Source organism: Pseudopodoces humilis, chromosome 7 (genome assembly GCF_049639895.1).
Source record: "Pseudopodoces humilis isolate 2021_Gansu_Grassland_sample_001 chromosome 7, ASM4963989v1, whole genome shotgun sequence".
NCBI classification, from domain to species: Eukaryota; Metazoa; Chordata; class Aves; order Passeriformes; family Paridae; genus Pseudopodoces; species Pseudopodoces humilis.
Window position 1 is genome coordinate 15,957,649 of NC_142206.1, and position 281,093 is coordinate 16,238,741.

Consider the following 281,093-nt stretch of genomic DNA (forward strand, 5'->3'; position numbering starts at 1 on the left):
GCAGATGTTATTCCTCCCCCTGCCCAAGCTGTGGACGCGTGTCTCTGGCTGTGCACCGCGTGGCCAGTGAGCCTGAGCTCAATAATGTGTTTTCCTTCTCCTAACACCTGACAGTAGCATGATTTCACCAACCACTTGGTCCCATTGCTGCATACTTTCCAAGGTGATATAAATCAAACAGATTAACATGTTTGCTTTTAATTTTACATTTTAGAAACAGCTGTTGAACCACCTCAATGCCAACAGTGTCTATTGCCAGCATTAGTGTCATTAGTAGTCATCGCAGCTGTAACAGCACCATTATCTCCTGCTAAAAGGGTCACTGATGGCTCAGGACAGAGCTTGGGGAAGCGAAAAGAGCAGACTAAATGAGATGGAAACTGCAAACAGTTGCTTCTATATTAACTTGCATAAAGGCCTGTGGATGCTACGCAGAGGGAAATTAATTTGCACAAGTAGCAAAAATTTTGGCTAGAGAGTCATCAAGGAGGAGGGGCTCTTGGTAGCTTTTGTGTTACTTGGGCTAATGTAAAGCATATAAATATGGGAAAGAGAGAATGGGGACATTACTACCAACCATCTTCATCCCTCAGAGTGAACTTCTCTCCACCTCTTGCTGCCAATTCTTGGGTAAGTTGGATTGCCTCCCTTTCATTTCCTACTTGTTGTGCAGTCCTATCTTCTTAAGCTGATGAAGCAGGCAGTGACAAGACCCAAGAAAATGAGGCCTCCTCAGGTCTTTGAGGACATTGTGAAGGTTTTGGGCCATCATCACACATTACAGCCCCTTCTGAATGGGCAGAGAGGGTTTTCCCTCTGAAGGGGTCTGCTGATGTTGGCTCTCAAGGGCATGTACGCTACAGGGCTTGGTGGGATGGCTCTGCCAGCCTTTTGAGGCAGGAGGGCAGGGAGCCTGAGACTGATGGAGCATGGAGATGGAATTATAGTTATAGTCAGTAGTCTTTTACTGTCACTTGTAAATCCTGGTGCAGAAAGCTCTCCTTCCTTCTCAAACTAGAAAGTCCATCTCCTTCTCTGGTCTCATTTCCATGCCAGAGGAGCTGAAAGACATAAGATGCTTGATTACAACCTTTTTTTACCTCCTAGACTTTCCTGTGTCTCCTCTGCCTCTTAATCCTAGGCCTCAGCCTGCCTGCCATGGCTCTCTGGATCCAATCGTTGCCTCTCCTGGCCCTCCTCGCCTTTTCTGGCCCCGGGAGCAGCCACGCGGCTGTCAACCAGCACCTCTGTGGCTCCCACTTGGTGGAAGCTCTGTACCTGGTGTGTGGGGAGCGGGGCTTCTTCTACCAGCCCAAAGCCCGGCGGGATGTTGAGCAGCCTCTAGGTAAGCCGGGCTGACCGTGAAAGCAGTGTGTGCGTGCTACGTGATGCGAGACGCAGCAACCGCCTATCTTTGACAGTGACACCAGGAACGTCCTCCATGGGGAATGCCAGGAATACCTTCGGCATACCAACAGCATTAGGTTGCCAGTGAAAAGCTCTTCAGGTTAAAAAGGCAGATGAGAGGGTAGGCAGGGAGAGAGGATTTATGAGGCAAAAGGAGTTGTGCCTGAAAACTCAAACTCGTCTATTTCTTTGTGTGGCTGTTATACCAGCCTGGGAGTATTCATAGCAAATAAAGGTGGGAGGAACTCAAGAAGCCTTTTTCTGTCCCAAGACAGGATCAGTTGTCCCCATTCCATTTCTTACCCATGTTTGTCTGGTACATTCATAAAAACTTCCAGAGAGAAAGCTTCTTCTGCCTTCTGGAGCTGCCCATTCCCAAGCTCAACTGACCTTCTTCTTGAGGGTTTCTTCCCAATATCTAACCTGAACATCCCTTGCTGTAAATTATTTCTTGTCTTCTCAATAGTGGACATGGGGAAGAGCTTAGTCATTTCGCCTTTATGACTGGTATTCAAAATATTTGAATACTGTTCCCATGTCTAGTTTTGACCTTTCCTCAGCTATACTGCCTCCTTAGCTCGTATTTTCTAGATATCTAAACATGCAGTTCTGCATTTGTCCACATCCTTGCTGACTGGTGAGGCCTGGAGAAGCACACTGAACATTCTGTCTTCCAAGCTTCTAATCAAGACTGTCAATAGATGAAGAAGAGACCCCTGTCCAAATTTAATCCATTTCAATCCTCTCATTTCAAGATCGACCTTTACTTAACATGCCCTGACTACAATACATCTCTCCCACCATTTCTCTTCCCATCACATACTGTTTTCCTTCATATCCAATTCCCTCTCCTGTGTATGTAACCTTCCTGTGAAATTGTCTTAGGGGGTCTTTGTAAGGTAAAACAAGATAATGCCCTATCAGAGTGTTTGCCATGGTTTCTTTGGGATGTCATTTGCTCCATTCTCTGATTATTCATTTCTGGAGACCAACACAAATGGGTTGGGGGTTTCATTAGCCAAATTACCTAAATACTGTACAGAGAATTTTAATCATGCCAACCAGAATGCAAGTATTTGGGGATTTTCTACCTTTTTTTTTCAGGACTTTTGCCTGAGCCACCACCTCTTTGTCACACAATCTGGTTATGTTTACAGTCTGCTCACAGCTGGCTTGAAGGATGAAGACAAGTAAATCACAAAACATTGACTAGCTATTTCCTCTTCTACTTAACATTGGACCAAATTTTTCCCAAATTTCCCTTCTAGCACACTAGCATAATGATTTTGTGTTACTCTTGTGCCTTGTTCATTGCCTCACGCTTTGGGGGCTTGGGGATTTTGCATCTTGTACAGTACTTGTATTGCCCTAGAAACCACATCTCATTCTCACTTTCCAGGCATTTTCTCTTTGTTGTTAAGGGCTCTTTTCTTCCTGCAGGAAAAACTCACTGCCATTTATTTGCCATTTTCCATACTTTCCTGGGGCAACCAAAACCTGAACTGATCTGTGCACAAGTTTTCAAGTTCTCACCAGCAAATAAGATATTCTGTTGAGTTTTATCTGTGTCCAAATACCCTAATTTATCATTGCTTCTAAAAACTTGCCCCCAGCTGTGAACACAGACACACACAGATGCTTTTGCTGTCAGTTTGGGGCTATATCCAGGCAGCCAACTGAATCAGGCTGCTCAGGAGCAGCTGGGAAATGCACCCAGCCTCAGAACTGGACTGTCCCCGCAATCCCATGAACATCCCAGTTGTCTGCCCAGAATCCCAGAAGAGTGGATAACTGACTAAAGGGCTCTGCAGCCCCAAACTCTTCTCTGTAGAGCAGACAATCCCATTTTATCATCTCACTTACTAGTTGCTCACCCCAGGGAGGGTGCAGGATTTGTCTTCTTCTCCACACAGCTTCCCCAGTAAAGCCCCTGTGTCCCTTTATCCCTCACACTGCTGAGAGATAGCCACTCAGCTTGGCACCTTCTGAACACCACAGGATTATTTTGGGAGAGGAAGCAGGGAGCCTGAAGGCACTACAAGCAGCATCAACCTGGGGACACTGGTGCAACTTCCTTCCCGTTTTCCAAGTGACTCTGGATTAAAAATCTGGTGCCTGTTAAAGGGGTGTCTGCAGGGCTCCAGAGCCAGGGCTGATGCTGTGTGATGTCCCACAACTTCTCTTCTTCTTCCCTGGCAGTGAGCGGTCCCTTGCACGGTGAGCTGGGAGAGCTGCCCTTCCAGCAGGAGGAGTTTGAGAAAGTGAAGCGAGGGATTGTTGAGCAATGCTGCCACAACACCTGCTCCCTCTACCAGCTGGAAAACTACTGCAATTAGCAGCAGGGCTGTCGCTGGGGAGCTCATGGGCTGTGGGCAGAAACATGCACTTATGCTACTGCACCTTCAAAGCAATTGAATAAATCTTGTGGATCTATTGGAAGGACTGCACTGGTTCATGTGTCCACATCTCTTTGTCTACTTTAGAGTGTCAGTGTCCATGCTCCTCGGGTAAAAGGAAGTTTTCAGCCATCACTTTGGATTATCCTTATGCCATACAAATGAACTCCCTGGGAAGGAGGGAGGGGAGGGGTATTACACATCTTTGGAGCAGGTATATGGAGCATCTGGCACCCCCAGTGCTTGGAGAACAAGAAGGAAAAGGCAGAGAGGTTTGAACAAGACTTCTCTTGCTAGGGAAACATTACATCTGTAACAATGTCATGCTGATCAACTTCCTGCAGTTCACAGCCCAAATATAGCCAGGCAGCTGGAGACCGAACTTCCTCAGCTACATAATGGAAACAGTAAAGATTAAGCAAAGAATTATGTCACCTATTCATTGTACTCAGAAAAATCATGGATGGCCATCATGGCCAATTCAGAAAGTGTGTCTAGTTCCTACTTCTGCCCATGGGAGGCCCAGGGAGAGTCCCTGCTGTGGGATGTGCTTCTTGTTCACAAGGATAAGCCATGTACTGAAAGTGGATTTAACCCAGAAGGGGTTTTGAATCTACTGGCTATGTGCTGGGCAGTATCCTTGCTTCTGGTGCTGCAAACCTCTTTCTGGTCCCAAATTGCCCCTTTCTGTGAGGAAAATCTGCCCAGCAGTGCAAGCTGGCCAGAGTACCCCAGAGTGCAGGGAAGGGCTGTGTTCCCTCTGCCGAGGGCTCCCATGGCAGCCTACTGAAAGCCATGCAGAGGGGCTCTGTGGAATGGGCTCAGCCTGGCAGAGGTGACAGCAGCAGGACTGCATTCTGCTGGTGACAGATTTTGAAAGTTGGTCTGAGAGGAGCCTGTGGTTTTAACAGCCTCATTTCCCAAACCAGTTCCGACTGCCTCCAGTGGAGCTGCCCAGATGGAAGCTGCCATCTCATCCCTGCCAGGATGCATTACTCCTGATCCTATCACAAGCACAAAACTGGCCAAACCACCACAAACTGAAAGGCTTGAAGAGCAGCTGGAGGAGCTGCTGAAAAGAAGATACAGCCATAAAAAATGAAATCAGAAAACACTCATGATTCCCTGTGGTGACCTTCCATACAAATTCCCTTGATTCAGCCAAAAGCCCAAGACAGGACTTGCAGGTGCCACACCAGCGCTTTGGGGCTACTCAGCCAGTCCTGCTCTCCCTGAACAACTTTTCATCCCTCTCCATCACCCTTTCTGCTGGGCCCCACAAAATATTCCCAGCAGCAAAGCTTTCAACAGTGACAAGCAGCTTCGGGCCAAAATCATGTGGTTATGAAAGCACAGCAAGATATATTATGTCCCTGAGATGCTTGGCTCTCACCAAATCTCACAGTGTATAGCTCCACTGGTTTCTAGGGGGGGACTCCTGGAACTTCCTACCTGTCCTGGTGAACCATGAGATCAGGACAAACCAAAAAACCCCCAAAACAAACAAACAAACAAAAAAAAAAAAAAAAAAAAAAGAAAAGCAGTGCTATTGCTCATTGTAAGGCCACCAACATATTCAGGCATGCAGCCAAACACCAGCAATCCCATCCATCCAGGAGATACCACCCTGATCCAAAAGGCAGGTGTTCAGGTCTGCTTGGATGTTCTGGAGGGAAAGGACATCCAGCCATGGTGGTTCCTCCATCTGGCACAGCCCTGTTTATCTGCTGGCACTCCTGCCCTGGCAGCGATGCTCTGCGCGGGTGAGGACAGCTCTTCAGAGATGCCCAGCTCATTTCCTGCCCTCTGCCATTGTTTGGTCTGATCCTTTGTTTGTTTGCTTTTTCTGAATGCTCTCAATTAGGACTTGTTGGGAAATTGCAAATTCCACTTTTTCTGCTGGAAAATGTTGATTCATCAAGATCAGCACACCCCGCAGGACCAGACTGGTTTTAGCAAGGCAGGATTTGAAAAAATGAAGGGACATAGAAGGTTCAGGTGCCTGCTCTTCATCTTCTGCATCCAATTTCCCCAGACCACAGGCCAACCACCAGGCTCTGGGCTACCCAAGGGTGGATGTTTTTTGCTTCTGCTGAAAGATTCCAGGAGGTGACCACCCAGATCAGGGAGGGATGGATGGCCCCCATGTCAGCTTTAGGGGCCCAAGCTGTCTGAGCTCTCTGCAGAGCACATGCAGGTGCTGTTGCTTCTTTCCTCCCCAAAGCAAGAGCTGTCCTGGAGATGAGTGGCCTAGGGTGAGCTGCGCTGCTCTCCAGGAGGTGCAGGAGAACAATTTTAAAACTGTAGAAAGTAAAAAAAAAAAGTTTTGCACTTTTGCTTTCCAGAACTGAAAATATAAAGGGCCAGCTCTTCACTTCTTAAAAGCTGCGGTAAGGTGAAGGCCAGAGGAGAACAAAGCTACTTTTTCCCCTTTTTCTGGAATTCCAGGGAAGAAAGCCTGAAGGAAACCCTGTGCATTTTCCACAATGGAGCACATGGCTCCCTGGCTTACAAACATGATGCAGCTGGCTTGTTGACCCTGTGTTGTGGCAGGACAGGCAGCTTTAGTCCCCTACCCCACCCAAACCCAAGAGTGGGTGTCCTTAAGGTCCTTTCCAACACCTTTAATGGTGGTCCAGGATAGAATTTCTTTATAAAGCCTCCCTCAAATCCTTGTGCCCTTGCCCAGGCCATTCCCTGTCCTCAGATGTGCTTGGGAGATGCCAGATCTTATGAATTCCTGCAGGAGAAATGATTCAAGGACAGGGAATGCCGCATCCACTGACCTCCCTCTCTGTTCCTCCTCTTGCCAGGGCTTTGCATTGTGATCTTTGGGAAGCAAATGCATCCAGTCCCCTTTATTCTGACTCAGCAGTTGCTCTGAAGTGATTTTTGCGGTAGCGGTGGGGCATCATGCCTGAGTGAAATATCTTGGCTCTGCTACTCTTGCAACAAACTTCCAAAGGTCTCATGCTCGTGGTAGAGGGCAATTTGAAGAGAATGCAAATAAAGGCTTCGGTTCATTCATGCTGCTTGAATAAAGAATAGAAAGCTGAGCCGCAGAGGGGATTGCAAGGCAAATTCTTTGGGCTGCTGAGTTGTTAACACTGCCTAGAAAAAGAAAGGACCAAAGTTGCCCCTGTCTGCCACGTGCAAGGGCCCTCATTCAAAAGGGCAGCCCTACAGTTTTGAGGAAAGGGGAATGATGTGCACAGAAATGGGAATGGAGAGGAACTTCTGCAGGGCACTGGCCATTTGGGTCCCTGGTGAATGGGTGGTAGATCATGTTCTCCAGGTTGCTGGATGGGCTCTGCTGCTCCAGCTTATCTGGAGAGGAAGGGAAGGCTGCCACTTTCCCGGAGCTAATCCGACTATATTATTTCCTTTCCGGGAAACCACAGATAGAGAGCTCTCTGTTGCACTGGGAACATAAGAGATTCACTTTAAGAAGTAGTCAGACTATACTCTGGCATTTATTTCTTTTTAACCATCTTATCAGCATTTTAGGAAATTTTAAAACCTGCTTACAGCCTCTCCCCTTATCTGCAGAGTGATCCCTAATAACAGACTTGCAGCAATGACTTGAATTGGAAAGCATGCACTGAGCAGATTCAGTGTTAAGACCTCAATTTCACTCTGGTTTAGATCAACCTCACCAAAGACACCTATCTTGAACAAAAAATAGTCCTTCTTCCTTCTCCTTTCACTCTGGGCAGGAAGAAAACTTTAGGTCAGGCTATAAATTGATCTGGAAAGTCACTGCCAGCACATTGTCTCTGGCAGAATTATTCCTGCATGCTGTGGGGAGGAAGGAGTCTGGTTTTTTCCAAGCCCAATGCCAGGCTGGCTCTCACATGCCCCCCAGTTCTGATGGGCAGAGCAGGCAGGAGCAGATCCAGGACAATAACGGGAAGCGAAGCAAGCAAGCGGAGCACACAAGGAAATGATCTGAACCTCAATCATTTCCCTCCGTACCTCAATCCTTTCCCTCCATGCCCAGTCATCTTCAGGACTGTCAAGAAAAGGTGGACAAACCTCCTGAACTCCTCCAACCTCCTTTCTGTTGCTGGAAAAAGACAGCCGAAATACCACTTTATTTATTTATTAATTTATTCATTTATTTATTTATTCATTTATTTTCATGCCTGGTACAGGATTGCCAGGATCTCCAGAATGCATGTGGTTGCTCACACTAAAATTTCCCACAAATGTTTTCAGATTTTGGAAGAAAATGGATAACAGAAATAAATTTGGCTTTCGATTTCCAGGTTGTTGTCCTTTGGGCTTTGTAATGCTGGATTTTGGCAGTGGGGATATTTTACACAACTGCCAACTTCTAAAATGTAACTTTTTGTCAGAAAATAATGCAGCTTCCTCTTTTCTAATCAGAAAACGGAAAATCAAATATAAATGACACCACCCACCCTACACTGACGAGAAACCATTCTGTGGAAATTTCAATGGAAAAAAATCTACCCTTTTTTCCCCTTATCAGAAACCTCCTCAACTTTGGAGACTGAGACTCAGCAGGGTCTGGGCTCTGCAGACTTGCCTGCCAGCAGGTCTTGCACACCCAAGTTTCAAGCTTTTCCTACGTGTTTTGGGAGATTTAAAAATCTTATCCCAAATAAATGCTGTCTTGACCCCTGGGCTTCTACTGATCTCAGTGACAAGAACAAGAAATCACCAAGTGAAAAAGACCAAGACCTAGTCAAAGCACACCCAGGTTGCACACCACAGCCTTCTCCTCTCCTTCTTCTGAAATTGTTTTTTCAGTATTTCTGCAGCCTAAACCTGGCCACATTTTTCCAAAAGCTGGCACCTTGTCCAAAAATAATGGATTTCAACTCCAAATAAGGAAAAAACCCGTGCCCATAAAATTCTGATGACATGTGGACAAGTTATTTTTCAGTCCTAGTCCTGGTGCAGATGTTCTGAGGCAGGTGCAATGTGCAAACCTGCCCTCCCACGGCGTTTTGGCTCACCAAACCACGGGTGCTTCTCTCAGGTGTGGAAGCAGTGACAGGGAGGAGACGAGGTCACCCTTCAGCCCCTGCATCCAGGGTGCACAGGGGTCATCTGGCTCAGCCTGGCTTATGCCTTAAGCCTGTGGGAGGACCACCAAAGGCTGAAATCCCTCTTGTTAAGCACTCCTTCAGCAGCAGCTCCTTTGCCCTGCAAGATCCCTGACCTCACCCCAGGAACAGTGAGCAGCACTGAGCACTGACATCATTCCCATTTTTCCTTTACGGTTTTGACTACAGAGCCCAGATATAACTCTCAAGATGCTTGCCCTTCCTCACCCTGTGGAGCTGTTGCTTTGACTGCCCCGTTTCTCTGTGCATCCCATTTAAGAACACAGGACTGGGAGCAACTTTCAAGCCAGTTGCCTTGTACCTTGCTAACCTCACATCACTGCCTTCTTCATCTCCAAAAAGACTTTAACACCTCAATTTCCCCCTTTAGCCTGCATGCAGTTTTAGTTTCTGGAACCTTTCCTGAGTAATTCATCCTCTCCTGTTGGGCTTCACAGTCCTCACAACCCGGAAAAGATCCCGAGGTTTCACATATCTGTTCAGAGCAAAGCAATTATCCGTAGCTCTGTCACTGAAATAGGGCAACACAAAAATGTTGGGAATCTTAAAGCCATATTCCTGCGACGGCTTTCCCTTCTCCTGCAGTCCCAGCTGCCGCCAGGGGATGGAGTGCAGGGTGCTGGATCCCGCAGCCCTGCCCGCAGCTCAGCCCACAGCTGGATCCCGCAGCCCTGCCCGCAGCTCAGCCCACAGCTGGATCCCGCAGCCCTGCCTGCAGCTCAGCCCACAGCTGGATCCCGCAGTCCTGCCTGCAGCTCAGCCCACAGCTGGATCCCGCAGCCCTGCCCGCAGCTCAGCCCACAGCTGGATCCCGCAGCCCTGCCTGCAGCTGCCTGGCAGCACCGTCTGGGCCAGGGCACAGTGGCACAGCCACCAGGGACCCGCAGAAATAGGGCAGAAAAACAGGTAAATACAGATGGTGTTGGAGAAAAACCCCCTGGAGATGTGAGGCTGGAGTAAGACTTCATACTGAGGCCACGGGACCAGCAGAGCTGGGCCAGCAAGGAGATGTCTGGAGCAAGGAAATCAAACTGTCAACCCACAGGCTGCTCCTGGCATGGCCAGAGACCTGCAGTGATGATGGGCTGGGCTGCCAATGCTGCTCCAGCTCTTCTCTTTGTTTAAAGGTGGTATTCAGTCAAGGAAGATTTTGGTTGCCTTTCTGAACCTCCTGGCTCTCAAAGCTGGGACCACCAGCCTGGCCCTCACAGCCCAGGGCACCCTCAGCACCAGCTCACTGTCACCCTGCAGTCCACCTCCCTTCTGTGCACACTGCTCAATGTTTCCTCTGATGGGACCTACAACCTGTTTTGGGCCTGTGTTTTCAATCACAAATCACCTTTTTGAGCAGACCAAGGTTTAGGCCTGCAATAACCTCCAACGCAAAGAACTTGTGCTCTTATGGCATGCCCTGGCACTGAAGGGCTGCCAGAGCACAGATATATGTCCTGAATGGAAACATTCAAGTGTCAAACTGGGACATCTCCCCACCCAGCCTTGCCACAGGGCTGGTGCTCAAATCCTCACTCCTACACATCACGTTTTATGGCATAATGGTCCTCATCCTTGGCCATGTCACAACTTTGAGCAGCTATTCTGATGCTGGGGACAGCCATTACCCCTGCCAGCCCCTCCCCACAGGGGATGAGGCCCTATTGAGGGTTATGAAATGATGCTACAGCCAGCAGAGGGAGTGGTCAGAGCTTCAGGATGTTCAGGGACAGCTTGGGAAGTGCCGAGAAAATGTATTAAACCCAAGGCAAGAGTGATGGGGTGCTGAAATAAAGGTTCACCCTGGCTCAGCTGCTACCCTGGTGATGCTCAGCTGGGAGAGGATGGGGAAACAGATTTGTCATGAGCACTCCTGAAAGCTTGGGTACTGGATGAGCCAGAGATGAGGATCCACAGTGAGAGACATGAGCCTTTTAGACTTGAGGAATTTTGCAGAGCCTGTTCTAAACTGCCAAGTGAAATTCCCCCATTCATTCACTTCTGGCTTAGGGCTGTTAAATTTGGGCTTTGGGCTTTCCAAATGAAGCTATTGCTGCATCTCAATTAGTAAGGGATCACTCCTATAGCATTCCATTTCCAAAGCAATTGTCCTTGTGCCTCACATAAGTGCTGGAATCAGGAGGCAGTCTGTGGGCTGGGAGTTATGGGGAATTTAGGCTTGGCTCTGCCCACCAAACATATATTTTAAGCATATCTTTGTTTGATTTTAGGCTAAGCAGAGCAATGTGTATCAATTTAGTGAATTAAAGATTTAACATCTGTCAATATCTGTAGCAGTCTCTTATGTTAGGGAAAGGGCCTAAGTTATTCTCCATGAAATGCCTCAGAGGTGGTGGGGGCTCCCCACTCACACACAATATTAGAAATATAATTCGTTTCCAAAATGCACACCATCAAAGACTCATGCCTGGTCCTTTCCTAACTGTATGGTTTCCCCAGATTTTTAAATGAAGGCGTTTCAAGCACCAATGAGCAATTTTGCAACTCGTCTCTAAGCAGATCAATGACTAAAAGCGATGTAAGGAAGTCAGGTGTCTCTGGATTATGTTAGGACAAGCCCATGAGAGGATTCTGATGTGGATGAGATAAATGCCATTAAATCACTTGCAGGGTGAGGTTTAAGTGGGGAAAGCCTAGCACTGAGTGCTAGGAAGGTGTTGTGCATGGTGAGCACCATGGTGGGCTGATTAACACCGCATGTGAAGCCCATGGCAAACCTGATAAAAGACAATGGGACACATTTTCACCACTAAATACATCAGGGATGAAAGAGAGCTGGGAGCCGGGGAGAAAAGCAGAAAAGAGCAGCAGAAATGACCTGACCTGCCTGAAACCCACTTTTTCTAATGGAGAGCAAGGAAGCTTGCTCTACATATCTGAAAAAAACACCCAAAAATGCTGAGAGAGACTTGGTGGCAACCAAGACGGTGGTTCTGAGAAGAGTCCTGGTGGTGCAGAGTGACCAAATGACTTCTGAGACTTAATGTCCATCTGGACTGGAGTGGTGTTTGGTGGGCAAGAGGCAACCACTCAGAGGCACAGTCCAGCTGTCAACAGAAAAGATTTGTAGTGTTTGAATCAATGGAAGATGACACATGTTCAGTGGAACAGAGCCAAGGCCGGAGAAGGTCTCTGCTTGAAACTCTTCCCTTTTTCAGCCATACCCCTTTACAGCTGAGATGTGGCACCAGCCAGATGTGGAACCCTGCCACCAGACTGTGGATCTTACTATTCCCTTCTCAACACCGGGATCAAATGAGGAGACTAAATCCATAGGGAGGAAATGTTCCCTCCGACCTGCAGTTGCTTTCCAATTCAATCTTCCTCCCTGGTCAGGAGAAATCCCATGCAGCTCTGCAGCAGAGGACACTGTCTATCCCACCAACTCTGTCATGTGTGGTGAGCTGGTCCCAGATTGTAGGTGGAGATGCCTTAACCCAAGACAGCCTGGTATTTCCAGCTAATAGTTACTCAAAATAAATCTGAGCGGAAAGATGGCACATGCTTGTGATGGGGATGACTCCTTCAAAAACTGAGCCTGTCTCATTCACAGCAATCTGGGACTGGGAAGCCTTCGTGAAGATGGAAGGGCCAATCCTGTGATAGGTTCAGTGAAGGAACAGGGGAAGAAAGGCAATGCAAAATGGCTCAAGCAGTGATTCATTTGGACTTTAATTATGATTAACTCAAAATCAGCATGAACAACCAAGCTGTCAGCAAATCTCTTTTAGATATGAGCAGCCCTCTAAAATCAGTCTTAGTCGGTAATATCCTCCACAAGTGCTACTGCAAATCCCCTTTTTGACAACACCTGATGGCTGGTGCAGAAGCAAAAGAGAAAATTCCATCCTGCACAGTGGTGGGAGCTCTTGTGTGGTGCCTTTCCCCTTGAATGCCACACCCTGCCCCTGCAACCTATGCTGCAAACCATTTTATTCAACTCCATGCAAAGAGCATCCTCTGGGCAGCCCAGCAGAGATGTGGGCTCCAGCTTGGGCACTCACTGGGGCACAGTGAGGTTCAGCACACCAGGGCTTTCCTGACAGAAACCTCTTGTCAGGGCTGCAGGTCTCCCAGCTTCATAGCAGAGCTGTTCTTCCCCACCGGCTTGCACACTTTGCTTTACCTTCCCAACAAAGTCAGAAACGGCAGCAGGGTGGCAGAGCTCAGGAACAGCCCTTGGGGGAGAGGGCTGTCTGTCAGAGAGCCCTGGAGCAGCTTGTATTATGAAAAAAAAAGGCTGTGTCTGGGAGGCTGGTTCCCCACAGCCTCTGCTGTGGCCACGCCAGAGAAAAGGAAGGTGGGAAAGCAGATGTTGTTTGGGTGAATGTGTCAGCAGTGCCTTCTCAGGCAGGTGCTGAACACTGGAGCCAGGTGGAGCGCAGCCAGGTTGAACCAAGCAAAGTGCCCACACTCTGTGGCCCACTGTGTTTGGTCTGAGCAGCTCTTGCAGCCTCCTGTACCTCCACCTCCCACCCCACAGCTAACTCTGTGCCTGGAGCAGCTGGATTTGGGATGCAGAGATGCTACTGCCTGCATGGGACTTCCATCCACCATCTGGGCTTAAGACCTCAGGAGATTCTTGCCCCCATCAGATGGTCTTGCAAAAGCACCACAGGATCAATCCTGGTGCTGGACCACAGTGGGCAGAGAGAGAGGTAGGACATAGAGGCTGTCAACTTGGTAACCAGAGGCCACATGGTTGTGGCAGGGATAAGAGCAGCCCAGAGGATGGGAACCACCACCAAAACCCTCCAAGCACAGTGGAAGTGGCTTCTTCAGCCCCAGCTTTCTCAGTGGCCTTGTGCAGGTCACGTAGCCCACTTGCAAGCTATCACTATTCCCTGGATCTCACCCCCCATGAGTTATCCATCAGCCAGGGCAGACCCTTCAAAGCAGTTACTGAAGCTCAAGGGCTGTTTTCCATTTTATTGCAGGAATCTGGGGCTGTTTCCACTCTGATGACCAGAACCTGGCTCCAGCCATTGCTATCCCTGCAGAATCATGCCCACAAAAGCATACTTAATTTAAAAGCCAAGTGCCAACATCCCAAGCTGGTTGTTTAGACTAAATGAAAGGTTTTCAGGAAAAAAAATCAGACTGACTTAAATTCCACCCCCCCTTCCCCAGGAGATTACTCCCTATCTGGTTGCCTCCCGAAGGTGGGAGCAAAGGCTTAGCAGTGAGTCATCTTTTACTTTGTATACCCCGACAGTGCTATTACTGCTCTCATGTGGGTCTCTGGAAATGGCGAGGGCGGCCGTGGGTGGGGGAAAGCGGCCACAAAGCATCAGCCATGGAGAGGGTTTGCACCCCAACTGCACTGCTGCATGTGGGGGGGTCAGTGAGGCCTCCCCACGTGTACTGCCCTCCCCAAGACAGTTCTGGCTTAGGGCAGGCAGGACCTGCTGCCCTGTGTGAGTGGGGTCTCGATGGATTGGCATGGGAGCTGTTGAAGCACCCCATGAGTCAGACAAATATGAGATGATGCTCATGTAAGTTAATTAGTGAGCGAGGGTAGTACTCAGCCTGCCCAAATGAGCCCAAAGCCCCTGGGCTGACTCACTGGGAGCAGTGAGGTTCCTCCAAAAGGGAAACAGAAGCGGCTCATAGGAATCAGCAGTTGCATGCACTCATCCTCTCCAATGACAGGAGCCCCGAGTGGGACCCAGCAGGTCTGCCCTGAAATAATTCCCCACCTCGGACACTGAGGTTTCTTGGAGGAGAGCAACTTTTCTCTAAAAGGAAAGGGGATGCCTGCTATCCATTGCAGGATTTTTCTCTCTCCGTGTATCACATGTAGAGACAAAGGAATTCATTCTATCTCTGGAAAACATATTTTTATTTTTTTTTCCGCTTTGGATTAGGTTCGTGGAGAAGAGATTGTTCCAGTCTGGCACCTCTTGTGGTTACTATGCTTGTTTTGACTAAAAAACAGCCGTGTGATCTCTACATATTTGAAATGGTTGCCTTTAATGCATTAAAAAAAAAAAAAAAATCTAACCAAAAATCTCTGCAACTTACTTTCAGGCAAAACAAAAATTTCTTTGGCATGAATATTACATAGTGGACTGAGGTGGCTCAGTGAGAGACCCACCTGGAGAAATGAAGGGAGGAGAGGTGTGCAGATCTGGAATAGGGAAGTGATTTCCACCATTGTCATTACACTTGCTGATCATCAGATATGTCCAGGTATTTGCACAGCTACAAGGGCTCACTACAGCCACCTCTCATAATTAGGGATGCCCTAAACTGGGACCAGCTGAAGTCAAAAGCATTATTTCCAATAAGTTTTGTGCTGTCTCACTGAACATTTGCTTATGCAGGTGCTTCAATTAGTCTTTGCTACCACTGCCTCTGCAGCACGTCCTTGCAATTGGCTCAGATGAAGGCAGAGGGGCTGTCACAGCATTAGGGAGGGCCTTGCACACAGGCAGTGTCACAGGCAGTCAGGGAGTCACCTCCAGCTCCTACAGGTCAAGGCACTGAGGGTGTGCATCCCGTGACACCAAGGTTAGAATCCCAGTGCCACAGGAGGTGGCTGATGGAGCCTGTATGCACACATGGATTATGCAGGGAAACGCTCGTGGGGGGTCTCCCTTGGCTGTGGTGATATCTTTCACTGCAGTTTTCTTTAAACTGTGGGGAAGTTGGATTAGGTGAGGAATTCCACAATTTCTTAGCTTTTCAAATAACATGTCTGCGATATCACCCAGTCTGACTTGTGCTCCCACCTGCCTTGGGAATTCAGTTAACCCTTTCCATGTTGGCTTCACAGAGGGCCTGTCTGGAGCCCATTATCTCTGGCTGATGGAGAGGCAGGGACTCAAGTGACACCACCGCAGTGGTGCAGGAAATAGGGGGGTAGCATCTGAATCACCTGACATTTGGCTCTACCTACTCAGACAAGCACTTGCTTCCCCCTCAGCCCAAAAATACATTTGGACACAAACACACACTCACAAACACACACACACACACACACACACACACACACATGCCTGCACGTGCTACACAAGCATACCACCTGTTGTTTTGAAAAACTTACGTGCACGGGTTTTTGGGGAGGGTTACCTTCCAAGCAATTAGTAATTAGCTTAGCAGTCTCAAGGGTCCTACCCTGTGTGAGGTCTCCTGCTTCAGAAGGGCTGGGATCTCGGGGAAAATCCTTGCTTCTGTCACCAGAACCTTTCTGAAACACAGCTGGTGCCATAAAAAGCCCTCCTCCCCATCACACAGGATTGTGTTATACCTACTTGCCCTGTGATACTACTCAGAGATGCCAACCCCAGCTATACACCCGTCCTTGAAGGTGAAATACCTATGAGCTGGTGACATGGTGACATCCCCAGGCCCACCCTCGCTGGGACCTGGCTCAGGGCACAAAACCCAGCTTGGCTCTGCCAGCACCATGCCACACTACTGCCACACTCAGTGAATTTTTCAGCAGCAGATATAAACATTCCTAGTGAAATGCACTTAGTGTGAGTTGCTTTGCCAAGAGCTGTTGCCTCCCCTCCTTCACTATGATTATGAGAGAGAGTTCTGTTTAAACAAGAAAACAAATTGTCCTCCTCCCTCCCCATTGGGCATCCATCACCCAGGGCAAGGGTGGTGTGGTCCGGAGGGGACGCTGGAAGCATGGGTGGGCACAGGGTGTCCCTGTGTCACCTGCATCAGGAATGGGAATGTGGTGAGGGTGTAAGTTATTGCAAACTCCCATACAGCCCCTGCCAGCTGTAGGTGCTGGAAGTCCCAGCCTCAAAGGCAACGAGGCAACACGGGACAGATTTATCCCTTTCATGAACTGGTGCATGGGGTTGAAAACCAGAGAGAAATTAAGTGGCTTGCCCAAGGTGATGTGTGGATGCAGTGGCAGAGGAAGGCTAGAGGTATGACCCCCATACTGCCCCTTGTCCCCATGCCCGCAGCCACCTGCCCATGGGACCCCAGCTCCACATCCTACTTTGGGGTCTTCATCTCAGACATGAGGGTATCAGTTGCTAGGCCTGGCAGAGCATTTATCCTACCCAAAAAATTCCAGCATGAAAAGGTGATCCCTGATAAGGTGTGAAGCCCTGGCCTGGAGGAGATGGAGATGCTGCCACTCAACTCTCCACCAAAGACAATGAGAGCTGCAAACAAAGACCAGCACTGAAGCACAGCAGCAATGCAAAAAAAGAAAAGGGAAAAAAAAAAAAAAAAAAAAAAAAAAAAAAGGAAGAAATGCCTGAAAGATACATAGTTGGGATTCCAGAACCCCTCAGAGGTATTTGGGCTTAGCCAACAGGCTCGGGGATTTTTTTCAAAGCCATTAATTACACAACAGAGACATATCTGCACCACTCCACCTCTCTGCAGCAAATAAGGGCCCCACATATATCGTCTAAAATGAGTCACCCTCTGTGCTCCATGCCATCAGCTCCCTTGGGCACTTGGAAAAACAACCCATCCCATGGTGGTGTTTGCAGCTGGCTCCCATGCCTGATTTTCTGCAGAAAAGGGTGCTCAAGCCATGCACCTCCCAAGGGTGATTCTGAAGTTCATGAGCTGCATCCATAGGGGCAGGGGATTGGGAATGCCACCCTGATCACCTGGGCAGCATTTTCTGAGCTGATTGCACAACGAGGTCAAAGGAAAGGTCTTCAAGAAGCTGCACCAAAGGAATACTGGCACATATAAGGACTGTAATCACCTCTGGCATAGCCCATCACTGGCACTGCCACCAGCCACCCAGTGATGGCTGTTCTGTTGGAGCTGCTGGAGAGGATCTCAGAAACAGCTGCTGTGTCTCATTTTTTGCAAAAGATCTTACTAAAAGCTCACTTGTTTTCTCTCGTGAATTCAGCAATATGCAGTCAGACTGACCAGCTCATACTGATACTCCTGGGAGCATGATAAAACATTTTTAAGGGTGATCTCTGAGTTTTCCAACTGCAAACAGAGCACTTGTGGTGTGGTTTTTTTGATCTGTGTCATATTTAAAATTCAAATATTGTAATAAAAAGTACACAAAGTAGTGTGTATGAGGGTGCCTTGCTGAAAGATGAGATGTCCCTGAGAGGACATGGTGTGCTCCTGCTCAGAGGCAAATGGCATCCCTGCACACCACCTTCCCACTGCTCAGCTCCTCCCTGGGAAACACAGGGATGTGTCCCACTACTGCTGCCTTCCCAGAACATTCTCATCGGGCCATCCCTACAGGAACACAGCGATGGGTCACAATCTTCACCCCAAAGAACTCCCAGTCCAAAGGGTTTCCTGCAGTCTCCTGTAACATGTTTCATTTGCAGGATGTTTTGACTCTGAGCTTGCTCTGTAGACAGACCCATATTTGTACAATACTGCAAAGAGCCAACTTCGTCCTCTGATGCTTGGAAGAACTAATTGTACCTGCCGGAGCTTTTATTGGTCATTAAACAATCTTGGACCACTTCTTCTCCATGACATTCCAATGGGTATTTTGATGGCAATGCTTAAAAAGAGAAGGAAAACAGGAAATGGTGATGTGCCTAGCTGTTAATATAGGCACAGACACATCTTACTTCTCTGCTACTCTGTTTGTTGCACATTTTTGACATAAATAATCAGACAAAACTTGGAACCTTCTGGGCTCCCTCTGCAATGAAAAGAAGCTGGGGAGAGGGCAGGCACTTCTCCACTTTTACCTTATTCTACCCTTCCTGGAAATTCCTTTCGGGATGCTGTTAGCTGAGTATGGAGTCCTCCTTGGCAACCAAGGTGACAAGAGATGTTTGCTGTCCCACAGATGATGGGGAGAAAGGAGACTTTTCTCCCTTTCTGGGATCATCGGACCCTGGGACTCCTTGTCCTCCTTCTTTTGGGCCATGCTGCAGACAGCATCCCGACAAACAGACCCACTGAGCTTCACTTGCTGAACATCATTTGTGCCTCTTCAATTCTTCTCTCACACTTGGCCACAGGGACACCTCTCTACCCCACATGCTCTTTTTCTCTAGTTACTGGAGACATTGAATTTTAAAAGACATTACAGGAATATCAAGTCTGTCCAGCCCATAAAAAAATGCATACTTTGTCCTCCATATAAACAGGGGTGAAAACACTACCCTGTTTTCACTGACAGTGCCTTTTACCACTGCCACAAATTCCTCTGGCACCATGCAATAACTTACAGTGGAATAACTTCATTTTTACTTTGCTCAGCAACCTCCAGGTCCTTAGGAAGCAAATGCCAACACCTCTCCTGAACACCTTAATTCAGTAAGTGCTCCAAGGCATCCGTAGATCTGGGCAGGAGTTGATATAAGAGTCCCTCTTTCTCTCTGAGCATGCCAAAAAGGTGCCCTGCTGATGCCTAAGGGCAACTGGCTTTTTCACTGCCCATAAAACAATCCTGCAGCAGAAACACTCTGGGCTGGGAGCATGGCCTCAAAAGGTTCTCACCACCCAGGGGTGCCAGGAGTCCTAAAACAGACCTGCCCAGCTTCTGCTTTTGTTTTTGTCTTGTTGACCAGGGGCCCCAGGTGAATTACTTCTCTCACTCTTAGTTCTTTGACTTCAATTTTTTTGCAGAGACCTTCCATATATCACATCCCTCTTTGCCAGTGAATCTTTCCCGTTCCAACAGTTTAGTGTGCCCCAGGATCAATATATCTCAGCATGCAAGGACACTGTGTTATTGTCAGGTTCCTGGGTTGTACAAAGCAAAAGGTATCACTTTCTTAAAGCCACTAAAAGGTGCTCTGGGCCAAGTACAGATACTTCTCAGCCATTAAACAGCTTCATAGAGGACTCTGGCTACTCCCTGCTCCAGTCTCACTACAGATCACTTCTTCTAGTCCTCAGTGACCCACAGCCCACCCTCACCTTCCTTTCAGCTCATCTTGGACATCTCAACCCAAATCTGTGGGGCATGTCAGTAAAGCAGTCTGGTTTCTCCTGGCTGTCCTCACTCTTGACATAGGAGAATTTAGGGCGACATATGAGAATAGAGACTGGGGTACCTTTGTAGTGCCGCAGGCACAGCACCTGAACCACCACACCACAAATCCCTGCTCTGTCCACCTGGTCATTTGGGCTGTAATTGTGAAATAAACCAAATGATCATCACAGGGTTTCTAGGTTAGGCTGGGATTAGGTGACCTCTTCTCTCTTTGGATTCTAGGGGGAGAGGAAGGGAAAAGTCATAAATGTAAATGCTCCCTTCCCTGAAGGTATCTGCTTGGCTTACCTCCCTAGCAGCATCTCTAACATCCACCCTGGCCCAGGACCACTGCATTTCTGCAGTTATTTACATTCCTCTGCCTTTGCTGAAGCTCACATCCCTGTCTGCAAGGTCCAGGCTGGCCCAAGCTTTCCGGTTCTTCCCCCTTTCCCTGGAGAGCTTTCCAGCCCAGTGCCACGTGTTGGTGGCCACCCACGAGACGCTTTGATCAGCTCAGATGGGCAGTGCCGCCAGGAGGCTTTGCAGTCTGCCCCAATGCTTCTGAGCCGATGCAGCAGCAGAGGTTTTCCCTCTGAGTCCCTGACATCCCCTGGTCTTTTCAGGGCACCATTCAGATGTTGCTTTTATTTCAGCTCCCACTTTAGTTTCGCTTACTTTCAGCTTACTTTGGTTGACTTTGCTCTGTGAACACTGTCCTCGCTCCTTGCAAATTTAATGGGAACCCACAACTGCAATTTCTCTCCTGAACTGCGCAGGCGACCAGGGGGGTCAGACAAATGCAAGAGGCAGTGTTTTATTTTTACTGTATTTTCAACGTTTTCAAGTGATGCTTTGCTGCAGCCCCATCCACTTTCAAACCAAAATGCTTCCTGGGATTTCGCAAGACCCTTGGTGATCAGTGCTGTACTCTAGAGGTCTTCCTATCCCTCACTTTCCACCTCCCTGTCTTCAGGTTTGCTCCGTCCTTGGCTTTATTGGTCCTTCTCCTGGTCCCCCTTGCCGGCCCTCCTTGCAGGCAATGCCAAGGGCTGGAGTATGGGGTGGAGGCAGCTATTGTTCCAGCTATCTGCAGTGTAATGTTCCTTACGACAGTATTAAATGAAGGGCGGAGGTCACACATCCCTAGTTTAAATTAGGTTTCAGCTGACCTTTAACAATATTACACTCGTGGATCCTCTCATAACTCACCGAATAAACTCCCCAAGGGTTTTACCACCTCACTCTTTTCTTCCTACTGTAAGGATGCCCGAGGCTTAATGTGCTTCTCTCCAATTTCGCTTTGATTTCTAATCCTATCCCCTTCCTCCCCACCATACAGATATATTCACTCCTTTAAAGGTGGGGGGAAAGAACCTGTTCCTTTTCTCTTCTGGGCGACAGCTCTTTCTTTTGTGTCTCTTTCTTCCCTTCCCCGCCCCCCTCCTCTTTCTTGACACAATGCACTATTTATTTGCACTGAAGGATAACTAAGAAGCAATTAAAAGATCAAAAGGCACAAACACAAGTAGATCCAGTGGCAACTTGTGGGGTTTATTTTGCTGTAGCTGCTGCTGCTGCTGCTGAATCTTCATCAAACTGCTGCCATGCTTTTCCCCAGCCAAAGGACACCTCTCTTACTGGGTCGCCTCTTCCTCCAAACCGACTTTTTTATGATCGCTATTTTTCACCCCCATTGTTTGCTATTGCAGTTGTTTACTGGAAAATCACTTGTTTTTCTCAGGGAGATTAACCCTCCAAGCTTTCTTTTGTCTACTCTCAGGAGGTCCTTGTGGTGAGCTGGGGGAAGGGAGCTGGGCTCCTTCAGCTATTAACAGTAGCTTACAGCCCTGCTGACCCCCCTGCCAAGGTTGGGTCCTTTCCTTTGATGGGGCTCTGCTTTTGCAGGGAGGAAAAGTGGCTTGCTCTTTGTTAAGACCACCTCTGCTGAGGACCCACAACTCGGATTTACTAAGTCCTGGGCATCTAGCAGAAACTCCAAAAGCCCAGGGTAAGGAGAAGTCTGGAGTCCTGGCACATGCCGGCAGATGCTCAGTCTCGTTGAGGTCCAGGTCACTTCTTTACATGTTTGAATATCAGTGTAGGAGCTGAGAATTGATGCCTGTGGTTGAGTCTGATGTGCACGGGGCTGCTTCCTCAGCATCCCCCAGATGTGCCGATGTTTCGGCTGTAGCCTACAGCCCTGACACCAGGACTGCTGGGCGTGATGTGCAGCGACACATCCCAGAGGACAGCACAGCAAACATCCTAGAAGGATGCTAGGGAGGAAAGGAAAGGATGCCCAAAGCCTAGCGAGAAATAATTCTGCCCACGTTTTCTCGGGCACGTTTAGGGCAATTCTGACTGCTGAGAGATGCACCAAGCCTCACATCCTTGGGGGAAAAAATAAAGTAAAAATTTGAAAAAAAGTAAAAAAATAAGGATTTTTTTTTTTTTTAATTGCATGCTGGGGTGAGGGCTGCTGCATCCTTGCCCTTTCGCACCATTAGCTGTGGCAAGCGCTACCTGAGGTGGGCCAAGCTGCCGCTCAGGTCTCGGGTAGCCCCGCTCCTCTCTGCTCCAAGAACGGTGCGCGCCTGCGGCGCAGGCTGACACGCGTGTCCCCGCAGAGAGGCACCCTCCGGGGCAGCGGTGAGGGTCCGGGCACCGGAGGCTGCCCGGGGGCCGCCTTCGGGAGCCAGCGGAGCTCCTTCCCCGGCCCGTACTTGGAAGGCAGATCTTCAGGAGCGGGCGAGCGCCGGCCGGTGCAGCCCGGCGTGCCTGGCATGCAGCAGCGCAGAGCAGCGGGAGCGCCTTCTGCCCGCGCTGCTGCACACGCACGGCAAAGCCTGGGAAAAGTGCCTTTGCCTCAGAGGCAGCGGTGCTCGGCTGCAGGAGCCGGCGGGAAGCAGAGGCGACCCAGGCAGCGGGGACCGCAGCGGGAAGGTGCTGTGCGAGGTGCCAGATCCGGGTGCGGAGGGGCAGCGTCCATGTTGTCCACACGGACACGCAGGGGTGGCGGCGGGGGCTCGCTGCCCGCAGCGAGCGGGGCAGGCACGGGGGCCGGGCCGGAATGCCCGTGCCTTTGCCGGGAGCTCCTCCGAGCTGTGGGGCGGCCGGCGCGGACACCTGTGCCCGTGTGCACCTACAGGGGCACCCGGGAGAGGACGGACTGGGCGATCTCCCCTCTCCCACCCCGCCGGGACTCGGGGCTCGCCACCTCGCAGCGAGAGGCGCGCAAGGGGTGTCCCCCGGTATTTTGGGCAGGGGCTCGGGGTGCGGATCCACAGCTCTACCCCTCACCTGCGGAGCGGCCGCGGATGCGCGTAGCCCCCCTCCCACCCGGGGCCGGCAGAGGGGGTAAAGCCCCCACCCCGGGTAGCAGCACGCAAAGAAAGCGTGCGGCAGAAACTTTCTATCCCTTCTTCCCTCCCGAGCTGGACTCCGGAGGGTTACGAGGGAGAAGGAGGGAAGAAAGGAAGGGAGGGAGGGAAGAGAGGGGGTTAGACCGCTCTGCAACATTATTGGCTGCGTGGCCGGGCTGGTGCTCGCCGGGAGAGCATGCCCATTGGGGGGGGTATAAAAGGTATAAAAGCCGGAGCGCCTGCTTGTCTCCTCGCTCGTGGGGCAGCAGCCGGGAGCAGCGGGCAGTGAGGCAGCGGCCCCTTCGCCCCGACCAAGCACTCAGTAAACACAAAAGTGAGAGCCACCCAAGGGGCAGCCAAAGCAGGAGAGAAGGAGAAGGGAAGAAAAAAAAAAAAAAAAAGGGCGAAAAACAACCCAGAGGGAAAAAAAAAAAAGGGAAAAGGCGAGGAAAGGAAAGCGCTCGCTCGCTTTTTCTCTAGAATAACAAAATACCTGATCGTAACAAAATAACATCCTTCAGACAAAATCCAGCAGGGACTTGACATACCAAAAGGCAAGGCGAGGAGAACGTGCCAGGGCGCGGGAAAGGCAAGCCAAAGCCGCGATCGCTGCCAGGGCAGGAGAGCAGCATGTCAAGCGCCGGGGCACACACGGATGAGCGCTGCCGGCAGCCCGCCTTCCTCCCCGGCCCGCCGCCGCCGCAAGAAGTTGAGAGTAGCAGCGGCAGTGCCAAGGTAAGCGCCGCTCCGCTCTGCTCCTCCGCGGGCAGGGCACGGTGGGATTCCCCGCGCCGGGCAGCGCCGAGCCGAGCCGTGCCGTGCCGCCCCGGGCACCGCTGAGCCATCCCGAGCCCCGCCGGGCAGAGCCGCGCCGGCCCCGCTGCCCGCCGTCCTCACGCGTGTCACTAGAGGGACCCCGGGCGCCGGCCCAGCCGCGGCCGGCGGGGCGGCCCCGCTGCGGTGGGGTGCGCGGGGTATCCCCGGGGTCCCTCCGCCCGCCGGCAGGGATGCTGCCCGAGGGGATGCTGCCCGCGGGGATGCTGCCCGCGGGGATGCTGCCTGCGGGGCCGGGCGGGGGCGCGGAGCCGGCGCGATCCCGCGTGGGGAGCGGCGGAGGGGCGGCAGCGCGCGTGTGCGGGCTGCCGCGGCCGTGCGGGGGCCGGGCCGGGGCTATGCGAGGTCACGCAGGGCTGCGCGGCCCCCGGCTGCCCGCCGAGCTCCCTCCGCGCCGGGCGGCCGCGGGGACCGGCCGTTCTCCGGCTCCGGAGAGAGCGGAGGTTATTAAACTCTCTTCTGCAAAACACTGCGGTGTGTTTGGTCTCGGGAGGGATAAAAATACAGAGAGGAAAAACAAGAAAGCGAAGCCAAAATGGAGTGAGAGTTAATGCTTGGCGTGCAGCCTTCGACTTTCTGTGATTTTTTTTTATTTTATTTTTTTTTTCCCTTCTTCTTCCTTCCCAATTGCTTTTCCCTACAGTAATCGTTTTAAGAGCGCAACTTGGAAAGGTTTTAGCACTCTGTTGAGCAGTAGGGAATTGGGGCACATGAGGGAACTCGGATTTAGCGTAACTGTACCAGCAGATGTGGCTGCCTCTCCTCCAGCCAGGGGTACTTCACCCGGGTTGCTGATACGCCAGGTCTCGCTAGGGTGGTGTGGAGCAATCAAGTGTAAAAACAAGGTTTGTGTGGGTGGTTTTAAACAGGCGGTTTTAAACAGACACCACGGGAGAGCCTCGGCTTTCAACCCAAGCTTCCTATACAAAATCTGTAGTTTTCTTTCAAATGCTGGGATGTGCTTGGGAGATCGAGGCCTGTTTTTCTTTGAGTTTGTTTATTGTCAGATTGTGTGTGTATGTGGGTGGCTTTTTTTCCCCCCCCTTTTACTTTGCAGGGTTCAACGTGTTGGGATCTTTATTCCTCCTCTTGCCTTGATTTAGAGTGGAGTTGAGAAGCCTGGGTCGTGGGGTTTTGTTAAGGCTGACTTTGTGCTAAGGACATCTGGAGGTATAAAACTGACTGACACTTCTGATTTGAGTTCCACTGTGCTGTTTTGGACCCAACTTGACAATTTTGGTGGGGGTGAATGGGTCAGAGCTGTAAATCTTGCTCCGTGTTGTTGACACCCACACAAGTTCACTCAGCCTTTCAAAGGGGCTATCCCAGCTCCTGTGCAAATTCATTAAGGGATAAAAGATTTGACACCGCAGGTCCCCTCCCACCGCTGCATGAAATTTGAGAGCCAAAATGTGTCTGCGTGTGTGTCCCAGCGCTCTTTCTGACAGGTGATCTTTTTTTCAGCCTGGCTGGAGGGCTGCTGCTTTGACCAGTCAACCCGGAGTTGCCAGTGCGTGTCTTCCCCTTGATTCCTGTAGGCTTCAGCACAAGCCCAGCTTGTATCATGGAGCACCAGAGAAAAGCATTTCTGTACTTTTCTTTTTTTAAATAAAGCAAACACAGCAGGTGAGGTCTTATTTTTAGAGGGACCGAGGAGTTGGTGTGTTTCCAGCAGTGCATACGAGCACTGTAAGTGGCCCACCCTCTCCCAGCTCGTGTCCTGGGGCTGACCTCTCCAATCCTTCTTTGGATTGTCTTTGCTTTTAAAAGCTGATGGGTGTTTTAGTGGGGAAAGCGATATCAGCCTCCCTCGGCATGGTTGTGTGAGGTGTCAGGAGAGGCGGGGGGCACCAGGAGAGGAAGTCTGCCTTAGCGTTACAGCCTGGCTCTGAAAGGGTTAAAGTTGCTCTGCCAAGACATAAAGCAAGTTCAATGTGTTGTGGGAATATCACTTGCCAGTAGACTCCAGTCACCACAGTTCCTGATTTAACAGCTTAACTTGCTGTTAACTTTCCCTGATACACTCCAGGTTTTGGAAGGGAACGCAGAAAGGAGAGAGGAACAATAAAGAAAGGAGTTAAGTGAGGCTACTAAAACAGACTTAAATCCCTTCACTGGGTCCTGCCAGCTGTCTTTAGAAGAGTTAAGCAAGATTGCATTTCCTTTTTTTTTTAATACAATAAATCAAATATTTCTGGGCTGCATACCAAAATTTATGCAATACACTCTTACTCCCCAGTGGGGTGAGTAAATGGTACTGAATACCCCATTCACCTCTTTCAGCTTGATTTTTCCACAGGCCCAGTGGTTCTCCTGCAGCACTTACAGACATGGTGTGCAGGCATGCACCATGCAGCCCTGCCTGCCCCAGCCCCTGTCCCACAGGCAGAGGTGGCAGGTGCTGCCAGGGCTCACGGGATGGAAGGCAGAAAGGTGATCCCCAGCGTGGGCCAGAGTGGGCTGCTGATGGGGACAAGCAGAGAAGACAAAAAAAGTGAGGGCTAAAAATAGCAGCAGTATTGCCAGCCTCAGCCATATGAATGTCATGCAAACCAGGTGCCAAGAATCTGAAGGTATTTTATTTTTTTCTAACCTGTGCTAAACAGCAAAACCCCTGGTCCTCCTGAGCAGTTTTTATTCACCTGACAGCTCAGTGGTCAAAAGTTTTGTGTTTTGAAGCTTGCTTCTTCCAAGCTGTGGGTGGTTGGAAATCTCCTTTCTCTTTCAGATGAAACGAGAGGCTCTTCTGTGGCATTGCATGAGGTGATTCCTCTGCCTTTGGGTACTGGTGGGCACGTCATCCCTGTGCCTCTGCCCAAGATGCAGCTCCTGGGTGCTTTTCAGCTGCCAAGGCACCTGCCTCTCATGCTGGCTTCCATTATCCCTTTGTTCCTTGGCACCTCAGGGCATCACGGCCCAGCGCCTCCTGTGAGGTTGGGTTGCCTTGTGGGCAGGGGCAGCATTCACTTGGCACTTGTGAGGTTGGCACATGCCCACATCCTGCTCCTTCAGGATTGCCACGCTCAGAACCGGGTCAGCTCCCCACTCTCCTGGGGCTGTCCACGGAGAGGAGTAATGCAGAGAGGCAGATGTTCAGCGTCTCTCACAGGCAATTGTCAGAGTAGCGAAACATCAGTCTGCCCTTTTCTTCTTTCTTCTTTCTTTTTTATTTTTTTATTTTATTTTTTTTTCCTGTTGAAAGTGTGGAATGTGAGGGATGCTGGGATGTGTAAACTGGGATTTTCCCCTCTGGCATGTGCCACTGGATCTGGGCTGATGACTTTTCTTTTGCCATGCTTCCTTTTAAATGCTGCACTGCTCCACAAAGAAGCAAGACTTTTTTTTTCTTTTTTTTTTTTTTTTTTTTTTGCTGTCCAAATCCAAATTTTACAGACTGGGCCATCTGTCAATTCCCTCCTACGTTGTTCTGTTCATATTAAATTGCAATGAAGGCCAGACTGAAGAAGGAATTAGGTCAGACAGGAGGTTTTGTCTCTGTTTTTGGGGAGATATTTGTTGCCCAAGAGGCATCATGGTTTGGTTTGCTCAGCACAAGCCTGGATGCAAGGGATGCCTGAGCTGTACTCTGAGACTTGGCAACTGGGCCTTTTAGCACATTGTGGCCTCTTGGCCCCCAACTCCCCAGCAGCTGGACAGAAACTGTGGATCCAGCTGATTCAGCAGCAGATCCTGAAAAAATCCTTTAATGGTCTCGAGTGGGAGGGTGACTCCACTGCAGACTCTGCCCTTGGGCTCGCTCCCAGCACACCACAGCCACTCAGAGAGAACCCTTTCTGTTGGACCTCTCTGCTGGCTGGGGGCTGCCAAGAGGTGTTTGGGGGTCCCTGGCCATGGGTGCAGTGGCATATGCTGCAAGGCAGGAATACGCGGGAGTTCCAAGGCAGGAACATCCTGCACGTGGCAGCTTGTGGCTGAGCTGGCTCCAGTGCCAGCCTGGCTTTGTGTGGGGTGCTGGGGATGCTGGGAAAGACATGAGAGGGGCATGAAGGATGGAAGGCAAAGCCAGGGAGGCTCTCCAGGGAGGGAGAGGCCAGCAGTGTGTGCTGATATCTTGTCTGAGCTGTTCTGCACTGATAATACTGTTTCAGATGTGGGTTATTCAGAGGAGCTCTGGGTGTGATTCCCATAATGGTACAGGTCACCTGTGCAACCAAGAAATTCCTCTTGCATCACTGTTTTGCACACTGTGTGGGGTCCAAGCCCTCCTTAGGAGGAATTTGGTGCTCAGGTTGTTTGGCATCTGGCATGTCTCGCACTGCATCCTAAAGCCTTTGGGCTCTACCTGGGCACATGAGGAACAGCAGCAGTCAGTGTGGTTGGTTGAACCTGCTTTGGCAAGAATGGGATACTGGTAGCTGTAGCCTCTTGAAGCAGAGACAGGACCTTGTCCTTTGAGGAAGTGGCTTCTGTTGTGCTGCCTTGTTCCTGTTCCATTTCATGTCAGAGAGGCTTTCTAATAAAATATGAAGGTTCTTCCAGCCATTGGTGTGAATTTGCTCCTGTTCAACAGCTGAAGAGACCATGCCTGTCCTAATGCTCGGGACTAGAAACCAAAAGCTGTGCTGTCCCATGTTTCCAGTGGAGAATGAGGTCTTGGAGGTATTCAAAGGGCTTAGGCTCATCATGCTGAGCAGCCATTCAGTTCCTGCAACCTGTGCAGCTGCCATGGTGCTTGCACTAACCAGTGGGCTACACGTACCCAGCTGTGCCATGACACCCTGTTTTGGGGAGCAGCACCTGCTCTAGTGAGGTGTGTGAGAGCTCTCCTGCATGGGTCTGCTTGTCCCTGCTTGTGAGGGAGGCAGGGATCGATTGGAAGGTTATTGGGACGTGTTGAGCCAGTGATGGCACCCTGGGAACCTCTGTAGCCTTTGTGTGAAGTCTGGGGGCTTTTCATTAGCTGAGTCAGTAGGGCCAAAGGGAGAGGGAAGGGCTTATGGCATTGGGTTGCAGCCCCATCAGGCTGGAGAGAAACTGCAGCACTGGGTAGTAAATAAAGATGCTCTTTGCTTTGCTGGTATCTCATTACACAGCTACTGGAAGGAGCAGGGAGATGCCAAGGTGACAGCAGAGGGAAGGGCTGGTGGCTGGTAACCTGGGCAAAGGTGGACTTAGTTGCGTTTCTCACCTCTGTGTTAGCCATGCTCTGGCTGACAGCAGTGGGGCTCTCCCTGTTCCTGCTGCTGTGTCACTCCTGGCCAGAGTTACAAGATGTGTGGGCACCTGGAAAGAGCTTTCAGTGGAGGCAGGAAGGCTGCCAGGGGCTTGCAGTGTGGCTTGTGCAGGAGCAGGTATTTTCTGAGGAGCACAAGTGTTTTTCCACAGAAGGTATCAGGTCTCCCCAGCGTCAAATATCACCCACTGACAAAATCTCGCTCTCCCCTTGCTTCAGAGCATCTCACCCTTTTCTTTAGAATGAATGTGGAGGAAAAATGGTGTTTGTCACCCGTGCCACCAATCAGCCCCTTCGTGTCAGGGCTGGTTCTGGCTTGAGGAGGCTAGCAGGCAGTCTGCTCATTAGCCACAGTGCCCACAGCCAGCATGAGCCTAACTGGGGACACGGGATCATGTGGGTGTCCTGAAGTCCCATCTGAGAGCCTTCGATGGCAGCGCTTGCTGGTGACAAATCCATCACCCCAGCAGTGAGTGCTGGCCCTACCTGAGACCTGGGGACACCAGCAGTTGGGATCTGCACGTAAAAAAAAGGCTGAAAAAGGGACAGGAGCAAGGTGGTTGGTCTGTTGTCAGCTGGAGATCTGGCTCCTGATGCTGCAGCACCAGAGGCATGACTCCAGCAGTGAAAGTGATGCTGTGTTTATTTTGGGGAGGCCCAGTAAACACCTGTGAGCCACTTGATTAAAAAATGGAGATGAAAAGAGGCTGGTGGTAAAACACTGCAGCTTGGCAGCATGGTGTCAGAGCCTGGTGCCATCCCTCTGCTCCTACTGTAATACAGAACTAAGCCCCTGCAGTGTGCTGAAGGGACCATTGCTACTGGAAAAGCTGGTCCTGGTCCCGTTACTTGCTGATTTGAGACTTGTTTGTTCCCAGGGCTGCTACCTCTTTTTCAGAGCTTTGGAGGGCTTTGGCCAGTCTGCCTGATCTCTGCCAGCACAGGCTGAGCAATACTATGGCCATCAAAACTCAAGCATGGGGAACGTCCCTCACAGCCCACCCAGACCTTGAAAGCTCTGCTTTGGCTTTTCCTGCTGCTGATCCCTGTCCTCCTGCTGCTCAGCAGAGCTCATGACTTGTAAGCATGATGCATTTCTAGCAGTGACAATTTGAGCTACGTGCTACTAAAAATTCGGGAGCAAGGGTGTCTTTATTGCTGGCAGGACCGTAGCGGGGCCTCGGGGGAGCTGGGCTAATTTCCTGGCTGCGCTGCAGACTTCCCCTGTGACCTTGGGCGAGTCATTTAATCTATCCTGGGCTTCAGCTCCATCTCCAAGCATCCCGGGGGGGTGAGGTAATATTCATTAACTGATATTATTCTCGAGTTGCTCAGATGCTATGGTGATGAAAGCTGGATGTGAAACCTAGTGTCTTGGTTGAATATTATGAGATTAGGGTTGCCACACACCGTCTGCTATTTTGATATGCTTCTCTTCATTTTGAGCTTACCTGTCTGGTCAAAATCAGCGTTATTTGGCTGTATGTGTACTGTGATGCTCATCACCGAGGCACTATAATGCCTTGAACCACTCATGGGTTTTGCCCTATCCAGTGGGGCAGTAGCACCCTTGCTTACACCTGCAGAAGCTGACACAGAAGTAAAGCTGTTTGCTGGAGCCCAATCTTTGGGCTAGTTAGCAAATATCCAGGGATTTTCTGTTCTGAGGATCTTCTGACACTGCCTTGCCCCTCCCTGGTGATGCCTCAGGTGTGCTTCCCACGGGACCGCATTATTCCTGAGGGATGTCATCTCAGTCCCAACTCTTGTCAGCAGACACAGCTTGTGCAATCAGCCTCCTGATTGCTTGAGCCTCGTCTCTCCCACATGCCCGGGACAAAAGCTGTTCTTCCCAGCTTTCCTCAAAAGCAGCTCTAGGACAGGTTGAAGCTTCACTTGATTTCACTTTGCACAGCCATATTTGCAGACAGGGCATGAAAACCTGTCATCAGAAGAGGAAAAACAAATGCCTACTGATAATAATTTTTAATTAATTCCCTTTTAAATGGGGGGAAAAATAAATAAAAAAATCACACCGTTGAAAGAGCAGGGAAAATAAAAGCCTTTTAGAGGTAGGCTGAAGTGGGATTTTCCAATGGAAAAACCGCTTCAATGCAAACCTTGTCCGCCCAGAGCTGCTGCCCGGCGGGCCGAGCGCAGGGAGCTGGCCTCACCCCAGCGGCTGTCGCAGCGCTGCCGGTCCTTCCCTGCAGCAGCGGCATCCCGACATGTCTGGGCATCCACTCCCCGGCGTGCTGTGGGCGGGGGGCACGGGCCGGGGGAGGTGGCAGAGGGGGTCCGTCCGGCGGTGCTAACGCTGTCCCTCTGTCCCCAGGTGCAGAGGATGTGCGCGGCGAGGCGGATGCTGCTGCTGCTCCTGGCTTTCCTGGCCTATGCGCTGGACTCGGCCGCCGCCTACGGCACGGCGGAGACCCTCTGCGGCGGGGAGCTGGTGGACACGCTGCAGTTCGTCTGCGGGGACAGGGGCTTCTACTTCAGTAAGTGCTGGGCAGCTGCCAGCAGCGGGCAGGATGCTGCCCCACACCTCGCCTCAGCAGAGCCGGCCAGGGGGGAAAGGAGGGGCTTCCCAGCCTGGTGCTTTTCTTGATTTCCTTGTATATGGCAGTAGGCCAGAAGAGGAGCAAGAAAATGGACATGCTCAGGGTGACATGCATCCACTTGGCACTGTTTTTGGGGACTGTCTGGTACCATGGGTCCCACACGTGATGCTCGGGAAAGTCGAATGTGTCTGGGGAACCGATTGTGGCTGGTTCACTAGTGATAAGGGCAAGTCATTGCAGTAACGAGGGTGTCTGCAGCCAGTGCTCTGCTGAGCTTGGGTCCTGGTTTATTTTGAAATTTTGCTGCCTGAGCGTTGCATCCTGACAGCAGGCAGGAAGCTGAGCACTCTCCCCTCCTGGCTAGGCTTTGCTTGGTTATAGCAGCACCCAAAACTTTGTGATGTAGCTCCCAGCTACCACTGGTGAACTTGTTTCTGAAGAGTGATGTCTTACCCCTTTGCAGTGCAGCTAATGCAGAACAATGCAGCACTGCTGTTGTGTGCAGCGTGCAGGTGGCTTCAGACCAGCTGACTGCAGCGGGCTTTCCACCAGGATGCTTTGGGTCTTTGGACCATTTGCAGTACAGTGGATTAGCTGGTAAACAGGGAGGATGAGGAGTAAACCAGTGATAATAGATGCTAAGTAATCTATGGGCAAAGGTGCCTTAAGTGTGATACCTTGTTTTGGTCCCCTGCTCTTCTTGGGAGTGGGAAGACACTGTGTCTTGTTCCCCACTGAGGACTGAGCCACAGGGTGACTGACTACAGGAAAGATGCATAGCCAAATGGGGGGAAGAGGATGGAGATACCAGCTGCACATGGTGCATTTGGCAGTCTTGCCTCTTCCTTGGAAAAAGGAATTAAAAAGTCACTTTCAAGTAAACAGGGTGTTTTTTTTGAGGAGTGCAGTTGAGAGGCAGCCTCCTTCTTGTTCCAGTCTGCCTGTGCAGGGAACAGCAGGGTGCTGCAAAGTTGGGAAACAACTTCAGATGTCCTTTTCCAACCTGGATGTCCCTTCCCGATGTGGGTATTTTACCAGACTTGTCTCCTGCTGCCTGCTGATATTAGGTAGAGAGAGGCATAGGGATAGCACACCCAGCCACAGCAGGGCTGAGGTTGGGAAGGGCTCCAGGTTCAGTTTTGGGCAGGTGGTTGGGCTGCAGGTGACATTGCAGCTCTCTCGGGGCAATCCCCCTGCCCATCCCAGCTGAACAGCGGGATCTTCTCGTGGCGCTCTGGGCAGGCTTTTGGGGAGCTCTGGGTGCACTTCCTTGCTGTGATGGAGACAAGCAGTGAGGGTTTGTGTGTCAGCTGCCCTTCCTCTTTTCATCTCCCCCTTCCCTTACCAGCATGGCAAAGAGGCAAGTGCTTCTCCCCCTCTCACAGCTCTTCCTCTCCCTCTATATGTAGAGGAGCATCTGTCTCCCTCCTTGCTTTCTCTTCCCTCCTCCCTCTCTCTGGGGATGAAAGGGAATGGGGCTTTTGTTTTAAGGTCAAATTGACCTCCTTTCACCTCAAATAACCCAGCTGCCCAGGCCAAAATAAAAACACTTTTGAAGGCAGACAAGTCTCTTGGTGCCAAGTGGCCAGTCGGGTGTTTGCAAGGGGGTTCTTACTTTATTTCTTTCTGTCCTCTCCTGTCCCCCTTCACCTCTTGACCTTTTTGAATATTTCTGGTGAGCCCAGGTACTGGGGATATGAAGCACAGTCCAATATTTTAACCCTTTCAGGATCTGACCAGCCTGTGCCATGCAGGGATGAAGATGTTTGGGCAATGCCTTTACTTGATTAAGGTTTTGGACATCCCCATTTCACTTAATTTTTCCCTCTCTACCTCCATCAGTTGACCTCATAAATGATTATTTCTGATCATGTTCATCTTCACTCCAAAACCCACATGGCCACAGTGTTGTCACCATGTAGATGCAATAGGACACAGTTATGTTGCACCATCATGAGTTTACATCTTAAAACCGAGCCTGGGTTTGTATTCAGCACCTCACAGCATGGGAAGTGTGACGTGATGAGCAGCCTGTGCTAAAGCAGCTGTTCACGTGGGAAATAAATGACTTGGAGAGCTTGTTCTGTGTGTACCTGAGGGCCTGCTTGCTGGACAAGGGTTTTGAAGCATCTGACTGGTAATACTGGAAAAAAACTGTATGAAAATCTGTTTTGTTTGGGATATTTTTGTTTTTTGTTCTTTTTTTTTTTCTGAAGCAAGTACTTAAGAAGTTGTGATGCTTTGCATTCTTGCAAGAGAGCACTTTGCTAGCGAAGCTGTCTGTGAAATACAGCAATCTTTCCATCAGTGCAAAGGGGATGTGTATATGGATGGTGTCTTGGGAAGCATCACGGCTGGCAGGTGCTTGGGGCTGAGAATGTTAAAGCTGTCTTCAGGAGCTGGGGCTGCAGAAGAGCTGCACTGAGGTTATCTAGCCATGGGACATGGTGGACATGGTGATGCCAGCTTTGTATCTATCCCAGGCATGCATGGGCAGGTTACAGCTGAATCTGAGCACCCTTTGCTCTGCACTGCTGATGCTTCTTCTCTGTGACTTTCAAGGCTTTTGGCTTGGCTGGCAGCTTCTGTCAAGGTGGTGGCTTCCTGCCACGGCACTTTGGCAGGGTTGGTACCCCTGCTCCCCAGCGCCCACCCAGGGACAGCGGCACAGCCCGTGGGGGGATGCTGAGTCCTGCCTGGAGTGAAAAGCAGGGCAGGCCGAGAGGAAGCCTCAGCCCTAAAGTTGCTGTCATGCAGCGCTGGCAGGGAGGGAGAAGGGGCTGCAGGGGGAGAGGCTGCCGACTTCTCTGTAAACAACAGCTCCTGTTTCCTCCTTTCCAACAGCTGATAAGAATTTAGCTCTTTGCAGCCGCTTGTGCTGACGGGGCACATTCTTGCGCACCCGCCGCTCCTCCGAATAATACTAGGAAAAAGCAGGGGGGAAAGTGCGGTGCCGGGGTGGGGGAGGGCCAGGCCGGGGGCACTGGGACGGGGCCCGGTGCCGCACAAAGGCCCCCTTGTTGCTCCCAACATTCCTGCGACAGGGGCACGGGGGCTGTTTACACCCAAAGTCCCCTTCCACTCGGCTGACCGCCTGATCGACCGGAGGAGAGGGGACCCAGCCAGGGTGGCACCAGCACTGTGCACCCCTCCCTGCAGCATCTGTTGGACCTCGGTGAGGGTGGGGAGCCAGGAGCAGTGGGGTGTTTAGGCTAGGGAAGGCACCCTCCTGTTCCCCATTCCTGCACAGAGGCATAGCTGAGCTGCAGGTACGTGGCCTCTGGGTTCTCCCAGAAATGGGTTTGGCTTTGTGCCACTTCTTGGATGCCCTGTCAGGAGAGCCCGTACCTAGGCAGGAATAACCCCAGACAGCTGGAGGGCTTCGCATCACTGGGCTTTGCATCACGGGACTTTGCATCTCAGGACTCGTGCCATCGGCAGTGCTGTAGAATGTTTTGGTGAAGCACAGTTTTGGGGAAAAGGGAGCCTAGCCATTCATTGAAGGCCGAGAGGAAGCACATTTCCTCAGGAGGAAGCGGTTGTTGCTGTGATGGGAAGTGGCTCGCGTGCCCCAGCGATGCTGCAGCCTGCTGCCCACACAGATCTGCCCTGTGGGCAAGGGACAGAGCGGCAAAACCCTCCCTGGGTTTGGCAGTGGCGGTACAGTGAGATGCCACTCATGGGCAAAACCCAGGAAATTCAACCTTTAGTCCCTGTGTAAATTGTATTACAGAACAAACGCTGTTCCCAATCCAGGTCAGCAGCGATATTGCTGTTAGCCAGCAATGTCCTGTTGTCTCCAGGTACTTTCTGAGACTAAATCCCTGTTTGTTATGTTTGCTTATTTTTTTCCTAAAGTAACTCTTTCCTGGAGCATTGTGGTGGTGTTTGGCGAGGTCCGTATGGACAATTATGTAATGGGAAACGTGCCCTATTGGAGAGTCACGGTGGAGCTGGCAGTGGTGCCAGTGAGGGGAACAGCTTGCAGCAGCTTTGTGCAGGAGGTAAAGGGCAGCACACTGGGGCTGGGGGCCATGTGTGTGCCTGACAGCCAGGCAGGAGCAGCAATCAGGGAGGAAGAGGCTGTGTCACTGTGGTGGTCCCTGCTGGGAGCTCACCCTGGTGGTGCCACACCTGGGCATGTGCAAACACACACTAACATGATCTTCCTGTGCGTACCCATGCCAGAAATAGCCCTTGAAGGCAAAGTGGTGAATATAGTCCCACTTTCCTCATTGTTTTTCTCCTTATCTCTTCTTTCCATACAAACACATAACTGCAAGTGGGAAACTTCTGTTTTTGAGAGGAGATATATAACCTTTGAAAGCCTCAACTTCTCCTCAAACCATGTGTGTCATCACTTGTGCAACCTTCTGTTCAGCGGGAGTGTGAATGTAGCCCTTAGGGGATGTGCTAGCGAGAGGGGGTGACTTGAATTTTTTCTCTTTCCCTTCTAAACTCTCCTTCTGCCCATATCAGGATGCCTTTGTGGAGCAGCTTAATGCTTCAGCAGCCTGCCATGGATTGAGTTGAGCACTGGGATTGATAGGAGTTGTGCAGGGGCCATGTGCAGTGCAGGGTGTTGGTGGAGTGCACCTCTCCCACGGATCTCCCTGGGCATTGTATGCACAGGGAAGAATACATGCTGCTGGCCCTAAGCTGGCTCCTGTTCCTGTCTCCTTTGGCCATCACCACCCAGGTTGCCTACTCTGGCATCACTTGAGCTGTGGACATGCAACACATCTGCCCTGCCTTTCAGGGGAGGGCCCAATCCAGTGTGTTTATTGACCGCGAGAGAGAAAATTAAACTCCTGACAGGGGCTCCCTTTGGTGAACCTTTGCCAAGGGGGAGCCACCCTTCTCATCTCCTTGTGGGGCATGATTAAAGGTCATGCCTGAAATTCTTCTAGAGGAAAAGTGGGTGGTGGCACAAGGGGGACAAATGTGGAAAACAAAGCATTTGAAATTACTCCCGAAGGCAGGTCTCATGGTATGGGTCAGCTGCCCCATCATCCAACACACTGATGCTGTGTTTGTGTGTGTGACCTCAGAGCAGGGTGGAAATGCACCAGCATGGACCAGAGGGCTCCTGGCCTATAGGAACACGACTGATTTTAGCAGAGAGCAGGTGCCCTCCTGGCAGGGCTATTACAGAGGCAACAGCGAGGCATTTCCATGGTGTTTTGCGTGTCAGCATGTGGTGCTCTGTTGTGCATGGAGGACTGTGTTGAATATGCATGTCTGCGTTGCACATGTCACATGCATTGAATGCACAGGACTGCATCCCACTTGCACATCTGTATTGCACATCTGGGGCTGCTTCTCACACGTGGGGTTGCACTGTATGCATAGAGAATTGTGCTTTGCACTTTGTCCTGAGGCACTTTGGGTGGGCACCCAGGGTGGATGCCCTTCAGGGAAAGTGGTCAGCTCCATGTAAGCCACCCTTAAGTCTTCACCAAGGCCTAAGACTTGAGTGCCTGCTTCATCAGGAGTGCAAGGGGTGAGGAACATGGGTCATGCACAGGGCCAGTGTGGACAGCCATGTGTGTTTCTGCAGGCCAGCTGGGAGGTGAGGGCTCAGCGTTCCACAGTGAGCAGTGTCAGGCACTACACTTATACCACTCTCTCAGTTTTCCCTATGCCCTAAATCTCCTGGCTGGGATATGGTACCGGATCCTGTTTGCAAGCCCCACTGTTGCTGGCCTCTGTTTCCCTCCCTTGGAACACCTTGTGCTGGGAAGAGGTGCTCGTGGCAGCGTGCAGAAGCCTGGCTACAAATCCCATAACAGTATAATGTGCTACATGCAAAAGTGTGGAGAAAATCCTTTTGTTTTGGGCCAGTTTACATTCTGGAGGGCACAATTCCCAAGCCAATTTGCTTTGCATCAGAAATTCAACTTTACCTGTCTCTTTTATTTCAAGACTGAGAGGAAATATGGTAAAGCTGGTGTATGCTTTTCCTCTGGAGCGCTTCGGCCATCATTAGGCAGTGATATGAAATGCACTTGGTCATTGCTGCACCAGACATGGGCTTTTGCATCTTTCTGCAGGCAGAAATGGGAGAGGAACCCTTATTAAAAGAGTAAGTTTAACAGCTATTCTTGGCAGGTGTGGGAGCCTGTATTCCTTCTGCAGCTGTCTCAGAGCTGTCCCATCTGGTAAAATGTAGCCGCTTTGGTTTGCTTCACCTGCCTGAGTGTTGATTCGGCGGAGGGAGGTTGGCAGCCACAACGCTGTGCTGCTTCTTTCTAATAAAAATCCCCTGCCAGTATCAACATCGGAGACGGTCGCAGTAATCGGCACAGCGCTGGCAGTCAGGCTGGGCTTGAGCTTCCTCGCCTCAGCTGCACTCAAGAAGGCCACCTGTGCCAGAGATACAGGAGGAAGATAAACCCCTGTCATTTAAAGTGCCTCTAAACTGCTGCTGGAGGCACGTGTTGGCATCAACAGCATTTGTCTGGGAAAGTCCTAACGTGAGACTTGGCTGGTTTGTGGGTGCGTGCCAGCTGGTCTGGGAGAAGGGCTGCTGTTTTTGAAGAATCTGGAGCCCAGCAGTCTCTGGTGGTTGGTGGTGGAGGGATGCCTACGAGGAGTTGGGGAGAGGGTCCAGCCCAGGTTGGTGGCTAATGCCAGAGTCTCTGCTGTTGCAGGTAGACCGGTGGGACGAAATAACCGGCGGATCAACAGGGGGATCGTGGAGGAGTGCTGCTTCCGGAGCTGCGACCTGGCTCTGCTGGAAACGTACTGCGCCAAATCCGTCAAGTCGGAACGTGACGTCTCTGCCACCTCCCTGGTGGGCGTGCCGGCACTCAACAAGGTGAGGAGGCTGCGCAGGGATGGTGGCCCTCCTCTGAAATAAACGGGGAGAGGAAAGATGGGAAGGCCGTGGGTGGAGAAAACAAACCCCAGCTGCAAAGTCTGATGTTTCTGCACAGCTTTTGAGAGAGAGCCACCACCGGGAAGTTGTGCCAAAGGGCCTGCCAAAAGTCAGCTCTTGTAAGGTGGGGAACCAGAGGTGGCCTGGGTCACAGAGTCATAACATGGTTTGGGTTGGAAGTGACCTTTAAATGTCATCTAGTGCAACTGCCCTGCAATAGGCGTCAACTGGATCAGGTTGCTCAGAGCCCTGTCCAGCCTTTCTGTGACTGTTTCCAGGGATGAGGCAATATTTCCATGGGAGGGATGGATGTCCAAGAAGGGAATCCCTCGCTGGGGAGCGGGTAGGCTTGAGTGGAGGCTAATATTGCTATCCCTCTCCTTGCAGGAGAACTTCCAGAAGCCCTCGCATGGCAAGTACTCCAAGTACGACGTGTGGCAGAAGAAGAGCTCCCAGCGGCGGCAGCGGGACGCGCCCAACATCCTGCGGGCTCGCCAGTACCGGTGGCAGGCGGAGGGGCTGCAAGCAGCCGAGGAAGCCAAGGCGCTGCACCGTCCCCTCATCTCCCTGCCCAGCCAGAGGCCCCCAGCGGCGCGAGCCTCCCCGGAAACGGCTGGCCCCCAGAAATGAACCCTGACCAGATGTCTCGATTTTTGATCTCCTGGGGGAGGGCGGGAGGACTGGCGATTCCCGACCCCCAAGCCCCTCCGTCCCCGGGGCCGCTGAGCCGAGGAGCGGGGCGGCGGGGCACCCTCACGCCGCTCCGGCCCCAACCAAACAACTGACACAGCAAGGAGGGGATGGCGGCGGCGGTGGCGAGTAGCACCGCTCCCACGGCATCTTCCTTTTGGGGTGGGGGGGAGGGTTGTTTCGTTTCCCACACCTGTTTCGTTCCCCTGCGCCCCCAGTATTTCCAAACCTGTACTTGCAAAGGGACAGTTTGGCACTTGAACTTTTTGCTGCCGGGTGCTGCGTGACATCCCCAGTGCCAACGCCAGAAGACAAAAGAAAGAGCAAGAGGAAAAAAGGATATGAAGTTAAATTCTTTTTTTAATCTTTTTTTTCTCGAGAAGCGTCCATTCCGTGTCTTTCTTGACAATAAAGTGAAGAAAAAACAAACAATAGAACGGGGAGAAACATTGAGGGATAAAATTTTTTTGCCTCATTCCCACCCCACTTTTTTTCTTCTTCTTTTTTTTTTTTTTTCTTATGGTTTTTCTTATTTTTATAACTTTCTTTTGCACCTTTAAAAGAAAAACGTACCTGAGAAGAAGTTCGGAGGAGCCCCCATCTGCGTTTTTGTGTGTGTGCTTCATACAAGATTCCAAATCGACTTGCACCTTTTTTGAAATCACCGATGACGGGAGAAAGAGAGGAAGAGGAGAGAGAAAGCAAGAAAGAGAGAAGGAAAAGGAGAGGGGAAAGAAGAAAAAAAGAAAAAAAAGTGAGCTGATGCTCACTTTAAATGGAGGAGGCGTCTGCATTGCACATTTGCCACGGATTTAGTTGATTTATATATATAATATATTATATAACTTTTTTGGCAAAAAAGCACTATTTTTATGGGACATTTTGTGTAGTATCTGAAGAGGGATTGTAATGTTTAAAATGTGTTATGGTGCTAAAGTAAGTTGGAAGGGAAAAAACCCAGGAATAGCAAGGGAGGGTGGGGAGGGAAGGACAAGATAGCGAATACTGAACTTGAAATTTTAGCTTTTCGTTTTAGGAAAAGTGTGATAAATGTGTTTCTTTTCTCTTCTGAAATATAGCTTGGTCATGACCATATGAGCTAGTTGGCTGTTACTCATGTACACAGATGCACGCACACACAGAATACATCGACACGCATCCTTTTTTTTGTTAAAAACAAAAACAACACAACCACCGCAACTTAGACTAAAAGGGAACTGTTCTGGAGACAAACTATTTTGAATGGTGAAGGTGTTGCCAGTTAGAACTCAACGCCCTGCTTTTGCACGGACCCCCCGGTTTTGGAGACCCCCTGGACTCCCTGCAGCTTGGCTTCCCGAGCCATGGGGAATCTTGCTCTTCCCTGTCCTTGCTCGGGTGCCGATGGTCCGGCCAGCAGGCGGGCAGGCAGCCCTCACACCAAGCCCCTGCAGAGGCAGCAGTTCCATGCCCTGCCATCTCCTTTTCCTTCTCTTGCCCTTTGCGTCCTTCTCGCCGGACCTCGCGTCCCTGCCCCGCGCCCCCTGCCCCGCGCCCCTCGCTGCCCTCCCGGGGGCCCGCAGGAGGAGGGGCTGCACCTGCCCCGGGCTGGGACTGCTGCACGGGATGGGGGGAAAGGGCAGCCTCTGGCTTGGGGCTCGGGACTCGGTGAGCAGATGGGTTTGAGAGGTGGGCAGAGGGCTGTAAAATAGGTTGGGTTTAAAATAATATATATTATCTGTCTAGGAACCGTAAAAGGGGGGGAATCAATTACATCTCCCTAATATACTCTCACTTGCTAATAAAATGGGGACACTCTGTTAACCAGTTCTGTACTTGCTTTGTCTTATATATCCATACATTTAAAACATAAAAAAAAAAAAGACTACTTGAATTGTATTCTATTTCGTGGTTTGGAGGGGAGGGCTAGGGGGAGTCTTGAGAGGGGGAGGATTTAATGTATAATCCTTTTGTTTGTTATTACCTTGCAATGTTGAGCCATGAAGCCTTTGTTTTAAAAAATGGCACTGCAATACACGACAAAGAAAATCCTTTATTTATTTTATTAAATATATATGGAAAAGAATGAAAATCAGTCCAAATTAGGGAGGGGGAAGGGAAGTGGGTGGGGTGGGAAGGCAGAATAAAAACAGAAATTGCAAATAATTGACTTTTTTTTTTCCTTTTCATGTGTCTTTTTTTAAAGAAAACTTAGTTTTTATTTTTTAAAAAGAGAAGTAAAAGCTTTCCTGGATGCTTTGTACCAAAAAAGAAAAAATTAAAAAAAAAAAAAAAAAAGAAAACCTGTTAAGCAAATAAATATCCATCCAGAATATGAAGCCTGACTTTTTCTTTTATTTTTCATTTATTTTTGCTCCTGGGGTGAGAGTTGGGTGGGAAGAAGGCCACGCCAAGAGCCACTCCCTGTGGAGGAAACAGAGGAGGAACAGAGTGCACTGCAGCTTCTCTTTTGGAGCTCAAAACTGCAAGAGAGCATGTGGTACCCTCAAACGCAACTGTGAAACCTCAGTCCTGTGGCAGATGCCCCTCTGAAGCCCCCAGTCATCTGCCCAGTGATTCTTGGTGAGATCTGGGGCTGTTTCCCAGCAGCTGCTGGGATTTGCTTAGCATTTACCAGTTTGGGCTGTTCCCCAGGACCTGAAAGCTGGATGGGGACTGAAGATGGGAAAAAAGAAAAAAGAAATGTTGTGTCTAAGTAGGTTTCCTGATAGCTGAAGCTTCTCTGGTTTCTCGGGGTAGATATAACTTCTTTATCCAAAGATCTGCTATTCATCACATGCAACCATCATGCACCACTGCAAATAGGAGGTAAAACACTGCAGTTCCAGTTTGGTAGTAGAGCAACTGTGAGTAAAACTGTGAGTAAAACAGCCCAAGCATCCCATATCTGGTAAATCATTCTGACACCACACTGACTGTGCAGCCTCACTGGCATGGCCAAGGCCTCTGCTATGCAATGGGGCAAGGACCTCGCCAAGCCAACATCCTGCCCCAGGTGACTTGGGCTGGAAAAGGTTTTCCATCTCAAAATTGGAACTGCTGATTTAGACCCTTGGAAATACATGTTTTAGACCAGTTTCTTTTTTGAATTTGCAATAAACAACAACAAAAAATTTTGCGCAGTTATTCCTTTTGGGATTTTTGTGGTTGGTCAGGGAGGGTCTTGTACAGATAAAGGGCTGACTGCTTCCTCTGGATTTGTACATTATTGCAAGTGCAGAAGGGATGTGTCTGCCTTTCTGACCATGTTCCAAGACCTGGCACAGGTTTCCTTCACATTAAAATGTGTCCCTATGAAGAGTAAGGACAGATTTCATTGTGGCTTCTGGTTGTCACTGATGGAAATTTTGCTTTTGGGAGCGTTGGTCCTTTTCTGCTCCTTGTATAACCCACTGCAATGGGGGGTTTTTAGAGCTGATTGCAAAGCAAGGAAATCTTCAGCCAAATATCTTGCTGAATTCCCCAGGAAGCAAAGCAGCAAAGCTGGAAGCACCATAAGGGTGATGATGATGGTTCCAAGCACTGCTCTTCATAAACGCTCTTTTTTGCCTTATCCTGTCAGGAGTTACCATGGGGCCAGACCAGAGCAGCTCATTTCTTTGGTAATCAAGAGACTTCAAAATGTGCCATCTTGCCTTTTGGCTTGTCAAGGACTGTCTTTACTTGCAAGAAGATGCAGAAGCTGCCTCTGAGCATCATCCTGGCCAGAGGGTGGGAGTCTGGAGGAAGCTGCACCTTTGCTTTGTCTCGAGTATCCTCTGTTGCCTGCAAAGGCTCTTTGCAAGGTGGCAGGTAAGTCATGGGCTTAGTCTGGGAATCTCAGACAGCAGGCTTGAGAACAAACCCAAGCCTGCCATGTTTTATCAGATAGATGGACAGAACTGGCTCTGATTTTTGTCATGATGGCACTACATGCAGGCACAGCTCCAGGATTTGGATTGCAGGAGCATGGGAGGCTGCAGCAGTGAAGGGCAGTGATCCCTGGGGAGGCACAATTGGCATGTCTGAGCTTTAATGCACCTCCATGTCCAGCCCAGCTGGTGCAGGGACCTCCACCCACTGCTCTGCTGACATGCAAGAGGGTGGGGAGGCAAAGGATAGTTTCAGCAGAGAAGTCCTAAATACTTCTTAGAGACCCAGGAACAGCTGGGAAAGCTAACCCTGCATCCTAGCCCAGCTCCAGCTCTGGCCCCTGGGTCTCAGCATTATCATGTAGCTCTGCAGGCAGCAAAGGACAAATGTTTTTTTGCATAAAACATCTCTTCGGAGGGCATTTTCCCAGGTGATGCACAGAGGGATACTGGGAAAGAGGGAGAAATTTCTGTGTGGAACTGGCCACAGTATTTTCAAGGTATATAAGTCAGTGTCTCTGGGTTTGTCTGGATAGAGGGAGACACAGGAGAGAAAAACACAGCTAACCAAAAGATACTTTTTTCTTCCCCATTTTGAATGATTTCTTAGTATTTTTTTCTTTTTTTTTTCTTTCTTTTTTTTTTTCTTTTTCAATCCAGAATGTAGTTGAGCTGTTACCCAGCTTTCAGTGAGTTGTACTAGTATGACAATAAACTGAGCCTCCAAACTGGTTCCTCTGTATCATGGAGCAGCCTCATCCTCTCAGTCCTGCCTGTTCTCAGAAACCTTTCAGTCTTTCAGTGGTGTACCTCACTGCACTAAATGAAGGACCTAGCTGCACCAGGTAAAGGAAAAACCATGTTTGCTGTTTTTAAAAGTAACCTGATTTCTTTGTTGCATCTACAGTTGTCCACTGATTTTTTATGTGGCTCTGAGGAGACCTGAGAAAGGTACTGTTGTACCATGGATTATTTCACTCAAGCACTCAGCAGTAGGCAAGACTCAGATGCTTTCTGCACCTTTTTTGCTTTTCATTTGCAACACAGCATCAATAAAGCAAGCCACTCCTAACAGTCTCCTGGCAGATGATACCTTTCCCCCTTCCACTTTATTTATTTTCTAAAGAGGGCCCCCGAGGCTGGGGTGGCACAGCAATTCCATCGCTCCCAGTGCAGACAAAGGGGGAAATCTGGTTTTCAAAGATAAATAGATCCTGTCTCCTCAGAGGGGTCTGCCAGTGCCACCAAGGTGCCGGCATTGGCTCTCCCTCCCCCAGGCTGCTGAGGGATGCTCTGACTGTCAGCAGGCAGTGTTAAGTGGCAGACATAACTTCAACCTGCTGGAAAGGCACAAGTCCTCACAGGAATCTTGGCTTGCTTTGCTGCTGCACTCCCAGCTGTGCACGACCCAAGGAATGCACTTGCTCATTAAAATCATGTCAGAGTTTGCAGAGAGCCCTGCAAGAGCCTCTTTCCCTGCTTTCTTCTTGTACCTGCCAACAGCAGCCTGAAAGTTAAGTTTCCAACCTGCCAGGCTCTGGCTCAGGGACCAGCAATAGCCTGAAGGCAGGAAATTTCTGAACTAGGGAATTTTTTTGACTTGGGCAGCATGGGAGGTCAAAGTTGACATGCAAAATGGGTTGTTCTGGTCTTCATCTGGCTGCCTGAAGCTCTGGGTTGGGGTTTCCAGGACAGGCACAGCATGCAACAGTGATCAGAGAAGAACCCCATGGTAGAACATCTATCTTTGTGTGTGTTCTGCAAAGGGCAACATAATACACAGCTTTCACCAGAAAGTATTAAGCATATCACAGTTCTACATGGAAAAACACACTATTCAAATGCTGTAGTAACTCACAGGTAGAGCAACCAAGGTAAGTGCAGAAAATGCACCCTGTCACCAGCAGTAAAATATCTGTTCTGCTTTTCAAAATTACCAGGAATTAATTCATCTTATGCTGACCTTCCAATGCTCTCTCATCTTGTTCTTGAACATGCTTGTGCTTCTTAGTGGGCCAGCTTTAAAAAGAGCGTAGTTCACAATTTTAAGTCCCTGAGGTGAAATGATACCAATGATTACATTGTAAAACTATGTATTTGTATGCCTTTCTATGGGAAAAGTACTGGAATAGTCTCTTTGCCTCCCTGTCCCCTCACCAGCTTGTTTAAATGAAGGTCGTGCTCCTTCTGTACAAGACCACATCCTTCAGCTGTGTCAAGCTTGAAAGGATCTGATTTAGAAAGGCAGTCAAGAGCCAGGGAGCTTATTGCATTACATGATTTGCTTGTCATTGAAAGTAAATATTATTTTAAAAAATAATTTGTTAATAGATATCTTCCCCCAGAGCATCCAAGCTTCTTGTCTCATTTCCTCTACTGGCAGGCCCATGGTGACTTTTCACTTCTGGTTGGTAGAATACCAGATACTTCCTAAACACCAGATAAAGTCACTTCCTAAATACCAGATCACACCTATTCCAATGGCAATCCTGTCTTTTGTCTTCTTTCCTTGGACGGAGGAACCAACTTTCACCAAGGTGGCAGCATTTTGGGCGCACTTTTCTTCAGCTCCATGTGAGGAGTACAGATACCTGTGGTGTTTACTTCTCCAGCTACTAGGACAGATTTCTCCCCATTATCCCCCTCACTTAAGAAAATAATAAAAAAATAAAAATCACCAGAAACAGGACTTTTGGATACTTGATTGTCCTGTTTCAAGGCAGAAGGGCACACTGATAATGGTAATCTTTGTTTTCTTTGCAGCTGCGGCATAGCTGAAAGGGGAGGAAAGCAATTAAGAGAATATTAAGACTTCATCTTCCAAGAGGCTGTTGCTTCTGTTCCTCCTCCCTGTCCCCTCTGTTCCCGGTGTGTAGCAGAGAAAGCGGCAGGAGTATTATTTCTCAAGGCCTACACTGACGTCAATACGCAGGGTATTTATTTATGAAATCGAATCAAGCAGTGGGGGAGAGAGGAGTGGAGGAAGATGGACGCGCAGAGACAGCAGCTGCCAAGTTATAATAGACCAGCAGTCTCACAGTATTTTTCTATCCTCTTTCTGGGGGAGGGATGTGATGATCAGAGCTTTGGAGGCCCAGGGAAAACGAGGCAGAAGAGAGAAACAGTAGAGACAGGCTTAGCACCAAGAGCAGAGAAAAGGTGTGACAAGGAGGAATCATTACAAGGTTTATAGCCCATTTCTAGTGCTGGGGTACTCAGGTGCAGTCCTTATGCAGACACCTGCTTTTAGGCAGGCTCTGACCAGGCTCTACCAGCCCTTTCCTCTCAGCCTTTTTAGTCTTTACACAGAAAATTCAGAGTTTCCAGCCTAATAAATAATGATGCCCCATCCTTATTCCCTGATTCAAGCTCAGTCAGCAAAATGGTTGTCTGGGGAGCCTAGCACTGAAGTTAACTTGAAGATTAATTTCCTTCCTGCAGTGAGTGAGGAACAGTTTTTCAGAGTATAAATTTTGTCCACCAATACTACCATGTGAAGAAGCACAGAAAGATGAAACTCAGAAAGGGAGAGCGGTTTTTTTCTTTCCCAAGGAGAATACAGACACCAGAGCAACCACAATGAGGAGGGGAAAGGGAGCATAAGAAGCACAAGTGACCGTGACAACATAATGCCCTTCAGCTTCAACTCTGGCAATCACTGGGAGAAGATGCCTTTGGGCATCTCTCACCATCCTGGAAGTCATGCATGGAAATGCAAATGGAAGTAGGTGAGGATGGCTTTTGTCTTTCTCTCACCAGCTTATGGCCGGCCGGTTAGCATAGGATAGAGCTGGGCAGGGGGAGGAGGGAAAGTGAACAAAATCAAATTCCTCCTCTTAAGCTCTCTGGGCTCCTCCAGGTTTATTTTCGAAAGCCTTCCTGCACAGCTCCTTTCCCAGTCGGAGGAAAGCCTGCTGCATTGCATGAGGTGAAGTTGAAGGAGCCCTGCAGATCTCCAGGTTCATTTTTGATACTCCTGCCTTTCCTGGGATTTCCCGGCTGACTTCCCATTGCCTCGGATAACAGAGGTAATACTCTGGACGAATTTCTTCCTTTAAGGGAGAGACCTTGCAAGCAGCATCAAGGTGTCAGCCAGCCCCGAGTTTATTGTTTTTCCAAAATAAGGGAAGAGAGACATGTTCTGGAGATCCGTTTACAAGTCGGGCTATCTCCAGTTATATAATGGCACAAGTCTGGCTGCCAGCAAATTGTTGCTCCGAGCTGGGAAAGACAATTAGCTCGCCTCTCAGGGCAGCGAGCGTGCACAATGCCGGCTTTGTGCCACCCTGCCACCGGCCCCGGCATGTGCGGGAGAGCCTGGCTCACCCATCATCTTCAGAGGTGGCAGAGGGAAGAGGGAAAGGAAAAACCCCCGTGTTGAGAGAGGCGCGCCAGGGCGGGGATCCCTGCGAGGGCTGGGGGCGCCGGGGATGGAGCGCGTCTGCGAGCGCTTTCCTGTCCCGGCTCTGAAGGGATGCCTGTAAATCGGCCGTCGCGCCACAGGGCAGAGACAGCTCTGACCCCTCTGCTGAAAATGGGATGGCAAGCTTCGCTGTTTGGCTTCCTGCACTTCCTGGTGCGCTGATGGATTTAGGCTTTCGCTGAAACTCCTGGCGCTGCCTGCAGAGTCAGTGGAAAAAATGTGACATCTAGAGATGGGAAATACCTAACCGGCACAAAAATGTGTTCACATAAAAGGGAAAGGCAGTTTCCAGGTGAACTTGCATTCCTGTCCTCGATGGATGTGGATGGAAGCAGGGCTTTGGAAAATCCAGACTCTGGTTTGCTTCAAGTCAGCTGGCAATTAACAATAGGTCCTGCTCAGACACGCACCCGGGCCAAAAGAGGCTTCCAGAACTGCACACCTGGCCAAGGAGGGAGGACCTGCCCCTGCTGTCCCCTTGGCACAGTGGGGCAGGGGCATGCCATGGAGCTGCACATGAAGAACATCTCTCAGCTCTCCTATATGCAGCAGCAACCCTGGTTTCAGCAGGCAGTGACGCATGGAGAGGAAAGCTGGTCTGAAATAAAATACCCGATGTCGTCAACAGCCACAGATTAATTCAGTGAAATCGCTCGTTGCTGCAAGGAGTTAGTGAAAGAAAAACACTGGGAAGAGAATGCTGCCTGTGTGACAAATAAGGGTACACAGAGCTGTGTTTCGCAGGGGAAGTGTTGATAAACAACACTAAACCCTCATGCTTCGGGGGAGATAAGTGATGATAACTTGGGGGGCAGAGGAGACTTCTGCTAGCAGCTTGTTAGTCTCTGAACACGTTTACCTCATCCTCTACAGTGTTTAATTAAATACAGCACTGCTCTGAACCATTCAGGCGGCTTCTGCTTGCCTAGAAAAAGGTGCTTTGCAGAATTTTTTCTGTCAAGAGCATGACAAGAATCCTTATGTTAGTACCACTGGTTGGAAATATTATGTTTAAACCTGCACTGCAGATAAACAAGTGCATCCTCTGCTTGCAGAGCTCCCTCACGTTCATGTCCATGAAGCACACCTGCTCTGCATGCCCATCACACAGTTTCCAGGGTGCCCAACCCATCTCTGTGGATGTCAGGAAAGCCCTAATGGCAACCATGTACATGCCTAAGACACAACGCTACTCTCAGTCCAGCCCAGCAAAAACAGTTCCTTCTGGAAGTGAGTCATATTTCTTCATCTTTCGAACCACTTCAAGCAATTTGTCTTGCAGACTTTCTGACTACATTTACATAAAATGCATCCTTCCTTTCTTTCTATTCTTGGTTCCATGCATGGGGTTATTTTAGATGGTGTGCTCAAAGGTCACTGTGACACACACACACACACACACACAGAAAGGGGAGAGCACACTATGCTTTTGGTAGGTTCTCTGTAATGTTTATGCAGGTGGCAGGCTCTTGGTTTCCCTGGGCACTCACCACGGATTTACATGCCAGCACAATGACAGAAAAGGGTAAGTTGCTGGTCACTGCCAGAAAGCCACAATTTTGTCTACAAAGTGCAGCTTGCAGACGTGAATAACCTCACAAGACCCCTGGAAGAGAAGCTGGGAGTATGGGTTGCTGGCAGAACAGGGGAGGTGTAAGGGAGGATGGGATCATGGAAAGCTTCCAGGAATGGCTTGTGCATGTGTACGGCATGGTTAGGAACTGTTCCTGCCTGGAATTTGAGTGCAGGCTATTATTTATATTCTCAAAGCTCTGCCAGTGCATGGTGCTTGCAGCATTAGAGCTAGAACTCAAGCCCTGAGCAAGCTGGAGGCTTTCATTCACATCTGCAAGACACAACAAGGCCCTCTGGAGTCTGAAGGCAAATGAGGCTGGACGATAAAACAGCCCAAGTCCTTCACAAGATCCACCTTACGGTTTAGTGTCCTCAACTCAGCCAGGTACCTTCAGGTTGGAAAAGGAATGACTGGGAGGTATATGAGAGAGGTTCCTGAGCTTGTGAGTGGTCTGGGAGCAGGGATGGGTCAAGCTTTGCTGTCCCTTCCTGTACAAGAGCAGGAAGCGTTACATGAATTAGTAGGAGACAGGCTGAAAAACAAACAGAAGGAGATGGCTCCTCATGCAACAAGCAGTAGATCTGTGAATCTTCTTACTAAAGGATGTTGTGGATATGAGAAGCTTGCATGGATTCAAGGAGAGTTCACGGAAGAGAAATCCTCTGAGAGCTACTAAATACATAGAAACTCTATCTGGCTCAGGAAGTTCCTGAGCTGAAAATAGTTGGAGTCTGGGAGAACACTGAGGGGAAGTATTGTATATGCTTGCCCTTGTTCTTACTCTCCCTAGGCTTCCACTCACAGGCTCTGTTTGGGTCTGGATGTTAGGTTAGACAGACCTTTAGTCTGATCCAGCAGAGCTGTTTTTATGTCCTTACGTAACTTCATATACAAACAAAATGGGTTCTTGCATAGTTCCTTCCCAAAGCCCACCACCCTCAAGCACCCACCCTCACCCACTGTTCACCACAGCTCAAGCACCGTGCACACCTTTTTCCAAGGCTGCATTTGGCTGAGCAGCTGAAGATCCTGACTGCTGGCAGACAGATTTTTTTGAACAGCTTAAGGCTTGTATGCCTGAAATATGCTCGCTCTCGGGGTTTGATGCTATCAAGTGTTTGGCAATAGTATCAATGTCAGTCACCGCTACCTCTCTCACCTCTGTGATGCCCTGTTCCTATCTTAGAAAAGCGTGTCAAAACTATTCTGAACCCAACTGTTTGTTTGCAGTGAATTATAATTCTGCTCTGGTCAACACTTGGTACCAGGTTTGGCTATGAAAATTGAGTCCTTATTGACATCTGTGTTAAAAATTGCTGAAGCTGCCAAGACATGTAAATCTGCACATATCTCAGATTAACTGCTTTGGGACTTTATTCATCCTACTTGGGATATGTTTTAAAGGCTTTATTTGTAGCGATAACAGTCAGAGCCTTTCTCACCCCTCTCTTCCCTGAAAAACAGTATTTGAAAGATGAGTCTTTGAATAACAACCAAGTGGCCTTGTTAGCCTTCCCTTCACCTCTTCTCAGCTGCTCCTCTGTCCTGGGTCTCTCACTATGGCTTTGAGAAACTGCTGTAAACTAAAAGCAAGAAGAACGGCAGTGACCTCTGAAGGGGAGTTGGGAAAAAATCGTCTGGAAAAAAAGAAAGAACACGGGAAAATACATATACCTGTATCTTGCTGAACCTCTTCTCCCTCCCAGACAATTAGAGAGAGAAGCATGCATGGCTACAACAAGAACTATCTTCTGAGATGAATACATGAAGATTTTTGGGATTTCATAGCAAGCCATCTGTTGTGGAAACAAAAACCCTAGCTCTCTTGCAGTTCAAAACTTGCTAGGGTCAATGATGTCCAAGTATCAGCATGTTTGCAGCACTGCAGCGATTACTTGATGCAGAATTATGGTCCTGACTTTGCCATCCTCTTTGTCACACCAACTGTGGATCCCCACTGAGGAAGTTTCAAAATTAGCCAAGCACCACTTGGAGATCTCCAAAAGTGGACTACTGTTGCAATGGGTGTAGTGGGATTCTTGCCTCAGGTGACATTCACATTATTGATACTCCTATTACTTTCTGCTGCTGCTCAAATAATGGCAGAAGCTATTCTTAGCAGCTTGTACCCTAATGTTTAAGAAAAAAAATAAATAAAAAAATACAAAACCCCACCCCTTTTTAAGCCATTTCCACAACAATAACTTGTAGCAGGGAGGAAAGAGAGTAGGCCAAAATATGTAGCCCTCTTCACCAAATAAGGACCCTTGTAAGGGCAGGCGCCAAGAACTGCAAGGCTTAGGAAGGACAGGGAGGGCTTTGGAGTGGAAGAGTGAATCAGCATGGCCATCAGGTCACACCCGCATGAATAATACCTCTCACTTCCCTTGAATTGTACATTGTAATAAAGACCTAGCTGCCTGTTTTGGTATTCCAGTGTCTGCCTGAGAAGAGTCAGATCTGAAATTAGGTTTCCTGTACCTTAATAGATTAATTTAGTTTATACTAAAAATGAGGGCACACGTACTGTCGGGAGTCAAGAGGCCTCAAATGACATATGTCACCCTTTTAATACTATTCCTTTTTTGGTGCGTGTGCTTCATGAATCTAAACATTGATTAAAATGTCTTTTCTTGAAAATTTCGCCCAAGTTTTAGAAGTTTACCACTATTAGGAACCTCACCTGTCCAAGTGCTGTGTGCAAGCATCTGCAAAACCAAAGGTGACCACATTGCCAGCTCCTCAGTTTCTCGGGACCCTGTGGAGGCACTTCCATACTAATAGGGAAATATTAACTCCTTCCTTTGTAGTCTTTGAAGTTTTCTGTCTTACCAGCTGTGCTTGCCCATAACACATCAGCTCACCTGCCTTCCTTCAGAGCATCTGAAGGAGAATCCCTGGCTTGTGTTATTCTTCCAGTGTGCCTCATGGCAGGAAAGATGCAGAGTCTGTATCTTAACTACTACGGGATATTACAGCAGGGACGTGACTGTACTTCCATTAGAGAATCACAAAAACCTCATGCTGAAATGTGATGTTTTCCTTTAGAGGCCCATAACAGGTTTCCCTTCTCACAGAGGGAACATCGATGGGAATTTCCCTGGTGACTGTCAGTACACCATCTTTATCTGAAAGTAACTCAAGATAAATTTTTCCATGGAAAAGTTGTCCCTGTGACCTAGTGAAGGCTGTTAAGTGTCTCGGACAGTCCTGGCTGAACTTTCTTACACTTTTAAGTTCTGTGCTGCTAAAAGAAGCATTTGCAGTTTTGCCACAAGATTAGCTCTGTCCCCTTAGTGTTAAAGACATGCCTGGCAGGAGACTGCTGTGCCCAGTTAAAAATTAACATTTATTACTGCTCACTTCACTCAGAGAATACCAGCTTTTCAGACAAGATACAGTGAGAAAAAGATGGAGGAAAATTTGTATAGATATTAGGGCTGCTGGGTGCAGAGTAAACAGACCATGTCAAAATCTTCTTCAGGTCCAGATGCCTTACTGCCCTCCCATCCCATGAGCAAACAGTTTTAAAAAAATTTAAGTCAAAATTGGTGCCAACTCTGATTTGTGGGCAACAGCCTCTGGCATGAGGTCTTTCTGGAGTTTCCATGCTTCTAAAGATCACCCTCAAATACCAGAAGGAGTCATAAGGCATGTCACCCATTTTTCTGCCATCTTCTTTTTCACCTGTAAATCCCTGCCACATCCAGCAACTCCATGATATATTTGGGACTGGACAGAAGGCTCTTGTCTTGAAATTTTGTAGCTAAATCTTAATTCTTGTTTATTCCCCCCACTCTGTATTTTGGGAGATGGCTCTGGCTAACTCACTGGGTTTAGGGCACAGGTTTTTCTGCATTGGTTCTCTGGTTGCAGAGATAAAAACTGACATTAAGCCACTCCTTGCTTAACCAGTGCCACTTGTCACCCAGTCCCACCTGCTCGAGCAAATGGCAGAGCACCCACTGAAGGTGCATCCCAAGTCATCTCCCAGGGCCATGTCATATGGTTACACACCGACATTGTTTCCTGAGATGGAGCAAACTCAAACCTAATTTTTAATAAAGTATGATTTCACCTTGTTAAGAAATGCACCTTCCCCAATGCTGCCATGTTATATCAATGTACTGCTTCACCCAGTGGTAATGACAGATAAAAAGTGGTAGCTCTTGTGCTGCTTGTGGTTTTTCTGGCCATAGTTTTCTCCCATGGTTTCCTTGCCTCTGGCCAATGTTTCTGCGGTCACCCACAGTCTCAGTTGCTAAGCCCACAGGGGCAAAGGTCCTTCACATCTGGAAGCCCTGACCATACCAAGCTCTGGTGGCACAGTAGGAGCCATCACACTCTTTGCCACTACCTCCTCCTCCCAGCCAGCTGAAAGGACACAAGAATTTCCATCTCTCTTGTCCTTCTTCCTTCTTAAAGTGGAATTTCAAGGAACTGTGTCAAGTCAACAGTCTGGGACAAAGACAAAAAAAAAACAACAACAAAAAAATCCCAACAAAATATAAAGCACATCCAGGAACACCCTGGAATTTCCTAGTGATTGCTGATAGCAGATGAAAGCCACTGAAGAACAGCATCGATGATTACAATGATTAATGTTTCTTTCCATGTGAATACTACCTAAAGAGGACAGATTGTGTGCTTTGATAGAGCAACATTCCTTTGTCTTGCTCATCTGCCCCTTGTGAAGACCTTTATCTGTTTTTCAAATCCAAAAATGGCTCATAAGAAAATAAGTCCTCCCAGCCTCACAGGTTGTGTCATTATTCTAAGCCTGTCCTCTGAAGGCTGGTCAAAATTAAACCAACAATACTTCAGGTCTTTCTCCTCCCATTTATTCCTCTCACAGCTAAGGGGACCCCATTTTAATTATTATTTAGGAAAAGACAGCTGCTTCCTGTTTGTATCATTAATTTATTTTGTTTCCTGAAGGGAAGCTTCGGTGAAAAGAATCTTTGGATAGCTGGAACGTCTTACAAAATATCACTGGCTGCATGGGCCAAGGTTAAATACAATAGCTAGGTTTATTTTTAAATGATTATTATTTTTCTAAATCCATGCCAAAGCAGAGACTAAAATTCTAGCACACATAACTAAGCTTTTACAGTAAATTCTGCCTTTCCTACAAAACTCCCCAGAAGGGGGACAGACATTCTTAGTTACAACAAAAGCTAAAACACCAATTTCCCTCCAACTATTATGAAAACCAAAGCCGGAGGGAGATGAGGTGTGGTTCCCTTTCTCCAGTTTCTCAAAGCCTCATGCTCTGATGAATTTGATATGCTGAAATCATTCCTGGCCATCATGATAGCCTTCCACAATGAGATGAGTGGCTTGGTGTGCAGTGAATGTTATTTATGCCAATTTTAACAAGGTTTTCAACACTGTCTCCTATAACATCCTTACAGACAAACTCATGGAATATGGATGACATAAATGGATACTGAAATCTGGCTGAAGTGCTGGGATCAAAGAGCTGTGGTCAGTGGCATGTAGCCCATCTGTAGGCCAGGCTAGTGGTTCACCCCAGGAGCTGATAGTGAGGCCAGCACTGTTTAACTTCCTCATTAATGACCTGGGTGATGGGTCTGAGGACAACCTTGGGAAGTTGGCAAACAGAGCACATGGTTGTGGTGACATCCAGAGGGACTTCAGGAGGCTGGAGGTATGGGTCAACAGGAATCTCTCAATGTTTAAAGGGGAATGTGATGTCCTGAACATGGAGAAGGATAACCTCAGACAGAAGTATGGATTGGGAGATGATCAGCCAGCTGGAAAACAGCTCTGCAGAAAAAGACCTTAGTGTCCTGGTGTACAACAAGCTGACCCTCAACCAGAAACATGGCCTCATGGTAAAGATGTCAAAAACATCCTGGGCTTCATTATGAAGAGCATTGCCAGCAGATCCAGGGAGGTGATCCAACCCTGGAGGGCTGTGTCCAGTGCTGGGTGTCCCAGTATAAAACATGGATGTGCTGGAACAAGCCCAGCAAAGAGACATAAAGATGATTAAGGGATTGCAACATCATGTGGGGAGGGAACTGGGAGAGCTGTGACTGCTGAGCCCAGAGAAGAGAAAGCTCAGGAGCTTATCACTATGTATAAATAACTGATGGGGGAGGAAAGATGGAGACAGATTCTTTCCAGTGATGCCCAGTGGCAGGATGAGAAGCCATGGGCACAAGCTCTTCTAGACTGACAGTGAGTCACAAGTCAGACCACCAGTGCCATCCATGACTACATGAGGAGCTGTGAGCTCCACTTTGCACCAGGTCGAGTCTGTTACAGCATTTTTGGAGGCTGTTAACACTGTCTGTTTCTATGCTCTCCACCCAGCCCCCATTCACCATCTCACTGTTTTGGCCTCATCCCTTCCATTTGTTTTAGCTGAGAGGTGCCCACTGGCCCCGGAAGCCTCTCTGCTTCCAGTCTTCTGCCTCTCTGTCCAGCCTTCCTTCTGGGAGGAATTATTTGGCACCAGCACTATAGATCTTTTGACAAGACCAAAGATTATGGGAGGTTTTATTTAATGTGCATGAAGTAACCCCTTGCCCCCCGCCCTGTTTTTTTTCTCATTTCCTTTCTTATATTTGGTTCTCTCCTTCACTAGGAACTTTCACATGCCAAATTGCTTTGATGGAAACCACTACTTGAGAAAGAAAAATTGTACAAGCTCTTTCTTCTACTCCCTCTTTCTATACTGAGTATAGCTTAAAATTGAATAATGATCATTTGTTTTCATAGAAGAGTATTTAACACTACAAATGCAGCCATGAGAGGCAGGATATGATAAGATGTACTCCAAAGAATGGTGTTGAAAACACTTAATAACAAAGTGGAAAGGGTTTCATATATAGGGAAAGGTACACTTTGTTCCTTGCACATAAAGTGACTAAAATGACTGACGATTACTGCACCCTTCCCTGGCTAAATAACTTCATCTTGAAGTGAACACTTAGTTTGGCAAAGCTAAAAGCTACTGAGATGTAACCTTTTAGGAAAAGAACCAGATAAATTTTGGTGTAAGCTAAGATTGCTGACAGCAAGCCAGAGCAGGATTTCCAGCAGAAAGTGACTGTTGCACATGGGTTTGCGTAGAGGAAGAAAGGTGGAATGAGCAATGTGCTGGAGAAGGCACATCCTCCTACGCCACAGAAACGTGGCACCCTTGGGCTGCACATGATGAGCAGCATGAATGAATGAGTGCTGCAACCGCACACAGATTTAACTTCTGTCACATCCCAGGATTTCTTCCCCCAGGAAAGAAATAATATTACAATGCGCATTAATGAGCATTCTGTGCAGGCAAGAACCAATGTTTACAATTGTGACTGAATTTGAGGTTCGTCCCCCCAGGACTAACTGCAATGGTTCCCAGCGTTGTCTGGAAACTGGTTAACACACACAATGCTGCTACAACATTTCCCAACTGTGCCCATGGCCAAGGCTGGGCTCCCACTCCACTGCTGCAGCTGGCTGAGGCACAGCCCTGGAATTATAAAAGACTTGAGCTTTATTTTTTCTCCAGGAGATGGGCTGGAGACTTTTGATGGTACTATTTCCTGCTGGATGGACAGAATTTAGAAGAAAAATAAAACTTTAACCTCTTCACTCAACTACAGTGAGAAGACAATCTCACCATTGGGCAAGGTTTATTCTGCTGGGAAGCTCAGGCTATTCCCATGCTGGGTATAACACAAGGTCAACAGCAGCAGTCTCCAGGAATATTAATCTTTCACCCCTCAGACTGTGCCACGGGTAATTAATCACTTGATTGCATAACTTCTTGTAAGACAGGAAAAATAAGCTTCCTTTGCCAGCTTTTTGGACAAGCTATTTCACATACATTTGAACTTTCTTCCAGTACTTGTTGGGTTTTGATTGCAATGAATGAATTCCATCCAAAGCCTTTCCCAGCCGTGGAAGAGCCAGACAGCATGGAGGCGCACAATATCCCAGTGCAACACTGGGGAGTGGGTCACTGTGCTGTTTTGAGGGGAATCTGTCTGGCCTCCCAGTTGGTGGGGAAAGGTACAGCATCCAGCAGAGCAGCTCAGCCCAGGGGGAATAGCAGAGCACCACATTACCCTGCGTTTTACATCTGTATGCAATTGAAAGCAGGATCTGGCCGAATTGCTGCTGACCCCAGAGAGCTGCAACTTGCTTAAGAGCAAGGAAATTGTGGAGTTTAATCCTAGAAAGTGAAGTTGTGTTTTACTCTGATCACCTGGGACAAACCACTATGATAGGTCCAGCTGCAGGAGATCTTCAGGCCTTGAAAATCATGTAAGGCTGTGAGGGGTGTTGAGCCAAGTGCATTGCTGGAGTGATTGAATATCAGCTAATCCCATCTCCCCAGCATGCTGCAGGACTCTATCTTCCTTTCTACAGCTTTATTAAATGGCTGTGAGAAACCAAGGTTTTCTTTAAAAACTTTTTATAAGAGGTGGTAATGAAATGGGAAGGCTATCTCGTGCCTCATGCTCACAAAGACCATTTTGATAAACCAGCGTGTTTCTAATGCTGAGCCTCTCATATTGGGTGAAGGTCAAGGCATTCCTGACTGCCTCAATACTGGCGCACCCTTCAGCAGCTCTGTGCATTTCACCACCCCACTGTTGCCTCCCAAAGCTGGTGATGGCCATCCTTTGGCTCTTTGGATTGCCCCTGCTAAATATTTGGTGAAGCTTCCCACTTACTATCTGAGTGGCTCAGAACATTTTCTTCCTCTACTGCCTTGATTTAGTGGTGCTACATGGTGACATGGAAGCAGTCATGAGTTAAATGTTCTCCTGAGTCCTGAAGTGGAAGGTTCTCAGTTGCACACTGAAAATATACTTAGTGGCCACAAGAACCAGAACTAGATGAGACTGATGGATGCAAGCACTATTCCTTAGCAGGTCCTGGAAAAGCATTCAGGAAGCTTGGTTTGAAAGTGTTCCTGTAAAGATCACTTTGTCCTGTCCTAGGCAGCTCGTTGGCAAAACCTGAGAAAGTTTCCCTGTAATTAAGTGTTTTGAGATCCTTGCAGGAAAGATGCTAATAAAGTGGGTGCCTTAGATATGGCTATGCAAGGCTACTTCTTGCTCCAAGTGCTACAGGTGACACATGGAGAACTGGCACAGTGAAATGCAGTTTTCCAAAGCCACAATGACTGGGAGGAACAAGAGAGTAGAGCAGAAATCCCATGCACGTGCAGTCACACTGTAGATGCTGCCGTAGAAGGTCATGCTTGCAGCTCATCTTGCTTAACGTAAGCCTCCCCAAACATCTCTGGAAAAAAGGAGGCAGAGAGCAGCTCCTCACTTGATCAGGGTGCCAGACACCTCCAAGAAACACCCTACAGCTTTTTAGCTGGTTGCCCTGCCTTATGCTTCATCGAGCAAAACCATCTATTAAGCAAGCTGTGATGAGAGCTCTGATATATTCATGCACAGTAACTTTTGCTCCTCACTGTGCAATGTGTGGCCACCAGTGGGTCACACTCCATCTGGCCACACTTAAAGGGCTATCAAGAATAGGTCACCCACATGAATTTCCTCCAACTCTGATGTTGCACCAATGTAATGACATGATGCTGCTGAAATACAGACAAATTAAAACCAAGGCCAGGCGCAGCTATTCCCCAGGTACCTTTCACATGAATAAACAAGATAAAGTCTGGGAAGAAAAGCACAGGAAATGATTCTATTTACAGCATGATCACACATCTTCCAAAAGCAACTGAGCCAGCTGGACAACTTACTATCTTGAACCACTCTCCTGCTGCAGGATGCTGCCCCTTCAGATTGGTTGGCAAGGAACTGAAAATATCTCAGAAAGCAACCGCCCAGGCAGTTCAGACATCAAAAAAGATAATAACTCCCAACAGGCAACGGTGAGATGCAGGTGAGGACAGAATAAAGGGGCTGATACCTCCAGCCAAATGGTGAGTAACTCAGAAGGCAACTAGATGATTTTGAGACAGCAGCAAAAGGACCAGTAAGAACCAGTTCACCCAAGTATCTCATGGATCACGGACCATGAAGCGTTCCAGTTTCCATTTGTGGAAACCTTGCTGCCAGCAGAGTTTCCTGGAAGGAGGGTCTGTTTTAATCAAGGTTTATCTACTCCCATGGCAGGCAGTGCAGAACCAGCTTAGGCCAGAACTTGGAAAGTTCAAAGTAACTGCAAAACTCCTCAAGAAACAGTATTTCATATTCACTTGATAAGTGCAAGAAAGCCTTACCCATTGTCTTCCTCACTTTCTCCACTACTAATAGAAGAGGAACAGCATAGTCTGATCAGCTGGAGGGGGATCACTGTATCATGACCAGCTACAGGGATAATATACCATAGATGGGTACAAATCAGCTAATTTACATTAAAAGTAATGGGGCATCTAAGCTGAGCCAAGGTTTGTGTTTTCTTAAGCAAAATTCAAATAGACATATGAAGGTGAGGTCACTGGTCACTGCTGAGAGGCATCCTTACAACTGAGTCTTGACCAGGGGTGGTTTTCAGCAAGGTGTCAACCAAAACCAGACCCCTCTGCCTCTTCTGTAAGAGGCTGAATATCAGTTCCATGATCTGAGTTTGAAGAAATTGCTACCATCAGGAGCAAGTACTTTTTTCCTAGCTGATTGCAAATCAAATATTCCATTTTGATAAAATAAAGGTTAAATCACCCTGGATTTTGCACATGTGCTTGGATGTGTGAGTGTAGGCAGGAATTATTGAGGACAGTGAGGAAAGCTTCAGGTTGTATAATATCTGGAGTCTGTGAGTTAACATGAGACTGCTGCTGCCTCTTGCATTTCAAATTTTCCTGAGCAACTTTGTAAAGCATTAGTGGGGTAGAGGAAGATTTTGTTTTTCTCATTTACAGGACAGCTCAGCCAACAAGGCAGTGGAATCAGTGGCTTTGGTAGGACACTTGCTGCCCAAAGCAGTGTCCCAGAAACAAAAATATCTGTGGAGTCCAGTTTGGATGTGAGAGGAGAGATCTGTGAGTGTAATGCTTGTGGCTAAAGTAGATGATGCAGTGCTGACCTAACTGATTTTTTTTTCTTTGCCCACCTCTCCCCTCCAAGATGGTAGCAAAGAGGTTCCAAACTCCTTGCTGAAAATGCTAAGGCACATGGGGAATGGGGAGGTGATTCAAGACAGCCAGCATGGCTTCTCCAAGGCTTCTCCTGCCTTTCAAACACAGTGGCCTTCTATGATGGAGTGACTACAGAAATGGACAGGGGGAGGGATACAGGTGTCATTTATCTGGACTTCTGTAATGCCTTTGACACAGTCCCCCACAACATCTTTCTCTTTAAAATGGATTGGATGAGTGGACTGTTAGATGGATAAGAAGATGATTGTATGGTTGCACCAATGGCTCAGAGTCCCCATGGACATAGTGGAAAGTAGCGTCCCACAGGAATCTGTATGGGGACAAGTGTTATTTAATATCTTCATTAATGACACAGGTGAAGGGATTGTGTTCTGGGATGCAACAAGAGAATCATAGCCAGGAGGCTGAGACAGGTGATTCTTCCCCTCCACTCTGGTGAGACCCCACCTGGAGTGCTGCATCCAGCTCTGGGGTCCCCAGCACAGGAAAGATATGGACTTACTGGAACAAGTCCAAAGGAGGGCCACCAAGTTTATTAGAGGGATGGAGCACCTCTCCTATGAGGAAAGGCTGAGAAATGTTGGGTTGTTCAACCTGAAAAGGAGAATGCTTTGGGTTGAGCTAATTTCAGCCTTCCAGTATTTGAAGGAAGCCTACAGGAAAGACAGAAAGGGATTTCCTAGAGGCAAATGCAGAGACAGGACAAGGGAAAATGACTTCAGACTTAAAGAGAGCAGGTTTACATCAAATATTAAAAAAAGATTGTTTACTTGGAGGATGGTGAGACACTGGAACAGGCTGCACAGAGAAGTTGTAGAGAAGTAGTCGATGGGGCTTCACTTCCAGCCCCATCTCTAGAAATGCTTAAGGCTGGGTTGGACAGATTCTGAGCAACCTGCTCTAGTGGAAAGAGTCCCTGTCCACAGCAGGGGTGTTTGGAACTGACGATATTCAAGGTGTCTTTCAACGCAAACCATTCTATGATTCTATTATTCCCTAGGTTATTAATGTCTAAATACTTCAAAACATTTTCATTGCTACCTTTTTACTAGGGAATGGAGAAGAGACATCTCAATATTATTTCCAACTCAGACAAGATGAAGATGGGTAACCCCTTTTCAAGACAGTGTTTTAGCTGGGTCTTCAGATTGTGTTTACCTTCTATGCTAATTTGCTTGCTTTGTTTGACCTTCTAACAGGTACTTTACCCACTCCTCTTAGAATTCTGGCATTTTTGTGAAGGATTTGACATAAAAACTAAGGAAGATGTGAAGACTCATCAGCTACCTGCTATAACTAGACTGCATAGCATCGCAGAAATTTTCCTCTCCCATGGATTGCACAGAGTGGAGAAGTGTGTTAGGTGGCTGGACAGCAAACTCTTCAAGAAAGTGAATATTCCCATCAAACAGACATGCAGATAATTTAAAAGATCTAAATAAAGTGTTCCTTCAGCAAGACCTTCAGAGCACTATCATACCAGCAAAGGAATGTCCAGGTCATGATTGTCACTTCTAACTTCCTTTTTATTAGGCAAAACTTACCACTAGCGGTGGAATTCATGAAAGTAGAAGAGGATTTCCACAAACAAATACATCTTTCCAGGGATGCAATAATTATTTTACCACCTATATATTCTAGGCCAGACAGTTGAAAATAATAATAAAAAAACAAACCCCCAAGGAACTTTGCTCAAAATGAGCCAGCTGCTGTGAAGATGTCAATGTACTGGGCTGGATGGGTGAGCTGTGAATTTGGCTGCAGAAATTCAATAACCAAAAAGAACCAATATTTTGGTTGGGAAATATTGAAGTCACATGTTTGGTTGGCAACACTATCCCCCCCAGTTTTTCTGCTATGTACTGTTAACCTCGTCGCTCTTCAAACCCCGGTCCCTGCCCGTTTGAACTGGAGGCCAAGTCTGCAAGCTGAATGGAGCATAGCATGAGGGACTGGCCAGGATGCTGTGTCCTCTGCTAGCTTGGCCATGTGCTCCTAGTTTACATGTCTCAGGGTCTTTAAGTGACTGGCTTTAGCAACACAATCTTCTGAAAAATAAAATGTATTTAGCCCACCAACATGACCTTTACAGTGCAGCTGCTTCCAATCTCCACTGCTTGCTGCTCACTAAAGGGCTCCAGAATGAAAGGAAACCAACACCTGTTTCTTGTCCCAGAACTTTGGATGTTCACAAGACAGAGTTTGTCACAAAATTGTTGCACTGCAAATCAAGGGAGACCTAGAATCTAATTGTAACCCTGGCATGTGTTCCTACTGTAATATCCCTCACCACACCAGGGTGCGGTGCCTTCGCTTTCAGCCATTCCTGCGCCAGGAAAAATTGAGGCAAGAAGAGTAAAAATAAGCATTAAACATAGGACAATTGTTGTCATTGCACATTAGCAACTTCCCTGCTGCTGTGGAGATGGCACATGGAGGAGACTTGGACTGTCCCACAGCCAGTTTTGGATCACTTTGTAGATAGATGTATTTTCTGTAGATTGACACCCCTGTTTTTTCAAGTAGAGAGTTTCTGTTTGCCAAAATGCTTCTGGAGCTTGTGCAGACCATCCTGTCCTCCCTGTGCTCACATATGTGCTCACATTGCTATTCAAAACACCTTGCACACAGCACAGCTCCTGTAACACTAGGGAGAGCTTGGTGTGACAGGCTCCCAAAACATGAAACACAATCTGAGCAGCCTATCTTTGGCACAAATGACTATGGGTTGTCCAATTCAGTCAGCCATCCTACCATCCTCTGACTATCAGAGCACAACCAGTGTATCTGCAGCCACTGAAAAAAAGAAGCTCTGAATTCTTTCCAGCAGCTGCAAGGAGATGGAGTGGCCAGCAAAAGATGAAATCTTCACTAGGTCAGTCTTTTTTTTTTTTTCCTTTTTTGCAAACCACGTGTTAAAAATGCTTTCCCGCCCAAAGAGACTTCATACAAGGGAAAAGTAAAGCCAAGTTACAACTTCTTAAAAATAGGACGCAGCATTTTATATTTTCTTCACTCCCCCAATATTGTGCAGAGCCACCCCACGCACATGAAACTGTTGTCTGATTCACTCTCATGTCTCACTTGGAGAGAGGCTTTCCACCAGCAGGGGCACCTGGTCAAAAACATGACGTTCAGGGTGGTGCTGCCTCTTTACACTTCAAATCGTTTCAAACAGCTTTATATCTATGACTACAGGGACCTTTGCATACACATAAGCAATGCCAGTGGGAGAGACATGTTGTCACGTCCTTGCAGTGAGTAAAAAGATCAGATCTTCTGGAAAATTAGTCTTCTTGGGCCAAGCTGACTCAGTGGTTTAAACAATCAGACTTCTCTATCGGTTCATTTGCAGTGTGATGCTCCTCAGGCAGCAAGTTACCCTCTGTTATTCTGGGAACACACATTTGACCTCTGTTACAGGGGTTTATTGTCAACATATGTCCACTGGGAACCCCAGCAACTTCTCCCATTGTCTATTGTCTTATAAACAGGCTTATAAAAGCACTGCAGCAAAGGCAATAATGCACCAAAGTGGCAATTGCTGGTAACTCAAAAGCTTAACTTTCAACTTCTGTGTCTCGCAGTGCTAGGAGAGGAGAGCCAAGGGGGAGGAACATGCAGCTTGCTTTTCTTGATGTCCCTACACCTTCACACTTGATTGTGCCAGGATGCAGAGCTGCCATGCTGCTGCAGAGTTGCTCGATATGTGGCAAGGAGGAGTCCACTGATGCCAAAAGCATTGTGTGAACTGGGGTTCTTGGTCTTCAGTGGGTTTGAGGGGAAAACCTGGAAAAAGGAAAAAAGGAAAGCTGGTGGCAAAGAAGCTTTTCTGGCTAACCCTAAAGCGAAGTGTAATTTATTCTTTACCAAAATTCCCAGTGTGTGGCAGAGCTATGGTAGTAAGCACAGAAAAATTTGTATTTTTGCAGTTAATGACAGTGAAATCACTCAGTTTAATGCATGAATGAAACAGACCCCTGGGAGCATGTTCACCCAAGGGAAGGCAATATCCCATGGGATCGGTTTAGTCATCTGCAGTTTCATAACCCTCAACCCCCAAACTTTGATGTGAAAAGGCAAAATCCCCTCTGATTTTTGACATGGCCTCACCACTTCAAATTTGATGTTGTGGCCAAGCAAACAAAGGACATGCACAGGCATTTTGGGAAAAAGAGCTAAGTTCTTCACAATGCAGAACAGCATCTGGCATCTGAGCAAGACACAGCTTACTTTTCCTGGGCCACCAGATCTAACAGAGGGAGCAGGAAAAGACAAAATGGAACCAAAGACTTGCATTAGTGTTGCTGCCAGAGTCATCCTATCCACTCTGGTGACAGCGAAGGGGACACTACATCTCTCAAAATCCATTAGTTCCAGGGCCAACCATACACCAGCTGGTGGGACACGCTCTGCTGTTAACCACTAATGCTCAACCATGGCCAAAGGGAAGCTATCAGTACAACCAGGGCTCCACAAGCATGAGAAGAAAAGAATAATGATTAGGAAAAATTCACTTAACAAAGAGGAAAATAGAGCGGGAATATGAAAGAGACAGACAAGACATTGTGGAGTCCACTAGACAGTCCTGTTGCACCTCTTCCCAAAGATGGTGACGTAAAGGAAGAGTTTTGAGTCTGTCTTTATATTTTTAATGCACTTTCACTGTGTCCTCTCCACCACCCCAGAGCTGTTTACTGCCCATGGTCATGCCTCTTTCACCAGGAAAGCAAAGGCTCCCATCCTAACCGAGAACATTCAAAAGTTGCTCAAGTGTCTGCAAAGGTTATGTTGTCCTGTTTTCTGAAGGCAAGGCAGTTTTATCTGGAAAAGGAAGAAAAACATTTAACAGCAGCAGCAGCAGCAACAACAACAAAAACTGAATAACCCATGGTGTTTGTTTACAAGAGCACATTCATTGGTGTCTGGGGGCTTGACTCAGTCCAAAATGAAAAGGGGTGGCACCAGGCAAGCTCTCCTGATAAACAAGTCCCCCTCCCACCATGAGGTGGTCTGAGGGCTGGCTTTCCTCACCTTGCCAGGCAGCCCTAGCCTACTCCCTCAAGGGACCCTTCCCTTCCATGAAACCCTGTGGAAGGATGGCTTTGGGGTACTGATGGGTGAGCAGCTGCCACCCTTCACCGTGTAGCCCCTGCAAGGTAGAGAAGGATTTTGGCATGAAAATCTGGGGTCCATGTCAGTTTGGGCATCCCTATGGAACAAAAGAGAAGGTCTCACACCCACACGCCCTTTGCTCTGAAGGGCTGTATCCCTCCTTGGGTCCTTGCATGACTGACTACACGAAGGAGACCTTAGCTTGTCTTACTTGGCACACGGGGAAGAGCAGAAACTCCCACAAAGAATGCCAGATATCATGCAACTCAATCTGCAGCCATCTCACCAACCACAACTGTGTAGGCAAGACAGAAAGGTTGTGCTTGAGCTGCTCCTAGTGCATAACATCATCAGATCATTCAGCCTGATTCCGTGATCAAAAGGACACAGCAAAGCCATCGGGATATGTGCTAAGATGGGTGCAACATATGTATAAGGAAAGCTAAGTAAAAGTCTCAGAAATAGCATCTGTGATTCACTGGCCATCCCAACTCAAGTTGTAAAGTACAACTCATCCAGCAGATGCACACCCAAAACACCTCCTAAAGATTAACAGTCACACACATTCTGAGGTGTCATTTTTAGCTGTGATTAATATCAGAGTTTTGGAGTTACTAATACTCTATTGCTTCTCAAGAGCAGAGTCAATGTCCTTAAATTGAGCAAATTAGTGATTTGCTCTGAGCTCTGAAAAGAAATACTTTTAAAGGTGAAGAGTCCCAGTGTTGAAAAAAAAAATTCAAATGAAAGGATTAACTCTTTAGAGCCATCAGCATCTTCACATCTCGCTGTGCACACAAAGAGAGAGAAGTCCATTTCGTCCCTAAGCCCAGGCAGTGGGAGTGTACTTTGCTTATACACTGTCCTATAGAAAAATGTTTTCTCCACATGCAGCCCAAGAGGATCTGTGTCCATGTCATGACGCAGGTGAGGAGAAGGGCTTTTGGAGGGGAGATATTACTTGGTTTCAGGACTACCCCATTCTGCATGACCACAATATCACACTCCAGTAAAGGGGCGTCCAGCTTTGGTTCTACACCTGCATTGCTCAGCTGATCCCCTTTCAACTCTGATTCCACTTCTCTGTAAAAGAGCTTTGCTATTAAACATGGAAATACAGCAGCTGTTTGGACCCTAAAGCTCAGGAGTCACAAATCTTCCATTTATGTCTTTCTTATGTGGTCCAGACACATTTTTCAGGCTTGTAGCATCGTCTGAACCCTATTTTCCTTCATTTTGCGTCTGAAATTGGCACTGAAGTCTGTTTGCACTATGTAATCAAAAGGTATATTTGTCGCCGCAGCCCTACATCTCACATGGAAAATGGTCTCTCTCATTTCTTCCCCCTGTAATTCTCAGAGTGGCTTGGCACTGTCAGGGACAGGTGCTTAGGAAATGCTGATATATGGCAATTTTATGTTATTGCATGAAGCTGAAACTCGTTTGCAATACTGATATAACAGAAAACTACTGCCCTGCTTCAACTAAATTTTGAATTTATTAACAGCATGTAGGCTGTGAATGTGAATAGCTGGCAAACCTGCATCCTCTAGCATCTGTAGAAAGGCATTATGAATTGGAAACCCCTTATTCCATTAAGAAATTATTTCAGAAATCCAGAGCACAAGTGGCAAGTGCTGATTGGCTACCGGCGATGTCAGACACATGTCAATAATATTACCTAATGGGTTTTCCTTGTCTTCATTCATAAGTTCCATTTCATGCGGCCATTGCCCCAAAGGGTAATTATGACACTTTTTGGGTGGCTTTGCTCTTTTGGCCTTTGGCCTCATGCCTCAGAAAACCACCCAGGGTATCCAACCTCATAGAAAGTCTTTGTGGCCAGTTGTGCTTTCTGGAGTAAGTACCTTTTTCTTTTTTTTCCCCCCCCCTAACTTAAATAAGCCATGTAAATGTTTCAAAATATCCTTAGTTTCCATCAGTCCTATGACATCATTGCCCACCCCAAAGGAAGAGCTACGCCCCACACCTCTGGCCAGCTGAGGAAAACACCACTGGTAGGATGCTCATTTTTCTTGGAGCGGAATAACACATACGAGAGCATGTTCTCTCTGAAAGGACATTTTGGAGCAACTGTTTTACTTAACATTGTGTATTTACACAGTTCTCGTGTAAATATGCCTTCAAACATATGACGCAGCTGGGAGACTCAGAGATGATATTTACCTGTTTTAATATATCTCGGGATATATTTGGGTTTGGATATTTTTTGAAGATGAGTGACAAGACTCTTTACCCATGCACTTTCAGTTTGCTTCAAATTTGAAGCTGATTTTTATACCATATTATAACCATATTTATTTAAGTTTCCCACATTCTGTCAAAATCTGTTTACACAATGAACATTTGTTTTCACTACTGCTTGTGAGGAATGAATATAATAAGTGCCAAGGGATTTTAAGAAGTTGAGAGAATTAGTGTTTGGAAACAATACATTCAGCTATTTCTTAGGGGAAGATTCATGGAGCACAGACACATTCTCCAGTAAATCTATCAGAATGAAGTAGTTCTCAGAATGAAGTAGTTCTCATGGAGACAAAGCATATCCAGTCTCTTCTCAAATTTTAAACATATTATAAAATAGTTTCTGAAAAAAAAAGGAAAAGGACTTTTTTTTTTTTCCCAGAAAAAAATAAGCATAAAGTAGGTTAAGATCATTTTGCTTGTTGAAGTTGAAATCCTGGAGTCTGGCACTGAAAGCTGGTGTCCGCTACTACCCAACAGCATCCTTTTCCACTTACATTGTTTCACCATAATATGTACTGAAATAAGAGTTACGACCAAATTATTTTTCAGAGGTTATTTATCGTAGTTTTAATGTACCACTGTAAATTTCAGCATGTACTGGACTGGGTAATTCTTGTTTTAAGAATGTCATAAAGAATATTTTAGCCCATCAAATGCTGCTTGCATGTAGGCATTTGCTTCAGCATTTCTGTATCTCAGAGGCTGATGCTGCAAAATATCAGGGATAATTCTGAAGCTTTGATTTGCAAATAAGGAAAGGTAAAAAAGAGGGATAAATCTATACCATATTTTGTAGTATTATTTAGTAAATACGATTTTAGAATTATTTAGAAAGTTAACAGAGCAGCTGCTTATAAGGCAATCCTCCTCTCATTTGCTACTGAGATGCAGATTGAGTAATGGCTCCCCAAAAATCAGCATTAGCATTACCAGTTGCAAATGCTGACACTTTATCAAAATTCATGTAATTTGATTTTAGATATTATACTACCCTTTATATTTCAAATATTCCTAGGAGATTTCCTCTGCTAGCTGGAAAATAATGAAGTGTGTAATGGGTTATTCCCTTCTTGACTGTGTCCTAACAAGATAGAAACATGGGGGTATTTCCACTGAAGCATTTAAAAAAAAAAAAAAAACAAAACACAAATCCTTTTTACCAAGCTACCAAGCCTTTGATTACATATTTTACTTGGATGAAAATACACAGCTGAACTCATGTATTTAAGGTATGCATGAATACCACACAATACCCCATTTTCTGTACTCTCTATGGAGGTCTTTAAACACAACTGTAATATAGTTCGATTCATTTGCATGCCTTCTGTAAGGAGACATCTCAGTTATTTTGTCTTTTAAGGACCCTAAGCACCAACCACCCAAAAGCTGTTTCTGGAGGTTTGTTGTTAGAGGGTAAGCTAGAATATATTTATGATCCACTTAGTTTCGCCTTAAACCTGGCTGACCATCATAGGCTGACAATGTTTTCCTGCAGAAAAAGCTTTGTGGCAATTATAATTTTCTTTACTGCCCAATAACAAATGGTTTATTTTCTCACCAAAAGCCCTGTGGCCCCATCCTGCCCTGCAGAACACTAATTCCTATCACCCCACCCAGTTCCAGGTTTTGCCACCAAACAAGCTTTCAGCTTGGACTGCACTGACCATGAAACACATGAACTTGCAGGAGACAGGCAGTGCCTCTCCAAGAAAGCACCTACAGAAAAGTAAATTGCTGTCTTTTATCCATGACCTTTCTTGTTTAGAGAAGCAATGTGTCTTTCCTCCTCCTTTTCCCAGAGCAGCCTCCAAACACCTATTCTTGTCAGTCTTAAACCCACGGAAGAATAAAAGTCATCCCTGCTGGGGAGCCAGCAGGAACACAGGTATTGCTAGGGAACTTCACAACGTAAGATGGCAACAGGAGTCCTCAGCTGTCCAGAGAAAGTCACCAGAGGGAGGGCCAAGTCCACAGATCTTCCCATTTGAGACATGCTATGATGCTGGACATCATAATATTCAGTGATCATTGCTATTGATGGAGGACTGCTCCTCTGTGTGCTCAAGACTTGCACTCTCTCCTAATTAACTTTCCTAAGGCAATAAACAGGCAACAGTGCATGTGTCTCATATTCTTCATAGAGAAGAACACAGAAATTTGAAGGGTTCCTCCCCTGAGTTGCAGGGCAAGACACCAAGTACATCCTGCTAATGCCTTCACCAGGATGTCTTATGGAGCTTGGCAATGAGCTTGCTCCATGCTGTCCTTATCCCGGCATTAGGTCTGCAGCTCATTTGTTTTTTGTTACTGGAAACCATCTCCTGAGAGGCTTGAGCAGGTATCTTTGATACTTTTTCCACCACATATTCAGCACAAGACCCATGAGGCAGGAAGCCTTTTGAGACTACAGATGGTGCACAGAAAAATAATGCAACTTGTGTGAAGTGTCAACTCAACTGGAACTTGCTGAGTCCCAAAAGTGACCAACCCTCGGAAAGCCAGTGGAGAGCCCCATCACTTAAGCCAAGTCACACAACATATTTGTCTCATGACAAGATTGATGTGATCCAAATTCAGTGATGTTTTTTCCAGGTTGCAAGCTGGTGAAAAGCAAATATAATTGTTCTATGAACAGTCTCCTGCATTTGTTTAGGGTTTGTAATTCCCACAGGCCTCTCATTAATAAATGAGTACACAGGAATATTCGCATAACATTAATGGCCAGGGGGCATTTCACGGAAGATTTGAAGTGACTGGTCACAGAAAAATCATGTGGAGTCTTTCCATGGGTTAAGCAATGAGCCTGCTGGCTCCATGAGGTGGTTCTGGTTTGTTTTGCTACCTTGGGCTTGAAACGAACAGCTGTGCTTAACCACGACAGCCATAGGAATAAAGCTGGGTTGATGTTGCGTGCTCTGGCCCAGGGATCGTACTCCATGAAATAGCATTAAAGAAGGATCCTACCACCCTCTCCGAGCTCCATGCACACATCCCCACCCTCCCTGATAGCCACAACCCCCTCTCAGCTGCTGTTTATTTTTCCTAGATTTTATAGTGTAGAAGCTATAGAATAAATAGCTCATGTGGGGGGAAAGCAAAGTACCAAGCTAAAATAGGAAAAGTAGTCTCAACGAGGAGAGGAGAGAGGCAGACTCCTGCAGCTAATAATTCTCTGCATGGCCTAGTATAAGCTAAATCAGGACTGTTGGGAGGCGTCCCCAGGGATCTGCGCTGCCTGGCTCTCCAGATGAAGAGCTTGTCTGTCTGGGCAGATCCCATCCATCACTTCTTTAAAGGACAAGACCCTACACTGCCAGAGATCCTGCATTAAAATAGGGAAAGAGATTCGGGAAATCCTCTGATGATCTTCAAACCCTTCAACCCCTGTTTCACGGAAGACTTCAGGATCTTTGGCCACCTGAAACACAGCAAAAATGTACGTTTGTACGTCTCCCTGGACTCAGCATCCCCACCCCTACCTGCCACTTTTCACCAGCAGCAACCCCGTCCCCCAAGATGTCTGTTTCTGCAGGGCCAACCCTGGCTGTAATCCCTCGGGTTACTCAGGTAGGAAGTGAAACAACAGTGCCAGAGGCAGCAAGGTGGATGCCAATGGGAGAGCACGCAGTGATCGGGGCAGGTCACGACACTGGTGTTCCTCGAAATTGGAAGCAGCCACACCTCTTCCCGCATGCGGCTGGACCCTGGGGCAGGCAGTGCGCCGCTTCCTGTTATTAGAAAACCTCAGGATGCTCTCGCAAGAGGAGAGCTCATTAACAAGTGAGCGAGGAGAAAAGGAAAGAGCAGTGCCCCATGCAGCCCCGGCGGTGGGCAGCGAGCTGGAGCTGCCCAACCCATCCCACTTGTGGGCTCCTGTCCAAGGAGCAGAGAGAAAGAGCGAGCATGGGCAAGCAGCACTGGAACCACCACGGCTGAGCGTGGCGAGTACCTATCTCCATGAATCCATCTAAAATTCCCAAGAATAACAGGAAATACAGCCGTTAATTTTCTGTTTTGCTTGCTTTGGGGCGAGCCCACATCCCGCAAGGCCTGGAGCCAAGGAGCCCCACAGAGCCTTGGGGTGGGGGACATTCAGAAGAGATAATCATCCACTCTTGAGTCGTGAGAGAAGAAAATACGTGATAATTAAAAAAGCAAGTGGCGACCACGGCAAAAAATAAAAGCAGGGAGAACAAGCACACAGTCAGCAGCCACAGGGAGGGACAGCTGTGGCCCTGTCCTTGCTGGAAGAGAGCGGACAGGCAGGCAGCACCTCGGCTGCTGCCGTGCTCCTCACGAGGAGCCTTCAGAGGCCTTCATCACGCACTCGCTGTGCTCGCTTCTCCCCGTGGCCACGCATTATCATCATTTATTCATTCCATGACCTTGAAATCCCTCTCCCCTACCAGAAAAACAACGAATCCCCGTCAGAAAAGTGGGCTCTGCAAAAAGGAGGGGAAAAAAAAAAAAGGACTAAAAAAAAATAAAAATATAAAAATCATGCAACCTCCCATGTTGCTTGTATTAGGTCAGATGGGAGAACTTATTTAATTAGTGACTTTTATAGGGCTTTATTTTTCGATGCCCAGTGGAATAGTTAAGATTGGTAATAAGAAAGAAGTCTGGTCCCGTGCCAGCCCTCCTAAGACAATGGTGCAGGGAGGAAAGAGCTGAGCAATATATTTGAATGTTTTCAATGTCTTGGGTATTTGGTGGGGTTTTTTTTAAACTTTATTTTTCAGTGCCATATTCTAAAACCATTTGAAGGGTGTACATGGAGGGGAGGGGAAGGAAATTGTTCAGGGCGGCCCGAGGGGAGGATAACAATGAATAATGGAACAAACCCAGGGAAACTGCTTCTCGATCTGGTTTCTCCAGGGCAGGGGAATTTTCCCCGGAATGAAACCCGCTCCAGCACAGAAAGAGGATGTTTGGCAGGTGGCCAAGCATCAAATTTTTGTTGTATTTGGAGGTGGATGGGTCAGGTGCAAAATCATGATGGATAAGCAGGAGGAGGGAATAGAAGACAAATGCAATTTGCTGCTCTGTTCATGCTACTGACCCTTCTCACAACCTGTTTCTGCTGCTCATCTCCATCCCAAAATACTGCCAGCTTTTTCCTCCCATGCTTTCCACTGAAGGAATAGGGAAGGAGGGTTCAGCTTTACAAACTTCCCATCACAGGACTATGCATTTCTCAACATGTGGGGCAAGCTGACAATGCCAGGGAATGGGGCACCTTCCTCAACTGCCCTGGCCCATGCAGCACACATCCCAAGCAGCTCAAGGCCACTCTCTGAGGCTGAAATGCAGCACACAGAGTATAAACCAAAGCAGATGTTGTGTTACAGATTTTATTGTAGTAGTCTTTTGCTCTCTTTGGGCTCAGAAGCTGTGCTACCCACTCACCTCCCACTGATAGGGGAACTTCCAGAGGCTGACGGCAAAGCTCTTCAATGCCAAGTGTTTGAAGGACATTCATAGGCCACCATCTAAGACAGTAGCCTCACCAGTGGCCAAAAAGCCCCATGCAGCCTAGCTGCTCAGTAGCCAAACTTTGGGAGGGCAATCAGCCTGTTTCCTGACAGCAAGAAGAATAATGTTACAGCGTTCAATAAATTCCTAGCAAGCATAACCAAAAAAAAAAAAAAAACAAAAAAGAAAAAAAAAATTATAAAGCCCTATTGAGCTTTGTCCTTTGCAAAATGAAAAATATAGTTGTTTTGCTCCATGGGAGGAACAGCGGAATCAGCTTTAAAATCGACAGCAGATTTGGCCAGATTCCACAACCCTTTTGGCTTCAGCTTCCCTCCAATAGTCATCTCCCTGCCAATTTGGAGTGCTCAGGACACAGCTACACACCTGATGATACGCTGAGTAATGGCCTTGGCTTGCAGCTATCTGGTCCATGCAGCAGGGAAGTGGGAGGGTGGATAATTATCAGGGGCCTTCATCTGAGCAGTCATGGCTTCCACATGGCCACAGCTCCCTGGTGTGAGGGCCAGTGCTGCATCACACCAGAAGGGATGTATCTGATGGTACCTGAAAGGTGTGTGGTGGTCCCCAGGGTTCAGCAGGTGACTGGCTGCAGAGAAACAAACTCAAATCACTGATGGCTCTACCGGCATCATGCACCTTCAAAGTGAAGCAAAACAGACATTCTGGCATTTAAAAGTTAGATGAATTCACACTGTAGAGATGGTGTTTGGAGGGCACTCCTGCTGAGTGCCAGCTGCAGTGTCCAGTCTCCCAGCACCCAGCCTGCCTTTTGCTGGTATTCTGCAAGCCCTCATCTTCTCCTACCTACCTCTCACTCCATCCTCACCGACAGCAGCACCATTGTGAAGCAGCATCCTCCATGCCATCTCCTTGTCCATAGAGAAGGGATTTTCTCAGGAGAAATATGGGAATGTCAGGAGCACCACACTGCTGCAGCAGCTGAGAGGCCAGAAGGGCCCTTGCGCAATGACAGAAACTTTAGGAGCACGTCCTGGTATCTATATGGTTATTTGTATCAGTGCTGACAAGAAGGAGCTTTCAGCACCGCAGCTTGGGTGACAATATTTCTTTCCTCACTGTTCCTGCCTTGACATCAGTGTGAGAGAGTAGGGGCTCCACAAGGGCATTGTAAGATAGAAAAGACAATTAAAAGAAGTCAGAAATGTGAAAGGATATGTCATAAAAGTCGTTATTAAGCCTTCCCTTCAGTCCCTTCACATTTTTCATGGGGATAAATGTTCCCTCTGCAAAAAGAAATTTGGAAAATTTCCACCTATTCTACTGGCTGCATCCATGAGAGTATTTCTGCCTCTGGCAATAGATTTTGCTCAAGTCTCACTATGCCGATGAGACATACGGCTCCGACGTATGGCTCCAGTATATTTCTTGAGAGAGGAGGGCTGGTGTGAGCAATACAGCAGGAGGTGCTACAAATAGGCAGAAAGTTTTGCAAAAACACGGAGTGGGAAGAGTGTGCTGTTGCAGCTAAAACCTGTGCTTTCTACATCTAATGCAAACAGTCCTCTGTTTCCAAAATTGCTCAAAGCCGGCAGCTAAAATAACTGCTTTTTGACCTTTTTATCTTCTCCCATCTCTCTGAGCCTTGCCATTCTCCTTTTGCTGTCCCCAGCCACCTGCCTTTGTCATTAGCAATAATCAGCAGCAATAAATAGGAGACATTTCATTGCTGAGGAAGCAGCCTGAGATATTTTGGGCCAAGCCATCCGGGCTTGAGCTCACAGACCCCACTGGCCAGCAGGAAAAGACACAGCTAGAGTCACCTTGCTTCCTATTGTGGAGCTACAAGTTCTGCTGTGAGCAATGTGCCCACACACAGCAGCTTGGGAGGGTTGGGTCCCAGCTGGAAGTTGGCTGGGCTGGAGAGGAATTACCACCGGCAGGGGTTTCTGCAAAAGCAAAGGAAAGCAGGAGGAAAAAAACCCAGGGGCAGCATGGCTGAAAGCAAAACCCAAGTACAATGCATCTCTGGTGGGACTAGTGGAAGGAAAGAGATCTCTTTTGTGGGATGGACAGAGAGGTCTATGCAGGTCCCTGCAGGACTTGCAGAAGAGGCTACCTCCTGTTGGGTGTGAGGGTCTGAAATGATGTGACTGAGAGGGGATAGAACCCCAGACTGGGGAGGATGGATTATCAGTGCAGCGGGATGGAGGTGTTCTTTTAGGTGCCCAGCTCTAAAAATCCATCTGCAGAGGTACCTTTAAGGCTCTGGGTCTCACATGCTTCAGTCACGTTTTAAAAATAGGACAGGAGGCTTCCACGTCACTTAGGTATTTTGGAAAATTTTACTCAGCCTTTCTGCAGCTCCTGTCAATCCTTCTCAGTGTGGTGCCGAGATGCATTCATGGCAGCATACAAATAGCACGCATTCCTGGCCTCTCTCAGCCATGGCTGGAGACACCTTGAAGGACCCAATAGCTGTATTTGATGATCTTAAAGGTCTTTTCCAACCTTAATGGTTCTTTGGTTCTATGACTTCCCCAGCTCTCCTTCACACCTCACCAAGAAGTGCTGGGGGAAGGTACGATGCCCCTGGCTCTCCTGGCAGCAGTGCCCCCCATCCTTGTGGTGTCAAACAAGATGCCAAAAAGCATGAACACCACAGTAGCCACAACAAAAGCAATCTCAGCAAGGAGAGCTTTCACCTCCATGGCAGAGGCGATGTCTGGGTTCAACTTCCTCCTCGTTTCCAGGGACTTTGCCACCATGGGGGAAGCTGGCCCAAGACAGAGCCTCTGAGGTCTCTGCTGCAACCCTGTGGAAAGATGACAGCACATGACATTTGCAGACCCCTTCACCTGCTCTGCAGTCACTGCTGGACAAAACTATCAATGAAGAAGCAGATCAGGGTAAGGGCACTGCCTGATATGTTGCCAATTACAGGAGTTAGTAGTGGGGAAGGATGTTTCTTATTTGGGCTTTTTCAGATTGGAAAACGCTGCGAAGTTCAGCTCAGACAGTCCGATCAAGATTCTAGGGACTGTTTGTTCCCGGTTTTGGCAGGGTCATGAATGATGCATGAGTAACAGCATCCCTTAATTAGTGTAATATGCTGTACCAGGTTAGAAAGCGTTCTCTAGTTCTGTTTTCCCTCTGCATGTGTGTGTGTATTTCTCTTTAAAGGAGAAGGAAAGAACTGAAAACAGCAGTTGTGTTTTTGTTGGTTGGGGCACTGATGAACCCTGTTCCAATTGGGCTGGTTATGAATCACTGGAGAGCCATATCCACACCAAACAGTGCTGCAGCCAACCTGATGTCTGCTTGGCAGTTGTACTGAGCAAAAGCTCCTTAGTTATTGAGTTTTTTGCTGTCTGAATCCTAGTGGAATTAAGAGAAAAGAACAAACTACCTTTGAATTTAGGAGACTGGGTGCATAGGAGGGTGGGTGCGTGCGCACCTGCATATGTACACATGTACTAATACACACAAGGTTTGCTTTGACTTTTGGGATAAAGGAGAAACTTCCCTCACTGATTTTATTTGCCCTTGTCTTTTCTCTATTTGCCTTTCTTTCCTTCCCTGGCTGATTTTGTCTGGGGTGTTTGCAACATGCCCATCTCATCCCAGCCATCAGGAATGGTGTTTTCCTTGCTGCTGTACCCAGGCGCTGCTCTGCCAGCCCCAGGCTCCACCTCTGACCACTCTTCAGGGAGGGAGTCTTCATTCACATGGCACCAGCACCTGTCCTCTGCCCCAAGCATTTCTCCCACTCCCACAGCAAGAGGAGTGCTGACACCCTCCCTGAAATCCTGGGTTTAGGCCCTTCTCCTCTGACTCATGCTTTTTGCAGAAAGGGATGCCTTGTAATCCCTCTCCTTTTCCCCTTTTCCTCCAGGGCTTGGGGGAGCCACCAGAAAGGTGCCACTGGATGATGCTGAGCCTCGGCTCTGGCCAACACCACCACTGCTTTTTCCCACAGGACCCTCTTGGCAAGGGGCAAGTCGCTGGCGTCGAAGGCCGCGGAGCAGAGCGACACCGGGATCTCGGACCGGTGTGGTAAGAGAGAGCTCTCTCCCACTGGGTAACCCGGCAGCAACTGCTATTTCAGTAAACATATCATTTTGTGCTCAGTAAACACACATTCCAGAGGAATGCTCTCATTGTTTTTTTGCTCTGTAATGCATTAATGAAGAAATAAAGTTTAGGTTGTGTAATGGTGACAGCTTGAAGTCATTTTGCCTAGTGTTATTTCTCAGCAAAGGCTCAGCTCTCCCTGGAACGGGAGAAAGAAAAGACAACTGGATTTCACTTCAAACTCACCAACATGTGCAAAAAAACAATCAAAAAACAACAGCAATTAACTCACTTCCACATGCCCCAATAAAACTACCTCTCTCACTCACTCCGAGCTTTGTCACGTATGGGGTTGTTTATCGAGGAGACAATACAAAGTGGGTTTATACAAGGCTCTTGTTTTAATTTTTGTTTTATATCCACTGGAACCCTCAAGTAGTGAATTCATTTCCTGATATAGTAAACATTTCTGATGGCCAGGATTCTTTCTCTTTTCCCAAATGAACACAAACCCCTGGTCTAACTCACCAGCAGCGCAGTCTATACAAACAGACCCATCAGCTAAATTTTCAAAGAATGCATCTTAAGCACACAGCTAGGAAAATAAACAAACAGCAACGCCTTCATGAGAGCCCAGCAGACCCTGCTGCAAGTGGGAAGCTTTTCTTCCCCAAAATTGCTTGAGCCCTCAACTGCATGTGGAAAAACTATCAGCTTTTCCCCATTACTGCAGAAAACAACCTCATCCTCATAGCTGCACACCAATGGGTGCCGGCTCACTGCTACATGATCTCCACAGCCCCTCTGATTTGTGACCCTATTTGCACTATGCAAATGTCTTCTGACAGCTCTCTTTTCCTGTCATTAAAACAAACAATGGCCCCTGAAACCAAAAAGGAAATCAGTAACAGGCGAAACTCTTTTTCTCTCTTTCTTTCTTTTTTTTTTCTTTTTTTTAGTATTTTTTTTCTAGGCCTGGGACTAGCTGTTAGTAATTATCCTGAAATATTCACAAACCTTTTCTTCTCCCGAGCCGTTTTACTCATCCTAGTGGCCAGCCCAGCATGCTTAATATAATTGCACTTCCAAAAGACGTAAAATGAAAAAAAACAAAAAACAAAAAAACAAAACCATGATCAGCCAGGTAGAAAATACCTCCTGTCCTTCTTTACATATCTCTATATTCGTACACATAAGACAAAAAACAAATTATATTACTAATTTGAGAAGCATTAAAAATAGATCCTAGTGTATGAAGTAATGTGAAATAAGAAGGTATTTAGGACTGGGTGAGGAGGTTTTCAGGGAGGAAGACACATTTCTCTTTAGTCATCTCTATTTCCAAGAGCATCCACCCTGACTTACACTTTACATCCAGCCCCAAAAAGTGCACTGTTGGATGGCCATGCCTTGCCAATGTCAGGTAGAGGACACCTGATTCCACTCCTCCCAGTACACAGATGCTCTGCTTTTTATTTCAGTGGGAACAGTATAGATTCAGAGACTTCAACATGCTTACACACTCCTGGGATTTGTTTCTTTGTCTTTTAAATAATATGATATACATAATCCTAAACCGGGCCAGTTTCCCACCCCATCACACAAGCTTTGTGCCTGTAGGGCTCAGCTGAAGTCAATGGTGTTAATGTTGACATAAAATCATGGTGACCAAGTGGGAAATTAGTCCCGTAACACTTGATTGTCTTTTGCAAAAATTTTCTAAATGGTCGTAATGGTTTTGTTTGTGGTATGTGTTGCTCACTCCTGATTGTACTTCTGCCAAGTTGTACTTTTAACTATAAACACTGGCCTCTCAGAAAATTTGAAGTAAAGCAAACCAGAAAAGATGTTCAAAATAATGCTACAACCTAATTTAATTTATCCCTTGGTAATTGCATTTGTAGATAATGAACAACGCAAACAAAACAGAACCCAAGCCCTTCCAGCCTTGCAATTGCTTTCACATGTGGACACACCAGTTACAGACAGCATATGGTTAAGTCTCCATTTGCATCAGGAGAAGTGTTTGGAAGATGGGGGACAATTTGAGGTGACACCAGCCTTGGATCTCTGCTCGCAGGATGCCACCTATTGAACATTAGCCCATCTGCCCACCCAGTCAGCACTTCCTTTTTCTAAAAGTAACCCCCACCCTTAATTCTTCCAGCATCAATCGATCCACTACACATGTCAATCCCGGAGGATATATAGCTGGGTGACTGCTTGCCAAATTCAATTAACCATGCAATCGTAGTCCTGTCTCCTGGCCCTGTTCCAGTAAGGTATTTGCATGCTCTCTTGATTTTAATCTCATGAACTGCTCCAAGTAAATCCTGTTGAACTTAGGCCGCTGTTTTCAAATGCTACAGGAACTTTACAGATGTGTTTGACATGCTGTTATTACGTGAATGGTTTCTTTGGCCATTTCTCAGTCCTTGGGCTGCTTGTAAACTATGCAGCCTGACCGCAGTTCAACTATGTGTTGTTGCCTTTTTTTTTTTTGGTTAATTTTCATTTGCACTCTTCTTGGTGAGTCCCTGCATGTGTCCCTGTCTACCTCCGTCATGTGGCAGAGCTTCTCCACTTTGATTCGAGGAGTTTGGAACCCACAAGCAGCAATCGAAACCAGTTATGCAAACCCCCTCACTGCACAGATTTGCACAAGTGTTTGTCCCACAGTTCACATTTACACAAGTATCTGCAACATGCCCCTATCCTCTGAATATTTCAGCAAGTGTTGTTGTACCTGCCTGAGCGCTTGCCAGAGGCAATCACTAGGAGAATCACTGCCGCTGCCAAAATAAACTCACGGTTTTTATTTGAGGGAGGACTTGTAAATAGTATTTTTCTAGCATTCACCCATTTCTAAGTGGAACTCCCTGTGTGATGAATGCTGTTTACAACGCAGCTCTGTTGTGAAACAGGGAAAAAAAGGCAGATTCTTGCACTTACTGGCAGCACGCCAATGCAGTGGAGGAAGATACATCCCCTCCTGCTGTCATTCCGTTTCTTGCCCCATTTCTTGCTCTGCTTTGCACTCAAAGCCCACATGGATACACAGGATTTTCATGCTCTGGGAATGGCAAATTTTAAGAAAGATGAATGGGGAAGTCCTAATCTGGGTGGAGAAATTTTGACATTTTCTTTACAAGCCTGGCCCTGTTTTCACCACTCAGAGAGCCATTAAAGGAAATACGTGGTACACCCTGCAAGGAATGATGAGCCAAGACAAAGACAGGGAAAGCTCCTCCTAAATAAGGGAAATGCAGGTAGCAGACAAATCTCTGAAAAGCATCTCTTCCTAGGTCACCAATGGAGCTGTAGTAACAGGAGGGGCTCAGGAGTGGGTCAGGACCTGGTGCAGCACAGGAGAAAAGCAGGCCAGAGAGCCAGAAGCCCCATCTCCACCAAGTTTGCCTCTCCAGGTAATTGTGGATTCTCCTACACATGCCAAGAAACCCACACTTCGCAGTGATGAAATCACACATTTCTCCCACAAGTAAAAAATTTTTCTTTCCGCTTTTTCCCATTTTTACTGTGTTTACAGTGAAAGGGAAGTCTCTTTGCAGATGGAGCGTAGGAATGGGAGAGTTGTGTGTCTCTGCAAGAGCCACATAGTCCTTCTGAAACCCTGCACCTTTAACCATTCAAGACCTGCTGTTTTTCTCTTCATACCATCCTCAGGGAGGAGGAGAAAAACATCTGGAAGCTACTGGTGGTGGCTCCAGGGGGGTTTGGAAAGTTAAAGAATGTGAAGGACTATACAGGAATGCAAGCTCAATTAAGGCAAACACTGAAATCGAGAGCAACTCTGGCAGTGTGAATGGCATCACTCCATATTTCTAAGATTTGAAGCTGCTTTTGGTCTGAGGTTTGATCACTCCCTCCATCAGTTCTCATGTCTTAAATGAGAGCTAGGTGCAAGTGTCTTTTTCTCCATGGAGTCCATTGGTCCCCAGGCTGGAAAGTGCTTGCCAGTTTTAGAGACACTTTAACCCTCGTTTTCCATTTGAGGTTTGTCCTCCCTTCACCCACACTTCTTTGCTTTGTTTTTGATTTCTTTCATTCCCATATTTAAAGCTGATTACTTCCCTTGCTGCATTAGCTGTTCACCTGTTCCTCTGACTGAGGAATGGCTTAAACACTCTTTTGACATAGTCCCTTGAAAATGGGTTGCATGGCTGCGGTCAATGAACATAGCGTGGGAAAAATGCATTAATACTTTCACCGTAACACTGAGGATGGCTATAAATAAACACTTCATTACAGTATTTATATATTATTACATCATATAGCCACTTAAAACAGAGAGCAATTGGAAGTGTTGAATAATGTAAGGGTAATCGCCTCTACATTAGTTCCACTGTCATTGGCATTATGTATTTCCTGGTGACATTGCCGTGCTCATTGCTTCACCCACTGTTGCGTGACATTGGTGGTGACGGTAGAGCATCAACGGGCCCTCTGCAAATGACAGATAGCACTTTGCATGACACATGTAGCCTGGTATTATATAATAAGGGTGCTTCACTGGAGAATTTTGGCAGCACATGCTCTTTTTCTGGGCGTTTCATTTCAACCAAGTGTCTGTTTCTCAAAGGTTTTCTTTAAGGCAATGGGTCATGGTGCAAGGGTCCAGAACCCTCCATGCATGAGGGAGGGACATTTGCATCACAGTGACCAACCATGCATCTTAGGAATCACCCCATGTTGTGCTGATGAGACACGTTGGGTTTCAGCTGGCTCCTGCCCACTCTGATGCCTTCTGCAGCTAGATCCAGAGGCATAGCCAATAGAGATGATGAGGGCAGGAAACTGGAGATGCTTAGAGCCTGGAAAGAAGAAATTTCAGTGGTGATACTCACACTCATGTCATCTGAATCCAGTTATGGCATATACAGAGGATTTCCTCCCAGAATGAATCAGATTACTTCGGTGTGTTATTAAATGACACAGAAGTATCATCATTCTTCTGAAATTTTTGGTTGTTGTTGCTGCTCTTCCTTTTTCAGAGCAGGGGAGTGGGTGGATACATGGTTGGTGTGACTGTGCTTAGACCATGGCTGAGTAAGCTTTCTTGCTGACTATGGATTTCAGTTTCCTCAGTTTTGACATGCTTCCCTTTAAGTAAGCCCAGCAAAACAAAACCCCTTTCTCTTGGCTTGAATGTCTCACTGCTGGTTTTCGTGGCAAGGATGCTCTTCTCAATTACACTGTGGTCAGCAGCATTCAGTGCCTCACTGATCGTCACTTGTCAAACAAGCTCCTGTGTGGCACAGAAGACCAAGTCTGGAGGAGGATCTCCACCACAGTGCTTGGAAGGGGCTGCTTCCAGAAGAAGTCATTTCAGACATTGAGAAATCTCATCTCTGAACCTTGTCCTCACATGACATATGACCAATTTCTGCACAAAGATCTGCAGTTGACTTTTATTACAGCTCTGATTTAGCTGCTTCTTTGATTTATCGCAACAATGCACATTCAATATCTTCTGATGTGGGGGCCAGAAGTATAACTCTACTCATATGTTTGTGTTCTCGGGACTTCGGATTTCGCAGATTCAGAAACTCATTCATAGAATCACAGGAGTTAAGGCCAGAAGGAACCATGAGAACATCTGGTATGACTTCCTATATTTCAAAGCCATTCAGTTGCAGTCAATTAGCCCAGTACCGAGCCCAGTAGTTTTGCTGCATCTTCCAGAAAAACATCCAGCTCCGGACATACCAATATATGGGAATACGAACACATCAGAAGTTGGAGACTCATCAAATTAGTTGATTTTGAAGCTCACATTAATTTAAAAATGTGCTTCATTTCTAATCTGCTTTTGTTTGGCTTCACATGTAGCCATCAGCTTTACACTTTTCTCTGCTTCATAACTGAGAGGCATTGCCTGGCACACTACATTCTTCAGAGTTTGGAGTTGGGTTTTTTTTAATCCTGGAATCTGGACAAAAAGCTGATAGAAGTATTCATGAGTCAACTTTACTTCAGTTTTGGCTATTTAAAAACTTTTTGCACTGTTGTTTGCATTATCATTTGTCCTTAACTAATACAGGAAAAATTCACTTGGGGTATTTAAAAAAATATTTTTCAAAATACTTTCATTTAGAAAAATGAACAGAAATTGAACTTGCTGATGTAAAAAACAGACGGACATTTTTTGCTGAAACAAGGGCTCTGACCAGCCTTACCAAAGGACTTCTGAACACCTCACTCATCTCTCTGCACAGATGTGTTGTACATTATTACATTCTCCCCACCCACATTTGACATGGAAATGGAGGTAGATCTGTGTTTCACACCATCAAGGCATATTTTCCATCTTTGAAACCATTTGTGCAGCCTTATTCTACGTACGTTTTATTTTTCAGTAGCTATACCATTCACTGGAACTCCTGGTCCTGAAGAGCTTTATCATGGGAGTAGCTTTTCCTTCTGGCTCTTTGTCAAGGACATACTTTTCTCACCATTGCAAATTTACACCAGAAGCTTTTAAGTTTTGCTTCCTTCCCCTTTCTGAGTGGGCAGAAATTTTAATGATATACAAATGGCCTTCTGAAAGAGGCTCTCTTCAATTTTCATTTTCTGAACTTTATGACTTTCTGCACTCCATTCAAGTGTCTTTGGTTTTCATTAATTTTAGTGTACTCAATAAGTAGCAGTGTAAGAGCTGGGAAGCATCAGATCCTTGTCTCACATGGATTTCTCCATCTTTTGCAGTACAAAAAATTCAAGAAAGCTGCTGTTTGAGCTGAGGAATGCAATAGCTGGACACTGGCAGGGGAAAATGACAGTGGAATGTGGGTACCACCTATCCACTGTGTTGCTGATATTGTAGGTTTTACCTCTGGGTCTGAAGAGCTGCGTCATCTGTGTGGCTGCAAGTCATGCTCTGAACTTGTTTTGGAGAGGTGGTGGGTGACTCTAAGGACTTACAGTTAAGGAATGTGGCTGTGTCTCACACAGAGCTGTTTAAAAGCATCCAGGCAGGGGCTGTTGGCCCCACAGGAACCACAGAGCATAGAAGGGGGAGAAAATCATTAATATTAATAGCAGCAGCCCTGGAGGAGCACCCCAGAGCTTCATCAGTGAGCACAATCCCAGCATGCAAGTGGAGCAAACCAGTACACTGTTCCTTTGCTTGAGGACAACCATGAGACAGATGTACCTGAACACACAGGTGTGGCCAGTTACTGCACATCTCAAAAGCCTTCTGGAAATGAGCTATCACTTCCATGGGGTCATTTTGGCAACTGAGGGTACCCAAAAGGCTATGAAAAAATTAGACTTTCTCTGAAACAACATTTTTTTCTGGTAGGAGGAGAGCATTTGGATAGAGGCACCCTGGTTGCATGTAAAAAACTAGAAGATTGTAAAGTCAATCACAAAGCCTGTCATTTCTGGGAGATTCTGACTTTTTTCTGGGTTTTAACACTGATCCATCATTTATGAAATAGTTACACATCTCATGTTGCTGATATATGACCCCTCACCATGGATTCTGCCAGTTTCACTGAGAAGGAGCAGAAGTCCAAAAGAAAATTAGAGGAGCTGAAGGACTGAGCCACAAGGGAAGCCTGATAAAGGAAGGAGTTATTCAACTTCCCTTTAGCCACACTTAGGCTCTCTTCAGCCATGGCAGACAATAGCAAGCTGGCCAGAGTAGAAACCCACTCCTGTTGATCTCCAGATATCAAAAGCATTTTGGTGTGGGTGTGCAGGCTCAGCCTCTCCTTCACAAAAAAAGGAAAAAAAAAATAAAAAGGAAAAGGAAAAGAAAAAGAAAAAAAGGAGAAAGGTATAACACTGCTGTGAGGGAGCCAAAGGTGATTTTTCTTTTTTTTCTTGGCCCTCTTGCTACTTCTGTGGGAACCCAGCAGTATTGTTTCCAGAAGGCTTGGTCTCTGTCACCCAAGTGTTTGGCATGTTTGGGGACACCCTTACTACTTCCCTTTCCTCCCCTGCAGAAGAGTCCAACTCAGCTTTGACCGCAAAGCCCAGGAGGCCTCGGAGTTTGTCTGAAACAAAAGAAAAAGATTGCGAAAGGCAGTGGTGTCAAATAATGCTTCCATTTAGTAGGAATTTTGCTCCCCTTGCATTCCCAGGCAGCACCTGCTGTGTGAGGCTCTTGGCCAGCTCCTCTGAGCCTCTGTGGTAAAACAAACAAAAACAGCAGGGAAAAAAATTCCTCTTTATAACGCCTGTTATCCTCAGGCTACCTTCCAACACTGCCTTGCCTCCCCATGTTGACTGTACTCTCCAGGGAAACAGGCTACTATGGGGCCAGAAAGCCTTGTGCAAATGGGCAGTTGAGCAACGGAGGAAGAGACCCTGTCTTATTGAAAACAAGACTGTTTTCCTTCTCTTCCTTCATGTCTAAATGCAGAAGGGTCCTGATTGTTGTTCCTGCCAAATGAAAAAAAAAAAAAAAAAAAAGAAAAAAGGAAAACACCCTGACAAGTCTTTACTTCCATAGCAAAAGCAATTAGGAATTATCCTGCATTATTGGAAAATAGGGCTGGGAAGGGAAGGGATGTGTATCCTGGCTGGAGGGGCAGGAGAACATATCTTTGTAGATGTTTATAGTCCTCTGTTCAGCCTTTTTTGTCCACTGTTCCTTCTTACATGTCTTATCATTCCACGGCTCTTCAGAAGTTGCTCTCTGTTTCGAAGCACGGCAGAACTGGCTGTGCTGGAGGTTATTCATGTCTGTCTGGGGACTGGCACCTGCTCAGCCTTCAGCTCTGCCACACCACAGTGTTGCTGGTGGGGGCTTGTGCAACCTTCAGGAGCCAGGTAAACCTCTCACAAGAGTTTGACAACACCTTTCTCACCTCACACTTCCCCTGCAATCCCTGCCTGCTCTTCACGTGGTCAATTGAGGAAGGAAAAAGATGTTCAGGACCTTAGTTTTGATCCTACCTTAAGACGATATCTTGCAGATAAGTCTCCCTAAGCTAAATAGCCCTGGGGCAGAGATTCAGAGGCTTGTTGTAATTCCCTGGCCTGATCTTAGGAGTTTTGGGCATCACTTCAATTTCTGCAGCAGAAAGCTTACATCTCTCATCAACTTCCATGAGTGCCACTGCTGAAGAAAGTCCCAAGCCACCTGCCATAGTCCACTGCTCATGCTCACAGTGGCAAACACCCCTTCCTTAGAGCATGTCCCCAGCAATGGGGTCTTCACTAAACAGCCGCTGCCTGGCTGTGATTCCTTCTCCTCACCCCCTTCCTCCCTCGATACCCCTAAAGCCAAGCACAGCACGTCAGCTTTTCCCCGTGACTTTGAGACTTCAGGCCAGAGTTAGCATTTAACTGGCCAGAATGGTGCAAGGAGCCTGGATAATTACTGCTGGAATTGTGCTGCATAGGCCCCGTGTAACAAACTTGCCTCAAATAACCCAGCTTGAATGTCAGAGTCCGTGCTGTATTGTGTTTCACATTGTGGCTGTGGGAGCGCTTCCCCAGCAGGAATCAGGGTAACAAATCCCTTGCTCTCGCAGGAGGGCCCCATAAAATGAATGATTCTGGATCTCACGCTCCTGAGGAGGTCTCGGTTACTCCAGCAGTTGCCACTCATAGCAGGAGCGACCATAGGGGACAGAGTGAGGGAAGGGTGGTTTGGCAGGCTTTGCTGTATCATCAGCCCAGTGTCAGAGCAGGAAGGAGCACCAGGGCTCTGCTCTCCTCTCCAACCTATACTTTTGCATAGATGTTAAGTTAAAAAGAAATAAAACAAAACAAAACAAAAAAACCAGAGAGTAGATAAACCCTGAGGCTTAGATTGAATCAAGTGTATCTGCTTGAAATCCTACTCGGCTGCTGGTGCAGAAGGCTCCCAATTCCTCTCAGCTCAGACTTCCCTGGGAGCAGTACCAACGTCAGTACGTTTATGGGGTGGCAAAAAATGAGATATGCTTGCTCCATGTGTACCATGCCAAACCCCCCTGCTCCCTCTTGGAGTAGCTTATGGCATCTCCTCTGCCAAGTCCTGTGGCTCAACATCCAGCACAGTTGCCCCTCCATCCATATCTGAAACCTGAACTCCCCCACTTCTCCTTGGGAGAGGGAGGTTGTTCCCTGAACTATCTCCAGTCTCTTCTTATCTTGCTCTCCTTGTCAGCCAGTGAACTGTGAAGCGACAGCAGAGAAAAAAATGAACTCTGACCTTATTTTTCCCCCTTACAATTAGCCAGAACTGTGCCTTTTATTTTTTTTCACTCCCCACTTTTTAAATGATTAATAAGACAACTTGGTCCTTAGCTTCTGCAGTGAGACGAGTGTGCTGACAAAGCACTGCGATGCCTCTTCCAGGTCATCCGGCAGCAGGCCATGCCTTTATGAAAACATAAAAATTGGAGGGACTATTTGAAGAATTTGGAGACTGAGACACAGGAATTTCACCCTTCAGACCCTGGCAACTGCATGTCTGTGGTGGTCTCTGAGCTCCAGCAACTGCCATGGACAGGAGTAACTACTTAACAGCAACCTGCAAGCTGTGAAAAACAGAGTTTTTTCTTATTTTGTTATATTTCCTTTAAATATGCAGCCACCGCCCTTTACCTGTTTCATGTGGTGATGGCCTCAGGCTGTGCAGCAAGCTGGATGCAGCTGCAGAACACAGATCTGTAAACACCATCAGTGGCAATGCACAGGGAGATCCTCACTCCTGCTCACTCTGCACCTGAGCATCAATCTTCCATGTGTCCTCCTCCCTTGAGTTTCCAAAACTCCCGTTGCAGTGGGGAGTAGGAAATTAAGGCCAGGTGGAGTTTATTCTTTTAGATCATCCTTGCTACATTTGTGCCTTCTTTATGCCACCTGTTACATCTGGAGACAGAAAAAGGCTCTGTGCACTCCCAGGCATTGCCAGGGTAGGAAGAATGCATCTCAGAAGGATGCTCCTGAGGGGGGAAGGCAGGCAGGGGAAGGACCTTCACCAGCACAGGCATAAATGGGCAAAGCACTGGAAAGCAGCACTGTGGGGAACAATTCTGCATTGGCCTCTGGCTGATGGATTAATAACTGGGTTGACTTTCTCCCCTAACAGCAGGTAGTGCCTGCCCTCCAGTCCTGTCAACTGGAAAGCATCACTTAAGGATTTCCACACTTCTCCCAGCAGACCCCTCTGTATCGCCGGGGCTTGAGAAAACCAATGACAGGCCAATACATGCAATACATTGAAGACATTTTAAAAGCAGACAAGCGTTCCAGTGGAGTTTGTCAAGCTGCAGGGCTGCTGCCAAAGGGGTAGTGGGGTAAGAGGTTTTTTGAAAGCATCCTTGGCATGTTAGAGAAACAATTTGCTCTTAGCTATATCTGTGGAGTGGCATGTAGCGCAAACGATGTGATTCTTGCCTATCATGATGTCCTTGTGTACCAGTGGTGAGTCATTTAGCAGGAAGAGAAGGCTGAGGGACAGCAGTGACACTGCCAGGGGGACTCTGAGCAGAGTAGAGGCCAGTGGGTGAGCATGAAGTCTCCTCAAGAGCCACAAATGCAATGGCAAGTCCTTCATCACACCTTTTTCTATCGTCCAGAGGGTAAAATGGATTTCAAAGCTGCAGCACTTGCCTGAAAGAGGTGTATTCTGGAATCAAGGCCCTTGTGGTTTCATCTCAAGATGATCTGCCCCATAAGATTTTAGTGGCCTTGGTTTTGCCTGTTCCACCCCTGACTTCTGTGTGACAGGGCCTGCGTTAGCCCCCACAGCCTCTCTCCACCTTTCTGCCCTTGGTGCTAACCAGCTTCAAAGCAGAGTGTTTCCCTGCCCTTTCCAGGAGGCCTCCACAGCTCTTTCAACCTTTCTCACAAGAGCTGTTATCTGTCCAGATGTTTGTGAGGGGGAGGACTCCATGGGAAGCCTTCCTCATTACCTCCAACAAACATTCCCTTTTCCATGGCAGATGCTTCCCACTCCTCCCACTGTGCAGCTGGGACAGGCAGAAGATGTCAATATTTATGGGGCTGGTAGATATGGTCTTCAGTGTGGCCATGGAAAAGGAACAAATACAGTTGTTGTCCCTGGACAAGCTCTCTGAACTGTCAGAGATGTTCTGCTAGTTCACATATGCCACTTAATAAGCAAAAACTCCCATACAATTGTTTAGCAAATGCTAGTTTGTAGTCATCATCATGAACTTTTTTGCTGTAGTACCTCCCAGAAGCGAGTCCAATTGGGCTCCTGTCATGCTATGCAATCTTCAAGCTGCCACAGAGGCTGAATTCCTTTCTCTAGGAGTTGACAGTCCAAATAAACAAGGCAGACAAAGGAAAGGAGGGGAAACAGAAGCTTAGGGGAGGTGAAGTGAGTTGTCCAAGGTCATGCAGCAGGTCAGTGCCAAAGCTGGAAGCAGAACCCATGCTGCCAGCTCTTGCTCTCAAGTCCTATCTCCTGGGGGAAGATGGGGCCAAAATAATTTATGAGACAAAGAACTTCTATCACATCCCTCCTGGCACCACAAAGTTCTTCAGCTTGTGCAAACAAAGCACAGCCAGATAAAGAGGCAGCTGGGCACTAGTTATATTTTGGTTTGCTAGGTCTTTGTTTCTACATATGTTAGAAAAATTCTTTACCAGCTAAAATGATCATCTGGGTAGAAGTTTCAGAGTCAAAGAGGAGCACTGCTTCAGGGCACTGGCCTACAGATGTGGATGGTGGAGGTCAAGATTGGATGGTATCTGCTGGAAGAAAAGTACTGACTCCCACCTCCTAATCCAGCATGGTTCAGAGATGAAATCCCCTTCTGCTGCACACTGGCACCGACACTGTGGTGGAGGTGCCAACAGGCAACCTGGGCAGCTCCAGGGAGGGAGAAGGGAGAACGAGAAGTCAGTTGAGATAAAGAAGTAGCTGTGTTCCATCATGATTTTCCTATGAAGTGAGATGAAGAAGCTGATGAGGCTTCTATGAGGCATCTTCTCTGAGGGAAACCAGGCAATGGACCTGGAATCTTCATCTGTTTTCAGAGTATGATGGAGGTGATGTGGCTGCTGTTTGCAGGGAGATAATAACCTTGGGACTCTGTCTCCCCTGAGAAATAGGATAAGAAAACCAACAAGGAAGCAAAGCAGCTTCTTTAAGGACTCGCCTCTTTGCCTGAGGCAGAGCTGTGGAATCTAGTGTTCTCTCAATCCCCCACTTTCATGCCCCATAATTGATCTTTCATCTCTTTCTCGGGAAACAGAGGGTCCTGCTGTACACAGCATCCATCCAGATGCATGTACTTCACCATCAAAATGGTATCAGCCAGCTCTCCCTTTAAGCAACAACTCTGGCTGGTTTGTTCTTATGCTGCTGTGGTAGGGAATGAGGGCTGGAGGCTGGACTGGGACATCTGACATGTGTATGGGGGGACCTCTCAAGCTCAGACTCAAGCTCTAAAGTCCTTGTATCCCCTGTGCTATGAAGCAATAATCTGCTTGAAACTAAAATGCCCTTTCATCCCAGCAGCGCCATCCTACAGGAAGCACAATTATGAGAAGTACTGTGGCACCACGAGTCTGGGAAGCTGAAGCCACCCTGGCTTTTTGCAACTGGTTAAATGATCTTTCATTAACAGATGTTAAACGTAAGAATTTTCACCGCCACTTCCCTCTTGCCCCTCAATTACATTTCTTGCAGTGCAAGAAGGGCCATATCTCAATGGCAGGGCTAGGCAGGTGGAAGCTGCTCAAGCCATCCTGGCTGGCTGACATGTCACTGGTTGATTTTTTTAATTGTCTGCAAAAGGTTCATTCTCTCCTGCATAATGTTTTGTTGCTCGCATGCTTGAGTGCTGTAAGGACATGTGCCAGCCATGCACTGGGTGGTCCTGATGCCCTCGTACCTCCCTCAGCCCATCCAAGATTCAGTAAATTCTCAGGGCAAGACAAGGACCACAGCAGCACCTGCAGGGGCATATGGTAGTAGATAAGCACTGGAATAGGAAAGACAGCCCAAGAGAAAATATTGGATGTCTTTGCATGGAAGAGCACTCATATCAGCCCATCTTCCCAGCATACTGTTCTATGGACCAGGCTGTCTGTCAGATAAAAGAGCAAGAAGAAGGAAAAAAAAAAAAAAAAAAAAAAAAAAAGAAAAGAAAGAAAAAGAAAGCACAAAGCTATTTACGTAGCATGACAGTTTAGCAATGGACTCCCAGAAAGTCTCAGTGTTGTTGCTGAGGTCAGGCTGTTGAATGCCACATCTGACAGAGGGGCTGGTACAGCTGTCCAACATCACCTCACCTCTGGTAGAGCTCATCACAAAACTTCTGCATGCTGCCAAATCCAGCAGTGAAACCTGGCAGGATCTGCTCATTCCATCCTACATCAGGCTTTGCAGTGGTGACGTCGGTGTGGCCATGCAATGAAAAACACTGTACCTTTGATGTCGGTGCCACCAAGAGATTTCTGACCGATTGCTTCTGAGTGAGAGCCCTTGAAGCTGCTGGCCTGGATGTTTGTTTGAATCTTGCCCAGGTGGGTTTTTGGCCTGTAAATGAGCAGAGTTAACCAGAATCAGAAATCAGCTGGTTAATCAGCAGGGTCAGAAATTACTGTAAGGCAGCATTCCTCAGGGTATTTTGGTGCCTCTACTCCTAGTCAAATCCCAAAGAGGGCAGAGGAACGTGAAAGTTGAAAAAAATGCTGACAGAACTTTACAGACTCAACTGAAGAGTCAGGTTTGGTTCAAGTCTGAGGCAAAGGTTGGATATGGGTTTTCATCTACCAGAGGAGGTTCATCCCTGGTTCAAACAGAATGTCATGGCCACTGGGCAGGAGCAGGAAGTGAGGAAGTAAGAAATTAAGGTAGTAGATTCAGCTTAATCCTTATTGAACATCTGATTGCAAGAGGCAAAATACCTGGTTTAGCAGATCTGCTACTCTCAGCACTTTCAGCTCGGTGAAGGACTGAGACATCAGTAGTTGAGCAGGGCCATGAGTTACCTGCCACAGCCCCATGGCCAGGGAAAGTCCCCATAACTCCAGCTGTGCCATGCATGGGCAGCCAAGGGGCACCCAGACCCATGAGGGCCTGAGGCCAGCACAGCTTCAACCCCTCCTATGCAAGAAGGGTGGGGGCCCACGGCCAAAGGGCTGCTGTGACATTTGAGGTGCTCTAGAAAGACTTCATGGTCACCCACCTACCATGACAACAAATCATCAATCCTCTGTGCTGACACACAGCTTTGGGCAAGTTAGTCATATCTCACTCTTTTCATAAGTCCTCAGGACACCATAGAGATAAATAAGCAGAAAACTGAAGCTCTCTGATAGTGTGGAGATAAGGGAAAGATAAAACGTAAGTATGAAGGATGGGAGTAAGGCACAATACGCATTCACCAGTCTCAAGGCAAGGTTAAGAACTCTGTTCATTCATGCATTTCTGAATTCTAATAAAAGTCCCTTACAGGAAAACAAATGACACTTATAGGTAACCTGAGGTGCCATTTAATTGGGTGTCTTGTAAAATACAAGCAGGCCTTTGGTGTTGATTTCCCTCCATGCTTCACTCTTCCTCCCACTTGAAAGAGTTTGAATTGTCCAGAAACCGCAAACAGTGACACAGGGAGTGTTTAACCATTAACAAGGGTGGACAATGGTTAGGGAAGTAGCTAGATACACTATTTATAGCTAACCAGTGGTCTTCTTGTCTCTGCATTATTGAGCTTGGGTTGGGGTTTTTTGCAAGCTGGCCCTGGTTAAAATCTTTTCAGGAGTTAATAAGCCGGAGGAGAATCATCTTCCCCATGGGCACGTTTCAAGCCTATGGTTCCTGCAGGTTTTCTTGGCTATTGTGTGCAGGAGCACAGCTATGGTCAGGGTTGTAAATGCTGGCTCTCTGCTGAAGGGCTGCACAGCTGGGCACAACCCTGCCTCTTCTCTCAGCCTGGCCTCAAGGCCTGCCTTAGATCTTGGCCAAACCCACTGGTGCTTGGGCAAAGGCAATGTCTGGCCCAGTCCACCGTCAGCTTCAGCTGTCAGCAGAAAGAGACACTTCAGGGCTACTGTAATGCACATCCAGCTGCATAGCACAACTCAGCTGAGGGCTGCTGGGGACACAGGCACATTGCAGCCTCTCCTGCCATCCCTCACCTCCACCTGGGTCAGACCCTTCTGGGAAAAGGACTCGGAGTGCTCACAGCTGATCCTTTGGCTGCCTGGCTGTGGCTGCATGGGAAGGAGGACAGCCAGCAGAACGGCCCACAGCAGAACCATCCCTGGGAATTCCCTCATTTCTCAAAGAAATCAGTTCAGAAACATCCCAGGGTCCATACAGTAAAACTCAGCACCAAAACCTGGAGCCTGGGTTTGTTCTTCAGCCATCTGTTTAGGAATGTCAGTCTGTTAGTGAAAGAAAAAGAAATAAGGTTCTCTGAGGTCTTCCTGGATTGTATGTGTATTGATAGTTACATAACAAGAGAAGATTGTTGCATAAATTGATTTAAAAAAAAAAAAAGAGTTGCAATATTTACATTTATCAAAGAGAGGGGGTAGGGATAGGGGAAGAGGGGCTGAGCAAACCTTTTTGGTTTGGCACTAGAAATTAGCATTTTGGGGAGGGGTCAAAGTCTGTGGTCAGAGACGTGACTTTAACCAGCTGGAGTCTACTGCCTCTCTGCCCCTTGAGTAACAAGCAAGCAGCTTTGAAGACTGATAAAAACAAGTTTTCACTAAAGTCAGCACTCCCAAGCTCAGGCAAAGCTAAAAGAGGGAAGTGCAGGCCAGTTTTTGCTTCTCCCACCAGCCAGGCCACCAGCTGAGTCCTGACCTCAGCATGTTTTTAGCAGGTGACAGTTTAGAACCAGGAAGGACAAGGATAGGAATATGAATGCACCAAAGGCACCAAAAGTCATCTGAATCTTCCTCTCCAGTGTGAACTGAAGCCCATTATCAACCATTTCAGAAATTCCAGCAGACTTCAGAGCTCTGACATGGTCCATGTAGTTTAGAAAGTTAAATAAACATCCTGACTCCTGAATTGCGTAGAAGACTGGGAGCAATCTCACTTCTTGCTCAGATACCCATGTGAGACTTCCAGTATTGCCAGGTAGGGGAAAAACAGCTACCTTGATTTAACCTATGAGAAGTGTTCAACCTGGGAAAAGTAGGAATCATTCAAAGGAAATGTATCTGGGAGGCAAAGGAGTTTTGATGAGGTCCCCTTTATTGATTCTGATCTGCCATGAGGGATGCTTCAGGTACCAGTCCAAACCAGTTGCTATGAGAACTGTTTTCCAAACCTTTGAAAATTTTATTCCCAGCTTTTCTGTTAGCACCTTAGATCTGCTCCTACTCTTGCCAGTGTTGCTGGACATGGTTGAAGGGATAGGACTTGGGAAGTTGTGCATAAAGCACAAAGGGGCTGAATAATCCCAAACTGGGCTGAAAAAGAAGAGGAATGACCAAGCCATGTTACACAGATGGACTGGTAGTTTTGTTTTCTCAGAGCTTCACATAAAACACTTAAGCTACCTGTAAAACCTAGAAAATAACACTCAGATGATTTATTATTAGGGTGTCAAGGTCTTTTACCCTATGTTGTCTATATTCATAATACTGTTACTGAACCTAAAATATTTTTGGTGCAGGATTCCCCAGAGCTGAAACCACTGACAAGGGACTATTTGCATTAGCTGACACTGAAACTTTTTTTTTTTTCCCCACAGACAGTTTTATTTTGGAGAAAGAGGTATTTTCAAGTTAAAAACCTGAAACTTTTCCAAAGGAAAACTCCTTATCACATTGAAGAATGAGCTCATAAAAGGGCCCTGTAGCCTGCACACTGAAATAGCCTGACCCTCTGGCATCTGCTGGCTTCCTGGCAAGCCATGGCAGGTGGGTCCCTCTCCTACATCAGCGTGCCCCTGTGCCCTTTCACTTGCTCTCTCTCCCTCTGCTAGTACTTTGGGACACCGAGCGGGAGCTGGGGAATGCTGCTGGAATCCACCTTTTCCCAAACCACAATGTTTGCTGATGCCGTTCATTTCTATCTGATAAAACACAAACAGCAAGACCTGCTCCGCTCTCTTCCTGCCTCTGACGGAGGAATGAGCTCAGCACTCCCTGGCGTCTCAGCCAAATCCCGCGGGGGTCATATAATCGCATTCCTGCTCCGTCTGCCTCAGTTACCCCACTTGGACATGTTATGTCTCCGTGTTTCCTGTCGTGGCATCCTCGGCATTCCCCACCACACTCCCAGCCACATTGCTCCTCCGAGTACGTCACGGCCCAGGACTCACTGCTGGCGCACACGCAGGCTGGCACAGGCAGTGGGATGCATTCCTGGGATAGACAGGTAAAAGCTCCTGCAGATCTGTTCCGAACCCAGGACTTCTCAGTCATGGCATATCTGGGGATGTGAACGCGTTTGCTTCATGCCTTGGCACCATATTGACAGGAGACCATGGGGGAGTCTGGATTTAGTGCTGATGTTAGGGGATCAATGGGATCCACCAAAAGGGCATTTGTCTCCTCATGCAGTTTGCTGTTGGAAGCTTAGTGAGTCTTTTAGATGGTGCACAAAACTCATGAATGCTGAAAGCCCTTATAAAAACACCTCCTAATGAGCAAATTAACAGCAGATTCCCAGACCGCATCAGCCAGGGTTCTGCATGAGACCCTAAATGATGGAAAAAAATCTATTTTAAGGATATTTAGGCAACTTCTCAGGATGCGATAATTTTAATATTTTCTTTTAGCATGCTGAATGTAACATTTTGTGCACTGCTGCAAGTACAGCCTCTGTTCAGTACCCAGTGCCTGTGCAAACACACAAGGTGATGACATATGGTGGATATGGGTCTCTTCTTTGGGGAAGTGTAAAAGAAGAAACTTGCTGTGGAAGCATCCATTTTCAGCCAATATCACTGCCTTGCTTCGCAGGTGAAAATAATATTAAATACAAACCCCTTGATTTTCAAGGTCCAACTGATCTGTATTCTTGTCCATTTAACTATGTGGCTGAATGAATGAGAAATTCATGAGTGTTCGGGATAAGAGATGGGAAATGGTGCAAATAAGGACATGGGATAGAGTACAAAGAATACTATCAATAATGTGGTATCATTGACTGCCTTGCAGAAAAAGTCACATGGATAAAATACATTATTACTAACTTGCAAAGCATCAAATATTATTTTCCGTTAGAACTGAAGAATGTCTTCAGGTCTGTCTGCAAAACATTTATGAATTGTTGGCTTTTTACTTGCCTGGTTACATCTTGTCCTAGGGCCACATCTTCAGGCAGAGGTGGCTGTGTTTGTGGATGGGTAGGCTGTTTCCTCAGCCCATCCCCACGTAGGGCTCTGGTCCTTTTTTTGTGCATCTGGTTCTGTTTTTGTGCTGCACAGATGATGGAGGTGTAGTGATATTAGCCTGGAAACAGACAGAAGTGTGCTGTGCTGCAGCCACAGGATGCTGCTTGTGTTGTCTTCCATCACAGAAAATCTGATAAATTAATTTAAAAAGGGGAAAAACAGTCAAATAGAGGAGATCTGGCTTAAACAAGGAAGGTGCAGCTCAACCCTACCTGCCATGGACATGCCTGAGGGTAGCCAGGGACAAACACATGAAAATCACAATAAATATTGGGCAGAAAGAAGGGAGACTCCATTGTTTGACTCCTCTTCCCTCCCATCCTGCTCCTGTTTGTACAGTCCCCATAATGACACATGTATCTTGGCCTGCTGGACTTTAGACTTGGGTGTATGTGTGTTTTGGGCACTGAGTTCAGAGCCCAAAATTAGAAAGAGAATGAAAAGAAAACACTTTTCCAAAACCGCTCAGCTGAAATGAAAGCATTTATGCTACCCTGCCTGACACTCTGGCTGGCAGGAGCACCCACTGGGTCCCAGCCCCACTGCCCAGACATACAGCCAGTCTCTTCTCACCAAGGAGAGCAACAAATTATTGCTTGTATGGCAGAGCAGGGACCCAGTCCCACCACGCACACTGGAAGAAGCAGACCCCAGCCCTCCTACTGGCCATGCAGAGCTGCTGGGAAATGTGGAAATATAAAAGCAAGCTAGAGGCAGGCAGAATAACCTGTTCCCAAAACCACTGTGAGATGCTCAGCCTCAGGAATGTGCAAGCTTTAACAGTCTCAGAGCTGTAAAGTGCTGGAGGAGAAAGGCTTACTTGGGCTGTGGGTTTGCCAGCTCCACAGTGCTGCCCCAGCAAAGCTCTGCCATACAGTGAGAGCTGGCCACAGAGAACCTCACAGTGGGTGAGGAGGGTCTTTGGGATGCTGGGAGACCTGGGAGAAACTTCTAACTAGCTGACAGGCATTTAGAGTAGCAGAAGTCATTGCTCAGAACTTCATTTGCACCTTGAAAGTGTTCTGGTGTCCAAGGTGATCATCAGCCAGAGAAAAGCTGTGCCAAAAGCTGAACCAGAAAGGGGGACTTTGGAAGGAAGGAAAAATCAAAACCAAATTTGTCCCTTCTGCCCATGTCTCTTGGAGGTTGAGGTGAGAAGCTGCTAAAGGGCTCAAGTAGAAGTGTAGTTATTGCAGAGAAGTTCAACTGGACCCAGGAGTGTGGTGAGGCAGGGACCATCCTCCTGTCTCATCTCCTCAACCTGCATACTCTGAGCAGGGGGCTGAGACTGAGGACACATGCAGGTGGAGAAGGCTGTGAGAATTACTTGGATTTTGCTGACCTGGGCTCTCTGGTTTTCCTCATCTAGAAACTTGAGAAGAGAAAACACATTGCCCCACAGTTGTATTGCCTGAGTAGCAATGGAACAGTCAGTGTGGAGTTTTGCGGAAGGCGAGGGAGGCATAGGTACAACTTAATCTGATATTTGTTTGATATATTCCTTTGATATAGGCAGTGATTATAAATCCTGCGAGTTAGTGTAATGGCCTAATTAGCCTTTCCACATGAGTCATTGAAAATTACACTGCAGGGGTGATGCCAGCTTTACTTTAAATTTAAGTGTATACTGAATATCTATGGCATGAACAGAAGCATCAGGACACCAAAAAGGCCATGTCAAGCCCACACAGGTTAGGGAGTTAGAGCTTTGAGATGTGTGTTGCATATGTCTCATTTCAAGTTGCCAAGTGCAAGACATGAAAGATAGGATGTGCAAAGGTTGTCAGACTTTAGGACTGGACCTGGGGGCAGCCAGAGCCATGCTGAATATGCAAAAAGAGCTACAAAAAAGGCTAATCAGGAAAACTGAAATTCACATGGTTCTTGCTGGGTAACACAAGGAGTGGTTACAGATTGCTGATAATCTCATGGTGCCTTATTCCCCTCACTTGGAAATTAGGATGATGGCATGATCTTATCTCACAGGTAAGCCACAAAGATACATCCATTAAAGTCTGTGTAATAATTGTAAAGGATGAGACCCTCACAGAAACACCCAGAAAACTAAAGCCTAAGTTAAGACAATATTTTCTAAGTGGGAGACATCCATCTTGTGACAATGTTTAGTTACAGTGACTTTTATCTCTGCAGTGCCAGTCAAGCCACTAAATCATTGCGTTTGATGGATGCTGGGGCAGCACGGCCGCAATTGCTCATTGTCAGGCTGATACAAAGGTCACAGCTTTGCTAAGCTTTGGATCAAAATCCAAAACAGTCCCTGTCACATCCCTCAGCTTTGAAAGAACAGTAAATTTACTAATTTAGCTTTAGTGTTGGGCAGTAGCTGGTGCCACCTTCATCTGTTTCTCCTGAGAAAATAAACCCAGCATCACCATCCCCAAAGGTGATGCTGCAGCATGCTGTTAACCTTCACAGAGTAAGACAGGGGCTTTGGGGGGGAGGTGAAGGAGGGCAGGAGTTTGTGGGATGACTCAAATGCTCTGCAACACCTCCCTTGCTGAATGGCTTCATGGAAGTGCCTGTGTGCCCCTGAGCTTTGTGAGGAATGATGGTGCTTGTGAATCAGACCCTGGATGGCCACTGGAGCCTGCCACAGCTGTGGTTCCGTGGCAAGGACACTGTTATTGAAATGATTGAATAAAAAGGGATCCTTCTTTTGGGTTGATCACTGTAGAGGGGATCACCCACTATTGTGGCTCACCCTTAATCCTTTAAAAACTAGTATACAGTCTCCAGCATTATAATTAGCCCAGCTGGTTTCAAGAAAGATGCAAGAAGTAGGCAGAGATAAACCATCTCTGATTCTAGCTTTTAATACCAAAATACTTTTTTCTGTTTTATTTCATTTCCCAGCTTTGGTTAACAGATGCCACTATGAGGTTGTTGACACCACTATTGCTTAAACACCACACAGCCCCCATTTCCTTTTAAATTTGGATATATTCTTGGAGGAGCCCAAAGGGATCACTGAACCACGTAAAACACCCAGATTGGAGATGGACAGAGGGGGTGAGAGTAATGCCAGAGGAGAGGTAGATAGGATGGGAGTGATGAGAGACTGAGGCATATGAGAAGGTACAAGTGTTGCAGAAATGGAGGAAGCACTGTGGACTTTATTCTGTGTCTGCAGGGAACATCAGCATTGAAATCTCTGCTTGGATCTGGATTTGTTGACACAAAATCCACTGTCCAAATGTGGGGGGTTGGAAACAGTTTACCTGTTACATTCCCAGTGCTATCTCAGGAACACAACTCCACAGGCTGGAGCAGTTGTAGTATATCTGTCTGTCTCTTATCTAGTGTGTAACCTCCTGGACTGAAGACATAATGTACTGTCTATCCTTTCTGTGATAAAAATAAAGCATATAAAACACACACATATACACACACACACACAGTCCCAGGCCAAAAATTCCCTTAGGGGAACATGCTGTGACTAGATAAGAAGGTACTAGCTGGCACGTAGTTACCTTTTTGCTTCCTAACTGGGACACTCAGGGAAGGGTGGAGCTGGTTCTGGTGTGGGGCCACAGGAGAAGGGGGAGAGAGATGTCATGGGATGGATAGCAAGATAAAGAAAGAGACATGGAAAGAAACAGCTCAAGGAAAAAGAAATCAAAATCAGACTGGATTTACTGCAGGTTTTCATAACCCCTCCAGCCAGCTGTAAAGTCTGAGAATTTTTGGGCCATGGGCAGCAAGCCCATGTCCTGAGGGACTGAATAGGATGTCTTTGGGGCTCAGAGCATCAACTTCTATATGAGATAAAAACTGGAAAACCTCCTGGAAACTGGAAATACTCCTGGAAAACTCCTGGAGAGCTGGCATGTGTATCGTGCATGACACTGTGTGTTGCTGGTGTTTTACTCACCACACTCCCTGAAGGTCAGTTTTCCTGCTGGGAGCAGAAATCTGGTCTCTGCTGGGGGCTGATTTTGTCCATCTCTCAGCTGCTGATGGTTCCCTTCAGTGGTCCTGGTAAATCTGAGGGCAATATCTTCTTCTGAATGACAGGTGTGACTGGCATCACCCCCTGGGCACATGGGGAGGCTCTGATGCCAGGTCTTGAGAGCTATGTCCAACACATCAGAGGCTGGTGGAATTTGGGAAACACTGAAGGAAAGAGAGCTTTGAAGGAAAGGTGGAAGTGAAAGAGAAGGGAAGCCAGAGGCTCAGCATGTTTATGAAGCAAACCTTGCTGGAGATCCTGAGCCCAACTCAGCATCCACCAAAGGTCACCAAACTCAAACCCACTGCTCAGTTTTTCACTGCTCACTGTTTTTCACTCACTCTGGGTTCTCTTTGTAGATCCAAAGCAATATAATGGATGAAGGAGAATTGAAGTCATAATCAATCCTTATCACCAGTGTTTACACAGTGCTTAAAAACTGTCAGAACCACACCAGTGCTTCCCTTCCTATCAACTTCTGCTGGCCCCATGGCTTGGCAACCAGCAAGGCAGTGGCAACTCCCACATTGTACTTTTGTATCATTCTGCACCCAGGAACTCCCTCCCCCTTCCCTTTCGAATATCTCCCTTCCTCAACATCTCTTGCCCTCAAGTACCTTCAGGGAAAGCAATTTTTATAAATACAGCTGCTGGATGAGATTTTTGGTTTATCTTTTTTTTGGACAAGGTGACAGCCTAGGTTGTAACCTGCTTCTGCCTTGACGCTCCCTGCACGGGAAGGGCAGTTGTGCTGGTGCCCTGCCAAGGACGCATTTTACAGGTGTCTGCTGGCTGGAGGATGCCAGAAGCCCAAAAGATCACCAGTCGTGGGCAGGGCTCTTTGGAAACATTTTCACAACTAATTGGCTTAGATAGTGGAGTAAAACATGCATTTCCCAAAAGAGGGCATCTCATTTTCACTTTGAGGGATGGGCTCAAGTGTTGAGTCAGAATGAAAAGATAATATTTGTGGAAAGCCCACATACTTCAGAAGAACTTAAACCTTCTTTTTCCTTTGGTCTCTTTGTAGTATTTTTAAGAAAAAGTTAACTCAAATTTTAAGAACTGTGCTAGGATGGAATAGGAAAACATTTGGTTCTGAAAATGTCAATATTACATATTTGGACATTTTCTGTGTTTGTTTTTTTAAAACAAACAAAACAAAACATTGAAATTTATACTGGCTTTGCTAAAAATGTCAGTTCCATCAAAATGACATTTTGCAAAGAGAAACTGGTTTGTGCTTCCCCCCTTTTTTTGCTGACTGCTTGCACTTTCTTCAGAAATAGTGTCTGTCTGGGTTTTACTGGGAACAAGCACTTTGTGTGCATCCAGGGGTGTTTGCACGTGCAAACATGCCCTTGGTTGTTGGTGCCTGCATGGCAATGCACACACCAGGAAAACCTTCCTGCTCATGGAGCCTTTGCCTGCAACTTGCTTGGATTGAGTGAAGAATTGAGCTGCGGCCAGCTCATGAAATAAATTCAAGCATCCTCTGCCTCAGCCATGTGGACCAGCCTTCTCTGGGGGGAGACACAGCCCCTTATTCCTGTGCTGCCAGATCCAGCACTGGTGCCAGCCAGGCCCTGCTGCCACCCTGCAGGAAAGCCACCTGGCCTGCAGCCTTGGGCAGGGCCAAATCTGCACTGGCCCTGGGCACTCCAGCAGGAGGCTGTGAGAAAGGACAGCTCGGGAGCCACCATAAACACAGGTTGCACTGTGAACACCAGTCAGTCTGCAGACCGTTTGAGTCAGTGAGGCGTACTTCCCATGGGAACTCTTAGTCCTGGCTAACTTCAGGCAGGACCAATTAGAGCAGGGAGTAAATACACTTAGCATGCTCAGGAAAATACATCTAAAGCTGTTTATACACATTCCTTTGGACCAGTCAGCAACAAAAATGTCCTTACAGCTGTTTCCTCCTTCCTTTCTTCCCTCTCTCTGTGCTGCTTCAAAAATAAAGCTCGCTGGCCTCACCTAACCCTTGCTGGGTTTACTCCTATTCACTCCCAAGTCTGTCAGGTCTTGTGTGCCACCAGCCCCTCAACTGGTGAGCTTCCAGCAGACTTCTAACTGTGGCATTTCTCTGTCTCCCCTCGAGGAGCCAAGAGGAAAATGCACTGTAGTAGAAGCCAAGAGGATTGCACGTTTCCTTATAATCAAGGAGCTGATACCTAGCACCAAATCACCTCCATCATCTCGGGCCACCTTCGTCATCAGGCTAGAGCTTTGCGCACACGATGCACTCGATCGGTCCTAATGGCACAATGAGAGCTGCTGCCAAAGCCATAATCGCTATCTAACAAGGATGATCTCCCACAAGGTGATGGGGCCATGGCCGCAGGGACCGCTTGCAGGGAACAGGGAACCCGTGTCTCGTGTCTGAGGCCACTACCCTACCCACAGGGCTGTTCTTTTTCCTCATTGCTATGGTGCTTGACTCAATGTGCGTGTTTCATGATCGGTCACATAAACTACGTGGGGCTTTTCCTGCTTTCAGGTGAGGGACCTAGGCTTTTGTAAGAGAGTTCCAACTGAATGATTCAGTTGTGCAGCATAAATAGGGTTTGATCCTAAAGAAAATTCTTCCCATTAAGTTTCACTGTGAGCCAGTATTTTGTTTCACAAAGAAGTGGGGTACTGTAATTTGCACTCATTCAAGATCAGAAGAGTTCTCTTCAAAGCTAGGATAAAACCTGAACATTACTAAATTCTCCATTCTAAAAAAAAAAAACAAACCCACACCTTTCTTTTTTTTTTTTTTTTTTAAATCTGGACAAGACTAGTTGGACTTACTTTATATTTCATGTAACCTATTACACCAAGTTTTAAAAAGTTGTTTCAAGATTTTAAAAATAGCAGTTTTCATACTAAAAATATTTCAAGATATTTGGAGTTTTGACAGAGCTGCACTCTCCAAAGGAAAACCCGTTCTTCCTGTGTTTGCCCTACCAGCTGTTTGGTGATTCTTTATGCGGTACAACTGAGGTGTTGGAGTGACAGCACCTCCAGAGCTGGGCAAGCAAGAGAGGGAGACCCATCTCCCCCAGCCAACAAGGATGGGCAAGGCTCTTCAGTTTCCAAAGCTTTCTCCTACCAATCCAGCTGTGGTTAAATGGCCTGCTGGTATGTGCCAGACAAACTGGAGGCCAGCTCAGAGGAATCCACTAGGCATTGAAGTCACAAGTCCAAGTTTCTGGAAGGAGCTCTCTGCCAAGCTCAAGGAGGCTGAGCTTGAGAGCATCTGGCTGAAACACACGCGTGTGCATGCACACACACACACACACGTACACACAGCAATTCTCAGAGCTCAGCTAATAACAGCATTTGCTTGGAGTACTTTAAAGCTTAATTGTGGTGATCACAGTGGCTCTGTGAGCATATCTCACTAATGGAGCAATTCCAGGCTTTATTTGGTCAACCCTCTCCACCTTCCCTTATTCTTGTACAGCAGAGCAGAGCCTAATGAACTGGATGTGATGCAATGCCTCACTTTCTGGTCCATAAAGTAGGAAGCCTATAGCCTGGATAGGAACAAGGACATGATCTTGTGTGTTCAGGTCTGGAAGGTTAAGAACAGGTAAATATCTGATGGGAGAGGAAGGCAGGGCCAAATGTGTTCAGATGAGCAAGAGAGGATCACGTAGTCATCAAAATGCAAGATACCTGTGTGAACTGCTTGGTTTTGTCACAGATTTCTATACATCTTAAGATGAAGTGAAGTGAAACCCTCTGTGTTGGGTCTGAAGTGTCTAGGACAGTTCCCCCTCCATTCAGATGTGGTCCCCCAAACACAAAGGAATGACGAAGACTCTGGTTATAGCTTATATGACTATACCTAGTCCACACAGGAAGAAAGAAACAATGATCAAGATCTTTGACACACAAAGAAGAATTTAAGCCCCACAATTACAATTACCGTCTTCCAAACAAAACACACTCCTTCTGAAACAATGCTTGAAAGCCATCTAGATGATCAGACAGCCAGCATACTCCATCAAGAAAAAAGGCCATTTTTGTATGTGTCAAGTCAACCATCAATGCAGGACGATAACGGGGGTGGTAAGAGGTAGCCAACACTGCCTAGAAGACCAGGTGGCAACTTGGGCCAGAGCAAGCCACAGCACCATCCCACAGGAGCACCTCTGTGATAGGAAAACCATTCAATCACTAGTGAACCTAAGCAAAGAGCAGTCTTGCTGGAAAGCTGAGATTCAGTGAAATCCATGTGTTAACCAGTGATTAGTGCCTTTCCTTGAAAATTTTCAATTATTTTTCTTTTATTGGAAATCTGAAAAGTCTTAAAGTGAAAGATCTTCAGCAGCTGAAAACGTATCTTTCAATTTCCAACAGAACCTGTAAATTTCCATGGAATAAGCTAATGAAAACAAACATTTTGTCACTCACACCAGCATTTTCCAGGAAGGAGGGAGAGGATAAGGGGGAACATTATTTTTGACAAGGTCTGCTGATTGGCAGAGCTCTTTAATAAATAGATCAGGCCAGAGCACACGACTTCAGTCCACATGGCAGAACGGTTGGTCCTTGAAAGGCTGATAGAGATCTTGCTGGCTGAGTTTCCCCTGTGGTTGACAGAGCATTAGCTAAAGACAGGATACAGGCAACCAGTCCTGCTGAGAATGACTGGATGCCAAACCAGTGGCTGGCAAGATCTCTAAAGGCTTAATGATAGAACGCAAATGCTCACATAGAGACCTGACCAGCAGAGAATTTGCTAGCTGGGGAACTGCAGGCTACCACATACCATAACAGGAGTTTGCTCTCAAGGAGTGAGAAAAAAAAAAAAATAACAAAAAAGAGAGAATGTCAGCTCTGCAAGCATTTCCAAGGTGGTTATAACCTTTCTCCAAAGAGGCAAATCCAGCATTAAACACCAGGAGAATAAATCAGCTGCAGGGACTGGCAAAAGGCTGAGAATCTAAATTACAGCAAGGTCAATAGGAAGCAGGGGGCTTCTCAGAGGGAGCCAGAGTGAGAAATTCAGCACATCTGGTAGGTACAAAGCAATGCCTTTCGGGCAAACTCAGCCCCCAGCCCACCCCTATGCAAGGCCTAGAACTCAGCAGAGGGAATACCATGGGCAGAGACGGCCACAGGGAGGTCCTGTCTGAGGGAAATCCGTCTGCAAGAGGGTGGAGGGGGAAAAAGAAAAAAAAGGCAGGTGAATAAATGAGAAGCAGCAGTGTTAAGGCTGTGCAGCTCGTGTGGCCGTCTGAACAGATGTGAGCCACTGCTTCTGCTGGCTCAGGGGATGCTCTCCTGCTCTGGAGACAGAGCTGGCTGCAGTGTTTTCTTTGGTGTGGCTGCCTGCATGCCAGCAGCAGGGCTGCATGCATGCCAACTGCAGGGCTGCATGGATGCCAGCAGCAGGGCTGCTCGGCCCCTGGCACAGCCAGTCCCACCACAGATCTCACAGGAGAGATGCAGGGCAGCCCCGTGCATCCCCACTCTAAGGTGCAATGCTTTTGCAGCCCCCTGCTTCACAGAGCTCATGGGACATAAAAATCAATTTAGGAAAGCCTTAAAGCTCCCCTAAATGTCTGTGGGGAGCAGGCAGCCCCCATCACTGGCACAGCCCAGGAGGGAGTCCAAGCAGATCTCTGGAGAAGAAAATAAAAGAGTACCATGCAGCTGATTTTTCTTATGATTTGGAGAGACTTATCAATAAAGCACCCTTTGAATGTGTAATGGGTGGGTTGCAGCCCAAACCCATATTTACAAGAAAACATCAATAAAACCTGTATAAGCCTTGAATGTACTTGTAGAGGCATGGCATGGAAAGCAAGCTGAAAACCAGGGCAAGGAGCAGGAAAAATAAGAATGGAAGAGGTTTTGTTGGAGACAAAAGTAGGTCAGAGACTGATGGTGTTTTGGAGGATGTATCACAGGCACACAGAATATTCTGAGTGGGAAAGGCATCCACATGGATCATTGAGTCCAGCTCCTGTATGGAGACACAATTAGCTGGCATTGCAATCCTGAGCTAATTTGAGCTGTGGGACCAGCAGAGGTTTGGTGGCCAGGCTCCCCTGGAAGCATCACCACTGTCTGCACATCAATGGGGCAAGCTCTGCTCTGCTGGGTTCAGCCAGGCACCCCCATGGGAATGCTTCCCAGTATGGCACACTTTGATTTGCTCTCAGTTCACATGGTACCAGATCAATTCTCTGACCTCTGTCTGGCTTTATATTTGAGTTTGCCATAATATAAAATAGATAAATTCAAATTTTGATCTCTGATACCCCCAAGATTGTTAAGTGTTGTCAACACTTTTGAGTATTCCATTAACATTTGAATACTTTACAGTGTAATTCCCTTTTAACAGCTCATCATTTCTTGCTTGCATTATTTTTTGCTGCTATTTATCATCATATCTAACAAGACTGCCCTTTGTAACTAATGCAAAATAACATGGGGAGATAAATAGCCTTTGAGGGTGACATGGATGGCACCGGAAAGAAAAAAAAGGACGATAATATGTATTCAAGCTGAATTAAATCTGGAGTTCTAGAGCTTCTACTGATAGCAAGGAAAATTCAGGAAACCTTGCAGATGGTAGCTCCTATGTGACCCACAGGCGTAATTCTTTTCCAGGGTCCCAAGGAAGGAAACAGATGCTGTGTCCCTCCCACTGCTCCCAATTGCAGGTGTTGGTACAGTGACAAGCTGCTGTCTCCCACAGTGGTGTCACCCAGAACAGAACACTGTGGGAAGAACACTGGGGATGGGTCCTTTCTCCCCAGCTCTTCAGCCTGGCTTTAAACCAGTTCAAGGTATTGGAACACCAGCATGTGAATAATATGTATATTTAAATATATATAAACATATAGGGCTATCTGTGTATTATTTAAATGTGAACAGACAAGTAAATTTACCTTTTTGATCAGCTGCCAATCTCTGCTTAGATCAACCCACAGTGACCTACTGAAACAGTGGCTCAGGTGAGTGCTTTGCACAGGGGCTTGGAGGAAGGAAAGAGCTGTGGCCACGACCCCGGAGAAATTGCTCCCAGAGCAAGGAGGTGAGAGTGTCACAAAGAGGTGCTCAGTGTCACCAGGACAAAGCCAGTCAGGTCAGAGTAGAGCTTGAAAGGCTTATAAAGAAGCATTTATAAGTTCTCCAGAGTGGATTTAAAAATGACTGTCGATGTGGTGGCTAAAGCTACAATCCTCAAAGGTATTTAGGTATTTGATTCCCTGGTCAAACCAAAACTTTGAGGATCTGGGCTCCAGTGCAAGGACTTTCTACCTAGATGAGCATCAGTAATGATCTGGGCAAAAGCACTGGCCACATGGCACTCAGGCCAACTCCCCTGATGTTGATGTAGATGTGGTTCTAATAATGGCTCAGATCTTCAACAGGTGGGTCCCAATTCCTCAGAGCCTCTCTGAGCTGTGTGGATTTCACACACAGTCTTGATGTATGGTAGTGTGTGCCTCTGACAGTGCTGCCATCCCCTTGAGCTCCTGTTGCTGTGACAAGGCTGAGGTTCTGCAGCACCAGCAAGGGAGCAGGGAGCCTTTCTGGGAAGATGGAAAAACATGGGCAAAAGAGGAGAGTAAGGGAAAAACAGCACAGTTAAGGGACTCAGTCAAAAAGCTGCCGTAAGGTAGGATTGTAGGTGCATCTTGGAGATGGGAAGAGTCACTAAACTACACAGACAATGGAAACATTCTAATTAGAGATGGCTATCACCTCATCTAGCCAAATATACTATTTGGCTAAAGTTGACATATCCCTGTGGACCATTTCAGCTTCAATCAGTTTTAAAAGGAAGATTTTCTTGGTGAAAAGGAGAGAAAGAGACTGAATGATGCTGTTTAGCTAGTATTTAGGACATTGGCCATACTTCAAATCCCTATTCTGCCTGATTCAGAATGATCTCAAAAACCTCTGCAAGCAGGAAAAAAAAATGAGGCTGGGAGGTGATGGTTTAAAAACACTGCATTGGAATGTTTAAAATATGTCAAAACATTTTTTTTTCCTTTTTTTTTTTTTTTTTTCTGAATGGGAAATTCATCAAATCTGACACTTCCCATGAAGAGTTCTGGCTCCAATGAATCGGTATATTTGGACACCCCCTTATTCCCCTCCTTCCTTCACCACCATTTCGGCCAAATATTCTTGGCTGGTTCTAATTATACAGCCATATATTTTTATACGCACACACAAGCTGCGTGTACACGTGAAGGCTCAGTAATCACAGATCAGATGGGGAGGAAAGTGTTGATAAGACCTTAGCTGCTCCACAACATAAAAAATTGTCTGAGAACCCTTTTTCCCCCACCTCTTCACCTCACCCTCCCAGGAAAAGCCCAGCAGAAGAGGCGGTGGGCTCTGCAGATGGCAGCCACATGCACAGGCTGGCTGAGTCCCCGTCTTGACATTTCTGCACTTCTCTAGTGCCCTCCTCAGGTTTTGCAGAAGTTCACCTTCCTCTGGATGCGAGGTTCACCTTCCTCTAGATGTGAGACTGCATCTGGCCCTGCTGTTCCACTGCCAGGCACCCAGCACCCTTGAGGGAAGGTGAGAATTGGTGCTTTCCGCACCCAGTAGGAGGCCAGGGAAATGGAGAAGTCCAGGAAACACAATGTCCTCAATGATGAAACTCAACGTCAAAAGTTTTCACACTTCAGGATGTGCTTACAGCCCTGGAGAAAAGGGTCCCTGTCTTGAGTCCTGGCATTCCCAGTGAGAGCCAAGGGCACTGAACATCCAACAGGCATCCAGCACCTCTCAGGATCATAGCCCAGGGCTGCTCAACACAGCTGGTAGAAGGCTTTACCTGAGCCCAAAGCTGCTAACAAAGTTTCAGTGGGGGTTCCTACATCACATGAGATTGACCCTATAAAGGAAGGGGAGTAGGGGAAAGGGTTTTCTCTGAAAATGATGAAATAGTTAAAGTTGAAAGCAAACAGGCCACCCAGTTCTCCCTTTAACCCTCCTACAGTAGAAGAGACCCGAGGGCCAGCCAAATCTACCAGTTCTAGGAAATTATTAAAAAAAATACATACACACATTGGGGGGGTGGGAAGACCAATCTATTTTCACAAGAATCTGTCCTTGATTAGAGCAGAAACATGGAAGTGGGGGAAAGAACCGATTATTCAGCAGAGAGTTCAGAAGAACAAATAAAAAAGGGAAAAAAAAAAAAAGGCATATTTGTTCAGGGTGTGATAGAGAGACTTCCAAAGCTCATGGAGACAATTGGAAATTAGGTCTATTGAAGCAGAGGCATTCACCACTCAGGGTGAGGAATCAAAGGGCAAGTCCCGGGGAGGCGGGCAGGGTGGGGTGGCCACCCCTGGGTGGGCAGTGACGGGCAGGCTCAAGCGTGTGATCTCTCATAAAATCCTTCCAGGGGCTTTCACATATTGTGTGGAGCATAAGCTGATTTCCACACACAGAGATTCCTAATGAAGATGTCCTTCAGGGCGTGAGGGGAGGAGATGGGGTAATGAAACCAGCCTGTCTGCCAAGCACACGCTCACCCCCACCAAAGGTGGCACGGACGTATGATGGAATATGTAAAGGGATGGGAAAAAATGCTGCTGGCCTCAATGCCATGCAATAAAAACAAGAACTTCATGTGAATTAAATCCCAACTACCTGAACAATAGAGGCTTGAGGGAAGATCAAGAAACCCCTGGTTTCTTATTGCAGACTAGACCAGGGCAGCTTCAGAGAGTGTCTCTGGTTAAGAAGCAGTTATCATCTGCCTCAGACTGATCTGGCTAGAGTTTGAACCAGTCTGAACAGAGATTTATTAACCCTCGCAGTTGGAGATCAATAAATAGCTTCCTCCCGAGCAGGCAAACTGCCTGGAATACAAAAACATGCAACGGGCTTGCCACCAATCTGCTCTCCCCACATCCAATAAAAAGATGCTCTAATTCTGCAAAAGACAGAAATTTCTTATTTCTAATGTGTCTTGAAGCCAACTCTAATAGTCACATCTAATTGCAGGGCCCTGGATCCCTGCCATGTAGAGTATGGTTGCTAGCAACATGATTTGTAGACTTCTCTGGGGTCATTTGGAAACTATCTGTGCTTACACCCTCCTCATCTCCTCTGCTGAGTGTGTGCTGGTCTCTCAGTCTTATCATACTGCAAAGGGCAAGGTGCACCAGTGAGATTTATGTGCAGGAGAAGAAAGAGTAGATGATGTTCTTCAGGGTCAAAGCCACCCAGTGCTTCATCTCTCTAATTAACTACTCTGCTAGGGAGAGAGATAATGTTAAAAGTGGTGTGGAATAAAAGATTTAAATTGCAGTTTGACTTTTTCTTTTTTTAATTGAAACTTCATTGGAAGAAAGGGTGAAGGCTTACTATACAAAGAAACCAAAATATTTTTCAGGCAAAAGTCAAAAGCACAGGACTGGCATGATTGTTCAAGAAATCAAACCATAACACATAAATGAAATGTGGGGAAAGGAAAGACACTTTAAGAAACAAGGTGCCACAGAATCTTTTTCATCAGCTCCAGTGAGCAGTTTTACTCAACTTTGAAAAAGTCACAATTATTAGATTTTTATCTGTATTCACACTGTATTTCAAGATACACTACCCATGCCTTTAAACAAAGGAATGAAGCTCTTTGCTCAAGGAGTCCCTGAGCTACAAACTTCTGGAAGCTGGAGTCTCTACTGGAGGTAATCTTCTGCTTCAAAGCTCCCCCATGCATTTTCTGTCAGTGATGGGTGATTGTTTGCTGTGTACCTTCACACTGAGTCATCCCTAACTTATTTCCCAATCCTTTCCTACATGTCATTATTCTTATTAATTGACTCCTGTCTCATATAATTCTGTTTACAAATCCTTCTGGCTGTTTCCAAGCATCTTAACACATCTCCATCTCCAAAACATGATATACTCTATTTTAGAAAATTTAAGAGCTCACGCAGGTGGAAACTGTCAGGAATAGCTCCCTGTTACTCACTCTTCAGAGGCTACACAGGGGTGTGACAACATAAGAAAACCTTTCCTGGTAAAATCAGATCACAGCTTTTGACAGTCAGTGTTTTCAGACATATCCAAGCTGTAGCTAGAGCTTGGCAGGGAAGACTTTCCCTTTCTTATAAAAGTTTTTGAAACTTCAGTTGATGTTCCTCTCCACATCAGAAAGAAAACTGGAAGGAAATCACAGAATTGTTCAGAGACCATGAGCAAAGAAAACCAAAAAACCAAAAAACAAACCAAAAACAGACAAACAAAAAAACCCCACCAAAGTAAGCAAAGCAAAAATTGGTACAGATAAAAATAAATTTGACATATTTGATTTGGACTTTTCCTTCAATTTAATGTCTTTTTTCTACTATGAACTAAATTTAAAAATGAAATGCTATTTCAGTGTAGAAAACCTCCAAACCTCTAATCATAAAAACAAAAAAACAAAAAAAAAAGAAAAAAAGAAAAAAAAATTGGTTTAGAAGACTTGTAACAACTTCATAAGCTGGAAAATTTGTTAAAAACATCCCATTTACCACAAGCAATTGCAGTTTGAATATATTTGTCTTTTGTGACAGAAAAAAAAAAAAAAGTGAAATGTAATTTCCAACCCTTTCTAGCAGTGACTTCATTTTTTGTAACACTTTTCAAGGTGAGAGATGCACCAAAATAAAATTCTGACTTTGCCCAGCCCCTGAAACTGCTTGGAGCCAAGGATGTTGTCAAAGAAACTGGTGGATCCAAGAGTGTTGATGGGGGAAAGAGAGAGGGTCTGAACTGAACAAAAATACTTGTGCCAGCAAGAGAGGTTTTCCCCTTCTTTCCTGGCTGATCATGCTGCAGAACACACCCATCAAGGGGCTGAGGCACAGAGCCAGGAGCCAAAAGTGGCCAGGTCACCTTGAACAAGCATCAGATTCAGCAGGGTCTCAAAGGACTGCAAGGGAGCCAGAAGAGGTGCTACTTGGCCTGACGCTGGCCATGGGGGATAAATAATGCTGCTTTCCAGCAACCCCCACCCATTTTTCCAGTAGTTTTTTCATCCATGTTCACTTCTCTACTGTACATCTGACTCTTTGTAAATTCCAAAAATTAATCCATTCAGGGCATAAGAGTTGAGGAAAAGAAGAGGGTCAGCAGATAGCAGGCAAGCCAGCTGCTGTGTTTATGCAGGGGTGAGGTTGCCAAATAGCTGCTGAGGGATGGGACAGTGGTGTGGCAGTCATTTTTCCTTCAGCAGAGCTGGCACGTGGAGACAGAACATATCCAGACTTGCACTTGAGAGCTTCTAGGATTCATTGGCCCTGACATCTTCTGCCAGAAATAGAGAGACATTCTGGAAACCACATCCCTGTCAAAAGGCCATTACTGTACCACCTTGGCTCTGCAGTGTGGCTCTGCTCCTTTCTACTGCCGTCTCCCATGCCAGACACCTACCCCATCTCCTGGCAGCTGCTCAGGAGGTATCAGTGTGCCTCCTCACCCACAACCAAAAGTGACTGGGATCAAAGCAAAAATTAGGGTAAGAATTTTTCAGGCTGGTTTGAAAGTTCAGGTTCTGTGGTAGTAGCAGCTCCTTGGGCCATTAAAATAATCAGGATTCCAAAATATGACAGTTTTTTTTTTTTGCACAACTCCTATTTACACTATTGTGAAAAGCAGTTCTTTGTTGAACACACAATATATACCTGGTAAAAACTTTTTGGGGGAGTGGTAGAGAACTCAGTCAACTTCCAAACCCATTGGAGGCAGGACTGCATGGAAAAGAAAATGTCCCAGAGACACTGACACCAAATTTTCTGGGGTCGTTTTGCATGCTACCTGCTCAGTGGAGACCACAATCAAAAACAGGGAAGTGCCCAATTCTCATAAGAACATGAATGCCACATTACATAAGACCAAATGTCCAAGCAGTGCAGTATTTTGGATGTGACAGTAACTGGTAACAGGTAATCAGGGGCTAATGTAAAGAACAGGGCATGGACAGATATTTAGCCTCTAGGAAACAGCAGTGTAGAGACCAAACAGAATGGGTGTCCACGTCCCTTAGAGATACCAGGGCACATGAGAACCTCTTTCTATACTGAAAAAAAAAAAAAAAGGAGAAGTCACTGGGGGAATGTGCCCAGTGGAAGTGAAGAAAACATTATAAATGGCTTGTAGTCTGCCTTCCACTAACCACGGGGCAAGACATTTCATCTAGCCTGTGCTTCAGTTCCCACCATGACATAGAGATGTTGCATCACTGCAGGATGGAGAAAATGAAACCATGTCATGACTGACATATCCCGAGGTGTGAGGGATGAGGACCAGATGGGACCACTCCAGATGGGTAGGCTGTATGGGCGTCCCCTCTCAGCCACTTTCCCTTTGGCATCTGGATTTCAGTCCCAGTGTCGTGGAAGCATTGCAAAGACATTGTTCATTACACAAATAGCTCCTGAGTGCTATTCATTGTACATTATTTCCTTTCTCTTACTCACTATTTCTTCTTCTTAAGAAAGATAAAAACAGCTGCCCTTGTCTAGGCAAGAGAATACCAGACTTTCAGCATCCAGTCAAAAGAGTGAATCATGTTTGGACTCAAGTTGCTATTAATCTGGGGCTGAAACTTGTCTGGAGGAATGATTAAACTGAGTGTTGCACAGGGGTAAATTCAGGAAGTTCCTCAAAGCACCTGAGCACGTAGAGGGAAAAGACATCTAATAAATGGCCCCTCATAAACATTTCACAGGGCTGTAAGACTAGACGTGATTAAATGGCACAAGAGCCTGAGCTCTCCCTACCCAGCTTTTACTTACTGGGTAGCAAGAGTTAGGTGTGCTGCAGACGAGAAAAGAGGACTTTTCTTCCTCCCAGCTCAATAAAAACAGGATTTATACACAGAACACACCAGCCTTGAGCATCTTATACTTAAATGTAACACCCAGAGCATATGGGGTGAGCCCCAGGCCCTGCCCAAGTCGCTTATAAACTGAATAAGTAAGACAGGCAAAGACAGAAGTGCTGCTAAGTGAGGAGCTGAAGCACACAGAGGCTTCAGTGCTTTCAGTAAGGTCCAAGGGAGATTTGGGGGTCCCACACCCAGTCCCTCACTGCCATGATGGGAGCACTGGCCACCCTACCAGCACCAGGTCCCCTGTAGCCATATACCTACAGCACCTCTTCAGGTGCTGCTGGATCTACAGACCCCTACTAGCCCTTTCCCTCTGTGGGAAAGCATGCTGACTAAATAAATGTATTTATTTGCTCTTGAAGTTGGAAGTTGAGCTGTTAGCACCTTGCTGATAGATGGGGAGGGATTGTAAGGCCTGAAGAGCCAAACCGTTTTCTAAATTGTTACCTATTTGCGTCACTGCTAGACTCCTTTTTCCCCAAAAGGAAAAGGGGCACTAGATTAAATTCATCCAGGTATTAGAGGAATCCCAGCTCTGCTATAGATAATACCAAGCATCACTTTCCGGTTTTAGGTGGACTATTCTAAGCACTCCCAAAGCAGCGTGCCTCAATACCCCAAAATGCATCCTCTCTGCTGAGCATGCTGAGCATGCATGGTTGCAAGCCAACCTTGTGGTGACTTTGCAGGGGAGGACCCAAGCCAAGGCCCCCAGACAATAGGTTCTCTGTCTGAAATCACTCCACCACTCAAGACCTGCCTTTGTTGAAGACGTTGTAGACAATCTCAGTATATTTGGCTCAATACAGAGGAATTAAAAGGAGTCTGAAAGTTGTTATAGATCAGGTCAGACATTCTAGGGAGGTCTTCCTGGCTTTATGAACTTAAAGGAAGTGGATATGAAAAAATTTGAGATAACCCTCTGCTGCCTGTTCCATCTCTCATGATGGGATATGCTTTGACACAGACAATATTAATCTGTACTGGATGCTTTCATGTGCCTTGTTTCTTGAATTTTCCCTGAGATTTGGTCTGTACAAGCACATATAGCAGCAATTCTCAAAGAGGGAAGAGTTAAGATTATTCTGACAGTGTACCAATATTTCCTACTTTTCAGAAGTTTAAATTTGCATTAATTTTTTCACATTGTGCTGAGGATTAATCCTTTATGCATTCTGGAACAATACGAGACACCATTAGGCAATGTTAACTTTGTGCTGATGTTTTTTGGCATAAGGTGCTGTATGCTTTAATTTATTTGCAAATCCAAAGCCAGTGCTTTGCACACTTCAGTGAAAAGCCAGAGGCAGCCTGCCCCACTGGAAAGGTCACCAGATTAGGACACAAGGGAACTCTTCGAAGTTTTGCCACTGATTTACTGTTCAATCTTGGCCAAGTAATCTCTTTCCTTTGTGCCTCTAGTTTTCCTCCTGTTCTTTGTGTTTTCTATTCAGGGTGTAGTTCTTTAGAGGAGCAGCCCTCTCGTTTTGTGCTGGTCCTGTGTCTCAGAGCAGGCCCCCTCTCCTAGCTGAAGAATTCCTACTAGATTCTACCACAACACAAAGAGTTCAGAGCCTAAACAGTTCAAAAGAGTTTGGCTTTCATTGACAGGATCTTCAGCCTCTCTCATTTGCTTCCTTAACACAAAGCTTTTCAGAAGAGGTACCAGCCACCTACTGAGTGAGTAAATTCCCAGTCAAGGGGTTAAAATAACAAACCTCATTGAATAAAGAAGAGAAAGGTGTTCAAGAGGAACTCGGATCATATGGTAAACCAGGTATTAGTTAATCAATAGTACTCAAAGGTGAAGGCCATATGGTGGAGCCAGAAATCATTGCACAAGTTAAGCAAAGTTTAGCAAGCCTGATTAAGCAAAGCGTTAACTATTTTCTGTGAAAAATTCCACCTTTCCTTTAACCTAACTCTGGTAATATATACCAATTTTCTCTGGGACTGACTCATGCATTAAAGGCTTCAATGGAAGTTTTGAGACCAATCCATGGACAATACTTCTTTATTGTCCAGGCAGTTCATATACTGCATGTTACATATAATTCTCCTATTCACTGGACTCTCAATCCAAACTCTTCTGGTAAAAGGGCTTGTGGGCAGTTTACTTTCTGTCCAATGACTTCATTGCAAAGGATTTTTCTTCTCTGTTGAGCTTGCCATGTGCAAGCTTTCCTTCCTCTTGTTTCCCTCCTCTTGTTTCCCAGTTTCTGGAAATAATTTGTGGTTTGGAAATGGAAATGCCCTTGTAGGCTTCAAACTGCTTAAAGCCTGCCATACCAAATGAGTTCATTGGATCCATCTAATCTGCTCTCCTCTTACCATCCATGACCCATACCTGTTGCTTCAGAGGACAACACGAGTGCACAGTAGCACAGGGCTCTTCAGCTTTAGACAGAGTCCTTTCCCTGTGAGGAGATGACAAAGTATCCTTCCCACTTCTGCCCTGAACTGCCCCAGGTTTTCTGAGAGGCTTCCTCAAGGCATCAGCTAAAGGACAGAGACCCCCCACAAGGATAAAGAGACTTAAGGGGGACAAAGTACATTGGCACATATCAAAAAAGGGCTTCCCAAAACGTAGCATAGCAAACACAGATCAACCCCTTCCAGGACTGGCTTGGCTCGCTTCCCCTGTTCAAAGAAATTGGCAAGCAAATCTTTATTGTAAGAGACAGAACAGAAGCTGGAGGGGAGGTACTGAAATCTGGGGATAATTCACAAAATCCTGGCCTGTGGTGTAGAAGGAAGTTAGTGTTATGTATCTATCATTTGTATTTCTTTTGTTACTGCTGCTAGATTTTATCAGATATAAGCAACCTAACAATGATCACAACTCATTTTCAGCTAACATGTTTTCTGGCTTCTTTTAAACTAATGGGAATCAGGTATAAGCTAGAACAGAAATTTTTTGGCTAGCTCATTCATGTCAAAGTCGTCTTGTGCTTCACAAATATCCTACATATTGCAGTAGGATTACTTTTTCAATTAAGTACAATTTAGTAAGACAAAGATACCAGATTTGGTCTCTTAAAAGTCTGCCATTTTGCCCAAAGAGCACAACCATAGTTCTCCAAGCCTGGTGACTCCAGAGGCTCATGCCTTGTCTTTTCCCATGGCCAACAAGTAGTGCCAAAGCCACAAAGTTGGACTTGGCTCTCTGTCCCTGAAGATGTGGCAGAGAACCATCAGGAAGACCACCTGTACTCATCTCAGTCTGAGCTGGGCTCACCTTCATGTCCACAATGGGTGCACAGAACCACAGCCACCACTCTTGGGATGAGGGAAACTTCAACCAGGAGTCACGTGCCAGCGGAAATGGTGGGATGCGTGGTGTTACATTGCCACCTTGTGGAGAGCTCCCACTGGAGACCAATGGAGAAAGATGGCTGACTAACAAGTTGTGGGCTGCCAGAATGCCTCCCCATTGCCGTGTGCCCATGGCTAGCTAAGCACTTGTGCCCTTGCTGTGATCGAATGGGCCGCTACATGTTGCAGTTATTTCTCCTCCAAGGGGTGAAGCGCAGGAGCACCATGCAAGACCTGGAGGGCCTACGTATGGGCAATGTCATCCCATTGCTACAGTGCCTGGATTTGCAGGCTTGGTATTAAAGTTTTGTATAGATATTGCCAATGTGAACCAACAGTTTGGTCCTAGATCAGCCTGCAGGGGTAGGAGTCTGTTATCACAGTTGCCAGTAACTCTTGCAGAGCTGCTATCCACAAAATAAGAGTATAGCTGTGCTCTGTGAGTCCAAGCCCCCACAAGCTTAAGGAGAGAATGAAAGAAAATGTATTTCCTTTCATTAAGTGCAGAAGAAGCCTCTGGTGGCAATGCTTTTTATATTAGTGGTGTCCCCAGAGAGGTTCAAACACATAAACCCACAACATGCTCCTCCTGTTTGTGTGATGGAGTACTGTGTTGACAGACTGGAAGAGAATTACTGACAAATGCTACCATGTGGACTCTCACAGTGATGCCATATATTGATTTCCATCTGGTGATGATGTGCACTTTTGCGATTGCATTGACACTATTCTCCCTCTTAAGAATCTGCAGACTGAGTTTTTGAGTGAAAAGAATTAGCATTGTTTATTATTTACTCAGTACTAGAGGAGGTCTGCAACTTTATGGGCCCTTACAGTGAGAAAAAAAAATGATCACAGGTCCCTGTCCCAAAGCCCTTAGCAAGAAGAATTAGACATGACAGAGAGAGGCAGGCAAACCCTGGGAAGATGGGAAGATGAGTTCCAAGAGAAACAACATATGACAAATGACACATAGATAACTCCTTATTGCCTGTGCGTCAATTTGAAGAACAGTAATGGCTCTACATGAGGTAAAATACATCCAGCACTGATTAGAGGGAGCAAGATGCCCTCCCAGGTTGTCCTCTGCCAACACATCCTGTGCTGAGTATCTGTAAGTAAATAAGAAAATCCCCCAGCTTTGGGAATTGTGGTAGATCACACAAGTATCTGAAGTGTGGGCTGAACTTTTCAAGACCTTGAGAGAGGAACAGTCTTTGATTTCAGGGAAATATGATACCTCCTCAAAGAAAGGGTCACATTCTTTGAAATGCGAGATATGGACAACTGAGGAGATGTTGGCCAACAACAACAGGACATGAATGCCAACATGTCCTGAGGGGAATAAAGGCAGTAAATTTGAGTTCCAGAGGTTTGCCATGGGACTTTTTCTAAACGCCCAATTGCCAGCAAATTCAATGTCTCTTAGAAACAGACCTGCAGAGGTGTGAAAATGTGCTGGTACTGATGAGAAGCACAGACTGCCACCTTTCTTTGAACAAAGGTTTATCTTGGTAATGGCAGTGGCATTAGTAGAGAATATTTATTTTGCTCCAAGGCATGTGATTTGATATCTTACAGGACCTTAGTTAAGACACAATTACTTTGCAGCATATAGAAATAGTAAAGCATGTACTAAACCTACCAACATATGTTCCAGTGACAGCTTTCATCATAATGTTATTGACTGGGAAGCATTATCGTAAATAGGGCCATTATTAGCAAGATGCTTTAGAAAATTGATTACTAGTCCAATAAGGTTTAATATTTTCAGTAATAACCTAGGTGACACAAAATCTCTGATATAGGGATCTGCTGGTAGTATACAAATAACTGAGAGAGTAAAGAAGAAAGAGAACAGTCTGGATTGGGGAGGGGGTTACAAGCAGTATCCGCTTAAATTATCACAATGTAATATGTGCATTTTACTAGAGGCAAGTGAAACTTATCACACCTGGCAATAAAGGCTGAGATTCAACTCCACCCATCTCCTGCCCCTAAAAGGCATTTAAAGTAAGAGCACAGTTGCCCTAGGCTTCCTCTATAGTCAATGAAGAAAAGATGGCTCCTCCAGCAGGAAAATCTGACTGAAGTTTGAAGGGTTGAAGCCAAGGCCCTGTGTTTAGGGTGAAAAATCTCTCTTGCAAATCTGTGCATGAAGAACAGCAAATTAACCACCTCAGCATGAGATCTCAGTGCAGTGTTTGGTGACTAATATGATACTCAGGTGTAAAAAAAGGCTTTACCAAATAGAAACAGAGAAGTGGTTTTGTCCCTGAGCTGGCCACTATTAAACTCATCAGAAGAATTACGTCTTCAGTCTTGGCATCCCCAGTTCAGGAAGGATATGGACATTTCAGTGTTCAAACAAAGCTACAAAAATGACCTTGCAAGAGAAAGCAAGTCTTGTAATGCTATGAGCATAAGCCTTTAATCTACTGCAATTAGTCAAAATGTGACTTGATATTTTTATATGTAGGTACTTTTGTACAGAAAAGACGCCTTACAGACTTTTCAAGTCTTTCACAAATAGACACAAAAAGATTCAGAGAGAATTCAAGCTGATGTTAAACAAATGCAACTGTGAAGCAGGATATGATTTCCTCACTGTGCGGGTAGTTAATATTAGACATGTAATGAAATCACAAAACATTTGGAGTTTGTCAGACACAAACTGACATTTTAGCACTTTGGCACACATGATTATATGGGAGTGCTTAGGTTTAAAAGCATGTGCTTGGACAGTTACTGCAAAGCAGCTGATGCATGGTAACTCATCAGCTAAAGTTAACCTGTTCTTGGATCAATATATTTCATAAAACATTCACTCTGCAGCAGCTCCTATAAAAACATTTTGCAACCTAACTATACCCGAGAGGAAAAATACAGAGATTCACCACAGTGTGTTCTTACCTAGGGAATCAAAGAAATAGAAGCCTACACTAGAAATAAAGGGATATTAAAAAGAGGAGAAAAGTCAAGCTGCACATCTTTATGTCAAAGCAGTAAAAGTCACATATGTAGGATGAGGATGGACAGCTCCATTACTCCAGGCTCAGTCTCCTGAACTGCAGAAGCTCTACATTCTTCTGAAAACCTCAAACTTAATTTTGTGATTTAGATATCCTCATAAACACTTAAATAATGTCAGCCTGAAGAAGCAGCTGTGACGGATGGGATCTCTCCTTTGTTTGAGCCAGTGGTCTAGCAAAACCTAAAGGCATTTATTTCAGTGGCAGTTGGTGCATCCTTACAATTACCCCAGCAACAAATGCCAGTATTACATGCTTCCCTCTGTTCTTGGGCTGCTTCTTAAGCCTCCCCAAGCCCTACAAACCCTTCCTATTCTCTTCCTCCATGGCTGAGCCTCCAGCTTTATTTTGGATAATCTCAACAAAACAGTTCCACATTCACTACACATAAATCTGTGCAAGCTGATCATGCAGGGACAACATAAAATAAATGGAATTGAATACCAAGATGAGGAGAGGACACACAGAGGAGATTGTACTTGAGTGTATTATTCATTTCCATATTTAATTCATTACGTTTCTTCTTCTTCATTTTTTTTTTCCCTTTTCCCCCCTCCCTTCAATTTAAACGGAGCTGCAACACATTTTCCAGCCTGCTGTGCTGGAATGCTGCAGTGTCAAGGGACTTTGCAGTTAAATGTAAGACCTTGTTGTTGTATTGTGCACTGGGCCTTCGTCCTCAGGAAGCCGACAGCTCCAAGTTAGATAACAACTGGTAAATCATCATCTTTGCTGAGTGTTTGCAAAGGCAGGTAGGGGGGCAGGAAGGAGCTTTCTTTAGAGTAGGAAAAGAAAGAAACATCTCTCTTAAGGGATTAAGGACTTCTCTGACCATCCATCTTTAAAGTCGCCTCCTAAATCTTTGTTTTTTCTGATACCAGTATTTCTTGACCTTTTTTTTTGAGCTGGGAGAAGATATCTATCTGAGGGCTCTCAGCAGGGTGGGAAGGGCAGAGGTGATGTGAATCAGAAAGAGGCAAGGATACCTTTCCAGGGGAGTGAGGGGGAAGAAATCCAGAAGCCAATTTCCTTTTGTATTTCAACAATGATCATTCATTATTCTCTAAGGGTTAACCTTGCCTGGAAAGCCCATGGGAGGAAGTGTACACTGGTTGGTTGCAGGGACCGGATAGAATGACTTAATAGAACATGTTTTCTTTTCTAGCCCTGATTCCCATGATTTTGTAATAAGCCAACCTTGAATCAGCTAGTGAAATTTCCCTTCCATATTCTCTAACACTGCTCTAAATTCACCCTCATGTTTCTGGAATGACCTGAAATTTCATTCTCCCCCTACATGCAGAGAAAGCTGCTGACTTCCCTGCCTAGGAGACAATGCTGTGCTTCTCACACCTCTGCTTCAGCCCTGAGCAGTTTCTACCTCAACCCAGCTGATGTTCCATATGAGCACTGGTAACTCTTTTTTCTTACTTTTATTCATCAGTGTATGAAGTAATATAGTCCCATGGTGGCATGTTGATGCATGTAGAAGAGAAAAACAAAATACTTAATCCTAGCCAGATGAAAGGAAGGGAAAAAACAAAACAATGATCATGAGTTCCTCCAAACTCCTGCTTGGTAAATTTTCCTTCTGAAGCCAGCTGTTTGACAGATGGCTTTAAAAGTGAAGTTGTGCTCCCTACTCTTAGATAGGCTGATGGTCTCATTCTGTTTGTTCTTTTTTGGGTTGAAAAACTGCAGAGACAACTGGATGGAAGTCACTGTTCTTCAGGTTCACAACTTCATTGTACAGCAAAAACCCCACTGAGTGACATAGGGTGTACTGAGGATAGAACTGCCTAGGTCTGAAAGCAAACTAGGATGGAGAGGAGAGGCAAGTCTGGACAGGGCTTTTTCAATTGCCTTTCCTTGTCTTGCAATGCCCACAACCTTAACTTCTGTATGGTAGGAGGTTCAGTGAGAACCAAGATTTCAGTCAGCCTTCAAAATTATGTTATTCTGTGGGATCAGTAGGTTGTGGGTTTTTTTCCAGTATCTCTGATTTCTCTTTGCACCCCCTCCAGCTCCCATCCCCCCCCCATACTTCCTGCCATGTGGAAGAGAGAATTTCTAACCCTCCAAACATTTTTCAAGCTAGCAAATCTAGTTATATCAGTTATTATACTTTATTTCAATAATTCCAGGATGTTCTGCTTTGGTCTTGGAATTTAAACTCAACAGGGTCCCAGACAGTGTCAGTCTCTGTTCTCTGCCCTTTCCATTACCTCCATACAGTCGTCCAGGTTCTTTACCCTCTTCATGGCCTCCTCCCATTCCTAAAAGTCCTCCTAACAGCTCTATTTCTTATGGAAACTCTGAATAACTATCTTTCTCCACACCTTCCCTTAACATTCTCCTCCTACTCCTCAACAGATCCCCACAATTTTGGTTGAAGAGACAGTTAACCCTAACCATCCATAATTCCACCGACAGCTGCCTGCTCTTTCCTGCTCATGGAGGCTGCTTTGCTGCAAATGCCAGTGTTTGTGGTTCACCTGAGGAGATCACTAGCTATTCAAGGTAGGAATATCTGCTTCATAGGCACCATGAAGGTGCAAGGGGCTTGCCCCAGGCATGAGAATCCTTTAGATTCATATTTCTACTAGCCACGGTAAGGTGAACCATCACTTGGGTAACAGTAAAAGAAGGGGACTAAAAAAGAGAGAAGGTTACCATATCACTGGGTTTGGCTTCTCTCTTCAACCTGACAGTCAGTCCTGGACAAGCACTTTTCTGAACCTGATGCATCTTCTCCAGCTTTCTAGTCTTTTCAGGGTAAAGACAATTATTTTGTGTTTCCATGTCAACTATCCTACCCAAAAGACAGTTCTGGGTCAGTAAACATCATTGTAGGACTAGCACTCATTATGGAGACACAAGGGACAGAGAGCAGGAGAGGGGGAAAAAATGGCACACATAGTGAGTGTCTGTGGGATGAAGAACAGACAAGGGTGAGGAACAATGGAAAAGACATGGTGGAAAACAATCAGCACAGCCTGAACGGGTCTGCTTGCTCAGTGTCATACAGGGACAGATAAGAGCAGCTGTATGGCAAGCCAAGAGCATTCACTGCCCTCCAAGGAAAGACAACACCTGACATGATGGAAGACTACAGATCTGTCACCTCTCTGGCTTTCACTGCGCACAGGATTTTTTAAACTGCAATACATTTCTAATTTATTGGCCACTAGAATCAAGAAGACACTGAAGTGAGCCACTCCACACCCACACACATTTTCATTACGTTTCCATACTCTAGTTCCAAAAGTCTCTCATAATTATGGGGAAAGAAACTGCAAATCTCTTCAAGAATATTATATGACAGTGAGAGTTATGACAGAAGAAGTGTTTCTAGATGGCACTTATCACACTTTTAAACTCATCCTCAGTACTAATAGACAACATATTTTCTTGCTTGTGTGCTCTGATAGAGCAGAGTCACATTCTGATCACTGAATCCTGGTTTTCCTTCAGTTGACCCACATACAGTTTACTGGATGAAAGTCTATTGCAAAGTAATGCAAAAGTTACATGAGATCAGCTGTGCTTAAAAGCTTTGTGAGAGAAGTGTATTTTCCAGGAAATGCCTGAGTTAGCTCGGTTGGTGAGAGCATGGTGTTAATAATGCCAAGGTTGTAGGTTCGATCCCCATATGGGCCATTCACTTATGAGTTGGACTCAATGATCCTTGTGGGTCCCTTCCAACTCAGAATGTTCTGTGATTCTGAAAGGTGATACGAAGGTTCTTTAGTGTGCAAAGGATTTGCTCCAAAGCCCACTGAAGGGGCTGGAAGGACTTAGGTTGATTCCAACAGTCTTTGGATCAGAACCAAGGGGGGAAGAACTGGCGCCAGGCATAGAGGGTAACATAAAAGAAGGCACAGAAAGTAAATTTCAGATTTATATACGGCAGGAGAAGTCCTAGCCATACTGCAAATTGTTAAAAGACACTGTTATGGATCTGTTGTGTAAATGGCCTACAGTGGTGAGATGTCCCGGATCCAAACCTTGTCCTTCACACCGTGATTCATACAGTGATACTACAAGTCACAGCACACGCACCTCAACCAGGAGAAAAGAAACTATGCCTCATAAGAGGGAAAATAATCTCCTGTGTCTACGAGATGATGTCTCTGCTGAGATAGCCAGTGCACACCAGCTGTTATGTTTTTCATCTGTTGTTCCACACTGACATACTCATTTATTACAGACCACTGCCATCAGATGCCAACAGCTGCAGCTCATCGGCCTACGGTTCTTTCTGATGAAGTGCTTTTCAGATCAGAATATGCCAATCCGTCAAACCCAAGACTTTTGATGGGGCAAGAGAGTTCAACCAACTCCCTCCAGTTTTAAATTCCACTTTTGTTTTTAAAATTAAACCACTGGTAATAAAAGAATAAAACACAAAGCAGGAGTCTATATTGAAATCAAATGTTCTAGCTGATGTTAGAGGAAAAGGATTCAGAACTTGGGTTTTCATTTTGCAAAAATTTTGAAAATTCTGGCTGTTGGCCCAAGTTTTAAACCCAGGTTCGGTTAAAAAAAAAAAAAATCCTGAAAATGTTCACAGGATAGGAAAGCCATTTCCTGCCAACTCTATATTGGCTTACAGTTCTGACGCATGCAAGCTGGATTTGAATTAGCAGATTAGGCCCAGATCCAAAAAGGGACCTAGGTACTTAAAGTGGGACTGAGGTATGCGAGGCCCAGACAAAGGTCCTCCTCAGTCCCTGGAAACCACTGAGTTTTCAAAATTAGTAATTCTGCTTTGGAGAATGCCTGAAAGCACCTCAGCTTCAACATATGGCTCCATGCCCACCTCCCCTCTTCACCTTCATCCATACTTCCCCAGGATCTCCTGGGGCATGGCCACCAAAGCCAGGGACCTCCAAACATGCAAGGGCAACTCCACTTTCTTCCAAAACACAAATAGAGGAAGAGGTGGTACCACCTTATCGTACAATAGCTCAGCACTTGGAGCACACACCCAAGGCAGAGCTGGTTTTCCTCAACTCGTGAGGACTCAGCCCTGCACTGCAGAGGGTGCCCTGGCCAGAGCCCTACCTCTTCTTCTCCCTGCACTTCAGTTGCATACAAAAACAAAAGATCTTGGCCCTGGTTTCCTCTGTCAAGCTTTGTATAAATACCTGATTTTGCTATTTTCAATGTGTGAATATATAAAACACCCTGAGGAAAACATACCTAAAAGCCATATGCTTTCTCTTCAAGAGAGTCTTGTGGATTTAAGGTATCCCCTTGTCCTCAGCATTGCCTCTGCATATCTGGGGCATTTCCACAACCAGTACTGGTCTATTTCCTCTTTCCCCACATTTTGTGGGTGAGGATGAGGCTCTGTGGGTCTCACCCCTTGCACTCTATGGCACACCCAGGGTCAGTTCAGCTCTATCACTTGGTGGGAGGACCCAGCCTGCTCTCAGGCCTCAGAGGACTGCAGCCCCACTGTGCTGTTATTCCTGCCTATGCATTACAGAGCGGGGAATTAGGCTTTCTTGTTTACATTTTCTCTTTTCTCTCTCACCCCCTCCTTTCTTCCCCCCTTCTTAATAAAGAATGTTTTTAAAAATAAGTGCCTGCATTTGAGCTCCTGCGAACTCTAGTTTCCTTGGAGAAATGTTTGTCCTCTTTAACTTAAAGAATTTCTGAAACATATAGGAAAGGAATTTCATAAACTGCTCATTGAAAAACATTCCATACATTCCCCTCTCATCCAGAGACACCCGTGTGTGGTCTCCGACAAGGTCAGGTTTGGGGCTACGTAACGGGGACAAAGATTCCAGCGCTCAGAAAACAACAGATACCACAGACCATGGGATGGGGGAGAAAGGACCTCGTGACTCCCATTGCTGGAGGCCGGGAGACCACCGGAAAGCCAACAGACAGTAAACACTGTGCGTTATCCCAGGGAGGAAAATCCCAGCGCGAACCTCCCACATATCTGTTGAGAGAGTGACATCAGGCTCTGCAGTGCTAAGGGATGGAGAGGGGGAAAAAGAAGAAAAGAAAAGAAGACAAAAAGACAAAAACAGTGTTTGCCACTTATTATTTAAGCTAAGAAAGGTGATGACAATGAAGGAGGTCCTTGAGAGGCAGACTGGATGGCTATTGCAAATGGTGGACAGTCAGACTGGGAGATGATTACGGATGGATATAGTGGTGGGAAGAGCACCCTGGGTTTAGATTGCCTCCCCACTGTTTTGAAATCAGGGAGGCATGTTTGCCAGCCCTGCCATCCCTTGGGGCACTCTGAAGCTCTAGGAATGAGTGCTCTGCACATCTTCAGTTTACACTGTTTGCAGAAACCATAACGCTATTTCCAAACCAAGTACTCTGAAACATGCCAAAGGCACCATTCCTAATCCACTACGATGGACATGACTCACAGCAGGTCTTAAAACAAAATTACCCAAAGAGAGGAAAAAAAAGCATCAGGGAAATAGTCTCTTGGAGAAAGTCCTTCTCCAGTACCTGATGAAATGTCGCAAGATGTGTTTTATTACAAAATTTTCCACTGAAGTCTACATGCTAGAATTGATTTCTGAGTTTAGATCAACTGGAAACATGTCAATTCACAGGAGATCTTTTGAGATCTTTGAGAAAGTCCCCTACATAAATAAATCTGAACTGGAAACCTTTTTGTGGAAATTGGAAAGCAAGGCCACACCTGTACCATCATTCATGTTGCCCTGCTTATCTTGTATCACCATTCACAATAGCACGGATTATGCACCACCACTGGCACTGTAACATGCAGTTGTTTCAATTTCATGAGGTATTGCTGTTTCAAATTTGTGAAGTGTTTTAGAGCTCACTAGTGACAACATCCACTCAGTGCAATCAGGATCCAAAGCTTTTCCTCTGCTCCTTCTGTCACTCCTGCAGTTAAGCAAATCCTTCATCCTCAGCAGTCACCCCTTCAGTAGAAAAATTTGAACCTAGGCTGTTCTTGCTTGGGCTTGGCTCCATTCACCAGCAAGGGGAAAAAATAAGCTTTGACTGAAGATGTCAGACCTTTAGTCACCTTTACAAAAGTTTCAAATTGCATTAAACTGACCACAAACAACAGCCTGTCTAGATTTCTGTAGCAAACCACAAGGAATGAAAAAATGGCTGACAACAAATACGCTCTCTTGACATTACAGTTGCTTAACTCCTTAAATCTGGGATCCTGAGTCAGGAAAAAAAAGTGCAAGGCATAATTACAAATACCCGACTTCATCTTGTGCATCATCCTGAATGGATGAAATGGCTGGAAAAATAAAGTGCTGCTAGCAAAGCACAACAGATTATCTTCACTGCTGCTGCTGCTGAAGGTTGTCTCTGCTCTCCTGTTTGTACTCTCCTAGCTCTTTATAAATTCAATCCAGATATTAACAATATCCATTAGCTTCTCCAGAAGATTATCTCAGCTTTAGTGACTGGAATGCAGGGATTAGAAAAAAAAACCATTAGGTTTTGTTTTTAATAAAAGTATATGTTGATTTAAAGTGATGGCTTTTAACATCTGTTGTGCAAGTCTTTGTGGTAATAACCCTCAGAGATTGTTGGAGAGAGAGATCATTTTGTAGGTAATAAACATCAGTGATTTCATTAATGAAGTATTCTAGCATAGACATTACAAATGGCAAGAAGCAAGGCTTCCACCTGCTTAGTGATTTCATTGCTGTGGCTAAAACTGGCTGCTGCTGGCAGGGCAGGAGGTGCCCTGGTACCCCCAGCTGTGGGCACAGCTACGTCAAGGCACGTGCAGTGGAAGAGCTGCCTCGGGGGCCTATCAGGAAGCTTATAACTATCAACGTGTGAGGCACAAATTTCGAAATGCCTTACCAATAAGGCATGTTCTTACTTCCTGACATTGCTGTAACCCAGCTGACAACTCCTTCTTGGAGCACTGGATGTCTGTTAGCTGGAAAAGGGTGACACAGATTGAACAGGGAGTACGGGAAGTTGATGGGTCACTTCAGTGAATCCAAAGAACTACAATTCCTGGCAGAAGAGGTGAAAACCTTCTGTAGGAATCTTTTCATCTTTCTCCACAGGGAGAGCTTTTGAATGCAATTTCCAGCCAAACTCAAATTTCTTCTGGAAGTCTTTATTGATCATGTGTGTGAATGTGGAGGGGAGATCCTTCAGAGACCAGTTTTGCAAACAACGACAACAAAGCTGAAAGCTTCAAAGACAAAAAGATAATGTTGTGGAAGAGAGGAGTTCTCTCTTGTCTTGCAGAATTTCAGAGAGACAGAAATAAATTGAATGATGGGGAACTGCCCCTGCCCACATGAGGGTCCAGGGTCCCCACCCACCCAGAACATATCCTGGTGCCTGTTCACAGCAATTGTCCCTTCCCTGCACAGCAAAGAGGGACAGCAAAAAGGGAGAGAAGTGTGCCTTTGGATATTAGCTCACCATGTGTCCCTAGGCACAAAGAGGAAAAGTAAGTTTTCTCCCTCTTCTCTGCTTTATCAGCTAGTCAGCAGCTCCTGCCCTACCTGAGATACTTGCTGTACCACAAGCCACCCAAGGGAGTGTTCAATCAAATTTCTGAACCCCGTTCCCTCCTCAGAGAGAAGAAAGGTGTCCCAAAGCCCCCTTCCTCCAGCCCTGATGCTATCAGAGGCCGGTCCTGGCAAGGTAGGCACACTGTGGAGAAGCTCAGTGCTCCTCTGGAAAAAGCACATGTAGGGAGTGGGATTAGGACCACAGTGTGCTGAATCAAAAGCATCTGAATGGTTGTCCTCCCCTGTGGCTTTACAGTGAGCTTAGGAAATCCCTTTTGAGCTGTGCTGGGGGATCTCTCTGAGGCTTCTTGACTTCCTGCAGCCTTTTCCTCCTTTGTCAGACAGCTGAGAGAAAACTGCTGATGCTGGCTCTGCAAGATATAAACTGCATTCTATTATCTGGGGGCACAGGTTTCCCCACTTATTGGTTGCCAGGGCCTAACCCAGGGTTCTCTACAAACCTCCTGCAGTGTAGAGGAAAGAGCTGGGAGAAGGATCACCTCCATGCCTGCTGGCATCTGTGGTCCCTCTGTGGTCTCCAGACAGAAGGACAATAGACACTGATCTTTACTGGGAACAAAGAGCATCAGCTAAGATTAACGAAAACAGAACAGTGTGGTTGAGACCAAGTAAATGCCTTGGAAAGACAGGATGAGTTACACATTTTCAGGTGAGCTAATAGGCCAGCCCAAAGACAGCATTTTCATGATCTGCAAAATTAAGCAAAAAATACAATTCCTGTGACTTCTCTGGAATTACAGCTTTAGTTTGGTTTTACCTGTTACTTAGCACAAGATTAGCATGTGCCTCCCATTTTCTCCCAGTGAAGACAAAGACAGCTCTTGTCATCAAGGCTGCAGTAAAGGAAGAGATGAGAAAGAAAAGGCAAGAAGGATTGTTCATTTTCTTGGTTTTATTTGATCTGACAAACTGACTGTTATCCCAGCCATTAAGGAAACTGATACCCAGCGTGTTTCATGCAGTGGATCTGTTGCCTTTTGGCTGCACAGTATTCAGAAGAACAGACTGTCCCTGGACTCAGAGATGGGTGTATTGAGGCCATACCTAAACTGCATGGCAGACTCATGAGACATCCAGGAGAGAGGATACGGTTGAAGGCCAACCCATGTGCACAGGTCTCCTTTCCATGACCACTAGGACATGGAAAGAAGAAGATGGTTTGTGCCCTGAAGAAAAGCAAGGAGGTGAGGCAGTTAAGAGATACTTATCTGGGTGCATCATTTACATGCAGGAGTTTCTTGAGGACCACTGATGACCTTACCTCCGTGTCCTAGTCAAGTTCTGGACATCCCAGATGGTCCCACAGAGAGACTTTGGCCCTACTGTGATGTTTTCCACATTTTATGAAAAGGCACTTTTAGCTTACATTAACAAACAGAAATATTCTTTATCCATCAAAGCCAGACCCATTTGAGGATAGAATCGGTGTTATCCATAAAGCTGTCAAGAAATTTTCACAGGTTTTATCAGGTTTTCTGAACTGAACAAATCACTCCTGAATGTTTTCGGAAATCCTCGTTTTTTCTGTCTGACTATAGGGAATTTTCACATTTCAAGATGTGGGGGGAAACTGCCACGACTTTCAACAGCAAAACTCAATGTTTGTTAAAAGATGCAATTTTATTTGTAAAACTTTTTTTTAATTCTCTCTAGAAGACTTTACTATTATTTAGGCATCTAGATAATAAATAAAATATTGGTGAATACAAAAAATATTACTTTATTTGCAATTACTTCTGCCAGGAGCTAACAGCAAGGGCAGCCTTTTCTATGGATGCTGTTGCCACTCAAGCCCTGGTTGTTCTTGTACTTGGTGGCATGGGAAGCAGTGGTACACAATTTGAAGAGATCTGCCAATTTAATAAACCATGGAAAGGGGTTACTGGAATGCAATATTTCATCAGCCAAATCCCCAAGCTGCAACCAAGCTACTGATTTTCTTTCTTGATATCCATATCTTAGTAACTGTTGCTTTGTTCCTGTCCTCAGAGGAATGACCCTGGCCAAGGGGCAGCTGTAGACACTCCATCCAAGCAAAGGATGCTGCAAGAGACAATGCCCATTGCCTCAGCTGCCCAAAGTCTTGGCCTTCACCCTTTGCAGCAAGGAATCCACATCCATCACAAACTGCAGAGAGAAGGGGACCAGGACAATGAGGAGAAATAGTGAAAAAGCTGTTCATCCCAAAGGGAGGCACAAAAAGAAAAACCTTTCACTCTTCCTTGGGGACTGTCTAAAGCACTTTGATCCAATCATGGCTTTAATGAGAAGGATGCCTCAGCTGTCCCTAAGCACACACCACCACTGGTGCTGGTGGACTAAGATACCCAGGGACCCAGACCACAAAAGAGAGAAGTAACCTCAGCAAACAGAAATTGAGGAGGACATTCAGTTTTGCTGCTTCTTTTATCTCTTCTTAACAGCCTAATTGGAGTGTAATGAATTTAGGGCTGGTGCTCACTGCCAAACTCGCTTCTTTGATGTGTTTTTGGCCTCTGTGCTACAAAAATGCAATGGGAACCAAAACCAAGATATTACACCTCCATAAAGTGTCTCTGGGTTTACCATGAGATTCCAACGCCTGTGCCAAGGGACCAAAGCCACTAACAGGCTGCTGCTCGCCAAGATGTTTGGGTAATGAATAAGAAGCAGAGAGAGATGCCACTGTGAATCAGAGTGAGGAATGCACGCTAATGGCAGCAGAGGTGGATCCGGGGCTGTAATGTGGAACAGAAGAGTGCTGTGGTCATGCTTCTCTGTGGCTGCAGCTTAGGAGCAGCTGGTGGTGCCTGAAGGCCTGTGGCAGGCACGGAGGATTTGAGGAGGTAGGTAGAGTACAGCTGTACAGGGACAGAGCTGCTCATGCTGCCAATAACCAGGTCATTCTCAGGCCAAGGGTCTTTCCCCTCCCCATTTTAACCATTCCTGCCTCAGCTCCTGCAGACACATCTCTTTTCCACACGAGCCTACCATGCTTTGCTTGGCTCTCAGCAGGGCAAAGAGTAGCCACTACATGACATGTGAGCGTCCAACACAACAGTGCCTGCTCAAGAGGCCATCGTCCCCCACTGCCCACCACACACCAGTCAGGGTCACCATCCCACCAGTGGGGACAGCAGAGTCAGCAGGTTGTGCATGCAAGCGACAGGCAAAACTTGGAAAGGCCTCCTTGGGGGATATCCAACCCTGCAGAGAAGAGAGGGATCCCCACCACCTCACTTAGGTCTTGGTGATCTTGGATCTTAGGTCTGGGAGAATGATAACCTGCCCTTGAGCACACATGAAAAACCTGGTGATGCTTACCAATTAAAATGTCCAAGGGCCCCACATAAAATTTCCTCTTAGAGACAAATATATAAATTATGGGAGTTTGGTTCTGAAGAGGCTTCATTAAGTACGGATGTTTTCTGTTTCTATTCAAACACTAACTAAGCAAGCCCATGTTAGACGAACAAATGCAACTATTCCAAAAATCACTGCCCAAAGGAAAATCCAACTGCTTATCCGTTTTCCTGTCTGCAATGATCTTGCTCATGATAAAAAACAATGTGCCTCCTTGGAAAAATTGTGGCCAGTGATAGTTCATGTACTTGCAGAATATTCAGGCCTAAATTCCCACCCTATTTAAATCAATGCAGCTATATCCATTTTAGGGAAGCTATCCCCAATTGACAGATCCTGGGAACCTGGCCCTGAATCTCTCTCTGACTCAAACAGCCTTTACCCTGTGACTGCATGTTTGAGACATGGGCTGCTGATAAGATACGCTTCTAGTTAAATGCTGCCCTCCTTCAGCTATGATTCACATTCAAGAGCAGTTAAGTGGTCCAGCTGTTCTGGACACAAGCCTTCCCTCTGCAAGAAAAGCACTTTCTGGAAGAGGTATACTCACACAGCTTTGCTGGTAAGCAGGTTATATACCGAAATACCAGAACTGTGCTCCAAGTCCTGACACTAGAGGCAGGGACAAAACCTCTTCGTGCCTTGCTGTGGCCACTGTCACCTTAGCTCCATCAGATGTGAGTGGAGAGCTACTTTACACCTTGCTCATAACTCAGGGGAGAAACCAGGGAGTCTATAACTGAGCCTCTCTGTTCTGGAAGACTTAGGCATTCACACCAGCCACAAATGGGTAGCATTTAACGGGCCACTAGTAAATTAGTGTCCCATGTGACCAGCAAGGCAGCCCTGACACCAAGAGGTGTGCTGCTCCTGTGATCAGAAAACATCTTCATCTTCTCAGTGGAATGCTTCCGTCAAAGCAAAATGGAAATGGGACACTACCTGAGCATTAACCCTGTGGTTTCCCCAAATTCCACACAGAACTCAGTGCTCCATTTGCTGCTCCTGGGGACCACATATTTTGGCCATTGCCGTGAGCATATCAGACCATACACGTGCATGCAGACATTCTCAGCTGAAGGGCTGGAACAGCTCCTTCTACTGAACATCTGGACTTACACATATAAACTACTCAACACTCTCTTCCAGAATTACAGAGTCTTTCGTATCTTATCTCTCAAAAACCACTTATCAGCCCACGGCTTTCAGACTTCAGTCTCTCCCGTCTGCCAGAGTGGAACCCAGCCATGTAAAAACATGAATAACAGCAGCCCCCCTCTCCTCTCCCACGCTGATGGCTGCAGCTCCTCTGATGGGGGCTTGAACTTTGGGGGCAGCAGAAATAGCTCCTTCTACCCTTCTGCTGTGGACTGGCAGAGGAAGTTTAGCAGAGCTTAACCACGGGACAATAGATCACTGGAGCATGAATGCCTCCTCCCATCCCAAGCTGAGGAAGGTGACAAGCTAAATGTACATATTTATTATCGCAATTACGATGACAGACAATAAGAAAACATTTGTAAACTCACATTGTTGCTGCATGGGCTTTGGGCATGCCCTAGAACCTCCACTCCAAACATGCATAACAAAAGACAGGTTTGTATCCATAAATGAATATTAATAATTGGAAATAGTCTGGATTTTTGTCAAATAAAGACTTCTTTCTAACTAAATAACACCCCCTCTTTTTTTAACATTAATAAAATGCTCAGAGAAAGTTTCATTCATGATATTTCGAAAGTACTATTCAGAAGGGGAGAGAAACTATTTTATTGTCCTCTTCTGCTTTTCCTCTCCTTTTTCCTTTCAAAGAAAGGAAAGGTGCAGAGGAGGAAGTTCAAGAAGGGCTTTTGAGCTTGTGAGCCATAAAAAAACTTTGAGTTTCATATTCATTGGGCATCAACATTTCCACACACCCTCCTTCCAAACTTTTCAAATCTTTCCATAAAAATTCTGAAATGAAATGGAAACATATTCCTTTGAGCCATGAGAGATGACATCATTAGACTTCAGCACGGTGCTAAAAACATGTGTGTGTCCTGCAGCACTAGATACCAGTCTAGACATCACAGCAAACAGAACTGAAGCAGACCAAGGGGGCTCTCAGCAAGCTGCTGGGGCTGGTGCTGCATCAGGCAGCATGAGATGGGGCTGGGAGGAGGAAGGCAGTGATGTTACAGCAGAGGAAAGCTTAACATAAAACAAGATCATCACTAGCTCTGGACTAGCTTAGCTAACATATTTCTCACTTGTATGGACTGCACATGGGTTGTACATGCTTTTGTTCAGTCCAAGAGAGGTCTGTCGCAAGAACAATGTCTCTGCTTTTGTTAGGAAACTGAAGTTCAGGCACAAATCTTGCCTGATGGGTCTCATTCCAGCAGCCAATGATACAATCCAGAGAATAAACACGATCATCAGGTACCAACTGGAAATGGTGGGAACAAGATCTGTAACAGCAGTGGCAGGAAGAGAGGGTACAGGTGCCTTCCTTTCTCTTCCCCAAGTGTCCCCCCAGCCCACATGCACTTTGGACCCCATCAGCCAGTCCTCTCTGGCAAAAAAAACCAAGCTTTCAGATGCTGCTGCCAAACCTCAGAAATGTATATTGCTGTTCTGGCTATGTTCAGGAGGAAGGGGAAGGGAAAGCAGTGTGCAATTTTCAACAGTTTCTCCTTGGAGAGGGGCCCCCTAATTTTCTGAAAGGGGCCATCGAGGAGGGGGGAGAAAAAGCAAGAGGCTCTGTCCCACTTTAATCCCTTTTCCCAAATTAGTTATACATGGGGAATTCATGATGGAGTTCCCTCTTTGGGCTCCGAGCCTCAAAACATTTCATAACATTCAGAACCCTTCTAAAACCTTTTGATCACATCCCTTCTGAGACTGCTGTGTTTATGTGCAGAGCTGTGCACATGGGCAGATGCTGAAGGGAAAGACAGGGAGCAGAAGTATCCTGCGCTTGTGGCACTGCAGGTAGGGCTTGCAGGACAACCCCAGCAAGGGAAAAAACCCAACAAGAAACCACAAGACATAGAGCAAAACAACTGTGGGACAAAGACCATTGGTGCTGCTGTGAGAGCTCGGCAACATCAGCCACAAATCTCTTCCATGGTGCTGTCAGGACAACCTACCTGGAAATTTGAAGCTGTCTCTTTGCTGTGTTGAAACCTAGTACAGGGACTGCTGAGTGCTCTTTATTCAACGGGAAATTACCCAGTCTGCACAAAAACAACCCAAAATAATATTCACTCAACCTTGACCAAACAGGTTTGACATCAAGCAAGGACCACGAAATGCCAGGCCTGGAGATGATTTCCACAAGCCCATGAGAGGCTGGAAACCTTGGGATTACAGCAGATCTCCCTGCCCTATGTGTTTTGATTACAGTCTTTCATAGCCTAAAAACAAAGATAAATTGCTACTGGACTTAATTTAGGATCCTGCAGTCCAGTCACAGTTTTTCAGCAAACCAAGAAGAGCAGAAACTTCTCCTCAGATTAACCAGCATGAGATCTGTAAGCCAAGATCCTCAAAGACATTAGATCTCTGAGAAATCAGTGGTGCTTGGGCATTTTAGTAAATATACTCAAGGACCTGGACTGAAATACCAATGCCTACCCCCCTAAAAAATTATGTTAAGTGTCTGAAAAAGTTTACAAAGGTGTCTGCGAGATTGATGCATTCCTGGAAGGCTAAGAAGGGGTATTGGTATTTTGCTAAATTTTACTCAATACTGCTTATTAAAAAAAGAGCTCAACTGGTTTAATTAAAATTCATGGTAAATAGATTTCCTTTCTCCAGTGCCAGTGCTTTGTATGGACACATTCAAAGGCATTTACTTCCATTTGGTTAAACTTCATAACTGACTCTTCTAAATGTTTCCACATGGTGGCTTGAATTCTTTTTTTCTTTTTTCTTTTTCTTTTTAACTAAATCAATTTTAAACCAATTTTCATTACATTGGTGGTTTTGCATGTCCACAAGGCCTGTGGGCCTCATGGATTTTAAAACTTGGCGTGAAATTCAGCCCAAAATGCCAAGTGCTGAAACCCAGTGAAAATGAAACCATTAGAATCTATAGGGGAAGCTGCATGCCACTCAGCCCTGCCCACGCTGCTGGCTGGACTGAGAGCACCTTCCCTGGGGCACCAGTCCTACACCAAACTGCATGCTAGGAATGGCTACAACTCACCTCTGGACACTGCCACTGCTCCGTCCTAAGCAGGTTTGGGATTTGGCAGCAGTGAGCTCAAATCCTGGCTGGTGGAAATCACTTGAAGCACAGCCTGTGAGAAGATCAAAATCCTGATCAGGAGCCTCTTTAAAACTGTGGCTTCAAAGTTGACTGGAAACCTGGCCCTGGGCTTCCCTGCAATTCAGCTTGGGTTTGCAAACTTGGCTGGTGTTAGGTTTATTGCACCTAGTTTGGGGCTTTATTGTGAACATTTTGTGGAGATTCAGCTCTTGAAATTAAATGGGCTCTGTTGTTCAGAGTCTGGGCCAGTGTCCCTAGCATCCGTAAACTCCGTACCAATCTATTTATCTTCATGTAAACGTAATTGAGGGTCTGATGCTTTATTTTCAAGGTAGAGGTTATTGCTGTGTATTATCAAGCCAGTAAAATTGGACGGACGGACGGACGGACAGATGGATGGATGGATGGATGGACGGATGGATGGATGGATGGATGGACGGATGGAGACTATTGACTGCTGCATACTGGAGGGCCTTGACTTATAAAGCAACTTTTTAAACTGGTGAGGAGCCAGGTTTGTTATGGTCCTGCTTTCCACCACTGAGTCTAGTAAGCAAACCAAAAAACAAAAAGATGTCTTGTAGAAGCACCCAGCAACTGGGATGCTTCAAAGCAAAGACAGCAGCCTTAGAAGAAGCACCAACAGAGGTGAAGGTTTTTTGCATCCCAGAGGGATTAGAGCAAAACCCAATAATACTGCTGGTTTCCAACACTACTGTTTTTAATACATCTAGAAGTAGAAAAGAATGGGTTTATTTACTGTTCAACTCCTTTTCCCCCACAAAAACCCTCAAAAATGGTGACCATTCAAAGCAGAGCAAAGATGGTTCTTGGCAAAGTTTCAGCGTGGTTCCTGTGACTGAGGGGAATGTGGTCATGTTGCTAAGATAGTGGCCTAGGAGTCAGACCACTCTTCTTGGCTATCCCACCACCCCACCGTGTAACCTTGGAAAGTCACGTTTCCCCTCCGTGGTTCCACATTCCTTGCCATCCTGTGCCTCTTGGCTGTTCAGGCTGCCAGCTTTATGGTCCAAGTCTGTCTCCTGCTGCTCTAGCTACCACCATAATTATGAGAATTTGATACATGCTGCATTCCAGCACCCCTTCCCACAGTACTCTGTTAGACACCATGCCAGCTTCTACCATCCCTTCCTGGGACATCCATGCACTGTGAAGGACAATCTGCCCCCATCACCCACCAGAAGCATCCCAACATCCAGCCCCAAAGGGACTACAGCCCAGGGAGTCATTGTTTAGCAGTGACAATGCAAAGGTATGCTCTTGAAGCACAATATGAGGGTTTGCCCCGAGGTGCACCTCTTCCCCAGCATGCATTTGTCATGACTGCTTGAGTATGGCGAGGTTTATCCCTGACCTCAGAGGGCTGTTGAGCTTTCTGGCAATCCTTACTTTGCAGCCTGGCATGAATGCACCTTTTTGCTAGCAGTACTGCACTGCATGCAGGGTCCTTTATGACCAGCATAGCCCAAAGCACCAAGAGAATGTCTGGGTGTGACACTAGCACCTCTTTTCTTTACAGGGGCTAAACCTCTGCTGTGCCAGAGGCAGGACTTTTACAAACAAAGTATGAGACCTTTTTCTTCCCTGTTTTGCTCTAAGGATTCTCAACTCCAGGAGCCACCACACTACTAAGAGCACAGGTCCTGCTTCTGCTCCAAAATCTCATTGAAGGCTGATCCTCAAATGCTTTCAGCTTGCTCAGTAGCTACTAAATTATCTCTGGGTAAGGCCTCCCATGCTGGGCACTGGGCATACACACATGGAAGGACAGTCCCTGCATGAAGACTTCTCAGCTTCAACGGGGAAGTGACACAAAGGGGAGGAGGTTAAACAGTATTAGTGAGATCACCGTGCAGAGAACTGTTGAAGGGAGGATTAAAACTCAGCTGCTCTGCACACCAGGGCACTTGGTGCCTTCTCTCCTTGCATGGTGTTTCCACACATGTACGTGACACACACACATACATGTGTGTCTATGTTTATGTATGTGTAAAGATGGATGAGGACACACAAGCTACACTGACAATGTGCATACACATGCACATCACAGCTGCAAGTGGCACGTTGTAATTTGCCCTGTGATACCTGTCAGGGGCTCACAGCCCCTCATGGAGCACCCCTCCTGACCTGACCCAGCAGGAACCGTGCCCCATTATGACTTCTCCAGGCTGAGCCAGCACAAGAAGCTGGGATTTCCAAAGGTGCAGGCAGGACAGGCAGATGATTGCTCTGAGATACTGTCTCAGCTCCTCAGAGTTTGGTGCTGTGTGTTTTATCAACAAATAACATGTCTTTACTACTGCCAGCCCTGCTGAACCACTGAAGCTGCAGACAAGCAAGCTGTGTTTGCTTCTCTTTCATTTGTCATCAACACAATGGCCAGCCAAGTTCTCATTCCAGCATCTTACTTGTTGGTAACAACAAAAACAGGCAAAAAGGGAAAAGCTGATTTTTGGCAGGCTGTGGGCATTCAGAAGAGTAGGTTTGGATAGGTAACGTAAAAAAGGCCCAATATGAAAATCGCTGGGGAAATAGAATCTTTAGGAAGCAAGAGTTTAAAACCAAAAAGTGGGCTGGTTAGGTTTTCAGATTCCCCTGTTTCTGCTCTCTGGGATGATGTTGTGTATTAATCCTCTCCTTTCACCAAGACAGGGGGCCCTCAAGTTAAGTGACAATTGAATTTGGTCAGAAGGAGACCAAGGAACTTTCTGCATGTGTTTCACTTCCCAAGGGCTGCACTCAGGGTCTATTCCAGGTCTGGATCACAGTCCTGCTGTTTACAGGATGCAGAGCTCGGGGCAGGGAAAATGCAGAGAAGAACAGTGACAGACACTACTGAGGGAATCTCTGGAGTATGTTAGTAGGTTGCTGAAAGGGAGGAACAGTTTTGAAACATGAGCACAGAGATAAAAATCTATTCCAAGGTGAGGATGAGCTAAATACGTCAAAGGCCTTTCAGCACAATCTGGGCACATGTGAACCCATCTAAATAGTAAACAGCGCATTTACTACTAATAGCCTCCTAATTTATTTATGGAGCCCCATTACACTGCAAATCTCTGTCATCTCCTTCACACACCAATCACCTGGCACCAGAGGAGCTCTGCCCTGCCTTTGCTACCTGTTTTTAGAGATAAGCGCTAAATAACAGAGCCCTGCAAAACATGATAAGGCCCACGCTTCAAGATGGTTGACTGAAATTACTCATCTTCCAACTTGGGGACGTTTCACAAGCTGTCTCAGTGCCTTGGAGCACCTCAAGCAGCGGAAGGAAGAGGAAATACAAGCTCAGAAGCCAACACAATCAGCCCCAGGGTTGGGGAATCCCTCCTCAAATGTATACATGTGCATCTAGATATATATCCACATTTGTCACTGCTATGGCAACTAACACAACAAAGATATCCTTTTAAAGGCCCTGCAGTAAGGAGGAAAAATATTTTGCTATATATATCACTGCCTATTGACGTCAAAAAATCACTTAAAATAAACTAACCTGTAAGTTTGGATCACGCTGGTCCTTTTTCCTCCTCTGTGGATATTGGAATAACGTTCACGTCACAATGACCATCTGTTACCTTTCATGGAAAAAGTAACTGAAGAGAGCCGAGCTACAAAGTTTTCTATCAAACCCTCTCACACACCCTCACTGAAGCAACATAAAAAGCCCCCTCTCCTAAAACCTATGGAGGACTGTAATACTGAGGGTCTCATTTAGTCCTTCCACAGGCAAAACCCATACTGACATCAGAGGGAAATTGCCAATTTTGGTAATTATTAAAAACTAAGAACATGTGGTAAGCTGTGATAATTAATTCAGCTAAGCAGCAAAAAAGGGTTCACTGGGAAAAAAAGCAAGCTGGCAGAAGGAAGTCTGGGCTGAATTGTAAAAATAAAACATTCCATTTAAAAATGATTTTAGGAAGTTTGCTTCCACAGCCAAGATCTTACAGATCAGGGCATCCTACCTCTTGTGCATGTGTCTGTAGCACCATGCGCAGTGGGACTGACATGACTTGTGCTCTTTCCACTAATGCTACTAGTGCAATTATTTTACTGACAGCACTAAGTTCCTGCTATACATTCAATAAACAAGGGTAAATGGATTTATGAGGCAGAGAGGAAGGTAGGGAATGTGGGACCTTAGTTTGCACTAGGCTGTGCCAATACAACCCCACTAAAGTCCAAGGTAATCAAGCACAAGCAATGCAGCAGGAAATCCTGCAGGGGAACAGGCTGGATGCTGGTGATGGCTCACATGTGCAAGGCATGGGAGCATCTTTGGCATGGGACTGCTTGACAGCTCCTTGCCCAGTGCCCAGAATCAACAAATGCAGCTCTCCCATACCTTGGCTAGCAGGAGATGAGAAATACACCTCAGCTATGTTCCCATCCCAAATCAGCTATTTCGCTGACCTTGGGAAGATTGCAGGGAACTCTCTCTAGTCCCTTTTGGCTTAATGTGTATTTTAATCTGGCTTGAAGGAGGCTGAACTGCCTGCATGTCCTACCAGAGCCCCACAGAGTGGGTTGAAGTGTTCTCAGAGCATGAGATATGCCATGATTCTCTCGAAAGCACCAGGAACATTTCAAAGCAACAGAACTTATTAGAGGTTTTTTTGAAGGCAGATCTCTCTTACTCAGTATGGTGAGTTTGAACAGATATAGCAAATGCAATGAGTCACTGGAGCATTGTGGGCCGTTATATACTATTAAGTCATCTGCAAGCCCATGGTGAACCCATTTGCAATGTGGTATTACACAGCCACTTGATGTGTTGTGGATTTGGGTCTGTTCCTCTTCTCCTCAGGGTTTGTTTTTCTCTCTTTTTTTTTTTTTTAAAGTCAAGCTACAGACTCCAAATAGCAAGAGCTAATGCAATTCAAGCAGGTTTGAATCAGACCTATGAAGGAAAATCAGCAATCACATAGGTTTTTAGAGGTTCGGAAATATGCCTTCTCTCAAATTCTCCTAGGTCACCTGGCTTTCAAAACCACTGGAATTGCTGCAATTCTCGCCCCTTCTGCCCATCTGTCCCAAGTTTCCCTCTAAGCACAGGAAATCCAAGAGTTTGATTTGCCCCTGGGCTGCAGACAATCCCTCATCCAGCAACATTGTACTTCAGCGTCCTCTGTTACTTAACTCCCAGCTGGTGTGCACTAAGATACACATCTGACTTTTCTCGTATTCCTGTTATCTCCCAAATTCGTCTGCCATCTCTTGTGCCATCAGTCACTTCAGCTCACCCCTACAACAATTTCTGAAGTACTTTGCCTAGAGATTGCCTTCAGTGGCTCAGCCTGCAGGCTGCATAAAGGACTTGCATAAAAGACATAATGGAAGAACCCCTCCTTATTTTTAATTCCTTATAACATCCAGTCTCCCTGTATATTTCCTCTCATGGTAAACAGATAGGCATCTTATGGAGATCTCCTCCCTACCTTTCCTCACCTGCCTATATGAATTTAGGAAGACAGTACACTGATATTTCTACTGACTGTAGTCTTCTTCAGCCCTGATTTGTGGAAGCTTTCAGAGAAACACCTCTGACACAGCACCACTCCTCATTCTTTTCCCAGCAAAGACCTTCCTTTGCTTTCTTCCTTTACCCCATTTCTATCTAACACCCTCCTTCACACAGGCATCCAAAAGTCCTGCTGAGTGCTTCTTTCACCCTTTATTAATGCCAAGTGCCACCCCTCCTCACCACTCTAAACAGGACCAGATGAGATGTAGCAGGTTCTCAAAGGGGCCCTGCACCTCTCTTTTCAAAGAGGGAGCTGCCCTTGCAAGGTCTGCTGCTTTTTTTTTGGAGTAGATGTAGCTGAGACAGGTTTATCCAAAGATCATGAAAGTGCTGGGTGATTGCTGAACACCAGAATAAGGAGGGGAAAAAAAAAAAAAAAAAAAGCTATAGCTGGTGGCTGCACAAAGTAGTTGGATGTTTTACCAAGGCTGAAATACTAAAAATACGGAAAGTTTTCATAGTACTCCAAGCTGTACCTAGAAAGCTATAGGATCACTGTGGGACGAGTCAGACTGGCAACCTTATATCCGACATAAGTTATGTCTGACAGCTGCTAGTCCTGAGGTGCTTGGCAGGGAGAAATCTAGCTCTGATACCACAGGCCAGAAATCAGAGGAATGCCTTTTTCTCTACCCACAAAGAAGAAACATATAAGCAATATGCTCTAAAGCAGAGATTGCATAAACAAGAGGCTGGCCACAGAATAATTTACCACTGATCTCAAGCTGAATATGGAAACAGGTTGCTTTGAAGATGTCTGTCGAAGACCCTGGTTAAAACCCCAATAGTGGCTAAGAACCAAGAGAAAGAAAAACAGAGAGAGGATATGAGGAGGCCTAGATTGAACTGTCATTTGTCAAGAGAATTAGAATAAGCAGAAAACTAATGGCGAGTTCAAAGTCAGTGTCCAGCAAAAAGCCAAGAAAAAGCCAGTATGGCTACAAGCACAGCTGAAACAAGCCAGACTTGGTGGGAAAATGCTACAGCAAAACCCCTGGTGTGCATGGTCACTGTGAACAGTGAGCAGCTCCCTCACCCCACCCAGCTTTCCTCAGCCACAGCAGAGGTACCTTGATGGAAGCACCAGGGGAGACAGGCAGGCTTGGGTGGGAGGTTAAGGGAAGCCAACTCTGCACACACATGGTTTGACACTCTCAACTGTGGGAAAACCCAAAATGAGAGGGTTGTTCTCCTCTCTGAATATACCTCCCTAGATCTACTCATTTTGGATTTTTACCGTCTTTGAGATGAACTTAGGCTTGGCTGTGGATATTTCTAAGGATTAACATGCTATGGCTTTCTCAGCCCACCAGCAGTACTTCTTATCTTTTAATTCCCAACTTTACAGCAACTCTTCCTGCCTTGTTCTTCTAAAGGCAAATGCAGTTTGTGCTACCTGAAGTTTGCAACACTATTTCCTTAGACACCACTGTCCAGAGAAAAATAGGTCATGCTGGTAAGGGTATTCCTTTGAAAGCTGTTACAGACTACCTGTATATGTGTATTGGGATGAGCCCTGAAGGCATCACAAACTCTCCTTGTCTGAAGGCAAAAAAACAGGAACTGGATAGGTTCAGTCTGTGGACCAAAAGGGGATAAGAAGGACTAACCAGCTTCTCATAAAAGACCAAAAGATGGAGCCTTCTCTTTCTGCATGCTAAAGCACCAAATACATTAGAGGAGGATTATCCAGAAACCAGCATATGCTGGTTCTTTTTTTTTATGCTGAATGTGTCAGCAAGGTCTTGGCAGACTGTGGGGAAAAAACAGAGTATCTATAAGATTTCAAGGTTGTCACAGATCAGTAACCTCAGGCGAGGTCTGTTATAGTCATTCAGCAATGACCCCATCTCTTCTTTCATTTTAGGATTCTACTAGTTTTCATCCACTTGTTTGCTTTTCTTCTTCTTCTTTTTTTTTTTTTTTTCTGTTCGTCCTGCAAAACAAAGAGCTGCTGGAACCATGTTCCTTCATGGGATTTTCACCAAGGCTGGACCCTCCAGGTGGAGGTTTGCCAGATATGTCACAAAGTCACACAATGCATTGCCATGGAGGAAATGCCACGTATATAAATACATAATTTCATGGAGAAAACCTCAGGTCAGCTGAGGACCTGACAAAAAGGTGAGTCACTTCAGGCAAGTTGGTTTAGAAGGTAAGAGTAAAGCTCTGCAAAAGCAAGTTCTCCTGGGTGGGTGTCACTCAAGCTGGCCAGGTCCTCAGTGGACACAAATTGTCATAGAACCATGCAAACCATCTGGAAAACGACACCCTGGCTGGCAAGCTGCTAAGGTAACAAGTATACCCCAGGGCAGTGCCAACTAATGCTGGCTGTAGACCTGCCCATTAGCTGTACTGGTAGTATCAGCTTATGTGAGCATATTTGTGGCTCTGGTAAACCTGGAAAAAATGACATTTCCATGGGTTTGATGAGAAGTGAAACATTCGATGCTTCGGTCTCAAATTTTCTGCTGTCTTCCACAGGAAACAAAGGGCAAGGTTTTATGAACGGCCTTCTCCTTTTTCCCCCTTTTGGGGCAAATGTAGGAAAAAGTGTTATCTATGGAATTTCAGAACTTGTTCTTTAACGCAAAACACCGAAACCACCAGAAATAACATTCGCCTGGAAAATATAAGATTTAACTTTGCCCTAAGCCAAAATTGCATAGTGATTGCTATTCATCATTCTGCTCCCCTCCTATGTACTCTATACGTCTCCAAAAGCTTACCACGGCAATCAAAGTTCAAGGAGGAGCTGATGAAGCCACTCTTTCCAGAACAGGTATTCCGCATATCTCTGTTCAGAAATGTCCTTCTCCAGAAGAGACTAGACAGCTGTTCTTTGTTGATATCCAGTCTCCCAGGACCTTCAGCAAACACATTCAGGAACCTGGTTACAGTCTAGGATAGTATTTCCTTCCAGACTCGTCAGGATATGACAGGTTTTTTCCAAGTTACCAGTGCATGCACACAACTTGAAGTCCAAAGGACAACTCCACAGCCCTTGTGCTGTTTGTTGAGCTTGCAGCCCACCTCATCTATCCAGCTGCAGGAGTACACACCCAAGGATGATGTTCTAGTACCAGAGATGTGAAAGCCTCTCCAGATCTTGGGGAAATCCAGAAGGTTATCATCCGCTTCTTCTCATCCTGGCAGCAGGAAAACTCAAAAGATGGGTGCGCACTATAGATTTCTCCACCAACTTCCAGCTGGGATTTTTGGGTTTTTTTTGTCCACCTCTCCTTCTTCTTCAACATTTATAAAATGGGAGTAGGAATATCTGCCTCCCTTAAGAAGATCGGATTCATTAGGGCTCTCTTCCCATGTCTTAGGTTTTACTCACCTCCTGTGAAAGGATTCCTACAGGTGTCCTATAGCTTGAGCATCAAGGAAAGGCCACACACAGCTTTATAGGGGTGCAGTGTAGCATCACCCTCTACCCTGGGGAGGTCTGGAAGTGGTCCTTGCTCCAGGCTTGGCTGCAATAAACTGGGTGGGTCTGTGTGAGTTGCCCACTGAGGGCTGCCAAGGTCCAACTCACTCAGAGTACACAGTCTCAGCACAGCACCACCACACTGTACCTCGGTTCCCTGAGCCCTACAGCACTCCCAGGACATTAGAGAAATTCTGCATTGCACTGGGCTCACTTGTCCTCTCGGCGTTCAGCACCAGCTGAGGACAGATCTATGCTTTGCTTTGCTTTGCTCTTCCTGTGTTTATTCCTAAGCCAACCAAAACACTCTCTGTGCTGCAGAGCAAGTCACCTATGACATGGGACCCTTATTTTTGAGCTAGGGGTGAACTGAAGACATGAATCTGCCAGATCATCTGTGGAACATGCTGGTGGCAGATGGTATATAAACATTTGTTTTCTTATTACTCAAGAAGGGAAAACAGTTGGGAAAGCAAAAGTTTCTTAATTTTATTTTTTTTTTCAAAAAAATTTAAGTTAATGAATGGAAAAAAATCAACAAACTTCTGAAATTCTTTTTGATAAACAGGATTTTGTCTTAAAAAAAATAATAAGAAGGACTTGGCAGGGTCGAAGTCTGCTATTTTTCATTAGGACAAGATGATGGTATGGCAGGAATGCAGGACAGAGTGGTGCAGATGTGTGAAAGCATTTAGGAAAAGGCACCCAGGGATTAGAGAAGTGCCTGTTCCCAAAATGGGTTGATCTGAGGTAAAGGAAACCTTTGGGATAGGAAGATAGTAAACCCCTCCCCCGCCCCTTTTATAGTGGATATAAACAATTTTACGGTATTTCCACCAAATAGAACAAGAAGAAGAAGAAAAAAAAAAAAAAAAAAAAAAAAAGAAGGAGAGATTCTGCAACACACACATGTTCCCCATTAATTAGGACTGCTGTTAACAACACGTTGCGCCAGAGCTGCCAAGAGCTGTCAGACGCAGGAGAGGGAAGCCCGCAGCGGAGGCTGTGCCGCCTCCCGGGGTGCCCGCCCGGCCAGAGCCCGGTCCCGGCTCCGCGCTGGGGCAGCCCCCGCCGCGGCAGGCTGGGGCTAGGGCAGGCAGCCGGGCTGGGGCACGGGGAGATGCCCAGCTGCACACACTGCTCCTGCTTGAATGTGAATTCCTCCCCCCCCACACTCCAGCTACAGACATTTTCCACAGAAATTCTGGCTATGTTCGCATTTGGTTGAGACTTCGGGACTATTTTTGGCTCTTTTAAAACATGCTTAGGGGAGGCGCCTTCTACTTTTATTCACATAAAGGATCCTTATTTTTATGTGTTAAGGGACACAGAAAGAGGAGGGGAGACGGGGTGAGGGGAGAGCTGATTTATGCTTTCATTCAACTATACAACAACAACACAAATCTACATGCAAGCTGCCTTTCCTCCTCAGCAGGCTCCAGACACGCTCTTTGCTGTATCAGAGACCACCCCTAGCATCCCAGTTTTCTCAAGCCATCACTGAGACAGAGAGCTGACTGCTGGATTTCAAGCATCTCTCACCTTTGCACCTCCTTGCAGGCACATCAAGGGCTGGGAGCAGCTTTATCCTCCTCCTATGAGATCCTTTCTTCTCAGCTCCCTCCTGAACTACTCCCTTCTTTCAAGCTCCCTGAGTGCTGGTCTGGATTCACCACTGGATGTGACCGAGGTTGCACACTGGACTGACTCATGTTAGGGTTAAAGCAGGGTCCTGAACTATCTTTTCCTCTTTGAACAAATGTAGGAAATAGTGTTGCAACAGTGCAGCAAAGTTCACTGCAGGATCTTGAAGGAGGGGGAAATGATTGCATTTTAAAGTAAAAATTATTTCCCCACACTTGTATACTCACCGTGTCCAAGCAGCCAGGCCATCCGCAGGCATCAAGATGTGTGTTCCAAGTGCCCAGTCCAGGATCCCTTGCGAGGACACAGAAGAGAGACACCAGCTATCCACCAGCACGTCTCCTTGACTCCTTGGAGGTTGGTGATGATTTGCTTGTTTTGGATCTTCCTTTTTGTACTGTTTAGGAGCAGACAGGGATTAGCCTCTCCACCCTGTCCCACCTCAGTGAGTCATACAAATGTACTCACTGTCCTTATGGTCTGGACATCCTGAGAAGTTGCACTAGATATGTCGAGTGGCTAATCAAGGAGGCTTTTTGCTGCTCTTCTGCTGCTGCCCCCACACCAGACACCTGCTTCAGCCTCACTCAGACCAAAGAACACCTCAGCTACAGGTCTCCATAGCAGGAGCAGTCAGAAAGGGGTGAGCTGAAGACTGCTGTCTTTTCCAATAGCTGCCTTGCCGATGCCCATGAGGTGGAGGCATTTCTGTACAAACTCCAGCCCTCTGACTGCTGGCATGCAGGACTCCATGGCTGTGTACCTATATCTCACAAGCTAGGCCAAGCAAAACATCTAAAGCACAACACCTACCTGCGGTAAAAATTTTGGGATACTAGGACACTATGCAATTCTCATTCTTCCTTTCAAATCCCTAAAATGCTGCTGTTGGAACTTCAGCCCTGCAGTTTTGGGAGGCTTTATAGCTACAGTGATGCACATGGTCTTGTGCCAAAAAAAATTAACTACATATATTCAACTACATATATTTAACATCATCTCTACAAATATTGCAGGAGGAAGTCCTCATAACTGCAGTCCAAAGCACTGGTGACTTGTTCTTGAAAGAAAAGTCCTTTCAGACAGGGAAGAAAATGTCCTGGCCTAGATTTTCAAGAGCAGGTAGTGGTTTGAGCGGGTTCCCTATTACTTATCCAATGAACATTATTTTCAGATTATGCTGGGTGCCTTCCTGCTAACAGCTTTCCTCCCAGGCATCTTGAACCAAGAGTGGAAAAGGCCACCAGAACCACAAGGATTTCTGAACTACTGGAGCAGACTGGACATCTATCTAGGTTGTACGTTAACCGGAGCCATTTAACAGTGTGAATAAAGAACCACGGGATCTCAGTGCACTTTGGGAGAGCTCCTCGGATCACCTGTTCAGATGCATGAGAGATAAGGGGAATGTTCAGATTGAATTTCAAAAGGGCACCACTGTGCTGTTCTGTAGAACACATGTTAAGGTTTTTGGTTAAAATAGTTCTGTTTGGGATAGTATATATTTTTGAAAATAGAATTAGTTTCTGTAGAAAGTTAACAATTTTTCTCTTATATACAACAAATCAATTATTTAAAAACCTTTTTCTTCTTTTTAAGAAAAGAGAAATCAATGTGAAAATTTTCAAATAGCTCTTCAAATACCCCTTCTAACGACATTTGAAAATCTAGTTTCCCCTTTGGGACACATTGCAAGAATCAACAATAGTAACAGTTTGATGTCTGGGTTGCCTCAATCCAGCAGGGTGCGGGGGGAGGGAGGTTTGGCAGAAACTATTATTGTCATGTGGGAGTCTCAGAAATGAGTTGTCTCCTGGCTAATATTCTTCCACTGCAATGGTAAGTCAAATAGGCTAGTAGCCACGGCAACAGCACAGAATTCTTAACAATTGCTATGGTTATTTCACATCACTTTGGGGCTACCCCAGTTCATACCGTTATCACTCAAGACATTATTTCATAGTGATTTCATTAATTGAGTGCAATCTGATATATGAATAACACCCACATTCAGTTTAACAGAGGTCATGTTAACTGCACTTCTGCCTGAAAATGAAGACAAGTCGAGCTAAAACAATGCTACAGTTTTAAAATAAATACACAGAGACTGACTAGGGCTCATAGGTGCAGATGGGCTGTGTGACATCTCTCCTCTAGCTCAACTACAGTACATGTCCTCCTAAGGAAGGTTTTGGGAAAAAGGTGGGAGCTACAGCATCCCTAACCCCACACCTGTCATGGACCCTGCAAGGAGGGCTGGACTGGGGGAAGGCATGACATGTGAGCAGTCAGTGATAATAACACCTGACAAAATTAGGAGCGACAGCTCAACTACCACCTGAAAAAAAACCCCATCAACTTCCTAAGTATCACAATTTAATGTCCAAAACTTAAAGAAGTTACAAAATATTGCCAGCCCTGAACCAACAGTTTAGGAACACTTCCTGGTCAGAAAATCCAAAGAAAGGACAGAGTTAACCACGCCCATAGCTGATGGAATTACTGGACCTTGGACGGAAAAAAATCAGAAGGAAAATGACAAAAAGAGCCCAAGTTTCCAGGACACCATATTGCAAAGCCTCAGCATTGATTTGCAGGAGCATGATCTCCTATGTAGTATCACCAAAACAGCAAATCTGTGGCACTTCTAAAAGATTTTCCAATCAAAAACATTCAAAGTTTGTTTTCCTGTCCAATGGCACTGATGCTCAAGAAAGCCACAACACCCCTGAGCTGGTGTTCTGTGCCAGTGTTGCACAGCTGATCAAACAACAGGAGATTCCTGGTTTATCTCCTATGTTCATTAGGATTGCCATTCATTACTCTTCAAAAATGTACACTAGGTTTCCCAAAGCAAACCTTTGGAGGGCCATGTGTCCCCCTCCGGTGTCAAGTTATGTCATTTGACTGTAATATCTGAGCCTTCACTGACCAAGAAAGCAAGAAAACCCAGCCAGCCCACCAAAAAAAAACAAAAAAACAAACAAAAAAACCAATAACAAACAACAGCAAGTTCAAAAGACCCATTTTTCAGAAAATTGAATAATGATGTATTCTGCAAAGACAAACTCTTTAAAGTGTTTCTGGTTTCAGAAATATTTTAAAAACCCCAGTGTTCCTGTTGCTTTCCAGAGTTATCTGAATTCCTTCAAAAGCCCACTCAAGGTTAAAGAAGAAAAACAATGTTATTCTAATGGAACAAAGCATTTTTTTTTATAACAATATTTGAAATACAGTTGCAAAAGAAGAGCTAGAAAGGCAGAAAGATTCAAGTCTGGAGTTTATCTTGTGTTAATTTTTTGCTCTTTTGTCACCTGGGTTTTTTTCTGAGATGCTCCTCCTCCAGAGAGCTGCTTCCAAGAAGCTCTCAAACTCCTCCTCCCCCCATTTTTTCTCCACTACTGTTTTAGTCTGCAGCCTTGTTTTAGCAGTTTGAGAATATGCGGGGCAGTGATTTTTCTACCTAAGCCCATCATTTTGTTTAGGAAGCCACAGAAACTGGAGCTAGCAGCTCATCACTTTATAAACATCCTAACCATATGCTCTAGAGATCACTTCTGTGTACAAACAGTTTCAGTCCAGTTTCAGCTACTGCAATTTCTCTGATAACAACTTGCCATGTTTACATCTATCTGAAACATTAAAACCCCCTGGGGAACAGTGTGGGTCCTTGATTATTTATCTGTTTGATCGACCTGAACAACCTACTCACAATATTTTCAGAAGGCTGACTTCTCGGCAGCTGGAACACCAGGGGGGTTGGTGTTACTTGTCCTTCTTTCCTCGGCTGCCTAATCTCCCTGCCTGCTCCTTAGTGAAGATGTTAATTCAGAGCAGAGCTGGCAGCGGTCCCCCTGCTGCCCCAGGGGGTTCCTCCTAGCAGTATGCAGGCAGTCATTAGTCTCTGACTATCGTCTGTCAGGCAGTCCAAGCCACTGGTCCCCGTTCAAGCCAAACAGGGATGTCACATCATGCAAAGTCATGCCATAAAATAACAGTAGAAATAACTTACATTTTAAATCCCCGAGGGCAGCTACCCTGTCAGGCTGGCGGATTAGAACACAGACGCGAAAGCACAACAAATGGTGCTGGGGTCTCTGGCTTGCACAGGAGGGAAATGGTTTAACACCAAGCAACAGAGGAACAAAAGGAGTGTCTGAGCCAGATTCAGCCTAAGCCATTTTTATGCACCTAACTGATCTGCCTAATTGAAGGCCTCTTCTAAGCAGGAGGCTAACATACCTTAGCTGTCAGGAGGTGGGACAGGTACAGCCAAGGGTCATCGGGATCCTGGAGCAGGACAAACCACTTTCTAACAGCAGCTCTCTCTTTTCAGTGACTATAAGGATCTCTGGGCGTTTTGTGGCATGCAGGGTGAATGGGTGCTAATCAGAGTACCCTAGGCATTCTGATATTTTAGAAAAATATCGCATGCACCAAAAGGGCATGCCCATAACCTTCAGTGTGCTAGTGCTATGAGCAGGGTCACACAGAAAGACATACCCTTTGTGAAGAGAGTGCATGACAGTAAGAGGAAAACAGGAAAATAAATGTAACTTGGAACAAGTGTAAAAAAAAAATTCCAATTAAATAGCGTTTTCCCCTCAAAATGAATTTTTCCAAAGCCTATAGGATTTCAAAAGAAAACTGGGCACTCTTGAAAAGGGATTTTCTGGTAGCAAACCATCTCTGTAAAAATGTGGACATGGCTCTCCCAGGGATCAGGATGATTCAGTGCTGCTGGAAATATTTAGTAGTTATCTGTAGTGAGATGGCAATATTTTGGTTATTTAGACTTCTGACGAGCATGGATCATAACAAATAGTTTATTATGAAGCATATAAAATGAGGTGGTAACTGGATAACTTGACAACAAATTATTTTCACTATATATAAGTGCATGACAGTCTATATTGGAAAATGATAAATTACACCATTCATGTGCCCTGAATTCACTGTAATCTCTCAAGGGGGGGAAAAAATCTAGGTTAAATAATGGGCAGCTAAACAGAGACATATGTTCAATGTGCACCACAGATCAGAAAGGCAAACGAGACGTTGGAAATCCTGCAACAATAGCTTTCCTCAAGCTGGAGCTGCCAGTTGAAACCGAGAAATGCCGACACTTCTTTTTGCCTGATAAATCCCCTAAAATATCCATCTCTCTTTCCACTCCAATGAGGCACGAAGTTGGTAGCACCACACAGCACTGGAGAAAGTGTTGCTTTGATTTGCTGCCGTGTGTGGCACTGGCAGCTCATCCCTGTTCCGCACATCCCCTGCTATGACTCCAGCCCTTCACCTGAGGCTCCTCTGCAAACTGCCAGGCACTCACGGGTGAGAATGCAGGTGTCTGATCACCTCTGATGAAACCATCCGTATCACCTGTGTGTGCTACTTGTGTTTGGAAGGAAAGGGTGCGGAGCTGACTCCAGGAGAAAGAGTGTTTGTGCTGCCCGTGGAGCAGCACCGTAGGATGATGCTCGAGGCAGATGCCATCCAGATTGCTGGGGAAGCATCGGGAGAGGTGGCTCCTCTAAAAACAACCCAAGCTACTGGCACACCTCAGGATTTTCTCTCTCCATGCCTTCCTGCCAGGTGCACCTCTGGGATGTCCATGCAGGCAGAGGGTGGGCTCCAAACGGGAGAGGCACGGGCAGAGGTGGCTGTCCGAGGGGCCCGCTGGCCAGCGGGTGGACGGCGTGAGCCGGCCCTGAATGCATGCGTGGCTCTGGCCCGGCATTTCGTCTGTGCAGGAGGGGGGCTGGCGGCGGCAGGCGAGCCAAGTCAGAGCAAAGCCAAGCGAGAATGTTCTGGCAGCCCTTCCTGGCAGCCTAAGCAAAGTTATTTATCACTTTGTGCATTTTCCTTCTCATCTGTGTACAGCCGGCTCCAATGGCTCAGCTTGCATTTTGCCTTCCAGAGCCAAGCCAGTCCCTTGGCTCTGCTCGGTCTTGGCTGTCCATTCACACCTTCTGTCTCCTCCAGCTCTTCCTGGAGCAGCGCAGGAACGCAAATTAGGAGTAGGTGTCTATAGCCAGGGAAGAGACTGAAGCATCAGCAACATACACTGATGGCAAAGAGCACATCTCTCCCAGGGAGGCAGAACACCAAGCTGCTGTTTACTGGGGCTGAGGAGTTGTGCACAGTGTGTGCTGCTCCCAGGCAGCCTCTGCTGGGGAGCTCCAGTGCCTGCCGGCAGCTATGAGACATTTTCTTTTATTTATTTTAAGGATTGTGCCTTTGCACTGACTTTTTCCAAATTGGTGGATATAACAACAGCGAATTTACAGCAAAATTTTCCAGTTCTGTGGACTATTTTCCATACTGCTGGCGAGTTTTGCCAAAATATCTAAAAAGGGTACCTAAATTGGGCTTGAAAATAATACCAGCTGCATTCAGATATTTATGAGGCTCACATTTGCTCTTGATAAGGGCACACCACACTCTTCCAAACACTGAACATTGCAAAAGCAGATCAATGCTAACTCTATTACACCTTGTATCATCAAAAGCCAAGACAATAGTTTCAGGACTTTGCCTAAAGGAAGGACCCCTGAATTTAGCTGTCATTTCTCTCCTCCTCCTCCCTGAGCTGTTCCTGCAGTTTTGTCTGGGGCTGCTAAATTCAGTGCCAGAGTAACAGCAAGACTACATTTGACCTTGCTGAGTTTCAGGCAGTGAAAAGATTTATATTTTTCTGCTGGATGTCACACTCTAGAAGATGCTAGATAATTCCCAGCCTCTGCAAGGCCAGATCTTGATTACCTTCTAGACATCTCGGTCCCAACAGGGCAAAACCTCCTACTCTTCTAATGAGACACTTTTTTGTTTTTAAATCGTTCTGATCAGATGGTGGAAGGATATAAAACAAGACAAAGACGGGGTGAAGGGGGCACCTGGTCTGCAGCAGATTTCCAGAAGCACTCATGACAACAAAGTGTATTGAACAGCAGCTTCCCATCATGAGCCCCTGATTTTCACATCCTGAGAGCTTTCCAAAATTGGTCTGCAATTTCTCAGATTTGGTCTCTGCCTGAAGGTAGAAGAGGAAGTTGAGTAAAATCCCTTCAGACCTTCTGAAATGAGGAGAGAATGAAAAATTGCATTTTCTTATTGTAATAAAAATTCTAACCATTTTTTTCTCTGTAAAAGGCCACATCAAGCTGCTTGGAATTTGAAACTTGGTGTGGGTATAGCTCTCGTTACAAGCCAGATTCAAAGCAAGCTGAGGTCAATAACTGTCTCTCCTTTGATTTTGCCTGACTCTGAAGAAGACCCTACAGCTAGGTAAACAAATCGTAGAGAAAATCGTTTGGAACAGTTGTGCCTATTTTCTACTTGGGAGTTGCCTGGGAACAAGCTCAGTTTATTTGCAATGTGTCTGGGGTTTAGATGTATTCACCAAAGCCCAGCTTTGCTCCATCCTCCTCAATTTTTATTTTAGAACCTTGCTCCATGAATAATCTCCTCGAAGAAAATATCCAGCAGCAGATGAAAGGACATCTTTAGGTAAAGAACTTGTAACTAAATCATTTCTACACCTTTTTTTTTTATAGATGGGTCACAAGCACATGATTTGTTGGTATTATGCATCCCTCGTGCATGCCTCAGTGTATCTGAGGTCCTGGAAGAGGTTGACATTTCAGTGTGCTGCAAGGTAGAGAGCACCAAAGCCCTTGGTGGATTGAGGACTGACCTCCACATCTCCCTGGAGCTCCAGATCTGGGACCATCCTTTCTCTTGGCATCTGAGCTCAGACGTCTTTCTTTGTTAAATTCTACTTCAATTGGTTTAATTCTGTTTTCTTGCTGGAAGAGGATTTAGTAAAACAAACAAAACATCTTACCAATGCGAATATTCACAATTAATGACAAAACTCTGAAACAGGAAGGTCATTTCTTGGGGAGGGAGACTGGTATTATTTTGAATGAAGGGAAGAGTGCAAAGATCTTGCAATATTTGCTGTAAATGGGTTGTTATGGTGAACATTCCTGTCAGCAAGCTCATTAGCTCAGAGATCCACGAGTGAACAGAGACCAAAAAATATGGTTAAAAATTCAAGAACAGATTAGTGGACAGTATTTTGCAATCTTTGTCTAGCTCTGCTTCTCACTGAGAATTAGTAACTTTACTCCAGGCCAGATTCAAATAGTCTTACTCATGCAGAGCAGCACCGTGTTTTATGAGTAACCCCAGTGACATTTAGGGCTGTATTTTGGAATAAGATTGGAATCAGAGAAAGACAGTGGGAGGCATGGCTGAATCACCTTGATTAATAAGTGTAAGATGGCTAGTTTTTTTATGTGTCTATATAAATAAACATAATGGGAATAAGGAGGGATGTGTGGATTGACAGGCATGTGAGGGAATTCATAAACATCTTTTTGCAATATACAGCAGACTCCTCTTTTAACAGAAAAGGACAACACCCAAAAGTTACTTAATATCAGGAAAAGAGGAATTCACACCTTCAGAAACAATAGAAGATCAGGCCATTTTGTGGCTTTTACTCTCAACAGTTCTGGCTGTTGCCTGTGATATTACATAAGGTCTACACTGCTCTCCATAGAAGTGATGGATGAAGTTTTCAGAGCTGCCCGAATGTCTTGAAAGCATGTGGTCCATTTTCCAAAATAATAGGGTCCTTGGGATTCTAAATGCCATTGAATTTCAGCACTTCTGGGAATGGTCTCATTCACTTCTAAATCAGTATGCATTTTCCAGTATGTTATGCTCCCCATTTCATTTTATCTCGGGTCTCCAGCCATCACCATACATCAATAGCAAGACCATCAGAGGGCAGGATGAAAAAGGAAAGCACGCTTGTGCCCAACTGCTCTGTCAAAATGCCTCCAAGACCCATCACGGGCTCCTGACATTACCAGCGAGCGAGGAAGGAACCAATTCAAAGCTCGCTGATGTAAAGGAAAGTCCACTCATTTCTATGGATTTCAGTGAGGCTTGGATCAGGCCCTGGAAGAATAAGGATGACATAAAAATAACATGACGTCTGCCAGATTCACCAATATGCTCTGATGTTTTGCCCGGCTCAGTGATGCAAAGCAGATGGGAAGCACTGACAATCCTGGCCCTCTTCAATCACTTACTCTGTCTCTCGGATTAGCTTTCATCAGGCGTTTTATTCATGACATAAATACATTTATCAGTGCTTCTGCAAGAATATTTCAGAAGAAAAATCACTGCATTTTAACTTTATCAGAGAAAAAGTTTCCGCATTTTATCACTCAGTGACTGCCAATTTTCAACGAGGTTTCTAAGAAGTTTATTATGGAGCCTGTGAATTTTGCTGTACTTATGCAGGGCTTGCAATTAGTTGAGTTTAGCTGTCTTTTTCTTCCATACCACTTTGGCCCAAGCAGAGTGCACAATTGTGCCATTTGACTGATGCACCATCAAATGGGGCACTGGGACAATTATTCTGCAAAACACAAAGCTTACCTTAAGTTCAAGCACATGCTTAAATCCCATCAAAGCTATCATAAATAAACACATGTACAGTTCACTGGATCAGTGCCAGAAAATGCATTTAAAAGAACTAGCCCCCTTTGAAAATTACCCCAGTGTCTCTATCCTGTCCTAGCCTATTGCTACACAAAAAGGAGCTAAAATCCATTGGAAAATTCTTATACACGAGGAGTTTGTGCACTAGATGCCCCAAAGAAGAATGAAAAGGCATTGCCCTGTCTAACATTATATGCCAGGAACAAGCAATAAAGATGTAATACAGGCTGAACTTTTAGTATGTATGATTATAATAAATATAGGCATTAATAGATATTAAAAGTTGCTGAATGACTGAGAAGTTGAGTAGATTGGATGACGTCCCTCAAAATGAAATAATCTATATTTGGCTGGTAATTCACTTCTTCCGAGATGCTTTCTGCTTGACTCTGCATATATTCCTCATTGCAGAAATAACTCGGGCAATTGCAGTCTGGCTCCAGCCTCAAGCCAGCCAGCCCGGGAGCGAGCATTAGTGCTGAAAGACAAGATCTGAGTTCCATATTCCCACCAGACACTTCTCCACGAAAATGTCCCAGACTGTTCAGAGAGCAGCTTCTGTGCTGCTCAGAGCCTGCTCCCTGGCATAAGGACCTGACCACAATCACACCACATAAGGGTCAAACTGGCCCCAAGTGTGACGACCATCCTGCATTTCTGCACCCATGCCTCACAGGCTTTCCCAGAGCATGTCCTGTTCATCACAGCTGAGGGTGGCCCAGAGTGTCTCTGCCCTGGAGTGACAATCTGCTGCCAGCCGTAGCACATCCACCGGTTTTGCCTGCAGTGCCGTAGTGCTCGAGCACACAAAGGGAGGAGAGACAACATAGAAATGCACGAGGTCAGGCACAGCACTCAAGCCTGGGTTACCTCATTTTAGGTAACTTTAGGTAACTTTACAATGATCACTCACATTTTAGAGGTGAAGACTGCAGAAGGATGGGTAAGGCACTGAGACAAACCTGCCCCACACACTTTTGCCAAACAACTTACAGGGAAACTCTATTCCTGGCTGCAGCAAAGATCCTGCTGACCTACAAAGGAAAACAATTAACCCAGTGTGCCCAAATTCTTCCTCTGAAAAGGAAGGATTGCTCATCATATCTCACTTGTCATCTCTCTGGACTGTAAATGATTCAAGGCAGGAACTGTATCTGTATGAGCACAGTACTGTCAAGTCCTAGCCACAGGTGAAGTGTTCCACATCACAGCTCTTCTTCCTTCAGACTGAACTGCAATTTTGCCATGTCTAATTTTGTCTTTTTGCTCCTAACATTATAGTGCTTGGCCATACTTCCTCTCTCTTCCATTCTGTTTATTTGTAGAAAGGAAGAAATGTCACAGAATAACGGGATTGTGCTGCTACATAAAGGCTAAGCCAGAGTCAAGATATTACTGGAACAAATAGTGAGACAGAGATGAAATGTTTATTTTCCTGCTGGGCATAGTGATGATGAGATCGTGTCCTGTCGCAGCACATTTCAACTCTGCTACACCAGCACCACACCGAGACCAAATCAACCAGTGGCAGTTCCGCTCCCGAGTCTTTTGGGCAGATTTGAAAGTCCTAGTATTGGATATTTCATACAAGATCCAAAGCAGGTGGAAAAAATGTTTGAAATACAATGGAGCTGCCCTTAATGGGCCACCAGAGAGTCCCTGTACTACACAAACAGCAGACAATTGGCAAGGGCCCAGGATGGAGTAGCTCTGTGTAAGTTAACAGCATTGTTACTGACTCTAGGAACTCACCAGTCCTGAGGGCATCCAGTGATTTCCCATCTGATCTACACAAATCTCCCTTGTGGCTTCCACTGTGACTGGTCCCAGTCCTGGGCACTGTGGAGAAACAAGAAAAGCTTCAGAAAAACATCTCTGTGTGACCACTACATTGTGATCTCTGTTCAATTTGAAAGCAAGTCCTCAGCCCCAGAGGCCTCATTTACTCCTGCTTCATCCCCTAGCCCAGCCATATGTATCTATCTTGTTTATTTTTAGAGGCAGAATATATTTTTCATGTCTTGAGTGACCTTGGGTGAAACAGTCTTCCTCCAAGGTTTCCCCATCCAGACAGGACTATAAAACAACTGCCCCATTTTCCATGATCACTCTGCCCAACAGCAAGTAAAGCACAATCAAGAGATTATTCAAAAAGTCTCAGAAACTGCCACTGGAGTAGGTTTCACAGGCAGCAATGTCAAGACTATAAAACATGTTTGATGGAGCATTTTACGCTGCTTTAAATTTGGAATTCTTTGGAGAGTGTCTGAGGGTTTTTCAAGAAACAAACACAACCTTCGTCCTCCATGCACATAGACATACACACAAAAAGCTCCTTCATGGAATGAGAAGCTGGCATCCTGGGGCTCTGACCTCAACTCACTCCTCAGCTTTATCAATCACCTTATATAATCAGTGCAGACTGAACAGCATTTGGGAAATGAGTTGGGCTGGGGTTTTCTTTCCTTTTTTTTTTTCCTTTTTTTTTTCCTTTTTTTTTTCCTTTTTTTTTTTCCTTTTTTTTTTTCCTTTTTTTTTTTTTTTTTTTTTTCTTTTCCCTCTCCCCTCCACCTAGGCTACCCAAGGAAGAGAGTCTGTAGCTCAGATGTGGCTTGGGAAAGATCTAATGAGAGTTCTTACCTCACTAAAATGAGGTGCTGCTGTGGTATCTTAATAGGAGGTTTGGAGATTTCCTTCCCTCAGGGCAGATTCTCAGAATATTCTGATGTTGTCTCTTTGGAACTGAAAATGAAAGGTAGCTTTGCTGCTTCACAGATTCCTTGCATCCTTACCTCTCAATAATCAAGTGAGAGGTAAAATCACCAAGCAGGATAATACCCCAAAGGGACAGTCCAAGATGCAACAGCATGAACTGGCAAGAGTCAGCACATCAGGGTAGTGCCTTGGAAAGCACTGGATCCTGCAGCTGGGATGGGCCAGCCCCACCAGTTCCACTTCCACCTCTGCCTCCCTGGAGTTACCAAACCCAAAGCACCACACTCCTTGCTGGAGAATCCAGCAGCCAGAAGTCCTTTCTCTATCTCCATGACTTTTCCTCAGGAAAACCAAAATAAATTGGCTGCAGACAAGAGATGCTTGAGAGTAATTTTCACAGCTCACCCTCACTTCATCCTTCCGCTGCACATCCATCCACAGCCACTTTGAAGCCTTCCTAAACCTCATCACTCAACTTCCTTGGCTTTCTACACTCATGGCTTGGTACAACATTTCCCACACACTCTCCCCTCACTCCAAAAACACACTTTACTTGAAGTTCAGTGCTCAAGCCTTGTCAATGGCAAGGAGACTAATCACATCACAGCATTCAATGCTTCATTAGCAGCTTTCCCAAACCAGGGATCCCTTCACTGGGAGCAAAATGCTCATGGTTTTGACCTGGTGACAGCTGCCTCAAATTATGTACTGCTGTATTAAAACTGACTGCAGGTTGATTTCTGATTGCTTAACTCACCACACATTATGTTAACTTAACTCACTCACAACCCAAGTTGACAACCAGTATTTAAAATGTGCCCTGTCAGTAAAGCCACCACTGTTACTGCCAGTGTAGGCAGCTGGAGTGGTGCTTGCTGAGAGCAACACAGGCCTCTAGCAATCCTGCCTAGATCTTGTAGTTTATTATACAGTTACAGATATGTGACTACTGCAGACAAAACAAAATTATAGCCAAAACTTCACTTAAAACCTCCAAAAATCCAAATCTTCATTATGCGTCAAAGAAGTTTGTCTAATTCCATTGATTTTAAACACATTCTTTGTTACTTCCTCTCAGCTGGAAGTAGATACACAGAGGGAAAAACGCTTCTGATATACTCACAGCCTGACCCAAGTTGTTCTTACAAGATTTCCAATTTCTGTTCTGCATCAAAACATGTATCATCCATCGGCCATTGCCAGGGAGAGAACCCAAGACTTCAAGCAATAAAAACCACAGGGCTGGGGTTTTTTTGCTATTGGAGTTAAAGGGCTCTAAACTGGGGTAAATCCTTACAGCTTCTTCTAGGTGCTAGAAGTGAAAATGTTCACCACTAATGATACTTTCAACTAGAGGGGAGCCTGATGTATTTAATGAGTAGGTTCAGTCACTATATTACAGCAGTCATCCTTAGTAGCAAATGGACTTTGCACTCAGGTCACCAGGCGCAGACCAAGGTCATGTACTTGGTATCAAATTGGACCCTTAAACCACACACAGTCCCTGTGAGGTTGCACTACTGTCGTCATTCTGTAAGTAACAAAAGGCAAGTACACAACTGCAATTGCAGTTTTGGATATATTTCTCTGGACCAAGGTGAAATTTCCAGCCTTTCAATTGAGTTTATTGTCACAAATCCCCAACAAAGTGGCCTTTTTGCTCGGTGTTTTTGCATTCTTTCCATCTTTGCATACTCTGTGGCTTCCCAGAAGTACCCCCTTCACTCCCAGCACAGCACCCATTTCTGGCAGCTGCTCTGTCTGCACCACCAGGCCACCAAGTCCCCTGCTGCCAGCAGAGATCTAGTGAGCAGTCACCCAGCTGAGAACCTGCTCAGAGCCAGGGGGACCTAAGCCCATTTCTCAGGTCTGCCATTTCCCTCTCTTCCAACTGGATCTCTGTTATTCAGCTGTATGGACCAGAAAGTCCATCATTTCTCCTGACTTTTACAGTGCCCATCGAGGTGACAAACTCTTCTATTCCCTACTTTCATACAGCAGTGGATGAAATGAAATTTTAATGTCAGCTGGAGCCCCTTGGCGCTATTAATAAAAACAACGATAATAACAAGGGAGGTTTGCAAATTAGCAACCCTTGCTACAAACAGTGATACACCCAATTTAGCACAAATCATTGCAGGCTCTTGCCTGCTTAGTGGCTATTTTAATCACTGGTGACTAATGCCTGTGAGGGCTATTCCAGGGTTTGACGTGCCTTAAACACAAGAAAATAGGGAAATCTTGGAGAGAGAGAGAAAGGACAGGAGAGGAAGAGGGCAAGAGAAGGAATTGGCCAAAGCCAAAGGTTCATCACCAAAAAGTGTTCAGCTCATACCACCCATTTTGCTGCTGTTGCTACTGCATTTGCTGGGGTCACTGACCAATTCCTCCTCTGAATAACAGCATCATTTCTCTTCTTTTGGTGCAAATCTAAGAAAAACAGTCATGCTCTGGAACACAAACAAAGGCTACCTGTCCCTTCCTTGGTTATGGAAATGGGGGTCAGCCTTTTTATTTTCAAAGGGGGCAGAGCTGGAATGCTCCCTGGCACACCACCAAAAAGGAAATATCTGCTTAAATATTTGAAGGGAAGAGAAAAAAAGAGAAGAGAGCAAAGGGGGATGGGGAGAGGGAACTTTCATTTCATGCAGAGGAAAAGGGCTGCATGGCAAACGAAGCCACAGCTCACCTCTGCTGGGCTGTACTGAGCTTCACCTTCATGAAGTGAGCACTTTTTCCTTACACCATTCCACTTACTTTTCTCCATCCTAGCTTTCTAAGGATTAAAGGACTTTTCCTAGTTGAGGAAAACTGAACAAAAATCACCAAGCACCATGTCCCTCAGCTAGACATGTGTCTTTACCTAAGACACACTTATCTTTTTTCCTATGGTAGGTGAAGGCTTACAAGCACTTGAGCCCAGCTGACAACATCCAGATCACATTAAGCAGCATTCTGGAGAAAAAATAAAACAAAACAGAACAAAAAAACAACTTTCTTTCTGAAAAAATTTTGCAAAAAAAAAAAGCATTTTTAAAAAAATAAAATTTCAGGGAACAAAAAAAGACATCCTTAAGAGCTAAAGGGTAATACAATGTTTGATAACACAGGTGATCAAAGTAGGATTTCATCAACAGCATCCAACCATCATTATTTACGTGAAGGCCATCAAAATGATGGAAATGTTTGGATTAGGGAGCTTAAATATCATCTAGTTTCAAACCCTCTGCCACAAAAAAGGACACCTTCCACTAACCAGGTTTCTGCAAGCCCTATTCAGCCTGGACGTCAACACTTACAGGCATGGGGAATCCACAGCTTCTCTGGGCAACCTGTTCCTGTGCTTCACCACCCTCATTGTAAAGGATTTCTTCCTAATATCTGATTTCAATCTACCCTCTTTCTGTTAAAAACCTTTACCCCTCATAATGCTCCCTGTTAAAGAGTTCCTCCCCATCTTTCCTGTAGATTCGCCTTTTGGTATTGGAAGGTTGCTATGAAGTTTCCCCAGAGGCTTATATTTCCTTCTCCAGGCTAAATAATCCCAACTCTCTTGACCTAAAATCAAAGGAGAGGGTCTACAGCACTCTGGTCATCTTCATTGCCTCCTTTGGACTCACTCCAACAGGTCCATGTCCTTCTTACACCGAGAGTTGAACACAATACTTTGGGTGGTGACTCATGAGAGAAGAGTAGAGAGGGGAATAAGCTCCCCTGACCTGCTGGCCACAATTCTTTTAATGTAGCCCAGGATGCTGTTGGATTTCTTGTCTGGAAGTGCACATGGGCAGCTCATGTCCAGTTCTTCATCTACCAGCACCCCCAAGTCTTTCTCCAAAGGGCTGCTCACAATCCACTTATCACCTGCCCTGCATGTCTGGGATTGCCCTGATCCACATGCAGAATCTTATGCTTGGCCTTGCTGAACTTCATGAGGTTCACATAAGCCCAAGTCTCTAATCTGTCAGGGTGTCTCTGGAGAGCATCCCTTCCCTCTAAAGTATCAGTAGATGATAGTTTGGTGTCATCAAGAATGGGAGTCCAAGTCTGCTTTCTCTCGTGTACTCCATCTGACCGACTAGCACCATAAAATCCTTTTACTTAGGCCATGCCTGAAGAGAAAGCCACCCCTGAGTACCCAACACCATTTCCTTCAGTACCTGCTGATTTCATGGCAGCCAAGGAACTCCATGAACTCTCCAGGACTCGGGGGGTAGAGATACAGGAAAGTAAAAAGCCTGGAAAACAAGTATTGCAAACAGTGGGACAAGAGTTCAAAAAAAAGCAGCATTCTGTTCCTATTCTCTGAGGGCTAATGTGCAGTTTAACTTTTAAACAGAATATGTGGGGAGACTGGCTCAAATCCTCCGGTTTGGTTTCTCCTCTCTATTACACCACTGCAAACATGCATATACTTTGTGGCCTCATAAAATCTTTACATTCACTCAGGTCACTGCAGGTTTAGTTTTACAGTGTTGGAGGCTCCAAACAGGATTGATCATAAACAGCTGCTTCTGTTTTTAACTAAGAGGGGAATCTTTTTGGTTTATTGCTCTTGTGGCCACTGAGTACTAGAACTGGAAACCTAGTCATCCAAGTTGCCTTGGACCTATTTCTCAAAATATGTTGGGTTGGGTTTTTTTTTTTTTTAGTACATGTTTGTTTACCAGTGTGGCTCCAGATTGTTGGCTAAGATCTGTAGACCCCTGGTGTAGCTACAGGAAATATTTCTAAAGTGTTCCTTTTCTGAGAAGTCTGCAGCTTAAATAACCAATCTCTTTCCATGAGGCTTCTGCACGAGCTACTTGCACTAAAGTGGCTTTGCTCTTGTTTCCCTCCTCCCCACCTCTCTGTCCTCTTTAACCATAATTTGGTGATAGAGAAGGTATCACCTCTGTAGGTGTTGGTAGCAGGGAGAATGTCATGTGGTGCATAGTGCAAGTCAAACTTTCGCCCCTGCAGTTCTTGAGCTGTTTCACTTGAATCTTCTATTTGTTACTTCCTGTATATTTTTTCTTCAAGCAGTAGATGTGACAGGCTGTCTGACTATGCCTGTACTTCACAGATCAGACAGGAACCTCCTAATTGACAAGAGGAAGAACTGGAAATTCTGGGGGAGGCCACAGTTGGCAAAGTTCACACATTCACTGATAAGCTCTCCAGGAAAATGTACCCTACAGCTTGTTCTGGCCTGAAATTTGCCAGGTACTCCTGAGTACAGAGTCTTCTGCATCCCTTCATCCTTGACCAGATTTTCAGGAGAGCTCAGTGCACTGAGATGCAACGTTTGTGATTTCATAAAAGGATCCTTTGGAAACCTGGCATGTATTTTGTTGCAAAGATGGGTTCTCTTGGAAATTGGGTCTTAACAATCATAAAAAACTCTGAAAAACTTCTGCTTCTTTTGACACAAAGTGTAGCTTTTGCAGGTCCTTTTGCAAACTCCAGTGCAGCTCTTTCACTGAGACCCGTGCTCTGCAAGGTAATGACAAAAAGTCAAAATATCCTTTTTTTTTTTGTTATCCAGAGATATAGGGGTTCCATGTACAGAACTGTATCAAAACCAGGAGGTTCCAGTCCTAACTCAGCTGAACTTTCAAAGCTGCTTGGAAACCTAATTCACAATTTAATTCACATTAAACTTTATGGGAACTGGACATCCAAATTCCCTAGGTGGCTTTGCAAAACACAGCTGTAACTAATTGCTGTGCAGAAAGGTTTGGGGGGGAAGATTTTGATCTAGAAAAGGAGAGAGATATTTCAATGCCAAAAAAGCTTTTGCAATAGATTCTCACATGGAATCCGCACAGCCAGTTCTGGGCTATCTCATCAATGAAGTAAACGGAGCCATTTTGTAATACCTAATCCTCTCTCTGTAACTCTTCATGCACCTGCAGAGGTTATAAACTAAGTGGGAGAAAGAATTTCTCTTGCTGAGTTTCTAGTAATCCCTGTCGCCGCAAACTCTGGGGCTGAAAGGTTGAATAAATCAAAACGACTGATGAACAATTCACGCCCAACTCATTCCCATTGAAGAAATTGTCACATTCCATCAGTGAGGCTGGTAAAATCTGTGACCATCTCAACCTTTATCAAGCCTTAATTTCTTCTTCCTGTTTTGGCAATAATTTAACGTTAAAGGTCACAGAGTGAAATGCTCAGTCAGGAAGCTGAGGAGTTCTGATTTAATAACAACATTATTTAGCCCCACGAAGCCCCACGTGGTATTTTCACCTCCTTTGTTCCTTTTCAAGACCATGATCCATCTTCCACTGAAGACAATGGGAGCATTTCCACTGAATTTAATGAGACTTGGATCAGGCCTAAATGTCAGTATTACTCTATTAATATTTATGCCGTTGGAAGTATGTCAGAAAATATACAGGATGTGCAGAGTGGCTGAGTGAGCGATGAGAATCATAAATTTTCCTGACAGTCACTTCTTCACAAATCCTTAACATTTCTAATCTAACCATGGCAGTAATAAACTAGCAGGATTCTAACCTTCTCCTCTTACTGTACAAACCTTTCTCCCACTGTAATCGGTCTGAGTTGGCTCCAGAGTTGAAAAATCATCTGCATTGCAACTCCCTATCTAGCTCATGTCTAGTCTCTCTTTCTCTCTTACACACATATATGAGAAATTGAACCTGTTATTTTAGAAGTTGCACATTAAGTGGTCAAAATTAAAAGGTTCTCAAAACCGACAAGCTGCATGATTTACTGTGTTTAAAGATCCTTGGCTTTGCAATCTTCACAGCCTTCAAAGCGGAGGAGCTGAGGACCCAAACCTGTTACTGCAAGGCTCCCACAAACATGACAAGTGGCAACTGCTCTGAGAAGGTTTCTCCAGGCTGTTTTCCTTGGTGTCTTCCTTTCCTTCCTGTCAGCGTGAGGAAAGGGCCAAGTAGTGTGGCAACAAGCGGAGCCTGCTGGCTTGCCACGGGAATGCCTGTCACTGCAGGGTGTGTGGCAACCACAGTGGTCAGACCCTCTTCACACAGCTACTCCAACCTCCCTGTTGTTGGAGAAGTGATAGGCAAAACAGCCCCAGAGGCCTGAAATTTCTGTTTCCCTTGAATAAGTCTCCAGACGGTCGGATTCCTCCCTGCCTCACCGCCCCTTCCCAGCGAGCAGAGCTTGCCTGAGTGGGTGGAGGAATGTGGGCAAGCTCGCAGCATAATAGTCAACTGACCACCAGAGCTGTAGAGTAAGGTCACTGGGGAAAAACAGCCATTGAAGAATGTGGCTGAGCTATGCCCCAGCTATGCAGGAGGAGGCTTTGTCTCCTTTGGCATGCTGAGCCCAACCAAGGCCACAGACAGGATGGCACTGAGAAACAGGCAGGAGCTGCTCCAAAGGGATGACCTGGAAGGGGTGGCTGCCAGATATGCTTGCAGGACATCCCCTCCTAACTCTGCTTAGTTATCTGGTCTAGACCTGAAGTGTAGCATGAGAAAACATGGAAATTGCACATAAATTCAGTAGGTAAAACATAGAAAGGTTAAAAAAAGGTAGTTCTGTGGTACTGTTGAAGATACACTGCTTCCAGTAGCCAGATTAATTCACTGCAGATTAAGAAATATGCTTCAAGCTATGAGGCTGAATCACAGCATGGTTGAGGTGGAAAGGGACCTTTTGAGGGCCTCAATCCACACTACTCAAGTAGAATCACCTAGAGCAGGTTACCCAGAACAATACAGTGAACTCCAAGAGACAGCTGTTCAAAGTGAGCAGCTTCTTTTGTACCTGAGTGGTGAAATGTTCCTAGGGACAGCGTCCTCTGCTCCCGTGAAGCCAGCAGTCCAACTTCTCAGCTTGAGCCTATCAATCCAAAACCTCAAATCTGAAGGATCCGTTCCTTGAGGGACATTTTTGTCTGTGCAAACATGACAGTTCTGACCATTTCTCATGTTGCTAAACAGCAGTGTATGCAAAATCAAAATCCAAGCATTAAGGCTGGAATTTTCATCAAATCATAAAATATTTCAGACACCAAAAGTCCTGACATGCTGGGCAGCTCGGACCAGTACGGTCCCTTTGAACTTGCCACAAAACCAGCTTTTGCAACGTTACTTTTAATTTCTGAAAATATAACAGAGCAATCAGTTCCACAATGCCTTCAGCTGGGTTTTTTATCACTCTGGTGATGGGTGAAAGGGCAGGAAGCAGAGGGACAGGATGGAATTTTGAGCATGACCCAAGTCCTGCCAGGACACAGGGGAGGGACGCTTTCCGAAAAAAGAGAAGCTTTGCTATGGGGGAAGTGGACTGCCTTGCCTCCATATCCTGTGGATCCAAACTTCCCCCTGAGCGTGACATCTCTTATGAAAATATGCATGCAGACTTCTCCAAACTGCTTCCCGCTCCACTCTGGCAGAAGGGCCAGTTCTCAACAGTCTGAGATTTTAACAAAAAATAGGTTTATCCCTGCCACTCACACCATGTTAGTGCAGTGGAAACAAGGGAAGGATCATGCCTAATATTACATTTTGGCTGGAGGTTTCCTGTGGAAATCTTTGACACAAAGAAAATAAAGTGTTTGATGAGATGAGATGTGTCACAGAAAGTATCAGCTATCCTGATTGCTTGAAACTGAAGATTCAAATAATGGCAAAAAACCCCACAATGGTTCATATCATCTGGTTCTTTCCTCTACAGAGCCAGCATATCCTTTAGGAGAAGGATCTCAGACTAGTCTTCCTCATTGTATACCTCTTAAAATATACCAGTGCTTCACAAAAGCAGTTTTTGGTCTTTTTCCTCTCTTTTTTTTCCTTCACATGGAAAGTTGCTGTTTTATGGATCTCACTTTGGAGCATCTTACAAGGGCTTGACTCAGGAAGCATAAAAAGCCCTTCAGCAGTCTTGGCTAAAACTAATTCAAATTTTGACTTGTGCTTACATGACTGGGGTTAGTATTTCAGGTACCAGAAAACTTTATCATTTATGAACCCACAAAGTCCTTGGCAGGCCTGAAATTGTAGCAAAACTTCAAATTCGAGGCATTTTGGCCCACTTTCCAAACTTGCATTGAGATAAACTCAATATTTACAATCACTCTGGGCCATCAGTAGCTCTTTCAGGCACTTTTTTTTTTTTTTTTTTTTTTGTTAGGAAACATAACATGCTAGGAATTTAAACAAAGGTGATGTATCAGCAAATGTCTCTCACACAGCATGATCTCATCTCCCAGCCATGCAACATTTGGGAACAGGAGTGAAGTTTGTTGCCCTTTAGCAACAGACCAACAAAGCAGACAATAGTTAAAATACCCATACCATTTAAAACACAAATATATCCTCTCAAATCTGCCACCTCCCATCCTTTCCCACCCCACAGGAGATAAAAGTGGACTAATTTGTCATCTAATAAAAGTTATGTGAAGCAGAAGGAGGTACTTGGGCAATCATTTTTGATTTAGACATGGAGGCAAATACTCAGCACATAATTTTTCAAACATTAACTTGATGAGAGTATCACCAGGATCATCATAAGCTCAATTACAAACTGGACAAGAAATTTGGGAGTTCTTAGAACCACATCACCCCAAGGACTCTTGATCAGGAAGAGAAAGCAAGTTCAAAGCCCTCAAGCCTGGATTCACACCAGGAGTGTGAGCTGGTGATCCAGTTTCACTCATCAGCCTGCATTGATGTTTTAAACCTTTCAGACCAGGGATTGTCTCTTACTGTGTATGAGATGCAAAGCACCCAAGAACAAGATAATCCTGATCTCTGAGCATCTAAATCTATTGTAATACCAGTCAAAAAATAAAAAAAGTTTTCCTGTTTTTTCCGAGACTGCTTCCATTTGAAACTTGACCTGGGATAAGTAGAGGTTCGGGGAAATAACACAAATAAGGAAAAAAAGCAGATGATCTAATGAAACATGGTATCCTTGGTATGTTTACTGAACCCAGGAAGCTTTTCCCATGAGTTTTTCCTCACGTCTTCTCTCTATAATTTTTTGTGTCTGAGTAAATTCTGAGATTAATGCCCATTAGTGGGAAATGTCTCCTCACAAGCTCTAAATTTCATTATATCTGTAGAAATTGGATTATCTTTGAAATCTCTACTCCCTTCACAAATTAGGATGGAACCAGCTAAAGAGTCCTTCAGAAGGAGTTAGAGGAGCAAGCAGGATCACGAGGTCATACACAATACACATTTTCATCAAATTTATTTCATTAGAAAACTGGCTAGTAAAAACTTGCAAATACTGAAAAATACTTTCTCAGGTCTTGGATGCTGGAATTAGATCTGCCCTGCTTGCCTACATCCACCACCCAAAATGAGAGGGTTATGAACATGTCCACTAATGCACATTGCTGTGAGTCGTGCCTGGTTATCTCCTTCAGAAAGGGGATCAGGCCCTTGATCAAAAAGCTGAAGCAGATGTGGAAAATTAAGGTTGGCCTTACTAAGCCAGACTAAAAGTTCATCTAACTGGGTGACTTGTCTCTAGCAGTGGCCACAAAAGGAGGAATTAAGTTCAGCAGACATATTTGGTACTTTTCTCCAGTGTTCACTTCCAACAATTTTTACTCAGCAACTTCTTAAGAATGACATTGATACACATACAGCAATCTCTAGAGATTTCTCTTCAGGAAGCTTATGTTAACTTGTAATTCAGAGAAGTTTGCTGTGATATGAAGCTTTGCTGTGTTTCCTGAAACACAGGGCCAGTTTGAAACAGCTTTTCAGCTTGCTCTCTTCTGAAGCCTTGGCAAAGAAGCAGCAGCTACCATGCAACATCCCAAAATATTCCTCCTCTCCTGAAATATACCACAGGAGAAAAATCTCAGGGGCAGCACAGATCAGAGCCACTTTAACAACCCTTCAGCTGGACTGGGCTAGAATGCATTAAACTTACACAGTCTTTCAGAAACTTGACAAGTTATTAAGATGTGAATAGGTGCTGCCCTTTTGCATTTAAATTCTCTCCCTGGATTAGACAAACTAAAGCAGCTAAAGGATTCTCAACCCAAAGTAGCCTGCACCTACAAAGCGTTTTCCTGGCACAACCAAGCTGGTCGAAACTGCGACTCCCTGCTGTACGTAACCAAGCGCGTAAACCTCTGGAGTGGAGACCTGGCTGTGATTCAGCCACAAAGCAGACATGAGCTCTGAGCACCTACATTTGCTTTTTCGCTTGTTTTCCACTAGCTTCTCCCCAGACAGGGCTCTGACCCAATTCTCACTGAAGCCCACAAAGGCAGCCGAGTGGCTCTAGGAGCTGGATGGCACCCAGCGCCTGCCTGAGTGAAATGCTATCCACTGCCTCACAGCTCCAGGCCTCCTGCCCCTGCAGCTCAAAGCCACCCTGATTTCTGCATTCCCCCCCAGCTTAGCGGGATGACCAGCGCCAGCCCTGGCACAAACCAAGCTGCTCAAATCCAATGTCACCATTCACGCAGGGCATGACTGCCACCATCCCCTGGCGCCCTGACCTCTCCCTCCCAGCCAGCCGCAAGAGCATGCCACATCTTGTGCCCGCATTTTCCTTCTTAAGGAAGCCCTCAGGGGCTTCTTTGGCACAGCTCACACTGGTAGTGAACAGCTCCCTTTGGCTTCCATGTTTACATCCTTGTGGTTGTTAATTTGAGAGAAGCCTTTTATTTTAGACACACACACACCCCAACTCCCTCTGCAGGGGGGGGAAAATGTGACCTTTAAGATTGTTTATACCAATCAACAAGAAGCCCTCATGCTGCCAGATTCCAAGAAACACGAAACCGTCTTGGAGCTTGGAAGAGGGAGGGGAGAACGGGCAGGAGAGGGAGCAATCAAGGTCAGGAGTTCACAGACAGGATAAAGCAGAAGGCAGGACGACCAGGAGAAGTGGCAGGGCATGCCCTCTCCATTCAGAGAGGCAAGGCAAGCGCTGGCAGCCCTCTCCACCATATGCAGCACACCAGCATCCTGGGGCAGGGAGCCGACATCCCAAGGCAATGGGAGGAATGGGCTGGTTGGGGTGGCCTTGCAGAATGAGGGTGGCCATTTCTTCCTCAGAAATCCCTCACTGGGTCTTCTGCCAGCCTTGCAGCATTTCGCTAAGGACCAAGAGTGATCGAGGACAAGGAGAAATTATTGCAGTCCAGTTTTGTACTCTGGTGCCCGCTGTGATTAATAAAGTGTTTTTGACAAGACAAGGAGAAAGATGAAAATATTTTCCCACTGCTAAATACAAAAGTAAATAAATAAGTAAACAGACAAGTATTCAAATCCAGGAATTTCCTTTCATTGCCAGCATCAGCCTTCAAGGGAGAAGCACCACTAATTTTTTCCTACCATTGTACTGAGCCAAAAGAGCAAAGGTTGTGGTTTCAGGGATCCAAACTTCAAGTATCCTAACAGGCAGAAGAAGCTCTGGAGTGGCATGAAACCCACTGGTGCCTTGTGCACAAAATGCCTGAACTGACAGAAAGGCGGACTTGCTTCAACTTCAAAGGCAGTAACATCACCATCTTAGTAGGTTCAAGACTGAGTCATTGAGGGGAGAAGGAAAAAGGGCGAAGCATCAGTAAAAACCATGGGAGCACAAATGCAGTGGGATAGACTGAGATGCTGTGATACAGCACACCACTTTTGGGCAGCTGGCCCAGTTCAAGGCAGGGGTTTTCGGGACGGAGGTACATTTCTTCCTTTGAGTCCTCTCCCTAAACAACACATCACAGTGGTTGTCAAATTCAGCCCCAAGGTTTCTGGCATGAAGTCAGGATTTTGACAATTTCAGTGACTTTTTTGTGGCCAGAGCTCTCTACGATTCTATATAATTACAATTACAGGGCTGCATCTTGTTCTCATTTACACGTATCTTCTCCATTGGGTTACACAATATAACCAGAGGTGGTATTTGGCCTATACATTTTATTTTGTATGTTGTCTGCCCAGATTCATTATTTATGACCCATTAGATACATTTGTTTCTCAATTAATAAGCCTCAGAAAATATTTTTAATGAAAGACTGTGGTTTTTTAACAATCATGTCGCTGCTCCTCTAGTAGCACTCGAGGATTAAATAAGACTGCGAGTAGTTGTTAACTAGCAATTGGTTACTGAAACACATGAGGTTTTTGTCTTCCCATTACTGAGGCTAAAGAAACGATGCTTCTACAACCACATTGATATTGCCCATCCGAGTTCTCATTTCAAGGCACATGCTGAATTTGAAACCACCACATGGATTTCTCACCCATACCTTCAGCAGCATTGAGCATGCTGTGAAGGAGAAAAGCAGACGGATGTCACAGCTGGCCATCAAAAGTAATTATCTTTTTAAAGACAATCAGTTAGTTTTTCTTGTGTTTTTCTTTTTTTTCCCCTTCCCTTTCTGTTTTCTTAAGCAGTGCTACCACAGCTTTACAGTTGGTTAGCACGGGGCTTTGACAGCATCTGGGATTTGTGTGCTAGGACAATTACCCTGTGCAAGCCCTGCACAGCTGCACTGCTAGTGGAGTGACAAATGTACTCACTTTCCTTGCTTGAGCAAACTACCAGAAGTCTGTTTATGAATACGAGCCTGCAGGTAACATTTGTAGGCTAAGGCCAGTCAAGTCATCTCTGATACTTATGTCCATTCCTCTGCCAAGACGTGATCTGCAATCAGAAAGATGCTTCTGCTCCATTCTGACATTGTCTCATGAAGGAAAGAGATTCGCAGGAGGGAGAGAGCTGGCCTATGAAGCCAACAGTTACTTGCTCTTCCCTGGGTCCTGTTTTCAATATAAGTGCTTGGTTTAGGTTATTGTTCCTCCTTTTTTCTTCTTCATTCATTCTGGCATTCTGTCCTACCATGCAATCAGAGCTATTCAACTCAAAGATACAAAGGATTAATGAAAATGCTTAAAGGGCAAGCTGCGTTGCTCATCAACACGGACTGTGTGTCTTGTTTTATGTGACTTAGGGAATAGCAGTTCCTCTGAGAAATTATTCTCCATTCAGATCCTCAGGAAATGTGTCCTGATGGGATACAAATGAAATGCAGATGACTCCTTTCTGGCTACAGATCCAAGGAGGCCCATGCCACATGGATATCTTTGGACAGATACCTTCTGGTTTCTTCCAACTCAAGAGTTATTTCTACCTGCCCAGGTTTGTAAGCACCACCTGTGCTTTCTCTGACTGCTGCACTACCAAGACAGACAGCAAGGGAAACCTGGAATCTCTTCCTGGGTTTTAAGGTCTAATTTCCAAAAACCTTTGAAAGTCACGGGAGTCCAGTTCTAGGAGTCAGCTCATCCTCACAAATGAAAATGCAGATTCAGCCTGCCTAAATATTGGCAAACTCCATGTAAGCAGAGTTTTCCATTTGCTGGCAACAGCTCTTCGGAAGTGCCTGTGAAGTAAGAAATACCAGGCACAGAGATTCAGCTGGAAACCAGCAGCAATCTCGTGAATTGTCACTTCTGCTTCCCTTGCTATTTTGACTTCTCTCATAGCATTGGAAAATCAAAAGGAAACAACGTCAAGGAAAGAACACTCAAATAAACACAGACGTTGACACAGCAAAAATCAGGTTCCTTCTTGTTCCCAAGACACTGAGATACCAAACCCAGAAGCATACTCTTGCTATTCTGACAGAAACATTTAAAGGAAAATTTTTCTCCATTTCATGATACTCGTCAATCTTATCATGAGACAGCATGTACCCCTATCAGAAGAAAGATTAGGACAAAAAGGTCAAACACTATCTTCCCTTTCACTTGTTATCCCCATCCTGGTGCCCCTTTTCATTCAATTGTCAGGAGGAAACACCAGAAAAACTTTGTTATTGAATGAATATTTTGCTGCAAGAACAAGAATGTCCTGCTCACACTCCCTCCTCTATCATGAAAATGACAATCCTGAAGACACCTCCTGAAAGAATCCTATCTAAACAGAATATAAATACAAAACAAAACAAACAAACAAACAAAAGAGTCAGCATACTAGTAAAATTTTCTTCAAAACAGAGCTTAAAATCCCCCAAAAGCAGGACCAGATTAAGGACTCCAGTGAAGAGTTCATCCCACTGTTGAGGCTGAAAGCCTTTCACAGAGTGTAAAGATGGATAGTCAAGTCAAACTAATATAAAGGCAGATAGATCCGCAGTCTGGTCATGGCCAAAATCTGGTTCAAACCCTGGAAACCCAAACCCACAGGGGACTAAAGCAAAAAATCTAATGATAAATCAAAGCTATCTGATACCTCCAAAGCTCTAGCTCAACAATCTTTATAGACAGTGCAGGGGCTCAGAGCTGTACTTCCTTTGTGGCCATACTCTTAAATGACCAGTTTAGGTGAAAAAAGTTTATTATTCCAGGCTATGATAAATATCCTAGCTGCAACCACAGCTGTAAAGACACAGTCAGGATTATTTTGGGCATCCATCACCCACCTGACTTGAGACTTGTGTCTCATCACCTAAGTAGGGGGTGCAAATCTCATTATAACCACCAGAGTGAGTCATGTGTTACAACTTTTGTGCATGTCCATTAGATTCAAGAATAACCTCCCAGCTCTTCCTGAGGGAATGGCAGAGATGGATAGACACCTTTCTTTGATCTGGGGAGTTCTTCCTCTACCTTCAGTTTGTCTCCAACTGCTTCCAAGGTCACACTGTCAGGACAGGGACGGCAAACCCCTCCCGCACTTGCATATGAATCTCATCTCCTGTCCTCAAAAACCACAGGCTACACATGTTTGCTGTTACTTCCAGATGTGTCCACAACTTGAAAGCAGTGATTTCAGAAAGGAAAAAACCTTTAGAGGTAGCAGAGCTAAGTCTCCCTTCTCCTCCCTTTCCTTCAGCATCAGTCCAGGTCATCAACTCGGGCAACACCAAACAGTTCCAGGGGACTCAACAGCTCCCTAGGGAAGTATCTGCACGTGGATGGATTAGAGACACAGTGCAACTCGTCCTCATTATACTTAAAGCCTCAGCCTCAGCTCACTGTCTCAGAATTTACCCCTAGAGATCCTTGGCTAAAGCCCTGCTAATGGATATCTAACAAGAAGTCATTTTGGTGTCCTTCCCCCTGCTGGAATGAAACAGACGCCTGCAGAACAATAGAAGCGACGGCACTGAGGAGGACTTGAGCGTCTCGATAGATGCAGCAGCATGTACAACACTCGTATCTTAATCCCAGTGTCCTCACTCATGCAATCCTGGCAGAGGGCTTTGTCCTGCAGGCATCTCCAGCCCTGGGTTCTTCCTCAGTAGCCAGACTGGGGATGCCTTTTTGGTGGCCAGTCATGGAGATTGTGGTGGGTAAGCACACAATGTCACTTCTGTGTGTGCACTTCTGTTTAATTTTCCCTTGGGGAGGACAGAGAGAGGAGGGAGAAAGGAGACAGCCTGACTCACACCAACACCTGGAGCATTGACTCCAGAGCCAATACCACAGTGCTGCTGACACGAGAAGGGTTTGTCCTGACTTTTGGGAGTCCTTTTCAGAGTGGCTCTCTTCCCCATCAGCTGGTGACAGCCCACCCCCTCCACACCCTGTGCTGTGGGAAGTTAATTTAGAAGCCAACTTTGCCATCTGTGGACTACCCCATGCTGGGAAAACCCTCAGCTGGGGAGATCTGTTGTCTTTGCAGAGTGGCACAAAGAAATTAGAGCGTGGGAGAGAACAGGAACTTAAGAATCCTCCTAAGTCCTTAGCATATTTCTCCATGTATCCCCCAGACTCCACCTCTTCCACGCAAAGTACCTAAATGTGTCCTATAGCGATGTCTGCTGTTGACATCAGAGAAGGCTCAGAGCAGCACTCCTGCTGCTGCCCTCAGCTGAGTCACAACTCATGAACAAAGGGGATTTTGACCATTGTTATTTTATTATTTTCATTATTTCATTCATCATCTTAATTTCCTTCTCTCACTACTGGCCAAAAGAGGAAGAAAGACATACACAAAAGAAAAGGAAAAAAAAAAAATAAAAAGGAAAAATACGCCAACATCGTTCACATCTGGAAACTGATTTCCCAACCTCAGAACAAAGAGCTCTGAAATTGTGGCTCCAAATCTCCTGTTTGTGCTCTCCCATTATGTAAAAAGTCCTATAATAAAATCTAATGGAGAAAAAGCCCAAAAGCCAGCAATAATTATTTGGAATTTATTAGTGAACAAGATACATTTGGAAGTCCTTGTAGAAGTGTACATTGAACTTCCAAAAATATTAAGCTCAAAATAAAAAACCTGTAGGAGCATTTTGGTTCCAGAAAAGTTCTCCCTATAGATCAGGCTTGGCTTAAATCACTTCTTTAATCCCAGCTGAACTACTGTGCCATTTCTTTTACTTTCCATGTTCAGAAAAATCACTCTTTCCAAAGTTTAGTGCTATACACAGATGAGAAAAAACCATGGAGATGCTAAAAGAATACTAAAGGGAGAAAAAAGAAAACAAACCAAAAAAAAAAAAAACCCAATTCCAGAAATCATCGTTTTTCAGCAAGGAAAATGGGGACAAATAATTCTTAAGAGAGTTTAGGATTATTAGTCATTTTTGACAGCAGAATATTTCTTAGAATGGGTTAAAAATCCACTCTGACATTTTTAACAGAAAAGAATTTTGCAAGTCAAAGAAATGTTTGTGTGGGAAAAAATATTCAAACACATTCAGTTTTTAATTTGAAAACTGTAACACCAACCATAGCATTTCAATGGAAAGAAAATGCATGCATTGTTGAGAAATGGCACAGTGCACCCCCCTGGGACAGAAAGAAAAGGATTATTAATTAAGAATTGTTGAGGAGAGGATGATTATTTGAGGGCTTCAAAAGAAGATGCTTCTCTAACCTGGTTTATCATACAGAGAGACACCCAAGAGCCACGTGTAGTTTGGCTTCCATTTCCACCTCGGTTCTCCTGAATGGCAGCCCAACACACTGGCACCACATCGAAAGCCAGGGCTGATGTACACCATGGATTTGTCCTTTAGCTCCAAGCCAAAGTGACCTAGGAAGAAACACCAAAACTGGATGCACATGAAGGAGTCTACATTGTTCAGCAGCCTGCTCCTCTCCTGTCTTTGATGTTACTGTGCTTATGTTCAGTGCTGAATCATTGGACTTCGCCTTTCATCTGGACCCTTGGGATGCGTTATAGGCATGGAAAGAGAAAGGCACCACTTAGTAACACTTTCCAAGTACAAGGGAGAGGAAATTCCTGGAAAATCAGGTTAAGACTGTCCAAAAAACTTCTTCGAAGAAACATGGCAAACTGTATATAGCTATTTATGGTGGAGATGGAAGTTAGACTACCCTTGAAGGCAAGCGGCTGCTGTCCAGACAGAGGTTTTAATCATCATTCCAGTTAGGCACTGAAAACTAAACACATCTTAAGTAGCTGGGGAATAAGGGCTATTCCAGATAAATAGCCTCATTATTCTGCAGGCACTGCCCTAGCTCATATATGTTTACCTACATTTGTATTTTAAAAGAACCAAGGATCCTAAACTTGAATTCTGAATTGCGGAATTTGAATTCTGAAACCAATCTTCTTTCTCCATGCATGGAATTACTCAAATAACAACTGAATTGTTCAAAACGTTTTTTTTAAGTGAACAGTGTTTTTTCTTCAAAAGAAAATAAATTTATGAGCATTTTCTCCTACCCTTCGTCAAATTTTTCTAATTTGTAAGTAAAATCCCCCATAAATCCAAGAAACTTTTTCAGCTTTGTTTTTCTTCATTCTTCCTCTGTTGCCTCCTTTTCCATGGCAAAACAGAATAAAAGCTGATGAGAAGGTGTGGGAGAAAAATAAAGAATACTTTAACCAAATATTTTCATTTGTGTTTTTTAAAATTGGAAGTTACCAGAGCTGTTTCCTACTGCTTTTCTGAGACAGTTTTCAATTTTTGCTCTGCTTGCATTTTATTGTCAAATGGGAAAACTGAACCTTTTTTTTTTTTTTTTTTTTTTTGAGCTGTGCTCAAAAGCAGGAAACACTATTAGATGAGCTTAACCCAAACACACACACAAACACAATCCATGCATAAAATTCTTGCTACCTGCAGATATAGTCACCTCTGAAACCCAGCCCAGGTGTGGTCCAAGCGCTCAGCTCACTGAATACCACGTTTTCTGTTTTTCTGTGAAAAATTTGAATGCTGAATCTCAGAGGAGCTATCAGTCTCTGTAACACATGGCCACAACCTTCTGTTACCAGCCCTACCTCTGTCCTAGTCACCCTGCTCAGAGCAATGCACCTTCAGCAGAGGTTATGCTCAGCCTCAGGTCTCCACAGCCCTCAGTCTCCTCTCTAAAGACATAATTTCCCCCATTTATCAGCAGCTGAAACACATACTCAGCCCCCTGGTTTCCACCCCTGAGACCCAAGTTAACCAGGTGAAGAAAAGGCCTTGCAACTCCCCATCACTTCCCTGCACTACTGGTGTTCCACTCAGGATGCCAGCTCACCTCAGAACATGGCAGCCCTTCATGCTTTACCCCAGCTGTTTCAAGAGCCAATCCATTTCTCACGCTCCAGGTCTTGAGATCAGGCAAAATGTGTAATGTTTTATTAATAAAAAGTGTTTTCTAGCCTTCAAGCATGCTAAGGAAAACTTGGAGATAACATCTGAAGGCAGTTATAGGCTCCCAAACCAGGCAGCAGCTGTAAAGAAGCAGGTACATATTTCAGTCTCGTGATTGTTTTCATTCAGCATCACCGTTTCTCAAGACTTATTCAATGCTGCCAAGGCCAGCATTACTGACCATGAGCTCTGAGAAGTTTTGATGATTTACTACACAAAAAGTGGGGAGTTAAGCCTGTGATGCTGAGCCTTTCAGTGCTGTGAGCAGGTCAGGTCTGTTGTGTGTCTCAGCAGACCCCTGTCCTCTGGACATGGCACGCACAAGCCCTGTCCCACCCATTCTTGTCCAAGCCAGCCCTCTCTCCCTCAAGGACTCGTGGGGCACAGCAATCCTCCACGGGTGCAAAAGCAAGGCTCAGTCCTGCTCCTCAAAGGAATCCATGAGAATTTTTGCCTTTGGCATATTCATGGAGACAGGGTCTTGCCCAAAACACATACCAAGGGAATAAATCCTCCAGAAATATGAATTCTCTTTGCCTCATACCAAAACATTCATAGTAAGCCCAGGCGGCACTCCACAGCAAAACATTGGCAAGAGGAAATGCTAATAAAACACTAAGACATTAAAAAACACCAAGAAAAACTTCCAAGAAGAAACAAACATTAGAAGAATATGTTGCCCATTCAGTCAAAAAAATGCTAACAAACTAATGCTGTCTCATGATGAAATTGAAATATTTACAAGAAGAGAGCACAGAATTTTGGCTGACAAACACAAAAACTATCTTCTAGCACAACTTTTTTTTTTTCTTTGCAGAACAAAGGGGAAAGGAAACAGAGCAGGGAAAGTGGGAGAGTGAGGGCAGGGTGAAAGAAAGGGGACAAAAAGCAGGAGAGGAATATGGATTAGGAAACTGATGTAAAAAGAAAACAACAAAAAACAAAGAAGCAAAGGGGAAGAGAGGGCAACAGGGAGCAGAGTTCACTCTAGGAAGACTTGCTGCTCCATAGTTACCTGCCAGTAGCCAGATTCATTGACATCTCCCTTAGGCAAGGAACAGACTCATTCACCTCCCCCACAAAAGAAGCGGAATACTAATGGAGCCTGCCAGCAACACACACAAAACATTAAGCTTCCCAGTGGGACAACTGGGGCCAAGTGAGTGGAAAGAACATGTCAGTTATTAATTAATTTGTTCTATATTCATGTTGTTAGAGATAATTACACAAGTTGGTCCCACAGCCCGAGCCTTCCTCAGTCACTGATCCCCATGATTCATGATGGACAGTTGCACAACACGGCTGTCAATGACTTCATCATGTTGCATGGAAAATCCTCTCTAGATGCGTGTGTGTGTGGTGACTCACTTTGACACCTTGGGTTGACATTTGCAACCTGGGCCAAGTCCGTCAATAAGACAAAGGCACTTCTTGTGAGGACTCCAAGCCACTAGGTTGGGTATCAAACAGTGGAGCACACAGGAGAAGGCAAGAAAAGGTGGCCCTCAAATGTTCAGTTCATGTGTGCAACAGCCGAGGGCACTGGCACAAGAAAACACTCGAGGCAACAGCTCTTCTCTGGCAACAGCCAAAAACAGGACTACAGAGAGCAAGGCCTCTGCACAGCACTTAAAGCCGACAAGTAGGAACATCCCGGGAAGCTCTCAAGAACCAAGAAAGACCTTTCTATTTAGAGAGAAGAAGATATTTCATAACTGAGAGTCAGCAGGAACAGCTAAGTGCTGCACAACAGCCTGAACGAGAAGAGGAAACATTATGTCAAATAGCACTCAGATGTCAATTGGGAAGAATAAGCAAGATATACCATAAATCCAGGCACATGGGATACAGGAACCTCCACCCAGGACTGGACACCAGAGCAGCCCTCTCAATCCATCTCCACCCTGGAGACAACACAAGAAACGGGAGCTGTAAACAGAAAATTAAATAGACGGTTTTTCCTCTCCACTGGAGAAACTGGAACTGAGAAGATTTCTCCCAACTCCTTTGGCAGTCCTTTGTAAAATCTTTCAGAAAAATCAAAATCAGTAGAAGGATCTTGGAAGAAGTGGGTAGCAGAAGCCCAGTATTGCATCCTGCATGAAGAAAGCATTATGAACATAGAGATGCTCAGAGGGAGCACTAAGAGAAATATTTCAGGGAAATGTTTTCCCTGACCAAAGGTTTTAAACAGTGGATGAAAACAATCACCCTAGTAGTTCTGGTAACTTGGTTCTTTCTGGAAGAAAATAAACATAAGTGAGTAAAAATCAATCCGTTTTGTTTTGTTTGAGAAAAGCTGAATTTTCCATTTGAAATGAGATTTTATCTTGCTATACACTTTTCTTTTTGTTTGTGTTAAAGTCTAGAACCTTGAATACTTCATTCTGCATGGAAAAAAAATAAAGAAGTCCTCAAAATTTCAGTTCAGCAAGGAACCCAGAAAAAATTTGCTTGATTCCTCCCATCTTCCCCGCCATTATAGTCATTAACCCAGCTCCCAGTCATTTCAAAAGCAGATGTACCTGCATCCAGGCATCCTGGAACTGAGGCCACCACAAAAGCCTCTCATCCTCTAGACAAAAGAAATCTGGGAAATGTGTAAGAGGTTGCAGGTAGCAAAAAGAAACCCTGGGTTAATGCTGGGAAATGAGGCACAAGCAAGGCCTGTTGTAGCTGCTAGGATTTGCTGCTGCTGTCCTGGTTGTATCATCACAGATTCTCTCCCAGCAGCGCAGGGCAGACAACCTGATGGACGACACGTGTCCTAAGAGAGGGTGGCCAAGCACCCTGCTGCTCCTTCATAGGCCTGCTGTTGGCAGCAGCTGGACTTGCAGTTGTCCTCACCTCATTGTGCCATCACAGCCATGGGGAAATGCCTTTTTCCATCTGATTTCAAATACCCCAACCTGGCCTTGACCCCATGGGGAGAGAAATCACAGCTGCTGATTACTGCACCTATTTGTTCATGTTTTGCCAAGCTAATAGTGAGCCACGGGCAAAATGTGGTCAAGTCAAGGAGAATCACATGGCACTTGGAGGCTTTCACACCTTGGTAAGGGCACACAAGAAGGCATGACAGAGCCAGATCTCCCCATTGCTCCCCAGGGAATACTCTACTCACCGCAGCCGTACCCATCTCTTTCTGCATCCCTCTGGCCCTGCTGCAATAAGTGACACCCATTCACGTGCCAGGCAAGCCATGCTGCTGCTCCCCTCACCAGTTACCCTACATCAATACTAAAAAAGAAAAAAAGTAAACTAGCTCTGCCTTGGGTATCATGCAGTGCATTCCAGTTCCTCCCTAGTCAGTGTTTGTGTGGTGGTTTAAATAGATAAAGAGTTAGATAAATGCTAACTATTATTATAATGTTCCCCTCCTTCCAGTGAACTCCCCCCACAGACTCACAGAAACATTCCCCACCTCCCATTTTAGCACGTTCATGGCATCAGAAATTACCCTGTTTTCATTTACCCTGCCCTTTGCCATATGATCCTGGCCCTCAGAAGCTTTAAATAGTCTGCATTATTATGAAGGCTTGTTAGGACTTGTCCTTAATCACTCCAGGAATAATCCTTGATGGCTTGTTTCAGACTCTGTGTGTGAATGTTTGTACAACCACAGGGCTCTGGCCTGCTTAGGTCCCTCCTAGAGAAGGAATTAAAGCTTTATGTTCAGTACAGGAGTGGCACATAGTAGGAACCTGTGTGGCAGTGAACCCATTGTTGTGTCTGCATACTCTGAAGTTCTCTTTACAGAAGATCTGAAATAAAAATATACATTTAAGCAAAGAACAGGCTGACTAGATTATGTGTTGATAGATGTCAAGCAGCAGAAATCAACCTGCCCTTTAAATGCCGAGCAGCAGAAATCAACCTGCCCTTTAAATGCAGGGACACTAAAAATGGTGCAGTCAATGCTTCCCAGAACTGTGCTCGTTACAGCTGGTCCCAGAGCTTGCACTGTTTGTCTGGTGCACAAGAATTCCAGCACTAGATTCTGAAATACAAGCTCTCTGCTGGGGTTACAACCGCTGTGGTCTACCTTACGATGGTGATATAAATTGAGAAAAGAGATAGAGAAATCTGGCGCTTAATAAATCTGTTTTTTGAAGACTGGCAATTGTGAATTCAATGTCATGTGCAGGAGAAAATACAAAGCAGAGATAAATGGGCTTTTCTAGGTTGGTGTCCAGCTGCAAACTTGAAGAAACACAAATCACACAGTAGCATGACAACACCAAGACTCATGCCATGTAGACTGCAATGTGTATCGGGCAGGGCAAACAGATTACCAGACCTCTGTTTACCAGAGGTCTCATTGGTCCACTGAGATAAAACTTCTGGTGTTTGGAGATTTTGCACTCATACCATGCCCTGACAACATTATCCCACCCACTACATTCTCATGACACCACAGGTGTCAAAATGGCAAGTGAGAGGCAGCTGAGACACACCTGCTAAAATAATACCATCACAAAATGCCTCTGCACCATAGATCACCATCCAGTCTCCCCAACCATTTGGCCTTTATGTTTTTGGATAATCTTTGAACATTTTGCAGCATCTCACCATCTCTAGGACACTAGAAGAGATATCTGAAGGAATTAAAATCAAAAGAGAATGTTTTGGTACTTGTCTTTTCATCTCTCAAACTTTTCAAAAGTAGCAAAGACAAAGATTATACAGTCTTTTGGAATCAGGAGATGCTGATGTGATCGTCAGTAGGACGGTTTAGAGATTTTATCTGAGATTAATGTCCTTATCTTAGTGCTTGATCAAACAGTCCCCTACCAGGGAAAAAAAAAATCCCCCAAAGGCAAATTATTTGCAGCACTTATATTTATTTTGCAGGCTACCAAGATGAAATCTGTGTTTAACAAAAAGGGAACAAGAGAAACTGCCTAAATGCCTGGGTGGGAAAAGAGCAGCAAATGGAAGGAAGTGCTAAATGAAACCACACAAACCAGAACTGGCATAGGAGTTAAGTCTTGAGACCCTGGGTGCAGGGGTGCCCATACTGTAGGATATTTGAAGGGATCACAGGCTGCCAAACAAAGATAACTGGAAAACGAGAAGTCCATTCTTTTGATGGGGAGCTAGCTTACTCACAGGAATGTTCACCCTCTAATATGAACATAGCAGGCAAAACTATGAAATAATATTAAGAAAATTCTTTAAAGGGGAAATCCTTGCATTGCTGTAATCCAGAGGATTTTGCAAAGGACACGTCATTGTTTTGCACTGCAGCCAGCCACACAAACACAGGCAGGGGTGAATTTATCTTACCTAAGAGCACCCAGCAAAACCAGTGACAGAGACAAGTATGGAAGAGCTTTGATACTCTAATCACAGAACAAAATGCGGCCCTTTAGTCTCCTGGCATCCTAGGCCACAAATCCGGGGTCATAAAAGTGGGAATACTTAGACTCTTTAGGAATGTGATTTTTTGCTGTAACACAAAGTCAGGCTCAAACCAAGTTATTGCAGAAGATGGACTTACTTGGCTTCCTCAGAAGGAAGAACCTTCCAAGAGTCAGCACTGTCTGCACTCCTTAAACAAAGATACTGGCAAGCAGGGAAGGAATTCAAGCACACCTGGCACTAAAGCATGAGACATTTCTTCAAGATGCAAAGTCAAACTTCACACAAGGGTAAATGTGGAGAAGAGACCCATGGAGACACTGGCTCCTGACAATGCTGCAATGAGCAGGCAGTTACAGAAATTAAAGCAGTGACTCACTCAAGCAAAAATGTTCTTCATCAAATGCAAGGAGAAAAGAGCTACCCCTTAAATAAACAAACACAAATAAACAGATCTGTGAAAGCAGGTCCTACTTCAAAGTTGGACCTTGAGGTGAAAAACATATTAACAAGCAGTCATTCCTAGAGAAGCTCCCCTCAAAGAGGAGCCCGAGGACACTGGGAGCACAGCCTTATTCTAATGGATGTTCAAGTAAACACACAGGGGGGTTCTCACACTATTTCACCATGTAGACCGCACTGAGATATCCAAATTAGAAACTGAGACTCCCTGCAAACTCCAGAGAGAGGGGCAGTCATTTTTTTAACATGATTCAGAGCCCAGAGGGTAGGAACCTAGCTCCTGTTCTACTTATGTGGTCCAAACCACCCCCAGAGGTGCCTTACCCTCTTCTTAGTCCACACAATGTTTAGGCAGCTGGACATAGGTTCCCTACACTAAATGGTAACTATTACACAATGACAGCAAATTCCTGAAATCTTCTCTATGTGGTTAGCATGATATGAGCCCAGAGGGAAATAACAGAATCTGAGATGGGGAACCTGATGCTGCCTCATAGACTGGAATGACAAAGCTGTAACAAACACTACTTTTCTTTATTTTTTAAAACAAAAAGTTTTTTTAGAACTTGGATGAAGTGTAGCACACTTTAAAGATGGAAGAGGGAGAATCTACTTATAGATTCTACATCACTAGACATGCACATAAAACAGTCCTGTTTTCAAAAGGAGAGGGAGTAAAAGCTCAGCTATTCCAGATGATAAAATCAGATTGTCTGTAGAGGTGCTATAGAGAGATCATACAATAACTGCACACAAGAAACAGAAGATTTTACTGAGCTCAGAAGGACTAAAAGGTCTTGACTAAACCCATACAAATAGCTGTGGTCCACTTGGCTGAACCTAAATTTTAAAAAAGAGCAGTTTCAGTTCTGGATGCATTGAGTATCAGTCACTACTACCACACAGCGCATTCATGATTTTGCTATAATTAACTATTGTATTCTTTACAGGTTATCAGCCAGGAATGCCACATTCTCTTCCAGTACGAAAAAAAATATATACAGGAAAAGAGGAGGTAAAACCGCAGAACAGGATTTTGTACATTGGACATTGTAACACCTTATCAGGCCCCAGACGAATGAGATCAGAAATGCCAGCTGGAACCCACAGGGCTTATCTGGGCACTCAGAAGCAGAGGAAGAACAAGAGCCAGAGGAGTTTTATTCTATATGAATCCCTGAATGCTGCTGCTGTAGATAAGGAGCAAAGTCCCAGGTTCCACAAAGTCAATGACAAATCTCAGTTTGACTTCATTTGGGCTGGGATTTCCTGCCCAGCATCCAAGGCTAAAAGCTACACTAAGCACAGGAAAAAGGCAGCTGAAACTACTGAACTTGTGCATGGCTCATGATTGCAATTGTTTTGCAGCCAGCATAAGCATACCTGCAGTAGATGGGAAAGGTGGCTGATGGGTGGTTTTGGTTTTTCCTTTTTGTTTTTTTTTTTGCTCAGCTAATAGCCAACCTTGTTTTCTGAGGTTTAGGGCCAGACTTTTGGACGTTTAGGGATCATTTTTGGTATATGAGAATGTTACCCCATGCACAAAGCAACAGAGTTTAACAACTCACCTGCTGTTGGAGGAGGCTCTCGGGGTCCTGGGGCAGGACCATGTGATGTGAGTGGGGGCATGCAGCAAACCCCAGCAATACACCAAGAGGAAAGGGCTGTTGGACAGTGAATAAATCAGAAAATTTTTAAAGCAAGCAGCAATCTGCCAAAGCAATAGTTTGGCATCTCACACAGGGTTTTCTGGAAGGAAGACCAGGGCTCACAGCAATACTCTGCCAGACTCAGTCTCCTTCAGGTGGAGGCTCAGGGGCCCACCAGCTGGGGCTTGGACACCTGGCTCCCAGCAGGGACAACCTCTGTCCAGGAGGAAACAGATAAGGTGTTCTTAAACCAAGGACAACAAACTCCCCCTCCTTCCAAAGCATCCAAAATGTTTCAGGCTACACATCCCAGAGTTGAGATGAAGACCTCAAAGACAACAGTAGAAACACCACAGGTACCAAGCTCCAAGTATTAGAGTAAAAACTCCACCTGTCATTCAAGGCTAACAGGCTCGGTGCTTGGGGGCCCTACTTATTGCCACATGAGACAACGTACAACAAACTTGGACTCGCTATGGGCATTGGGACTGCTTCCAGAAATGGCCCAAATTTCAAGGGAAAGAGAAGCAAGTACTTCTTCAGTTTCTTCTGCCTGTTTCTCATGGGACCTTGACTCTCCTATTACGGCTCTGACAGGAGCAGGAGCAGCACAAGCACCCACAAGGGTGCTGCTCATGACCTGTGCCAGCAGAAGCCACACAGAAGCAGGGACATAAGGAATTTCTCCCACCTCTTACCAGCCACCAGTGACCTTCTAGTGCTCCCCAGCCACCTCCACCCAACACTTCCCAGGCGCGCGTTCTCCCTCAGGCACACCTCAGCTGCACAGAGCACCAGCAGGAGAGAAAGCAGGGGCTTGCTTTCACCTTTTGGTGGTGCCTCCTCTCCCTTGTGCCGGGTGTGTGGGCTTTTCAGGGAGCCAATTAAGTGCACGCCGGGGCTGGGGTGGAGGTGCAGTGCTCCGAGCCCCCAAACCACTGCCTCTGCACTGTCACCTTCCATTAAGCAGCTGGCGGCCGGGAGAAGGGGAGGGAAAAGCCAGCGGCATGTTTGGTTTGCTGTTTTTGTGGGCACTTTACAACTTCAAAGGCTTCGCTCTGGTTCACAGGGGGCAAGGGGCAGAGGTCAGTAGGCACGGTTTGACCTCCCTTTCACCTCCTCCCCGAAGGGGAGAGACGCACACACACAGAGGAAGAAGAAAAGGAAGAGGGGATCCTGGCAAACACTTTTATCCTCTAATCTTTCTTCGCCTTAGTGCTGTAGAGGCTTTGTCCAGCAGACAAAGTGCCCCTTCGAAGTCTGACACTTCCATGCTGCACTCTTCCTCCTCTTGTCCAAGGAGAAAATTAAAGTGAAACAGCAGCACAACAAAATGGGGGGGGAAATATTTAAAAAAGGAAAATGCTGCTTTTAGGGGCTGGGTTTTCTATTTCTTCATTTTGGGGAGAGAGGAGGAAGTTGGGGTTTTTTTGGTTGCCTTTTTCCCCCCTAGCTAAAAAGCTGTCCATCTATATATAAGCCCACCGATTCCACATGAGGGAGGGAGAAAACAGGCGTGATTGTTTGAGATCCAGTTCGAGATGTAAAACATGCATTTTCTTGTCTTTAAATACAGCATTGTTGTATTTATTTATTTATTTGTAATGGCGAGGTCGCTCACCCGGGACACTGAGGAATAAGTTTGAGTTTCAGAAAGCTCTCCACAGCTGGTGATTATATCCCTTGCAGAGCGTACAAAGACATTGAGAAAGCAGCAGAGAAAGTAAACAGTATCACTTCTGGGGATGGAGGGGGAGAGGAGGAGGGGGCAGAGGAGGAGGAGAAGAAGAGAGGCAAGATGAAATTTAAACTGGCGGTCAGCCCAGGCACCAACTTAAAACAATACAGTGAGAGGAAGCCAAAAAGGAGGAAAGAAACCTAGAGGGGTGTGTATAGAGTCACACGGTGTGTGTGTGAAAGTGTGTGTGTGTGTGTGTGTGTGTGTGTGTGTGTGTGTGTGTGTGTAAGTGTGTGAAGCAAACCTACAGCAAGGAAAGGAAGGGATGAGTTTGCAAGCCCAGGGTTTCAAGAGCCATCCCCTGGGGTCCATCACAGAGCAGAACAGCTTGAAGGGGTAGGTTTTGGGGGCAGAGTCATCATCCCAGTGTAAATACGGCTATGAGCATTTCTAGTGAGCCGTTCACCTCTCTCAAGACAGAGGGAAGGAAAACCACAGGGTCTAGAAACAGCACTTCTAGCCTTGTCATGTCCTGCATCCTCAAAACCAAAAGGGACAAGAAAGTGGCCGGCAGGCCCTGACTAACATCTAGTGACTGATGCTCTCCCAGCTGGCACAACAGACTTGGGCTAGGCTTATCTGTCAGCTGGCTTTAGGAATCAGGCTCCTATTTGGCTCAAGGCAGTTTAATGTTAAGCTAGTGCCTTCCTCCAGCATTTTGGTTTGACAGTATGGGAGAAAACAGAGTCAAGACTGGCTGATACTTTGGAGGTCCAAATGTTTTGTGTGTCACAGCTCAGGGCACAAACTGGATGCAGTTTGGTCCAGGCCCATACAAGCCCTTCTCACACAGACTGGTTGTGGGTGCTGGCTGAGGCTTACCTATACCAGAATAGTTCTGGCTGTGTTGTATCTTCTCTGGTCACACTGACCGTGATTTCACTGGAATCAGGTTAGTCATCTTAGTGTGGGGGAAGGGAAAGGCAGGGTTCTTGGAACATTCATCTGCCTGGGAAAAGCTAACAAGCCCTCCTTTATAGATGTCTACACATGTACCTCAGCAGAAATGCACTTGGAAAGCTTCTGGAGAGACAATGTACCTTAAAAGGATCAGGCCAGCCTGTCCTTTGGGCTGCCCATCAAGTTTTCCACTACCTTTCATGCCCAGAGAAGTCAGGCATCCTGCAGGTTGATGTGTTCTCTAAAGTGTTCCAGCAATTGCCCTCTCCTCCAAGAAACAACACAAATCTTGAGGCCACTGCTGCAAGCCCTGGCAAAACATGGCTCTCACCTCATATGGGAGTGCAGTGATGCAGCCACACTTCTGGCTGAGCTTCAGCACCCTTGGCAGTGCTTGACAGCACAGGTTGGTCAAGAGACAGGAACTCCAAATGCTTACTACTCAGTGTGTTGCTCCATTGAAATAAAGGCCTCCCCAGACAAGCACTCCTGCTGACCTCACTGTCCTCTTGTGCTACAAGACTAGCTGGCACCATCCTTCTCAGACCCTTCAGTGTCTGCCACCAGTTTGGGGTGAGAAGATGCATCATAACAGAGGCCCATTTGTGCCACACTTCGCAACTTCTACATACAGCCTGGACCAGAACCAGAAAAAGCAGACATTGTGGAAAAATACAGCAAACAGCACTGCACTCTACAAAGTATCCCTCATTTCCCCCCCACCCCAAGTGTTTGTGAAATTTGGTGTGGATTCAACTGATGCAGCACCTTCTCCCAGTGCTTCTTGCCCTGTCTCCTTGACACATAGTGCATTTAAAATCAGCCACCACAAATATTTTCAGCTGCTACAAGTGATGCCTCAAGGTACAGGGTGATGATAAATTAGATCCTTAGCATCACACTAAGAAGGACCAATAATCCAACATTACTTTTTAACTTAAGTGACTATGGTAATGAAATGAGATATCATTTCATTTACATCAGACACTCTAAAATTTATGCTCTGGTTACTCAAAAGTAGTTTTCTGCTTTAAAAATGCAAGTCACAATGGGAGAAAAATCTAGCTAGATTTTAGGAAAAAAGATTCACATTTAAGGCCAGTAAAACAGTCAAGCACTGGAACAGGCTGTTCAGAGATATTGTGGGATCTCCATCCTCAAGAGAAGCTCAAAACTAGACTGGGCAAGAAGGCCCTGAGCAACCTGAACTAAATCTGCCCTGTTCTGCAAGGGCTTGGACTGATGACCTCTGGAGGTCCTTTCCTACCTGTATTAGTCTGTGACCAAGAAGACCACATCAGAACCTGCCCAAGATACATACAGCACCTCAGGTCTGAGTACACACATCAGCGTGGAGGCACCCCTGTTGAGGTGTTTCCAATACAAACATTGCCATGGTTACCTTTTGATTAAAACAAACTCAGTTCTACTTGTCTGCTTCCCAAGAGTAACTACGCAGGCAAGCCAAAATAAGAGATTCTGAATGCATTAAATCCAGCTGCTGTCTGTGAACCTACAACCACTGTATGCACCCAGCTGCAACCCAACCCTGCAAAGGGGCAGCCCAGATGGCTGAACCCTGCAGAACAGCACCAGCACACTTCAGGTGACTCTGACACTCCAAATGGGCAGAGCCGGATTTGCAGATGAAGGATGGGAGCAGATCACCAGTCTCTCCATTCAAACATTGACCAAAAGCAATTTCACTTTCCATTGTTACAGTAAGAGAAAATTGTTTTGGTTTCAGCCAAATGGGTCCATGTTCACTTTCCCTGCAGGAAGTGCACTGAGGTCTCTTTGTGGTGAAAAAAAATAAAAATTTAAAAAAAAAAAAGAAAAGAGTTTTCTATAAAAAGTAGTGTCTTCGCCTACCTAGGCACGTGGCTAACAAATATAAAGATCACCATCTAGTGGCTTACAGGGAAGATACCATCTGTCATATATCTGCAAGCTTGACCAATAAAGTTGTTGTTACACCATATTACAAATCATTCTTGCATTCAGCTCTTAAGCAACTTAGGCACCTACACAACCACAGCCATGGACAAGTTTCTGACTCACATAAAACTGAGGTTCATCCATCCCCACAAGCCAACACTGACCTCTTCCTCATCCCCCTTCTCTCCATCTTGCCTACGCAGGATTTGGGCTTGTGGTGAGGGATCTGTGATTTACTTTAAGACCCAGAAATTAGGTGTCTATTGTAAACGAGGAAAACTCCTATTGTAGTTAATATAAGGAGACAGATACAACCAGAGGTTGATGCATCCCATCATTTTGCATGGAGGAGGAAGACAGGTAGGATAAGCCCTATTTATGAGATCCCACAGCCTGGAAAACCAATTACCCAGCAAGCATGAAAGCCTCTGGAAAGCTTGGCCAGTAAGCATCCCTTGGGATAGCCTATGTCAACTCTTTTCCATTTGCCTTACTGGAAATCATTTAGGTTGAAATATTCCTGAAATAGTCCTCAGTGGAAAGACAGGTCTGCAATTTCTGACAAAACCTCAGTTTGCTGAAATATTTCTGGTGAGCTCTACATCTTGTTCTTTAAGAAAAGATGGGGAGACACATCAACATGGGTACCTCTGAAAAGTTCTACTCATTCCAGGGAAGATCTTCCACTAATATGGCTGCTGTGCTCCTAGACCACAATCAAGCCCAAGCACTTCTTCAAATCTTCGTTCTGAGCCACATAGACCATTCCCAAAATATCACATGCAACCACACACTTCAGAGACACGTAAACACATGAAGTACTACCAGGGCATGGCACTGAATGCCACCATTCAGGCAAGAGCAGATTTGAAGCAAACAGAGGACACAGCTTAACTCTAGACTGCATTCTCCAGTACCTCACAAAAGCAGCCCTCCACATTTTAACCAACCCATTATAATGTCTTAGTACCAGAACCAAATTCTATATCTATAGTGTCATTTTGGCACATCATGCCACATTCCCAATTTTCCAGGCTGTCGAAACACGCACTGCTTTGTCCTAGGGAGAAGAGAAACTCTTTACACAATCTCAAGCACAAAATACAGGCTCATCCACACTTCTGTACACAAACTCAATTACGCTGCATGTTTCTAATGGCCCCCTTTTAAGCCTACAAATGGATATCAATCTCTTCCCCCATGTAACAAGTGATAGGATGAGAGGAAATGTCCTTAGGTTACACCAGGAGAGGTTTAAATTTAATTTAGGGAAAAATTTCTTCATCAAAAGGGTCATCAAGCACAGGCTGCCCAGGGAAGCGGTGGAGTCACCATCCCTAGAGGCATTTAAAAGCCATGAAGATATGGCACTTAGGATTAGTGGTGGACTTGTCAGTATTGGGTTAATGATTGGACTCAATGATCTTACGGGTCCTTTCTAACCCAAGTAATTTTACTCTTTGATTTCTTTGCATCACCCAAGATGAAAATTGAGCCATCTGTTACACATCTGTGGTTATCTGGAGATAAGGAAACTGGATTTTAAAAATCCATGTTCCTCTGTGAAGATACAAGATAAGGAGACCTGTCATCACTAAACCACAAGAGAAACCACTTACAGAAGCCACCAAATTTGTATGGCATTCATCACATCAATCTCTAGGTGACAAAAATAAGTATTTATGATAGCCTGCTATAGGCTCTGGAGAAATTAAGTCCAACAGAAGGAAATTGGCTTGGAGGCTTCATGTACATTGGGACAAACCAACCTCTGGGGGTGCTCATCACCTTCTCCTCAGAGGGCAGAGAGCCCAGATAAGCAACTTCAAAGGCTGAGGCTAGAACAGAAATCCATGCTTAGAACTTGAGAGGGATACGGTATCTCTTTGTGGTCTTGGGATCTGAACAGCAATCATGAACAAGAAATCCGTTCAGCACCCCTAGTGGTTACATTGTCCTCCAGGGGACTTTGCATCCGGCTCAAGAGATGGACAATTTTCCATAGTCTCAGCAATAGCTTTTGTGGGGCACACAGGCAGGACCCCTGCAGACCAGAAGTAAGATTCAACTCCGTGGGCCTAGAAACCACTGCATGCCTTTAGCTAAATTTGGCTGCTGAAGAGCAGTTCTAGTGGGGTGAGGCAAAGAAGTGCTATTTTCCCTCAGGAAAGCTAGCTTTATTTTCTAAAGGTTAATGAGAAATAGAAAAAAATTAGGCTAGCCAAAAGAATGAAAATAAATGGTTTTTTTCCTTCTTCTTTCCGCCTCATTTTTCAGAAAAAATGCATGGCTTTGGTTTTTCTGCAGGCAGTTGCTTCATATCAGTGTACCATGTGGTGACTCAGACATGTTGTTATTATAATCCAAGCCAAAGGGAAGATGTATTTTATGAGATCCATGACTCCCCCTTGTCTTTCCATACTCTATGCTTTCTTGAGAGAAACAAAAAGCGCAGTCCAAGCTTTGAGGACTGGTCATATTGTCTCTTGGCAGGTCATAACCTGCCAAGCTTCCAGCAAGCAAAGCTAAAGCAAACTTAGGTTTGCAGTAAGCTCACATGTAGCATCAAGGGCAGAATTTGGTTCTAAGTGCCATAAAGCAGCATGGGGGAGGGCAGATAGACCAGTAAAGATTTAAAAGATAAAAATCCTAAAGGGGACTCTGAGGAAAGGGGCTTCGGTGAGAGCTGAGCTAGTACATATAGCCTCACCCCTGGGACTCAGTTACCTTTGCTCAGCTGACAAGCAATAAAGCATTCAGATGCAATAACTCCAATGCACTCAAAATGCATGTCTAGAAGAGCCAAAACCACCTGTAAATCAGATTGCTTCTCTTGTATTTCCCCCTCCCTAGCAAAACTTGAACTCTCTTAGTTGCACAACCAGATAAGAACATCAAGAACAGCTATATATCCTGAAAACACTCCATGAAGGGCTGCAAAAGCTCTCAGCAATTTAAGTGCAATGGCTAATAACTTGTCTTAGATCCAGCTCTATTGTGTAAAATTACAGTGACTACTGTGCAAAACTCACCTAAGGCAGAGGAAAAATCTGGCCTCCAGCTGACAAGTTTTTTTCCTAGACACAGGTCTGCCTTTTGAAGTCCAAAACCTTTGCCCATTGTGAAGCCACCAGGCCTCAGGGTCACATGAACTAAAAATAAATAAAAGACTCAAGGTGCATCTGGTTGAGCCAGTGGTTTCAGAGAAAGGTTACAGGGGAAACATTTTGACTGTCCTTAAGTGCCACACAGAGGGTTAAACTCCCACCCTTCCCATACCGGTGGAATACAAGAGCCTTTAAGGTTTAAAACAATCATTGGATCTGAGGAGATATCAGATGGCTCCAAGTAACAAAGACATATTCTTTTGAGTCAAATTATGAGAAGTATTCCCTAAAGGAATGCCATACAAATTGTCTGATCTAGTAGATGTTTGTGGCACTCACCACATGTTTTATGTTCCATCCCAGAGATGATGTTTCTCTGGCACTGAGAACATTGTCATTCACAGACTACTCTGACAGGCCAGATGCATGCAAATGAAAAGAACGTTCAATAAAAATCTACCTCTCAGTCTTAGATGCCTGAGTTCTTTGGGGGGAGAGAGGAGAATGAATTTCCCTTGCATTTCAGGAGGGTTGGGCATCCCAGCACAAACAGCACAGGCCAAAGATTTCGGATAAAGAGCAAAGGAAAAGTTTTGAATTATTCCAGAACTCCTTCCACTACCTCACTTCCAGACAGATATGAAGTGACAACACCCTGAAACAAAGCAACACAACCGAGGAGAACATTATCAGATTATTCAGAACAATTCCCATTGTTAGTGACCCAGAATTCGTCACTTAGAACAACCTAGAATTGGGATCTCAGCAAGTGCTCAAAGCCACTTAACCCTTTCAGTGGTGTCCCCCACAACACCGCCACCTCAGAATTACTTTTTCAAGCAGGAACATAAAAGAAAAACATCTCTTATCACATCTGGAGACAAACTAAAAGGAGGGAATACTTGACTTTTACTAGACACAGCACATTCTCCAAGCAACATCTCTGTAATCCAAGAGTGTGGAAAAGCCAGTGATTACAGGCCTGCCAAATTCTTTGGAATTGAGTAGGATACCATATCGTGACAATGAGCGATAGTACAAAGCTCAAAGACAAAGAAAGAAATATCATGTAACTGGCAGGAACACATTCCACATTTCAGTGTTTTGGCAGGAGAATACAGGTTTGTTCTGGGACTATGCATTCAAACTCCTCATTGATTTAAAGATGCAAAGTATTGCTAATGCAACCTTAACATGAGGAGGGACAGTTAGCAAATCTATCAATAATGCTATTTTTTTGCCATCTTTTTGCATAAGCACACACCCACACATATTCTTCCAGTTAAACTTTCAGTGTAACTTTTAGTTCTAATTCAATCAAAGGGAAAAAGAAACACTGAGGACGTTTTTTGTTTTTTTTTATGTAAAAGGCCAAGCATTAATGTGAGAGTCCCTGAAGTGCTAAGGTGAAGGCCAGCAAAACTGCAAGCAATGTTATTCAAAGCCAAAGGAGAAGAGCACAGAAGAGAGCTGCAGCAAAAGCAGCCTGTAGTGACCCAGGAGAATGCTTTAAATAATTGACTTCTGGCAACAGCCTTCTCTCTGCACAAGAAAGGGATCAAAACTGTGCTTCTGTGCTGCTGACCTGTCGGGGAACAACAGCCTTTGAATTCCAGTCAGGACACCTGGACTCCAGCACTATGGTACACATTACAAACTAGACTGGCTGACACAAATAGGATACATTACCTCACCTCTTCCAAGGCGAGCAGCACAAAAATCTATGATCCTGGGAGACTTCAAGTCAGCAGATGTATTCATGACCTACTTCTAGGGCACACACAGTCACAGCTGTTAGCTGAACACGCTTGTAGAGTGGCAAGTTCTCTGCTGCACCAATTCCACTGCTTGGTACTGAGAAACTTCATTGGTACTTAAAGCCAGTTCCTACCAATTTGGAGCCCAAAGCACAGGCCTGAACAGCCTCCTCCCTCCAAGTTAAACCAGAAATCCACGAGAGCTTTAGGTATAGCAGGCAAGTTTCATGCCGGCCATTCTCTGTATCAGTGATCGACTAGGATGCAGTTGACACTTGGTACATGCTCCCTATTCACCTTCTGAATGGTTTCTAGTAGAAAAGAAGCTGGACCAGGAAACACCAAGCACTTGCAGCAAGATCTCCCCTGATGAGTCATTGTAGCTATGAAATAATGCTACAAGACAATTGCAAGAGGTGCAATTCTATGACTTGAGCCCAGGAAAGCTCCAAAAAGATGGATTCTCCCAAGAAATTACTCCCCATTCTCATAATTCTTTACCAGATGTCAACGAGCAGTTTGACTCTTACTTAAATATGCAGAAAACACCTACACAATAGACACGGGTGCACAAGTCAGAGGAACAAGCACTTGACCCAAGCCATGGAGCCACCAGCAACAGCTGCCAAAAGCAGACCAGTTCCCTGTGACAGATGTATCTGTCACACTCCCCTGCTGACAGTTCGTGAGAAATGAAGATTTTCATGGAGAGCAGCCAGAGTCATTCTATGTAGGACTGACTCTGGGTCATGTATTTTATTGAAGCAGTTCCTTGAGGAACCAGAAAATGGAGCAGAGAAGAATAGAAACCTCTTAAGAAAGATTAGTGCAAGAAGTTAAAATGCAAACACAGCACAAATACAGTGCAAACTTCTGCTCCTCTGCTGGCACATGCTGCACTCACATGAGTTAGATCTTTCTTCACCCAAAATAAGTTGATGTGTGAATAAACAATGACAACAGGGACCACAAGACCAAACAGTGACTGGCTTCCTCTAGTATTCTGCCATCTCACATTGTGCATCATTGTCACATTAAAGGCCTTCCTCAAAAAATTCCAGAAGATGCCACAGCTGCCTCTTTGCAGACATTTATGGGAGACAATTCATCACCTGTTCCTCACAGGAGGGCTGTGTGGACTCTCTCCAAAACCTCCTCCCAGAGGGAAAGCCCCACTGTGGTGAGGAGAGTGGGAACAAACTGCTCTCTGTAAAAGAAGTGCCTTCATCTTTGTATAATCTGTTGAGCGACTGCCTGACTTCAAACAGCCACAGCGTGTCTGGGGCACCTGCAGCCATTTCAGATGTGGGGTACTGAGTCACACAGCAAACACAGACAAAAAGGGGATCAAGAAAAAACTTTCTGTGCAGATAGAGTAGAGCTGAGGGCCCCATCTATTAATAAAATGGCTGCTAGCCAGGGAGACTTCTGAGTCTTGAGCACTGCCTCTCTGCCTGCGGCTGAGGAATGATTGCAGCAGGCAATGCTCAGCCAGGACCCCCCAACAGATTTTATTTATGCATGTCTGCTTTCATCTCCCCCTTGTACACAATAGCCTAAACATTGTCTCCATCCTGAACCATACAACTTGCATATTTGCAAACATCTCTTCATCTTAAGACCACAGACAGACAGATTGGTCTTGGGTCATTAAATTCTGTCTTTTGTATGAAGTCTATTGTATGAACCAACTACCATATAATCCTCCCAGATTTTTATTTTCTTCAAAGAACAAATAAAAAACTGGCTTTGGTGTCAACAAACAATCCCAGAATCTGATTTCTTGACTGTTTAGGAAACTCATGCATATCTTTTTGTCTTGGGCAAATACTCTTCATAACTAACCAGCACATGCTTTTTCCTTTTCTGTTAATTTAAGCACAGAAACCCTTTCTTGGATGGTCCCCTGCCCTTTCCTGATGCACAGATTCCCAATAGCTGCAGTACACTGAATTTAGACAACTCCTCCACATCTGAGTGGCTGATCCCCTTAACCCAGCTGAGCACATTAACCTCTCCAGATTCATAATTTTGAAATCAATAAACTGAGCTGCAAGGATAGTTTTATTTACTCTTCCATTTCATTTAAAAATAAATCAACTCATGGTCCATTCTATAACTTTCTAGTTCCTGCACCAAAAAGAAGCAATACCAAGCCTGACTGAAGGAGGAACAATCTGAAGAAGTAATTCATCAGCCATTACTGCTAACAGTTTATTATAATTTTTCAGTCTATACCTGAGAAATCAAAGCCACCACAACCTCAGTGCTAGAAACTTACAGCCAAAACTATTTTGACCCACACATGTCCTGTTTTCATGTATGCTATCCTTACCAGATTATTCACCAAAATGTAGCAATATTTCTGCATTCACAGGCATGATTATATTCCATCTCTGCCTTTCCTGAGTAAGCAATCACATTCAACAGTATCTATGTTTCACCCTCCTTTCTTTTACCCCAAGATGCTCACTTTTGCAATTGGTATGGTTAATTCAAGCTCCTACATTTTTTTACAGACTCACAGCATTTTACATAGGTACATTTCAGCTGTCTCTACCCAACCTAACTCCATATCCCAAACAGACCAGGCACTGTTTTACTCCATATCACCCATGCAAATAAGCATCAGTCCTTTCTTTCTCTCCTCTACCTGCTGACACATATCCATTACCACATGGATTTATCTGATTTTATTTCCTGAAACTATAGCTATTCTGCTCCATCTCCAGCACCCCAGTTTCTCTGTGTTTGTGTTCCTTCTTTAGCACCCTTCTTCAGCTCTCACTGTGAGTTACTCCTCTCTTCTAGTGGGGGCTCCCTACTAGTTGTTCCCCTCTACTGACATCTCTTTTGTTTCCATTTCTTTCACTTTTTCAGCAAAAACAGCTTTTATTTTTAGGTCTCCTCCACTAGCAATCCTTTTCCCCCATAATCACATGAGTACAGGTCCTTCACCCAAGGTGCACACCTCCTTTTTGTAGTCTCCTACTTGTTTGGAAAACTCTACTGGCAGCCTCATTGCCTCTCTAACACATCAGCTGAAGATAATTATGTCAGCTGCAGCTCCAGCCCACAAATCATCTCTCCCATGCACTCCAGATGTTCCAGGGCTACATGGCCTCTCCCAGACACCCTCAGTAGGATAATATCCATCCACAGCACCTCCCTCCAGTTACATCCCTGTGCTTCACCAGCCTTTCAATTGTCCCAATAACCATGATCTTCCTCTCTTGAAAACGAAGGTACAGCCACATCATCCTCTTCCTCAACTACTATTCCCATAGCCACAAACCCTCAATGACCCCTGGCTAGTCAGTGATGAAAGATGTTAGTTTGGGTCAGCTCCACCACTTAAAGCTCATCTCAGGAGCAAAAATAGTCCTAGACTAGTCAGGGCACTGTCACTCTCCAAAGACTTTGCAGATAGCCCTGGGACAAATCCTGTCTAACCCCCTAACACCCTAGGTTATTCTCCTCATTCCCAAGAGCAAGCACCACACAGACCCCTTTCCCAAGCATTACACCACTTCCTAACCCGCTCATTAGCTCCCATGGGCTGGAGACCTTTCTACCTCCTACTGCCACAGAAAAGGCAAACAAAGCTGAAATCTGCTGGGCTGATATATGGGAACTTTCAGTCCTTTCTCACACGGAAGTATGTCTGTTTCATGAGGTGCCCTACAGGCCCTTTGGGCTGGGGGTGGGGAGTGTAGGGTTCAGAGAGGTGGCAGCATCTCTGTGACAGGGACACCTTTCCCCTGAGCAGACAGGCACAAGTTTGTGCGCACCATGCATCTACATGGCCTTCAGAGCTGCTCCTGTGAATGAATGAGGACAAATGATACCAGCTCTACTTCCACTAACAGCTGCTGCCTGCAGACCAGAGAACACCATCATCCACCATGCTCACCAGCTCAGACCCACTCCATCATCTGGCAGTTCAGAGTTAGACTGATTTTCTTGTTTACAGAGAATGAAGGAAAACAACTGTTTCCACCTGCATGGTGTTCTTGACTCATATTCAGAATTCAATACTATCATCACAGTAAGTACTTATTTTCTAGCATCTCCAGACAGAAAAGGAGAAAGTGGTACCCTGGCTCCAGATTCCTGGCATGGCCCTCCACTGTCAACAGCCTCAAGATTTGATTGAGAGTGGATGGGCACTTAGCCTCAGTGAAGAAGTAACCACTGTGTTTATTGCTGAGTGAAGACCCAGGAAGGAACCAGAGGGGAAAATTATGTGATTAAGAAAAACTCTGCAGTACAAAGATTTATGTGTTCATCCATTCTATAGAAATATTTCATTTCAATTAATTCCAGAATCTTGCATTTCTTAATGCTGTAAAAAAAAAATGAAGAGGTACATGAGAAGCAGGGGAAATGAAATTAAGAAGAGGCAACACAGGTGAAGCACTGAATGAATGGAACAAGTGAAAGAAAGAATCAGAAATGCTGAAAACATCTCAAAAGAGACCAGCCTCTCAATGCATCACAAAAAATAGATTTTATTAGGATTTTTTTTAAAGTATAGCAGATCAGAATGAGTGTAAGAGCTAACAAAAGCAAGCCGTTTTTAGGAGGAATTTCACTACACTCTTGCCATCAATTAGGTGCACACAAAAAGTCAGTTTCTCCACTGATTTTTCTCAATTGACTCTAATGAAACTACTAATTTGCACTGCACTGAGATTACACCTGACCCTATATTTACCTACTCTTCCTTATGGCAGAGGACTCAGAACAAAGGTCTGTTGGAATCAGTGGATATCTGCAGCTATGCATCTACACAGGTGCCCAGCCCAAGGTTTCCCCCCATATCTGGAAAGCTTCGAAAATGAGCTACTGTTGATGGTGAAGGGGTAATGTGAGGAAATTTCCCCTTTTCTGGTATGGCCGAGCTTCTCTACATCTGGGCAATTGCATTTCAAGTGAAGGCTCTCTAGCCAGCAAAAAGAGGCCCTGAAAAATGAGTTAAAGGAAACCACAAGTTTGGCATCAGAGCCAGCATCCTTCTCTGAATCCTCATGCCGAGTCTGGCTGTCTGAAAAGCTCTGCTTGAAAAAGAGCACAAGATTTTTTTGCATATGTGTGACAACAGCTGCAAATATTCCTCTTTGGTATATTGCATGCACATAAATCCATCTGCACTGACCCCCAGACATGTAAAAATATAAGCCATGATAATAGATTCAATAAATACCTAGACACTGAATAAAGTGTGCAAGTCAGAGTAGCTTCTTGTGAAGGCATGCACCCATTTTACACACAAAGCTTTCACCTCAGACAAAACTGGCCATCCAAACAGTAAGCACAGATGCAGCATCTGTGGACATCAGGCTGGATCCAGTCCCTGTAAACTCTGCTGCAGCATAACTCATGCTGGCCAGGTGATTTGGTCCTTCTGAATTTCAGAGGGGCTCACAAATGAGGCAGCTGCTACTGCCATAGGAAAGGACTTCAACTTCCAGCTCTAACAATAGAGTCTTGTCCTCTCAGATCCATAGGCTCCAGGTTCAGCTCCCACAGATGATCCACCCAGAGTGGTTGTCAGAGCAACCCCAGCCTTACAAGTAGAGACTTACTGGAAATGACTTTGTAATAATTTGAGCTCACTCAGGAGAGCAGTCCAAAGTTGTGCATACACAACCCTCTCCAGAGCGGAGTCGAATGATCGGAAATCCCACCTGGCCACCTAGCTGCACAAGCCTTTCCACAGAGCAGACACACTACCAAATTATGTGTGATGGAGCAGGAAATCTTTCCTTGGCACCTTATGCATCTTTTCTCACTGCTTTCTTTACTTCTGAGGGAACGCCATGGTGGTGGAACCTGCCAGCCCAGCAGCATTGAGGTTTTGTGTTCATCCACACCAAGGGGAGCTGACACATGTGACCCTCTTCTACCAGCATCCAACCTGTCCATGTGTGGACAAAGCTGGGTGATCTCTAGGACAAACTGGCCACTCAACTACGACAAAAATAATGGAAGGAACTTCATGAGACAAACTGAGCCAACTCAGGAAATAAATGTCAACAAAACCAAAAAGACTGGGGTTAAAAATCATATCAAAACCATGCTAGTGCTAAGCACACTGTGTATTTACAGTGTATTTTAATCATGGAACTGATCAGTCCAGGGTAACATACACCACATGTTAAGATGGATGCAGCAGATATAAACCCATTCTGATTTCATACAGTAAAAATGCCCACATTCAAACAGAAATATATTAAATGCATTTTATACAAAGCATTTCTTATTATTATTTTAAATACATATCTCAGTTGTTTTGCCCAGTTTGGAGCCCACTTGAATATTCGAGGATTGTCCCAAATCCCGTAAGGGTCAAGAGCTCACTGACTTCAGTGGGTGTTGGGCCAAATCCTACGAGATCAAAAGTCCTTTAAGGACCAGCGTTTCAGTGTACTGGGTTTGCATTCCATACAGAATACAACAGACTTACACCATCCTTACAGCATCAATACTACAGCTACAACACAATATTAGAGCTGAACTGCCACAAGCACAGACTGAGAAATTCAGCAGTGTGAATGATGAGCAAGTCCAACATACAGTCTATCTATTGTCCACCTCTGCCAAGGCTCCTCTGAAGCATCACCAGCAAACATTCAGTAAGTGTTTTGGCCCCTTCTTACCCACTCAAGTCATTAATCATTAATCTTAATTATCTCAGTGTTAATTTGTGTTCCTCCCCCACCCACAGCGCCTGTGTGTTTGTGGTATCCATCTGTTGTTCCTAACCATACACTTGGACTGTAGGATCTCTGAGGAAAGGGCCGTTCACTCATGACATGTGCACAACACCTCATGCACTTTAGCTTCAGCCAGCAGCTGAGACCTCACGTTATGCCTGGCCACAAACCAGACTCAGTCATGATAATTTTGAGGTACACCACGCATGCCCAGACACACACACAGACATAAACCTGAGTGTGTACAAGTCCGCTGGAGGCAGGTACGCAGGTGCCACCCAATATCAGAAGAAGGGGGAAAGACAGGGGCAAGATGAAAAGCTTTTGAGTGTGAAATTTTAGCTGGAACTATCTTCTGCCTGCTCACCCCCTCTAGCTGCAGCCCACAGCCTCGCAGCACCACACAGCGCAGGAGCCTCTTGCCACACTTGAGTGCAACACAGGTGCCCAGGGCATGGAAACACCTTTCTTGAATTCAGCCACTGCATTGTGCACAACGTGGAGGAACGTCTCGGGTGCTCTGGGGTCTGGTGCCAAACACGCTTGCATAGCCTTCCACAGGAGCAGGGGTAAGGAAATGTGTGCTTCTGCAAAGCTCACCACATGCACTGATGCATGGAAGGAAACAGCAATGCCAGTGAGACTGAATAAGTCTTCCCTGGCTTTAAGCTACTTCTCATTTCATAGCTTCCTTTTTTTTTTTTTCTTTTGGTTGGATATAGTACGAAACAGCTTGAAATGTGACTGAAATGTATTTTCATGGAATCTGTACCTGAAATAGATTAGACAAAAATTTCCAGAACTAGTTGTCTTCCACTGATCCCATTTTCTTTTTACATTTTTCTAGCCAAGATGCACTTCTCCTGATTTCCCATATTCGCTGATACATAAATATTAAAGCAGGCAAAGAAAAAGTGATTTTTCCTTATTTGTACTGCAGATCAAACTAAAGCTCACCCATATGTCCTCTGCCTGGTCCCAAGACTTAAGCCTGGTCTCTTATTTCAAGCAAGGACAAGCAGATTCTAGGAGACACAGAGCATCAACAAGGTTTCAGCCCTTTTGCAAACCCATGAGCACTGAAGAGAAGACATCCCCACAGCTAGGGCTAGGTGTGCCAGCTCCCTCCAAAATCCTGTGCTCGAACACCAGCCGTATCTGGAATGTGCATGCTCAGAGCTGGTGTGAGGCTGTGATTCTGCAATTCAGCAAGCGCTTGCAGCTAAGCCTGATGGGTGTTCTCCCAGGAAAGGACATTGAGACATTCTCCATCACTTGTGGCACCGTCTCCCATGACAAAAAAGATGACTGGAGGGTCAGTTGGAAGGGACAAGGAATTGGTTGTTCCATGAATTGACTCCCTGCATGTTTTGGGAACAAACACGACTTTACTTGGAAGAGCTATCATTCTTCTGCCAACGCTGAAGATGGACACAGTGACTTAGGGGGAAAAAAAAGGTCAGGACACGGCCTATACAATGGGTATGTCTGGTACACTACTAATGACTATCATCTGGGTGAAACAACGGTAGGATGAGAAACTATTTCTTAGTGTACACAGAGCAAAGAAAGCCCCTTAAGCAAACATACCAGTAGAACAATTCGATGGTTAATCAAAACATTGGCCACGAGAGGTTTTCTCCATTTCTTTACTTCAAAGGAGCAGTGATTAATAAACAGTGTTAATCTTCTGGAGAGATGAGTCAGCCCCCTGCCCACACTGGGGTTATCCTCACAGTGCTGCTGCTGTTCAGAGCATGAGAATGTTCCCTGGGGAGAAGAAATGCTTCATTTAGCTTGCAGGGCTCCACACCAGATCACACAGCACTGCACTCCATGGTCTTCCTTCTAGCATTCCTGGGAAGGCATCATGCATGTGGATGGGGAGGCATCTCTGACTCCTCCTACACACAGAGTATTCTCCAACTCCTGGTGAAGATAGCAGAGGAAAAGCCTCTACATGGATTATAGGCACCATGCTAAAGTTCAGAGATTTTGGAATCTCTATTCAGCTTTATTGCAGGACAGGAGTAGGTTGAAAGACATCAGCAATCACCATTGAGTCCATGGGACGAATCGACCACCTCCTGCTTTTTATCCAGGTCAGTTAAAGATGTATGTGTGTCATATGACCAGAGCACACCAGGAAATGGAGGCAGTCCCACCTTTGTTCATTACTAGCCCTGAAGAAATGTTTCCAGACCCAGGAGGAGGAAAGCTCAAGCAGCTATGCATGAAGGCATGCCTAACTCTGGAGAGGGAAAGGTCTAATCACAAATGTGCTGTGATCACTAAAGAGATCACTCTTCTTTCCACCATGAGGAGAACAAGCTGGTCCATGGTCAGTATCAATCTCTGGCTCTCTCTCAAGGAAAGGGGGATATATCTGTGGGGAGGATGACACCAGAAGCTCAGGCAATAGCAGCAGACAAACACAGCGTTGCTGTTGCCTGTCTCAAGACACACACTGAGGAGCTGAGAAAAGGGAAGCCCAAGAGGACCAACAAGTCAGTGTGTTTCTCTGCCAATTTAACAACAGGCAGGCATCCCACAAGGTGAACTCTTTTTTCCTCCTATATAGCCTTTGCTTCATGCTTTCACAAAAGCAGTAATTACAGAATCTCCTGCTTGGGTTTGGTGAGCTACATCACTGGTATGCACCTATGCAGTGCCTTTTGTAAAGCTGCTTTGACATGCACCATCCACTGTGCCAAAGGCACTGCCACCAAGGTGACACACCCTTCTCAGTTCTGTTCCTGCACTGTCTGTCCTCAGATGGTCCCACCTGGTGTAATCTGTTCTGCAGGGTGCTGTCACAAAACCAGGTCATCATCCAGTCTGTCCCACCACGGAACTGTCACAAACAGTGGAGAAGCACCAATTCACACCATCTGAAATACTTACCTGATGTTCTGATGCACTCTGACCCTCTTGCTATCCACAATAACTGCAAGACAAACATCAGATCTGCCACAAATGTCCTCCCTGCCTCTGCTGTGAGGGCCTTCAGCTCCTCAGGGCATCACTGCTTGGAGTGCACTTGCTGAACGGTGTGCTGCAATGACACTTGTTCCTTTCAGCTGCTCTCATTCTCTCCCCAAGGCTTTTCTTTCTCTGCTGGATCTCCAGGAGGGAAGGAGCAGCCACAGAGGAGCTGGCTCTGCTCAGCAGGGCCTCTGCTCATTTCCTGAGCACTTTTTGACGCGTTCCATTTGTGACCAAGCTTGGGCTGCGATCCCAGTTGATATTTTAACTTCAGCCTTAATAGATTTCAAACTTCAGCCACTGTAAATAATTCCCTGACATGCACTCTGCTTGCATTTTGGCACTTCTGCTTGTGTACAGTATTTTTAATATTTTAATTTTTTATTTTTTTTTTTAAGTTTCTTAGTGTTCTCTGTGTCAGCTGTCAAGAAGAAGATGGCATCTTGGTGAAATTGCCTGATCCTTGGTGAAGTCTGGAGACACCAGATTGGTTTGACAATTCCATGCATAATAACAATCACATTCTCTACTTAACGAGAGACAGATAAAGTGTTGTGCCATGTTCTTGGAGATGTTTACAGGACAGAGAATACTGGAACAACCAGATGGATTTAAACCAGGGAGCGATCAACATGAGGAACCTGGTTTCAGCAGTCATCAGGACCAGAAACTAAGCAGTCTGTAAACAGAAAGGGATTTAAAACTCCTCTGTTGTGGGAGTCAATAAAAAAAATTTACCCTCTCAGGCTGCTTACTTCTAAGTTTTCTCAGAGTTGACTTATGCCTTAAGACATCAGAATTCCTCACTGGGCCTTGCAAAGCACTTAATAAGTATTTATTTAGCTTTGCTTATTTTTACATATGCAGCCAACCCCAATGGGAAAACTAGCATGTTAAAAGTTTATCATTTCATTGCTAAGAAATCATGGAATCTGGATTCTGTTTAACAGGTGAGAGATCTCACCTCTCTGTTTTTGTGTTTCTATCACGCCTGTCAGATGAGAAGGAATCCTCTCATACAAAGTACAGATGGATACAGACTGCCTGGTCTCAGCCTTTAGGCTCCCCCACAGTGCAGGTGACAACACTGGGGAACCCAGCACTGAAGAGGTTAACAGGCACTAGCCTTCCCCTCACAAACACCTTTCCTGGCCATCACAAGAAGGATTGGATTCCCTGGAAATAAGGATTCCACAGCAAAAAGCAATCAGAAGTGCTGCACATGCCTTTCGCTGGGTACCGTCCATCCCACTGCCCTAACCTTTCATCAGGGTTCCTTTCACAGCATATAAGAGTTGTGCAGACATCTGAGGACTCCTTCCAGGCTCCCCCTTCTCCAGGGGCTTGATCTGAGGGCAAAGACTGGAAATTCAAAACAAACAGTAAACAAAACCAAGCTCTCCTAAGTGTAAGCCACACATTTGTTTGGAAGATTCTTGGCTAATTTTACTTGCTATTTCCTGCTCGCTCTGGAATTCCTTTTTCCTTCCTTTTTTTTTTTTTCCCTCCCTGACTTGGTTACAAGAAAAACAAAGGGGAGTGGGGGAACCCAGAAAAATATTAAAGGGGGAAAAAAATATATATACTCCCTCAAGAATCTCTTGTCCTATGTCAGGGAGCTGCCCAGCTCTTTAATTCTAGAGTTAATGGACACGTCAGGGTAGTATTTTCTCCTCCTGCTTGTCCATCAGGTGACAAACCCCTTCAAACTTTGCTGCTTCTTCCAGATTGAATAGGTAGATCTGTTTATGGATGGCCCAAGCCTAAGCCCCAAACATCTGTAGGACTTGGCTCCAAATCAAGGTCTGGTCCAGAAGTTGCTTGCCATCTGCAGAATGGAAACACGAGTGGAAACCTGTCATCACAAGATGGGGGAAATTGGAGTGAACTGTAGTCAGGCTACTTTAAGCTCTTCAGGATGCTTCCCAACTAACAGAAATCTAGCTTAGCTGCAAGAATCAGTAAAACCACATTGGGTTCACATCATCAAAGAGTCTAGTCGTCTTCAGAAGAATTCATGGCATTCCAGGGTCTAATGGACAGCTGAGAGAAAACTTGCCATTTATTAAAATTCAGCAGTTTTATGCTTTCAGTTTAGAGCGTGAGGATATTCCTGGTACCCTTGAGAGAGCTTCAAGAAAGCCTCTAACAAGATCAAATTCCTGACACCTGTACCAGGCACATCATCTGGGCATTCAACCCGTGTTGTGCTTACTGTGACTCCAGCAGAGAGCAAATAGATTCTCTTCCCCAGAAACTGAAAAAGCCAATTTACAAGGCATTTCTTTGTACATCATAAAGAAGCAAAGAAATACAGAACCTCCCTCTTGTATCAGCAGCATGACTCGAAGATCTGTCAAACAGTCCATGCCCATGATATTGAACCCTTTTCCTAAGGGGACTGTAGAGGAGAAAGGAAGGCTTTTGAGACAGCTATTTTTAAGCCAGGATAGTGCCAATCACATTGTGTTACTTCCAGTTTCAGTCAAAGGTCAAAGCATTTCGGTGTCACCTTTTTCATATCTCCTAAAGCTTGTACTGTCCCAGGTGAAATTGTCACAACCTTCATGTCTCCTAGCCCACATTTTTCCATGATGGGAAGGATTATTTAAATAAGGATGCTCTGACACTAAAGAAAAACCCTAAGGTCTGACTTCCTTAAAATAAATAAACAACAAACAATAAAGCAACTAACTATACAAGGTGACTCTCCATTAATGTTATAGTTGTTTGCACATGTTAAGACATAATTAATGTACAGAGTCAGGAAGAAAGGTGCCTGTCATTGAGTTGTCATTGAAGTGAAAGCACAGACAGAGGCAGCAGTGTTGAAAATTAAGGGGAATAGAGTGTGCAATGATTTTTTGCCAGGGGTAAAGGACAAGTCAGCAACATGTCAATGCCACTCTCACAGGCCTTCCATGATGTCCTTTACTACGTATTTCTGTGTCAATAGCTCCTTTCAAAGTTTGGTCACTAACAAAGAAGTGCAACTGTTTGGTCTGCCTTGGCATTATATTGCTCATGGCTTCTGGAGGAGAGTCCTAACTGAGATTTTTTAAAGTACCTGAGCCTTGCAGAAGTTATCATAAGCTGTTTTTCATTATCCCTGATTTATCAGCAGGGAAACTGAGGCAGTGGCTAGTAATACACAACACAGTAGTAGATGAGAAGAGAATGTCTTGCCCCAGACTTCCAGTTGTTTAGCTTTGCCTACCACACAATGTTGGATCCTGGGTAAATAATGGAGCTGTCACACCCAAATGTTATTTTTAAATTGCGGCTATTGGGTTTGGCACAAACTCCAGCAAAGCACAGCATGACCAAGGGAGTCCTGAGGAACAAGTGCCCTGCACAGATGGAGCTGCTTTGGGGAAACGTTGTTCCGCTACATTTATGCAGTCTGTTGAATGGGAGCCCAAGCCCCAACCTGTCAGTGGCACCAGAGCACGGGGAGAGCCTAAAGGGGAAGGACATGGCCGGACGGAGCAGTTGGCTCCACCAGCCACCACCTCCTCCACCCTGGTGCCCTGGCCCAGGCCGCGCCAGTCAAATCCATAGGGGGGCAGCAAACCCTTTGCAGTCATGGGACTACATTCCCAAAATGATCCTCTTCCACACTCGGTCCCCGTGCAGCTGGAGAGCCACACACGCACAGCACCCTTTGGAAGGTCAGCATAGTCTCTGCAAGCTCAGGGGAAGGAAGGTGGGACTCCAAAGTGTCTTTGAACTGGACATGGGTGGCCAGTTCAGCTCAGCTACCTAGCTAGGGGGGGCACCACCTGTGCCTGAGCCCTCAGTAGGGCTGGCAGGGCTCTAGAAAAGCAGACAAAACACTGCTAATTTCAGGTTCTGATATGAAAACCTACTAAACTTCTAACTAAGACTGCCAGAACCCTTTTGTGGGCCAGTGGATGTAGACTCACTTTAGAGATTTGGGGCAGGCTCCAAGATGCTCGAGGCTTTTACAGTTGCACTGATATGTAACAGCACAGGGACAGCCACACTGGCCAAGCGCAGAGGTCCCTCTAGCTACTTATCCAGCTTCCATAATGGTCAACAACAGGAATGGAGGAAAGACCACAGGAGAAAAGAACACATGGACTTACTCCACCCCCAGGATGCTCCCCCACCTCCAGAGGTACACAACTTCAATCAATTTTATGGTACCCCATGTTCTTATGCTCCCCTCTCACAGCTGCAGCTTTAGCACAAAGCAAATCTGAGTTTAAGAAAGGGGCCAGAACTTATATTTAGTATGTTCCTGTAGACAGAGCTAGATGCAGTAGGTGAAATTGTACCCCAATGAACACAAACCCCTTGTCAATTATAACTAATTAGCCCTTTAGTGACCCTGAATCTCAGAACACAAACTTTGCTTTGAAATCCACACTAACTCTGCCGCCCTCTCTCTCTCTCTCGCTCAGATTTCTGGTCAAGCATCTCTAAAAACTTACATTCATGCTACACTCAGTTACTTAAAAAACTGAGAGACCGATTTGCTCTCTGGACAGGTCAGGGAGAACGGACTAGAAAGGCACACAGGTGACTTACCCAATATCCCACAGACAGCCAGTGGTGAAGCTGGGATTAGTTCAAGCATTTTCCACTTCTCCCCTCCCAAGCTCCAGCCCTTTCCTGCTTGATTTTGCATTCTCCACCCAGCTGTCTTCACTGAACAGTGCCTTTCAGGCAGCTGTCAGGTTTGGATGAGTATCTCCACTACATCGAATGGGCTGTCCCCCTTTGTGCTGTCCCAGTGTGCTGTTAACCCTGATTTCCCACTGGAATGAACAAGGGAAAACAAGGCAGATAGCTTTACGGTAGCTGGATAGGAGTTCACCTCTCCCTGTCCCTACCAGACACAATTTTTTCCTCCTTTTCCCTTCTCCACTAACAGCTTTCCTAGAGATCATTTTGTCTTCAGCTCCATCCCTCTAAAAAAAAAAAAAAAAAAGAGTTAGAAGTTCCAGGTCCTAATCCCTCCAACAAGCTTCAGACACAGTGTTAACCCTAGAGAGTGGTGGACAGGTGACAAACAGGTCAGCCCTTGTTTCTACTTTCCTCCTTAAAGGGAAAAAAAATCTTTAAAAATCAGTTCTACCCATTCCTTTAAGCTGCTCCATCTTAACACAGACATTTCCCCTTCCTCAGCCCCTGAGCACCCTCTCTGATTGCCTCCACTAATAACACCCCAGACTAAACAACTCCATGCCTCTTTCAGTGCCACACCTGCCTGAGCTCAGGGAAGAGACACCAGTTGCTAAGCCGTACACATCTCCCAGAGGGGATAAAAAAAACCAAAAAAGAATCCTGAGAAGTGAAAAGAAAGGAAAAGGGGAAGGATTTGGTAGCAGGTTAAGAAATTGACATGCAGGTGCAGGGAGATGCAGCCCTAACAGAATAGGGCCTTATAAAAAGACCTCAACCATGCTGGATCTTAGAAGAGGGGTGCCTGCCATCCCCAGATTTATCTCAACATCTCTGCAGCAGTTACCTATCCAGCCACGCCTCTTTCTCCCTTTTACCTTGCAACAGCACAGAATTTTTTCCTCAGGATCCCAAACAGTGAGGTTTAAAAAGCCTTCTGTCAGGCCCAGGACAAATGTAGAAACAGAGGGGAGACTGCCTGATCCCACCACAAACCTCTGTGATCAGTGCTGCAGTGTGTCAGACTAAATGATCAGACTGTGATCACTTCTGGCCATGAGGATCCAAGCACTGAGGGAGGTGATGGAAATCCATGCAGGAAGCACACAAAGCATTTGCCTGAAGATACTTGACTTGCAATTCTCCAAAACTTCACAAGCAGAAAACTGCCCTGAAAAATACTAAAACTACAGACCCTGAGCTCTGAAGTTTAAATAGCAAAGGTAGGGCTAGATAAAATTTTCCCTGGTGTTACTCCCTGTGGTGAAGGATGAGGCTAGCTACCTGGTGGATGGAGGAGAAAACAGCCTCCAGAACTCAACTGCGACAAAACCTGGGGCTGGATCCAAGAGGAGGGCTGTACAGAGTCCTCTGCAGGAAAAGAATTTTTATCAAGGTCTTTTCTGTCTGCTCGGAAGCTGGTTTCCATTAAGGAAAGAATCGCCACCAGTTCCTTTGCCTTACCCCAGTAACACATAACACACCATCCCTGTTTCCTTCCCTGCCAGTTTGCTCTAATAAAAAGCAGAATTGTGCCTGAAAAGCATGTTGCGCAAAGATGGCCCCACCAAGCAGTCCAAGAGATGCACTCGCCAGCAGCCAGTCAGACACACGCATACCCAAATCCCTTGCTCGCCTGTAAACAAGACAGATCTCTTTCTCAGCTGCTCTATAGGAATTCCAAGCTGCTGTAGGAGAAACCTTTCTCCTGGCTGGGTTTTAGTGCTGTGTGCAAGGTGATTGGGAAGGGCAGGCATACCTGTCTTTGTAGTTCTGTGGTGCTGACACCTCCTGGTCTGTGGAAGCTTTCCATGAATGACAGTGTTTTAATTTCAGACTCGAGCATTTCAATTATCTTCTCCTGAATGACCATGTGGGCCAGCATCAAACAGAGGTCACCTCAGTGGCATTTATGTGACACCTGGCACGGTCACTCCAGTATTAGAACAACACCTCAAATGATGCAGCGAGACCTTGCCATCATATGAAGCAGGCTTAGTTAAGTTAAGCACTTAAAATGTCATGCTTCTCAGACACCAGCTATTTAACACATTTATTATACCAAGAATTACAAAGGGGCTGAAAGGAAAGTGAGGGATGGTTTCCTTCAGGGCTCTCCTGAGTAACTACTAGCAGAAAATCTTTGACAGAGTCAGATAGAGTAAAAGCCTGGACAACAGCTATTTCCACCATGCTACAATTTTACAGCCCAGGGTGTAACATTTGAAAACCATTCAGCAGCATTTGCCAGGGAGAAAAGAGGAATGAATTCTGCTGAATCCAGACCCGATGCCACTGTAATGCATGACAGCAAATCAATGAGGCAGAGAGCAGCCTCTAAATTATTTGTAGTGATATGGGACACAAATATGAAACAAGACAACCAATTGGCACAATACCTCCCCGGCAAGGAACACCTGCACAGACAGTGCAAGCAGCAGGAAAACTTGTCAGGACAATGAGTGCTCCTGCCCCAGGCGAGCAGAAGGAGAGGACAGGAGAGGACTGTGAGCCGTGCACACTCCCAAGCACTGCTGCCAGCCTGCTCTCTCCAGTCACCAGTGGGGCTAGAGCCACTTCAGCAATGCCGAAGAGATGCTCTAGGATCACATGCCAGCTGCACAGCACATGGACAGACTCACAGAACCTGCATCCTCTCGAGGCAGCCAGTTGCTCCTTGTCCCTCAAGGGCCACCTGCAGAGAAGTAGCTGCCCATCACCTAGAGGTGGGGACAGTGGCTAGGAGGGGCAGAGGCTTGTGTGCAACATAATGGCAGTGCTAGGCAACACCAAAACCAGCACTAAATAAAGAATCATCAGAAAATTTGCTCTGATCTACACTCCTGCCCCAGACCTCAGGCCCATGGCAGGCCCAGCCCAGCCATGGCCAGCTGAAGGCTAAGGGAGGAAGGTTTGGGCAGCCCAGCTGCAGAAGCAACCCTGAGAAATTGTCACATCTTTCCTTTCCTTCTAATCCTTTCTGGCTTCTCTCCCCCTCCGCATCAGGAAGTATATCTCAATGGTCAGGAACAGATCAAAGCCCTCTGTCCAGCAAGCTGGCTCTCAGCTCTCCTCCTGTGAGAGAAGGCACAAGCCCCAAGCCCCAAGGCACGCTGCAAAGGGCACTTCCCACCTTCAGCCACCCTCTGCTGCAAGCAGGCAGAAACACTGGCTCTTCCCACTCTTTCATCTCCCTGTTTGATTTTCCTTGCCCTGGATCTCAGAGCTTGAAGTCAGTGGACAGTTCACTAAAAGAGAGGGAAAATAAGCCATCCCAATGCTTGAATAGCTTTACAGTGAGACTCTCTCATGGAAAGCATGACTAAACATATGAGAGGTTTTTTAATCTAGCTTTGAAACATAGGTGAGGGTTATACCCTGGGTTTTATTATACTGCCTGTAGCAAGGCGTGTTCTAGGGAGCAATCTAGGTATTTTATAGGTGCCTGGTCAGCATTGCCAGTTCCACCCATCCAAATGTCACAAGACACGTTCAAAACATTGAACCAGGGAGACCAGCTTTAAATAATCACAAGCCCCTTATTATTTAAAACCCAAAAGACAGACCTTCCTTTCTTTGCCATCTGTTTTTCTGAGGTTTCAAGATTTATGCCATCAAACTCTGCGTGTATAAAGGCGCGGTTTGGTTGCTTTTTTTCTGAACTCAGACGTACAGATCTCATATAAATCCTTTGACCCCAGGACCTTAGTCTTTGGAGATGCAAAAACATCAAAAACAGGAAGATTGCCCCAGAATTGACAACCTTTGTTGCTAGTTTCCTTCCCAATAAATTTTTTCGCATCTTTCTGACAGCAGGTCACAGGTTGCCCTAATCATATGGCCACAGCCATAGGAGGGGAAGGCGTTTGGGACAAGGTTTTGAAGAGGAACACTCATGGACATACATCAGAATAACAAAGTTGACATGTTCACCCAAAGGGTATCTCTCCTTCCTCTGTTTCAAGGCACATCATGCATGATAAGATTATGTACACTGCATACGTCTTCTTAGCATTTGGGTGTGCCCAGTTTCCTCTCAACGTCACAATGGCACCACAGATAACGGGAGAAATCAAAATAGATGCTGCTCTCACTTCTGGTACTGTCCTACCAGAGAGCTCCACAAATTATCCAACCTTACACTGGTACAATGAGCATAAAATCCACTCTGCCCCAGATAACGTTACTAAACCTGGCCACAAAGAGGACACCCACGTGCTTTAAACAGGATTAGGCATTGCCTGAACTTTGTAGTCCATTTTCAGAAATTTAGAAAAAAGTGTTGTAAACAAGGCCTAGACACCACAAAGCAGACTCATAATGCTGTATTATTCCATAGGTCGAGGAGCCTCCCGAAAAATAGAAACCAACAAGGTATAGAGTCACTGTGATACCTAAATTTAGTATCAGCCACAGAAAAGAAGAGAAGCTGTGGCTGAACTGTTTTTTCTCTTTGATCTATGCCTGACTCTCCAGGAGTCACCAGTAACCCAGTAACCAGGAGTAATTTATAATAAGCTTTAGGCTGCTCTGATTTATTCTGAGAGCTGAAGCCAGGTGCAAGCAAGTTCAATAGCCAGCATTTCTTGGCTTTCATTGGGGGGAGCAAAACACTAAACACTACAAATCCCCAATGTGGCATACTTTGGGCTTCGATACAATAGGCAAAGACATTCAGAAAGTATGTAAAAAGAAATCAGACTTTTCGCAAGTAGGATGCACTAATTGCTTCTTGAGAGCCCTTTTTCTAGCTGCAAATCCTGACCCTGGAATAGCACTCAAATCATGCTGTGGAATTAGAAACAGAAAAGTAAAAAACACTGACAAAATTAAGGGAAGAAAACAATAACCTTGATGATTTTCAAAAGGAAGAGAATGAGGTGAAGGTTCCCCATCTATTTTCAATTTCCTGACATGACATGCAAAAAAAATGGGCAACCTAAAGTTTGATTCAGAGAGCAGAACTGCAGAAGTTATTCATTATCAGCAGGACTGACTGGAAATTCAGACAGTGGCTGGGCTTTTTCTTACACTTACAAATTTTTCATGAACAGATCCTAATTCTTCCCAACTAAACATACAAATTTCAAAACTAGATCCCTGCAGGTTAGGAAGTCCACAACCGTAATGGGTCAGCATCACCTCACTCCCTTTGACTTCTTTAAATAACTCAGCCTTCACCAGCCCATTGAACAAACCCAGCTGATCTCTTGAAGCTACTCATATGCCTTTTTACTTGGATTTTTACTTTTTGCTATGTGACTGCTCACCTGTACTACATGTTTTGATTCTACAGTGCAAATGGATGACCAAAGAATTTTAATATAAGAGAATAAGCAAGGCTGAATGATGAAGTCATGGTTCACATTTTTTTTTTGGACAAAAAACCACTTTTGTGGTAAAGCTTGAGAAGCCTTTTAGGTTCATAAACATTTCCCCCACTGCCTAAAGGTCACCCACATACTCATAAATAATAAATAATATAACTCTTTGGAGACCAGCAAAGCCAAGTCAAATTGAGAGTTTGCCAACATGTCCACAATACTGTTTACTCCATTAGTGCACCAGACCCTGCAATGGAGCACTTGATTATGTCCCTTCCAAATTAAATGAAAGAAATTTAATAAAAAAAAAAAAAAGCAGCAAAGAGAAACCAAAATCCATCTGAATGAATCAGAACACCATGTGATAGCTGTCCCCTTGCAGGCCACTCCACAGCATGTGCTTCCACCAGACTGTATATGAGATGTCAAACCATTCAGTCTATAAACCCACTTTATTATAAATACTAGCATCCTGTCCCAGTGGATTTGAGGGTGATTTTTTAAAAGTTTTAATTTAAGCCTAGCTCCATCAAAACAGCAATGCTACAGTATTTCAGAAGCCAGTGGGTTTGATTTCAAGCACGTCAAAAGGCAGAGGGAGGGAGATTGTAAAGGGGAACAGCTAAATCTTTTTGCTTTCTCTCCTCAGCACCATTGCGAAATCTTTCTTCAGAACATAAAAATGAAGTCAAGTCTCCATGTTTTAAACAAACCCAGTGTGTTATTGTACCGCACTTCTGCAACAGGGAATATAGGTCAAGAACTCTTGGACCTTTCAGATTTTAAGGTATACAAACTCCGTCAGCATTGCTATCTGTACTTTTCCTTTCTCACCCATATCTTTTTTCTCTCCCCCCCCCACTCTTTTCCCTCCACTCTATTCCCTTTACCTTTGCCTCTTGCTTTCCTTTTTCTCTTCCCTCTTTCCTTTTACCTCACCCTATCCCATCCTAACACTGGAAAGCTGTTACAAGACAACTTCAAATCAAAGGCCCCGAAAAGCTCCCTTACGTTTATAGACACATTTTGCACTCTCGGGTTTTCAGACAGTGGGATACAAGTATCCAAAAAAACGTGTGTGTGTGTGCAGATGAGCACGCATGAATTTCTGCACGCACACATAATGTGTGAAAAACACATGAAAAGCGTGTTTGCGTGCATGTCCGTATTATTGCAGGTTATCTTTTTTTTTCTTCCCCTTCTGCAGCCTTAGGGAAATTTGCAGGCTGGATGCCGCAGGCTGGCTCAGTGCGTTACAAAGTGTGTCAGGATGAATAATGGGGGCAAGCAGCTCTGCCAGCGGGTCAGGGAACAGCAAGTGCGTAAAAAGGCGGGATTGTCCAAGAAGCACACGCAGTATCGGCTGGGGTTTGAAACGCCCGGCCAGACACCAAGATCAAGTTGTAGGCTCCAAGGCCAGGAGAAGCACATTGCCCATTTCTGCTGACCCCTTGCAAGGGTGTGAATTACAGATTGCCACCCAGGAATACCAGTAACTTTTTCCCAGCAACTCAAAGTACAAAGCACTTCAGCAGATGTTTAAAATCAAGCTGTACCCTAGACTTTGTAACAGACTGCACTTGGTCTCATTGAGCTGGATGATCAGGGGCAGGTCTTCTGCTCTTAGAACTCCCTTGGTTTTAACCATTTGTTTGATAATCATTAAGATTAAGATCCAGGCACAATGCTGACACCCAACACGGGCTGATCAGCTGGAAAGAAATGACTGTGTCCTAGTAAAGAGGTGACAGGCTCTTCCTGAGACTTTCAAGGGTATTTTTCCTGGAAACCATTTTCATACATACCTTTTCTCCAGATAATGAAAGATGAACACGCTTCACTCAATATTTCAAGCCATTTGAACAGCATGTGTTTGAGGGTTCAGCATAAACCTTCTTGGGCCCAAAATTTTCTCATAAAAGGCTAGAAAAAGCAGCAGAGAAAAACAACATGGAAAGGTTACCACAAGAAATAGAGCAGAGAGAAAAATCCAGATGATATAGAGTATTATATCCACAAAGAATGTTATACCCCAAGAGCTAGAAGTCCCGTAAGTGCCAAAATCCAGGTTATTCACGTAGCAGCAACTGGTTCCCCTGGACACGGTTGTGACACAGACAGTTTTTTCTACAGGACATCCCAAATCATTCTTCCCTGGTGCCCATCCAAGTCCAAATTTTTATGCCTGTCTCCCACAGCCTTTGTTCTGTCTCATTCTGTGCAGCTGCCTCCACTACTTGTCCTCTAGGACTTGGTCTTTCTTGAATTTTGAACCTCTGCTTACCATCCTGAAGTTCCTTGCCCCATCAACAGCCTCAGTTGCCTTCCCTTCTCACATGTGCAATTCCCATCTCACATTTCACTTTCCAGCTGTACAGTTCCTTTTCTGGTATCAGTCTCCTCTTCCCTTCTGACTTCCAGTAGCATTTAAAGTCCCAGGCCTCCTGCTCGTCCCCACTTCCCCCTTTGTCTTCCCATGCCACACTTGTTGTGTCCAGCCGCTCCCTTTGCTGCCTTCTCCCCCACATTCGGTTCCCAGCAGTCCTTCTACATTTGTGGTTTGATTGCACACCTCCTCCCTGCCTCCTGGGCACCGCCAGAATCGAAGCCACCAAGACTGCAGGAAAGACAGAGAGCTTTTTCACCACCTCCCTAGAATCATGGTGCCATGAGAGTCATTAGGAAGGTTCAGGGATGAAATACACTCTTGCTTTTGGGATAAGTGCCACAACAATGCACTGTTCGAATGGACTCATCAAAGCATTTACCAGACTCTCATCACCATGAGCAGACTGAGATATATTTTTGGTTTTCTCTTCTCCAAAACATGTAACACAGCTGAAAGCAATCAGCTTTTCATAGGAAAAACAGCAGGCTCTTCCTCAGCCTCAGAGGGTTGAACTCATCTGCCTAAAAATGAGTCTGTTTTAAACAATTTTTCTAAACTACCTCTGTCATGAACCCCCAGGATGCAATTCATTTCAGTACTATTAGATACCTATTTTCAGATTGGCCGATTGAGCACCCTCATCTTTCTCCACAGAGGATGGAGAAATCTTAGTTCCAACAAATTACATTGAATAAATGCCTAATAAACAGCCAGCACTAAAAAAGAGGTGAGCTCTACCTCCTAGTGATTCCTCAACGACATCTCGGACTCATTCAGAAAGAAGTCAGCTGCCTCGGTGAAGTAACGAAAAAAAAACCAAAACAAACAAAGAAAAAAATCTTGCATTTGTCTTTTTTTAAAACACAGAAGGAAAAATAATGGAATTTTCTCCTCATCTTGTTCCTGGAAATGAGTGAACCATTTCAGATTATTACCATCCCAAGAAAAATCTGTCCTGAGTCACATGTGTGGCACCGTAAACAACAGTGAGAACAGTTTGAGATTGGCAAAATCATGAGCAAATGAATACAGGGTCTTATGTTAAGTGCTGAACAACTTCCCAAGAGATATAAGTCCCATTTACACCTCAAGTAGGATACAAGTAGGCAACTCCCCCTTGCTTTGATTTGCAATTTTTCTTCAATGTCACCTCCATTTCTCTTCAGAGAGAAGGTGGTGTGAAGATGGTTGTATCTTCCTTTAAATGTCCCTTTTGAGAGGGGGATGGGGAAGAGAAAGGGGAGGCAGAGTTGCTAAAAAACTTGGAATTCAGTTACAGGAAAAAATGTGCCTGAAAAGTGACTTTCCAAAGCCAAGAGCTTCACAGGATTCAACAGTTCTTCCAGGGCTATAGGATATACAGATACATATCACTCACTGTAACATTCTGCAGGCTCCAGACTCCACCAAATTATCAGACAGTCTTTCCAACAATTAATGAGGGGGTTGTCAAATATTTAAAACAGAACACAGTGACTCCTTCCAACACAGTCTGCAGAGGTGCACAGCCCATCTGCATATTTCAGCATAGGGGAAAGAGTGAATTTTGTTTCTTACATGAAACTAAAAGATAGTAGGACCAAGGAAATATCATTACTCCTCACTCCCTTCTGAGCTAGATCAGTACAGTAAGTAGCAAAATGCAACACTGCAGGCTCACCCCTGCCTTCAGCTTCACCAGGAGAGGAGTTCAAGCCTTAACCTCAGGTTTTTTGTTGGCAATGGCTTTGCCAGATACTTGGCCTTTCTCTGCAGCACTTTGTCCCATTGAGAACATGACCACTAGCCAGGAGAAGCTATGGGAAACCTATGCCTAGAATCAATTCATAGGAGACAAAGAGCAAGAGTCCACTTTGCTGCCTTTCTGTGCATGGAAATGGCACCAGGCATAAACCCAGAAAAAAACCCAGCCACGGTGGTGAGTCCTATCCATGTCTTCACTGGGCATCCATCCCTTGTTACCAGTAGGAAAGTCCACAACATGCTCATTCTGGATATTACCAGACAAGAGCAGACAGTTCTACACGTGCCCTACTAAGGCAGGACCACCCTGACCTTCAACAGCAGCTGCCTATGAGCTGCTCTGGCACCCAAGACTCAGCTACCAGCTTTCTTAGCTCTTTTTAGACCCACAATTGGTCTCCTTCAGTAGGAAGGCCTCTTCTATAAGAAGGGACACCCAACAATATTATCGGGAAAAGGGGAGAGCCTGTGAAATCCTTAGATGCTGGCTCATGGCAGATGTGAAACACTTCTGCTTCACAATAACTGAGCAAGACAAAAGGTGTGTGGGTAAAAGTCCAGAGAGCTGTGTTGGGTGAAAGCAGTAGATGCCAGGGAGAGGGGAACACCCGTCAACGTGACAATCTTGCAACTAGTGAAAAAGCTTTGGATATAACCCTTGCCAAGAAATCCCTTTTGGAGGAATAAGCCTGTTCTTTTAGCAGCCTTCCCCTAGCAGCCTTGGCTCTACACTCTGTGGCAGGTCCAAAACATTTGTCTTAGAAGATGTGGCCTTTGACAATCAAATTACCAGACACTTCAGGTTTTATTGCAAGCCCTCCTGTCTTGGAAAGAGCTAAGGAAGATCCCACTGTGCTCCTGGGCCTGTGAGCGCCAACACCTCATGCTTGTGGCTTGGTGGAACGTAGGTCTGCTTATAGCAGCCAGGCTTTGCAGCCTCCTCCCACCCTCCCTGTAATTCCACAGTCTCGGGAGGAACCCCTTTCTGACTCACAGCAGACACTTCTTTTTCTCTTCTCTCTTTTCCCCTGCATAGTTTGCTGACTAACATTCAGAAAAGGGGTTTTACCTCCCAGAAAACAGGGAATTTCCCAAGGGCTGCCAGCTGCAAGCACAGGATAACTTCCATTCCTGTCTCAACAACCTGTGACAAGGCATGGGTATGTGGGGATAGGGTGGAAATCACCAGAATGCCACAGCTGTTCTTCAGACAGTGGAGCAAGCTTTCACTAGCTGTGCCTGGGAGACACATGCAGGCACACATGGTGGGATCTGGGACCTGACCAACACCTCACAGGGCCATCAAGAGGGCGTCTCTTGATCATAGCTTTCATGGTACCCTCCAGGGCAGCACTGTCCATCCCCTTCGTAGCTCTGCTGACCAGATTTCCCCCAACTTTGGGAGAGATGCAAAAAGGTTAGATCACCACTTACCTTGCTCAAAGGCACTGGTTGCTGATCGAAAGGTAAGCCCAGATATCCCTTCATCATGCTCTTACAGTTGTCTGGAAGCAAAAGAGCCACATGCTGTGCCTACACCCTATTTTTTGACATCTTTAAACCTTCCCCTCCCAGATCTGCTCAGGTTCTTATGCCCTCCTACACTTCCCTGAAAGGAATTGTCATTATGCAAGACAAGGGGTCTTGTGAGAAAAGTCAACACGCTCATTTTAAAAAGCAAGAGCAACATCTTTAAGGTGTTTGGTTTCTTGGTAATCACTCCAAACTCCCCTTTGTATGAATGCTGGGTCAGAGCCTCCCTACTTCACGTGGCTGAATTCAGGGACCCTCTTCATCCTCCAGAAACTGTGCAGCTTACTCCTTACACCAGTTGGGAAACTTGTCCAGGTGAGTGGATAAAAGCACAGCAAGGGCAGAACTGTCACAAAGCAGGGGATCTCACAGAGTTTTGCAGGCAAGCTTCACCATGACTGTCACAGGGGAGGTCACTGAAGGTCACTCCTTGATTCTGTTCTATCCAGAGCATGCAATTAGCTGGAGGTAGAAGGAGGTCTCTACCCATTCCTGCAGGACCTTGATACCAATCTACTACCCTACTAGAGGAGCACAGGCTGAAAATGAGAGGCTGTCAGGAGAGGACTCCCCAGTCACACAGTGTGGGCATCTGTACCGCAGGGAGGCTGTTCCTCCTCAACAACAACCACCAAAAAAAAAAAAAAAAAAGTCATTTTTCTTCTCCCCCCGCTCTTCCCTCCTTCCAGAAAGTCTTGGTTTCATCCCACTGTGGAACAAAAACAAATGCTCTAAACCACAACATTTTTCACAAACCGGAATTTCTTGCAGTCTGGCCAGCCTTAATGGATCAATACCAGGCATTTCTTTCCTCCTCTGCTCTGGCCTTTCCCTTCCAGCCTCCTCCCCCCTGCCCCACTCACCGAAGGGAATAAGGGAGCTGGAGGTGTCAAACAGAGGAGTCGGGAACACTCCAGCTTGGTTTTAAAAGGGACAGAAAAAACACTGGTGTCAGCCAGAGCACCAGGGCAGGCGCTGAGACCTTGTTTTGGATTTTGCAGAGACTGTCCCTGGGGAGAGCTGTCTTTTTTTTTTTTTGTCTTTTTTTTTTTTTTTTAATGCATGATTTTGTTTGTAAGTTAAAAGTCTCGGGATTTGCAGTCTTTGAAGCATGGTCAGCCTGCCAGATGGAATTAGTCAGTGCCTTTCTGTCAGAAATCCCAGGCAGATGAAGCAGGATGGAAGGACAGCATTTTTCTCATTTACCAGGAAACCCCCTGCGTTGACACCCACAAATTCAGCCAGAGAGCTCCACAGGACCCAACAAGTAGGCAGGACTGGAGGCAGGAAGGCAAGCAGAGGCCCAAAGCTTTCATATGCACAGATCAGTGTGGCACTGCCGAAGGCAGTGGCCCCCAAGCAGATTTACACTGCCCAAGATCCAGCCCAGATGTTTTTGCTGGTCCTTGCCTGAAGCTATAAGATGTCAGCAGAGTTTCTTCTGCTTAAAAGTGGTGCTGAATTTGGCTGTCCCTGCCTCTGACTCACACCATCTTTGCATTTCTTCCCACCATGGCCTGTTTCAAATCTTTCTATTTGCAGACCCCTCACAGTGAGCACTCTCACTCCCAGGTGATCAGTCTCCTTCTGCCATATTCCTCAGTGAGCTTTTGCCTTCCTTCACACACACCCTCAACCTCACATCAAAGCCCAAGAACCCAAGTGTCATCTTTGGCCTTTTACCAATCTCTTTTCTCCTCTCTTATTTGTCTTTTTCCTGAGCCCACCATGTGAGTGGGGCTTAACTATTCAACCACTGAGTCTCTTTCCTGAGCTCCCCATGTCTCTGCTAAAAGCTTCAGGTCATTCCTTAGGCAGTCTGTTGACAAAATTACACTTGGAGAACATGCACTTATTTCCACATCATCCAAAACACCACCCAAGAGGAGAGTTAGTACCTCTTGTTCCAAACATGAAATGTGTGGATGACAGCCCATCACAAAAACATCAGTGGATGAGGGGAGAGTTCATGATTGCTAGACTGGAACTGACAGTCTCCTTGCAAGAGAGACCAGAGCTAATCACTCACCAGCTGAGACCTAAGCTTCATTTCTCACAAGGTTTGGAAGGGGCTTGCTGTAGTGTTGGTGCACAGCAGTGCTATCAAAGCAACCATGCAGACAAATGCAAAGAGACAGCACATTTCACCTTTGATTCTCCAAATCTCCCAGCAGCACGATGGTTACACCATCGCGGTGGTCCAAGAAGCACATCACTTAAGTGACCACAGTGCTCAATACTTGAGGAAGGATGGATCTCTGTGACTGAGGGATGGACTTCAGTAATGTGTCTCTGAGCAAGGTCTATTTTAACAAGTATCTCAAGAGCAACAAGCATGAGGCAACAAGCACACACAATTTATTACTGGTTTTATAATAACTAACTGAGCAACCAAAATCAAGGCCAGTTTTTGAAACCTTTTTCAAAAGCCTTGCAACTTCTCTACTATCACACTAGCAGCAGCCAGCCTGTGGGATAAATGCTGGCTATCTGCAGGGATGAACATCTTCCTTCCAGCTCCCATCACCCTCTGTACCAGGTCCTCTGAAACCCTCAGTACATCCACAGAGTAACACTGCCCTGTGGCGATTAAATGCAGCTCCAGTCACCTGGACATCACATCCCAAAGTCACCTGCAGTACAGGAATGTAAAAAACAACACCAAAGAGCTGGAACCAACTCACAGACATTTCCAGCAGTGTTCACGGTACTGGTGAACACCACAAAAAAAATGAGACCAGTCTAAGCAAACAAAACTTGTTTCCAGCACTCAGAATACATGTCAACTCAACAGCTCAATCCACCTTTTTCCATCAGGTCTACCCATGAGCCCAAGCTGCTTCAATTCGTTTCTCCACATGGTGCCTTCTCTGGGCCCCTGCTGGAGCCTGACTAGTTTTGCATCTTTAAATTCTGAGTCAGAGCACAGACAACTGTCTTAGGAACCCTCAGCCTCCAAAACCAGATATCCAAAGGAGGCAACAGTGTGCAGCTGTCACCTGCTTTGTTACTACAGGAGTAAGCACTGAGGTTTGCTCAGCCAAGCAGGAAATGCATCCTTGGGGTGGGTAGAGCAGAAGCTGGACTCCTAGCTTTTGATTACATTCTGGCTGCTCAGAAAGACATTCCACTGCAGAGCACAGCATTTGGCTTTCACCCACCCCACACCTTCCCTCCACCTTGCAGCATCCCAAACAGCCCAGCCCCACCCATACAAGGAGTCACAGAAGCACAGAACCAGTAAGGTTGAAGGGACCACAGGAGGTCATCTGGTCCAATCTCCCTGTTCAAGCAGGGTCACCCCAGAGCACAGAGCACAGGATTGTGTCCAGATGGTTCTTGAATATCTCCACTGAGGGAGACTCCACACCCTCTCTGGGCAATCTGTTCCAGTGCTCGGTCACCTGCCCAGTAATGAAGTTCCTCGTCATATTCAGGTGGAACTTCCTGTGCCTCAGTTTCTGCCCACTGCTTGGCACCACTGAGAAGAGCCTGGTTCCATCCTTTTGACACCCTCCCTTCAGATACTAACAGACACTGAAGTCCCTACTCAGTCATCTCTTCTCAAGACTGATCTGGCCCAGCTCCCTCAGACTTCCCTCACAGGAGAGATGCTCCAGACCCTTAACTATCTTTGCAGCCCTCTGGTGGACCCATTCCAGGAGCTCCATGTCTCTCTTGTACTGAGGAGCCCAGAACCCAGGTGAGTCTCCACCAGGGCTGAGCAGAGGGACAGAATCACATCCCTTGATCTGCTGGCAATGCTCTTCCTAATGCCCCCCACGACACAATTGGCTTCCTGGCCACAAGGGCACTGCTGGCTCTTGGACAGTTTGTTGTCCAAGCAGGACTCTCAGGTCCACGTGCCTGCAGTGGGGAAAGTACACCTGGGCAAGGGCTGCCCTTACCATCCTGCAGGGGGGCCCACATGGGCTTTGTTCCCTTGCTGCAAGCAGAAGGGGACACAGAGAACAGAAGTGATTTAATTTACTGGAGGTCTGGCCCCATTATGTACTACTTTGTGCATACTTAAGGGATGCTATGAAGCTGCCAACATGGCCCACAGCTGGGCAGAACATGAGTAACCCTAGTTCAGAGGAAGAGGCAACAAAAGAACTTAAGAGAGGTCTGAAACCAGGCAAACAGGCTTGTTTATGAAGCCAAAAAGAGAGTGCAGCATATTCCAAGACCAAGGGAATTTTTCTCGCAACATTACTTTGCCTTGGCTACCTGGCCACTCTCACATAAACAATGGAGACACACCAAGAAAGCAAGGAGACTTCACAGAGGTTACAAAAATATCACTTGTGTAATTAGACTGAATCAAAACTCATGACTTTCTGGTTGGAAGGAATGCATGTGTTTCCTCTCTCAATTCTTTTTCTCCTCTTTTCAGTTTTTTTCTTCATAAAAATCTAGATAAACAAAAGCCCTAGGATATTGGATGGTTCCTTGCATATTGTTTCAAAAGCAGAAACAACAAAAGCAACCACCGTGGTGAGGAGGGGAGTCTGCAATTGATGCTGTGCAGCCCCTGTTTTTCTCCACTTGCAGGAGCCCTTCTCACCCTTGCTCTGCCCCTCTCAATGTCCATCCACATGTCCTGTCCCAGGACAGGACGAGGCACCTTCCCGTTGTTATGTGCCTTCCCACTCTTCCCTCAGCCACAGCAGCACTCTGGCAGTGGGTCATGTACGTAACTGACTGTGGCAAATTGGATTTACATTCCTGCCTCTCTCCTCGGCTTCACAGGCGATTCACTTACTGCCTCCTTACAGCCAGATAACTGTAAACACAAGAGGGGAAAAGACACCCCTCCAGACACCCTTGCCCACCATGACTAGTTCATGAACTCTGCAAGGCAGGGACTTCCCACTGCCATGCACAAGGAGCCCACAGGCCTGCGAGACGCCGTCTGGAAGATCACCCCCACACATTCTCATTCATGATAGCCACCAACATTCACCCACTTTCTAAAATGCTTTGGATAAAAACCATGAGTGTTGCCAGCTTTCAGCTTCAAAAATGTTGTGTGTGGCCCTAGAACAGAATGATATAGGCTTCAAAATAATAAGACTTAACCAACCCAAAAGTATTTGGAGTATTTTTCATCTGTTTTCTTATTTGGACCCTCGAGGCTTCATATTTTCAAGTGAAGTTGTTTTCTTCCAGGATCAAGAGAGCTGGAAATGCTAGTCTGAAAAAATAAAAATAAATAGAAAGCTGAGAATCTCATTCAGCCTCTTGTTTCCAAGAGCTCAAATAAAGACCACAAGTCTCAAATAAAATCCACAAACATCATAAGCTTCACTATGATATTCAACAAGGGATGCCAATGTTTAGAAGCATGAAATGATAATTCCCACCTCACTGGATCTGGTTCTATTTTCTTTTTCTCACCTCAAATTCAATGACTGTTTTTCTGTTCCTGTAGGGACTCTATTTCTAGACAAACAAATCAATTTCTTCCCATACATCAGAGGGTGTAATCCTATCTATCTGCTAATTGGTTTTGAAATTCTTAAGTCCTTGATGCTTCATGAAAACAAGCAATTCAACAGAAGAAAAAACCCAAGTAATGATCTTAATGAGAAAAGCTGCATCGATAGTTCCACATTTATCCTTTCTGATAGTTTACTACTGTTCAATCAGCTCTTGTGTGCCCCTAGGTTGTTCTCTCCTGAGCCAGCAAAAGATGGATATAGGGACAGGCAAACTCCTAGGAAACAGAGACCCTGAGTGGGAGAAACCCCAAGCTCTTCTGAGCCTCCGTACCTTTGGGGAGTCAGAACAAGACAGTGGTCTTAGTAGGAAGCTTCAGCACTGCCCAAAAGATTTATTTTTTTCTTTTCTCACTTTTTTTCCCCCAACTATCATAGATAAGGAGAAAAAAACCCACAAAACAATTTAGAAAAATGAACTTCCTTTTTTTTTTTTCCCCCTGTCACCAGAGTAGCCAAAGTTGCCTCTTAGAAAAGGGTTTAGAAAAATGGTGATCCCTGCCTCCTTTACACTTTTGCTGTAAACACACACTAAAATCATGCTGTGTTCCTTTGGGGCACATTTGGCAGTATACAGATAAAGGACCCGCATTGACAGGGACATAGAGACATAAAATTCAGTTGGGTGACTGTATGTAGACATATCATCACTGCCTTCTAGAGGTGAAACCAAGGAAAGATAGCAGTGTGACACACTGTCGCCAACTATTCAAATTCAAGCAGCTTCAACTGCTCTCAAAAGGTGTTGATCCAAAGAAAACATGAAATAGAAGTCAATGGATCTGAGTGGAAAATATTATAGCAGTCAAACAGGCTGCTCCAATAACACTACCTCTACCCACAGGTATGTTTGAAGGGGATGGGGAGAGAAGGGGAAAAGAGAGAAGGTTCTGTACTGAAGATCTGAGGAGTCTGGGCTTGTTTGGGGATGAGGTTTTTTCCTGCAGAAATCCCTACCACTACTAGGGAGCTGTGCAAGTCCCAGAATACCAGAGGCTGATGGGAGATGGAAATATCATTCATGAACTGCTACAAGCAGCCACAGGGCCTTCCATAAATCACTGCAAGCTCAAACTAGAGTCATTAACATATAACAAGGTCATGGCCCAACCATTACTGAATGCTCATGGCAGAGATGCGATGAGTAAAGTCATGCAGCACTGCACTCCACCACTGGTTATCTGTGCCCACCAATCCCCAGCCTCCTGCCAAGGGGCAGCCCTCTGGATAAAACAGTCACCTGCAAAAACTCGTTCCACAAACAAATCAGAACAAATGTTAGGGCTAAAAACTTAGTTTGCAGGCTCGCTCAGTCCAGGGAGCAATAAAATCAGTTTTGCAACCAGTAGAAATCGCCCTCTTTCTAATATCTTCACACACATGCACAGAGACATCCACACCAAGACAGACACTCCCCAGCACACACCATGTGTTTGCATGAAGACATCCAGAGAACAGCTCTGCAACAACCTCCGGGACCCATCGGCCAGCAGAGATGGCTGAGACACTTTGCAAGAAGAAAAGCTCTGCTTGTGCAGCAAGGAAGCACAGCTGCTGTGGCAACGGCATTTTAGCAGGTCAGATCCAAGTCTGGAAAGCAACATTCCGTCTTGACTCATCCCTGCCTGGAGGGTTAACAGTTCACAGGAGACCTGGTAGCACGAGGCTGCAATCGTTGTGCAGCACCGCTGCTCCGTTATCTCAACACATGGACAACTCCCACTAGTATGATCCACCCCTTATTTTCATATCCACCAAAATACACTGAATTCCTTCCTTCCCCCTCAGAAATCCAGTGCTGGCCTAGCTCACCACCTTCTTGTTGGACAGCTCAGTCACTCCAAATTCATCCTGCCAGTGCTGGTGAGAGATGAAACCAGATCCTAGGGCTCCACAGCCAAAAGCTGGTCCCCCTCCAGGTCCCTGAGAAATCCTTTGCGGTTGCAGGGACGTCACTGCTGAGGTGGGATCTACCTCAGACTGAGGAGGCTGCCTCTGGTTGTTATTAGCTGTACTAAAGATTCGAAGGACACGGAGGCATCAAGCCAGCTTCTACTCCAAAATGCAGAGATCCTACATTTGCATCTGGCCTCCATTAATTCTTAAATAGTCCAACGTGGAATCAGAGTGGGGGGCAGGGAGGGAGCCAACACACTCCACACTGAGCAGGGGACATTCAGGCAACAGGATGTTTTGCTTTGAAGATGTTTCTGGTCAGGGAATGTCTTATCCAACAAGCTCATGCTGAAGCATCAGCAGGACTGTTCATGGCCCTAGGTGCTTGTGTGGGACAGATAGCCTCCAGCAAGGGCTTGGCCTCAAAGTTTATCATGATGGTCATCACACACTTTAGGATGGTAGCCAGGGAGTCAAGTAAAGCAAGGAGATTGGAAATTCAGCCATGAAAAGAGGATTAAAAGTTTTGCACCCTGATAAAAGGAGGAAGTGGACTCAAACATGTTGCCAGCCCTTCAAGAGCAGATCTCAGAGCATGGGCAGGCTGGAGAAATGAGATGTCAACATTCATCCCTTCCCTCCACATGGCTGGAGGCATGACCATCTTTTCCCTAAGGACCTGAGAATAAAAAGATAAGTAAACAAACATACTACAAAGCTCTATGTTTCCTCCAAGAGGGAAGATCATCCCCTCTTGGGATCATCATGTCTGGAAGACACAGGGGTGGCAGATTGAAGGAGAGTTTCAGTCTGGCTCACAAGAATCAGAGTCCATCTGTGAGCGTGGCTGTGAGTGTACATGGAAGAGTGATTCAGCATGCATGAATATCTAGATAGGTGGGTCGCTGAGCACGCAGCTGAGCATGCTTGTGTGGGCAGCAAAGCACATGGCAGAATATCAGGACACAAGCAGCCTGTGGATAAACAAGTGTGTCAGAAGTGAAAGGACACAGCAGAGCAGGGGACATGTTTAGAGGAAGAAGTCAAGAACGGTGCCAACTTCTATCTTCCATTATAAGGGAACATTCCCTCACTTTGCTGTGGCATGGCAGCCTACAGAGAGAAGCAGCCAAGAGCCTGTATCTCGTTGGTGGCATCAGATGATGACACTTGCACTGATTTGATGGTCAGAAATGGGGCAGACCTTGGGTTGACCTGACCTCTATATGAGCAGAACAGGAGCTGTGGGAAATGACGGTGTAAACAGGAAGGTATGAGATAAATAAGAGATGGGGAGGGAAGACATCCATTTAAAGTGGCAGCTGCTTTTTAGCTTCATTTCATCTCTTCTGCTCAGCTAGAAATCAAGGCCTCCCACCCTCTTTTGCTTGCCTGTCAGAACAGCATACACTTACCACTTACAACTCTTTCCTAGCTGATGCAAAACTTGCTGCATGGCCCTCTTAAAACCATGGCTGAGGCTGTCCAGAAAACTGGGGAGAATGTGTCTACATGCTCCAACAACTTGAAGAAGAAGACTGGGTGCAAGGTTTCCAGCTAGCTCCTGTCTTAGGAGAGCCAGAGCTGTTATATGCAACACAATGCCCAGTGATCTCCCCTCCTCCTCCCCCAGCTGAGGTTGTGCTAAATGCTGGACAATGGTGTGACATAAGATGAGGCCTCTTCCTAAGCATTTAGGGCAGTTAGAGGGAAAAATACATCAGGAAGGAGTGATTAAATCCAAGCAATGTAGTGTAATGGAACAGAGAGAAGAAGTGAGAATAAGTTCTCATCTAGCTCCATCCAGGGTTAGGTGTCTCTAGGAACTGAACATTGCTCAGCATCAGTCCAACCTCAACTTCTGCAAACTGAAATCTGTGCCTTTTAGGGACAGTGCTCTGCCCTGGTGGTCTCAGAAGAGAGATCAGCCTTTAGTTTCTGCAGTCTGATGCAGCTCCAATTTTAAGCCACTTTTAACATAGCAAATCTACATTTAGATATTAGACATCCACAGTTCTGTGCTTCCAATCCTAGGTCACAAACACGCTTTTCCTATTCTGATGACCTCACAACCAGTAAAAAAGGATGGGGAACCGTCTGGTTAGCCTAAGCATTCTTGTTTCCTCTTAAGAACTGGATGCTCCTTGCCTAGAATGAGATTTTAGTCCTGCAGTTTCTGATCACTCCTGCTGGCAACTGCCTTTCCCTTTGCTCGGCTCTCCCCAATCTCTTTCATTAGGGAAGTGGCAGAAGGCTGTGCCCTACATTTCCAGGGCAAAATACAGAACTGTCACAGGACAGTGTAGAAGGGATCAACCCCATTTATCTGGAAAGAAAAAAAAAAAAAAAAAGCCAAACCAAACCAACTCAGCCCTGTTACAGAAACCCAGTTAAGTACACAAGCTAAACAAAACACAATTAGGTTTCCTTTGGCCAGCCTGGAACATATGGTATTTGTCAGCCAGTCATGTTCCTCTCTCAGTTCTGGCAGGAGAGAGCTAACTTGTTCCAAGCACTGAGAAAGCTCCTGGAAAGTCAGCATGCTGAGCAAACTTTTGGAGGGGGGATAGCTGGGGATATAATAGCTCACACACAAACACAGATTTGACAGCATTTCTTCCACATTGTTCAGTGCAGCTCTAGGTTACAATGCCTCTGGCTTTAGTACATTGCTGGTTCACATTGTTCCCAGTGGTATTGCATCTCTAAGTCCTCATTCGCTAAGCACACACACAGTTTAGGAGTTGAGGGCTCCTATCAAGTAGGAAGACAAAGGTGTGGAAGTAAGAGAGGTTCCTGTGGATTTGGCCTTATAAAGAAATCCTAAAATGACAAATTGCTTCCATGAACAGCACAGCAAGACCTTCTGTACAATACCTTTCCAACAGGCTGAAAATGGCTGCTGGCATCCCAGAACAGATTGGCGAGCAGTTCCCCAGCAAGAAAATGACAATAAGTACTGTGGTGTCACAGAGAGGAAGAAATAGCCTCTGAATTTGGTCATCAAATTCATCAAACTCAGAAAACTGCTTGAGTAGTCTGGCTCTGTGCTAGGCATAGTCTGCTCTGCTGCAGTTTACAAAGCAGTTAGCAAAGAGCTGATTCACAGAGAAATGAGCCCATGTTCTAATACAGGGAACTGAGAAGTGTGCTGTGGTGCAGAAACATCTGCAAAACAACTGCCACAGCAAAAGCAGCTACATCTATGGGAAAAGAAAGCTGATAAAGGACCATTGACTTATTCCAGTTTCAGACTGGAAGCGAGCAGAGTGTTTCCCACTGCATAGTCTAGGCCTGCATGAGAGTTTCAGCTGCTTTTTGTGTCCTCATAATTCAGCCTCATCATTGCCAGAGCTGGTCTGATATTTCTTGCATAGGTTTTCTTGGTCTGCTGGAGGCCTTTTGTCAACAAGGAAGCCAACTTATTCCCTCCAGTGCAGTTACAAGCCAGCACTGCCTCCAAGTTTCTGCACTACCTTTTATCTTCCCATACACACTTGGCCTTACTGCATATCTGTTTCTCTCCTGTCCCTGCTGATGGACAGCCTGGTTGGCTCAGGCCTCTACAGACTCAGCCTAGTTGTCTTCAGGCAGTGACGAAGTAGAAAATGTGGTTGTAAAGCAGAGAAAAAGGATTTCTTCTGATCATTTCGGTGCTCCTTGGCCCACCTGTTTGCTGCCAGAGTCTGGCTTGCTTCCTCATTTACCTGCTAGGCACAGCCATTCATGGTCCTTCATTGCAGAAGACCAGGGTACTTCAACTCCCTAACACACAGCTTTTTTTTTTGTGACACTTTGAAGTGCCACATCAGTAGCACTTCAGAATTGCATGAGTTTTATTTTACCTGCTCCTTATAATCCTATACTCTTTGTAGCAGGAGGTATTCCCTCACTTCCATTTCCAGCCTTTTGCCACCTAAGATCTGGTTTAGGCAATAAGCTTCTCTATGTCCTCACTGCATTCATCATTGACCCACTTTTCAAGGTTACTGGAAATAAATGCATTGGGAAAGCATATTCCACCCTTCTGGGTTGCTATTACACACTAGCCACTCTTGCCATGATCATCATTTAAGTGCTGGGGCACACCATGGACTGAAGTGCTTGCAGAAAACTTTTGCATCTGTTTCTCTTAGAGGACTGCTTAGCCCCACCACATTCAAAAATTTTGCTGTAACTCACAGCTCCAATGTGGCATTGCATTGGGATTATGCATGTGTGCCCTTGATCAGCTCATCTCTTCCACACTCTGGCCTAACAGACACATTGCTCTTGCTTTACATTAATAACAAAAGGAATGATTCACCACCGAGGCTAATGGGCGTAGCACGCTGCTCACAATCACTTTTGGCACGAGCTTCACCAATGCAGCCAGACAAGCCACCTGCCCTTTGCAGGAGGGGACCAGCTGAGTTTTGGTCTCACAAGCTGGAGAATCTACTGCAGCTTCATTGTTGCCGCTGAAGATGAATAGATCACACGGACACAGGTCAAGGTGTGGTGAAAAGAAGAAGAAAATTTATTTTTCCTCCCAGGATTTATAGGTTTCCGACCACGGCCAGGGATTGGATGGTCAGGATAACACTTTCTCACTGCACTGGCCATGAGAGATGCCCATCACAAGACGTGTAACATAAAGAATGTACACATATCTATGTTTACAGTTACTGTCCTGGGAAAGTCTTTAGAAAACCATGTCAGCAAGCTCAGAAGCTGAGTTTTCAGGGCGACAGCTTCATCCTTCAAGAACATCATCTATCACCCTTTAGGAGCTCTGTGGAGTAAGGCAACAGTGCATCACCATCCCCTCCCCACAGCAAGGAGAGAAGTGTGGCTGGCTTTTGTTCTTATCCACATCACAAACTTCAGTGGAGCCTGGTCACTGAGGGCCATTCATCTCTTTTGCTCTCAGGTCCTGCTTGGAAATATCCTACTGGGCTTTCCCCATCCATCATTACTGGCAATTTCATCTCTGTCCCTTGCTGGGAACTTCCTCCCCTTGCCTTTGAATCAGAGGGGTTTTTCCCCTTCCTCAAAGGAGCTCGTAACATTTACTGCATGGGATTGGAATCTTTGGACTGAACAGAGTCACAGTTCAGCAAAATTAGACTGGTTTCAGCTTCCTCACAGTAGGAAACTGGTCGTACTGCAGCTGTCTCTGTTTTCCTGTTTTAACCATCCCATCTTCCTAAGACTCTGTCCTCAGTAGCAGGGGAGCTGCATGGCTTCTGAAACAGGAGATGGCAGTTGCCAAAGGTCATTTGCAAAGCCATTCAAAGCAAAAGGGGACTTCACAATGTTTCCAACCAGTAAGCAGAGTTATAGCATTTGGCTCCTTCCTGCAGTCTCCCAGTATCTCTCATTAACACTGGTTTACTACTGCTCCTCTGGGAGCCAAGTGAAATTTCTCTGGCTTCCAGGACAGAGATTTCTAATGCAAACCTGGTGCAATGTCCCTGCATGCCCTGTTCCTGGCTATATGACTTCACCAGAGCCACAGCAGACCGCAGCACCCCCACGGTGTGCTACTTTCTGCACCATAGGACTCCTTGTATTATTCAGGTTATCTTACATGTTGGAAAGTATCACACAGTATTTTACAGGTCTTCAAAAGTGTCCAACAGATAAATAATGAAACCACACATACACAGAGATCTCAAAGGGCACCATTATGTTGCCTAAGCCTGTGCTGACAGCTTTTCAACCTGCCATGCATCCAGAATTCCTCCCTTTCCCTGTTAGTTCATTGAAGCCACACAATTTTACATGAAAGAGCACAGTGCCAAATATTCAGGGCTGCCCAGCACGGGTTACTCATCGACACGATCTAGATAGGCACAGCAGACAAGCTGCTCTTTCATGCAGCAGTGAGGGGAGCTCTCAAAACTGGACATGTGCAAACATATGCCACGTTTGTTTTCTTGTACTGGCATTAGTCAGTAGTATCTGCTATGGGGGAAGCACTTCTGTGCTGCGAAAACACCTAAGCATGAACATTAATTTTATGTACATGAACAGAAGAATTTGAGAGCCTGTGTCAGCCACTTGTAAATGAGTGTGCCCACCTCGCTTCAAAAGCTGGCGCAGCATGCAAGTAAACGTAAGCATAATAAAAAATAATAGGAAACAGACAGGCAATAGAATTAAGAGCAGCAGCCAGCTGGGATCTTCTAACCAGTGACATCAAGGGATTGCTGAGGTAATACACTGATGGGTTTTAAATTAACTGTAACCACTCAGGAAAAAGATCTAGGCGTCACTGCGGACAGCTCAATGAAAACATCTGCTCTGTGCAGAGGCCATCAGGAAAAAAAGAACCAAAAAATGTTAGGTTGAATAGCATAAAGAACAATACCAAAAACATTATAAATGCCACCACATAAATCAATGACACATTCACACTTTGAGAATGAGCTGAAGCCTGCTCACCCATTTCAGAGCAGGGGTAACAGGAACAGAGGCCAGAGAAGGACGCCAAAAAATTGTTAGAGACACAGAAACGTTTCCAAGGCTGTTAGAAGGAAAGATCAAGGTCCAAATGGTTCAATAGCATGCACTAGAAGTGTATAAAATTATGAGTGAGACAGGGAGAATGGGAAAACCTTCACTTTCTTATGCTAAAGAAATGGTGGCCATCTAAAAACACTCCAAAAACATTATTGCAACAGGAAAAAGAAAGCCCATCAATATTTTGCAGATTACTCAGTTAACATGTGGAGCTTATTGCCACAAGGTGCAAGAGAGTTAAGCTCTCACCACACTGCCATCACACAACAGTGAACAAAATGTATAGCATACACACATGCCTGCTGGCTCATGTGCCTGGACAGGCACTGGACTCCTAGGCTAGGAAGAGACAGTGAAACCAACAGCAGTGAAGAAAGCCAGGGAAGAACTTAATATTAGCAGGAATGCAAGGAGAAGGTTTAGGAGAATAAAAGTGTCTGGAAAAGGAAAATGGGAGATAAAGTTCATGTAATAATCTGGAAAAAGGTTAAGGGAGGTGTTTTGTTGGATTTCATCTTTCAGTCTCCAAGTGATAGAGGGGGAATTTGTTAAGGTACTGCTAGGGAGTGTCAGAGCATATGCTCCAGGCCTCTGATGAAAGGAAAAATGGAAGATGCATTCACCACAGGTGAATGTTTACAGCTGCAGCCAAGTGGGTTGCAGTCAGAGCAGCCAAGCCATGAAGAGCTGCCGCATTCACACCTTTGGAGCAAACACCAACATCCTGGTACATCCCCAAGTACTGCATTCCCTTTGCAACCCAGTTCACCATTCAAACGTCCAAAATAAACATCTGAATATCCTGCAGATGGGGACTTTCAGGCAGTATTGACTATTTTCAGTCTATGGTTTGATTTAAGCTGGCACAGAGACCAGCTGCAGTGGTGCACATTATGAGCACAGCATGAGGAAAGAGTATTTTTTTCTATGTTATCCACTATGCCTCCAGCTCAACTATCCTGGAGCCTCAGGGTCTAAGTGTATCTAGCAAGTACAGAACTAGGGTTTTCTGCACCACACAGGGACTTATGACACCACAAAGCCTCATCGGGTGCCTGCAACTCAGAAAATGGCAAAGCTTGCACTTCACTGAGCACAATCCAAGCAGATACTTAACTACGAGGGCTGACAAACCTCTTCAAACAGTACATTTGTTACGAGGGTCATCCTGATCTGCACATGGCCCTGATCTCCTTTTCAAGAGCAAGCAGATGGACAAGGACAGCAGAAATTGACCTTTATGGCCACCGAAACAGAGCAATTTTTCCTTCATGTTCAGGATTTCACTCAAGTTCTCCCCAGCTGCAGTAACAAGAGCAGCTGAGGTGAACACACGGCGAGCATTACAGCACAACATCACACAGCACTTGGACCCATCCAGACTCCTCACGAATTACAGAGCACGAGGCCACCTGCTCCTCTGTCCATCTATGTGCCCATGGGATGTCCACTACAGGGCTTTCCTCTGCTTATGCAGGCCTGGCACTGGGGCTTTTTGCTCCACTGGGCATGACTGGCAGTGTGGTTGTCTAGCCAGGCATGGGCCTAAACTGGAAATGTGTCACCAGGCAAGCAATCATACAGATTTATGGTAGTGGATGTACCAGCACATGCACACCAAGCAGCAGTCCTAGTCCTGGAATGAGACCATCCATCCCCAAAGGCAAGGCTCTTGCCAGTCTTTAGCATTGGAAACAGCAGACGGGTAAGAACTTGCCCTATAGTCCTGGGGCAGTGGGACATTTTTTCCTCCTTTCCCTCCACCTACCCTTCTCCCAGGAAGCAAGGAGCATCACAACCAGAAAGGAAATCAGCAATGATGCAAAACACACAAATAACGCCATGGCTACTCGCACAACCTTTGACATCAGCTGCCTGCTCCTGACTTCCATTTTCAGCTGGAAGTAGGAGCCCAAGCACAGCAACCACAGCACTTATCACCCATTGCTCCAGCTGCTTTTCTCCACACTGCCTACTCCTAATCCCACCCACCCTCCTTCCCCACCCAGGAGGGAGCCCCACCACCAACATACTGTGCACACAACATAATGAAGCAACAGAGTCCAGTGTTAAGCAAGGCTTTTATGTGTAGCCAGCATTTCAAAAGGCACAGTACATGCTGTATGCTCAGCGCCGTCAGACTCCAAGACTGGATTCTCCAGTGTTTTAGGAAAAAGGTAAGGCAGAAGGAGAGTGTGAGAGGGGGGAACAGACCAAGCTTTGTGGAATTCTTTTTAAGAGTGTATGCATGACTGTATAAAAGGGCATTTTTTTTTCCTGACCTCAAAGAGACAATATTATTTCACATAGACCTGTTTCCAAGAGCTGCCAAGCTATTTCTACATGAACCAGTGCCTGGTTCAGGCAGTGACTGTGAAGGGGAAACCCTCTCTCCAAGTACGACATGGAAATTCCTTGACCTCAGCTGCAAAGCCAATCAACACGTGTGCAATGGGCCAATGAAAAAGAAATTAAAATACCAGAGTGGCCAACACAGATGAGGGCAGGTGTGTAAGGGAGAAGGCACAGCCTGCTTTTTCCAGTCAAAAGGCCTCACAAAAAAAAAACAGGGACATGCCAGGCTGGGAAGAAGAGGAAAGCAGGGCGAAACCAAGAGCATTGAGACATTGGTTAGAAAAGCAAAGATGTAAAATGCCAGGCAAACAGGTTCTGAATCATATTCTAAAGCCCAAAGGTAGAAGGGCAGGGCAAACAGGCAAGGAAAGCAGAAATAAATATTTATTTTAGGCCATGCTATCGTTTGCTGTGCTTCACAGAAAGGCTTGGGTGTTCACGATGAGCCCAGACAGAGCCAAATAAGTTCATCATCCAGTCTAGACCTTGGTCACACCAAGTAGTGACTACACCACAGACCTGCACCCTGCTCTAAAGCTGTGTTTGCTTCTTCCAGGCCATTGGAGAGAACATCTCCAGAGTGAAACTATTTTTCCTGACTGGCATTAAGGACACACCAAGATACGGTCTCCAACAAAAGTCCCACAAACAAATTGCCACTGGATAAAGAGCTGAACAGCAACAACTGACCCATGTTAGCTTTCAAGTCAAGGGAGACAGAGCCCTTTAGTTCCTTTCTTGGAGAGATGGATAGCTAGAATTAAAGCATCCAAACGCTAGAAAACACTTGTGATCAAGGCTAAACCCTTTAAGATAGGCAAAGCAGCATTCCCCCCGTGGCAGAAAACTGATGTGTACCCCAACCCCTCCTCAGCTCCACAATGCGATTAATAATGCTCCACAGTCAGGTCACTTGGTGTGAACGTGAGCTCACACCACTCCTGTAACACACCAGATGCACAGCCTGCTCTCTCCACAGGATAGATGCCAGTCAGAAGGGATCTCCCACTGCCAAAATAATTTGTCTTTTTCGTGGCCCCCTCCCAGGTTAACAGCAAGAAAGATGTCTGCAAGGTCTGGGCCAAAGACCTTCCAAGCAACCTGCATGAAGCAGAACAGCAAGCACAAGATGTACTAGTGGCATCCATGGGTCAGCTTAGGTACATACACAAGGACAGGGGTGCACAGCTTTCTCAGGGCCATGAGTCTCTTCTAAGATCAGCCATGGATAAAAGCCACAGCCACAAGCCTTATCACAACTGCGTCTGTACTTAGGATAAGTAAGTAAGAGCAGTCCATATACCTTCATCCTTTTCAGAGTCCCAAGAAACTTCACTTAACAAAAAACATCCACTTCTTACAGCAAGAGTGACGTGCACTGAAGGCAGCAATTTTGCTGGTACTTAGATACTCTGCATTAAAGAAATCAGATGCAAGTGACACCTGTGCTCCAAGACCTAAAACTGGGTCAAAAGCCACTCCATCCTCAATTAGTTCTCAGAGACCCCAAACTGCTGTAGTTTCAGGACCTGCTGGGTTTTTCCAGTCAAAGATAAGCCTTTGAAAAACAAGAGTGACATCCAAAGAACTTGATTCTTACTGAATCTCCAACATGGATTTCTTTGCACACAGCACCAGCTTGAAATATATGGCCCTTCCTATTAGACATCTGGAGGAATCGTGGGTACTGATCCAGTCTCTCCTCTTCTCCCCTGGTCACCTGCCCCTCTCCTGCTAACGTCAAACTTTCCAAGGTCCCCCAGCGCTCGTGGTCTAGGACAGAAATGTATTTATTAGGCCAAAATGAACAGAGTGTGCATGAATTAGAAAATGAGTCCAGTCTGTTCAACTAGGGTTGGGTAAGCTTGTTTTGCCTGATTTAGAGGCCATTCAAACATTGTGGGTTTGAATATTACTGCATTAGTGTTTCACTTAGGAAAAACTGTGAGGGAAAAAAAAAATGTGAAGAGAAGGGGAAAAAATCCAGTGGAAACACAAATAGCGTATAACGTATATGGGGTCCCCACTTGTACCAGCACAGATCTTCTAAGCCCTAATACATTGCATGGGCTTCCTGTCAGCTAGACGTTCCTTTGGTATACACACACACCAAAAAATATATATAATCCTGAACCACCATAAAGAGATGGAACAGGTCAAAAGAAATGGATATACATGCCAACTACAGCTGGTCCTAACCTCTGACCTGTCTACATTTAGGCTTCGAAGTCAAGACCACATAGATCAAGAACAGAGAACTAACTTGCAAACTCCAAGTCACTCAGAACACCTTGGGTGAATCACAATAGCCTTCTGCATCAACAGGGCATGCTGCAAACTCTCCGCAGCTCCTGCAATTGGTTCATCAGCTTTCTCCCTCCCTCAGCTGCACCTGGCTGTGTTTAGGACTCCCAACAGCCCAGCTTTGGGATAAATAGCAGTGGTCATTTTATATTCCTCTGGGGATAGGACCCGCTGACAGGTGACATTATATTAGGGCCCATCAACTAAAGAACAAGTCCTTCAATAGCTGACCCTGAGAGGACAGCTGGTCTTTTCCCAAAATTCACCTAAAGAACAAGTCCTTCAACAGCTGACCCTGAGAGGACAGCTGGTCTCTTCCCAAACTTCACCTCAACAGCAGCAGAGAGGAAAGGTGTGAGACATGCTTGGCACAGGGAGTAAAAGCAAGCAGAGGACACACGATGAAAGAGAAAATTTGGGAAGAAACTTAAGGTACTGAAGGAACAAGTAAGCGAGGCTCTCCTTGGCAATCTCACCACTTTAAACCACCTCCTCTATCATACATCTCCATTTCAAAAGCAAAAAACACACAAGGAATCAAGTGGAAACCAAATTGAGAATAGCCTACCTCCATCCAGAGGTATTTTCTCCAAATTTTAAAGGCTTATTTAGATAAAAACAGAGACAAGAAAAAAAGAGTTGGGATGCTGGCAATGGACATTGCTTGCATATGAGCAAAATCCAATGGCAGAGAGCATGGCCTAACTAAGCTGAGCAGTTCAGTTCAGTTCCCCACCAGCACCCTGCAGCCCTCATTGCGAGATCTGCCAGCCCCCGAGACCTCACTCAAGTGATTAACTCCATTAAAACGCCATTCTTTCCTCTTCCCCCTCTCCATCAAGCACTTTAAAGCCCCACACCTGTGTGGGTTCATCCTCTGCTCCCACTTACACCCGGGCTACACCCCTCGCCAGCAGGTTCCTAAGCTGCACTAATGAGAGAGAGGTTGTGTTTGTATCAAGAAACCACACACAAGGCACCACCATCACGTTGAGCCATCTTTTCACCCTGCCTCTGGGCCCCTCGTGCCCAGAGGATACTCTCAAGACAAGCACAGTCACACAGATGTCAACAGGCCTGCCCCAGCCCTGCCTTTGCCTGCAGTGCAGAGGAAGATGCTGTGAGCCCTATATGGCAATGACCCCACACAGGAGGAATCCCTTTTCTTCTCTATAACATCTCTGACTTCCCCCCCACCTAATCTATATTTTTTTTCCGGCCTATGTATACTTTCCAGCTCGTTTCCTCTCGCGGTTCTCATTTCCCGCTCCTAGGAGGTGAGCTCATGCGTTTCTCAATTACCAGCCAAAGAAAGAGAGGGGGAGAAAGCAATCTTATGGAAACAGATGAAGTCATGCCTGTATAAGGCCACATTACAGCTTGTGCTCACAGAGCCATGATGCAGACATTGCTGCCCCCAACCCTGGCAAGGCAGCCCAGCTTCCCAGTCCACAGCTGAACTTTGTTCTCCTTGTGCCGAGGGAAGATGCTCCACCAACACACAGGGAGCATAGAGTATGCTTGTCTCGCTGACTTTTCCCTCTCGTCCCCCCTCCACCCCTGCTTTAGATCCTACCGCCCTTTTGTCCACCCCCAGCGATCCCCATGGATCTTTGACTCATTCACAGCACGCCACTGAGTCAATAGCGAGCCCACAGACCATGTGCAAGGCTCCCAGCACTGCGTGCTCTGCCTACGGCTATGCGGACGCCGGAGAAGTTACACCAGGGAAATCTAAAGGCAATTAAAAGCATAATGCAAGTGGTTGTTTAGAAAAGGTGGTGGGGAGGAGAGAATAAAATTAAAATAAATAAAGGAATGTTTTAATGAGTGCAGCAGTGAAAGCGGGATTAGAGGTGCCTGAATGGCATCTCTATATTTCCCGTATGGAAGGGAGGGCCGCCCAGCGCAACCAGAGCTGACAAAAAAAATTAGCTGGGCCTCAGGCTCAGAGAAACATTTGGCTAGAAAGGAAAGAAGGTAATTGCTGCAAATGTAGACTAATTCAGGAAGCAGGCAGCCCTACACGGGGCCGGCTCTTATGCTGAGTGCTACGGACACTTCGTGAGTGCTGGCTTGAGGGGTGGAAAAAAGCACAGGGAAATAGTAGGAAAAAACAAACCAAAACAAGACAGAAAACAACAAATTTCTCCTTTCCACAGTTCACGCGTGCTTAGTGTTTTTCTTCCCTCGTCTCTCGCTCTCCAAGGACACTTAGGATCTGCTGGGGGTCCTTCTCAGCCTTGCCTTCACCAGTCTATCCGACGGCCATGGAGGGAGCGAGTGCAGTGGCTCCCAGAGCGTGGACCATACCCCTCCTTCCCCCTGCCCCAGGAGCGGGCTGGAAGGTGAGGCACAGGGCACAGAGGATATGTTTACTCTCATAACACCCCTGTGAGGTGGGGAAGTCATAGCCTCATCTGACAGATGAGGAACAGAGGCAAACTGAGATTAAAGGATTAGCCCAAGGTCACACAGGAAAAGTTTGTAGCAGAAGTGGAAATTAAACCCAGGTCTCTCTGTCCAAAATCAGTGCCTTAAGCGCAAGACCAGACTTTCCTAGAGCTGGTCAACCTTTTATATTTGATAGTTTAATTTCAAACAGAAAAACAGTTTATTTTCTAAATACATATTTTCATAGAAAAGGGAGATGGAGGAGCTCATTTCCTGGAGGCAGGGGCTGCTTAAGATCTTATTTATTTCTGTTTAACTTAATTTCTTTTAGGTTTTAGCATTTCTGATGGTGAAAAAAGTGCTGCAGACATTTCAAAGGACAGGAACATATTTCTTTTCATTTATAATTCATCACGGGAAATATTTTCCACTTTCCAGCCAGTTCTGTCCTGCCTCTCTTTGCCTTACCGGGTTTTTAATACCTTTTTATTATTATTTTTTCATAGCCTCAACTAGCTTAGAAAGCCCACATCTAAACAGAGGCCTTTGTTGGACAACACTACCGTCACTAAAAGCCTGTGGCTCGGAAGGGTACTTTACAAATGAATACAGGCAACAGGTCTTTGCCTGGACATATGTAAGCTGCAGGACAAATCTGAGTTAGACCCCAGCTGCTGCTGCTGACTCTGCTCATCTGCCCAGACCATGCCTCCCTCTGCTTCTGGCTCTGAAACTCCCTATTTTCTTCCTTTTTATTGTGCTGCCAAGTCCAGTCCTTCCAAAACACATCTTCCTCTTGGCTCTGAAAGCCCCTTGGCAGGGGAAGGCAGTCCCACGCCTCCTCACACATGGGCCAGCTGAGGTCCATGGAGGAGCAACTACTTGTCCACAATCAACTAGGAGACCATCAGCAGAGCTGGGGAAAGTAGATGGGTTTCATTAATACAGAGCCTCTCTCCATTTAGACATGAGAAATCCAGCCCTCACAGAGGCCCCTAGGAATTTACCATCTCTATCCAAAAGGGGAGGTTTTTCACCCCGAGACACTAAACAGCAAGAAAGCTACATGAAGCAAACACGACCTGAGGCTGGCATATTTAAAGGTGACTTAAGGACCCAGACATTCAATCCCCATGAAAACAAATGAGAATCAGTTGGCAGAAAAGGACTGTCTTATATTCATGCCAACCAAACAGTTAAAATTAGTTACAATTGGTAAAGCATTTTGAAGAAAATGTGGAACACTTATATAAAAGCTGAGTGTTGCTCAGAAACAAAGGTCTCTTTTCCTGTAATTGTGTTTAATGATCTCTGAAGAACAAGCAGACAATCCACAAGGATGACTACCACCATCACATATGTTCCTGTGACAATGAGAGAATTAGGCTGAAACAAAGACTAATATGCTATCCTTACAAGGCAGTTTTCACTTCTAGTTTGGCTCCCTCTTTACTTAAATACTTATTTACACAAGCAGGCAAACTCTGTGCATCAATGATGAAGTATTCCACCAGCAGGAAAAAAAAAAAAGTATTATGACTGGTATCAGTCCAGTTTGCCCTAAAGATATCCAAACACTCACCTACCACACAAAAACATTTCAGTCTCCTCTCTCATTCCCCTGTGAGCTGGGTTGTGTCTGGTCCACAGTATCCACCACTCTCCTCTGAGCTAGGGAACACCAACCTAAGAGCAGAGCTTCAGCAGCATGTCAAGGGCAGATCCTGGATCATTTAGCTGACCTTCATGCACTGAAAACAGCTTTGAGCTCTGTTTCGTCCTGAGGAAGGACAGTGTGTCCCCTCTGGGAGAAGCTCTGTGAGGCTGGCTGACTTCTGCATCAGTCCAGAGCACCCTGCACTGCCAAATGAAGAGCTCACTCACAAATTTTGACTCAGCTCAGTCGGTGCAGATACCAACAGCAGCATAGACCAGTGCTACCCAAAAGATGTTCAAGACCACCTGGATATTTTTGCATCTGGACTGTGACTGCACCCTCTCTTTTTTTTACTGCTTTCCCCCATTATCATGTGAGTCCATGTGCTCACACATAGGTAGCACAGGGGCAGGGTTCTTCCGCGGCTCAGTCGATTTGTTGTGGTTTGTCCCCTGTGGTCAATGTTTGTCAGCTTCCTGAGGACATGCCCACAGGGAAGAGGTGCAGAGAGGCCTGAACACACCCACAGGGCTGCCTGGAAGCTTTGGGTGCAACTGGTCCAGAGAGAGACAGGCAGGTGCTAATGAGACAGTCTTCATCCTATTTTGCAGGTCAGGTCTGGATCTAGGACAGAAATACCCAGAGGAAAAGTTTTCTGGACTGGAGCTAACATTATACAGGCAGAATGTGGTTTTCACTTCTTTGTCGCAAGTTCTGGGTAAGGTGAAACGAATTCCTGGAAACTGAAGGGTTTGGACACTAGAGTTGTAGACTTGGAAAAATACTACTTCTGGCTACGATGATTTATTTATAGTTGCAATTAAAGACAAAAAGCCTCTTCAGAGAGGGAGGATGAAGTGGAAACAAGGCCAGGCCTAGAAACCTAAGACTACAGGGATTCCCAGAGTGAAATTAATCAGGGAACTGAGTTGGTTTTTATTTATTTTTTTCCTAAAGGGTTATCTCTTTATTTTGCTTATCTGGCCCTCAGCTTTGCATCAACCACATTTCTGAACTTTCCCCATGAGCTTTGGAAACAGGCCAAACACTAGAATTGAGCCTGGGGATGGGTCTCATACTCCCAAGAAAGGCTTGTAAGCCTTCAGCCACAAAGGCCATTCAACACCTTACGCCTGGAGCTGTTCTCTGCCCAAGCAAAGGTAGTGACAGCTTTGGGATGTGGCAGTAGAGGAAAAGAGGAGAGCCCAAAATCACCAGCTGCATGGAAGAACAAGTACAAGAAGGCAAAGAAAGAGGCCGGAAGTTCTTACTTCTACAAAAAGAAATGTGTGTGGTAGGATTTTCTCTGTGCTGGCCTTTGATTTACAGCCTGCCAGGGTATATATTATTCCAGTTCTTAAAAGAGTGGGTGTGGTGCAAACCCCCAGACAACCTTTTGAGAAGGAGCTCTGTAGATGTCTCTTCATTCTTTCTAGATCCAGTTTTTGGCCCTGCAAATATCCCCTGATGAATAAAAGATCTGGCTCCAGCCACCATAACTTGGATAACAAGTGAGGTGGGGAACTGCAGATCAATTCAAACAGAAAGACAAGTCAAAGGAGGTGCTTCTCTGCTGTCCCAGTTCTATCCCACTCCTTCTGACCAGGGCTTCCAGTCGAGACTTCCAGGCTAGACAGGACCTCAGATCACTGCAGCAATCAGAAAAATGATGAGGCAGACCAAAACTGGGGACAATCTGTCACACAGAAAAGGCAGGGCTGCTTTACTGTAAGAGACACTGAAGTCAGCTCTGTCTGTTCATCCCTGAGTCCAGACCCTCAGGCCTTGACTTTCCTCTCTGACAAGAGCTGAAGCAAGAGCCCTAGACAGCCTCTCGTGTTACCGTTTGTAAGCACCCTCAACTAAAAGGCTGCTACAGGTTTCCTCTTCAACCTGCTTTTCCCTGTTTACTTATTGCATTCCAGCCTGGAAGAAGAGGCCGCTACTCCCTGTATACATATACACTTTGCTCTGAGAGAGGTTTATCAGTCTCTCTTGGGGATGCCTGACTTTTGCACAGTGACAAGAAGCTGCATTGAACCACCCTTCATGCAACTGTTCATGCAGCTTTACCCCCACTCTGCATCCACTGAAACACACGTGGACTACTAGCAGCAGTTATCTTTAGATAGGTACAAGAAGCACAGCTAAAACCCATGGCAGAGAGGTAGTACCTCTCCCTAAAACAGGGAGGAAGCAAGACCAGATGAACTTTAACTCACAGGATTTATAGGACTGGCTGAAACAATTAGCAATTACCTATTTGTCTCTTATCAAGGATATCTGAGGCGCATGATAGAGAGAATAAAGCAAACTTTGTGCCTAAAATTAAATAAGCTTGTGGATTGCAAAAGGAAGAAAAGTCAGGTTAGCTCAATTCCCAAGAGAAAAAGTCTGAAACATAAATAAATAATTAAAAAATACCACAAAGTATTTGTAAGCACAAAAGATAACAAAGCAAAGTCTTAGGCTAATATGGATTTAATCAGAAATAATTTGAATCCAGCTAAGCTAATTTCCCTATATGACAGGCCACATGGATAGCAGAGAGGCCATTACAAGTCTTGACTTATAAAGCTTCAAATGCATAACATTCTCCTAAGAGATGAAATAAATGGTCTCAAATAAACTTTCACAGAGCAGATGCAAAAGTGACTGGAAATATGATACTTGGATGCTAACTATCAATGGGTCACTGTCAAAATGGAGGGATTAACCCAGCAGAGCTGGACTGTGTTTGTTGTGAGTCCAGATTTCTTCAAAGTTTTCTCTAACAACTTGAGCCATTAGATAGCTTGCATGCTTGTAAAATACACAGCTGCTATGTAGCTGGGAAGAGCTGCCTGAAGACAGGCTTGAATTCTGATCTTGACAGTGGGGAAAATGTCTGAAAAAAATTGGACCCCATTCAGTACAGATAAGGATAGGGAAAACCTGTTCACAATCCCTCCAAAAATTATGGAGAGCTTTGAGGTGGACTGCAAGCTTAATAGGAGTCAGTCATGTCTGATCAGTACAGACAAAAGACAAATGTTGTCCTGGGTTGTACAAACATGAGTTCAGCCTGTAAAACATGCAGAGAAACCCTTCTGCTCTGGTCCACATGGCAAGGCCCCAGCCAGAGTGTTCATCTAGTCTTAGGACAGTGAACTCCAAAAAGATGTACATTGACAGGAAATAATCTGGAGGAAAGCAACCCAATCAAAGATTTAGGACAACATCACCTGCGCCTGCATGGGGAGCTTTGAACAAAGTGGGGTTGTCCATCACAAAAGAGAAACCCATCAAGAGATAATATAGAACAAGAGTTTTCAGATTCCTGAAAGTCTCACCTGCCTTTCTAAGCCCAGGCACTGGACACCCTCCACTTCAGAAACATGGAGCAGGTAATCAATACATGTTTTCAGAAAACATGGCATGTGATGGAGGGTGGTCCAGTGAAGACCACAGTGTAAGCAAGAACTTTTGGCCCACAAAGAGCAGGAGCTACTGAATACCCTTTGCCTTGAACAGCCCACCCAAAAGGCATCACAGTGGAAGGCAGTTTCTTCACCCTGCGAAAGCAGCTGGGCCAGAGTGCGTGTGAGACCTTGATTAAAAACAGGCTGCTGTTCACATTCCAGCTCTGCTTCTGGCAATCTGTGAGAACTTCCTCATTCCTAGAGGGTCTCCTCATCCCAGATGAGGGAGCTGGTGTCTGGGGAAGACCTTTAGTATTCATTACAAAAATGTTTCAACCCTCTTGTCGGTCTCTCCTGACTTCACCGAAGCATGCAGACAATCTTATTTTTCAGAAGCACCCACCAGCTCTCTTGACTGGCTCTGCTACTCAAATGCCTGACTCACCCCTACTGCTGTCAATGGAAAATACTTCCATCAATGTAAAGCACTCCAGAAGTTTCTGTGGAACCTGTACAGGACCCCAAAGCAGTGGTACTGAAATGTGAGGAACCCACAGCTTCCACAAGTGACTCATGAGACTGAAGAGGAGGGGGGAAACCCTGAAATACAAGTGGAAGATCATTACACTGGACCAGAATCATGCAGAAGGCACAGCATAAGCAAGCCACACAGCTCTGCAGGTTTGGGAATGATCTCCCCTCCCCAGGCACACCAAAATGCAGAGACAACATGTCTGCTCTCCCGGGAAAAGGATGGAATACCAGGCCCTAGTGGAGCTGCAGGCTCCCATCCCCAGTCACAGTGGGTGAAACATGCCATGCTCCCAGCTAGAGGGAGAGGAGCATCCCCAAACACCAAGGGAGGGGTATCTCCAGTGCCTAAAAAGCCTAGAGGAAGGTCCAGACAACAAGAGCAGCAAACCGCAACCAAAGTTCTGCAGAATATGAAAGGAAGAAATAAGCAAAAGCAGATGGAGTTGTGCCACAGAGGGCTTTTCCCTTGCATCTCTGGCATTCCAAAAACAGCCACCTCCCCTGCCCAGATGGTCTCTGTCCTCACTGAACTGGGCAACTCTGCTCTCAGCCCTGTCTGGCAGTCCTTGTCCTTGGGGAATGCTAAACCTCAGAGTCCCAACACACACATTGCAGACAAAATTTTAACCACTTCCCTCACTCCAAAGCAAAGCCAGCTGCACTGGAGCACAATGAAATTATAGAACAGGTACAAAGCTGAACAGGCAAAAACCCTTTGAAATTTCATATAGTTTGTTACCCCCTTGTTTTTCCAGGTAAGTTCAAACATGGTCACATGTATTATGGCCTAACCATTAATTCAAATACCACTTAATGCAGAATTTCACATTGGTTCAGTTACATCAGGGCAAAGACTGATCTGAGCAGGGTCTGCAGGGTCCATGTGGCTTGAACCATTTCCCAATTCATCCACAGAGTATTACTCCAGGATCTAACTGAGTTCTTTAATAATAACTTTCACTTAACATGTGAAAGTTTTTGTATAGGTCAGTTCTAACCAGTGCCTGGTCTGGACTAGAAGGGTCTCTTTATGCTGCATGCCCTGCTGTGGATCTGTTTCTAGTATAAAGATGGCATCCCAAGCACACACAGACCACACCTGTATCTCAGTGAAACACTGGTGTTACTGCATCATGACAAGAAGTTATACTGCTTTAAAGGCAGCAGCCCAGAGCAGTATAAATTTTTTGTACAAACTCTTAGATCTTTCCCTGAAAGCAGGGGACAGCAATTATTCCTGAACTAAAACAACCATGCAACAGTGGCAGTAAATGATTTTATTTGTTTTTTTGAAAATTCTGTGTTCAAGCCAGGCCAATAAAAGTGATCCAGCATCCAAGGCATTTTTGCCACTCGTTAAAAATGCCTTCCAGCTAATTTAGTAGCATAAAATTCAGTACATTTTAATTGCTGACTAATTTGCAGAGATCTTACTGGGCCTGTGTCTTAGGTCTACTCTGAAGAAAGAAACTAACAAAAGTGTCTGGGAAAGACCAGCATGGCCTGCAGCCATCAAGGAAACACCTCACCAGCATGAGAAGTTTGGCTGTATCTCGTCGGCAGCTGATGGAAGTCCATGAAGAAGTAAGTGCCTTCATAAATGTAACTCCATGCAAGTCATTGCCCAGTAGGAGGTAAGGAAACTGCTGTAGAGAGAGCCTTCTTCAAAGAGAGGACTCACATCATTCCCCGGCTGAGCATTACATATGGACACACAGCACTGCAAAGTCCACTGTTATAATTTGGTTTCAGTAAAAACAATGGCTTTGGAGGGATATAGATGTGGGCTCAGCAAAAAACACTAAACACCCCTGCTATCAATAATTTTTAGTAGATTTTAGGTGACAGTAGCTATGACTTTCTGATCATGACTTAACACACCCCTTTTACCAAAAGATGACTAGACAAATGTTTGGCTAGAACCAATTGCTGTCATTCCACCGCCTGTGGTGCTGATCCCCACTAACCATCAATACAATGTTTTTATGTAGCTGCTCTTGATTGAAACAAAGTTTACAGAATGGGCATACAGAGAAATTTCAGGAATGATTTATGATTATCACAAGGTTAAACATCATTGACGCTCCTGAGGTTGCTCACTGCTATGCAGATGTGGAAGAGACAAGTGCAGGTGCATCAAGTCTAGCATATATACGCGTCTGGAAGACAAAGCCAAGAAATAAACAGGCCAGGAGAATCACCTACCAACTTCTGGCTACCAGGGATTCACATGCTCAGCTCACAGGAGCAGCAATTCCTCACTGAGATTCCCTGAGTTGACTCCAAACAAGCTGGGACTTGACTCCAGACTCCATCTGGAGTGGCAGAGGCCTGTGTGGAGAGACCAGGTTACTCTGAGGAGCAAGGAGAGCCACATCTGCAGGCCCCACAGCCAAGCCCAGCCAGCCTCCTGAGCCTCTTGGCACGGCTGTGGTACCACAGTGACACAGCTACAGCCCTCCAAGGGCTTGGGCAGCGCATCACACCGGGCAGGGGCACTCAGAGGGATCACGGCTAACAAAGGCCAGGACAGGGAAGCGAGACTTGGAGTCACTCACCTGAGGATACAGATCTTGGCCAGCCACTTGGACAGGTACTGCACCCAACTCTAGCCTGCTGTCCACTTTTCCACTTGCCAGTGGAGAGTTCAAAGGACATTTTCAGCTGCTCACACACATATGGTTGCTGACACGTGGCTCGGGAGGAGGAAGATAATAACAGATCATCTAAGGATAACTTAATACTGTATATCAGATCATGCTGAAAGGGGCCCAAGCCAAGTAAGCTTTTTTTCCCCTACATCGGTGGAATTTCCTTGTCTATGCATGTTTTATTCTGAAGATGACATTTGTTTGCCTAGAAGAGGAGATTATTCTGCAGACTATTTTCTTTAAAGATAAAAAAAAACACAGTCTTCCAGGTCACTGGAAAAATTTACAAACTTTTTTTAAAGGAGAGACCAAATACAAGAAAGGCACACAGTGAGCATGAAGTGAAATAACAGAAATAATGGGAATAAATTAATCCTTTAAATTTGCAGATTAATCCTGCATTTTCTCAGTCATGCTTAATTCATGTATATCTTAATATCCTGGCTCTCTTCTGCATCTAGGTCCACCTGGCACTGCCAGAGAAGTTCCTTCCACACTTGCCCTGAACAGAGAAACATGGGTGAGCAGTTTTCCTGGGTTTTATATTTTCAGCCAAAAGCACTCCTTCTACTCTTTCATCTCTATTCGCTGTCCCCAAAGTCAAAACACAAACTCATCAGGGAAAAGACGTGCCTGGAGAAAGAAGAGGACATAAGAACAGTCTTCCCCACAGCACTTTACCAAGGTAATTTGGGCTGCATCTTCACTGTTTCTCAGCCTGAAGAGTCCTACTCTATGTTTCAGCCCTTTTTGACTACTGAATGTTCTTCCAGTAGACACATCTTTTGCAAATGGAAATTCACAGACAATATATTTACTTTTCTTATCGACCTTTCACCCCTAAACTGTAGGTTTTTCAAACATAGGTCAAAAACCGCTTATTCAGTTTCTCTCCCTCACATCCTTCCAGCACTCAGGCAATTTAATCCTATTCATCATGCTTGTCAACCATGTCTGAACCTTGCATAACTTTGCAATTAAGGACTATTTGTGGTCTCAGCACATTCTTCCCCTACACCTCAAAAAGTGGTACATCTTAGCATCAGAGACCATTTCAAGTCACAAATGACCTCTTGAATTTGCCCAGTCCCATATCCTATTTGAAGCAAGGCCAGCTAAGAAGAGTTTGTGCCAGATCCTGTCCATTCAGGTTCAGAATATCCCCAAGGATATCAATCCCAAATTGTCTGTGGGCTTCTACTCTTGTGGACCACAAACCTCGAAGTGACGGGCATTTTTTTCCTAATACCTAACAGAAAGTCCTATTTTTGGAACTGGTGTCTGCCACCAACCCTATCACTGTCCATTTCTGAATCAAACAGCCTGGTTTTCCAGGTTCCTTTTGGGTACCTCTAACCAGTATAATGCTCACACAGCAATTTAAGTCTCAAATTTGGACTTTGATTAGGAAATTAGAGCAGTTCCATCCACAGCAGCAAAGGAAAGCTGAATGCTAGAAGGGCAATGCAATCAAAAACTGGGAGTCTTCCCATCACAGTCAACAAGCCTGGAGTTAAATCCAGGAAGCGGACAAATAGCACTGTGAGAGAAGGTTTGGAGGTGCATTTTCTTAATGACTTAAGGCAAACTGGTTTTAAAATTTGTCCCTGCATGCATGGATTGCGTATCAGATCCCTTTTTAATTCCTACTGGCAAAAGCAAGAAATAAATTAAAAAATTCTCACAAAATTCTCATTCGGTACTCAAAGAATGCTTGGCATAAGTTGGAGAGGATATGGTATAATTTTTCATGAGCAATAAATGTTTAAGTCATGCTTGAAGCACAGAATTCAATTCAACTTTAATTAGAGAGGCGTCGCTAAAGCACTTATTATGATTTTATAGGCCACAGAGGAGATCAGATCAAATTCTCGAGTTACGCTGAACAGGGCAGAAAAGGCAAAGAAGAGATCACATGCAGTACAATTCAGCTCATCCACACTCTGCTATTTGTGTGTTATTATTAAAATTACCTGATCCAGAGATGACTGATTTTTAAGGATCCCTAGTATAGACAGTAATGCACAGAAAAACACATTAGGGCGTCAAAAGTATTGTTCCCTGGACTACACCATGCCACAGACTAAATCTTTGGGAGGAACTTGGGCATGTTGAGCAAACTCTGCCAGGCTGTTAACCTATTATGATCAGATACCTTTCCAGCTGCAGCAACATCAGCTTTGCCATAGTCCAAGGCTGCTGGTATGTGTCTTTTTTTTTTTTTCTTCCTCTCTTCAAAATAAAAAGGACAAACCTGCAGAGCAAAACCAAAAACAATCGAGATGTTCCTCCAATGTGCAGTCAGAACCCCAGCAACTGCTGTCAAGGGAAAGATTTAGAAAATCTATCACAATTCACTATCTGAATTGTTTGCTGAGATTGGGAGATAATATTTCTGTTTAAAAATAAAGAGCTGGGACCACAGGGACACAGCTGCAGGTATGACATCTCTCATGACTTCCAGAACTCAGGTGTTAGAGGGAGATTCAGTTCCATCATTTTTTCTTTTATTCTGCCACTTAAGGCAATAATTAATCTCTTAACACTGGCTGAAGACACAGGATTTCATGAGAAACACAAATCAAGACACAAGTTTTAAAGGCAGACAGGACTACATTTTTTAAAATATTAAATAGTTTTATTTTGAAAATATTTGCAGCAAAATGGCCATGTAGCCACATCAAGTCCTGCAATAATTTTTGTTCACTTTTTTGCATATGTTGCAAGAATAGCTGGAGTATAGGAAGAAAAAAGAAAAAGAAAGCAGAGAAACATACAGGAAACCATAGAAAACAGCAGAAAAAAATATGGTACAGAAAATACACCAGTAGGTATAACTGTGATCCAGTCAGGCCAGATATGGTAAGAAACCATACCTTGGACAGGTCCCATTAAAAACAGACAGGTTCATGTTACACAGACCTATTCTGCAATTCTTGAGAAGTCAAGCAGCGAAGTGGGCTCTCCCTGGCTCCTGGGCTCTGACAACATATAATAGGACAGCTGAAAAACAAAGATTGAAGGACAGGAACACTGTAGAAAAAAAAAAAAAAAAGAGAGAAAAAGCACACACTCTTTGCTATTAATGCCTTATAACACTCTATATAAAGAGGTGGAATTGTCCATAGGTAAAATCAGGGAATGACAAATTAAAAATCCTTCCCTTCCTGATAAAGGCAGATTCCTAGAAGCAGCAGTAATACCATAGCCATGGAGTCTAGAGAGCAAGGTGTGGGAGGGGATACAAATAACTTACTTCGCATATAGATCACACCTGCATGCTTATGTCCACTGTCTTCACTTTGAAGAAGCCATCTACAAGGAGAAGACACTGAAGAGCATTACCAGAATCCCGACCAAGTAAGTGTTGACAGCAGTGTAGATCAGGAAGGATATTCTCACAAAGATTTACCTTGGAAGAAGATGGCCCCCATGCTAGAGCTGCCTTGTCCTATTCCACACACGGAAGGACATATGTGTGTTGAGCACATTTCCTTGGCAAACTAAGATCTGCAAATTTTGCCATCAAAATTGCTACTAAGGCACCAGAGCCAGGAGAACTCAGTGCTTTGATCCACCTCAGCCATCTAGATCCCACTGCAACTTACCACACTCATGGTGCCTTCCTTCTCCCATCACACAGCCCATTTTCCTCTTGGTTAAATACTGTGCTCCTACATTCCTTCTCTGTTGCCTAGATGAGAACCAGTTAGTTAAAGGAATGCATTGAAACAGTTAGGCAACTTGCTCACCTAATCCAGGAGAGCTGGCTAGTGAAAGAGAACTACTGAGAAGTTTGCAAACAGATATGTAAAGAATATCAGTGTTTCTTACCCAATCTTTCCCCTGGGATCAGAGTACAGTTGTGAAATATATCAGAATTCTGTTTTCTTCTGTCCTAAGTTTGTGTCTGAGGACTTAATTTTTATTGGGATGGTGTTGCAAACAAGCCAGCCAGGGGCTTCAGAAAATGTCTCTATCCTTGATCCTTCACAAGCGAGTCCAAACATGCTTCAGATGGTCTTTGGAAATTATCTGAAGCAAAAGGGCTCTAACTCTGATGTGGACATGGTTAAAAGCTGTAAGAAGCTCCCTGGGCTGGAATGGCACCTACAGGCTTAACGTATTTACATTAATCAAGATTCAATCAAAGGCTTATTGGCACTCTCAGTCTGTGTGCCTGCATTACAAATAGCAATACAGATTTCTGGGAAGGTTTAGTCAAGGCCTTAGCATAACTTGCAGCTACAGTACAAAAATACATAAACCATATAAGGTTACACAGTTCATTAAATGTTAGCAATATGCTTAAAACTAAAACTAAGGCATGCGCTTTATATACAATTTTGATTGTCTGTAATCCGTGTCAACACAGCTGTGCTACAGACCTCCTAAGTCACTGTTAGCAAGTCCATCTGCTTCACTGAACTGTGTCTAGTTTTCAAATAATGGCAATTTCTTTAACATTTTATGATTCCTGACTGTGAAAACTGCCTCTTGCGTGAGCCCATGTCAAAATCTGACTAATGTTGCAAACTGTGTGGTGCAATGAGATTTTGTTGGCAGTTGAAGAAACATAAAAATGTTAAAACACTTCGCGAAAGCTTCACAAAGGAGTCACTGAATAAATCTTTTCATCTCAAGTAGCACGTACTTCATTACATCAGCATTTTTCAAGGAATGTTCCTATTGTCAATGAAAATTAGCTCCAAGAATCTGAAAGCAGGAGGACTTAACAAGGGAACCAGAATCCCAGAATTATGGCTTGTGTGTCAAGCATTCTGTAAAAAAAACAGACTCCTGAAAAGCTGGCTCTTCCGCTTTACAAACACAGGCCTTTGCTACCCCAATAAGACCAAAACAGATAATCTTTACTGGAAGATTTTGGATACTTCTCAGTTAGAGAAATGTCATCATTCCCATCTGTTTTGCTGTGTACTATATCCACGGAAACTTCACATCATTGGTGACAGGACTAGCTCTGGGACCTTAACTCCCAGGCTAGATTCCCTACACGCTCTGTAAGAGTGAGTGAGTGTTTATAATGGTGCTCAGTTTTTTGGATTCTCCTCAACAGTAGTCACTATCCAAGTTAATGAGGAGATTTAACTATGCAAAAACTTTGAAGAGCTGGTGTTTCTGAGTAGAATGAACACAAATATCAGATTCCTAAATCATAATAGTTTTTCATAACTTAGTGACTGAAGAGCTATTTTCTTCCCTCCCCTGACTTCATTTAAGTATTGTCATTTGCCTTCAGAATGGTCTGGCAAGTCTAAAATTAAACTTGGTTTTCCAAAGGATAGAGAAAAGCTGTAACAGAACATTTCATAGAAGCAGGTTGTAACCTACTTTACAGAAAAGTCAGCATTTCCCCCTAACAACAGGGTCTGTAAATAATTCAGTCACATAAAACAAGAGGCCATGTAGCAGCAACCTCTTAAACATACCATTTATGTGGCAAACAAAACAACAAATCCAACCTATTTGCAGACTAAGCAATGGCTGTGGACATTTGTTCTGCCTGACGTTCGGGCCCTAGTCAGTGCTGTAGGTGTGCTCTCAAACAGTCTGTTGCACATTTACTGTGTGCCTTTTGGACTTCATCTGTGCCTTACAGGAAGCTTAGACATTTATACCTTCAGCAGACATCTCAAATAAAATGAATAATATCTGGCCAACTCACTGCTGAAATGAGAGAACCAAGAAAAGTGATGTGAGTGACTCAGCAGCTACATCTATTGCTCATGTGGATATCGAGTCTATGCCTGAGCCCAGGGTAATGCACACATGGAGGGAGGTCTATCTCTCTGTGCCATGTGCATGGTGGGCTGATCATTACTAAAAAGGCCTTTCTCCTTGCCAGGGACTGACTTGCAGGGCAACAAAAGTTCTCTTGTTGTGAAGGCCAAGACAATGCTGCAAGAGCTTCACAGCTTGGCAGGAGGTACCATCAAGCACAGAGCATCTCTGGGGGAGTGTTTCAGTCACCCCTCCACTCTCTCCCCATTTCCTTTCTCTCAAGAGAAAAGACTCCATTGCTTCACCCTTTCATGCAAAACAACTCCTCCGACCTGGCCCTCTGCTTCTCTCCTTGGGAAAAGAGAAGCAGAGTGGAGGCCCTCTTCTCTCCTGCACCCACCTGACTCACAGCCAGAGACGTCCTATCCTTTGAGCTGTGTGTGACCAGCCTTGCGCTCAGAGCAGGAGAGAAGAGGTAGCTGCTCACATGCTTCCCTTCTGGCAGACCTGTCAGATATGCCAACACAGCCCTTCACTACACCTGCTTTGTTGCACCCTAATTTCTTCCCTGAGTGCACACAAAGACAAGCTAGACCATTAAGAAGGGATCATTCAGGGAAAAAATTATTTAAATGTCCACCTCTCTTGTGCTACTCTACTTTTTGTACCCTTCTCCCATGGGATTAAATCCATCTATAACTTCCCCTACCCTGACACTTTGGATGCCCAAGGCAAATTATCTCCTGGGAGATCCCAGCATGCCTAGGTGCTGGGAAAACATCAAGCACCCAATTTTGTCACAAATCATAAAATCACCTCACCGAAAGGCTCTTGCAGTTCTCAGAAAGGGGACGTACTTGGAGTAACTGGAAAGACCTTGACCTGGATGCAATGGCCCACTGGTACTGCTCAGGCAGGGATCAGAGAGAGGCAGAGGCAGCGCTCCAAGAGGACAGTGCTTTGAGCCAAGATACACACTGAGACTTGGGACCTGTTTTAATTATTGTTTAGTTTCTTTCACTGCTCAGGAACATGTAACAAGCTGAAATGTGCGTTGTGCCTGTAAACATTTACTTTCTTTTGGTCTTGTGCAATGCTATGTCTCATTCTCTTGGATGGTGCCTGGAATGCAGGAATAGCCATAACAGATCAGCTGAATGACTGTCAGCTCAACCGTCCATCTCCGACAGTGACCAGCCCAAGCTGCTTTGAAGGAAGTTGCTAGAAACCCCACATCAGGCAGCTGTGGATTCAGTTGCCTCCGAGGGAAGTGTCTCCTTTCTGCCATGCAATTCATGTTTGACTCATGCTCTAAAAAAATCAGGAAAGTTTGCCTGCCCATCCCATAACTATTTTTTCCCATGCCAATTCATGCACTCAGGGTGCTTTGCACTGGTGTGCCTGCCAGCTCCTTTTGGTGGAGCACGACACAGGGCTGTGCAGGTTAATCACGCCCCGAACGCAGAACCGCGGACCTCGCACGGTCAGACACGTGGGGCTGCAGTTGCTGTAAGCCTGATAGCTCACAGAACCAGAAATCTGAGTCAGTGTCGGCACACGCTCTGCAGATGCACTCTGGCCCTTTGTACTCACAGCCTGTGAGCACGAGGCATTTGGGGATCCTGCCCCTCTTGTTTGCAGGAACAGTTGTTTTTGAACGGTGCAAGAGAAGGGGCATGCACGCCATCAACAACTTGTGATCTTCCCCAGGCCTTTGGCAGAGAAATTATCTTGCAATTTGGCAAACCTCACCAGATGCACAAGAGGCCGGCTGGGGCCACAGCAAAGAGTAGGCCAGTCCGGGAGCGCCAGCCACCCCCAACCCTCCGGCAGGGCTGTCTGCCTCGCACTGAAAAGGAAAAGAACCTTTGCCCCTTCTTCTGGGTCCGAAGGAGCATCTGCAGGACTGAAACCAATCAAAGCCAGCTGTGAAAAATGAAGGGGAGAAGGCAGGGAAACACTGATTATTATGACTAGGAAAAACGCTATTAAAAAAAATAAAGAAAAGGGAAAAACTGATCCCATATGGGAGGCAAATGAAATACAAATTCAAAACAGGCCATTACACAGTGTCTCTCATAAGGCTGCCACACTGGGGGGTGCATTCACGTGTGGAGATGCAGTGTCCCTGGGACCTCCGGAGACACCCCTCCGCTCTGCAGCAGGGTGAGTGTTACCTTGGAGCATCCTGGGCTGTGACGGGCACAGGACTGTTGATTAGACAGCCCCTGCAGACTGACCAAGGAGTTATTCAACTCCCCTGCAGACACACACATAGAGTAGCCTCAGGTGTAATCATTCCACCAACCTTTTTCTGCCTCTGCCTTATATTCCAGGCAACTTTGCTGCTGGCTCCTTGCTCCTTTTGAGATGAGTTCTTCCCCTCCTCCCCTCTCGCGGGGTCAACCACACGGTGGCCCTTTTGTCGCTCCTCTTCTCATTCCACACTTCTTCAGCAGATCATCTCCATCACCCGCTCCATCTGCCTACCCAACATGTGCCCTTCAAGCTGTTTCTGAGCTACAGCCAAGCCCTTGAAGCCAGGCTCTCAGGGGCAAAATATCTTTACTGACAAGGAGGCTTTTGGGGTGCCGTCCAAGCTCAATCCCCTTTTACACTGCCAGGAGGGAGGGAAATGCCCACCCTGTACCAGCCGTACTGTGAGCCTCATTCACAATGTTACTGGACCAAGGGGCCAAAAGCCAGCTCTCTTTGTCTTCTCAGGTGTTTCTTCCACTGTTTTTGAAGCACAAGGAGATTCAGCACAATGGGGGCTCATTTCTTTCGGTTAGTAGTGGTGACAATCATTCACCCACAGAAGGAAATCTGGAGGACAGCAACACGACATCCCATGTTTGTGGGCTGTGCTCCTCAAAGATAAGACTCTCCAGATCTTGAGGGACAGATGGTTAAAGGGTGGGTTGCTCAGTCTGTCCTGCTCTTGTGCTTCTGTCAAAGACACAAAATATTTGGTACTTACTTCTTTTTTTTTTCAAGAGGCCCCTGATCATAAGTGAGTCTCAGTGTCTATCTAAAAGAAAGTTTCTTGCATATTGTAATGGAGAGAAAACATACAAAAATGTGAACTTCAGAGTTCAAGCCACAGAAAGAGAAAGGAATCCCTTTAAGAAAATTCATAGGAAAACCTCCCAGTATAAGTCAATCTCACATTTTTGGAGTCAGATCCATAACCGTAAATCCCTGTGTCTGCTAATATGAGAATAGGATGCACTTCAGCTATTCAGAGGCACAGCTCTACAGACCTCCCAAGGCTGGCTTTTTTGCCCTCCCTGTGCCAGGGCCTGGGCAACATGGACCTGCTTTTTGAGAGCCATCTCTCTGGTGTCTGCATCTTGGGGAAAGCAGGAAGAGAGGGGGCCCTGAAGGCACTCCATTTCTCAGTACTAGAGTAATCCACAAAACACTCAGGGCCACAGCCAAATGCATTAGACCACAGCACTCCCAGATCCTCCTCAAGAGTCTTCATAATTCCTCTTCTCAAGCCAAGAAAAACAGCAAGCAGAAAACAAATAACAGTGGGCAAGCAGGAGTATTTGTCCCTTACTACAATGGCCTTAAGCAATCAGAGAGGTAGGGCTGATGAACCTTTAATTACTTGTGCAATAATGACCTCTGTTTCCAGCATTCCTTGGCAGGCAGGAAGTGGCTGGAGCAGTAAGGGACCTGTTATGCTCTCTTCTCCACAGGCTTGAAATTGATATGAAGGCCCCTCACCCAGCTGGTCACAAGTTTCAAGATAAACTCCACAGAGAGGTTGTTTATAGCTATTAAAAGCAGTGAAAAGAAAATACAATAAAAACAAAACAGCTGTTTCGCTGAGAAGTTATTACTGAACAGCACAGCTCTACAGCTAAGGTGTTCAAAGCCCCTCTGCTACTTTTTCGAGATATCTAGAAGAGTGAATTTAAAAATAAGTAAATTATGAAACCAGCTTTCAACCTCGGTACATCAATATTTTGTGTAGTGCGTCATACTCCTCCAAAGAGGGAAAGAAGGGGGCACTTTTCACTAAGGGCACCTAGATCTTAGCCAGAAAGACAAGCAGGGTCCAGAGGAGAGTGATCACCACTAGATAATTTCTATGACATAAAATGAAGGCAGAAAGATGGTATGGAATTGACGTTATGGAATATGACCCACACTCAGCTGAACGCAGTTTGGGAGTTCACCCTCCCGATTCTCAAGCCACAGAAACAAGCTTTCTTTTGGGGGCAGGGGAAATCAAGATGTTCACAACTAGCAGCTGAAGAATGCAGAAGGGTGCTCTACCTCCCCACAGGGTCTACCACATAACTGGATGTACTGTAGCTGAGACAGCTTCCAAGCCTGATGTCTTTCCCAAGCTCCACCTCGGCTGGGATTCTGCAACACAACAGAGGCTGATCCAAAGGTCAGAAAAAGAAACCCTGCAAGAGGCAGCTCACAGACTATTTCACTTCCGAAATAAGTAAGTCTCTTCCTATCCCCACCTCCATCTGCTGGAGACAGCTTGTGCCTTGACGCACATGGCACCAACAACTTCCCAAAACTCTTGTTCTTTTAATATTACCATTAGCTCTCTGATATCTTGGTTATCCACAGAAACAGTCAGAGTGTGTCTGCATCCAGCAAAGTTCTTGGCCCTGTTATTTTGCGGCAAAGAATTGCATAACACTAACCTAACCCACTGTTGAGTGAAAACATTTTATGTCAGTTTCTATCTTGTCTTCTTTTTTGTTTCTCTGACAGTCCCCATTCCCATATATCACAAAGGGAGGTGATTCTGCATAGTCCATCCCTCTAATTATGTTGTTTCTCATTTCTCCTTCTTCTAGAATTAGTATTTTACAGGCTTTTCAATATCATTTCACAAGGGGTCTTTCTCTCTACAATCACAGCTGTCTCCTTCACTCCCCTTGGAGACAAAGTGGCCAAAACAACATGGTGTATGCCAGTATTTAAGGGAACCTTTGCAACAGAGAAAGATGTCCTGGGATTGCTGAGCAGCCTTCCCATCAATTAAAACAGGGAACATAGAAATAAAAAAAATCAGCACCTTCTGTTGATTGAAACCTCTGCTCTGCAATGTATTAGGGCAATACAGAACTGACTTGGGTCAGAAAGCAGCTGCTTTGAACACAAGGCTATGGGCAGACCCACCAGTCCCTGTCCTCTTTTACCACTCAAAAAGGATAAGAAAAATTCCAAATGGCAGAACACCACTTAGCTCTAAAGTCTGCTTTATTGGAATTATCCATTGCTTTCATTAGCCATTCCTTTGCCCTGCCTCACATTGCAGAATTCTGATGGCCACATGCCACTGCTCTCACTGCCCAGAACCTAGAAGAATGCACATGCAAAAAATATCCCCAGGGGTGTGTCCATCTGTTAATCTAAAGCCATTGACCCCACTTGCGCAGCACCCTTAGTTTCTTCTCTAATTGTTTCAGCACTATAAGATATGAAGAAGATCCAGCTGGACAAATCTGTCTCGTCCACTGAGATGCCAGCAAGCAAAAGTAACACCGATCTCCACTTTCCCTCCTCTGCTGGATCTCCAGTCAGGTCACAATCACTATTAAGCCCATCTGGAGAAACTGAAGCATTTAGAAGTTCACTGAGTCATCAAAAGCAACAAAGAGCAGCAGCAGCGGGCTGCCACAGCCCTGGAAAAGTCCCCTTCAAAGCACTAAATCCCTGGAATGAAGGGCTGCCTTGCCTCATCCATGAGATTATTGTAATGGCACAGTCATCAATTCATCCCAAACTTCATTCAGAAGAGTCAACAGGGAGGTGCTAGGAGAGAGGAGCACCATCTCCAGTTTGAAAGCAACCTACCAGGAGAGAACCCATGGGCAGAGTGGGGAGCCCCACAGTGTTAGAGCAGCTCAGAGTTTCAACATCAAGTCTTAGGGCATCTTAGGCCTCCTCACATTGACCCTGTAGAGATTTGCCTGATCAGCCCTTAACAGGACCCATCTTTGAAGTCCAGGGCCCAGCTACATCTGCACAAGCAGTAGCAAAGAAAAACTGGGCAAAGAAGCAAAAGAAAAAGCCCACCTCTGTTTCAAAAGGCTTGGAAGTTCCTGCCCTTCTCTTCCTCTAGCCCCTTCCATAAAAATTTTGCATGCAGAGCAGTGTCTCCTGGGTCCCTCATTCTCTTGAGCAAAGTAAACAGACCTCCAGTGCAGCGACAAATGAACAACAAACAGAGGGAGAAGAAGAAAAAAAAAATCTTCCTGCCAACTCAAAGATTTTTTTTCTTGGCATGTTTAATTTAAAAAAAAAAATAATAAAATGTGCAAGCTATGCCCCAAGGGTGACCCTGCATAAAGCTTTCTGGCAGCTCCAATGTCTGCCATTTCCCCCTCACATCACCACAGACACCCCATCTCTTCCTGTGCTCTTACCCTGATGCACACGCACACATACAGAGCCCTAAAAATCCTGGCACCCAGACGGCTTTTTCTTTTCCAAGCATGCCAAAACAAGCTCAGCTCCTAAATCCCTTTTAGAATTTGGGCTTGTGTGGAAATGTGTTTGCCTCCATCCCATGTTTATTTTCTTTTGTTTTCAGGTTTGTTAGCCCAAGGGCAAATGTTGTTCCTAGCACCAGTTTTGAGGTTCGTTTTGTTTTGGTTTTTTTTCTTTTTTTTTTTTTTTTTTGGTATTTATCTTTCAATCAAGTGTTCCTCCTTGCAAGGATAAACAGGATGTTTAGAGACTCTGGGTATGACGACCAGTCTTTGACAGCTGTTGTGAGACACCACACACTGGGTTTACCATGTGTGCAAGCACTGGCACGGCTCAATCTGAAGCAGGCTCTTTTCATGACCTAAGAAACCTTCAACAGCTCTGTGTTTTCAGTGCAGGTTCACAAGAAATGCACCACATAGACATGACCCTGAACAACTCCCTGGCTTCTCCCTCCATTTAGGAGGATAACACCTGCCCACACCACAACCCTTCCCTTTCTAGTCTGCTCATTTCACTTTTTTAGTTACACTAAACAATGCTCAGCCTCTGAGAAAGTTTTCTTTTCCAAGTGCATACAGGTAGACAAGAGTCAAAACACTTCTGAATCACAAATCAACACAGGGAGTTTCCCAAGCCTTTTTTTAAGGAATGGAAGTTTTCCAAGCCTTGAATCACTGACATTGTCTGACTCCTAAAACAAGAACTTTGGAAAATTAAACATAGATAGCAGTAAGGGCTAGACCCCAAGCAAGACCTACCTGTCTAAAACACTGTGTGTGACCTCTCCAACATTCCAGTCACCACCAAAGAAAATTCTCCACTGCACAAATTCTCCAAAATCTTAATCACTTTTTATTTGCAGCATTTTCCAACAGCGGAAGTCAGGACAGGTTAAGAGACTGATAATTAGCCCTGTTTTGTAATTAAAAACAATGAGTTTTGCATCAGTCCCTAATTAATGTGTTTTCAAGCCACAGAATAAGTGACTGTGATATAATTCCCAAATTCTGCAAGCTGGGAGTGTCCGCAACAGCAGCACACACTTTGATAAGCCATACTATACACAAAGAGCTAAATGCTGTCTAAACAGTCATAAATCACTTCACAAGAAATGGTTCAACCACTATGTCATCTTATCTAGTCTAAAACCTTTTGCATTTAAAGAAAATAATATTTACAGAAATTACCTCCCTTCTCAACAAACACATGATTACTGAGAAGCGATGCTCAGTTTTCCCCATTATGACCACTCTGTGTAATTCACAGGACAAATGACAACACGTTGGTGACTTTCATGCTGTTTGGGCTCAGCTTATCCAAGGAAAATGACTTGGTCCTGCAATGCTGGTCAAGTACACACCTTGAAATCTATTCCAGGTTAAGATTCAACCACAAGCTTCTGGCCTATGCACAGAAAATACAGCATGAAATCTTATGGTATGTGTCATTCAGGAGGTCAAAAGGGATTATCACAATGTTCCTTTTTAGCGGTGGTACCTACGAGCCTTGGCATATAAGCCACCCTGGAAAGCCATTCTCAGACAACTGCTTTAAATTGGACTCTGAGCAGTCCTTGAACTCTACTTCAGGAGAAAGCAGCATTGTCAAGATAACAGTTTTACAGCTTTCAGTCCTCCCAGGAAAAATAGTGCTTGCTTTGTGTACTTGCCCTGTTGCACACACTGAGCAGACGTCTTCTATCCAACCCTCACCGCTCTCTGCGAGCCATTCCACAAACATGCTGGAGCTGAAGAAGCAGTAGTCTGTCCTACAGCCTGAAAATTCAAATAAGTAAAATAGTTCTCCTGAAATAAAAACCCCAGCTTTGATGTCATTGGGATAACCTGGAAGGAGCATGCATTCCCCAGCCATGAAGATATTTTCCACAGCAAATCCACCTTGGATAAAGTAAGCCAAATTTTCCTACTGCTTCATTCACTCAGCACTGCGAATAGCAGTGGGTCAAGAGTAGATCAAATCACAGAATGTATTTTTCTGTCACCCAATGTATAATTTGGGGGTTGCAGTACGGGAGCTGCATGATGCATTGACACACCTGAGGGACAGGATGCCATTCAGAGGTATCTGGACAAGATCAAGAAGTGGGAATCTTGTGAGATTCAGCAAGGCCAGCAGCTGCAAGGTATTGCTCCTAAATTGGGGAATGAAGAGATTAGAGGGATGGAACACCTCTCCCGTGAGGAAAGGCTGAGAGTTGGGGTTGTTCAGCCTGGAGCAGACTCTGTGGGGACCCCACTGTGGTCTTTCACTATTGAAGGGAGTCTATAGGAAAGATGGGGATAGATTTTTTTTAGCAGGGTCTGTTGCAATAGAATCAGGGACAGTGGTTTGAAACTAAAAGAGGGTCAGTGTAGATTAGATACAAGGAAGATTTTTACCATGTGGATGGTATAACACTGGAACAGGTTTCCCAGAGAGGTGGTGGATGCCCCATTCCTAGAAACATTCAAGGACAGGTTGGACTGTGCTCTGAACATGATCTAGTTGAAGACATCCCTGGTCATCGCAAGATTGATGGAGTAGATGATTTTTAAAGGTCCCTTCCAATCCAAACAATTCTGTAATTCTACAGTCTGGTTAACACAGAAGATAAAGCTACCACAGCTTCACATCTAACCACTTACCAGCGGTGCTGAACCATCTGAGGTCACATAGCAAGGCTCAGGTGATGACAAATCATTACAAGACTCAGTAACTTTGTTATCTGCAGGAACCTGTCCCTAGTGCCCACCGGAGCACCACCTACAACACAATTTCTCATTTCTAAGGTGTAATGTTAGGGGAGTCACTTAGTCACCTCCACACTGTCTCTGCAATTTATCTTGGTTTGTTTCAAAAAAAAACAGAAGCAATTGCATGATCCCTCTGAAGTGTCCTGGTATTGCTGGGATAGCACTCACTCAACATAGCCAGATGCCTTTCTGCACCAGACCAGCCAGCTCAGCCAACTGTACATCCACCGGCTGTTCCAGCACTTTACTCTTTGGGGGGTTGCACATGTTCAGAGAGGAAAGAAACTGTGTTCAGCATCTCCCTTGCACGTCAGAGAAAGCAGTAGCTGCAGAGCTGTGCACGCCAAACACAGGATGTGGCTTCTCCTTCACCACAGTGAACATCACTCTCTTCAACCAAGTCATTACTCTGGTCCTTGGAGAAGTTGTTCACGTGTATATCCACATCCTTGGCCCACAGGTATGTCTGCTGACATAGCCAAGGACAGCTCAACACCTCTGACAGCAGGGCTAGATATGACTTCAAGGAGCTTCTGGCCATCTCCATCACCCAAAACAAACATCAGGATGTGCTGGAAGAAGCACAGTACATTGAACAAAACTCAGGAAAAACCCTGAGTCCCTGTCCTAGTTTCAGGACTTGTTTGCTGCACTTCTCTCTGGTACATCTAATACAATCTGTGCCTTTGAATTTAAGTATCATCTCTTATCTTTTAGCCCACCTATACAGCTTGGGGGAAGGGATTTGTGAAGCACTGAAGCACCAGATCATTAATCACTAGCACTTCTTCAGAAACACTGTTCAACAAGGGACTGGGAAAGACTCAAGATTTTTTTAATCTCACTTCCATAGTAAAGGAGAGCATTGAAGCAAAATAATGTTATTCCCTTTTTTTTAATCTTCCTTTAATTTCACAGGAATACTGTTTTAGAGGTAGCTAGTAACATCGAGGAATGAGTACCTGCCAAGTAACGGTGCCTTGGGACTAGGTGATCTTTTAGGTCCCTTCCAACTCAAACCTTTCTATAGGATTACATGATTGCTCTCTTATGTAGCTTGAGTATCTGCCAGAATTTGGTTACAGCAATTTCATACAGATATGGGCACATTTGCATCTGTTTCTTCCCTTTTGTGCCACTCTAGATAGAAACCTGCATTGAACATGAGCTAGAAATTAATTGCCCATGGAGAAATCACAGAGTAGCAAAGCACGGTAGACCTGCACAGTGGCTTTTGATATTCACTGAGCCTAGAGCACATTTGGGATGGCAAATAAATTTCACTGATCTTGGGTTCTCCATGCCAGTACAGAAGACAGCAACTCCAACAACTCCTGACCATTAACAGAGAAGGCAGAGGGTGATGGTTAAATCTATCTTTGCTGTTACACCTAATGCAGCCCCATGTATCGAGAACTAACGTACTGTTTGCTTGCTCAAGGCTGACCAACCAGTTAGGAAGACATATGGCAACACTAGATGAGCCCTTTCTATCTTCACCTTGGTGAAAAAGATCAAGTTACACACATTGGAGATAACCACAAAGGACAGTGAAGAGAAAATAGCAAATTCCATAATATTATAATGAAGGAACATAGCCCAAGTTGCAATATAGGTCATCTCCATACTGTGAGTTTGAAAAACAGCTCCTTTAAAAAATGTATTAAAGAAAGGAGGGGGAAGGAGGAGGCTCTGTACAGCAGAGAGACCCTTGTACCCAGACAAATTCAGTCACCCTACTTTAAATCTGCAGGCCAGCTCCTGATTTAACCTGGAGTTTCACATGTCACTACAAAACTCTGGAAATGTTGCCTTTGCAGATATGCCAAACATATGAACTGTTTTCAGTGAAGTCAGTATTTTTCCACATCTACTATTGTAATTCTTCTGGCAGGCTGGGAGTAGCAAATCCTCCCTTATCTCCCTCCTCTCCAAGAGCATCTCTCTGTTTAAGTACCAGCTAACTTAGATCATACACGATCCCCCATGGAAACTGGACAAGAAGGGGGGTGTAAGCAACAAAACACAGAAGGAGGTGGACTGTCATGCACAAGGAAAGTAGCAGGGAGAAAGAGGTGACTAATGAACAGAAGGGGGTGCGTAAAATCCTGCTTGGATTGATTCTCTGGAGAACAGCTGTTTCCTTGTAAACATCTTGCTAGCTGTCCAAACAAGAAGTTCAGACAGAGAACAATAAAGGAGAGCACCCGGGTAGAAGCACTGAAGACATGGGCTCATTCACTACCCTGCCAATTGCTCCAAGTGCAGAATTCAAAAGCCAGGGAAACATTAGCTATACATTTAACCCTGCATGTGCTGTGCAACAGCCTGCAGAAACACCCGTCTCTATCTGTGAATTCCTTCCTAGCCCTCCTTTTCCCCCACTATTTCTGACACAACAGCAGAGCATATTTCTTGACAAAGGAAAAGAGGAAATATCCTCATCAGAGCGAGGAGAAACAGCCACAGAGCCAAGAAATGAAAACACTGAACGTGGCAGCCCAGCAGGCCTAGAAAAGTTCTACCACTACCCTGGCATCAGTAACTTGGAAGTTGAGGGAGTTACACCAGAAAAAGTAAAAATAGTCTTTTTATTAGTCCTCAGCACAAAACAGGCTACACTGGCAGAAGCATTTATATGCCAATACAACTGTGTCCACACAGGACACTTGCCAGCACTGCAAGGTAGCTGTGGGGAAGGGAAGGAATACCAACACAACCATGCCAGTAAACATTTCTAAGGCAGGCTGCTCACAGAGGACAGCTACCTGCACTGCATAACAGCAAGCAGAGATGTGCACTACCTTTGTCTGCTCCGTGATGTTTAACAGGATCAAACACATACATGCCCAGTCACAAACCTGTCCCATAAACCCTGTCCCCAAAATGCCACACAGCTGTTACAAGAGTACAATAAGATCACATGCATTTCTCCAGGAAAGGAGGGGTCACTGCAAGGAAGGCAACAGGACAGGAGAACACAGCAAGTGACAATAAGTGAACCCTACATCCTGAGGCTATAGTCCAATTCTCTACACTTTCGTGTCCACCTTTGGCTAACCTATCTTGACTTTTACACATTCTAGTCAATACAAACTGTATGTATCCTAGGAAATTAAATACCCTATTTCTACTCAAAACCATCCAGTATCACAAAAAAGATAAGCACAATGACACTCTCATAGTCAGAAATGACAACAAGGAATTCCACATTTTAGAAATAGTCCACATGTTCACAGAAAAGACCTGGTGCAGTCAGATTTATTTCACCTTTTTATTTCCTCAGGCCCATTTTGCTGTAGTCATGCACAAACAGCCAGAAAAAAGACACATTAGCAAGGGCTGCTCAAGAATAAACATTCGATCATTACGAGAAGAGTGCACGTTGCGCTAATCAAAATCCCTCTGAGCCTAAAGGAAGGCAGCTGGCTTGTTGCATCAAAGTCCAAACCAATCAGGGACTCCACCTCGTCTGGGGTCACCTTCCTGCTTCTGCTTCTCTTTCTCCATATATTTATCCCTGAAGTCATCAAAAGAGCGAGTTTCTGCGTCTTGTTCTTTCTCTGGAAATAGGTTGGGAAACTGAAAGGTTTGTCCTTGGCCCTAAAGAGAAAACAAATCGTCAGAGAGACATTCCAGCCTTTCTGCAGTAGCTATGATCTTTGGGTGGAAGACCACCCTGAATTTTCAGCTAGTGCAGAATGGTACCTCGTGACATCCCAAAATCTCTTTCCACCCATGTCCCCAAGATACATGTACATCCCTTCTCCTCAAAAGCTAACTTTAAGCCTCTCCTCCTCTGTGTGCTACTGAAGATACTGACTTTTTTTCTTTTTTTTTTTAACAGATGAATGATCAGGAGATGGACACCTCTTCAAAGACTTTGAATTAGTTAAGAAATGTTGTGTGAGTCATACAGTAAAAACAAGATGAGCAAAATAAGTGATTTTATTAAAGTAACACCACCAGGGAAATACACAGAGGAGCAGGCATTCATTATGTTAACACTCAGGATATGAGTAGTGGTTGTAGTTGTTTAGATCTCAGCTAAGGGTAAGAGAGAGCAGTGCTAGCAGCTGTTATTGTAGGGTGCAATGTGGGAATACAGAATAACAGATATCAGAGGTCTCTTATCAACAGACATAAAGACTATGGTGTAAAACAATTACAGTGGGAACAATCTGTCTAATATATCACTAATGAGATTAAAGTGATTACATCTGCATCAGTCATTCTGCCTAGCAGATAAGTCATTTTAGTGAAACATCATCATCAGATCTATGTCTCCCACTTGGAAAAGAAACATTTGCTTGGTCTCTGGTTTTTATCTAACAGCAGGAAAACATTCTTTTGTGGAAATATACTATTATTAATATTACCTACTTATTTTTAGTGGTGTTTGCTCTAGGCACAACTTCATTAAACTCAACAACATCAGCCCTTCCATTCTGTATGGGATCTTGCATAATAAAACTTGCAACTGGTCACCCATAACCCTAAAATGATTCTCCAAAACACTTACAAACATTACCATACATTAACTTCTTTGGCAGCATTTTGCATATAGAAATCTCAAGAAAAGCATGTAACTGTTTCAGATGGAAACAGGTGGGTTTGGCTTTTTTTCAGATCAGCCAGTCCTTTAATTTATGCAGTAAATATAACCAAACAAGAGGCTCAGTTATGAAATAGTTCCACAAAGGATATGAAAGGAGCCTTCCCCAGCATACCTACTCTGTATTTTGGGATCAGAAATAAGACATAAATAAAACCAACAGAAGCATCACCACGTCCCTGACCCAGCTGAATGTCTACTATGTTTAATTTAATCATACACACTCAACCTGGCAAATGACAGGTGTGAAAAAAATCTAAACCTCATATGCTTTGGAGAGAAAAAAGCATGACTTATCCCAGATGAGATTATCCAGACAGGAATCTACAAAATACCAACTCTACCCAGCAGTGCTCCCGTTGTTTTTGTAGCGCATACTTCTTGGGGGTTTCCTAAGAGTCTGACCATACTACAAAAACAACAAGGGAGCTGCTGTGTACATTGCTTTTTCCTTGATTCTAGCCTGGATAAGCTCAACTGGAACATATCAAGGTTTTCCTTTCCATTGGCGTACACTCTGGGGTTTCAGCTCTTTTGTACCTTTAAATTAGCAACAGGTATGCTCATAATAGCTGTCCTTTGACAGCTATAGCACAGTCCCATTTCATGGCACAGAAACTGGCCTTACCAGGGTCCTTGAGCAAGCCCAAAGCTGCAGCCTACTGATCCCCTTCCTATAGCAGGATCAGCAACAAGCACCCTTGAGGCCAAGCACTGCTCAGGATTTTAGCACACTGAAGCATTTGGAGAGAAATCTGCTAACACAAAAAACTGCTGTGTTTTAACTGCGCTGTGGGCAGGTCACTCAGCCCTGCGGTACCTACAGAACAGACAGGGCCCATACTAAAGACCTGACTGCCCTGGAGAGGAAGCCATTTTAGTTAAACAAGTCAGAAAACAACTCAGGCTAACATGGTAGGCACACCACCTCCACTGAAAATCTGAGAACTATTTATATTGGTAACAGTGTAGTAAGGGACTGCTCTTGTTATGCAGCACTTTCCTTCTGGTATGCTTCCAGGACCAATGCATTTTCCTTATTGGAGAATGAAGGAAAGCATACTAACAACATCCACGGTAATTCACTAAGCATTGCAAAACAGTTATTATTTTAAAAAGAGGGAAGAAAACAAAAAAGATACACAAAGAGGCTGTAGCAAAACCAGACAAACCTTTAAGCTGTTTATCAAAGTGCTCACAGTTCCCATTTCAAGGCTGGTGGAAGTCAAATATTGAGCTGAAAATGTCAATCTGTATCTGAAGTCTTTTAATAAATCAAAATCAGCACAGACAAGTTGGCTCTTTACAGCTCTTGTTTTGTGAAGAAATTCTGATTTTGGCTGGCAGCCAAACACGATTTGAAACAGCCAAGACATTACACCCTGAGAACTGAAGGTTGATAAATCTTAAGTAACAATACTCTGCAGTAATACTGCACTGTTAAGGCTCTGGAGTGATGAAAGCCGTATGAAAAATAGCTGTTGTGCATGCTCAGTAGCTAGTTTTCAGAAGAAGCCTGTGTCTTGGGTATTTCAAAATTTCAAAAATACCAAAAAGCATCAACTTACATAAAGGATTGTGAGTCTGTCCAGGCTTATTTACACTCAGTGCATCTTCCACATAATGCCAGAGGCTACTGAGGTTCAAGCTCATATGCCACCTCCTTAAAAAAAAGCCTACCAAAGGAACAGAAGGATTGTCACCCCTTTACACAGTGCTGCTTTTTCTTAAACTTTTTCTTTGCAGAAGTTTTTCCTTCTATACAGCAACCATCTGACAAACATATGATAAATGCATCCTCAGAACGAAATCCTTACTGGAATAAAGCAAACAATGTTTACCAAGTTCATCAGGGTTTATCTGGTTTACAAACTGCTAGAACATGAAGTGCTGGCATATTCAACCGGAAAGGAAGTTTCAGGCTTACTTGAAAACCTTGCTTTTGTTCACAGTTTTACCTTTTGCAAGATATTTATCCCTTTAATTGCTGAGTTATGGAAATTCTCATAAGCTGAAGTAACCTCTATAAAGGCTAGAACCTGCTTCTGCTTTAGAACATCTGCCAGCATAATTACTTTAGTTAGAAGCACAGAGAAAGGGGGAGAAGATAACACCACCTTTCTACTCAACACAGCTGTGCTAAAAGAAAGTCCTGTAAAAAAGACAGACACTGGAAAAAAAGTAATTTTGCTTGGATAATGCAGTCTGTCATAGAACTGGATGGTACACTGACAGCAGAAGATCTTTTTCACCAATGTGAAGTGATCCCCTGATACTATGGAATTTGTCAGGGTAAGCTCTACCACCATGTGTTCACCTCACTCTCAAGCTAAGCCTTACAATACTAATAAAAAAATGAACAAAAAGCCCCAAACAAAGCAAGTCAGAGAGGTGGCATCGAACACCTAAAATAGTAAAAGCAACATGATGATTTTACACATTGTTGTTCTCAGTTTGGCGTCTTCCTAGACACTTTCCTTTTTCCCCACTAAGGTTATTCACAAATGAGATGTGTGGTCCAGTGTTCAGAAAACAGAAATGGGACCCATTAAACTTCTACACTTGCACAACTCTAATCTTCAACTCAACATTACCCGAAAGTAAAAGTGAATTGTATACAAGGCCTTATGAGGATTCTTTTGTTAAATGCTTTAACATCATTCATGTTAAAAAGTGACCTAAGCATCAAACATTTATTTTCCCTTTAGATTTCAAGCCTTTGTCCAAAGAAAGGGTGAAAACACATGTTGTTCTTGGAGTCTGTTTAAAGAGTTATCACAGGAGTGGTACAAATTGCCTCCATTCATTTTAATGAGAGGTTAAGTGACCATAATTAGGCCTATGAAGTCAAGTGCTGGCCTTTCCACTGCTGAGCTTCACGTCAGAAAACTGCTGGAAGGATTATCCAGCACAAACTCACACTTCTCTGACCTTTGAGTCCCCTGAAAAGTTTTGAAATGGAGTATCTGCAGATATTACTGTGCAGCAATGATGCAGCAAACACTGATCATGTAAACAACTGTGAGATCTTCTGGTTATTTGGATAATTGAAGCACTTACTACTGTCCTTCAGAATTAACAGAAAAGTGATGTTTATCGTATCATTAACTACAAAAATGTTGGACTCCCAAAAGCACGGGATTCAGTCCAGCAGTAGCAGCAAATGCAGCTAAGTTTAATAATCCAGTGCATTTGAACAATTCTACTACTGCAGTGGTAACATTTGATGCTAAAACATATGGCAAAACAGCACAGAAAGCAACTTCAAAAATCCACTCAGGAACAACACTGCATATGGATCATCCATGTTTCCTCTGAATTCAAAATAAAACTGCTGTCACATCTAATGTGCAAATAGGTTAATTACTGTGAATATACAGGACACCCTAAATGGGGGTTGAGGAGAAAGCATTTGCAAAATGTTCCCACCGGTGCCATCATTCAAGCAGCTAAATAGGTGTTAGTCCTAACACTGACAAGGTCAGACTCCTTTTTACAGCCATCTCCACTAGATTTCTCAAAACAGGTTTAATTAAAAATAGGTCTGGATTCCAGAGACTTGTCTACAGTTGTGCTCCCACAGGTACTAACACCTGTTAAGCTAAACCAGTGAGAACACTGAAGGAGGAGAAGGAGGAGATGTTGTTTTTTTTTAATTTCCCTGATGTTAATGCAACCGCAAAGTTTCCCACTGGCTTTTCTTCTTTTTTTCTTTTCATTATAATAATTATAGCTGTATTGGAGTAAGGAGAAAAGCTGCTGTATTACATTTATTTTATCTAGTTTGCAAAGATATAAAACTTGGGTTTAATTTAAAAAAAATAGAACAGTGTAGAAAAGTAGCATTTGATACATAGGGCCATAAGTCTCCAACTTAAACCTTTCTCACCACATTCCAAAAGGGGAAAAAAGGCAAGCAGGCTCTGGAATGGCAAGATATTGTTGATCCACAGCCTTCTATGATTTGAGGTATTTTTTTAGTGTGAAAATATTATGCTTGGACAGATCATGTATTTGTCCAGTTACTGCCTGAGAATAAAGTAAACAGCTCTGAGTCTCCAAGAAATAGTATTTGGAAAAGAAAGGACAACAATTCTTACATGTGAAACAGCTGGGGCACTAGTCTGACACCTAAGGGCATGTTGACTATGACTTCATACACCTTCCACCTTTGAGACACTTGCAGTAAGTCAATGGATGTGTGTGTTGCACTGGGACACATAAGGTGATGCTTTATGAAGCAGGGAAACATAACTGCTCATGAGAATAAACTCAATTTCATTCAAGTAAACTGCACCACAACTGCGAAGTGACAGTGGAAAGAGCAATACTTCCACCTAGTGGGCAACAGAAAGATCAACCCAAGACCTTCCAAAAACACATCGTATTTTTCCAGTCATAAGCAGTTTTAACTTGAAATTGGATTAATGAGAGAAAACACAGCTGGTAAAAATGGTGGGAAAGCCCGGCTACTCTGACTCACGGCAGATGCAAACTAATTCTCATGAAAATAAGGATTTTACAGTGGTTACCAAAGACTTTCCTAAATTAGGCAGATATTAACAATGGACTGCATGGGGCCTGTAATAGCCTGATCACACCATGAATGAGAACGAAGGCAAACCCTTTAGATTCAGAAATGACACTGGGTTTCTGGTTTCACCCACTGTTTCAAGCTGGTGTGAACACAGAGCTGGGAGCTCATTGTCTGAGACATCAGAGCTAGTGATGAAAAGCAACAAACAAAAGTAAAAAGAGAAAGGGGGCAGAATAAAGAAACCTAAATATTTATGGAATTAACAGACCACAACAATAGGAAAAAAATAGAGACCAGGAATGAGGTGAGGAAAAAACACAGAGACCAAACTTCACTGGCGAGAGTTTAGCAAACAGTCAGGATTCCCTCCCTTGACATGAAAAACACCACCAAAAAAGTGGTCCCCTGACCCTGTTCATGGAAGAGATGGAAAACATGGCATTCCTTAAGAACTTAGTATGGTAACTGCAGTGTAAGGCAATAAGGGACTCTTGCTGACCCATGTACCAAGAGACATGAGCCACAGGGCAACAGGGCCCCATGCACTGCCCAGAAGACAAAGTGGGAGGCTGAAGGAACAACCAGACTACTGCTGTGCATCTGCCTCCAATACCAAGCTAGTTTAGGTAAATCCCCACACCTGGGCTGACCAACCCTTAAGGTTATGGCAACTATTCTACGTTGAGAGGCTGAATGTGAAATAAATGCACAAAGGTACTGTCTTAAGAATCTTGCTCCAACAGAGCAGCAGCATTCTGCTTCCCATGCCTTCCCCCCCGAGTATGCACGGGTTGCTGACTACCTCCTTTTCACCTCAGCAGACACAGAACACAAGACTGCATTACAGTGAAATAAAGTTTGAGAACTGACCGCAGTTCACTAGAAACACTGCTTCAGTCTTGGGAAACAAGTTTCTAAAAGCAAGGAAGTCACTAGCAGGAGGCTGTGGCAATGGAAAGTGCCTGCAACTACCTAATAAAAGGTACAACACTCAAAGAAAGCAACTTGTGAGATACAACATCATCAGTCCAATCATTCGCTTCTTAATTGTACAGTCCTGCTCTCCAGCAAACAAAAACCTAGCAGAAACAATCCAGGAGGGAGAATTTGCTCACCAAAGCAGAGACTCCTTGGAAAAGGAATGTGCGTTTTAGCCATTGTACTGTAAAATCCTCAGAGAGATGATGTTGCCTTTTATATCAGTAGAGTAAATCAAAGTTACTCCTCATCTAAATACAGTTCTGTTACTTTTTAGTAATACTTCACTCTATACTATTCTTTTAATTAGATAAGGGCTGTCTAGAAAATCACTCTGTCCTCACTTTTCTTTCTTCTCCCCTTCCCAGAAGGGGAAAAAACTTCTAAGCACATTTAAACTTTGAAATATTAAAATTCAGATTTTCCATTGTTTGTGCCTCCTAAGTTTGACCCCAAATCCATATGAAGTCTTAGCCAGTCTTTAAGATCACAGAGTGCTCTCCCAATACTGAGTCTTTGTCTCAAGACAGAGTAACAGTGACGTTGTGTTGCCAACTGCAATTTTGAGCTTATGGTTTTACAACCATAAATACCATCCCTTTAATGTCATTTTGGAATGTGAAGGGGTTTTCTGTAACTGGTTGCATTTCTTTTTTGCATAAAGACAGGTAAGCCCAACAGAAGTTTAAACTATAATATGGTCCTGTTATGAAAGAAATTTACAAGAACATGAAGCTCCTTTTCCACTGGGCAACCAATGTATGTTTCAGAGCCTGGTTCAGCCACAAAGCATGCTTGTTTAGACGTGACTAAAGGCTCTCCAAGGAATAAGCCTTAGTCTTCTCTGAAATTCAAAGACCTTTAATAAGAAGTTCCCTACCCTCACAATATATTCTTTCACTTACTGGACATTTCAGCCATCAACCACACAAGTCGTGAACCTTCCAGCACACAGAGTACAGGGTCAGCATGAAACTCTCTGGCAAAGGAGCACCCTATGACATCAGCCCACAACCTACAGACGGACCTCAAACCAACACGGGACTTTAAAAATAACCATTTGTTTGAATTTGATCTTTAGACCAAGTCATTTAAATCTCTTTACATTCTGGAATGTGTTAAAGAAACTGTCACTATTAGAGGATTGGAAGAAATATTCAGCCAACTAGGCCAACTCACTGGCCGTAACTTTCAGCTTGGCTAACAGTTAGGCTGGTTAACAGTGCCTCCCTCTTTCCTCACAAGCATCCATGTTAACTCACCAGCTGTACATAGGCAACCTTGTAATCTGGCTTCTTCACCCTCTGATTCCTGTGATTCCTCTTGTTGTTTGCACCTGCAGAAATGAAGAGAATCCTGCCTTTTACTTCCCAGGACTTCTGAGTTCTCCAAAGCAAGACCAAGCTGAAGGAGGGACTTGGCTATCTCTGATTTAAGAGGAATACTCTTTCTTCACTCCCAGCACAGCACCACAATTATTAAAGTGTCCTGAAACTGGTAGACACTACTCTCCTCATTTACAAGCAGGGAACCAAGGCATCAGCAGCCTGCTGCCATTGTGCCTTCACACACAAAGTCTGCAAAGAAGCAAGAAGACTCCAAAATAGGGGTCAGAGCAACATCCACAGCTTCAGGAAGACAAGGAAAAAATGACCATTAAACAACCTTAAAATTGACAATTTTTACTATTCAGCTGATGAGCTGAATCTACTGTTTATATACCAGGGTATTGTATTCCACATCCAAACAAACTAATGCACCTCAACCTTCTCCAACCATGCTGGTCACAACTGAAGTGGGAAGTACAATTTAACCCCTTCATATTAGGCAGACATTAAAGCTCTTGGATTATTAGGCATTCTAACCCTCTTTTATCCCTGACTATAAACCACCTAAAATTAGCAGTGAGGGACAAAGTGGTTGTAAGGACAAGCATGACTATTTTTCAGTGCTGTTTGGAAATATGGGTGCTTGGTATTTATGACTTAATTTAATTCTGGTTTTCAGATAAGCATACTATAGATGATACTTCTGGGTTTTTTCTTCCTCTGTAAGTTAAGAATTTTACAACTTTATTTTGAATCTTTTTCTTTTATCCTCCATTTTTCACTACTACAGGCCTTTTTCTTATTCCTTTTAAAATCATCCTTAATCTTACTATTATAAACAGACAATTCCTTTCATAGAGTCACTACATGAAAAACTAAAAACCCAGCCATCAAAGATGTCCTAACCAAGAAGTCACTCTCTCTCCACTCCATAATTACACTACCTGGTAATCAAAAATGTAAATTAACATGACAAAAAAAGAAAAATATTCCTGTACATCCAAACTGCAGTCAGAAAAGGTCTGGGGAAGGAAGCATTCATATGTAGAAGTGACATTATCTAAATCTATCTTATTTCAGTTAGAGATGAGTCCCTCCACCTCCATGTCAGAGTTCAGCATAAGTTAAACTAGGAATATCTTTTGTTTTTCTATTGGGTCAGGTTTTTTTGTGGGGTTTTTGGTGGGCATTTGGGTTGTTGTTTCTAGAGGTTGGACAGGAGAGAAATACCACAACTGGAAACAATCAAGTCTGTAGCAGAAATCTGGTAACAACAGGTGATAAAAATCTGAAAGTTTGTGAAGATATTTTTCTGACATTATCTACTGGTTTAACAGAGTCTTTTTATTTGCTCTACAAACTTTGCCTTTTTTATGCCATAACACCTCCTGTGTGTGCATGCAAACTCAGCTCATTTTTTAAATGAAGGCTACAGCTGAATTTAAGCTTAATTACTATTTGTATTAAAAAACACGAAGCAGTTCCTTCTGAAGGGAGATACCCCCTGGTCTTCAAGGACAAACAGTACCAACTACAAAAGCACAAGCTAGATAACTCTAAGGATGATTAGCCTTTTTAAATTCAGATTTTTCTTTTTAGAGTGAAACCTACATCATCATTTAATCACAGTATGCAAATGTGAAGTGGTGCATGTTCATTTGAAGGGATGAATAAACAACAATGCTAACAGACATCACCAGCTAAGCACCTGGAACCAAAGTCTGCTGAAATCCAACAGCCTTTTGAAAGGTAAAAGTCTACTCTGGCTGCGCAGAGATGCTTTATTCATGCTTTTGCATTACTCAGCTGCACTTACCATACTGTATCCTGGTCCTCACAGCAGCTACTGGGACATTGTATATTCTTTCAAGGTAATTCCTGATATCCAATTTTGTCATTCTAGGCATTGAAAAAACATTTTGGGGAAAGAAAGAAAAGTGTAGATATTTAAACAAAATAAATTAGAGACTGGTTGATACTGCAGAATAAATATGTCTTCTTCTTGTTTTAACCAAGACAGATTTACAACATGAAAGTGTAAACTCAACCTAGACTACACACTGCAACAGCAATTTATAATCCATAAACTGTTACAACGTCAAATACTTTATCCTCTGTAGCCTCATCGTTCAAAATGCCAGCTATATTCTGTGTTCAGCAGGCTTTCTCACTGCCCAACCTGAGACACCTTTCTTTATTCTGAGTAGGGGCTGCTGATCTTACCACAACCTGACACAGTGTTACAGGCTCTAATGTGTGCCAGCAAACTGGTCAGGCTGAAAGAATCCTGACAAAAAAGGATACCACCTTGCTTACTCTCGTTCAAATTCAATAAACACGTCCTTCTTCCCAAGCCTGTCCCTGGGAAGGCTGAGCCTCACTAACACTCGGGAAGAGGAGGCACGCCAAGCTCGTCCCTAAATCAGTGCCCTCGCCGCCCTCTGCAAGGTCTGCCTGACGCAGAAACCCCTTCCCGGCCGCGGCACTCGGGCCTGCCACCCCTGAGCCCACAAGCGCGGCGGCCGTGCCGGCACTCACTCCATGGAGACGCGGAACTGCACGGTGTCCTCGGGCTGGGGCAGGCCGGGCCGCACCGCCACCATGAAGAAGTTGGGGCGGAAGATCCGCAGCTGCGGGCCGCCCCTCTGGAAGAGCGGGTACCTGCGGGGACACGCCGCCGCTCACTGACCGGCCGCCTCCTCACCCCACTGCCCCGACTGAGCCCCAGCGGCCCCCATCCCACTCATCCCACCCCACCGCCGCCCGCCCCGCTCCGCTCCGCTCCGCTCACACGGCCCTCCTGGCGCCCGCCGCCATGGCCGAGCCCCGCGCGCTACCAGAGCGGCTCCGGCGGGGCGGCGGCGCCCCCTGCTGGCGAGGAGGAGCTCGGCGCGGCCTCAGCCGGCACCGGGGCACAGGGCCAGGAGCGTGCTGGCCCGGCCCGGGGCTCCTCGGCATAAGAAAGGCACGGAGCTACCTGACAGGGTCCCGCGGAAGGTCCAAAACATGAGGACGGGTCTGGAGCGTCCCTCTTAAGAGGAGAGACTGCGGGAGCTGGGCCTGTTCAGTCTGGAGAGTAGCACAGACTCAGAGGTAATCTCATTACAGCGTACAGGTATCTCAAGGGCGGGTGCCAAGAGGATGGTGCTAGACTCTTGTCAGTGCTGCCCAGCGACAGGACAAGGAGCCATGGCCCTACACTGAAACACAACAAGTTCCACCTCAACACGAGGAAGAACATCTTTACATTGAGAGTGGCAGAGCACTGGAACAGGCTGGCCAAGGGACAATGTAGAATCTCACTCCCTGGAGATACTGAAACCCACCTGGACACATTCCTGTGTCACCTGCTCTGGGTGACACTGCCTTAGCGGGGGGATGGACCGAACAAGCAGAGGTCCCTTCCAACACTAACAGTTCTGTGATTATGTGAAAATCTCGCCTCTGTGGGATGCTGCAGTGCTGTTTGCCATTGCTGGGGTCCTGTCCCGACTCTCCTCCTGTCCTCCATGCCAGTGAGACCCCTGCACAGCAGAAACAGGGCTGTAGCATCAGGTCCAGAGGAGGCCACAGAGATGCTGGAAGGGCTGAGACACCTCCTTTGTGAGGACAGGCAGAGAGCTGGGGATGTGCAGCCAGGAAAAGGGAAGGCTCCGTGCAGACCTGATTGTGACCTTCCAGTATGTAAGGGGGCTTATAAGAAAGACAGACGTTTTGCCAGGGTGTGTGGTGACAGGACAAGGGACAACTGTTTTAAACTGAGAGAGGGCAGGGTTAGGTTGGATGTTGGGATGAAATTCTTTACTGGGAGGGTGGTGAGGCACTAGAACGGGTTGCTCAAAGAGGCAGTGAATGCCCCATCCCTGATACTGTTCAAGGCCAGGTTGGATGGGGCTCTGAGCAACCTGGTCTAGTGGAAGGTGCTCCTGCCCATGGCAGGGGAGTTAGAACTATATGATCTTTCAGGCCTCTTCACGT

General features: G+C 45.4%; 4 protein-coding genes across 6 annotated transcripts; 2 read left to right on the forward strand and 2 right to left on the reverse strand.

Moving 5' to 3' along the window:
• Positions 1-493: 493 nt before the first annotated feature.
• On the forward strand, positions 494-3,743 carry INS (insulin). Its single transcript, XM_005522339.2, has 3 exons — positions 494-630; positions 1,142-1,345; positions 3,607-3,743. The coding sequence occupies exons 1-3, from the start codon at positions 558-560 to the stop codon at positions 3,741-3,743; spliced, it is 414 nt and encodes a 137-aa protein (XP_005522396.2). The 5' UTR covers positions 494-557.
• Positions 3,744-23,447: 19,704 nt separating this feature from the next.
• IGF2 (insulin like growth factor 2) lies at positions 23,448-41,656 on the forward strand. Its single transcript, XM_005522340.3, has 4 exons — positions 23,448-23,914; positions 31,543-31,705; positions 38,422-38,588; positions 39,036-41,656. Exons 1-4 carry the CDS (start codon positions 23,810-23,812, stop codon positions 39,276-39,278), a joined length of 678 nt encoding a protein of 225 aa, XP_005522397.1. The 5' UTR covers positions 23,448-23,809; the 3' UTR covers positions 39,279-41,656.
• A 20,271-nt stretch (positions 41,657-61,927) lies between these two features.
• LOC148183983 (uncharacterized) lies at positions 61,928-218,162 on the reverse strand. Of its 2 annotated transcripts, XM_088057898.1 has the most exons (9): positions 218,105-218,162; positions 217,626-217,743; positions 163,866-163,943; positions 158,743-158,829; positions 147,693-147,862; positions 136,778-136,871; positions 91,585-91,694; positions 73,544-73,766; positions 61,928-64,087 (listed from the first exon to the last, which is right to left on the reverse strand). In XM_088057898.1, the coding sequence occupies exons 5-8, from the start codon at positions 147,712-147,714 to the stop codon at positions 73,579-73,581; spliced, it is 414 nt and encodes a 137-aa protein (XP_087914024.1). In that variant the 5' UTR covers positions 147,715-147,862; positions 158,743-158,829; positions 163,866-163,943; positions 217,626-217,743; positions 218,105-218,162; the 3' UTR covers positions 61,928-64,087; positions 73,544-73,578. The 2 variants fall into 2 exon arrangements, with proteins under 2 accessions (XP_087914024.1, XP_087914023.1); XM_088057897.1 differs by lacking the exons at positions 73,544-73,766; positions 136,778-136,871.
• Positions 218,163-268,917: 50,755 nt separating this feature from the next.
• Positions 268,918-280,023, reverse strand: MRPL23 (mitochondrial ribosomal protein L23). Of its 2 annotated transcripts, XM_014252187.2 has the most exons (5): positions 279,907-280,023; positions 279,654-279,776; positions 278,932-279,014; positions 277,050-277,123; positions 268,918-269,260 (listed from the first exon to the last, which is right to left on the reverse strand). In XM_014252187.2, exons 1-5 carry the CDS (start codon positions 279,930-279,932, stop codon positions 269,096-269,098), a joined length of 471 nt encoding a protein of 156 aa, XP_014107662.2. In that variant the 5' UTR covers positions 279,933-280,023; the 3' UTR covers positions 268,918-269,095. The 2 variants fall into 2 exon arrangements, with proteins under 2 accessions (XP_014107662.2, XP_014107663.1); XM_014252188.2 differs by lacking the exon at positions 279,654-279,776 and having other exon boundaries at positions 279,907-279,959.
• Between the last annotated feature and the right edge of the window lie 1,070 nt (positions 280,024-281,093).

Coding starts and splice junctions, on each gene's coding strand:
- INS (XM_005522339.2), top strand. CDS start 558: ATGGGGACATTACTACCAACCATCTTCATCCCTCAGAGTGAACTTCTC. Junction 631..1,141: donor CTCTTGCTGCCAATTCTTGG/GTAAGTTGGATT, acceptor TCTTAATCCTAG/GCCTCAGCCTGCCTGCCATG. Junction 1,346..3,606: donor GGATGTTGAGCAGCCTCTAG/GTAAGCCGGGCT, acceptor CTTCCCTGGCAG/TGAGCGGTCCCTTGCACGGT.
- IGF2 (XM_005522340.3), top strand. CDS start 23,810: ATGTCAAGCGCCGGGGCACACACGGATGAGCGCTGCCGGCAGCCCGCC. Junction 23,915..31,542: donor GTAGCAGCGGCAGTGCCAAG/GTAAGCGCCGCT, acceptor CTCTGTCCCCAG/GTGCAGAGGATGTGCGCGGC. Junction 38,589..39,035: donor GCGTGCCGGCACTCAACAAG/GTGAGGAGGCTG, acceptor CTCTCCTTGCAG/GAGAACTTCCAGAAGCCCTC.
- LOC148183983 (XM_088057897.1), bottom strand. CDS start 158,772: ATGGGAAATCACTGGATGCCCTCAGGACTG. Junction 91,695..147,692: donor GGCCTGGCTGCTTGGACACG/GTGAGTATACAA, acceptor GCTCATTTACAG/GCCAAAAACCCACCTGGGCA. Junction 64,088..91,584: donor TGGTGGCACCGACATCAAAG/GTACAGTGTTTT, acceptor TCCTTTTTCCAG/GTTTTCCCCTCAAACCCACT.
- MRPL23 (XM_014252187.2), bottom strand. CDS start 279,932: ATGGCGGCGGGCGCCAGGAGGGCCGT. Junction 279,777..279,906: donor GCGGGCGCCAGGAGGGCCGT/GTGAGCGGAGCG, acceptor GTGTCCCCGCAG/GTACCCGCTCTTCCAGAGGG. Junction 277,124..278,931: donor GAGGACCAGGATACAGTATG/GTAAGTGCAGCT, acceptor TCATTTCTGCAG/GTGCAAACAACAAGAGGAAT.